The following is a 283,501-nucleotide window of genomic DNA, read 5'->3' as shown; positions in this document are numbered from 1 at the left end:
CAGGGATGCCACCTGTGCCCAGCTTGGCTGTCCCTTCCCTGGACACAGAGGAAAACCTGGAGGGTGTGGGGCCACGTTCCTAAAGGATGAATGAGGACATGAAGGAATGTTATGGAAGGGGATAAAATTCAGCCTAAGCACACTAAAATGAATCCTGTAGGAGGCAAAACTGATCTGAGACTGGCTGTTCTGTGTGCTGGTGACAGAAAAACCAGTGTGGGGTGTGACTTTCCATGTAGCCCAAAAACTATGCAGAAAGTGATTCTGTCCCAGCAGAAAATCTGCTGGGGCTTGTAGCATGGAGAAATCTCCTTTGGGTAAGCACAGCTTGATCGAAATCTCTGCCTCAGGCACGCCAGCTACTCTCTAAAGATGGAGTGTAATGGCTTTTGTACTTGTAGATTTCTGCTTCCCAGCTTGGATTGGGATCACATGTTGCAGTACCCAAAATTAGAGCTAGAATGGGGAGCCTTGAATATTCATTTCTTGCTGAAATCAGGCTCCACTGAGGCTCCTTAGCATTTTACTGATAATTCTCCTTTGCCAGCAGAACTAGGCATGGGGCCTAATCATGCTCTTATTAAACTCACTGGAAGTTTTGATGTGGATTTCAATGGCACCAGCACTTTTTCCCAAAGGGACACTGATGGTTTTTTCTTTTTTTTTCCCTCTACAGCTCAATCTTGCAACTGGTTTCTGCTGAGTTTTGCTGATTTCCTTCACAGGACCAGTAGCTCTTGTAATGGACAAATAAGCATAAATAGTTCCCAGAAATGGACCCAGATAAAGAGTCATTTCAGTTAGAAATTAGAAATTTAGTTAAAAATTTTTCTTGGAAATCCCCACATCTGGAATTCCTTTTACAGCAAAATGACTGGGATCAGGAAGTGTTAGATCCCAGCAAATTCCAGTTTGATTGCTAGCAGGTGCAAATGCAAATGAGGAAAACATCATACCTGCACTTTAGATTTTGCCTTCCCAAATCTTCCAAGAAAAACTCCTCATTGGATTTTTTTTTTTTTATCCCATAGAAGAAAATTAGAAAATTACTGACTTTCAAGTTGGCTTCCTTGCTTCCTTTCAAAATGAAAGCATCACTTGGAAACATGTGTGCCTGCAAGTCTGCTTGGAAGCAGGGCTGCCCCCTCTAACCCAGCTCATTTTTTTAATTCCTTGAAGGTGCCGAAAGACCCCCCAAGAGCTTTTGATCTTTGAAGCTGTTTTATTACTACCCAAAAAATTATAAGCACAAGAAAAAAATATTTATTCAAAGGCGGTAAAACAGTGAACTCCTGGGTGAGACAGATAAATTAAAAGCTGGAAAAGTGATCTCCAACCTGGCCTGTGAATTCTGGCAAGCTGAATGTCCTCGTCCTGCTGGTCACTGTGTACATCCAGAGAAACCCTCCCTGTCCCAAAGTGGGGTTTTTTTGCCCAACCTTCCCTAGGTTTGAAGCTGGCCAAGCAAGGAGGCTCTGAATGCCTCTGGTGAATCCAATCTGACTGATTAAAAGGATAAGATCTGTCAGAAACTGGAGCACTGGGAAGTCTTGGGAGAGGGGTATGAAGGAGATCTGTGAAGTCATGCAGGGTGTGGAGTACAGCAAGGCAACAAAAGCCTCCCTAATGCCCATCAGTGTCCAGGAGGATGTTAGGAGGGTGCAAAGCCTCAAGGAAGTATTTTTTTACAGGGCGGATCAGAAAGGGATCATGCTGCATCCTGTAGCTGTAGAAGCCAAAGATTTTTAAAGGGTTTACAGTAGATAGGCACACTTATGGGTGACAGAGCCACCTGTGGCCATCAGGTGCAAACAGGGATTTGGGAGATGGCCACCTGCTCAGCAGCAGACAGAGCTGCAGTGCAAGACCCTGGGAAAGGCCCTTTGTCCATCCCTCATTTCTTACACACGTCCTCACTTCCCCTGGGATCCCTTATCCTCCCTCCACGGGGACAAATAAGCATCTCTGTGAGTTTGTCCTCCTGCCCTAATTTGATGTCACTCTTTGAAGTATTGCCAATGACAGAACTCCTCCTGAACCCTCTCTGTGTCATTGCACAAAAAAGCCCCCTCTCTGCCAAGGGAGGCCCGTGGTATTTCATCTTGCTCTAGGCAACAGATGAGAGAGTTTCCTCTTTTATGGGTTAGCTCAGATGTAGAGCCCACAGTGTTCCCTGGCAGATTATTAAAGCATTAACCATGCTCATTTAATGGCATTGAGATGCAGATAAGATGTAATGTATCATGTATTGTATTCCCCTCCCAGAGTGGCTGAGCATGTTTTTTAATGTCAAGGGCAGGTGTTTTTGTGTGATACCTACTTAGTGGCATTTATGGTGATATTTGTTCCAGGGCTGCCGTTCATGTTGTGTTCTCTGTTTCGTTACACTCTGAGGTTAAAATGCATGTCTGGCACATGGTTTATTCAATTATTAAAACATCTTAATGAAGGTTAACAGCACAGAGCAGCACGGCAGGGCAGAGCCGATGCGCGTAAATCCTCCAGGTGGGAAAGGCGTTGGGAAAGACGTTGGGAAAGGTGGCTGAGCAGCACCTCCCTGTTGGAACCCAGGATATCACTCTGTCTGTCCTGGATGGCTCAAGACCCTGGCAGGGGACTCAAGAGACCTTGGCATGGAGTCAAAAACAGCTGTGCCTTCAATTTTAGCCAATGGAAAAAAATTACCAACTTTGTGTGAAGAGTTACAAGCCACAAGAGTTTGAGTAGAATGATAGTTAATTTGTCACAGGGTGAAAAAGTAGAAGTTTGGGGATTTAGAATGGGGGTTCAAGAGGCAAGATGGAGGAATCTGGGTGTGTTTTGTCCTTCTTTCTCCTTCTTCCTAGCCTCCATCTTGTGGGTGATGGTGGTGGCACTTTTGGATTGGTTCAGGGTAGGAATACACTGTCTGTGGAGGGACAGAATGTAAGAAAATAGTGCAGAAGGTAGTCTCACACCTGAGGAGTTGCAGCTGCACTAATCACCAAAGATTAGGAACAGGCCTGCCCTTAATAGGCCACAGCTGTGTCCAATAAGAAGACAAGTGCTACAAAAGAGTGGGTTAGCTGGGAGAGAAGGGTGATGGAGTTTGTTGGGTGTGCTGTAAAGAAGGAGGAGGAGTTAGTGCTGTGAGGAGCTGCCTGTGAGAAATCACTGAGAAGGTATGGGAGCTTCACAATATGATGACAGCAACTGTCTAACATAGGTGATAGGTATTGGAAAACTATTGTAAATTATGTACATGTAGTTTTTAGTATAAAAAGACAATGCTGCCCTGAGGCTGATCAGTGTGCCTCTGTCTGGCCTGCTGAATGGACCTCAGCAAGCCAGGGAAAGAATGTTACAGATAGCAGAAAGATAAACAACTTTGAAAACTACAGCTGAAGAATCCTGACTCCTTCTTTGGCTGCCAGGCTGGGAAAAGAGACTTCCTAACACATCTCAGAGTCACTCTGACCAGCAGAGGTTCCGAGGTCTCCCCAAGTGCAGATGGGGCAGATTAAAAGTGCATGCAAAACACTGCCAGAAACAGCTCTGAACACAATCCTGCTGGGAGCCAGAGCTGGAAAGATGGAAAAAAAGAGCTATAAATGGGTGTCCCTGCTTTCAGCTGCCAGGAGCACTGAGATAAATGGGACATTTTGGCTCTCCGTCTCTCTTGCTGATCTTGGGTGAACCCTTCTGAGCTTTGAAAGACCAGCTCTGGTGCAGTATGTCTCTGAACAGGTCTGGTTAGGTTCTCCAGGGCTTCAGAGGGATGCTGGGGCTCTGCTCTGCCAAGGGGAACCATTTTGGTGACTTTGCAGACAGAGAAATTGCCTTTGTGGAGGCCCTGAGTCTGGGCTGATGCCGGCACTGGGCTAGAGCCAACCACCAGCACAGGCATCCTGCAGTGCCCATGGAGGAACTCAGGGCTGCAGAAATGGTGTCCTAGTCTCTTATTCACCCTGGGAAAAGGCTCCCTAAAGCCCTGGGCTGCAGTCTTGCTCCAGCAGCTGCTGGGAGAGTGTTAAAATTTTTTTTTCCTTTAGCAAATATGAGTTGAAGCCTAGTAAAATTAGAGGACTTCATTATCATTTTACACAATTGCTAAGGAATAAGTTAAATTTCCAAATAAGTCTGGGGTCAGGAAAAATTCTGTAGCTGTCTCTGAGTTATCTACAGCTGATCTGCCACCTAAGCCTGATCTCAGGCTAAAGGGCTTGATGGATTAGTTCTGCTTCATCAAAGAGACAATGATACTTGTGATTCCCACCAAATATCCATGGCCATACCAAAATGCTTAAATGACACTTTACTCCCCCATCCTTGGGTGAGAGCCATTGGAGTCATATGCAGAAAGCAAAGAGATGTGCATTGAGATCAGCAATTTGTTGATGTGTTTACCAACTGCAGTGACATTTGTTGCCCAGTGGTACAAGGCTTAATTGAATTGTTGCCTTGTTAATTTTTTAATCAACTCATTATAATCTTCTAATGACTTTGGAGCAGTAGAGGTTTTCCAGACCAGGATATGCCGATAACCTGGGGCTTTGGGAGCCAGTTTGAATGATCTTCAGTAAATGAAGTCATTTTGCTGTACGCTGTAGTTCGCACAGAGATGGTTGTTTAAGATTTTACAGATGGCTTAGACACGAAAGCCAAAATCAGCAGCAAAGGTATTTCCTGTCTTCTTCCAGAGTTGTTCCTGTGCCCTTTGCTCATTCCATTATATTTAATTATTTCTTCATTTCTCTTGAGATGCAATGATTTGTCTCAGAGTTCAAGTGCTCATAATGTGCTCATACAGTTCAATAACCATTCACTGATACACTCCATGGCCCTGCAAGCATCACCTGCCAGTCCCCTGGTGGCCCTGCTGACATCACCACTCCCCTCCCCAGAGGTAATTAATCACTCACTACCTCATTCTCCCCATTTCATTCACACCCAGCAGTGGCAAAGCCCAAAAAATGGTCACAAGAAGAGAAACCACTCCAGGGCATGATGTTGGCATGGCTGGGAGGACACTGCTGTGCTTATTCCTTCCCTGCACATCTGCAGGTCAGTGGCTTTCCAATGAATATGTCACAGCTCAGACTGATGGAGAGGAAGACAGAGTTTTCCCCCAGAACTTGCTCATCTTTCACTCTGCTCAGTCAGGTTTGGGAAACCATAAAATAGACCTTTCAAGCATATAAAGATCACCAGGGTAGAACATTTACCAGGATTTAATGGGGAAGTAACATGAGTGTCGTTGATGCAAAGGAAAGCTCTCCATCACCCCAGTTTAAGTCCCAAAGGCAATCCTCTGTGACACTTCCAACATATAAACAGTGTAGTGAGAATAAATATAATATATGGGCTTTGCCAATGCAAATGAAAAGCAATTATCCCAAATCGCAGTCTTAATTTATAAGCAGTCAGTATAATTTGAAAAACTGAAATCTGATGTTGCTAAATCAAATTCCTGTAATTCCACTGGGCATTAAGCACATAATAAGATTACACTGTGCACTGAGCATGTCCTTGTTAAATCTGCTGGCTACTGCATTTTTATTGCTCTCCTGGGGGTTTATTGAGTTTACACTTCCAGTAAAAGGTAATGTTTTCACAGTGTCTTTGGTGTGTTGGCCACACAAGTCTGTCTGCAGCAGGCAGAATTCTTAAGCCATATAATTTGCTTACATCCCTTAGTGGCTCAATTGGAAAAATAAAAAGGCTATTAAAAGACACCATGCAGTCGTATATAACCAAATTAAAAATAATAATAATGAATCTGCTGTACTGTAATCAGTAAGGAAAGGAAGCCATGCATAATGGTGAAGGTCTAGCTGTGAGACAGCTGAATTGATGAGCTCTCCTGCTTAGGCTTGGTTCTGAATGCCTGAATAGTGGTGCTAATATGATATCTGCAATTTATATACAAAAGTGACCTTGAGACTAGCTGCTCTCCAAACAAGCAGGAAGAATGGGATTTCCTTGCAACAGGCTGTTTGTAGTCTTGGGAAACAGAGGAGAAGGCAGGGGATAAAGGGAGGACACCAGGTAATGTGGATATCGGCCACTGAAAATCCCTGGCAGAGCACAGCATTTCCTAAGGAAGACACAGAGATGAAATGTGCCATTTTAGAAGGAGGCAAAAAGCTAAGAAGAAACAAATTCCCTCCCGACAAACCAATGCAAGACAAAATGAATGCAACAGAGACACCAAAGAGGTTTGCACATCTGTGAACACTTAGCAAGGACATCCTTGCAGCACCATCTCAGTGTCCCCCTGCAGATGTGCTCTCCTGGTGTTCGATTCCCTCCTGCTGTCTTAGAAGAGTTGGTTTAAACTTTTAGGTGTAAAAGTCTTCTTGAACATGCTTATCATTAATCAGGATAATGCTGGATAAGCTTGATAGATGCATTAATTTACATTTTAAATCTTTGCTGTTGTGTCTGGGACAATTCCAGTGTCAAACTGTGGGCTCAGATCTCTCCTAATAAGAAACACTGTTTTATTCACTGGGACCTTATAGGGTTGTGTAATCAACCTGTAATATTTAAATCTCATTGCTTTTGAAGGGTCATCCTTTGTTCTCCTGGTTAGCTGACCTCCCAGAACACTTCCCAGTTCAAGGTTCCAAGAACACCTTGCTTTTACAGATTAATTTTGTCAGAAAAGAACAGACCAAGTCCACATTCCTCTCTGGGACTGAAGACAATTCTGCTAAGCAGGATTTGTGATGGCAGCAGGAGAACAGTACACCCTGTGACCACTTGCAGAGCCCCAAACTTCTGCTTAGGACCAGGTCTGTACTGGAAGACAGACTTTCATAGAATCACAAAATCATGGAATGGTTTGGGTGGAAAGGGATTTTCAGGACTGTCTCTTTCCAACCCCCCTACTCTGGGCACAGAGACCTTTCACTAAGATCAGGTTTCTCCAAGCCTCATCCAACCTGGTCTGGAACACTTCCATGCCAGATATTTCCCTGACATGATCTTGCACTTTCCAGCAGCTGACTCTTGGAAAGAAAAAAAAAAACCCGAACAAAACAACAACAACAACAAAAAAAAAACCCCAAACAAACAAACACACAAACCCAAAAACCAAAAAAAAAACTACGAAAAAACCCCAAAAACCCAAAAACCCCAACAAACAAAACAAAGCAAAACAAAAACCAAAAAAACCCACCTCAAAACTGGTTATTTGTATAGGATTCCTGACATGTATACAAAGCTTCCTGGACTGACTTTTTCCTTCATCACTCCTTGTTTTCTGCAGATACAGCATTACAGAACCAAGCACATGAGAGGCCAGAGTCTCACCTCTGGGGTGTCCTGCAGCTTGTGTGGAAAACGTGGTGGAGGGTCACTCACTCATCGTGCAGTGAGTGCTGCAGCTCTCTGCAGGGACTCATTTTGCTCTGGGTTTAATGATTTGGAACCTTGAGGGGTTTCATATAGAGCACGTCTAAACCCTCATGTCCTCTAGCCAGTCACCAGCTGTTCCTGAAATCTGAATGTCAAGGCCAAAGTTTGTGCCAAACCTGCCTGGGTGATTCTGGAGGTTTCTGTTTGAAATGGTTTCTCAGGGGTAGATACACCAAGACTTTGACTGAATTCTTCCGTTATTTCAGATTTATTGCTGGCAGTGGGCAAGTTCCTTTGGGAAAGCCTTAACATGAGATGACAGTAATTCACCAGAAGTTTGGCATGGTTTTACCCTAGGGAACTCTAAACCAGCAAGCCTTCCCATGACATAAACATCACAGAGGTCACAGAGCAATTAGGATTAGGGTTACAAATGTGTTTATCAGTGTCAGGACAATTATGTCTTCTAGCTTTGTTAGATGGGCATCTTGAGACACCTACTTTGGAAAACTTACTGGGAAAAGCAAAGCTTGAATCATAAACCTCACCAGTGCTGTGTGTGCCATGCAGGCTGCCCCTTAAATGTTGAAAACTGAAATGTTAAAACGTTGAAAATATACTGGCACTTCTAGGAAGGACTGGAACTGGATTTTCACTCTTTTTTTTTTCCCACCACAAAGACCAGGAGGAAGTGAGAAGAAACTCAACACACACAAAAGGAGGTTCACCTTCCCATGTAAGGCCAGTGCCTGTGGAACAACCACAGTGCCTTGATCAGCTTGGGTACAGGTGCCAAAAAATTGATGGGGGCGCCAGCAAACACTAAAGAAGTTCATGCAAGAGAGATGCACAGAAACCACGTCTGTCTTGGGAAACCCTTGTGCTAAAAAGTGCTGGAAGTTGGGGAAATATCAGTAACTGCTTCCCTGAGGCCAGACTCTTCCACAGCCATCTCCTCTTGAGTCAGGCTGATCTGTGCTCTGATGGCCATGCTGGTTTGTTGTGCTACAGCCTTCCACATTTGGACTTTGGGATAAAGGCCATAAAACATAAAACAGCCCTTGTTGTGCCTTCCCTTCCTCCCCTTCCCCCTGACATGCTGCATCCTCTGTGTGGGATTAGAACCATGCAAAGCTCTGACCTTGTCCATGGCACATGTCACATCAGGAAAGTAGGAGCAAGGTGTGTGCTCAGAGACCACTGCCAGAAAATTATCCTGGAGGGAAGGCAGTTTTAATTTTTGACCTCAGTTCATCACATGAGCAATAACTCACTTTATTCCTGCTCAGGGGTGGTGCTTTTCCTCTGAAAGGATGAGATGGAGCTTTTCATGAGGACCACACTTGTGTCTCTTTTCCACAGAGGAAAGATGAGGATTTTGTATGTTTTTCATGCTGTAATCAATTTATTGCTTTATGGGACTCAGAGCTCCCCAGGAAAGTGTCATGGATTGTGTCATGGTGCACACTACTTGCATGGAGACCTTTGATTCAGCTGGCAGACATTAAAAGAAGACAAAATAAGTTTAGCCAAAATGCTCAGTAATGACTGCATGTGTGCAGCTGCAAGAAGAGCAGTGGTAATTGAGCCAAGAGTGGGAATTATTGGCAGCAGGGTCTGCATTCATGTGTGATTTTTTTTTCCTGATTTATAATTTCTTTACCAGCTGTGCAAGGTCCCTGCCATGTCCCCACCTAACTGCTGCCCACCCTGCTGCCTTCCCAGGGCTCTTCAGATCCACAGCTGAGCATGACCTGCTCCTGACATTGGATTCCACTGCCTGAGAGTCAGGGAGGTGCTCTTGAGTTTCTTCCAGCCATAAACATTTGGGGTGATGTAGTGGAGTAAGAACTTCCCCTGTATACCTTACCCCAGGTCTGGAGGAGCTGGAAGCAGACTGGGAGCTCAGGAACTGGGGCTGGAGCCAAAAAAACCAGAACCATCACGGGAAAGCTGTTTCAAGCTTCAATCCAGCTTGTACAACACAGCCAGGAAATTCCCATCCCAAGGCTTGTCAGAATTGTCCTGACAAGACAGATTTTGTCCTCAATGTATGTTTTCTTCCTCCTCTCATCATCAGTGGAGCTGAGAGCTTATTGACAGCACTAGTGTCCATCACATGCTGGTTTAACACTTCCTTCACCTTCTCCTGCTGGATGCAGTTTGTGCTCAGGGCAGCTGGCATGGAAAAGGTTAAAGCTGTTGAGGACACCATTCTTTGGAGCTTAAGTCATTTTTACAAAACCCTCAAGAGCCAACTGGTGGGCAGAGGGAGAGGAAACATTCATATAAATATGTCTCTGGGTTAATGGATGCTACAGTCTCCTCTCCACTTGCTGAGGTAACTTGACATCATTCCAGGAGCAGACTGAGCTGGAGAAGCAGATCCTTGAGTATTCCTAGTCTTAAAGTGTGTTTTTCCTGTGTTTCTATAAGCAAATTAACGACTGAGGTAATGTTCAGCTCCAGCCAGGACTTGCTTGGTCCCATATTTTGGGTGCCCAGTGGGTACAGCAGTCAGAAATATTAACACAGGATGGAGACAGACCACGAGTCCCAACAGTGCTGGTAGCTGCTCCCACTGGCTTGCAGAGCCTTCATTTGTAGGATAAAGGGGAGAAAAAGAAGGATGCTTTCTCTGGCTTATTAAAACACAGGGTTTCTGCTGGGCAAAGAAGATGTCAGAAATCCTGGCTTTAGAGCAGTGGGGAGGTCAATGGAGCACAGCAAACTGGAAGTTTGAGACAAAGTACCTGCTTGTAATGAGCTGTTTTTCCAAAGAGTCCTTCTGCAGACTGGCTGGAGTCTGCACACAAACCTCCCCCATCCCAGCACAGGCACAAGGCTCTGCTGGGGCTGCTTTAGCTCAGAGTGCTGAAGTTACACAGAATTATGTCCTTGGAGAGATGAAACCCTGGTCTTGTTGGCCCAGAAGCCAAAGCTCTTTTTTCACATTTCATAGAATTATAGAACAATTGAGGTTGGAAATCATAGAGTCCAACCATTTTAAAATCATGGACCCCAACCATTAACCCAGATCCACCACTAAACCATGTCCCCAACTGCCACATCTACATGTCTTTTGAGGACATCCAGGGATGGGGATTCCACCACTTTCCTGGGTAACCTGTTCCAATGCCTGATCACCATTTCCATTAAGAATTTTTTCCCAATATCCAATCTAAACCTCCCTGTTGTATTTGTGGGGTTCCCAGATGAAGGAAGGAAATGATGAATCTGACTCCATGTTCTTAGAAGGCTAATTTATTATTTTATGATACTATTATAGAATATATTAAAGAATACTAAACTAAACTATACTAAAGAATACAGAAAGGATACAGACAGAAGGCTAGAAAGATACTAAAGAAAAACTCCTGACACTTTCCAGAGCCTTGACACAGCTTGATCCTGATTGGCCATTAAGTCAAAACAATTCACATGAAACCAATGAAACAACACATGTTGGATAAACAATCTCCAACCACATTCCAAAGCAGCAAAACATAGGAGAAGCAAATGAGATGATATTGTTTTCCTTTTTCTCTGAGGCTTCTCAGCTTCCCAGGAGAAGAATCCGGGGCAAGGGGATTTTTTGAGAAAATATGACGGTGACACCTCCCTGACACAACCTGAAGCTGTTTCCTCTTGTCCTTTCCACTTGGGAGAAGAGACTGACCCCCAGCTGGCTGCCTCCTCCTTTCAGAGAGTTGCAGAGCTCTGCCCCATCCTCCCAGGGGCAGGGACAAGGGAAGGTGGCCAGGCTGGTGTAATTTGCTGTTCCTGCTGAGGAGGCAGGGCTCACACTTCAGTGGTTTGGGGAGCCTGGGAACACCAATGCCTCAGCCATGTGCTGTCACTGGAAAGGATGGCTTTTCCCTCAAAGGCAGGACCTCAGCAGGGACTTAGTGGGCTCCCAGGAAGCCCTGGGGTAATTCCAAGTGCAGCTGGACTTGGGCTGTGCTTTGCTGGGAGATGGCACAGCAGAAGCCGCATTGTGTTTTCAGCCTTTTTCACTTCGGTCTCTGCTCCTGCAAGCAGCAGAGCTGCCTCTCACACCAAGCTCTGGTGCTCAGGAAGGTGTGATTTCTGTGGAAGTTGTGAATTTTTCTTGTAAGACTTCCCTTTCTTCTCTCCCTTGTGGTGGCAAATAGATTTTTGCAAATATAGCACAGGTTTATTTTAAAGGTTGGAACAGCAAAGTGCAAGAGAGCGTTGTACAAAAAAAAAAGAGAAACAGATCCCAGCTGTACTATTCATTTGCCTTATAGGACATGAGGCTTTTTACACTATTTTTAAAAATTCTTGTGGGCATGCTTATGCCTTACAAGTTATAAAATCTGGAGCCTGCTGTTGCTAGACTAGGTCTGAGTTAGAGGCAGAGAGGGGATGCTGCTTTTAGTCATCCCAGGAGTCCTGTGTAGCCCCACCTTACTACCAGGAGCACATGGGGGTACAATCCCCCACAGATGGATGTGTCTCCTGAAAAACTCATGCATAGCTCTTCTGGATTTCTTCCTTTCCTTGCCCTCTTCAGTGTTGGTTTCTTTTCCTCCCCTTGGGGAAGTTCTCCCCCAGCAGGAGCACAGCCTGTCAAGCCATTGCCTTTAAACCCTCATGAATGGTTTTCAGGCCAATAAATCCTATTTGAATTCAAGGTTTTGTCCTCCTGTGTTGCACTGCCAGTAGGTGTGAGTGATGCCTCAGTTTTAGTTTTTATATTTTTCAGATTCTCTACTGCTTTAGTGCGTACTTCTGAGCTTGGGGGACGGTGAGCTCTCTGCACAGAGTAGGGAGACAAAATGATTCCTTTTCTAGCTGGGGACCAAGGACAAATTATGCAAATTTCAGGCCCAAGAGCAGAAACAATGTGGACTGAAGGGAGAAAAACAAGCAGGATGGGACTTCATAGGCTAAATCTGGAATTGGACAATTAACTCCAATATGCAAATGGAGCAGAACTTATAAAAGTGAGAGACTCCATGACCAGTTGTGCATTTTGTGACCATTTTGGTTCATCTTGGGTGTAGCCCTGGCTGGGCTCTTGTGCTGCCCAAGGTGGATCCATTGAGGCCTTTTAACAAATCCCTACTTTATTCTTTAACTCTGTCTAACCTCTGTTCTAGGTCAGCTTTCACAAGGCTTCAGTTTCTGGTGACCCAGATGGGACAGAAGCATCTGGAAAACCCCCTGGACCAGAGCCAGAGGCACATGCAGCTCCTCTGGATAGGAGGAGGATAAGGTCTGGTGTACCAATTCCCAGGGCTCTAAATCCCTGCAGGGGGAAGGCTGTGCCCTCACCATCAGGTGTTTATGGGCTCTGTCTCTCTTGCTTGGGCCCAGCTGCACCCCAGTGCTTCTCTTTGGTAATGAGGGAAGTTTTTCCCTTTCTTTGCAGAGCTCTTGAATTTGCACAGGAGCCCTCCCAGGCCCAACACTTGCAGCTTTGGTTCCTGGCCTGGAGGTGGGACTTGGCAGAGAATCCTGAAGCTGCCCCACTTCTTTCCAGCCCTAAAACTCAGAGTGACATGTGCAAAGATCTGCATACACACAGGCAGGGTACATAGAATCATTAAAGTTACAGAAGATTTATAAGATCATCAATTCAAACAATTAGCACAGCCCATGTGCAACCTCCTTCAGAGGGAAGGATGCAATTTAGGAGCCATGATTTACCTTGACTATTAATAACCCTCTCTGTTATAGAGGAATTACTTGCATTCAGACATGATTTCATTCAATCTCAGGTCTTCTGTTCTTTCCTTTCTCCATTTTGCCCTAATTTCTCCACAGCAGGCTTTTGTCAGGGTCTGTGTCGGGGAGCTCCAAGTGTCTCTGTGATGGTGTAAAGGCCCATGGGGAGCAGTGCAGCTGGGGATGGGGCACTCCCAGTCACCACACACCCCCTGCTGCCTGGTTTGGTGCCCTCCAGTCCATTTTCAGCATCACACAGAGAGAGCTGCCATCCCCTGGGGTGAGCCCTCAAGGTGACAACATGGGCCACGCCTGGCAGCCATCAGAAGCCACATAATTTCCACAGCGTTCCCAGAGCAACCTGAGGTGCTCAGCAATGAATGTCACTGACACAGCAGGTGCCAGGCTTCAGCAAGATGGTCCCTGTCTGAGCTGGGCTGCTTCCTGATGAAAATAAGGCTGGTGCCATGGGGAATGAGGCAAAACAGCACACAGGGAGATGAAACTGCTGGGAAAGGGGAAAAGTACAGCTCAAAAGAGAACCTCTTGTGGTGTGGGCATCTTTAGTAATCCCAAGGCCTTGTTTGTGCTTTGCTGTGATTAATTTGATTCATGTATCCTCCTGTTTAGCATTGGCTGTGGCTCCTGAGTCATTTGGAGGTCTCTTGGGACTGATCACAGAATCCTATGACATTTTGGGCTGGAAGGGATCTTAAAGACCATCTAGTTTCCATCCCACCTTCTACTAAACAAGGTTGTTCAGAGCCCCTTCCAGCCTGGCCTTGAATACTTCCAGGAATCCACATCCACACCCTCTCTGGACAACTTGTGCCTCACTACCCTTGTATTAAAAAAAAACCTTCTTCCTTATATCTAATCTGAATTGAGCCTCTTTTAGTTTAAAGCCATTGTCCTATTGCAGCAGGATGCTGCTGACTGAGTTGGATACTGCATTGGAGAGGTACCAAATACCTTCTCCAGTTTCTCTGCTAGGGATAGTAGTCAAATTTATCCTCTGCTCTTTTGCACTCTTTGCAAGACATACACCTCCAGTTGCCATTACTTTCAATGACTTAGGATCTCTCATTCCAGGTGGAATATAATTTAATTTTTTTAACCACTTGACAGCATAAATATTTCTGCAAAGTAGAACTGGAATTTAATGGAGGCTTAGCCATGTACCTCAAGACCCAGCCTCCTGGTGCCATAGGCGACTGACCCATAGGATCCAACACTGTCTGAATGAAGGTGCTAGAGCTGAAGAAGAACTTGTGAGGGGGACAGTGAAACACCTGTATTTTGCCTGCAGAAATCCCTGTTGGTGGCAGTTTGGAAAAGCAGGTCTCTGCTGGGAAGGAATGAACCAGAGGTGCATCAGGGAAAAGGGACAGTCAGGACCAGCCAGATGTGAAGCTCCTTGCGAACTCCCAAGTGTATGACCAGCTCCCCATATCCCTAAAGATGCATTGTTCCCCACTTGCCACACATCAAACCCCCAGAATGTCCTGGTCTGCAGAGGATTTACCCACCATGCATGTACAAAATGATCATGTTTTCTCAGCAGGATGACCCACTGCTTCCTGGCTGGGATCTAACACCAGAGCTGCTGCTGTGCTGCTCAACCAGCTGCTATTGATTTTTATTTCATGCACATTGATAGAGATGGTGCAGGTGGGAAATTGTGAAAGGAGACATAAATAATAAACTAAGAAAATCTGTAGCATGGGGTGAGGGAAAAGCAGTCTGGCATTTACTGGAAAGCAGAGTTTAGCGGGTAATTTTTCAACACAAAGACAGTTTTGCTACAGAAAATGTTGAGCCTGCTTTAGCTGTTAGTTATGCAAGGGGAATTTGGAATCAGTCCTGGGCCAGTGCAGAGAGTGGGGACAGAGTCAGCCCCACTGCTTTCCTTGTGCCTTTTCCCATGTGGCAGGAATGATCTGCTGCCACTGCCAGAACCTGGGCTAGCAGGGGCTCTGCTGATCAATTTGCAACTCCAATCAACTTGGCAAGTAGGGGTTTTTAACCACGATTTTTCTTTTGGGGAATGAACTAAATCAAACTGAATTGTCTTTCTTGCTCACTGTTCAGGTAGATTTACTGAGTGTGGGATACTTTGAAGGGAAAGGAGGCCCAAGTGAAGGTTTGCTTAACACAATATGAGTTTTTAATATAAGGTAAAAGCCTTGCCAGCTGTCCTGGACCAGAATTGTAAACTCCTTCTCTCCTGTTCAGCACCTTTTATTCAGGAGGTACTGCACAATGCTGTGTAAGAATAAAGAAATGAGCCAGAGGATAGGCAGGAAAATGGGACGTGTAATTTCTGAGGTGGGTGAATCCAGCATGTCCCTCTGTGCACAGTCTGGGATTTGTCTGTGGTGCTCACCAGAGCTGCAGGTCCTGTCCTGGGACACACCAGAAGAGCAACAAGCAGCAGATGAGACCTTTGGTTTCCTCAAGAGGATCCATTTGGGATCAAGAGAGCGCTGACAGCTGCATCCCACTGGGAACAAATAACCCACCGTTTCCAGTTATGCACTGATTCACTTTGGTGGGGAACAGAAAAGGCAGAGGTATTTCCAGAGCTAAGCAAGCTGTGGAGAGTGAGGAAAGGATCTGAAAACCACTTGGAGAAGAGTGCTAGAAAACTCAGAGTGAACAAGAGGAGAACTGGGACAGGAAAACCCAGATCCTCCTCTCCTTTCAGGTGCCTTTGGAGGAGATTGTTCCACACACCAGCTCAGTTTCACTCACCTCCCTGTGCACACCCGAGGGTTTCTCTCCACTGGCACAGAGGATGCAGCTCTGGGAGAGGCTGCCCACTCTTCCTGCCCTCACAACTCTGGCCAGGAATCTTCCTTCCCTCCTGAATTGTTTTTCCAGCAAGAAGCATTTATCAGTCAATTTGCCCGTGGTGCAGATGTCTGTCTGGAACTGTAATGACATTTACTAAAGGGGACTAGAAATTATCACTGGGGGACTGCAAATAATGAAGCCAATGCCTTTTATTGACACACGTGGAAGCTGTTTAATTTGGGATGTTGGCTGTCAGAAAATAGAGCTCTTTTGTGGCAGCAAGGCAATATTGTGCTTAATTTCAAGGTTCGTGCTTGTGTTTAGAAGGGAGCTATTTTCAGCTTTTAGGTTTGGTGTTTCTTCACAGCAATAACCTATCAGTCCAACACACATCTATGTGTCTGATCTGCCTTTGCCTGAAAACTTTGATGATTTCTGCCAAGGATTTCTTGCTATGAAAGGACACAAGAATTTTCATTTTATTCCCTTCCAAATGCAGCTGCAAGCCAAGTCCTCAAGCCTGGGCCCTTGGGTGCCTTTCAGCCCCCAGCTTCTGATTTAGACATTCTGCTTCCCATTTATGATAGGAAATGTGGTTTTCTTTGAATTTTTTATGTGTTTAAAAGAGGCAAACCTTTTGCTACCTTGTTGTAGAGTCAGCCAAGTGGACCAAAATCTCTCAAAGTGGTACCTAAAGCTGAGCATTGTATGCTTAAAGACCAGAAAAAAAAATCTCTTTTTAGGAGAGGATCCAGGTGCAGATCTCCTAAACTAATCTGGTTTTGTTCATCTCACACAAGAGATGGAATGCCCAGCACCTCCAAAACTGAGTGATGAACTTGGATGGTGCAACAGCAAAGGTTTGCACAGGTCAGCTTTGCTCCTGACTGGATCTCCCACCAGGGCTGAGATCTTGGGGCCACTTTGCATCCACATCTTCCCATTGGGAACTCTGAAAAAAAAAAACGGCTATTTTTGCATGTGTAATATAGAGAGTAGGGAGGACAGGGCATGCTGATTATTTTGGAAGGGGAATTATAATTTTGGAATTATTTTGCTGTCTGGGCTGCTCACAGCCATGGCAGAGTCACCTTTGGGATTAAAGCCCTCACAAATGGCTCCAATAGCAATCTCCTCTCCCAAAGACATGTATGCATTAGGGCTTATCTCACTGCTTCATTAAGGAATAGGAGCAGGGGCAACCTCAGAGGTCACCAAATCCTGTCTCCTGCCACTGCAGGTAGACATGCTGTTAATCCCTTTATTATTGTACAGGGGCAGAGGCGAACATCAGCAGGGACCTGAGCTGGTGCAGCCTGGAAATGGCACTGGGAAAAGCCCATGGTCCCTTTCCAGGACATCTGCCAGGCTCACATCCATCCCAAGACACATCTTCTGGGATGGTGAAGCCCCAGAGGAGGCAGCCTGGCTTGTTAATTTTAAGTGTGCTGGAGATGCTGTAGTTTGCAAAGCTATCATCATGAAAGGGCTCAGCAGCATGTAATCACTGCTCAGCCTTACAAAGAGACCTCTGTTTTGCTCAGCCTTCTCCAAAGGCCAGTTATAATCTACATTATTTATGTGGAAAAGTATTATTAGCTGAGTTTCCTTCTTTTTTTTTTTCTTTTTCATGGAAGGATTCTAAGGGAGCTCTTTGTAAGGAGTCCCAGAGGCTCTGGGGCTTTCTCTCTGTTTCCTGGTAGGACTATATTTTTTATTTATTTACCTTGTTGTTTTTTTTTTTTTAAACTGAATATTTCAAATACCAGGAAGGGATATAATGTTAAAGGCAAGCCAGTCAATGTGTAATTGTGGCACCAGTCTAGCCAGTGTGAAAAATGGTATTTTCTGTGTTATTACGAGAGCCTGGGAAATTTAAGAGTTTACCTTTTAACAGCCTCCAAAAGAACATGGGCATACATTAATGATTGGAATAGGCAATTAAATGCAAGAATGGCTGACACCCTTAATGGTACAGGGTGGGGTTTGTAATGAATTAGACCTAGAAATAGATATTGGCAAAAAGCACCTCTGGAATTATTAAAAAAGAAAGAAAGAAAGAAAGAAAGAAAGAAAGAAAGAAAGAAAGAAAGAAAGAAAGAAAGAAAGAAAGAAAGAAAGAAAGAAAGAAAGAAAGAAAGAAAGAAAGAAAGAAAGAAAGAAAGAAAGAAAGAAAGAAAGAAAGAAAGAAAGAAAGAAAGAAAGAAAGAAAGAAAGAAAGAAAGAAAGAAAGAAAGAAAGAAAGAAAGAAAGAAAGAAAGAAAGAAAGAAAGAAAGAAAGAAAGAAAGAAAGAAGAGAAAGCAGCTCTAAGAAAGAAAGAAAGAAGAGCTTGCAGCTCTATCAGGCACTGCAGAAATCTCAATCAGTGTGACAGCTCTGCCCCTGCCTTGAGTTTGTGGAGCAGAGAGGTTTCAGTGAGAGTCCCCTGCTCACACCAGCCTGGGCAGGAGCTCTCCTGCCTGGTGGCCATTTGTCCTGGCAGCTGTTGCAGAAAAAAAGATGGAAAATGGGCCAAAGTGTCAGTTTTGGGGGTAATCTGGAGCAGATCCAGGGCTGATCTGGATTCATCAATCCAGGGCTCGGATTCATCAACCCCTCAAAGTGTGTGTGTTTGCACTGACACCAAATTACCTGCAAATGCTGTTTTTCATGGAAGTGGGACCTCAAGGAACCACAGAAGCTACAACAGAAATAAAATACCCACTTAGAGTCTGCTCTGAGAGCACTGCACTCCGTGCATAAGGGCACTAACTCATTAGTGCCTTGTTTCATTGGAATAAATGCTGGTGAAGAATTGGGCACTGGATTTACCAGGGGTCTAAAGCAGGATGTGGTGCTTTGCACCTCATGGTGCAGCCCACACCCTCCTGAAATGGGCCCTGAACCAAATCCAGGCTGGCTCTAGTCAGGGCTGAGCCTGGAATATCCTTGTGGGTCCCGTCCAACTCAGGATATTCCAGGATTCTATGAACCAGTGTGTCTCAGGGCCATTCTTTTATCCCACCCTGGCATACAGCACCGTTTCCTTCTGCTGTGATTTTTATCCTTCATTCCCTGCAAATATTTACAGCACTGATTCCAAATTAGCCTTTCTGCCTTTTGTAATGCATGAGAACGAACGGCTCGCTGAATATTCAGAATATTAAGAAAAAAAAGAATGAAAGGAAAAAGCCGTGTCCAGCATTTGCTGTAAATATGTATAAATGCTTACTGGATCTTACCCAGTAGCACCTGTTTCTTCTGATGAGGCCTGAGATACGGCAGAAAAATGCAAACAGGAGCCTTGTAAATGAAAAGGCAAATTTAGCCGGCGTAAGGCGGGGAATACAAATGAGCCCCTGCCTCCGGGCAGCGCACAATGCCCTTGCTCAGGCCGCCGGGAAGGGACACTGGGTGACAAAGAGATGGCTCTGATCAAACTGCAGCCACCTCACCTCTCCGGGGAGCTGCAGATTGAAGAGCTCCCGGAGCACCTGAATTCAGCTCACGCTCCCTCCAGCCCCACCGCCCTGGTTACAGCGCCTGGGTGATGCCTGATTAATAAAAAATAATAAAAACACCAGATTGGCACTCTGCTCCCTCCTGCAGCCTCGAGCTGGTCAATTATCCTGCTTTAATTACCCCCCCAAACATGCTTCTTGAGAGGTGTGGGCTTTGCTGTGTTTGTGCCTGACGAAGTAATGAAGTGATGCAGAGATAAATTAACTTGAGGTGGGGATGGGCCATGACAAGTGAAGGGCTGTGCAGGTGTGTCACAGACATATTTTATGAAAAATCCTTTTGTTAGGAGCTTTTCTCCCGAGAAGCTGGGAATCTTCAGCTTCCCCATGTTTTGCTGCTTTGGAATGTGATCTGGAGAACTGTTTACCCAGCATGTGAAATTGTTTTTGCTTGATGACCAATGACAGCCACCTGTGTCGAGGCTGTGAGCAGTCACAAGATTTTATTATCATTCATTTCTATTCCTTGCTAGCCTTCTGATGAAATCCTTTCTTCTATTCTTTTAGTATAGTTGTAATACATAATTGTAATGTGATATGATATATGATATATGATATGATATAATATGATATGATATGATATGATATGATATGATATGATATGATATAATATAATATAATATAATATAATATAATATAATATAATATAATATAATATAATATAATATAATATAATATAATATAATTAATATATATCAGCCTTCTGAAACATGGAGTCAAGATTCTCATCTCTTCCCTCGTCCTGGGACACCTGCAAACACAACCACACAGGTGGGGATTCAGAGGAGTTTAGAGCATTGCTTCACTTCAGGAACACAGCTTTTTTTCCCCCTTTCCCTGTGGAATGTCTTTGTCTCTCCTTCAGTTTTGCAGCAATTTTGATGTTTTAGCATAAGTTTGTCTTTTATTATGTGACTGAATATGAAAATGCTGGAAGTGTCTTTGTTCAGCAAGCTAATTTTCCTGCTGATGATTAAAAGGAGACAATCATTTAAGACAGCAGAATAAAAAAAATCGCACTTGGGATTTTCACTAGACCAAGAAATAGAGTGGAGGGATTTTAATAAGGGGCTGCCTAATTTGGATTTCTTTCTTTCTAACCAGAATGTGGAAACTGCTTTCCATTATGTAAAATCAATAATACCATTTTTTAAATCCAATTTTCATATTTAATAGTTTCCTCCATGTTGATGCTGGATCTTTCTGCCATTCCAGCACTGACCCCAAAACCCACTGCAGGGGTATTTTCTGCAGTGACTTTCTGTGTAACACCAGATATTGCCTTCCAGCAATGACAACTCTTGCTTTCCACTGGGGAGAGCAAAACGTTCAAGAGCAGAGATGTTGGCATGGCAGAGGTGGGGTATGAGTGGAGTCTGAGTCTTGTGTGGACTTTGAGTTTCTGCAAAAGGACTGGTCCAGGGAGGGGATTCCTCCCCATGGGCCATCAGCAGATCCCTTTGTGCACATTCCCAGCCCAGGAGCCACCACTGGAGCTGACACAGTTTGAGGGACTCCTGCTCACACCCTGAGGCCCCTCCAGGTTGTTACTGGTCACTTTTTAATTCTAGCCAATATTCAGGCTAGGAATTTTAATGTACATATAAAATAACTCCCAAAACCTGATTTTGGGGAGCCAAAAGATCAAAGGCTTAGTGTAATATATTACTTTTTTTTTTTAATTTCTGGCCACCTTCTCTACACTCTTGAGTGCAGCTCAGTCCTGTTCCTATGGTAGTGAGTTTATAAGTTTTGGGTGTTTTTCCTCCAGAGGGTAAAGGGTGAAAAAGATTTCTACACTATGCTTCAAGTGGCTGAGACTCCTGCTCATGCTCATGAACAACTGCAAGAGCTGACATAAAACAGCTATGGAGCATCCTGGATGGTCCTGTGGGTCAGACCTAAGAAATATTGGGGCAGGACCTTACAGAGCCTTTCTTCAGGAGCACTCACAGTTCCACAGTCCCTGCTTGGCCTGGTGGTATCCTCAGCTCCTGATGACAGCCTGGAGCCCTCCAGCTCTGACCAGCCCTGCAGCTCCTTCCATGCACAGCTGGAAACTGTGGCTGAGACTCCTGCTCATGCTCATGAACGATGCAATGCAAGAGCTGACATAAATCCTGGATGGTCCTATGAGTCAGACCAAGGAAATTTTGGGGCAGGACCTTACAGAGCCTTTCTTCAGGAGCACTCACAGTTCCACAGTCCCTGCTTGGCCTGGTGGTGTCCTGAGCCTGGAGCCTCCAGCTCTGATCACTCCTGCAGCTCCTTCCATGCACAGCTGGAAACCCTCTTAGAAAACTTGTTAAATTAAGTGAAAGCCAGGCTCCCCTGGAGCAAAGAGAGCTCCCTTAGAAACAACATTTGATTTGCAGCCCCTCCCTGCCACGAGCGCTGCTCAAAGCAGCCCTGTGTTATAGAGGTAAGGATGTGGCTGAGCAGCTATTGAAAATATGTAAAGCTGCAGAAAATAAATGGGCTGGACCTGCAATAGCTCTCAGTGCTGCCTCTGGCCTCTTGAAGCAGCCATTTCATCACCATCCTGCTCGTGTCTCCTCACCTTCACAGAATGCAGGGAGAGGCTGGGCTGGAAAAGGAGCCCTGGGCGGGCAGGATGTGAGAGGCAGACGGTCTGGTCTGCAAGTCAGGGGTGTGAAATGGGAGGAAGAATTGTTTCTGGAGCAAACCTCACCTTGAATGCACGGGCAGAGTGTTCAAACTGGCTATATAATAAAACAGATTGTCCCATGCCCACTGCAGCTCTGTCCCATCCTGTGTTAATTGTGTTAACCAACTCCAACTTTTTTTGTTGTTGTTGTTTTTTTGTGGAAGTTGGTATTGAAGGTATTTGAGATGATACTTTGTGTTTAGATTTAGGTGTTTATTATTTTTTATTTATGTTATAATTTTATAGGTAGTGAGTTTTGTAGTTTTTCATTAAGAAGGTATAAAATAGTCAATCATTTTTTGTTATAAGGTTTTTTAAGGTTACATTATTTAATTAAGAAAAGATACTTAATTATTTTTAACTTAATAATTAGTTATTTGAATTTAACACATAATAATTATTTAACATTAGTAATGTGGATTTTTTTGTTTAATTAGAAAATATTATTTAAACTTATGAAGAAGAAGGTAAAGAAGAAGGATTAGGTTTGTTTTAAAACTTTTATTTTGGTTTATATATATTACTATATTTTAAAATTTTAAATTTTAAGTTAATTTTTTTTTAGTTTTAAGCTTTTTATTTTGTGCTGTTATATATTTTAAATTAATTATATATTTGTAATCTTAGTGTTATTAATTAATTTTAGAAGTTTTCTTTAGGTTTTAGGTCAAATGTAGTGTTCTCTTGGGTCCTGGTGACTTGTCTCTACCTGGCTTCACAACACCACCTCCTTACACCTCTTGCTTTCCCCTTTAGGAGTTAGGAAATTCAGGTTTTTCCTTCCAGCTTCCCTCCTCCCCTCCCTTTTGCACTCTGCAGCATTTCCATAATTTCATCTCTGGGATCTCAGCTCAGCCTGGCCCACAGGCAGAGGAGTTTCCCCCCATGCCAGCTGCAGACACACACGGTGACCCTCAAACAATGATGTGTGGAGGAAAGAACCCTCCAGCCTCTGTCCTCCCTTGTTGGAACCCAGGACATTGCTCTGGCTGCCCTGGGGGACTCGAGACCCTGGCAAGGGGCTCAGAGACCTTGGCATGGAGTCAAAACCACCTGTGCCTTGGATTTTAGCCCATGGAAACAATTACCAACTTTGTGTGAAGATTTACAAGCCACAAGGGTTTGAGCAGAATGATAGTTAATTTGTCACAGGGTGAAAAAGTAGAAGTTTGGGGTTTTAGAATGGGGGTTCAAGAGGCAAGATGGAGGAATCTGGGCCTGTCCTGTCCTTCTCCTTCTCTTCTTGTCCTCCATCTTCTGCTGTGATGGTGGCACTTCTGGATTGGTTTAGAATAGAGACAGACTGTCTCATATGAGTGATAGGTATTGGAAAATTATTGTAAATAAAGTACACGTAGTTTTTAGTATAAAAAGCCAACACCCCCCCAAGGGCAGTCACTGTGCCACAGCCCTGACCTGCTGGACAGATCTCAGCAGGTCAGAGAAAGAATGTAACAGATAAGAGAAAATAAACAACCTTGAAAAGCAGAACTGATGAATCTCAACTTCTTCTTCGGTTGTGAGGCTGGAGAAAAAAGACTTTTTAATACCTCAGGGGTCATCTCAACCACAGAAACTCAAGATTCTCTGCTCAGGGGCTCTGGAGGGGGCAGAGGCCGAGCAGGCACCAGGCTGCTGGCCAACCTGACCATGAAAACCAAGGCAAATACCATGATAGATCACGATTCTGGCTTTGGGAAGGCACCTGTTTATGCAGAAAAATGCTGTCTCCTGCTGGATAGTGGAAAATAATCTTGTCTGACAGAAGGTGTCACCCAGGTCCACCCCACTGGCCTGTGGTAGTTTTGTTCCTCCTGAGCAAGGGAGTTTGGGGCAGGCCACAGAGCAGAAGAGTCATTGCCTGGAGAACTGGAGAAGCCCCCATGGCAGGAACTGGTTAGGGGAACTGTGGAATAGCCATTTTCCTCCACTCTTCCACAGACACCCCAGCAATGTCCTAAACTCCTGGAGGGTGAGTAGAGACAGTGGTATGGGGTGGGAAGATTGGCCTTGGTGGCTCTGTCTGGGTCAGGACAGAGGGTCCAGCTCTGGTAGCTCTTCAATGGCCTTTCCTTGCAGGAGGAACACTCTTCCCCAAGGCCACACAGCTGCTTCATGACCTCAGAGGGATTTCTGGCACCTCCTGAAATGGCAGCACAAAGCCCATCACCCTTCCCTGCTGCTGCTGTGCTGTCATGCACATAACAGCCTCTGCTCAGTCCCCCAGCACAGCCCAGGAGTTCCTCTCCTCCCAGTGACACCACCAGCCCTGTCTGCACACATCTGCATCAATTCAAACACTCGCATCGTGTCAGTCATGCCTAAACCCTCTGAGACCTCCCCCTGCCTTTCTCAAACATCACAAATGTGCATTTTGTTAAACCACCTCCAGCTTCCTTGCAGAAAATCCCTGCACAGGCAACAAAGCAAACCTGTGTGGCAAAAGTCTTTCCAGCTCCATGGTGATTTTCTGCAGGACAGGGAAAACTCCACCACCAGCTGAAGAAGTAAAAGTTATGGATCACAGTGGGTGCAGAAAGGATCTCTTACCTGGGGGGGATCAGGTCCCACTTGCAGGTATAGCAGCTGTGCTGTGCTGGGTGAAAAGCACACTGAGCTGTAAAAAAGTAAAACTTTGATTTACCTTCAGCAGTAGCCAGCAGCACGAGCCTGGGGAAAAGCAACAGGACAAAACTTGCTTATAGTGATAATTCTCTGATCGACTCCTCCACTGTGCTGCACTGCAGAGAGTTCACAGGTCAGAGTGGGTGTCTTTGTAAAAGACCCAGAGGGGCTTTTTCCATATAAATGTAGCTCAAAATTGCTTAAGCAAATAAATAAAATAAACAAAAGTTTAAAAAAATTGCTGTCGCTGTGCCCCAGAGTGGGGAGCACCACATTTAAACCCACAAAGTGTGATGGAGCAACCCTTGGGGGTTTTTGTTTGTTTGTTTGTTTGTTTGTTTGTTTTACTTTGTGGCCATTTGTTGCTGCTGTTTTTATCTGCCACTGATAATTTCACAGGCTGACCCTCAGTTTTTGCAATATGTGTGGTATTGAGGGGTACCTCCTCATTCACATCCTTTGGGTCATTTATCATCTTTGGTTTCTCCCTTTTTTCTTTTTCTGGGGTGTCTCAATCTCCTGGTGCTGAGCAGCTCTGTAGGCTGGAGCTGGGGTTCAGTTCCCAGTTCTTTGCCATATCTGCTTCATCTTGCTGAGATGGTGAAGAAACACAATATTCAAGGTGGAGGCCAATACCTCTATTCAGCAAGGATTTCTGGCTAATTCTCCATTCCTGATGGAACATTTCACAGTTCCCTTGTCTAAGCTTACCAACCTCTATGCTGAAGTTTTACAGAACCATAAAATCAGAGAAAGATTTGGGTTAAAAGGGACCTTTAAGACCATCTCATTCCACCCCCTGCTATGGGCAGGGACATCTTCCACTATCCCAGGTTGCCCCAAGCCCCATCCAACCTGGCCTTGGCCACTTCCAGCCATGGGGCAGCCACAGCCTCTGTGGGAAAAGTGTCACTGTGAAGTCCCTGGAGCACTGTTATCCGCCTGAAAAGTCAGCTGAGTGCATTGTCCAAAGGCTTTGCAGAAAATTGGTTGAAGATGTAGACAAATGGACAATACTGTAGCTAATGGGAGGTTATATTGGCTCCTGTAGAACTAACTGAAAATGTTGCCAGCTGGATACAAGAAAGGAAAAGTAATACTGAATAATTTATTTTTAAATAAAACACACATATGTTGCAAAGTGACTGGATTAAAGCTTCTGGGGCTTGGGGAATTTCGTGGAATGCGTGTGAAATTCAAAATGTGTACTGTGCTGAGTTGAAGATTAGGCTGTTTCCAACTTTGATATTTCCTAGCTTTCCCTCACCTGCCTTGCAATGGCCCTGGGCAGTTTGAGCTGTGTTATCAGATGTGTGCTGGACATGCCTGATGAATGCCAAGATCTCACAGCCTGAGCAGACAGCTACTGCTCTGATCTGAGTCACTGCAGACTTTGAACAGGCTGTGTTTAAGCTGAAAGTGGGTGGTCTGAGTTGTCTGCAGACAGTCTAACTTGAGAGGGATCTTATTCCTGGAGCATATCTAACGCCATATATCAAAAGTTACTTTGATTCTTATCAATATTCTGGAGGCAAAACTTCAAAATATGCCATTAAAACAAAGAGGCATGACTGATCTTTTTAAGAACTCTTGTGAATTTATTGTTCTACTAAAGTCAAATAACCTAGGAACAGAAAATATATTTTCTGAGTAGATATGTAGGTTAAAGCAACTTCCTCTGTTAAAAAAAAAAGAAAAAAAACCTTTGGAAAACTATTTTTTCAGACCTTCCTGGCATTGCTCTGCTTGCACTAAAGAGTCTCCTTAAAGCTGTTCTCACAGCACAGCTGAAAATGACCTCCAGCAAGAGACAATTTCTTCAACAAACAGCCAGCAAACTCGCTCTTAGAGAAAGTATCCTCATTCCTCACATGGCACACAAGCTAAATAATGGGCTTGTGCTGTCCCTGTGTCTTGATGATGTACATTCTGAGCCCAAGGGGATTTTCCAGAGGAGAGGAGAGCATGGATGGTCAGAGGGTAGATATGCAGCTATGTAAATACACAAGGATTGCTGTTATTTCATGCTCATTTATATTTTATGCTCATTTATATGAGCTGAAGATAATTTCCTGCCCCACCTACATCAGAGATACAGGCTGTGTTTGTACTGCTCTGTAACTTGAAAATATCTGTCATTAAGAGTAGTTTCATTATACAAGAAAGGGCAAAGAAAGGGAAAACTATGCTGGGAGTTCTGCACTCTCCTTAACTTTTACTTCTTTTGCTTGGGTCAAATGAATATACTATTTAAACTTGGAAATGTCTTGATGAAAATTCAAGAGTCATTAGGTTAAAGACACCATTATCTAAACCTTTTGCTTGTTTGATCTTTTTTCGGAAGGAGCAGTGTAATTGATGATTACACTGAGACAATCCCTACAACTTCTTCCAGAACTTTCCACCAGTGTCTCAAAAACCCAGAGAACAGACCAGACATCCACATTCCCCTTCTGAATCAGTCTTAAAATATTGGTGGGCCAAAGTCTCCACAACTGCTTTGGAAAGCACCAACAGCTTCCTGGTTTCAGCTGTATCATTTGGTATTTCTATGTACATGGCAGAGGGCAAAATGTGATTTAATTCACTTTTCAACCCTGTGTATGGTTTTAAGACACAATGCTTAAATGATTTTAAGAAGTCTTGTGTTGGAGACAGGCTTCTTATATAAAAAAAAACCCTCATTGTGTAATTACTCATAACAAAGAATAATGCAATTTTGCAAACAGCAAGAGCTTTGTTTTTTTTTCCAATTTCACATTAATTTTATTGGCCCCCAAATCCAGGGCTGTGTTTTTGTGTTTGGGCTTTAACCAGGAGTGGAGTATTTCCTGTAAAAGTGCTGTGAACTCCCTGGCACTGTAAGTGTTTCCTCCTCCATAGTTTTGCTGGTAGATTTATATAAGCTGAAAACACTTTCCTAGTGACACTTTTTTTTTCTTTTTTCTTTTTTTCTTTTCTGGTGATCATGTTTCCTAGAGGGTGCAGGCTTGTCTCTTTGGTTTACACTGTTTTCTGCCAGTGGGGAAGGCATATACATCTGTGTCAGTCAACTTATACAAAGAACAGCTGTTTTAGCCCCTGTAGAGATATTTTCCCCTCCAAGAGGATTGTTTGGTCTTGTCTTTACTGCTAAATTTTTAATTTTTTTTTCCGCAACCCCAGGGGAACAAGTGCTCATCCAATATCCTGAGGTAAAAACACAAACAAGGCAGTAAAACTGAAGCACCCTGTGAGATAAATTTGCAGAGGTCAACTTCAAGTGAGATCACAGCATTGACCCTGGTGAGTTTATCCACAGTAAAACCCAAGCCCTCTGTCTTGGCTGGGTTGTTTACCTGAAGAGAGCTGCTGGCCATTAGTTACCTTCCAGTGAAAATAGAAGTGTTTTTCACTAGTGAAGACAAGCCTTTGGAGAGCTGACAGAAAGTTTGGTTGTATTGTCAGAGTTTAAAATAAAGTGCAGATCCTGTTGCCTTGAACTCCTGAGAGCAGCTCCAGCAGGAAGGCACTTGGGACAGCCAGAGCAAGCCCTCCCTGGCCAAATTTGCTGATTTCTACTCACCTTCACCACACTGCCTTGGGCAAATTCTCAGGTGGAGCTGGACCTGAATCTCACAGAATCACAGAACATCCTGAGTTGGAAGGGACCCAAAAAGGTCATTGAGTCCAGCTCCTGGCTCTGCACCTGACAGCAGCAAGAATCTCACCATGTGCCTGAGAGTGCTATCCAAATTCTTCTTGAACTCAGGCAGGCTGGAGGCTGTGACCACCAGAGCTTGAGGGTTTTAAGTCCACTGACCCACTTTTGAATTTTCCTGCATCCAGAAACACATATCTGACAATCACAGCATCACAGAATGGTTGAGGTTGAAGGTGCCTTGAAGTCCATCCAGTCCCAAACCCCAAACACAGGCAGGGACACCTTCCACCAGACCAGCTTGCCCCATCCAGCCTGGCCTGGAGCCCTTCCAGGGAAAATCCTTCCAAAATGACTCAGTCTGGAGGTGCTGTCTTGGTAGCAGAGTGAAGGGTTACAGAGGAGCTGGAATCTGACATTTGGAGACCCAAAGGTGATGGTGCTTTGGGAAGGAGCTGCAAGGCTTGGCTAGGCTTCCCCTGAGTCAAACTTACACAGCCTCCTCCACAAACAAAGGGGAGAAGAGACACATCCATTCCTTTTCCTGGCCTTGGAGTTGGTGAAAGTGGCACTGCCAATGGTTTGCATTATTCTAAGAGGTGTCATTTTAAATCATGTGTGCATGGTGTTCCACTGCTGTGCCCTGAATCCAGTGGGGTGGGGTGGATGGATGGGATGGGATGGGATGGGATGGGACAGGGCTGGGGCACCGTCACTGAGATGCTGAGGGGGCTCTTGGCACATCTGCACGTGCTGGATGTGGTGCATGGAGAGAGGATGGAAAGCAAGTGCCAAAGGACAGCACTTTAAACTAAAAAGCAGAGCAGAGACAGTCCAGAAACCACCCTGCAAAGGTCCTTAGAGACTGGGAGTATTTCCTCTCACTGGCCAAAGAGGGCTTCCTGCTGGTCTGTGCAAACAACTCCACTGCATTCCTGGATTTCTCAGGCACCTGGGGACAGGTGGGGTTCAGAAAGGAGACCTGTCCTCTACAAATGGGATTAAACAAGCCCCAGCTGCATTTTCACGTATCCTCAGTGGGGCTGCAGCTCTCTGCACCACACCCAGGAATTGGAAACTGGGCTGAACCCCAAGATATCTGTCTCTGACAAAATGAAGACAAGCTCTTAGCCACAGAAGAGCTCTCTCTTCCTGGCTCATCACCCTGCCAGTATAAAAATCAAGAAGTGCTTAGCTGTTGTGGTTTGTAAGGATAATATTTCAAGCCTGAGGAAATGCTTCTTCCTGAAAAAAACCCCAACATTTTCAAGAATGAACTTTAGAAATGATAAGCTTTTTCAAATTATATCATTTGTTTCCTATAAACCTGGCCTGGAAAGGTTAAGTGTTCCCCAAGAGAGCAGAGTATTTGAGATGGTCCTGACCTCTCTCCATGTGTAATGTGCATTGTCAGAAGGGCTTTCACCAGGTGTTGTTTGTTTAAACAGATTTCTGGTGATGGCATGGCTACATATGACCTTTAGGGACTGGGCTGATAAGGAAGGAGTAATTAAAACAAACCCCTGAAAGCAGATATAGAGACCCATCAGGAAGCCAGGGATGCAGATGAAAGTGCATTGGCCCCACAGCTCTGAAAATAAAAAAACCAAAAAACAACAGGGAAGAGTCCTGTGGGTTTTGAGATGTCTGGAAGAGGATAATATTTCTGGGCAAAGAGATTTTGGGTCAGTCTTGGGGTTACAGCAGCATGTTTTCCATAAAAGTACAACTGTATCAATGGACCTTCCTGCACTTACAGGTGTTGGTGTCTCAACAGGAGCAAACCCAAAGACCTCAAATATGATGAGATCAGAAGGGGTTGTAGTGATTTATTGATGATTTTGAGGTGGGGAGATTCAACAGGTGGGAAGCTGGCAGAGGGCAGGCAACATGCACATTTCCACTTGGGAAATCTGTGTCAGGGAGCTGCTCTTGGATATCTTAAACTCCAACATCCCAATTGCCAGAACATCCTTTTGCTCTGCAAGAGGTCTCAAGTCCCTGCTCCTTCTGTACTAGGGCTGCTGCGGGAGCCAAACAGTTCAGCTTCATCTGTTCCTTATCCCATTTCATTTATTTGTTTCACATGGTTTGCTATTTCAGAATAGTGAATCATCCTCGAGGTCTCTCCAAGTGCTTGATTCAGAACTTTCCCCTCCCAGGCACCATTCTTCACCTACTCAACTTGGCAACAAGCTATGGGTACTAACCCCCCCTGCCTTACCCCTGATGTGAATTTAGTATGTTTTGAGCCCGTGAAAAGATTTTGCATTAAAGCCTAGGGCATCAACTGATGAAAAATGACTCCGAAACCACTTTAGGTCATAATTCTTTCCCCCTCTGTGTCCTGGCTGGGTGGGAGATTAGGGCGAGGTGATCTGCCAGCCATCCAGGTGCTAATGGGAACAGATGGAGACATTCCTCCTCTTTCAGGGGTGCTTGGTTGGGTTTCCCTCCTTTTTCTGCAGGTGATGAGTTTCTCTTTGTCTGTTAACTGAGAAACAAATCAGTGGGAGCGTTATCTCACAGGCATCTACCCCACTTTTGAATGCGGTTAAAACTGGCGAGCTGGTTCAAAAGTTTGAGGGTGGAGAGGAACCAACCGGCTGTATCCTCATATAAACCTTGTTTCCTGAGGTAGAAATGGCTCCTGCTCCTTCGGCACAAACTTCACCTTCTCCTGCTGTGTAGCAGGCAGCTAATTGCTTGTGGTTAATAACGAACTCATCTGTTCACAGCTTGCCCTGACTAAGTCAAAGGGAATCCTCCTTCATTATCCAACTCTTTTTGCCACCACCCACCACCCAAACCTGCTTTGCCTTCCAGGGTCTTGGAGGTTTGAGATCTGCTTTGATCCCAAGCTCAGCTCTGTGAAGAGCAGCTCCCTCCACCTGGGATGTGTCCAGCCATTGTTATCCCCGCGCCTTTGAAGCTGCCTATCTGCAGCGCACTTCCCTGCACCGCTGTTTTTACTTCTCCAAGTCCTTTTAACAGCCCCTTCACAGCTGCCTCTGCCTCCACCACAAGCATTTGGCACTGCAAAACCAAACAGGGAAATGGAATCACCCATAGAGTTAATTAAATATTCCCCCTCCACCCCGTGGCTCTGGAGCTCAGGGATGCTTTCCTGTGCCCAGTGTCTTTCCCACCAGGAGAACTGATGGATTCTGCCACATCTCCAGGGCTGAGAGCAGCACAGTGGGACAAAACCAGTACAGCCATCATGCTGCTTGGAAATCAGCCCAGGGGAAAATCCCTGCTTCAAACAACTCTGAGCTTTGGAGGGAAGTTTTAGCCCAGGACCCAGAACTGAATAGTGAGTGGGTTTTTTTTTTTACTGAATGTATTTATCCTCTGCTCATTGCCAGGATCCCCAGGCCTCTGGCAGTGGTAAAAAAAAAGCCAGATGTTGAGATATTCAAAAGCTAAGCAGGATCCCATCCTGATCAGCTTTTGCTCCATCCAGCCTGCCCTTGAACCCCTCCAAGGATGGGGCATTCACAGCTTCTCTGGACAACCTCTGGCAGGCTGTGACAACCTTGCCACCCTCACAGTCAAGAATTTCTTCCTAATATCAAACTAGATCTACTCTTTCAGTAGAAGAACAATCACTGTAGAAGATTACAGTGCATTTTGAGGGTTAGGTGAAATCTCAAAGTACTTGCTGGTTAACAGGGAATAAGTAAATGAATTTTTCATTCAATTTGGCCTTTGCTCAGGACAAGTGGTTGAGTCTCCTCTCCCTGATCTCACTTATCTTTGAAGCTGTGGGGAGTTCATTAGAGTTGTCTGTCTCTAAGCCACTAAAGATTAAGGTGTGCATACATTAGCCCAAGGAAAGCACATCAGGCCAAGGAGACAAAATAACCAAGGCTCAGCACTGCAGCTGAGCACAATCGTGTGCTGCCACACACCACTGCATATGGCCCTGGATCTCTCTCAAGTCTGATTCTGCCCAGGAATAATTCAGGAATGAATATGGGATCTATTTGTAGGTCAGCCTGTTGAGCTCCGAGCGTGACTCCCAGCAGAGGTTACTTGGAACAGGGCCCACAAAGTCCCACTGAGATTCCCATTGAGATACATATAGACCATTGTGTATTGCACATTAATGCAGGGTAATTATGTCCTTCTGGAAACCTTTCAAGTCAGCATTCATCATTCAGAAATCGTCTTAAACCAGTTTGTGCTGCTCTTGTGCTGGAAAGTGAATTGTGCGAAGCTGGCAGCCATAACCACCAATGCAGCAGGGCGTATAAAAGCCCTTTCATTGTGGACTTGGTGGTTTTACTGTAGCTTCCCTGTCTCATCAAGGAGCACCATAATTCGCTGCAAAAATCTGCGACTCCTGCAGCATCCAGAGCCTCTGGCTTGCTGAGCATGAGTGCTGAGCACCTCCAGCCTGAGCTGCGGTGGGATCATTGCTCCACGTCCCCAAGCGTGCCATCAGGAGAGAGACTGGGTGGAAACTCCCCTGGAAGCTGGTCCAGATTGCCCTTCCCAGGTGGCAGAGCTGTGCTGGCTGGATGGCAGTAGGGCAGGAGGAAGAACTCATCCTCAGCAGCCATTCTCAAGTTGAGCTAATAAAGAGGCAAGCAGGCATTTGCAAATATCATGCTGGGCAAATTCTCCAGGGCCTCTGTGGCAGCTGCAACATGAAAGAGATGATAATGAATATCTTGTCTGTTCCGTGGCCTTTCGGGCTCTTCCTGAGTTTGCAGCAGGAGTGTGGTATGCAAAGAGCAAGCCTCCAGCCTCGTGCACCAAATTAGGTGGTAAAAATAATTGCGAAGCAATTTGCGGCTCGGTTTCATTATGTTGTTTTTTCCTTTCCTTTAGGAGCTGCAGACACATAGGAATAGCCTCAATACTCCTTTGCTGAAGATCTTCCAGCTCAATTATGTTTTCTGCATCATTTCAGTGTCCAGCACGTAAATGAAGAATGATCCATCCAGGCTGCTGGTGGAGGGAAGGAGTGAAACTGAGTTAAAAACCCCTTTGAAGAATGCATACAAAACATTGTTGCCACTAAAGTCAATGCTAAAACTTCCATGGATCTCATTACAGACAGATTTTCACCAGGCTCCAATTTAAGTGGAGCTGCTCACATCCTTACAACAAGCATCTTAATAAGCTTTTGCAAACTTGAAGCCTTAACTCATGGTCCCAGCTGCTGGATGTGGGGAAGATATATTAGTCCCACTTTTTTGCCATGTGGAAGACTGCTCTCTACATGACATTAATTGCTCTCTGACTCACTTAATAAGAGCCTGCTTTCAGCAGCCCAATATAACCATGTAATCAGAAGAATTTCTGTTTATTGTTAAAATGTTTTCATGCCTAGAAAATGAAGACTTCTGGAATGTGTCTGATGGCAGCACGACACGGGCGTCGGGAGCGAGCGTCTGGAGCGCTGAGCTGGGATTTGCTCCTCAGCCTCCCCATGCCCTGCTCAGCCATCAGCCACAGCCCAGCTAGAATTTAATTTCAGATTAAGGAGCCTGGGGCAGAAAGGGCATTTCATGAGAAGAGAGGGAATAGTGTGCCAGTTAATGCTGCCTGTGTGCTTTGAGGTGTGAGCACACACAAGCAATCCAGATCCACCGCAATCCAAAGGGATGAGCAGCTGGAAGGTGTCCTCAGCACAGGCACCATTCCTGGCGTGAGGATGGGCTGTCACACGTGTCACAGCTTTGCCACAGCAGGGATGGCACGGAGACATCATTGGTAATGCCCTTCTTCTCAGGATAATCCCATGCCAGCTGTCCACACCACCCCCCAGAGGATGCCGTGCAAGGAAGGAGGGCACAGTCTGTCCTTTGGGGTGGCAGCTTGCACTGTAGGATGTTGTCACCTTCAGCCATGTCCCTGGCAATCAGCATCCCCTCTGGTTGTCCCCATCCCAGGAGGTTGTCCCATGTGTTTTCCATGGAGGGAGAGGGCTCCAGGGTAGGTGGATGCCATTCCAAAGAGGGACTTTCTCCCAGGTGCTTTCATTTCTTGCAGGAGCTGTGCTGGAGAAAATCTGTGTCAACAAAAGACATCCTCCCTCCAAATCAAAATCTCATACTAGTGCTCATGATTTTTAATTGGGCAGCACCCTCTCAGCTAAATTAACTGGTGCTCATCTGGTTCTTCCTGCTGCACACTCCCCCACCCAGATCCCAGACTAGCATCCACCTGGATCTAATTAGAGCTGGAAGAAAATGAAGGTTTTGAGAAGCTGTGCCTAGAGAGGGTATTTTTCAGGGTTCTTTTGCCTATGGATGTACATTGAAGGCAGCCACAATGCAGGAAGAGCAGCCTGCATGTCAGGGGACAGATCCCCAGCATGTCCCCTCTCTCAGCATCACAGAGAGGGTTCCTACAGTGCTCAGCTGCTGTGCCAGCAGGGATACATGTGCCCCAGGCATCCCCTGCCCTGACTGGCCTTGGCTTTACCTATTTATTTCTTAGTAAGTGCATCTGAGCCAGGAAAATTACTGTTTTGGCTGCTTCTCCCTTCACCCGTGAGTGATTTTTTCATCTCCAGGCAGCCACCTGTGTGTTGAGCACAAGGGACTCAGTAAGGACTGAAAAGCACAGATTTTTTTGATTTTTTTTTTTCCATTGCATCCTGCACGTTTCCAAGGGGAGCCCTTTCCCCTCTGCCAAGGTTCAATGCAGCTCTTATGCACTGGATCCACACACACACAAAAAAAAGCAGTAAATACAGCACAGAAGCATGCTTTGTGTGCTCTCCTGCCTGAGAAAAGTGGTGTAGAGCAACTACAGGGTTTCAAAGCTTCCTTCGATAGGAGGTTTCACTCCCTGTGGGATTTGGGGCACCATGGAGCCGAGCTAACTCAGCAAATGTGTTTACTTTTGTGAGCTGGAGAGCCACAAGGCAGGAATTCACAGCAACCCCAACTTCTTAGCACAGAACCAATAACATTATGAGCACCTCAGGGCAGCTCTGAACAAGGGCTTCTTTTATAGGCAGGGAAGTGTAATACAAAGTGATTCTCGGCCACAGGAAAAGGGAAAATCGCCCAGGTAAACGTGCAGTGGGAACTGCAAACTGGATTCTTTCTGAAAAGTTTAATAATTCTGTGTTATTCCATGAAAGCTTTCCGGTATTATGAGCAATAACCCCCTCCTCCATCCCTACATGTTAAAGTAATTAGATTGCAAAATGCAATGGCTGCATAATGTATCTATGGCTTTTGTTATTTAGCAAGGATTTTTTGGTTTGTTTCTCTACCCACATGATGAGTTTTATTGAAGTCCAAAAGAAATCAGAGGCTAAAATAAATGGTGACAAGCTGGGTGCTCCCTCTGGGTCTGCAGCCTCACTGACACACACATTTCTTCAACAATTTCTAGGAAATGTAAAGCCAAATTAGAAAAGTCTCAGTATGCCAAGATGCTGCAAAAGATGTTTGGCTGCTCCTCAGGAACTGGTTCTCTGGATCAGCTCTTTAAGTGTGAGGATTTTCCCTTCCAGGCAGCCTAGCACACTGGTGTTGCTAAATGAAATTACACACGGATCACCAGGGCAAGGAAAAGTAAAATAAAACGTACCATTCCTCAAATAAAGGGCTGCAGTGTATCACCTTGTCAGGCTGGAAGGAAACTCCAGCTTATGAGGGAAATAGCAGTGTTGGCTCTTTTCTGAAGATCAGGCAGCACTAGTGCTGCCTGGAATTTAATTAAAGATCCATGTATTTGCTTTATATTCTCGCTTGCTGTTTGACCAGAGAGGAGTTGGGATGTAAAGTCAGGTGCTTCCTAGAGAGCTGAGGGTACAAACCAAGGTGACACATCCTGAAGGGACAGTGCTGGCCTGTCAGGAGAGGGAGCTCTGACCACACTACCCAGCTGGGAGCCCTCCCTGCTGGCTCCCAGAGTTCTGCCCGCACCTTCAGCTCCCTCTGCTCTGCACTGGCTGCAGCTTCAGCCTCCAACCTCATCTCCCTGTGCTCTGTGGTCTCTGTGCTCTGTGTTCCAGCCAGGGAAATGGGATCCTCCCCAGGGCACTTCTGGTGTCCCCAGGAGACAGCTGGAGGCTGGGTTTGGTGCTTGGCAGGGGCTCCTTTCCTTGCCACAGCACAGAACATCATCCCCACGGTCCCCTCTGTGTTTATGGGGTTCTGGGGAAGCTTTCCATAAGCAGAGGTTCTTCTTGGGGGATTTTAACACTTGCAGCTGTAACACCAAGCAAGATGTGTCGTGCAGAATGCTTTCAGCTAAATAAATGAAACCCAGTTATTTAAATTTATGCAAAAAGGCTGCAATAAATGGAAGAGTTTTTTTTTTTTAAATGCACGTCACACAACGATTCTACAGAAAATGCAGATACTGAGGAGTAGTTACCAGCTGATCAATATGTATCAATCCAGAGGACAGCAGAAAATGATGAATAGGGATTTCCATCATCATATTAATTCCTGTAGTACCTGATGACTTCCCAGTCCCCTAATTAATTTAGCCTCATGACCTCTGGAGGTACTGGGCGCTCTGAAGGGGAGATAAGCCCAGACCAACACACAACTTCAGTTCTAGACCTCAGCTCTTGGCTTGGATCGTGGAATCACAGAATGGTTTGGGTTGGAAGTGAGGGTGCCAAGAGAGGATGGATCCAGCCCTGTCCCAGACCATCTCAGTCCCACTGGAGACCATCAGGTCCAGATGTCCATCATTTCTTCTACAAGCTGACATGAGGTGGATTCATCTCATAAAGCCCCTGAGCTTTGAAATGCAGCCCAGCAGGTTATGTGGTGAGCCAACAGAGGTGGTTGTGAAAAGGCACAAAAATGTGCTGCCTGCCCCAGCTCTACAATACACTTTCAGCTGTAAAGTGTTTAGTTTCCTTGATCCCCTTCTAGACCACAAACTGGCTAGTGTTTCCCTGTGCTGGGATTTACCTTTCCAAGTGATTTGGTCATTGTTTCCACTCCAGAAGCTTCTCAGATGGGGAGGGCTTTCCCTCTCTGAAGCATTTTTGCTCTCTGTGGATAAAGTGCAGCCTCAGCCCCTTGTAAATCAGAGCTCTCACCTTGAACACAACAGTCCCAACCACGATTTAATAAAAACCAAAGGAGGTCACAGTGGGAGCCAAAGCAGCTGGGACCAGGAGGCTTCCTTGCATCTCTAAATGTTGTCCTAATGCTGAGGAGTGTTGCAAAAAACAAATGTTCTTTTCTGGAAATCAACACCAGCCTTTCTCTGCTTCTAGCTGCTGCCAAGAATGTCCCCCTCAGCACAGGATGAGCCAGCCCCAGCCCTTTTTTGCTGCTGGAAGTGCTGGGCTTGGTGTAACAGCCTGTGACCAGTGCTGGGGCTTACCTGGCCATTCAGTAGCACTTCACAGGGTTGCAACTTCTCCCTGGAAGATTTTAAAAATCCAGGGTAAAATATAATGAAAATACAAAGAGGCTTGCTTGGCACATAGCATCGATTTCTGTCCCCACAGCTGGCTTCATGTGGAAGTCTGAAATATGACTTGTAATATTATGAGATCCAGAGTGATCTTCAAATTGATGATGTCCCTTTAAAATGACTTTCAAAAAATCCTTTTAAAGTAGATGACAGATTTTTAATACCACCCGCAGAGTTCAGCATGTATCAGTGTCACTGTTCTTACACAGCTGTAGCAAACCCTCTCCATCTGGACTTTAAAAGATTTGACTTTAAAAAGGAAAAACAGCAAACCCCCAATCATTAACCAGGACCTATTTGCCAGAGATCGATGAAATTAAAGAGCACTCATGTTAAATTACTTCCATCCAGCATGTATGACACATTGAATTTGTTACACTTGGGAAATCGTGATATTCCTTCTGCTATTACGAGGCAGAAATACAAAAATTCCTAATAAAAGAACACACACACTCACACATGAAAAATCAGCTTCTTATGGCATTTCTCTTTGAAGTTGCTGTGGCTCAGTGCCAGTGAGAAGTCCCAGACTCATCTGCAGCTGCCTTGCTGGACCCTTTGTGCTCACAGAGACACTGGACTTGCTGCCAAAATTTGAATCTGTGCCCTCCTTTCTCTCAGACTACTATGACCAGCATAGTGCTTTGCAGGCCCAAAAGGGATCTTCCTTTTATTTATTTTTAAAATTCTGTTTCTTGATTTTCAGAAGATGCAAACTGTTGCTGTCTCAAGTGCAACAGGTGACCTCATGGAGATGTCTGTCGCAGACATCTTTTATGAAAAAGCCTTTCCTTAGGATTTTTCCTCCTGAGAACCTGAGAGGCCTCAGGAACAAAATGTAACCAATGGTTATCTGCTGCTGTGGAATGCAACGGGTGGATCTGGGATTAGTCTCATGTGGTTGTTTCTAATTAATGGCCAATCACAGTCCAGCTGGCTCAGACTCTCTGTCCAAGACACACAAGCCTTTGTTATCATTCCTTCCTATTCTATTCTTAGCTAGCCTTCTGATGAAATCCTTTCTTCTACTCTTTTAGTATAGTTTTAATATAATATATATCATAAAATAATAAATCAAGCCTTCTGAAACATGGAGTCAGATCCTCGTCTCTTCCCTCATCCTCAGACCCCTGTGAACACGGTCACAGAGATCTGCACTTCAGCACCCAGGGACGTTGTCTGCGAGGGGAATTCACCTTCAGGCAGCATCAAATTCACCTTCTACAGCAGCATCTTATCCTCAGAGTCTGCCCTCTTTAGCTGATTTTTTGTCCTGGTTTTGATGGCCATCTGTCTCTTATCTTGTGCAGGTTATCCAAGGATACAGAGCTGGAGGACTCATCCAAAGTGCTGGTGGCACCCAGGATGTGTGGGCTATCTGAGAGGAGTGAGCTGTGAGCATCAGAAATGAACCATCTCAATCCAACGTGGAGAATGTTGAAAAGCAGGGCAAGCCCCTGTGAAGCTTTGCCTCCTCCTCATCCGCCCACATCCCAGCATGGGCAGACCCTGCTTCCATTGGGAAATGTAGAAATAATCAGGAATCCAGCTGGTGTGAGGGAGGGGAGAGGGTGAGGCTGCAAGAACATGGAGAAGAAAACGAGGAGGAGTTGATTTTTCTTGACATCTTCCACAGGCTGACCTTTGTCATTGTCTTCTATGGAGAAATGATCTTTCTTATCAGCTCCTTGCAAATTCCTTGTGAGATGTACACAAAGAGGATGCCCAAGACTCTGATGGATGGAGAGATGGACATGGATGGATGTAAGGACACAAGGAGAAACACAACTTCTCCTCTCCTGCTTCTCCACTTTTCCTACACAAATATGCCTCTCCCATCACTTATCACTTCCTTCAGTCTTGACAACTGATGGAAAAGTGTTTAGGACTCAAGGTCTTTATTTAGTTTTCTAATCAAATAATTTAAATGTATGAGTTGACACAATAGGCAAAGAGCCATAAGTCCCACTGCTTGCTATTATATGTGATTCTTCTTTGAGCAAATATATAATCACAGCCCTAAGTTATAATAATTATGTAATATTTCTTGATAGAAGCAATTGGAATCCATTGTGTAGGGAAGTAATTACAGCCTACTTTGGTTCCTTTGTTTCTGAGTGGGTGGCATTTATGGGCAAAAAAATTATGCATGCTCAAAAATCTTTATAAAATGTTGGGTTCTCAGAAAATCTTGGATCTCCTCAGATGCATGGGATTTTTTAAGAGATAATAAAATCTTTTTATTTTCTGCAGAGCAAAAATGTATATTAAGTTAACCAAGAAACATTTAGTTCTAAGGATGAAAGAACATCAAGGTAAATGTTTTCCTTACAATAAAAAAGAGGAGAGTTTATAAATTTACACATTCAAATAAGCTTGATGGGTGTGTGCACATGTTCCCTCTCTCCACACAGAAGGTATGAGCTGCTTTTAAGATGACACCTTAAATATGGATTTTTATCCTGTAGCAGTTTCATGTTGGAGGGTTCTTATTTGTAATTAAATTTCTGAGAAAACCTTCACAGTAGTGACAGAGCAAAAATTGGCTTAAAGGAATAAATTAACAGTAATAGCACAAAAGAAGAAATGTCAGGCAGACTGCTACAACACTCTCTAATTTGCTTTTTTGATCACATCAGCGGAGGTCTGGAAATAACCAGATGCATTAACATTTATCTAGGAATGATAAAAGTTGCCATCCTGCCAGATATTCAGTTGGTTTATTAATTACCAGCAGAAACCTGAGATGAGATGTGTGTTGGTTTAACTTCTTAACTGCTCACTGGAGGATGTTTTTAAAGGGATTTCCTGCAGAGAAATAAGAGATGTTTGGGAAATATTTTTGAAGCTTGAAAACAAAAATGTTAAGTTTCAGTTCCTGCCATGATCTTGGTAAGTCTTTCATCAAGTGTATGGGGAACTGGTAAAGGATGCAGGAAGTGGGCTGAAGAGGAGAAAAGATCATAGGAACACAAATATTTATCCTGGAGGTATGAGGTGGCCTTTTCTACATAGCAAGTGAAGGGGCTCTTCCAATAACATCTCAATCAGTCCTGCACCCATTGCTGTCATGCTGGGTGCCAAAGTTGCTCTTGAAGAAGCTGAAATTGGTGTTTTCCGTGTCAGAGTCCTCTGCAGTCCTGCCAGTGCCTTTTCTCACTAAATCTCATTGCTGACTGGAGATTAGATGAGACATCCCCCAGTCAGGGCATGTCTGGTGCACGAAGCATTTCTCCACTCAGATCTGCCTATATCATCTGCCTGCTTCCCATGGAAAGCTTTGCAAGTGGCTTCCTCAGATGAAAAGAAAAATGTGTTATTTTCCTCACTCTGCACAAAAGCCCAGATATTTTTGTTCCTTTTGACTGCTTCCTGATCAATAGGCCAATTTTAGCTAGTGACCCTTTTCAGAATGTTCTCTTGGCCACTAGAGATTCTCTAACTTGCTCAAAAATTGCCCTGGTGAGAGCAGAAATAGGCAGCATGATCCCAGCACTGTGCAGTGCATATGCATGGGCTATAAATATAATTCCCTGTTTCTTCTGGGTACAGATCTACATGCAGACCCCCACTGGAAGCCTTTTCTCTGTGGCTGAGTAGCACTTAGGATGAATTTTTTTTTAAGTGCATTTTCAAGATACACTTTTTCATGTGTCAATTTTTATTCTGGATGCCTGCTGCCTAAAAAAGTGATGGCAAGATAGCAAAGCCCACCCTCTTCCACATATTTTGACTAATTGCCTCAAAACATCCTGTGTTAGATCCAGGCTGTGTTCTACACCCACGTCACCACCATTTTTTCATACATTTTATTTTTTTTCCCACTGGTTTTCTGAAGCAAGGCTGCCAAAGCTGCACAAATCCTCAGAGATAAATCAGAGGTCAGAGCTGGCTGCTCCTGAGTGGAGGAAGCCACAACTGTTCCCTGTCCTACAGGGCAGCTCCTATAGCTGTGAAAAACTCCATTTTTGAAGAGGATAAAGGAACTTCAGACTGAATTTGGTGGGAAACAAAATTGGTGGGTTTGGACAGGGTTTGAGGAGGTGGGTTGCTGCTGCCCTGCTCATCCCTGGCCATGGGCAGCTCCTATAGCTGTGAAAAACTTCATTTTTCAAGAGGACAAAGGATAAATTCATACTGAATTAGGTGGGAAGTATAATTGGTGGGTTTGGACAGGGTTTGAGGAGGTGGATTGCTGCTGCCCTGCTCATCCCTGGCCATGGAGCCTGCTTTTCCTCCAGACCTGAAGAGAGACTTCCAGGAACACACACCTCAGGGATGTGCCAGCTCCAGAGCTGCTGCTTGCCTTATTGATGCTTGGCATTGAGATTCAAATTCTTTTTTGAAAGATTGCAATTTACACATCAGTGTTATTGTAGTGGCAGAGATTTCTTAATGACTTCCTGTCAAGTACAAAATGCAAGCTAATTTCTGATCCTAGAGAAGCGCTGTGACAAAGACATTTTCAATGCCAGTGTTTGGTACAACCAAGCCACTGCTCTGCTCCAGGTCAGTATGTACAGCTCATCTTGATGTCTTTCACCCCCTAAAATAGCCAAGCTCAATTGGGAAAAGTCAAGCCAAATTACAAAATAATTTGTTTTCACATGAATCTTAGAGTGATTAATTTATCCTATTGGTTTCAGAACATGAAAATGTGACGCACCACAGGTAAAAGCTTTTTTTGGGATATGCCTGATAACTCCATAGTATTACTTCCTCCAGCACCAAGTAGTAATAAATATCACCTCTTATTAATAAAATATAACAATAGAAAAAGACATCCCAGAGGCCAAACATCTCTTCTAATTCATGAAAGAGTTAACAGGCAATCCTACACCTCGCAGGGAGACCTTTGCTACACATTTTTAATGGCCTGGGCTCTTGGTAGGTGAAAGGAAAGTTCCAAGCAATAATTCAGGTTTAAAATACTGTCTCGGAGCCAAGTAATCAAACTAGTTTTAAGTGAAGCAATTAGCAAGCATTAGAAAGGCAGCTATTTCCTGCCTAGGGTGGTAAACTCTGTGTCTCTTATTATGATTTCTCTGGGGATGTGAGTAATGGGCTACAGAGCTTTTTTGGGGTAGTGGAGGGTTTTTTGCATATGTGGAAATACTGGCAATGTCCTAAATCCTTGCCAATTTACTGGATACGGATGATGATGAGGGTGGAACAAAATCCTTACCCTTTTCTGGTGGTTTGAGCAATATGTGTGCCAAAATCTGTAAGGTGGTTTTCTCATTAGGTCTTTAAAAACAGGTTTTTCTTCCCGGTTCTGCCTCACCAGATCCCCATTTCTGGGACCAGGCTGGTGCTGGAATGAGCGGATGAAGCAAAACCTGCTCATTCTGCTGCTTTTGCTAGATTTTGTTGGGGGGGTTGATGAAACACAGGTGGGGACCACATCTCCCTGAAGGAGGGTTTTCTCCTTGAAACCACTTGGTTTTTTGCCAGGGGGAGCTCTCAGAGCTGCATTTCCAAGGCAAGGTGGCTCCTGATGGGTGCAGCTGCATCAACAGTCTGTTTTAACCTAAATGGGCGCTTTTGGAGCCAACCTGTCACTTGTCCTAATTTCCTACACTTTACTTTGTGAGCACAATTTACCTAAACTTAACCCTGGAGTGCCAGAGCAGATCTGTCCCTCAGTGCCCCTCTCCTCCACCACAGCTTTATAAACCAGCATCCACACCTGAGGCTCCTTGGATTATTGAGAAATGCCTCTGTTGCCTCTGCTGGGCTTTGAAAAAGGCTGTAGGGGCTCAAAGTGAATGGACATGCAGCCAAATGAAGGTGAGAAGCAAGGCTGACACCCTGCCAAAATTCAGGACATGTCCCTGAAGTCTCAGCAGCACACAGGGCAAACCCCTGCCCAAAAGGGGAACCTCTATATAAGGCCCAGAAACAGAAATTTCATTAGTTTTTCACTGCATTTTATCCTTTTTGTTTTGAACATTGGGGAAAAACCCCACCATTATCTAAATGAAAATGGTCAATCTTAGAGAATATTAAAACTAATTTGCTTTCTATCATTTTTATTCCTTCCCTGGCAAATTCAGAAATAGGTTGGAAAGCACAAAACCCAAATTCTTCAACAGCATTTCACATTTTGGCCAGCACATGCCCTTATCTGGTACTGAGCCTGATGAAACTAGTTTTATTTTAAAAAACCTGGATCATAAATGTGATCAGGTGGAATTTTATGTAAGCACCAGCTGAAACCTCTGCTGGTACAGTTATTGCTGTGCATAAGCAAAAAAGGAAAGCACACAAAAAACCCATGGAATCTTACCTCAGGTTAAAGAAACAATGGGAAGTTTGGCAGAAAATGAGGAATTACATACTTTAATTAAAAGACTTGAATTTGTTTAACCACAGGAAGCAGAGGGAGAAGGTCCCCCTCCCAATCCCTTGGACTTTCAATCCATTTGTTCTTTTTCTCTGAACGTGTAGGACAGCTTGGGTTTTTCTGACAGGGTGTCAAGATATTGAAGGTAACCACAGTGGTGCTTAAACTATCAGATTTTATAGCTGTGCTGGGGAAAAAAAAAGCAAAGAGGAAGAAGCTGCATCCCCAACATGATGGATCTCAACCCAGACAGGTACTGGCAAAAGAACCAGTTAAAGAAACAATGGGAAGTTTGGCAGAAAATGGGGAATACACACTTTAATTAAAAGGCTTGAATTTGTGTGACCACAGGAAGCAGAGGGAGAAGGTCCCCCTCCCAATCCCTTGGATTTTCAATCCATTTGTTCTTTTCCTCTGAATATGTAGGACAGCTTGGGTTTTTCTGACAGGGTGTCAAGATATTGAAGGTAACCACAGTGGTGCTTAAACTATCAGATTTTATAGCTGTGCTGGGAAAAAAAAAAGCAAAGAGGAAGAAGCTGCATCCCCAACATGATGGATCTCAACCCAGACAGGTACTGGCAAAAGAACCTCCTGTTCTGGAAAAAAGGGAATGCCTGTTTTCCAGCTGACAACTCAGCTTATGTGTCTACCAGCTCATTGAAAAGCCTCTTGCCTGCTCTTTATTTCTTATTATTGTGGCATCTGTGAAAAATTTGGTGCTTTTCACAGCTTTGAGTCTCACACCCAGGTTTTTCCAGTGGAGGCATGAATGCCTTCACAGCAATCTAAGCCCCTTCCTGGAAGGCTTGAATTCACAGAGAAACAAGCCACAAGTTGGAAACTATTCAGCCAGAGCTGAGAGATGGGATATTTTCCATCAGAAGATGCAGTGTTTGTTTTTTAAGAGCTTTGCCAGCCCAGCCTGCTTCAGATGGGAATTTTGCTGTGTGTCTCTGGTCAGACCCCACAGAGATGGGCACTAATTACAAGTTGCTGCTGGTGGCTTTGGTCCCCAGCCTGTGACCCCATTGTGCCAGACCCCAGGGTGAAGCTCTCACGATTGCAGACACAGTCAAAGGCCACCTGTGCTGTGACCAAGTAAAGTGCTGTGGAAAAAAGCACTCTGGAAAATCCTGCCTTGTGCTTTCTCAAATTAGCAGATGCTTTTAATGCTGTTGACCTTCCTATCTCTGCAGCTCTGCTCCCCATCTCCAAAAATGGGGATAATGGTATCATTTGGTGCCACAGGGCTCTGCTGAAGGTGCACCCATTAGTGCTGTGGGGTTTTCAGTCTCAAAGAGAGAGCACTTCACAGGAATGCTGAGCCCAGGGTCAGAAAGCTGTGCAGAGGGAATGAGGACAGAGCCTGTGTGATGAACAGGGAGAGAAAAACCCAGCAGCCACCCAGTGTGGGGATCTGGATCATTATGGATGGAGCAAAGCAGGGGCTGAGGGAGGGCAGACAAACAGGTCTGTGGTCACATCTTTCAAGACTGTGCTCTAATAATGTATGCAGAGGAGACTAAACCAAAGTGGATGGCACTGTGTGTGTGTGTGTGTGTGTGTGCATATATAGGCACAGGATCTAATTTTAAATTAACAGCTAGGGTGAAGCAGTCATTTTGAATGGTGAGATTCACAGGCATGAGTGTGTGAGGTTGAGGGCGGCTGTGAAATGCATATTTATCAATATAAAATAAAATAAAACAAAAATATAAAATACTAGAATAAAATAATAAAATAAAAATAAAAGAAAGCAAAATAAAATAAATAATAAAATAAAAAAAATTAAAAATAAGATAACAATATAAAATAAAAATAAATAAAATAAAAAATAGAAAATAAAAAATAATAATATAAAATCAATAATAAAATAAAAATTAAGATAAAAGAAAAAAGAAAAAGAAAAAATAATAATATAAAATCAATAACAAAATAAAAATTAAGATAAAATGAAATAAAATAAATAATAATATAAAACAAACAATAAAATAAAAATTAAGATAAAATAAAATAAAATAAAATAAAATAAATAAAATAAAATAAATAAATAATAAAACCAGAGACATTTCCAGTCCTGCTGTGGATTGATGTCTGCTGACATCAAAATCAACAGAACAGTAAACCTGTGGTAGCAAAGAAATCTCAGGGCATCCTCCCAGGAATTTCAGGATGACAATAACCAGGGCTGCTAAAGGTGACCTCAAAGGCTCAGGACTTCACCAGAAACCAGGATCCTTCCAGGGTGTCCACCCACCCAGATGTGGGTCAGGAGACCCTCCTGCACTGCTGTGAGCCCCTGTCTGGGGTCTCCACTGCTTCCACTGCCTCATCTGCCCCTGCCTGATCCATCTCCTCCTGGCTGCCTTTAGCTGAGACCTGCTCCATGTTAAGGTGATATTTGCTGTTCTGCAGCCCCATTTCTTCAGGGCTGGGGTTGGAAAGGCAGAGAAATGGCTGTGCTGCACATCTGGTGGGGTGGTAACCCCTGGTCAGCTGGGGCTGCCTGAGGGTAATAAACCTCTGATCCAGGGGGATGGTCCCTGCAGGAGTTGGGATGTTTAATGTGGCCACTCCTGAAACATATAATTGCTTCTGCATCAGTATTTGGAAGCAGAACAGCAAGATTTGCATCTTACAGCTTACACTTGCTAGCAACATGCTCCAAACTCTCCTCACTACCTCTCCCCCACCCCAAATGTAAATGTCTTTTTTTAGGTATTTTATTTCCAATCTGAGTGTCTAAACTTCGTTCACTGAGCTGCTCAATCTGAAGATTGATTCCTCTAGATCCTCTATTCCCTCCATTTTCTTTCATGCAGGTCTGATCACTGCTTGAAATATTCCCATTCCATGCAGCTGATGGAGATTTTTCACAGTGGAGCACAGAGCATCTCCACCTGAGCACAGCAGTGCTGCATTATTAGCTTGGGAAGCTATGACCTTGAAGGCTTTATATTTAATTTATTTCTGCATTCCAGCCATAGAGATGTTTGCTCTGATTAGACCCAGTAAATTACCCTCCACAGATGAATTATCAGGGGATTTTCTTCTATCTTTTTTTTCCTGCCCATTCTCAAACAACTCAGAATGAGCCTGGATACTCAGGTCTGTGTGTCTGGAAATCTTAAATGACTTCTTTTCCACAGCACAGGTCTCCAAGCAGTTTACAGTGAGTTCTGAACAATTTCCCATCATGTATGTGCCATTTATGCTGTCACCCACGGGCTAATCTGATTGTCAAAACTTTTCAACAATTAAATAAATCACAAATTATCTGTAGTTTTGACCAGTGATTAGCAAATAGGTAGTGGATCCACGGGGATATCCATATCTGCACCCCTAACAAGGCTTCATCCCTGGAAGTGTTCCAAGCCAGCTTGGATGGGGCTCTAGGTAACCTGAACTGGTGGAAGGTGTCCCTGCCCATGGCAGGGGGTTGGAATGAGAAGATCTTTAAAGCCCCTTCCTACCCAAACCATTCCATGATTCTGTGACTCCATGATAAGTCATTCTCTTGGCAGTCTGGGAAAGGAGGTGATATCGCTTAACATTTAGGAAAGGAGACAGAAGCAATAAAAAAAAAATTAAACAACAACAGAAGGTCTTGTCATTTTCTAGAGTTAAGAACCTTGATTCATATAATCTGCTATGGCAGTGACCATGCCCTCTCTAGATGTATAATGTGCTTGCAGAAATACTTATTTTGATAATAGAAAAGTGAGAATTTCTTCTTAGTGAACTTCAGGCACACCAAGCAGAGAGGAGGAGAGCTGAACCAAATCTTTAACATTTTCTGGTTGCACATGAGGAAAAGACATATTTTTTCTGCAACGTTTTTTCCACCAGAGATATAGCAAATACTTGCAAGCAGCTGAGTAATAGGAGCTTAATTCTTTATCACTTTTGCCCCAGCAAGAAGCCTCTGTGTGACTCTGAGCCAAATGCAAATGTAAAGCAAAGCACATTAGCTCCAGTCACCCTGCAGGGACATTTTGTTTTGCATTTGCAGGAGCTCTAAAATCTGCACATGGGCAGTTCCTGTGGCTTATTTTGTTAATAGGAACTTTTTCTGAGCTACCCTAATTCAGTCACCTGCAGCTACACGAATATTTCCCTAGGGAAGAGAGGGTTATGTCAGCATTTAGAAAAGGGCTTTTCCCAGAACGACTCAAGGAGTGAAAATAAAGATAGATGCACACTTCTGGAGGTGTTTTTCTCCTTGGGGGACATCTTTTCTCTGAGCAGGAGCTGTGGAGGTTTAAGCCAGTGTGCTCATGGTTCCCAGCAGAGCACTCAGAAAGCCTGTCAGGACAAGAGTTCACCCTGTAAGAGCCAGGGCTGTGCTACCTCCCCTCTCACCTGCTGGGTTTCCTGCAGGCTCCTCAGCTTCACCTCACTTGTGGAGCAGTGATGAATTTTGCCTGCTCTCTCCTCTCTCTGTCCTGGCATGCTTCCAGCCCTGGGCTTGGGGACTCCATCAGGAATTTATTGCATTTGCAGAACAAGCTATCATTCCAAAAAGCATTATTTGCTAATTCCTCTGCGGCTCCATGAGAAAGTTTTCCCCCACAAACTCATCTTCTAGCTTAGATGAGGATGGAAATGATGGAAGGTGGTGGCTCCAGGTACCCTGACATTTATTTCCTAGCAGTGATTTGGATAATGTTTCCCAGCTCTGGGGGGAAGGAAGGCTGGATTTTTGTTTGTTTCTTTGTTTGTTTGTTCTTATACCAAAGGCTGGGAATTGTGATTTAATCCTTGAACTGTGTAAATTGAATCCTAAATGCAAAATGACTGGAAAAGTCATGGGGGTTACTTCAGCCAGGAAATAAGCCCATCAAATGGGTTTTTTGGATCAAAACTGCTCAAAGTGTATTTTGCAATTTTCATACCCAAAGAAGAAGTGTTGCAGTAAATGAGGACACTGATTTAAAGTCTAGCATAAAATACTGACATAAAATTCTGTTGCACATTAGCTCTGTTTCTTTGGGGTCTGTACAGCTACAGGCAAGCCAGAGCTTTGGCAGGTCAGGGGAACATGTTTAAGCCTGGGCTCCAGTGACCTCACTAACCAAACAGATGAAGCTAAAAATAAATGTAAGATGTTGTAGACATACAGGAGCCCCTGTTCCCTGAACTGTTTGCAAAAGGAAGAGACTGATTCTCCTGCTTTCAGTTTGTTGTTGGAGATAAGAGCTCACATCAGACAGTTTGGGTGGGGGGGTCCTTTGGGCTCATTTTCCCAGACAGCAAATACTGCATAGAGATCCTCCAGAAATCCCTCCTGCTCTCTGCATTCCTATTCCCTAAATACTTCAGGCCCTTACATTTTTATGGCTAGATAATGAGGCCAGACCAAATCTGTCATCTGATCTCTCTGCTAATGTAGCAGACACAGCTTTCCAATCCCAGCTTAAGCCGATTTTACTTAACTGTGACCTCTGTAGCTGATGGGAGCTGAAACAAAACTCCTTCAGTTCAGGTCCTGGGGTTTGGACAACGTGTGATTAAAGCTCTCTACAAGTCCATTTGAAAATCCATAAATGACTACCTAGCCAACATGCTGAGTTTAGAGTAACCATAAATTATCTTAAGCAAATCATTTGCCTCGATCAAAGAAGTGGAATTTCATATTCACAAACAATTTGAGAATCAAAGGGAACTGGCAGAGAAAGGTTACAATAGACAGCAGACCATTTTCAGCTTTCCCATGTAACGTGGACTCAAAATGATTTCAGCAAAGATTGGATGTGCTGGGCTATGGGACATGAAGATGGACCTCCATGGGTCTTCAGTAATCTGATTTTTCAGAGTCTACAAAAGCAGAATTGAGTGATGGCAACAGGTCATGAAGGTGAGAAATCTTTGTGTTGACATGGCTGTGATTGCCAGAGTAGACTCCATGTGTCTTCACCCCAAGATGAGAGTGGAAAGCACATTTCTGTAGGTTTGTGAAGCACTGGGAGAATTTACACTGATTGGGGCAGGCAGACCCAGGCACCAGAGGTGTAACTGGGACAACCAAAGAGGCTGAATTTCCCCTAAGAAAGTCTCACATCAAACAGCCCCACTGTGACAGCTGATGCTGGCAGGGTCTCCACAGATGTGGCAATCTCTGCACCGTGCCCTGTGGAGGGAATAGGATGTTCCCATTGTTCCTTCCCCTCCTAATTAGCCATGGTCTGTTAATAACAAAGCTGTCAGGTGCAAAGGGAACTCCCATGGGCTGGACAGGGAGATTTGCCATCCCCACCACAGCATCGCTCCCCATATTGAGGCAATTTCCTCCTTTTTGTATTTGGAAGGGAGTACAGGGGAACAGGGCTCTTTAGATGATATTTTAAAATATTTTTCCTGCTGGCAGAAGGAGAAAAGGCTTCAAGAAAGAGACCTGACCTTTTGTGTGCTGTGGCGCTGATTCCCAGAGAGGCCCATTGAATTCCTCCCTAATGAGAAAGGACTTTGTTTCTGCACCACAGAGGAGTTCACTGAGAATAGCCCCATTTTCCTGCCCATCAGCTGGAAAGCTTTCTCTCTTGGGGCTGGGCTGATGGCTCATCCTGACCCCTCTGCATGGGGAGGCCACCACATACCCCCACAGAGGAACCTCCTGCCCAGGAGCAATATGGTCCTCAGCACTTCTTCCCCAGGTGATCTCAAGGTGCTCCACAGGTGATCTTCAGTTTGGGGAGGTCCAGGAGCTCTGGCTGAACCCCAAAGGCCCTGGGTAAATCTGATCTGCCTGTGATCTTAAAAGAGCCTCACAGTCCCTCTCCAATGGAGGGAGAATCTGGGATGTGCAGACAGGTCCTTTCCTCCAGGAAAGGCAGAGATGTCCCCTCCAACACTTGTTTCTGCCCTGTGCCCAGCCTCTCCTTTATGCAGTCAATTTCCTTTGCTCTCCACTGTAACAAACCTCATCTCATCCCTCCATCCCTCCATCCTTGCCCTGGGGCATGCTGCAGTGGAAGGGATAAACACAGTATCCCTTCCTTGCTCCAGGCTGGAATGCAGCTTTCCTTATTTTCCCTCTCTGGTCTCCCAGGATCATCTCTAATGGACTTTACAGGTTAACCCCAGTGTCAGCTCAGCTCTGTGCAAATTTGTAATAAAGGTATGTAAAGAAAACCCCAGAACACATCCTTCTCTTTTTTTTTTTTCTTTTCTTTTCTTTTCTTTTTTTTTTAATTTTGTTGAGAATAAAGAAGGAATGTGGTAGGAATGTGTCAGCTGTAACAGCTAAAGCACAGGAAGGGGAAGCAGTTGGACCTGGGGTGAGAGTTGAAAAGAGTTTCCATCAGGGGCACCCTTGGGATGCAGGAGGTGAAAAGGGAGAGAAAAGGACTGAAAATACTTGACAGAAGGGAGATGAAGGAAGGGGTTCAGTCTTCCATTCCTCCCTGCTGGTGGGGCTCAGCAAGGATGTGCCTGTTTGAGATTTGCACTTTGCTGCCTTGGCCTCGAATCCCATTTCTGCTTTTGGCCACATCACTGGGCCTCATCTGCAAGGTATTCTCTGTGTAGATTACACAGAAATTGCTGCATCCAGATCCCTGAAGAGCTTGAGCTCCAGTGACTTTGTGCAGAGCCAAGATGCACCACACACCCTTTTCCTGGTGAATAACAAGGGTTGAAGCTCGTTTGCTGTGTCACAGCACCTCTGAAGGGGCTGACACGTTTCACCAAGCAGGTACAAATAATTGCTTTACACTGCACAAAGGCAGTCAAGGGCCAGGGACTGGCTGTTAAAGTGTTTGCAGTGACACCGTGCCAGGCTCTGTGACGGGAATTCACCTTCTTGTAATTAACTCTGAGGCTCTGTCACTGGATCTAGTTCTCCTCAGATAAAGCTGGTGTTAAATAGGCTCAAAAACTTGCCGTGTCAGTCCACTTTGTACTTGAGAGGAGATGTACCTCGGGGTAGGGGAAAGGGAGGGGAGGGAAATATGCTGATGGCTGAGAGACACTGAGATATGCTGGTAATGGGGCCAGCCAAGAGGCAGAGGGAGAATAAATAAACATAATTTGGAAGTGACAGTCTGTCTGGCATTGTACTGCGGTCTGCTAAGATTTCTGTTTTTAAAGGATGCAGTAATTTAGTGAAAGCAATATGGTGAAAGGGCTCTGGTATTATCGATTAGCTTTGATCCATAAATTTCTGCTGAGGTCCTTGAAAACACATGAGATAAGGACAGGACAGATGGAGGAGAGATCCAGATTGATGTGCAGGTCTTGATGGTGCTCACTCCAGAAAATGTGACCTTAAGGACAGCAAGAGTGGGAATGAAGGGGCTTTCACCAGTCTGTGGCAGGTCTGATTGGGTGTGAAATCATAGTAACCATAGAAAGCACTGAATAGTTTGGGTTGGAAGGGACCTTACAGATCACCCCGTTCCATCCCCTGCCAGTTCCACGGGCAGGGACACCTTCCACGACACCAGGCTGCTCCAAGCCCCATCCAACTCTTCCAAGGATGGGGCAGCCACAGCTTTTTTCTGGGCAACCAGGGAACCTGATCTTGCTCAAGCCCTTCAGGTCCTCCTGTACTTTATGGAAACTGTGTGGGCTGCAGTGACAGCTGTTTGAAGGTGTCTCAGGATATGTGTGGATCCCTCTGGAGTTGTCTTGCTGAGCTGGCAGATGGAAGGGAAGCAGAAAAAACCCAGTCCAGTGGCTGGCAGAGCTGATGGATCACTCATGAACCATCATGGATGCTGAGCTGCTCCCAGTATCCCAATGCATCCTTTCTGTCACACATTTGCTCTTGGTTTTGGGTGAGTGCGTTGCAACCCCTCGGGGCATGGGAATTTTGTGAGACAAACCTTTATTGCTTGTGAGGCTCTCTCTACTTGAGGTTTCTTTGCAAGCTTAAGTTGGGCAGTGTTATCAGAAATGCTTTTCCCCACTGGCAAATTCGAGCATCTGAGCCCAGTTTGGAGGAAATTTGATAGGTCAGGTTTCCACAGAGCCTGGAACTGGCAAATGCATTGCAAGGTGCCAGCAAGTCTTTGCTGATTTTTCTTGGTGACCCTCCAGACAATCACATTCTCAGATTCTGGTGATTCAACATTTTATCGCATCAGGGACCAGCTGTGGTCAGATCTGGCAAAGCCAAAGCCAGTGGCACCTTGCCAGCTGTCAGTTCTGTGCTCAAGGCTGCAGTTCCTTCACAGAAGCTGTGTGAGGAACAGACCATCCCTGTCTCATGGCTCAGAGGTACAAGGGAAACATTTCAAGTGCTTGGTCTTGCAATGATCTCCAGAATGCTCCAAGGACAACCAGGGAAATTGTGGGCTTTTCTTTGGACCATTACTTCTTCCTCATGGGTTCTTACACTTGCTAAGCTCTCTCCCACAGCATCAGGTCCTTTTGCAGATGATGCCAGAGCTCTCTTGACTCATCCTCCCACGGAAGTCTGCACCCACCTGGCTCCAGCTCAGTGACATGTTTCACATCCAAACATTGACTGTTTTTACGGGATTAGGCCTCACATGATGGTCTTCAGTGGCTTGGATCCAAACCCTAGAAATGTCCATGAAGAAATTCCTGTTTGTTTCAGCTTTGGACCTGGTGCCAAGTTCTCAGCACTGTGCTGAGCACAAGCCAGGATCCTGCTGAAGGCAATATCTGATGCAGTACTATGTCACCCCTTTGGATTCCCTGTCTTCAGTTTTTAAACCCCAGAAAACGTGTTTTACTCAGCTCCCTAATGGTTATTCAAGAACACGAGATTGGAAGATGATTCCTTGAATCATCAAGGCTAATCCCTTGTTTCTCTGGCAACCATGCCGCTCAAATCTTTGCATAAGTCTCAGTTTTGACTGTAATTAATCTGTTTGACCCTTTAAACCATGGCTAGCCTCTCATGCATGTTGCATCCTTTTTCTGCCCAACATGCAAGTGTGTTGGGGAGTCTTTTCTAGCAGAACTTGGCTGCTGTCATTATCAGCTCACACCTTCTACTCCCAGCCCATCTGTGCCTGGCACTATTTTCATGCATAATACATCGATCATCTGCAGCCTGGTAGGGGGGAAAATCATCACTTCAAGTCACTTGTCTGAATTCAAGCCACATCTGAGCTGTATCCTTTGCTGAATTCCATATCCATGGTTTGATAAAAGGGAGGGAAACCAGTGAGAAGACTTCAGGCTCCTCCTGTCTGCAAGGACTCCAAATGAAATATTGTGTTTATAGGCCTTTGAGAGCCTTATGGGCCACAGTTAAAGCTGGTGGAAAACCATGCAGGTCTGATGGACTCTTGCAGCAAGGCCAGCTGATACCAGGCAAAAGATAAAGGCTCTGTTGTGTTTGCTTATCTTCGTTTTCTGCAGTGCAAAGCCTCTCCTCTTTGGCAGGTTGGATGGGCCCTTGTGAATATTTGACTGAATTTCAACCCTTCTGCTCTTCATTTACACCAGCATGGCTGGGAAGAGCCCTGATGTTTCATTCTGGAACACAGATCTTCAAAGAGCAATGTACACGTAACAAACTTGATTTTGAAGTCTCTCAGGAAGGCTTTGAAAACAAAGGCTCAAATTCCAGAGTAAGTAGAAAGACCTTGGTTCCTAGTGGTGAAAGCTTCCTACCAGAATTATTCCCAGAGGCAGTACAGACTTTACGTTTTGCCTCATCTAAATGCATTAGGAGGAGTATTAAATTTCACATGTGCTGCATATTGATGTAATTCTCCTGACATGTCTGTTTGCACCATTATGAAATAAGGGATTTCCTTTCCCTTTCTTTCCACATTTGCCTTGCTCCCTAGGGATCTCGAGGATATGATCCATTGGCATACAAGGATTATGCCTTTTACACAGAGGACTTAAAAAAAGCTTTGTCATTGGGCTAACAGAGGTCTCAGGACAGCATCCTGCATTAGCAGTGCTTGACTTAACTGACAACCTATGGCTGGGAGAGATCCATTAATCTTCCATGTCACCATCCCTCCAGGCCCTGCTCAAACTTTGTGGGGATGAAAACCTTGGTGCAGGAGAACCCTGAGGGTCTTTTCATGTAAAAACAACACCTCTGTACCCTACAAGCACTCCCCAACCCAATCTGGCATTTCCTTTTGTGGTATTTTTTTAAATGTCATGTTCAGGGGGAAGGGTGTGTTTAAGCAAACAGCCCCCGAATATCCCCCCAGTTTTCTGCAGGTACAAGGTAAGGTTGGAGGGTGCTCTGCCACCCTGCAGCTCTGCCACCCTGCAGCCCTGCAAGGGTGACCAGCAGTGCCCTTGGGCTCCACACCTCTGCTGCCTCAATGCTTGGCTTTGCTTGTGACTTTATTCTGCATCACAGCTCCACGCTGTGACAGGGACAATGTAAATGCCAGCCTTGAGCAGAGCTGAGAGCCTTTTCCTTGCCCATAAATGCTGAATGCACTTAATCTTGTGGGCAGTAAGGAGAGGGCAGAGTTCAAGGGAAGAAGAGGCAAAGGTGGGATTTTTAAGCCTTTTTTTTTTTCTTAACAGGCAAATTTAGATTGCTGAAAGAGAGCCATAAAACGAACTTAACAACCCGAGGGAAATAGAGGAGACAACCAATTCCTTGAAAAGTCAACACTGACCTTACTACAGAGACTTGAGGGCATATTGTCTTCTTTCTCTGGGAACACCTGTGCCTATGCCCTCAGATCCTTTATACAGGGCTGATTGCTCCATTTCTCAGCTCATCAGCTGGATGGGACACAGGAATGTGTACTGCAAGAGATGAATATGTATATGGTTAGAAAAGGCACTGGAGAACACACCTTGCTTTCACCTTCAGGTAAAGTTGTTGGCAAAAGAACCTGTGATTCTTCAGACCGAAAGTTATGAAGTTACATATATAACTTTATATATATTATATATATACACACATACACATCAGTGATTTTATATATATATGTAATGAGCACTTACACACAGAGAAGCACCCATGTGATCTACATCGGCAAAATGTGCACACAAAATGCTTGCATGCACAGCTCTAAACCACATTCATAGACTTTGTCTGTGATTCAAGCACTTTATCCAGGTGGACCGGAAAGCCTCCTGTCTGTCTGTCCCAGGCAGGGGAGCAGGGACTGAAGGAGAAGTCTGTGAGTGGGGTTTTTCTGCTCGGTTTGTGCTGTGCCTCTTTCTTGCTTGGGTTGATGGTGACATCTGGAGGCTCTGTCGTGTGTGTGCACAGTGACTTTACAGAATCCTAGAAACACGGAATGATTTGGATTGGGAAGGATCTAAAAGACCATCACGTTCCAAACCCCTGCCATGGATAGGGACACCCACTAGGCCAGGTTGCTCCAAGCCCCATCCATCCAGCTTGGCCTGGAAAAGGTCTGGGATGGGGCACTCACAGCTCCTCTGGCAACTGAGCCAGGACCTCAACACCCTGTCAGGGAAGAATTTCTTTCTAATATCTACCCTAACCCTGCTCTCTGTCAATTTGAAGCCCATTTCCCCTTGTCCTGTCCCTCCCTGTCCTTGTAAAACGTCCCTCTTCAACCACAATGCACTTTTTGTCTCAGCTGATGGACACCTGTGCATAAAAGGGGTTTACCTATCATGTAGGCTGATCCCAAAAATCAGCCACTATCCCTAATCCCAGAGGGAACAGTGCTCTGCCTGTCCTTCTTTACTCCACCTCTCCTCATCCTGCTGTCACCACCTAAGACAGATGGCCTTGGTGGGGGAGTGAACACATTTCTCATTTCTGTAACTCACTGCTCTGCTTTTTGGCATGTGTGAAGTAAGTGTGGGCTTTGGGGGGGCTGAGCATGAGTTTGCCACCAAAGCTCTTCCACTCCAGTATGGCTGAGCACTGTTCACTACAGCAAATGCCAGTATGCAAATTTCATGCACCAAAAATTGGGCTTCTCCCTCGACACCCCTAGAGGATGTTTTCCACCTTCACTGGTTGGTTTACCAAGGCAGGCTCAGCCCCTACAGAGACCTGTGAGATGATGACTGGGAAGTGTTGTTACCAAACCCCAGCCCAAAAAATGACCCATGTTTGAGCAAAAAGTGTGGGCAGCTTGTGTTCAGGCTTTTGCTCAGAGACCTGCTGCAAGCAAGGAATAGACTTTTACAACCACTGCTGGAAATTCCTCTTTTTTGCTTCCCCCTGGCAATTTTTGGCTATTTGGCATCACCCAACTGTGCTAGCACTGTTGTCATTACATTCAGCCTTTAAGCACTTTGGAGGCCTTGTTGCTGGGCCATGTTCTCCTGGAGCTGCTCATGCATTTCTGGGACTCTGCTGCAACCATCCTTTGTCCCATCACCACCTTGAAGGCTGTAAGGAAGAAAGAAATCAGGAAAAAAAGGAAGAAAGGAAAAAAATATATTAAAAAAAATTATGTGTTGGACTTTTATACTGTCAATTGGGAAACTGGCTGAAGTTCTGCAGAGATTGACATTGACCTCTAATTGATTTATATCTAATTTGGGGCAATGTACAGGTCCCAACCCCAGCATTGATTTGTGACAGACTTGCACAACAGAGACACTGAGTAGCTCCTGCATGCTTTGTGAAGAGGCAGACTGCTTGGATGAGGAGAATTGTTTCCAGCAACTGGAAGGTGCCCATGCTGGGCCTCTTGCATCTTTCTAATTCTCAGGCAGTGCATATTTTATTTTGAGATTAATGACTGGACTTTTGAAGCTGAGAATAGACAGATGAAACCTGCTTAGGTCTCATCCTTGGTTTCCAGTAAATCTCCAAAACCATTTTAAATTTAAGACCTTGTCCTTGATTTTAAAGCATTCAATGAGTCATTTAAATGAAGGGAACAGTGATTGCTGAGGGACTTTCAGCACAAATTCTGACTTATGCTCTTTTCTGGTCTTGATGCATGATTTTCTCCATGCCAAAAGATGAACAGTCATCTTTTACTTTGAGAAGCTGGATTCACCTCAAACCACATTTGTTCTTTGAGAACATCAGCATCTTTCTGGCTAATCCCTCTCAAGGAAGCCATCAGTTTAAATTGTAAATTGTACCTCCCTTTATTTTTCAATGACTCATGCTTGTTATTATTATTGTTCTGCTTATCAGGGTATCTCTCTTTCTGGGGATGTATTATTTCATGCTTCAGCATCTCACCACAAAGTACATATGTAGTTTCCAACCACAAATGTAAGAGTAATTGAAAGAGAAATTTGGAAAGTGTTTATTCAAGAGACACATCTCCTAAATCATGTCTGGTAATCAAATGGATTCAATAATAGCCCTAATTTTAACTCAGCATAATGAGCCTTTCCAAACCCATGGTTGAGAATTACCCTAATTGAGTCCAGAACCACTCGTGATAGTTAATACTGAATTTTCTAAGCAGATTTGAGTTCCTGTTCTGGGCTGGAGGTGCAGGGATGCAGGAGCATGGACAAGGCTCTCTGGAGGCAGCATTTTTACTTCCCCCGAACTTTTTAGCCCCAGAAGGGCCAAATGTTGACTCTACCTGTGATGGAGCAAAGTCAGTATTGCCCAGGCTGGTCCTCAGACATCCCATCACATCCATGTGAAAGATCCCAAAGGATCTCCTTTCCTCACAGTGTGAGATCTGGTGTCAAATCTATGTTCAACACCACTTTGAATCCTACTGGAATGATATGAGAGACTTGGCTGGCACCAAAACCTGGGTTTTTTGTTTCTTTGGGTGTGATCATGAGGGATGGATTACAAGCAAGCCTTTGTAGAGGGATTAGTTATGTTTGTTAAACCAGTTCTGAGCTGGATCCAGCCTTTTGGTCACGAGGCAGGCAAGAAAGCACAAGTCCAAGTGTGACAGAGTGGAAAACAGCATGTGTGTGGCCCATGCTTAGCAATTGCTGTAAAAAAAAAAAAATCCCACTGGCTGTGTGATGTTACATTAGCCAAGGTGTTCCACTGTTTTCAGTAGTGCCTCTGCTTCCAGAAAAAAAAAAAAAATCTCTCCAAATGAACTGGCTATTAATTGAGGGAGACCTCAAACGATCCCTAACAGCCCATATACTAATTAAAGACAGATCAAAGTGTAGTTTCTCCTGTTCTCTCTGGAGGCAATTGAATTTCTGAGGGGAAAAATAATTCCTCATGGCTTTTCCTTGGTTTCAAGTGCAGAAGTGCACAGTGTTTCCCAGCTGGCAGCAAAGATGTGGGTGATGTATGAGGAGCAGCAGAGACTGAATGCAGGAACATGCTGCTGCCATTTAATCTCAGATAATATATTTCACAATCCTACTCCTGGAGTTTTTCAGCAACTGGTTTAATGTATTGGAAAGTATTTGGCTTGCCTTGGAAATGTTTCCCATTTGAAAACAAGCTGCAGTGGGAGAGCTGGCAGTGGCACAGGAGGCTGCTCTGTGAAAATTGGATTTCCCTGTGTGGCACAGTGGGAATGGGTCACAGGGAGAGCTTTGAGCAACTCCCAGAAAAGGCTGCAGGCTGTACAGATCTGCCAGTGGAGAACCCTTCTGCTTGGTCTCCAGAGGATTTCTGTCACTCTGTCCCTTGGCAGAACAGGGATTTTGGAACGGATTTATTCCTGGTTTCTGTCCCTTGGGCAAGGAGAACGTGCAGAAGAACAGCAAAGCCTGGTTTACATTCATGAATTAAAAATCTTGGGATTATTTTAAATCTCCAGATGTGGAGTAGAATCTCTGCTCTAATTCTGCTCTCAATTCAAGTCTATTTTTTTTTTTAACCTCAACAAGTACAGAACCACTGTCTGGGTCTAGTTGATCAGTAAACAATTCCAGGACACCTGGTCCTGGCTGAGAGAGCCAGAGGTCTGACGCACGAGTTTGGGATACACTGAATTTTCTCTGGGGCCCCGTTACCTGCACAGGAATCAACAATTCCCCTTTCCAGGGGTGATGTGAGGACAATTTCTCCTCCTGTTGTGCAATGCTCTGAGGATGATAATGCTGGAAAAGGCTGCTTGCTCTAGCCCTGGAGAGATTTGTCACTGTGCCTAAGCCCTTTTGGAGACAGATTTATCACTCAGCTCAAGAACGAGGAACAACATCACATCCAAAAAAGTTCTTCTCCCACCCTGGCTTGCAGCTTTCCCAGGCTTTCCCCTTGCCTTTCCCAGCAGAGAGGACCACACACCCTTTGGTGCTGGTTCTCCCTTCCACATATCTGCAGCTCCTATCTCCACCCCTGGTGCTGCATGAGGCACTGCCTGCCCTCCAGGCTGCTGCAGAGGGAGCCAGACCCTCCAGGCCCCAGATCCTGCACCCAAACTTGCTTTTTTTGCACATTTTTTTCCCAGACCAATCCCTTTCCCTGGGGGACAGGGGGTGGGAATGTGTGCCTTGACCCTGGAACAGATTTTGTGCATGGGAAGGTGCTGCATGGGGCATGTGATGGGAGTGCTCCTCACCATCAGCACCGTGTGTGCTGCCAGTGAGGATCCTTCTCGTGATGGAAGATGTCACAACCTTCTTGTGATGGTTTGCTGGCAGAAAGCCACCACACCCCCAGCTGGCCTCCACAGAGCTGTCTCAGCGTGGGCATGAGGCAGGGACCTTGGCTGCACCAGGCTGAGGTGCTCATCCCCATCTCTTTCTGGAGAATGAGGCCTTTTTTAGCCTTTTTCAAACTCGTGTGATCTGGATAAAAAATAAAGGGCAGTGTCCTCTGGTTCCCACTGACAAAACAGAGCTGCAACAGTGGGAGGTGGAGAAAAGGTCCCCAAACCTGGCAGGGATGTGAAGGGAAAGGGTCTGCAGCACACACAGCCACTGGAGGGCACAAGGAGCAAAGCTAAGACCCTTCTCCAAAAGGCCTCTGCAGGAGTAAGGATTTATGAATGGGCAGCCTTCTTTCTCAGAACAGCTGAGCTTCTCCTGAGAGCTTTTATTTTTATATTTCTATATTTTAATTTTTATATATTTTTTTAATGGATGTGTTTTCTGCTCTCCCAGGCTGGCTTCTCCAGTTGAAGGGACACCTCAGTTCTTGCTGCCTGAAGGTGGACAGCCCCACCATGGCCATTCCTGGCTAATGTTTCCTGGATCCTCTGGCCTTGGGTGGCTTTTTCAGTCCCTCTGGGCCACATTCTCACCCTGGAGCATGGCAGGAGGAAGAAGTTAAAATGCCTGCACCCTGTGGCAATGACTACACAGGACAGAGGGACTCCTGGAAGTGGGAAGTGCTTGGGTTTCCAAGGCTCATTGTTAAACACCCACCCACCAGGACAAAGGAACAAGAATTTGCCCTATTTTGCTCCAAGAGGCTCTGCCTGGCTCTGTGCTTGCTGTTTACTGTCAGAGGCCATGGGATGTCTCTCTTACCCTTCCTGAAATGTCTAAAAAAAGCATCTTTGGTTACTCTGTGTTACAATGGGACATCTGCAGACTGTTCCAGAGCTGAGTTGTGTTATTTGTCACAACAGGGAGTGGTGGGAAGAAGCTGAAGAAACCCTCCATTCCAGACACCAGGAACTGGCATGGAAGGAACAATGAGAGGCTGTGCAAAATGACTATTGCACCCCAAGGCAGGACCATCACACCCCCTAAACCAGCCCTGACAGTCCCTACATTAGACTGGGAGTGGGGTTAATGATCCTTCTGGGAAGGGCTGGGGAAAAAAAAAGAAAAGAAAGAGAATAGAATGATGCCTGGAAAATAATAATGTAGGTTAATGCTCAGTGAGAGGGGAAGACAGAGAGGTGAAGAGATCCCTGCCTGGGAGCATCCAGCTGCTTTCTCTGCCTGCCTCTGGTGCCTGCTGCCCTTCTTTGATTTCAGTCAGGTTTTGCTCCTGCTGCCTCAAAAACATTCACTGACAGTACGACATATGAGGTGAGAAGTCAGCCTTGAGAGTAACACTGGAAAATAATTTCTGGAGGGAAAGAAAGTACATGTTTGGCCAGGTCTACATGCCAGGTCTTGAACCAGCAGAATTGCTTTGGCAAGAAGCATGACTCTGTTTGACTGAGATAGTTATGACTCCAGCTTCAAGGCTGACTGCATCTTTATGACCTGAAATTGCTTTATAGCTGTAATTTATTCTCCCTTTCATACAGGAATAACTCTGGCATGGGCTGGTCATGCTGTAAGTAACACCCAGAGGGTGAGCAAAAAACAATTATTCAGTCTGACGAAACAGGAGCTTGAGGGGCTCACAGCAACCTGCCAAGTGACAGCTTCAGCACTGTCAGAGTAAAGGATTGGTGCACTAAAGCCATGGACTGCCTTGGGGGGCCCTGTGGGTGCTGATGTGAGCTCAGCATTTGGGCAAGTTCCTGGATTTTGATGTACAGAGCCCACCTCCTGTGCCAGGCTGGCAGAGGGCTCGGCCCCTGTGCTGGGGCATGGCAGAGCTGCTGATCCTGCCCCCGTGTCACTGCTGGGGGACACATCAGGCATGGTCAGAGATGGTGTTGGGCTGGACTGACTTTTGGTGTGACCACAAACACACATGGGAGGTTTCACCTCTATGGCTGTGTCTACCCCAGCTGCTTTGCCAGCTCTTCAGGGTTGGGTTTCCATGCATTTTTGGCACACAGAAGGCCTGTGACAGCATAGATCGACCCTTTGAAGGTCAGAGTCTTCACCCAGAAGTGGTCTGCAGGCCAGACAGCATGTCTGAAAAACCATGCCCAGATGTGACATCCTTTTTTTTTTCACCTGGTTGAAGGTTTAGACACCACTCACCCTTGGAACGCAACAGCACCAGAGAATCATTGCTAAATGGCTTCACAGTTCCTATGGAATCAAAACATAGCAGCAAGGACTCCTCCCTTCAAACTGGTCTCTCTTCTTATGAAAAACTTGCAGAATAAAATTATTATAAAAATTGCAGAATAAAATTGCAGAATAAAATTATTATAAAAATTGAATTAAAGACATGGATGCGTTTTTTATGAACACCGTCAGAAAGGTTCTTCAGAGCCACAGGGATAAAAGCTGAAATTGCCTTTATTCAACTTAGAATGAAAGAGGAAGAGGTAGAATCAGACATTTCTAACATGCTAACCTTTTCATAACCCTGTCCATTAGATGCTTCAGGTGTCTCTGAACTGAGCTCAGGTCTTGTCATTTAAACATGTCTTTCAGACCATAACACCTTATCCAAAATGATGGCTCAAGTCAGGCACCTATGAAGTTATATACCCTTATTCCTTCTTCCAAAAGTGCTATGCAATGCCAGAAAAGCTTCTGCATGTCAGTTCCTGGAAGAGACATGATTTCTTGCAAGCTGCAAAATCCAAACAGAACCAGCAAGTTCTTCCATGCCCCTCCTCTGCGTTTTTGTGAAAGCACCTTAAAAACACCTTGCAAAGCAAGTGCACTTCTCAGGCTGTTAGCACAACCTAGCTGCAAACTGAGGAGCAAATTTCTTACCATTAATATCCAGGCTTTGTGTAACTGTAAGTCTTGATTCTAAAATGTCATATCTCAGTAAAAGGCAGGAGAAATTTTATTTCTATGGTAATTTCTTTAGAATAATTAACTAGCAATTCTCCAATGAAGAATTCAATTCTCAACATGTTATGGCAATAGTTTTGCTATTAGAAAACACTTTTTTTCATTTTTTGTGTGTTCAGAATCTGCTGTTAATGACTCCATTTTCATTGCATCCCCTCCAGCATGTGGTGGTAGTGGTTCTTCTTCTGGAATAAATTGAACAGGCCAGCATCTTCTTTGCTGGCTTCCTACATTGTCCTTACTCACCTTTCCAATTTGCTGGAGATCCTTGACAATTATTTTTTCAGTATCTTCTAGTACTGTTGTCAATAAATTAAACAGCAGAGCAATCCAGGCAAGGCCAAAAAGAATCCAAATGGCCACAAGCACTCGATAGTAGGAAAAGTATTTCCTGTCAGACTGTTTGCCTGAAGATATGGAGGAAGAAAGAAGGAGAAAATTAAAAAGTTAAAATCACCTTGCCAGTGTAAAGTGGAACAGCCTAATGAATTCATCAGTATGTTTTATATTGAGTACTTTAAAGTGACTTTTTTGTTGTAATGGAGACTCTCAGCTCCAGAGCATTAGGTTAAGGCTGGGCAATTCTCTTATTGTTGCAATGAACTGATATATGCAATAAATATGATACAAATATGCTGGCCTGCCAAATGACACACTGGAATTGAAGTGAATCATTCTGTGATTCTATGATCCTGTGATTGAGGTGAATTACCATCAGAGCAGGTATTTTTTCCCCCTTACTACATAGCAATCCCAGTTCAACTGCTGCACGTACAGGCAAATGAAATAATGTGGGAAGTAGTGCTAAATTGTATTGTATTATCTTGGAATTGCACCCAAACTCCCAAAGCACAAAAAGCAGAGCACAGTGGGCCACTATAACCACACAACCATTATTATCTGGGTAATTGTAATTCCCTGTATTTCTATAGAGTGTGATTACAACCTAATAAATATTTCCCTTAAATTACAGGTACCTGCAAGCACACAAAGAGAGCAGCTGCAATTCCCACCTCACTTTTGAATGGCTTCAGGAGCTTCCCCCATATAAAAAACTACATGACTGATGAGAATTTACTGACACATGCCAAGAACAGAACTTTCTATGTTGGAAACCAGTGGACCAAAGCTTATTTCACGCAGTCTGATCCTCTTAGCACCAGCCAGGACCTCACACCTGCTGTTCCGCATGGGTCATTTTGTTTGACTCCAACATACAGAGAGCATTTGCTTGGTTCCACACAGTATTATCATCATGGTACAGGTGATGTGGCCCTGGCACCTGCATGGTGTGCTCCAAGTCACTGCCAGAGGAGATTTGACATAGTTGATAACACAGCAATGTTCATGGACAGGGAGACCACCACAAACCTCATGGTGAACCTGCCCAGAAGGAGCCTGGGTGCTGGCAACTCTTTTCAAGTCCTGCACGGATTAATGGGCAAGATTTTTGTTCTTTGTTATCCAAGAGCTGTGGCAATGGGGCAGCAGTGGGCAGGTTTGTCCTCATGCACAGGTATCCAACAGCTGTTTCTTTTTCTGCTGCTGGCATTGAGTTGGCAAAGGCATTCTCAGCCTTGGTACAAAGCATGTCCTTGTTGTGCTCTTATCTGGAGTTCATGATCTGGGTTAGCAAAGCCACAAGGAAAAAGGAACATCTTTGTGTTGTTAACCCAAAACTGGACTTGAGCAGGGAATATTCAGTTAACAACACCAGGGAGTTTCACCTTAGAGGTATCACCAGCATGTACATGTATTCCCAAAAGTCAAACCCAGGCTGAGCCACCTTCCCAGCATCTCTGCCTTCCCCAAGCACGCTCAGCTACAAACCAGTTTTGAATTACTAAAATGCAAATCAACTCAAACCTGTTCTGTTCCACTTGGCCAGTGCAAAACCATTTATCATTTGTAAGCAATTCTCAGTGCATAATTCTCAGAGCAGTCATTGATCCTGCTCGTTTCATTGTGAAGATGCAAAGCATTAAACTTATCAACATTTTATCACTGTTGTTAAAGCAAATTAAGATAAATACTGGCAGAGAAAAATATTTTAGATTAAGTCATCCTAATGAAGATGAAATCATAGAGCCATGAGGCCTATCTAATTGTTATTTTTAAATAACAATTAGAAAGTTTAAATACAATTAATTGGTTTTATAAAGCAATATGGCTGCAGAGGAGTGCTATGGAAGTCATGGTTTTCAGGCTGTGACTTGCTGTCATTAAAGTAAAACACACCTGTGATTTGGACAAGGAAAGACAATGCAACATTTTGATGCTCAGTTTTTCTCCTGCATGGCACCAGCCCCTCCCCACCATTCTATTTCACGGAATAGATTTAGAGAAATTACAGTCAGCAGTGACACATCAGTGCCTGGAAAAGTCTGTGGGCTCCCTGTGCCAAAGTCATCAGCCTTATGCAAGAAATCCTTGCAACAGAGAGGCTCCAAGGCCTGTCTAGCACTTCTGCAAGGCTTGAGAGCCTGGGGTTTGTTGTCTGGTGGATGTCTGTCCCTCAGAAAAATGTGTGAAGCTTCCAGACCCTCTGTGGGGACTGGTGCAAGTATTAGCTGCAGTTTTCTTTGCATATCCCTACTGAGGAGAAGGTCAGGCTGGCAAGATGATGGCAGGACAGGTTGTTGTAGAGAAATCTTGGATTCTCCATGGAGTTCAGTTTCCTGCTTCTTCTGTGGACACTGATTTTGCTCCTGGTAATTATTTTGCAGTTCTTTTGGAAACTTATTTCACGGAGAGTGTATTTTGTCCAGCAGATTCACAGAAATGCTTTGAGAAGCATTCCAGCATGCTTGAGTGCAGCATAAACGGTGTTTCTTCAGGGGAAATCCTAAGCTCTGGCTTGTGAGGAGAGAAAACCTCCAGAGATATTCAGAAGACTAAAGAAGACCACCTTTGTACTTTTATATTTAAGCGAGTATTATATTGTGAGTAGATTTCCCCAGTTTCCCATGACTGGGATTTCCACCTCAGTCTGTTGTGTGAACTCATATATTCTGAAACATGATCACTTATTTCTTCACTTTACACTGTGAAACCTAAATCAGAGATGGCTAAAGCAGTGATATACACCTTGTTTTGTACAGCTGTCATAAACTGTTCCCTCTTGGTAATAAAAATTCCCTCACTCTTCCCTAACCAAAATATTTGTCTTCTTTGCACCCCAAAGCACCTCATTTCCTTATATTTTGATGATGTGGTGCTTTTATCAGCACACACAACCCCAGAGAAGTGAGTATTTTCCCTCAGAACTGTACAAGGCAAAGACAAGGCAAAGATTAGGCAAAGACTTTTGACAGATTTGTCTCTACAGTACATTCAGTCAGCCCATGGGGATTATAGTCATTATCCTGGTGTTTGGATGTGTTTCCTCTCTGGAATCATCCTTACCTACAACATAATCTCCAAAGCCAATGGTGCTGAGGGTGATAAATGCAAAGTAAATTCCTTCACTGTAGGACCAGCCCTCTGTTATCTGGAAGAACACTGATGGCAAGCACAGAAAAACCAGGATCCCCGTTGCCAGGAAGAACAAAAGGGTCAGAAATTTGATCTTCTTCTGAAAAATAAACCAGTTCAATTATAATCATTATTTGAAACACAAATAAGCTATATATAATGGTGGTAAAAGTGGGTGGCTATCTGGGATCAGGAGGATCTGAAGGATTTCTACTGAGTGCTTTTCCTCTGGAAATACTTTAGTCTTGTTTAGAAGTAGTGGGAAGCCAGGTGTTGCATGTCCACAGTGGCCCTGGAAGATGTAGTCTTTTACTTGATTGTATCAATAACTGTGACTATAGGAGGAATTCCTATCTAATGACATTTACCAGAGTCAAACCATTTCTACTTATCACTATACAACTTCATTTTTAATTTTTAGGTATTTAGGGTTGGCACCTAAATTCAGATTTGCCTGGGAAAAGAGTCTTTTTTAATAAAAAATAATTGCACCATTTCTGACAGGACTGTCTTCAAGAGTCTTGATTATTGACTTTATTTCTCATTGCATCAATGCCACAACTTGGCTCCTAACCAGTGGATATCTCACTACAAAAAAAACCCCAAAAACTAATGAGCTCCTGATAAAGAAGAGCCTGGACAGTGACTTTTAAACCATTCTACTTCCCAGCAGTCATGAAGGAGCTTTGACTAGAGAAGACAACTTGTTATATGTAGAGATTTATCAGCCAGACACACATAGTTTCTATGTATAGAATTTTCCAAATCCAGATTGCCTGGAAATGAATGGCAACTGCTGGATAACTTCTCATGTCTTCATGTATTGTGTACATGCTTGAGTCTGTATCTGATTGAGCCTTATCTTCTGTTTAAGTTTGGCATATATGACAGGGAATTCAGCAATCTGAACAGGGTTATCTGTAGCAATCAAACCTTGTCCTGAAAGAGAATTACTTATAGTAGGAGACACAGAAAAGCTATTCTTACTTCCTCAGCAGTGCTGAGAGAAGAGGAGGAGCTGAAAATAAATTGGGGCATAAACCAGACAAAATTCATCCTGTCTGTAGCTTGTTACAGGTGTCTCCTCATCTTTCAGCAACCAGGCTCAAATGGGCATCTCCAGCCTGATGCTTCCTTTCTGTCACAGTTAAGGGTGGAGAGAGACTAAAGGACTGGGTAATCAGTTAGGAGGGGTAGCACACTATTCATTGAGTTAAACTCCATTGAAACCTCTACACCTCACCTAATTTTTACAGCTTTGCACAGCTCACCTGCTTTTTGCAGCCTCAAGGTGATGTTTAATCACCCTTACTGGTTTTAAAGGGATGCACGCACTTGCCTAGGGTGTTGGCTCCTGAGATAAGTGTCTCAAGAAATGAGGTGGGATGCCCCATCTCTCCACTGATTGCTGAAGGGGGCTGGATTTCTGCCATCTAGATGGGAAGACAAAATGCATGCCTTTGTCTGAATATCTCTGACATGTCTGCTTAGCTCTGCAAGTGAAGAATGCATCTTTTCCTGCCCTAGAACAACATCTAACCCAGCACAAAAGCAAATACAATCGAGGATAAGGCAGCATAAAACTTGAGAAAAACACTAGAAATGGGCATATAATTGTGCCTGAGTAAGCAAAAGCAATTACCTTTCTCATTCCTTTCTCATACAGGAACTTTCCCAGCTTTTTACAGAGCAGTGAGAGCATCTTACCAACACGGTGCAGAAAAACAATGTTCAGAGGGATTCCAAAAAGAGCAAAAAACACACAAAAGATCTGTCCCCCAGCAGTTTTAGGATGTAATGTGCCATAGCCTATAAAAAAAAAAAGATGGATCAGAGGAGATATTCCAAAGAACTGCAGCAATTCACAGTCCTATTCACCCTTACTCCAATCCAGCCTGCCTTTGGCCCTAAAAGATGTGGCTAGTGTTTCTCAGCCCAAATGCACTCTTTTTTCCTGTGAAAAAGGCAGTAAGCAGATGAAGTGGTTCACCCTGCATGTCTGGGGGAATGCAGAAGCACTGTGTGTTCCCAACACAGCTTTAATGGGAACAAAAACACAATCAAGATTTAATTATGGGAAACATGCTCTGTCCCGTGACAAATACATGGAAAGTCAGAAAATAGAACTCTGAGGATCTGGACGACATCAGAGCTGGAGTCCCAGGCTGTCAGGATCACATCTCCAGCTTCTTGTTGATGTGCCTGTGTGTTAGTGACCTCCCTGGCTCCATCCCAGTGAGTTACTGTGTCCAGATACTGACTCCAGTCCCAAGGCACTGTGCATTAGAATAGATGGTGCTAATTAGCCCAGACCTTGCTGGTGGCTGATTTATTCATGCCAGAGAGACATTTGTCTTAAGTTCCTACTAAGAGAGGATTTATATAAGTAGTGGAACAACCCCAAACATGTCTTTTAGTCTCAAGACTCTTGGACCCCATGAGGTACATGGCTGAGTGCAAGAATACTGAACTTTGTGTATGTCCTTATGCTATCAGTGACCCTGGGAAACTGCATTTCCCATGCACAGTTCATGTCAAGGCATCCATTACTTGGAAAATGCAATGCTTTTTTTGGGGGAAAAGACAGAAGAACTGAGTGATTTTTGGGCTACTGGATTCCCAAATGCATGAGCTGTCTTGTGCTCCCTGTTGCAGAAATATTCCAGTTTCAGTGATGGGTCAGAACCCTCCCCTTCTACAGCAGGAGATCTCCCTGTGGGCTCTGGCATCAATTACACAGCTCCCACGGTGCTGGGACACTGCTGGGGCCCTTGGGACATGTCACACTCACAGATCAGATGTGCTCAGGGTCTGGTGGCAGTGAGGCCTCAGCACCACTCTGTAAAAACACAGATTTGACTTCCACTGCATGACTGTGAATCAAGTCCCAACAGTATGGACTTTATCCTTAAGTTTGGTGGGCCTGCACTTTTTGGGATGTACATTTGAAAGAAAGGACAAAGCAGGTAGGGCAGGCCCTGTAGAGGTCAGAACAGCTTGAAGCAGCAGTGTAAAATTCTCAGTATTTGCCCCTTTACCCCTTCCCATTTTTTTCCTCCTGGCATGTTAATAACTGAATATGTGAATTAACAGCTCAAAACAGGTTATGGAGACAGTGCTCAGGCCTCAGCAGGATTCACTTCTTTCCTTACATTTTTTATGTTTTACAGCACTCTCAGATTTAAAGCCTGGAATAAACACCAGGAAAGTGAAGTTTATATCCTACCCACAAATAACAGCACAGTGAACATTATAACAGATGATTTGAAAAGAAGAAATAAGTGGGAAATAATAGGAAATACTGATATTTGACAAGCCAAAATAAAGCATGAAGAACTGTGCACTGGGAAGGTCTTAGGACTAAGTCCATGCCTGCTTGCCACCCATGACAGCAAAAGGCTGGAGTTTTTATCCTGGAAAGCATTATCCATTTATGTCCTAATAACCAGACATAATAAGCATCACTCACACACAAGCACACAAAAATGGAAAGCATTAGACCTACCTATTGTGGAGACAACTGTGCCTGCAAAGAAGAAGGAGTTGCTGAAATCCCAGTTGCTCTCTTCAAACTGTGATTCATTTCCAACAGGGTATACTCCATTTTGAATGGCTTCAATCAGGTTCTGGGAGAGAAAGCAAAGTTTGGTATCATCATGACTGCTTTTCTCAAGAGCTTGCTGCAAAAATATTACAGGTTTAGCCAACTGCTGCTCCTCTCCTGTGAGTACCACTCACTTCCCTTCAGAGACTGTCTGACACTATTCACACCTTCACCTCCAAGGTTGGGAAGCCATTATACAGAGGGTTTGGGTGTTCAGCTTCTGCCCTGTTTGTGCTGACTGCTCTAGTGGGTCTTTGGAGAGAAGTTGTTTCTTTCAGTGTGACCAAGGACCTTGTTTCTTTCAGACCAAGTAGTTTGGAAAATCACAATCCGGTGAGTGACTGGGATGTGGCAGAACACTGGTTAGGAGATGGGGGTGGCTGATTGCTGGATTTGGACTTGCAGTTGAGATGGCAGTGGTGGATCCAAGATCTGATCACCCACATGTATGTACAGTGGCTCTGATCCCTCCCAGTGCTGCATCAGTGAGTTGTGCCAGGGTACACGAGATACACTGAGAATTTCATTTCAAGTCTGTATTCTGGTTAGTTTCACAGAGCTGAATTCAGAGAAAGTCCATTGATTTTCAAAGCCTGACATACACATTCTTCTCCAAACTGTATGCATGAATACTCATAGATAAATTTACACATTTGCACACATGTTTGCAAAGCTGCTTTGAGAGGAGGTTAGAGGAACATCTGTCAGAGATGGTTTGGGTTGAGTTGAGACTGCCCTGGCACACAAGGCTTGACTAAATATTTCTTCCACACCTCTCCAGTGCTACATTTATCACTTTATGCATTTTTCGGACTCTTCCTTCATTTTAATTCTAAATGCTGTTATTTTTTTATCTCTCTTTTTTTTTTTTTTAAGTTAAAAGGAAATTTTAAAATCAAACAGTATCCAGCTGTCCCTGTCTTTACAAACAGAGAACAGTGGACTGGACATCTGGAAGGCAGGCTGGTTTGTACAGAAACATCTGAGATAAAATTCAGGACAGAGCCCTGCCAGAAGCAGGACACGCGCTGGAATAAATTGCACCAGCAAAATCTTCCTCCCTGCTTCTCCCTTCACTAGTTTTTTGCTGGTGTCTCAGAAAATTGAGGCTAAAAAAAATAATTTCCATAGCCTTTGCACAAAGATTTCTTTGTCTTAAAAGCGCGGGGTTTTTTTCTTCCCTTCTTGAAAAGCTCTCAATTTTCTTTTTATCTTCTTCCCTACCCATAAAAAACAAGGTGAAGAGGATGCATGCATGGGTGAAACAGGGGCTGAATTTCTGGTTCTGCTATTACAAACACCAGTTCTTCCCCACATTTCTTTTTCTGTGAAGTGGCCCACTAAGAGCTCCACTAGTTTTCCATGTGGAAATGCTTCCAGCAAGGCTTAACTCCTCATTTTCTCCTGCATTACAGCAGATAGAGCTCTAAAATACCAAAGTTGAAGAGACAGCCTTATTCATCTTCATCTTCTGTGCCATGACCAGAAATATTTTCCCCATGCCAGGCTACCTGTTTCTCTTCTGCAGCATCCTCAAAAACGAAACTCTGATCATGCCATCCTCCTCAAAAACCAAACTCTGATCATGCCACCCTCCTTGTAGCTATTTGGAGTTTTTTTGGGTTTTTTTCCCCTATCCAGACCTTTCCTTATTGTTTCTGTATTGCACTATCTGTGATACTATTCCAAGTGTCAGCCACACCTATTCATTTCAGACAGCCTCATTTTTCTTGCCATGCCACCCATTGTGTAAGAGCACAGCCCCACTAAAAGCAGAATCAACAGGAGGCAAGACCCCAAAAAACCCAGGATATTGTAGGATGGGGATCTTTAATATCTATCACACACAAGGTTTTGTCCAGCTACACGAGCTGTATTTACCATCAGACTGAGCTGCCTGCTCACACCAGACAGGGGTTTGCTGGAAGCATCCAAGTGACCCCAATCAGAAGGAAAGAAGTGCAAGTTACCTGTGAAAAAAGGATGAGTAGGAAACAACATCTGATGGGGAAAACAAGAGGGAGAAAGGACTTCCACTCACCTTCATGAACTGCTCCATCTCTGCCACCGTGAGCTGCGTGAAGTTCTGCAGAAAAGCCTCCTTCATCTGGGCAGCTGCCATTTTCTCCTGCTTCTCAGCAGTCCTCTCCAGGGCCTGGAACACGGCAGCACCCACCAGCAGGTAGACAAAGTAGCCAGCCACCAGCAGAGCTGTCTGCAGCCTGCCACTGCACATGGCCTTCAGGGTGACTCTGCAGGGGATGGGGAGCCAGAGGTGGGGACTGTAAATCCCTCACGCTCCTGGGAAGCCTCCCCCGGGCAGGAAGAGCCCTCCCAGCTCTGGTTTCCTCTGGGATCCCGCACTGGCAGGGACACTGTGCTGCCAGATGCATTCATTGGGAAGCTGGAAGCGGGGGGTGGGGGGGGAACCACAATAAACCCAACCCCCCCCAAGAAAAAACTTTCCATTCTCTGAGCTGCATGCTGTTTAGGGATTTCCTCTTGTCTGTGAAACTCTCCCTTGCTGGGTTCTCAGGAAAAGTGGGTCAGGATTGGAGCAGCTGGCAGGTGGCCATCTCCTGCTCAGAAGGCTCTGGGGACAGGTGAGGACAGTCTGGAAGCGGTTCACAGGGGAGTTTGCTTGGAAATCATTGTTTGCCCTGCTGAGTCCAAGAACAGGACTCCAGGGCAAGCCTCTGATCCCAGGAGCTCCTTCTTGCCCCATGTTTAGGGGCAGCCTCGGGGAAATGCAGCTGGACTGATCTTTTGTGCTTCACTTGTCTGCTTGCAGCACAGAGCAGGGTCATGCAGCCCTGCAGAGCCTCAACAGCTCAGAGCAAAACCTTGGACACACAGGCAAATGGCTGTGGTTGCATATGTGCCAAATCCAAACAGGTTTCTTCTGCCAGCAATTCCTCTGCGGTGTATTCAAGGGAATACATTACACTGGTACTGGGTACACAGTTAGATGGATGAAAAAGTAGCTATGCCATCAGATCCGTGGAGTCATAAAATCATAGAATTGTTTAGGTTGGAAAAGACCTCTAAGGTCATCAGACATGGTGCTTAGGGTCACAGGTTAGTGGTGGGCAGTGCTGGGTTAATGGTTGGACTTGATGACCTTAAGGGTCTTTTCCAACCAAAGTGACTTTGATTCTCTGTTTCCTACAGCAATGTAGCCTCTGCTGATTTCAGATGGATGGTTCTCATGCATCGAGAAGTCATTTATATAACTGTCAGAGCTTGTTCCCATTAGCTTCAAGAAGAATTTGGGTGCCACTGAGAAGAATTTGTGAGAGAGGGAAGCCCTTGAATGAAGAAGTTGATTTTGGAACAGACAGCAGACAGGTCTGAGCTTGGCTGCACCATGGACATTGTTAACACTTTTTAATTTTCTTGATTTTCCATTTCCCAGCATTTTCATTTGTTTCATGCACAATTTATTTTTTATTTCAGCAGATGCCCTACTTTAATAATGAGAACACACTGAAGCAAATCACCGTTTGAAAAAGCATTTAAAATGTACCACCTGTTCTGCTCTTCAAGTCTTTGTGGTTTTATTGAGTTTGAAAATATCAAGAAAAGGCAGAGACTCTGGGATTAGCTTTGCAGAACTGGTGTAAACAAGAAGCAGCACGTGGCTTCACTCTGTCAACTGCAGGTTGTCCTTTCACATATAAATCTGTTTGACCTTAGAGGAAAACAGGAAGACTATGAATGAAGGTAAGCAGCTTCCGAAACCCTTACATGTTTGAAGATCTTCCTTAGGGTTACTGGAAAAGGGTTTGTTGAAACAGGATGTGCCGTGTTTCCTTTAACTTCTTTTGAAGCTACACGTCAAAGGTGTGCTTCTTCCTCAGATTTAAATTATTGCTCTAAAATAAGGACAATTCTTTTGTGTCTCAGTCTCCCAGCCCCGTGAGATAAGATAAAGCCCTTTACATGTACAAATGCAACACGTGTTCATCATTCTCAACAGACATGAGGATAATACAACTGGATTATTTCCTCAGCTCATCTGAGGGGAAAATGGATGACAAAAACATGAAACTCATGGAAGATAATGAGAATTTCAATATTGATGACAACTCCAGTGGTTTGATTGTGTGGGTAAGATGCCAAGAAACCTCATTTTTCTTATCTGTCTCCTCCAGCCTGTATATATACATTAAATTGGGTTTCCCTCTAAGAGGGCCTATTTGTGCCTGCATCTCCAGAAACCTTTGATTGCAAGGAAGTTTGGTGACCTTGTTTTTTCTCTAGCTCTGGAACAGAGAACAGACATCAACTTTTCTCAGTCTGTTTCTTCATACAAAGAATCTTTAATAACCTGCCTGTGTATCTTTAATAACCACTACAGATTGTTTGAATGTGAGAGGAGTGTCCCATCACACAGCATCTTGTTTATACTGGGGTTGACACCCCCACAGGGAACAAGGGAGGGAAAACACAGTTCACTGCTAGGATATTTGCAGATAAGTTGCTTTGAGGAAGAAAGGAAGGGGGAATTCACTCAGTGGAATGCTTTACTTGAAGCCATTCCTTGTAAAGGTAAGAGTATTTTCCATGAGCATTGACTGTTCTCCTCTCCTTGTTTTGCCTAGATTAAAAACTGTAAAACATGCTCTTGGTGGAGGCTGCTAGAGCTGTACTGCTTGTTATAGCTCCTGAGTGTCAGGGGCTTGAGACAAAGCACCATTATTGACTCAGTTTCCCCCCAGGGGTCTGGGTACTGCGTTAGCTTGACACCATTCACCCCAGTCATGAAAACCAAGCACTTCCCAAGTGCTGGCAGCTGCTGTAGGTACAGCACCCTCATGCAAAGGTTGATGCTGGCATCTCACAACTCTGCTTCATAACCACACTGATAACCTGTCTAGATAGCTGGGAAGGTAGATGGGAACACTGTACCTGGTGAGCTAGCCACCATTACCTTTGTCCTTTGGGAGATCATGAATACATCCCACCTGGGTGCAAGTTATCATAGAAGTCATAGAATGGTTTGGATTGGAAAGGACCTTAAAAATCATCTACTTCCAACCCCCCAGCTGTGGGCAAGGAAGCCACCCACTATGTCAGGAAGGGCCATGCTCAGGGCCTCATCCAACCTGGCCTTGGACACTGCCAGGCAAGTTAATAGAACTCTTTTTGTAAATCAAAACAAATTTCTGCTGGCAGCACCTCTTTTCTCGAGTCCCCAACCCCTTATGGTGCCATAAGTTCTGACAGACCTATTCAATGGCATTTGTTTCTCAAGAAGGAGCTGAAGAAATGGAAGTGAGGCCTCATCTCTGTAGCTTTCAGTTGTGGGAAACCAACAGATCCAGCTACCAAGAACTTCTCCACAACCCATAAATTGACAGGACTTCTGCTGGTCCAGTTCCCTCGGGACTGCCCCACTGCCACCCAACCTATGGCTTGTAGTTCCAGCAACAAGATCCACTGGCCTGCCTGAGGCTGTGGTGGGTTGGGGTGCAGTTCCCTGGCAAGGGGTGGTGGCAGAACGTGGCTATCATGGCACTCCAAACCTTGTGCTCAGGTGCTGTGAGGGCTGGCAGCTCCCTCAGGGCCCTGGAGCTGGGAGCTGAGTGTGCTAACACCGTGGTCTCTCTGTCCCACTGCCCCCAGCCAGGGAGCAGGGCAGACCTGGAGGTTCTCAGCAGGTTCAGCCAGCCCTGATGAGTGTTCATAGAGCAAGTTCATGGTGATGAGACAGGACAAGTTCAAGTCACAGAATCACAGAATAATGAGGTTGGCCGAGACCTCTAAGATCACTGAGTCCAACCTATGCCCTAGCACCTCAACCAGACTATAGCACCAAGTGCCATGTCCAGTCTTTTTTTAAACACATCCAGAGATGGTGATTCCACCACCTCCCTGGGAAGAGCATTCCAGTACTTTATTATTCTTTTGGTGAAAAATTTCTTCCTAATATCCAATCATTACCTTCCCTGTCAGACAAAATCTCTCTTTTCTGTCAGAAAAAAGTCAGAAAATCATCCTGCAGCTCAGCCAGGCAGGGCTGTGGGGACTGGGCCAGGCAGGGTCTCCTGGTGGGCTTGGCTTTTTGGGACCCATGGCTGGGCTGGGCAAGCTGGAATGGGCAACCTGCAATGCCACTGGAACACAGATTGACAGCCCTGGTTTGGGCTGGAGGTGTTCCTAGGCCATGTAGGACAGAAAGGAAGCTTGGGTGAACTGGCCATAGCCTTGGCAGACATGGAGGCAGTATGTCTGGCAAGGCAGTTAATTAATTGGGGGCAGTGTGTCTGGTAAGGCAGTTAATTAATACTTTTTGTTCCTGAGCTAGGAGAGATCCATGACGCAGTTAAGGGACCAGGGAAGGAGGAGCCATGCTGACTTTTTCCACCTGCATCATTTACCCAGTCCACTGCAGGGAAACCCAGGCAGTGAGATCCAGTGGTAACAGAGGGCAGGGAACATTTCCTGCCTATAACATGATGTGCTGGGACAGGGTTTTCTTATGCTGAGTCCTCTGTCCTCAGTGTGTCCTTTCCTCCTCCACACCCCAGTCATGCCTACAGTTTAGCCATTTTCTTTTTCTACATATGGCATCTTGCTGCAGCATTATGCATTCTGTGTCCTTAAGCAGATTATAGCCTAAAATAAATTCCAGTTTAATGGAAAATATTATCAGTTTCCATGGGAATGACTTACCATGTGATTGTGGTTGTACTTCCTCTTGTGCTTAGGGCTAAAACCATTAAATGATCAGTATTTTTTACACTTTCTTACAGTTCCCCTAGAAATATCTATTCCTCATAATGGGTCAGAACATTCAGTCTTCAAACGTGGGTCATTTTGATTTTTATGCTGTGATCTTATGCCAGATTATCAAATACTTAGGCTAAAGCTGGATTCCACAGAGATCCTCCTACTTCCTAGTTTGTTATTTCAGGTCTGCAAAGCCAAATTCCTGTGGATAGCTATCAGCTGTCAAGGAAATAGGCTCATATTAATGAGTGAAGAAAATGCTGAAGCTGGTCACTTGCCTTTGGTAGCTGGCTAAGACCTCTGGTGTTCAGGGTGTGTCAGGCAACCCCTATGGAGAACTATCCAAGTGCTGTGTGAGTCCTGGCTCACAGCCTTGGACACAGTGATCAGCTGGGCCCAGGAAGAAGGGAGAGGTGTGGTAAAGATATTTTAAGAAAATTGGTTTTATTTTTCATTATCCCACTCTGATTTGATTGGTAGCAAATGAAATATGCTTCCCCCAGATGAGCCTGAGCAATCTCTCTGTTCTTGTCTCAGCCCACAAGTCCTTGGTCCTTATTTTTTCTCTCTGTTCAGCTGAGGTCAACCAATGACAGGCAGTGAGTACTGGTGCCCGCATTCCCCACCAAAATGAGGCACAGACACACTCGACAGAGGAAGCATCTGCTCAAGATGCCATTTATTGGCATCTTTGCACAGGGTGAAACTTCCAGAGGGACTGGATTCCCTCACAAAGAGAGAACATTCAGTGTCCATGTGGTAACAGGAGTCTCTAGTTCCAGGCTCCTTGCCACAGCCTCTTCATCTTTGGATCTGACTTCCAGACTGAGCTTTTGCTGTTAGAGAATGGTGCACCAAAAATTACAAACATTGACAAAGCAATGTCTTCTCCATGTGCTGTGTGCTCAGGAACGTGGCACCTCCTCCTGAAGGAGTCAAGGATGGGTGGATACTCCTCCAAAGCAACAGTGAGGGTACAGAGGCCCTTTAGTGGTACCACACACTTGGGCCCACCACAGCCAGATCTTCCACGCCACTGTGAACTGTGTCAGCACGGGAGCTGCTCAAGCTGCCGCTGTAACCCTCTAGAAAGTTCTCACAGAAGCCACACCCCTAGTCCTTCCACAGCTTAACCTGCAGTTCCGTGTGCACTTTGTGTGTATCCAGCCTTTGATTGCTTCAGGCTACACTGAGGCTGAGTGGGGGTGGGGAGGAAAGGCAGGGCTGGCTTGGCTGGGTTGTGACATGCTGTGACACGTGTGATGTCACGGGGGACGTGTCACAATGGGGACAGCTCTAAAAGGCCCCAGCAGGTAACGCTGGCCCTGCATTGCTTTGGCAAGCGGTGAGTGCACACGTGGCGGGGAGGCTGGGCTGGGAACAAGGGCTGGGGCAGAAATGCTGCACCTGGGGCTGGGTTCTCCTTCTGCATGCAGGGACAGCCCCCCATGGGAGAGCCTTGGGCAGGCCACAGGGTGGCTGCTGCTGCTGCTGTTGCTGTTGCTGTTGCTGGGGGAGAAGTACAGGCCTTGCTGCCTGCCAGCTGTGTGGGGCCCTGTCCTTCCAGCCCTCAGATCCCTGTTATTTCCATCCCTGCTGCCCTCATTGTCATTTCCCTCCCTACAGGCCCCATTTAAGCCTGCTCTTCATCCTCCTGCAGACCATGGATGCCATAACATTCTTTTTCATGCTCCTGGAAAGCCTCATCCAGTACGTGCAGCCTGTGGGTGATGTTTTGGATGAGGAGAAACATCTGCGCATGGAGCTGCGTGGAAAGCACTTGGAGAGGAAGAGAATTCGGCTGGAGCAGCAGGTGGAGCTGATCAACCTGAAGCAGAGTGGAGGGGCCTGGGGAGACCTGCTCTGCTTTGCTTTGCAGCCCGGGCAGGTCTGGGCTTTTGCTGGGCTCCTTGTCCTTCTCTTGGGACTGTATTTTTTCTGGAGGAAAAGGAGTGATGAGGCAGAGAACAGCAGCGAGGGAGATGAAGACCATTTTTCTGACAATGATCTGAAATGGCTTCTAGACGAGCGCATCCAGTGGCCTGTACAGGACCTGCAGAGAGGCTGTCAGTGGACAACTAACCTAATGGACAATTACGCGGTTTATTTTGGACACGTCTTGTCAAACAGTTTCTACCCAGTCTTGCAACGAGCCATCGGGGTGGGCAGTGCCTTTGAGGGCTGGAGTCCCCGTGAGGAGGATGTGGTGTACCGCGTGCTCATCCCCATGACTCCTCCCCGAGGCCACAGCTTCCACCTGGAGCTGGACAGTGCAGGGCAGAGGCCCGTGAGGAACTTCCGTGTCCGCGTGCAGCTGGAGTGCACCTGCAGGAGGGAGCAGCAGGCTGAGGACATGCTGTGCTTCCTGCACCAGCCTGAGGAGGAGCTGAGGAGGAATCAGGGTCCCAGCCTCCTGCACACCCTGTGCACCGGCTCCTACCTGGACGTGCAGAAAACTGCCCGCTGGTTCTACCAGCTGGTGAGAGCAATCTGGCCAGCTTTGCCTCAGTCACACAACTGGCACTTAGTGCTGCTGCCCTCCACGCGCTCCTGCCAATTTAAGGTGACCAACAGAGAAGCAAGCTTCAGGATTGAGATGCTCTTCGGGGTGCAGAGAGGTGACTCTGACATCTTTGTCAGCAGCCAGCAAGGATATGCTGGAACCCCAAGCACTCTGTGGCTGGAGTCCTATGATGTGGCAGAGATGAAGTTCTTCAAGCACATTGCCAGGCAGGCTCCCCCTGACAGCTTGCACCTGAGATGTCTGCAGCTCTTCACCCATCTTCAGCTGGGTATAGGCTTGTCCACCTATACAATGAAGACCATTGTCATGCACCTCCTGAACACCATTCCCGTGTCACGATGGCGCAGGAGGTATTTTTTGCGGCGCCTGGGAGATATCAATGTCAACCTGTGCCGCTGCCTGGAGGAGAAATGCCTTAAGCATTTTATCATTGGCAACAAGAGATTGCCTCAGGAGATCCACTTGCCTCTGGACATTGCATCAGCTGAGCCATCCAATCTCTTTCATCATCTGGCATGGTATCCAGTTGCCCACTCCCAGGCAATGAGTGAGTACCGGGATCTCCGGCGTCGGCTCACAAGTGTGCTGCTCAATGGCTGCTGAAAGAGGTACTCATTAACAGAGCATTTGTGGGCCTGGTAGGCAGTAGCAGAAAACGAGCTCATAGTGCCAAGAAGAAGAGAAGAGAATGTGGGATACAGAGAGAGAAAAGGTAAAATGCCATGCAGCAGCCCTCTGCTATCAGCAGCCACAGCTGTGTCATCTCAACAGTCTCCCACGGCATCCACAGTCATGACTACCATGTGGAGGCCCAGAGAAGCTGACTTGCATTGCAGGGTAAACTGTGGTGATGCACTCCCCCTGTCACTCGCTGCACTAAAGTCTGAGAAACACTCATTAGGCCTTGGCCTTGAAAACTCCATTTGTACGAAGCCCCTTTTGAATGTATCAGCAACATTATTTGTTCCCAGGAACTAACAGGTGCCTAATTAGCACAATTTTTTTTTTTAAGGAACAGCCTCGGAAACTAATTTTTCTTTCCTGATTTATTTTTCTTTCCTGAATTTTTCTGACTAAGAACCCAAGTGGAATAATATTTTTGTTGACAAACTTTCAAATAAAGTTACAGAGAAAAGACCTGAATGATGGAAAATTACTATGACTAAAGCACTCTGTTACGACTGTAAAGCAGTCTAAAGTGAGGCCTTTTGAGCTCTTGATTCCCAGAATATAAGGGACCAATGTGTGTGTCTCTAACACTGATAATTGGATGGTAGTGGAGCCAACCAGGGACTGTTGGTAATAGTCAAGGACTGCTGGTATTGACATGCTGTGAGGAATACCAATATTTGGCTAGAAAAGGGGGACCAGGAGGAAATAGGGCAGCACTTTTCTGTGAGAAAGAGCCACAGTACAGCATAAGCACAAGAATAAGGCCAAGAAGAGGGCATGGACTATAGAGTAGGATTAAGACCCCCAAAAACCATCAAAGCCATCTGACCCATGTCCAGGAAGGCCTGAAAGAAAGGACTGTACATGCTAATTAATTGACATAGAAAGTGGGAAACCTGTCTTTAGGGCAGAGAAACCTGTCAACAAAAAGGTAACCCCCAAGCCTGGGAAGTGCCCTCAGGACCCTGGATATCTCATAGACCAGACTGGCACAGCTGGATTGATGCTGAACCAGGATTATCCCCTGGATTGGCACTGCAGCCAGGACTGACATTCCACTAACTGGATCAACACTGTAACCAGGACTGGTGTTCTCTTTTCTTCTTTGTCTTTTTTTTTCTCTCTTTATTTAATTTATCTCTCCCTCTTTAATTCCTCTCTTCCCTTTAACCCTACCCTTTTATTCAAAACCCACTGCCATGTGCTTATATAATAGGAGGGGGACTAACATATTGATTTCCAAGCCCAGTGTCTAGTTAGTTAATAAATTTTTCTGATTGTTTGTGGACCCCCTGACTTTTGTTATTCCTTTCAATCACAAGCATTTAAAAATCTTTAGAGTTTCCTTCCCCTTAAGGATGGGTCATCACACTACAGTGGCTACAAAGATGAATTTCATCCCCCTTTCTTCTCATACTGTCACAGCCAGGGTGACCATTTTAGATGGACCCAGAAATTCTTGCTGGCAGCTTCAGCTGGTCAGGAACCATGCAAGAGGCATTGCTAATATTCCTCCTTGTGTTCACTGGGGTCTGCATGGAGAAGCTGCCCATCCTTAGACACTCCCTGGGGAAAAGCTGCCACAGATCTGAGAATGCAGGACATGGAGAAGGCACTGCTCAATTGGCAGGGGAGATTGCTGCCACACCTTTCCTCTAGAGTAAAAGGATACTCATGTCATCAAACCTGATGTAGCTGAAGAGATCCTGGCCAGGGCCTTGTGAGAGAGTGCCATTACCACTTGGACACTGACTGCCATCCCTTTTCTGAGAGAATCTATTCCCTCTGTGAGCTTCACCCAGTCTCTAATGGATCACTGAGCCAGGATGATGACACTGGTGTATGATGCTATAAGGAATGAAAAGAAATCTCTTGATCAGTCACACAAAGTCACACTCATGGTGCACCTCAACTTCTTAGCTGCAAATGGAGACATCATAGTGAAGAGCTGAACAAGCCAAAAAAATTCCTGAAGTCCACACTGAAAATAGCTTTTTGACATAGGTACTGTGGGAGCCAACTAGGAAAAGTGCCCTCCTGGACCTGTTGTTTGTCCATAGAAATGCTCTTGTAGGTGAAGTGGTGATTGCTGCTGTCTTGTCCACAGTAATCAAGAAATGCTTGAGTAAAAAATCTTAGGCATTATGGAAAAAACTCTCTGTGGAGCTACTCCCAAGGGTTGTGGGAGAGCAAGCTCAAGGAACTAATTAATAAGAGCCGCTGAGCATGTAGTTTCAAGGGTACTGATATCCACAAATGCTAGTCCTTTTTATTAGAAACGCTTCTATGAGAGCACAAGTCTGATGAAGAAGGGCTGAGGGAGGTGGGGTGCGGAGGCTGCTGGGCCAATAAGGAAAGAATCCACTGCACTCCCCTGGAGGGACAACCCCTCAAGCCATAACCACCTGTTAGGGCGAGGAAAAAAGGCTTCTCACAGCATGCCTCGTTGTGACATGCAGATTTAATGTATCCCACTGGCCCTTCTCCCTTGCTCCACCCCTGTGCCCTGGTGCCATTGGCCCTAGTGTTCTGTCCCACCCCTCAAGATCCTTATATAATTCCCTGCTTTCCAAGCTTTCCCTGCCTGCGTGGTGCTTTGACTGTTTCAGGGAAGAAGCTCAATAAAGGCTCTCTTTGGAATTCCACACAAAGATCCTATCTCTTCTTCTGCGTGAAAGAGCTGAAATTACCCAGTGTGAGCACAGACAGCGAGGTGTCTTTTTTAAGAGGCTTCTTTGGGAAGGTCACGGCACTCTGAACACCGCCCACTGCAATACTGGGGGTGTTTAGCAGAGAGAAAAAGTGCCTCAGAGGGGACCTCGTGGTTCTCTACAGCTCCCTGAAGGGAGGTTGTAGCCAGCTGGGGATTGATTTATTCTCCCAGGTGTGGCAGAGCGTCTCATTCTGCTCAAGAGCTGATCTGTGGTTTGTTAACTGCTCAGGTAATTCAAACAGGACCAGCAGTCTTGCAGTGAGTTCTTTTGGCTCCATGGGGCTAACAGTGGGCTGGCATCTCCCACCTGCCAATAAACATCTAACTGTTGAAGTGGGATCTGGAAAGAGAAGCTGGGTTTCTGACTGACAGGCTTCATAATATTAAAAGCCATACCAAACTTTCACAAAGCAGAAATTTTCTATACATTTTTCTGGAAATGTGTGGTGTTTCTCTTGTGGACAAGGACACTTGTTTTGCAATTACTGCCATGGAGGTTAAGTGAAAGAAATCTGCATTATTATCATCGCTGTGGTGTGTAACATTTGACTCCTGCTCAATGCTGTTTCTTTGACATGCTTTAATATAGACACCTTCATGTTGTACATTGTTTATTAGGCTGTAATCTAATTACTTTTGGTTTTATACTGAGTAATAAGTAACTCTGATGGAGATTGTTTATCTATTATCTCCTGTCTGTTTAATAAATAATTCATTTTATAAATGAATTTGATCTTTAGAACTTGCAGGCCAGAAAGATTTCTTAAATATGAGCTGTTGACAAAATCTTAGGCTAAAGACAGGCTTTTCTGAAGATTCCACTTGTCCAGTGACACAAAAAAAACAAGCAATAAGACCAAGGAAAATGACCTCAAGCTGTATCGCATGTAGATATTTAGATTGGATCTTAGAAAAAATGCTTTAATGAAAACTAATATCAAGCATGGAAACAGGCTGCCTAGGGAAATAGCGGTGTCACCCTCCTTGGAGGGATTGAAAAGGCATGGAATATTTGGGGACTCGATTTATTAATGGAGTAGGCAGTGTTAAGTTTGCAGTTGCACTGTGTGATCTTCAGGGACTTTTCAATCTCGCTGACTCTGAGATTTCAGTGTAGCTCAACCAGTGAGGAGTCAAAGCTTCGAGTCAATGATCCTCAAGGGTGCCTTCCAACAGGGATATCTTTGAGATTGTCAGTAAAGGACAGATGAAAATAAATCCAAAAGAAAGAACAATGGGAGTTCTTTGAAGAAGCTTCAATCAAGGGCAGCCCTAGGTTGTGCATCAGGGCCACTCTGAGTGCCTGAGCAAGGGTGGGGCAAAAGGGTGGGGCTGGCTGGGTTGTGACATGCTGTGACACGTGTGACGTCACGGGGGACGTGTCACAATGGGGGCAGCTCTAAAAGGCCCCAGCAGGTAACGCTGGCCCTGCATTGCTTTGGCAAGCGGTGAGTACACACGTGGCGGGGAGGCTGGGCTGGGAACAAGGGCTGGGGCAGAAACGCTGCACCTGGGGCTGGGTTCTCCTTCTGCATGCAGGGACAGCCCCTCATGGGAGAGCCTTGGGCAGGCCACAGGGTGGCTGCTGCTGCCTGCCAGCTGTGTGGGGCCCTGTCCTTCCAGCCCTCAGATCCCTGAGGATTCCCATCCCTGCTTCACCTACTGCTAGCTGCCTCCCCCACAGCACCATTTTAGACGTTCTCTCTATCCTCCTGCAGACTATGAATCCCATAGTATTCCTCTTCTTGCTCTTGCAAAGCTTCACCCAGTACCCACAGCCCGTGGGTGATGTTTGGGATGAGGAAACATCTCTGCACATGAAGGTACATGCAGAGCAGCAGGAACTGGAAAGGTTTTGGCTGGAGTGGGAAATGGAGCAGTTGGCCCTGGAGCAAAGTGGAGTGGGGAAGTACTTGCAGCTCTTAGCTGTTTCTCTGCTTCTGGTCCTTCTCTTGGTCCTATGGTTTATGGGGTGCAAATGGAGCATGAGAAGAGAGGAGCCTGAAGAAGAAAGTGTAAATGCAAGTGAAGATGATGGTGGAAATGAAGTAGATGATCGTGTTCAGGAGAACATAGGAAGGATGTTATTGGAGCGCATCCAGTGGCCTGTACAGGACCTACAGGCAGGCTGCGAGTGGACAATAGACCTGATGGACAATTATACGGTTTATTTTGGACACGTCTTGTCAAACAGTTTCTACCCAGTCCTGCAACGAGCCATCGGGGTGGGCAGTGCCTTTGAGGGCTGGAGTCCCCGTGAGGAGGACGTGGTGTACCGCGTGCTCATCCCCATGACTCCTCCCCGAGGCCACAGCTTCCACCTGGAGCTGGACAGTGCAGGGCAGAGGCCCGTGAGGAACTTCCGTGTCCGCGTGCAGCTGGAGTGCACCTGCAGGAGGGAGCAGCAGGCTGAGGACATGCTGTGCTTCCTGCACCAGCCTGAGGAGGAGCTGAGGAGGAATCAGGGTCCCAGCCTCCTGCACACCCTGTGCACCGGCTCCTACCTGGACATGCAGAAAACTGCCCGCTGGTTCTACCAGCTGGTGAGAGCAATCTGGCCAGCTTTGCCTCAGTCACACAACTGGCACTTAGTGCTGCTGCCCTCCACGCGCTCCTGCCAATTTAAGGTGACCAACAGAGAAGCAAGCTTCAGGATTGAGGTGGTCTTTGGGGTGCAGAGAGGTGACTCTGACATCTTTGTCAGCAGCCAGCTGGGATATGCTGGAACCCCAAGCACTCTGTGGCTGGAGTCCTATGATGTGGCAGAAATGAAGTTCTTCAAGCACATTGCCAGGCAGGCGCCTCCTGACAGCTTGCACCTGAGATGTCTGCAGCTCTTCTCCCGTCTTCAGCTGGGCATAGGCTTTTCCACCTACACCATGAAGACCATTGTCATGCACCTCCTGAACACCATTCCCGTGTCACAGTGGTGCAGGAGACATTTCCTGAGGCGACTGATGGATATCAGCGAGAGACTGCTCTTATCCCTGGAAGTGAAATGTCTCAACCACTTCATTGTGGGTAACCAGAGGCTTCCTGAGGAGATCAGTTTGCCCCCAGATGTTCAAACAGCTGAGCCACCCAACCTTTTCCATCGCTCGGCGATGGATCCAGTTTCCTGTTCCCAGGGAATAGGCGAGTACTTGGATCTGCAACGTCGACTTGTAGCAATCCTTAAACCTGACGATTGAAAGAGATTCTCCTGCACAGAGCTGTGCTTGTGCTGCTCGCAGCTGGCAGCAGAGAGCCACCTCCTAGTAAAAATTTGGTGCTTTAAGGAGAAGAGCATTCCTGCAAAGGCTCAGGTGAAGGTCCCACAGCCTCTCCTGCTGCATCAGCAGGTGGAGGGCCATGGGAGGGTTCTACCTCCTTGTATCACCTAATTTTCCAAAAGAAGTCAAGCAGATCCACATAAACCCTGCAAGAATTTCCTCCATCCTAAGAATGCACATGAAGAGAGCACGTGCCATACATGAAGGGCCAGTCACCAAATCCCACCTGCAAGATGCAGTTGTTCCTTGCCTTTGAGAAGGGCCGAAAATTGGACTAAGAAAGAAAAGGGAATGTGGGAATGAAAAAGAAAAAAAGAAACAGGGCAAAAAGGACCAAGAGGAAAAATTAGCACTGTTTGCCTGGGATGAGGGATGAGTCAATGGATGGAGTTTCCCCGTGGCCCTGGAAGGAAAACCTTTAGGGAATCATTGGACCAGCTGTGTTGGAGATCACCTGAAATTTTGTATATATAAGAATCTAGATTTTTATTTCATAGATATATATGTCATGTGAACAAAATATATACTCATAGGTATATAAATTATCATATATGAGAGTAAAACAATATTCTCATTGAAATAATAACAAAAAAACCCCATGTAAATATTATATTATAGTAAGAAAGAATTTTAAAGACTTGGATATGTGATTGTGTTAAAGTAATACGTGTAGAGCACATATTCCTGCCACTATCTGTTCTAAAACATATTAATACTGTTAGTGCATTTTTGTCTGGAAGGTTTCTCATAAAATAAATATAGTTATTACATATAAAACATACATATTATATATATGCTAGATACGTTCTATTTTAAAAAAGCTATATAATATATATTATATACCATATGAATATGATATATTATATATATGACACAATATTTACGTACAAGTAAAGCCTTATCTTGTGTCGCTATCTCCTGTATCCCATATTAATGCTCTGTAGTTAGCGCATTTAAGAGCAGTGAGCTGGAAAATTCTTTCCTCTTGTTTCAATAAAATGCAATTTTACAGAATGTGGAGTGTACAAGACTTTATTGATCTCAGCAAGGCCTAGAGTAAGGGTAAATGTGATACATTGTGAATCTGGGATCTTGAACAGATGCCTTGAACTCAACCAAACTCAGAGTGCTGAATTGGCTCTAAGCAGAAATTAAGCCAAGCCAAGCCAGCCCCTCAGATCACAGAATCCCAGAATGGCTTGGCTTGGAAGGGTCCTTAGAAATTGTCTTGTTCCAGCCCTGCTGCCAAGGGCAGGGACACCTTCCGCCAGGCCAGGTTGCCACAAGGCGCATCCAAGCTGGCCTGGAACACGGCCAGGGATGGGGCAGCCACAGCTCCCGTGGGCAGCGTGGGCCAGGCCTCAGCAGCCTCTGAGGCCAGAATTCCTTGCCCATCTCCAGCCTAAGGCCGTCCTGTGTCGCTGGGAAGCCACTGGCCCTGGCGCTGTCCCTGCGGGCCCTTGCCAAGAGCCCCTGTGCAGGTCTCTGCTGGCTCCCGGGCAGGGACTGAAAGGCCGCAGGAAGGCGCCCCTGGAGAAGGCCTTGGAGAGCGCTGGGGCCAGGAGTGCCGCCATGAGGGCAGCAAGCGGGGCCTGGGCTGTCTGTGCGTGTGGGAGGGCACAGGGCGGGCACCGAGGCCCTGCCAGCTGGAGCTGGGAGCTCTGCAGGGCGGCCGGCAGAGAGGCCTGGGCTCCCGCAGCTCTGCAGCCCTCACGGCTGAGGCAGCTGCCCGGGCACAGCCGGCTGGGGACACGCGGCCGGCCCGGGGCCAGCCGCAGGGGGAGCCGGCTCTGGGGCCGGCCCAGGCCGCAGCAGGGAGCAGCCCATGGGGCTGTGCCCGGCCAGGGAGCGGCTCTGCCCGGGGACAGGGCTCCGGGAGCAGGGCAGCAGGGCCGGCAGTGCCGGGCACAGACACAGGTGCACACATGGCTGCAGCCACAGTCAGGATCACGCAGGAGCCTTCTCACTCTCTGCAGCTCCCACACAGCAGGGTGGGGCTGGTGCAGGCCAGCCTCTGCTCCCAGGAACCAAGGGAGAGGACAAGAGTGGCTGCCCGAGGAATTGGTGCAATTGTCCTTGCTTGAGCCACTTCAGCAATGTGTGGCAGCGGCACTCGGGGACATGGTTGCGAGTTGAACTTGTCTGTGTTAGGTTTGTGCCCTGCGACTTGATAGCAGGACCAATGTGGAGTGGGACACAGCCCAGCTGCTGGCAGCTGTGAGCTGACTTATTCCGTACAGATGAGCCTTCCACCATGGCGAGCACCAGTGCTGGCAGCCGAGCCACTGGCACCATGCCACCTTACACTGCTGCAGAAGACTTGAAGGCTCAGGCTGTGTCACAGGAGGGGGGTGGGTGGCTCTCCCAGCTCTTGAGCTCAAGGTGAGAGGAGAGAAAAGCTGTTACCCATCAGTGCCTTGAGCTGAAACATCGTAACAGGGGAAAGAGATGTGCAAAGGCACAATTTTGAGTTCCATGTAGGCAGCACTGAGAATGGACCACTCAAATCCAGGTGTACAATATGGCAAATGCCACACGTTTTCCTGGGGGGGAAAAAGCTTTAAATGAAACACAACAAAGTCCCCAAAATCAAAGAGTAATGTTGGAATATTTTGTGATTGATGGCTTAGAGAAGCAGCTGTGCAGTGCTGATTGTGCCTTCTCTGCATACTCATCATCTATGCTTGTCTCAGGGGTCTCTGAAGCCAGGTAATCATTTCTTCCTGCTCCAGCCTGTGCTGAGACCAAGCAGGCCTGGGGTGCCCAGGCCCGTTAGCAGGAGAGCTGGTGAAAGTCACTGCCAGGCACACGGCCTTCCCCTCCAAGGCTCCAGAGACACAAGGGCAGAAAGCTGTAGCCTAAGCTGCATTGCACTTGCACCTTTGTTGGCCTTGTCTGTCCTCTGGCATCCCTCAGGCTGGGTGGTGTAAATCTGAGCTGCTTCCACAGGGAATTCAGGGTTTGCCCACACTGGGGCCTTGCTGAAGGCAAAGGCCACGCAAGGGCTCTCTCCCTTGTGCCGCCCGTGCCATGGAAGGCCCCAGAGCAAGAGGGCATTTCTTGGCTGCTGAGACCCCTCTTGACACTCTGGCCTTGCAGGTTAGCAAAATCCACACGGACATACGGAGACATTCCCGCACTGACTTTCACTCCTAACCTTTCAATTCTCTACAAGGAAAATTCTGCTTTTTCCTTCTGCTCTGAAGGCCATGGATTCCCTTGGCTGATGGTTTTGGCACAAAGGTTCTCCTCACATGGAAACCCTTCCGGGCAACCTGAAATTCTTCTGCCCACTGAGAACCCATTCTGTCCCACAGGAAGTGCAGTGCAAAAGCCCCACGTTTCTCTCCCCTGCCAGGAGCTGGTTTCACAGCTCAAATGCCGGTCACGATGCAGATGGCCCCAGAAGGGAGGTTGTAGCTTAGTGGGAGTCATTCTATCAGCCCAGGGAACACACAGTATGAGCAGAGGAAAATGACCTCAAGTTGCGCCAGGGGAGGTTTCGATTGCATCTCTAGGAAATATTCCCTCAAGCAAAAGGTGTCAAGCTTGGGAACAGGCTGCCTAGGGAAATGGCTCGGAGTGACCACCCTCAGAGAGGTAGAACAGTCTTGTTGATGTGGCATTTGGGGACCTGGCTGATTGGAGCAGTAGGCAGTGTTAAGTTTGCAGCTGCACTGTGTGATCTTCAGGGACGTTTTCAACCGCGCTGACACCTAGATTTCAGTGTAGCTCAACCAGTGAGGAGTCAAAGCTTAGAGTCAATGATCCTCAAGGGTGCCTTCCAACAGGGATGTCTATGAGATTGCCAGTAAAGGGCCGATGAAAAGAATGACAAAAAGAGAGAACAATGGGAAATCCTTTGGAAAAGCTTCCCCCAACAAGGGCAGCCCTAAGCAGTACACCAGGGCCACTCTGAGTGCCTGAGCCAGGAGTTGGCTCAGGGCAAAAGGGTGGGGCTGGCTGGGTTGTGACATGCTGTGACACGTGTGACGTCACGGGGGACGTGTCACAATGGGGGCAGCTCTAAAAGGCCCCAGCAGGTAACGCTGGCCCTGCATTGCTTTGGCAAGCGGTGAGTGCACACGTGGCGGGGAGGCTGGACTGGGAACAAGGGCTGGGGCAGAAATGCTGCACCTGGGGCTGGGTTCTCCTTCTGCATGCAGGGACAGCCCCCCATGGGAGAGCCTTGGGCAGGCCACAGGGTGGCTGCTGCTGCTGCTGCTGCTGCTGCTGCTGCTGCTGCTGCTGCTGCTGGGGCACTGAGACAGGCCTTGCTGCCTGCATGCTGTCTGTGGCCCTGTGCTTCCTACGCCCAGATCCCTGAGGATCATGTTCTCTATCTAGCAAGCAGCAGTTCCCTCCCTCCCCGCCCCACTCACAGACTTCTCTCCCTCCTCCTGCAGACCATGGCTCCCATGGCGTTCTTTTTCATGCTCTTGAAAAGCCTCATCCAGTACCCACAGCCCGTGGCTGAGGGATTGGATGAGGAAACACGTCTGCACATGGAAGTGCGTGCCAAACACCTGGAACGGGAGAGGCTTCAGCTGGAGCAGGAGGTGGAGCGGCATAGCCAGCAGCAGGTGCAGTTCTTGCTGCTCTTAGCTGTTGCTGTGCTCCTGGTCTACATCTTGGTCCTGTGGTTTATTGGGTGGAAAAGCAGCCTGAGGAGAGAGGAGGATGAAGAAGAAAACCGTGGTGCAAATGAAGAGGAAGCGGGCAATGTTGCTGCAAATGAAGAAGACGATGTTGGAAACGAAGCTGTCAATGAGGCTGAAATTGCAGCAAACAACGATGTTGCAATTGCAGTCCAAGTAGAAGATGATTCTGACGATCGCGTTGGACGACTTATAATGCAGCGCATCCGGTGGCCTGTACAGGACCTGCAGAGAGGCTGTCAGTGGACAACTAACCTGATGGACAATTACACGGTTTATTTTGGACACGTCTTGTCAAACAGTTTCTACCCAGTCCTGCAACGAGCCATCGGGGTGGGCAGTGCCTTTGAGGGCTGGAGTCCCCGTGAGGAGGACGTGGTGTACCGCGTGCTCATCCCCATGACTCCTCCCCGAGGCCACAGCTTCCACCTGGAGCTGGACAGTGCAGGGCAGAGGCCCGTGAGGAACTTCCGTGTCCGCGTGCAGCTGGAGTGCACCTGCAGGAGGGAGCAGCAGGCTGAGGACATGCTGTGCTTCCTGCACCAGCCTGAGGAGGAGCTGAGGAGGAATCAGGGTCCCAGCCTCCTGCACACCCTGTGCACCGGCTCCTACCTGGACGTGCAGAAAACTGCCCGCTGGTTCTACCAGCTGGTGAGAGCAATCTGGCCAGCTTTGCCTCAGTCACACAACTGGCACTTAGTGCTGCTGCCCTCCACGCGCTCCTGCCAATTCAAGGTGACCAACGGCAGGGAAAGCTTCAGGATTGAGATGCTCTTCGGGGTGCGGAGAGACGACTCAGCCGTCTTCGTCAGCAGCCAGACCAGAGAGGCCCACACAGCAAGCACAATCTGGCCCGAGTCTTATGCTGTGGCAGAGGCTGAATTCTTCAAGCACATTGCCAGGCAGGCGCCTCCTGACAGCTTGCACCTGAAATGCCTGCAGTTCTTCACCCGACTTCCGCTGGGCTTCAGCTTTTCCACCTACACCATGAAGACCATTGTCATGCACCTGCTCAATGTCAGACCCGTCTCATCGTGGTGCAGGAGAGACCTCCTAGAACGACTGCAGGATATCATCAAGAGCCTGCGCTTCTGTGTGCGAGCCAAACGCCTCAACCACTTCATTGTGGGGAACCCGACGCTCCCTCAGCACATCCATGTACCTGCAGATGTTCAAACGTGTGGGACGTACAATCTTCTCCTTCGCCTGGCGCAGCAGCCGGATGCCCACGCCCAGGCCATCCATGAGTACCGGGTTCTGAAAAGGTGGTACAAAAGAATCCTTCTTGCTGAAGATTGACCCTATGAAGGGGAGGAGTCATGGCTGTGAGCACAGAGCTGTGCTTGTGCTGTTCACAGCTGGCAGCAGAGAACCACCTTGCAGTCCAGATTTGCCTGAGAAGAGGTTGCGTGCAAAGGCTCTGCTGAAGGTCCCACTGGCTCTCCTGCCGCCTCAGCAGGTGGAGGGCCCTGGGTGGTTTTATACCAGGTCTTTCTGTAATTTCATTTTCCAAAAAAAGCACCCAGACCGCATTCAGCCCTGCTTACCACTACTCTCCCATGCCTGAAAAAGCACATGAAGAGAACCCGTGCAGGGCTAAAGCCGCCAAAGCCGACCTGCAACATGCAGTCTTTCCTGGCCTTTGAAAAGGGGCAAAATCTAGAGCGTGGAAGTAGTGTGAATGTGGGACAGAGAAAGAGAAAAAAAATGGGGCAAAAAGGACCAAGAGAAAAAGCGGGCGCTGCTGGCCGAGGATCAGTCAACGGATGGAGTCTCTCTATGTTCCTGGAAGGGACATCTTGACGTCAGCGTTGGAACAACGGCGTTGGAGCTGGCCTGAAGTTTTGTATACGAAGGAATCCAGATTTTTATTTCATAGATATATAGTGTATTCCTATTATAGACTATAATATTTATAAATTAGATATACTACTAAACTACCATCAACCAAAACAATATACTAAGAGAAATAATATAAAATATATGAAATGTGTAGTTATGATGTCAGGATAAAAAGTAATTTTAAAGAGTTGAATCTGTAATTATGTGTAAATACTAACAGTAGAGGCCGTATTTAGTGTCACTATCTGTTGTGACACATATTGTTGCTTTTAGTATGTTTATGTCTGGAAGGTGTTCCATAAAAGAGAGATATTTATAACACAGATAAGATACATATGATATATACATGCTGTTAAAATTAGATTTGAATAGAACTGTATCAGATGTATTATACACCCCATGCCCGTATATATTACCCCATGCCTCTAATATATTACAATATATTACGTTACTCATGCAATTTTTAGATACATATATAGCCATATCTACTGTCGCTATCTGTTGTGAACCATATATATGCCCTATAGTTAGCACATTTAAGAGCGGTGAGCTGGAAAATTCTTTGCTCTTGTTTCAATAAAATGCAACTTTACGGATCTGCTGTGTGCAAGACTTTATTGATCTCAGCAAGGCCTAGAGTACTGGTAAATGTCACCCACTGTGAATCTGGGATCTTGAACAGACGCCTTGAAGTCAACCAAACTGAGAGTGCTGAATTGGCTCTAAGCAGAAATTAAGCCAAGCCAAGCCAGCCCCTCAGATCACAGAATCCCAGAATGGCTTGGCTTGGAAGGGTCCTTAGAAATTGTCTTGTTCCAGCCCTGCTGCCAAGGGCAGGGACACCTTCCGCCAGGCCAGGTTGCCACAAGGCGCATCCAAGCTGGCCTGGAACACGGCCAGGGATGGGGCAGCCACAGCTCCCGTGGGCAGCGTGGGCCAGGCCTCAGCAGCCTCTGAGGCCAGAATTCCTTGCCCATCTCCAGCCTAAGGCCGTCCTGTGTCGCTGGGAAGCCACTGGCCCTGGCGCTGTCCCTGAGGGCCCTTGCCAAGAGCCCCTGTGCAGGTCTCTGCTGGCTCCCGGGCAGGGACTGAAAGGCCGCAGGAAGGCGCCCCTGGAGAAGGCCTTGGAGAGCGCTGGGGCCAGGAGTGCCGCCATGAGGGCAGCAAGCGGGGCCTGGGCTGTCTGTGCGTGTGGGAGGGCACAGGGCGGGCACCGAGGCCCTGCCAGCTGGAGCTGGGAGCTCTGCAGGGCGGCCGGCAGAGAGGCCTGGGCTCCCGCAGCTCTGCAGCCCTCACGGCTGAGGCAGCTGCCCGGGCACAGCCGGCTGGGGACACGCGGCCGGCCCGGGGCCAGCCGCAGGGGGAGCCGGCTCTGGGGCCGGCCCAGGCCGCAGCAGGGAGCAGCCCATGGGGCTGTGCCCGGCCAGGGAGCGGCTCTGCCCGGGGACAGGGCTCCGGGAGCAGGGCAGCAGGGCCGGCAGTGCCGGGCACAGACACAGGTGCACACATGGCTGCAGCCACAGTCAGGATCACGCAGGAGCCTTCTCACTCTCTGCAGCTCCCACACAGCAGGGTGGGGCTGGTGCAGGCCAGCCTCTGCTCCCAGGAACCAAGGGAGAGGACAAGAGTGGCTGCCCGAGGAATTGGTGCAATTGTCCTTGCTTGAGCCACTTCAGCAATGTGTGGCAGCGGCACTCGGGGACATGGTTGCGAGTTGAACTTGTCTGTGTTAGGTTTGTGCCCTGCGACTTGATAGCAGGACCAATGTGGAGTGGGACACAGCCCAGCTGCTGGCAGCTGTGAGCTGACTTATTCCGTACAGATGAGCCTTCCACCATGGCGAGCACCAGTGCTGGCAGCCGAGCCACTGGCACCATGCCACCTTACACTGCTGCAGAAGACTTGAAGGCTCAGGCTGTGTCACAGGAGGGGGGTGGGTGGCTCTCCCAGCTCTTGAGCTCAAGGTGAGAGGAGAGAAAAGCTGTTACCCATCAGTGCCTTGAACTGAAACATCGTAACAGGGGAAAGAGATGTGCAAAGGCACAATTTTGAGTTCCATGTAGGCAGCACTGAGAATGGACCACTCAAATCCAGGTGTACAATATGGCAAATGCCACACGTTTTCCTGGGGGGGAAAAAGCTTTAAATGAAACACAACAAAGTCCCCAAAATCAAAGAGTAATGTTGGAATATTTTGTGATTGATGGCTTAGAGAAGCAGCTGTGCAGTGCTGATTGTGCCTTCTCTGCATACTCATCATCTATGCTTGTCTCAGGGGTCTCTGAAGCCAGGTAATCATTTCTTCCTGCTCCAGCCTGTGCTGAGACCAAGCAGGCCTGGGGTGCCCAGGCCCGTTAGCAGGAGAGCTGGTGAAAGTCACTGCCAGGCACACGGCCTTCCCCTCCAAGGCTCCAGAGACACAAGGGCAGAAAGCTGTAGCCTAAGCTGCATTGCACTTGCACCTTTGTTGGCCTTGTCTGTCCTCTGGCATCCCTCAGGCTGGGCAGTGTAAATCTGAGCTGCTTCCACAGGGAATTCAGGGTTTGCCCACACTGGGGCCTTGCTGAAGGCAAAGGCCACGCAAGGGCTCTCTCCCTTGTGCCGCCCGTGCCATGGAAGGCCCCAGAGCAAGAGGGCATTTCTTGGCTGCTGAGACCCCTCTTGACACTCTGGCCTTGCAGGTTAGCAAAATCCACACGGACATACGGAGACATTCCCGCACTGACTTTCACTCCTAACCTTTCAATTCTCTACAAGGAAAATTCTGCTTTTTCCTTCTGCTCTGAAGGCCATGGATTCCCTTGGCTGATGTTTTTGGCACAAAGGTTCTCCTCACATGGAAACCCTTCCGGGCAACCTGAAATTCTTCTGCCCACTGAGAACCCATTCTGTCCCACAGGAAGTGCAGTGCAAAAGCCCCACGTTTCTCTCCCCTGCCAGGAGCTGGTTTCACAGCTCAAATGCCGGTCACGATGCAGATGGCCCCAGAAGGGAGGTTGTAGCTTAGTGGGAGTCATTCTATCAGCCCAGGGAACACACAGTATGAGCAGAGGAAAATGACCTCAAGTTGCGCTAGGGGAGGTTTCGATTGCATCTCTAGGAAATATTCCCTCAAGCAAAAGGTGTCAAGCTTGGGAACAGGCTGCCTAGGGAAATGGCTCGGAGTGACCACCCTCAGAGAGGTAGAACAGTCTTGTTGATGTGGCATTTGGGGACCTGGCTGATTGGAGCAGTAGGCAGTGTTAAGTTTGCAGCTGCACTGTGTGATCTTCAGGGACGTTTTCAACCGCGCTGACACCTAGATTTCAGTGTAGCTCAACCAGTGAGGAGTCAAAGCTTAGAGTCAATGATCCTCAAGGGTGCCTTCCAACAGGGATGTCTATGAGATTGCCAGTAAAGGGCCGATGAAAAGAATGACAAAAAGAGAGAACAATGGGAAATCCTTTGGAAAAGCTTCCCCCAGCAAGGGCAGCCCTAAGCAGTGCACCAGGGCCACTCTGAGTGCCTGAGCCAGGAGTTGGCTCAGGGCAAAAGGGTGGGGCTGGCTGGGTTGTGACATGCTGTGACACGTGTGACGTCACGGGGGACGTGTCACAATGGGGGCAGCTCTAAAAGGCCCCAGCAGGTAACGCTGGCCCTGCATTGCTTTGGCAAGCGGTGAGTGCACACGTGGCGGGGAGGCTGGACTGGGAACAAGGGCTGGGGCAGAAATGCTGCACCTGGGGCTGGGTTCTCCTTCTGCATGCAGGGACAGCCCCCCATGGGAGAGCCTTGGGCAGGCCACAGGGTGGCTGCTGCTGCTGCTGCTGCTGCTGCTGCTGCTGCTGCTGCTGCTGCTGCTGCTGGGGCACTGAGACAGGCCTTGCTGCCTGCATGCTGTCTGTGGCCCTGTGCTTCCTACGCCCAGATCCCTGAGGATCATGTTCTCTATCTAGCAAGCAGCAGTTCCCTCCCTCCCCGCCCCACTCACAGACTTCTCTCCCTCCTCCTGCAGACCATGGCTCCCATGGCGTTCTTTTTCATGCTCTTGAAAAGCCTCATCCAGTACCCACAGCCCGTGGCTGAGGGATTGGATGAGGAAACACGTCTGCGCATGGAAGTGCGTGCCAAACACCTGGAACGGGAGAGGCTTCAGCTGGAGCAGGAGGTGGAGCGGCATAGCCAGCAGCAGGTGCAGTTCTTGCTGCTCTTAGCTGTTGCTGTGCTCCTGGTCTACATCTTGGTCCTGTGGTTTATTGGGTGGAAAAGCAGCCTGAGGAGAGAGGAGGATGAAGAAGAAAACCGTGGTGCAAATGAAGAGGAAGCGGGCAATGTTGCTGCAAATGAAGAAGACGATGTTGGAAACGAAGCTGTCAATGAGGCTGAAATTGCAGCAAACAACGATGTTGCAATTGCAGTCCAAGTAGAAGATGATTCTGACGATCGCGTTGGACGACTTATAATGCAGCGCATCCGGTGGCCTGTACAGGACCTGCAGAGAGGCTGTCAGTGGACAACTAACCTGATGGACAATTACACGGTTTATTTTGGACACGTCTTGTCAAACAGTTTCTACCCAGTCCTGCAACGAGCCATCGGGGTGGGCAGTGCCTTTGAGGGCTGGAGTCCCCGTGAGGAGGACGTGGTGTACCGCGTGCTCATCCCCATGACTCCTCCCCGAGGCCACAGCTTCCACCTGGAGCTGGACAGTGCAGGGCAGAGGCCCGTGAGGAACTTCCGTGTCCGCGTGCAGCTGGAGTGCACCTGCAGGAGGGAGCAGCAGGCTGAGGACATGCTGTGCTTCCTGCACCAGCCTGAGGAGGAGCTGAGGAGGAATCAGGGTCCCAGCCTCCTGCACACCCTGTGCACCGGCTCCTACCTGGACGTGCAGAAAACTGCCCGCTGGTTCTACCAGCTGGTGAGAGCAATCTGGCCAGCTTTGCCTCAGTCACACAACTGGCACTTAGTGCTGCTGCCCTCCACGCGCTCCTGCCAATTCAAGGTGACCAACGGCAGGGAAAGCTTCAGGATTGAGATGCTCTTCGGGGTGCGGAGAGACGACTCAGCCGTCTTCGTCAGCAGCCAGACCAGAGAGGCCCACACAGCAAGCACAATCTGGCCCGAGTCTTATGCTGTGGCAGAGGCTGAATTCTTCAAGCACATTGCCAGGCAGGCGCCTCCTGACAGCTTGCACCTGAAATGCCTGCAGTTCTTCACCCGACTTCCGCTGGGCTTCAGCTTTTCCACCTACACCATGAAGACCATTGTCATGCACCTGCTCAATGTCAGACCCGTCTCATCGTGGTGCAGGAGAGACCTCCTAGAACGACTGCAGGATATCATCAAGAGCCTGCGCTTCTGTGTGCGAGCCAAACGCCTCAACCACTTCATTGTGGGGAACCCGACGCTCCCTCAGCACATCCATGTACCTGCAGATGTTCAAACGTGTGGGACGTACAATCTTCTCCTTCGCCTGGCGCAGCAGCCGGATGCCCACGCCCAGGCCATCCATGAGTACCGGGTTCTGAAAAGGTGGTACAAAAGAATCCTTCTTGCTGAAGATTGACCCTATGAAGGGGAGGAGTCATGGCTGTGAGCACAGAGCTGTGCTTGTGCTGTTCACAGCTGGCAGCAGAGAACCACCTTGCAGTCCAGATTTGCCTGAGAAGAGGTTGCGTGCAAAGGCTCTGCTGAAGGTCCCACTGGCTCTCCTGCCGCCTCAGCAGGTGGAGGGCCCTGGGTGGTTTTATACCAGGTCTTTCTGTAATTTCATTTTCCAAAAAAAGCACCCAGACCGCATTCAGCCCTGCTTACCACTACTCTCCCATGCCTGAAAAAGCACATGAAGAGAACCCGTGCAGGGCTAAAGCCGCCAAAGCCGACCTGCAACATGCAGTCTTTCCTGGCCTTTGAAAAGGGGCAAAATCTAGAGCGTGGAAGTAGTGTGAATGTGGGACAGAGAAAGAGAAAAAAAATGGGGCAAAAAGGACCAAGAGAAAAAGCGGGCGCTGCTGGCCGAGGATCAGTCAACGGATGGAGTCTCTCTATGTTCCTGGAAGGGACATCTTGACGTCAGCGTTGGAACAACGGCGTTGGAGCTGGCCTGAAGTTTTGTATACGAAGGAATCCAGATTTTTATTTCATAGATATATAGTGTATTCCTATTATAGACTATAATATTTATAAATTAGATATACTACTAAACTACCATCAACCAAAACAATATACTAAGAGAAATAATATAAAATATATGAAATGTGTAGTTATGATGTCAGGATAAAAAGTAATTTTAAAGAGTTGAATCTGTAATTATGTGTAAATACTAACAGTAGAGGCCGTATTTAGTGTCACTATCTGTTGTGACACATATTGTTGCTTTTAGTATGTTTATGTCTGGAAGGTGTTCCATAAAAGAGAGATATTTATAACACAGATAAGATACATATGATATATACATGCTGTTAAAATTAGATTTGAATAGAACTGTATCAGATGTATTATACACCCCATGCCCGTATATATTACCCCATGCCTCTAATATATTACAATATATTACGTTACTCATGCAATTTTTAGATACATATATAGCCATATCTACTGTCGCTATCTGTTGTGAACCATATATATGCCCTATAGTTAGCACATTTAAGAGCGGTGAGCTGGAAAATTCTTTGCTCTTGTTTCAATAAAATGCAACTTTACGGATCTGCTGTGTGCAAGACTTTATTGATCTCAGCAAGGCCTAGAGTACTGGTAAATGTCACCCACTGTGAATCTGGGATCTTGAACAGACGCCTTGAAGTCAACCAAACTGAGAGTGCTGAATTGGCTCTAAGCAGAAATTAAGCCAAGCCAAGCCAGCCCCTCAGATCACAGAATCCCAGAATGGCTTGGCTTGGAAGGGTCCTTAGAAATTGTCTTGTTCCAGCCCTGCTGCCAAGGGCAGGGACACCTTCCGCCAGGCCAGGTTGCCACAAGGCGCATCCAAGCTGGCCTGGAACACGGCCAGGGATGGGGCAGCCACAGCTCCCGTGGGCAGCGTGGGCCAGGCCTCAGCAGCCTCTGAGGCCAGAATTCCTTGCCCATCTCCAGCCTAAGGCCGTCCTGTGTCGCTGGGAAGCCACTGGCCCTGGCGCTGTCCCTGAGGGCCCTTGCCAAGAGCCCCTGTGCAGGTCTCTGCTGGCTCCCGGGCAGGGACTGAAAGGCCGCAGGAAGGCGCCCCTGGAGAAGGCCTTGGAGAGCGCTGGGGCCAGGAGTGCCGCCATGAGGGCAGCAAGCGGGGCCTGGGCTGTCTGTGCGTGTGGGAGGGCACAGGGCGGGCACCGAGGCCCTGCCAGCTGGAGCTGGGAGCTCTGCAGGGCGGCCGGCAGAGAGGCCTGGGCTCCCGCAGCTCTGCAGCCCTCACGGCTGAGGCAGCTGCCCGGGCACAGCCGGCTGGGGACACGCGGCCGGCCCGGGGCCAGCCGCAGGGGGAGCCGGCTCTGGGGCCGGCCCAGGCCGCAGCAGGGAGCAGCCCATGGGGCTGTGCCCGGCCAGGGAGCGGCTCTGCCCGGGGACAGGGCTCCGGGAGCAGGGCAGCAGGGCCGGCAGTGCCGGGCACAGACACAGGTGCACACATGGCTGCAGCCACAGTCAGGATCACGCAGGAGCCTTCTCACTCTCTGCAGCTCCCACACAGCAGGGTGGGGCTGGTGCAGGCCAGCCTCTGCTCCCAGGAACCAAGGGAGAGGACAAGAGTGGCTGCCCGAGGAATTGGTGCAATTGTCCTTGCTTGAGCCACTTCAGCAATGTGTGGCAGCGGCACTCGGGGACATGGTTGCGAGTTGAACTTGTCTGTGTTAGGTTTGTGCCCTGCGACTTGATAGCAGGACCAATGTGGAGTGGGACACAGCCCAGCTGCTGGCAGCTGTGAGCTGACTTATTCCGTACAGATGAGCCTTCCACCATGGCGAGCACCAGTGCTGGCAGCCGAGCCACTGGCACCATGCCACCTTACACTGCTGCAGAAGACTTGAAGGCTCAGGCTGTGTCACAGGAGGGGGGTGGGTGGCTCTCCCAGCTCTTGAGCTCAAGGTGAGAGGAGAGAAAAGCTGTTACCCATCAGTGCCTTGAACTGAAACATCGTAACAGGGGAAAGAGATGTGCAAAGGCACAATTTTGAGTTCCATGTAGGCAGCACTGAGAATGGACCACTCAAATCCAGGTGTACAATATGGCAAATGCCACACGTTTTCCTGGGGGGGAAAAAGCTTTAAATGAAACACAACAAAGTCCCCAAAATCAAAGAGTAATGTTGGAATATTTTGTGATTGATGGCTTAGAGAAGCAGCTGTGCAGTGCTGATTGTGCCTTCTCTGCATACTCATCATCTATGCTTGTCTCAGGGGTCTCTGAAGCCAGGTAATCATTTCTTCCTGCTCCAGCCTGTGCTGAGACCAAGCAGGCCTGGGGTGCCCAGGCCCGTTAGCAGGAGAGCTGGTGAAAGTCACTGCCAGGCACACGGCCTTCCCCTCCAAGGCTCCAGAGACACAAGGGCAGAAAGCTGTAGCCTAAGCTGCATTGCACTTGCACCTTTGTTGGCCTTGTCTGTCCTCTGGCATCCCTCAGGCTGGGTGGTGTAAATCTGAGCTGCTTCCACAGGGAATTCAGGGTTTGCCCACACTGGGGCCTTGCTGAAGGCAAAGGCCACGCAAGGGCTCTCTCCCTTGTGCCGCCCGTGCCATGGAAGGCCCCAGAGCAAGAGGGCATTTCTTGGCTGCTGAGACCCCTCTTGACACTCTGGCCTTGCAGGTTAGCAAAATCCACACGGACATACGGAGACATTCCCGCACTGACTTTCACTCCTAACCTTTCAATTCTCTACAAGGAAAATTCTGCTTTTTCCTTCTGCTCTGAAGGCCATGGATTCCCTTGGCTGATGGTTTTGGCACAAAGGTTCTCCTCACATGGAAACCCTTCCGGGCAACCTGAAATTCTTCTGCCCACTGAGAACCCATTCTGTCCCACGGGAAGTGCAGTGCAAAAGCCCCACGTTTCTCTCCCCTGCCAGGAGCTGGTTTCACAGCTCAAATGCCAGACACGATGCAGATGGCCCCAGAAGGGAGGTTGTAGCTTAGTGGGAGTCATTCTATCAGCCCAGGGAACACACAGTATGAGCAGAGGAAAATGACCTCAAGTTGCGCCAGGGGAGGTTTCGATTGCATCTCTAGGAAATATTCCCTCAAGCAAAAGGTGTCAAGCTTGGGAACAGGCTGCCTAGGGAAATGGCTCGGAGTGACCACCCTCAGAGAGGTAGAACAGTCTTGTTGATGTGGCATTTGGGGACCTGGCTGATTGGAGCAGTAGGCAGTGTTAAGTTTGCAGCTGCACTGTGTGATCTTCAGGGACGTTTTCAACCGCGCTGACACCTAGATTTCAGTATAGCTCAACCAGTGAGGAGTCAAAGCTTAGAGTCAATGATCCTCAAGGGTGCCTTCCAACAGGGATGTCTATGAGATTGCCAGTAAAGGGCCGATGAAAAGAATGACAAAAAGAGAGAACAATGGGAAATCCTTTGGAAAAGCTTCCCCCAGCAAGGGCAGCCCTAAGCAGTACACCAGGGCCACTCTGAGTGCCTGAGCCAGGAGTTGGCTCAGGGCAAAAGGGTGGGGCTGGCTGGGTTGTGACATGCTGTGACACGTGTGACGTCACGGGGGACGTGTCACAATGGGGGCAGCTCTAAAAGGCCCCAGCAGGTAACGCTGGCCCTGCATTGCTTTGGCAAGCGGTGAGTACACACGTGGCGGGGAGGCTGGACTGGGAACAAGGGCTGGGGCAGAAATGCTGCACCTGGGGCTGGGTTCTCCTTCTGCATGCAGGGACAGCCCCCCATGGGAGAGCCTTGGGCAGGCCACAGGGTGGCTGCTGCTGCTGCTGCTGCTGGGGCACTGAGACAGGCCTTGCTGCCTGCATGCTGTCTGTGGCCCTGTGCTTCCTACGCCCAGATCCCTGAGGATCCTGGCCTCTATCCAGCAAGCAGCAGTTCCCTCCCTCCCCGCCCCACTCACAGACTTCTCTCCCTCCTCCTGCAGACCATGGATCCCATGGCATTCTTTTTCACGGTCTTGAAAAGCCTCATCCAGTACCCACAGCCCGTGGCTGAGGGATTGGATGAGGAAACACGTCTGCGCATGGAAGTGCGTGCCAAACACCTGGAACGGGAGAGGCTTCAGCTGGAGCAGGAGGTGGAGCGGCATAGCCAGCAGCAGGTGCAGTTCTTGCTGCTCTTAGCTGTTGCTGTGCTCCTGGTCTACATCTTGGTCCTGTGGTTTATTGGGTGGAAAAGCAGCCTGAGGAGAGAGGAGGATGAAGAGGAGGATGAAGAAGAAAACCGTGGTGCAAATGAAGAGGAAGCGGGCAATGTTGCTGCAAATGAAGAAGACGATGTTGGAAACGAAGCTGTCAATGAGGCTGAAATTGCAGCAAACAACGATGTTGCAATTGCAGTCCAAGTAGAAGATGATTCTGACGATCGCGTTGGACGACTTATAATGCAGCGCATCCGGTGGCCTGTACAGGACCTGCAGAGAGGCTGTCAGTGGACAACTAACCTGATGGACAATTACACGGTTTATTTTGGACACGTCTTGTCAAACAGTTTCTACCCAGTCCTGCAACGAGCCATCGGGGTGGGCAGTGCCTTTGAGGGCTGGAGTCCCCGTGAGGAGGACGTGGTGTACCGCGTGCTCATCCCCATGACTCCTCCCCGAGGCCACAGCTTCCACCTGGAGCTGGACAGTGCAGGGCAGAGGCCCGTGAGGAACTTCCGTGTCCGCGTGCAGCTGGAGTGCACCTGCAGGAGGGAGCAGCAGGCTGAGGACATGCTGTGCTTCCTGCACCAGCCTGAGGAGGAGCTGAGGAGGAATCAGGGTCCCAGCCTCCTGCACACCCTGTGCACCGGCTCCTACCTGGACGTGCAGAAAACTGCCCGCTGGTTCTACCAGCTGGTGAGAGCAATCTGGCCAGCTTTGCCTCAGTCACACAACTGGCACTTAGTGCTGCTGCCCTCCACGCGCTCCTGCCAATTCAAGGTGACCAACGGCAGGGAAAGCTTCAGGATTGAGATGCTCTTCGGGGTGCGGAGAGACGACTCAGCCGTCTTCGTCAGCAGCCAGACCAGAGAGGCCCACACAGCAAGCACAATCTGGCCCGAGTCTTATGCTGTGGCAGAGGCTGAATTCTTCAAGCACATTGCCAGGCAGGCGCCTCCTGACAGCTTGCACCTGAAATGCCTGCAGTTCTTCACCCGACTTCCGCTGGGCTTCAGCTTTTCCACCTACACCATGAAGACCATTGTCATGCACCTGCTCAATGTCAGACCCGTCTCATCGTGGTGCAGGAGAGACCTCCTAGAACGACTGCAGGATATCATCAAGAGCCTGCGCTTCTGTGTGCGAGCCAAACGCCTCAACCACTTCATTGTGGGGAACCCGACGCTCCCTCAGCACATCCATGTACCTGCAGATGTTCAAACGTGTGGGACGTACAATCTTCTCCTTCGCCTGGCGCAGCAGCCGGATGCCCACGCCCAGGCCATCCATGAGTACCGGGTTCTGAGAAGGTGGTACGAAAGAATCCTTCTTGCTGAAGATTGACCCTATGAAGGGGAGGAGTCATGGCTGTGAGCACAGAGCTGTGCTTGTGCTGTTCACAGCTGGCAGCAGAGAACCACCTTGCAGTCCAGATTTGCCTGAGAAGAGGTTGCGTGCAAAGGCTCTGCTGAAGGTCCCACTGGCTCTCCTGCCACCTCAGCAGGTGGAGGGCCCTGGGTGGTTTTATACCAGGTCTTTCTGTAATTTCATTTTCCAAAAAAAGCACCCAGACCGCATTCAGCCCTGCTTACCACTACTCTCCCATGCCTGAAAAAGCACATGAAGAGAACACGTGCAGGGCTAAAGCCTCCAAAGCCGACCTGCAACATGCAGTCTTTCCTGGCCTTTGAAAAGGGGCAAAATCTAGAGCGTGGAAGTAGTGTGAATGTGGGACAGAGAAAGAGAAAAAAAATGGGGCAAAAAGGACCAAGAGAAAAAGCGGGCGCTGCTGGCCGAGGATCAGTCAACGGATGGAGTCTCTCTATGTTCCTGGAAGGGACATCTTGACGTCAGCGTTGGAACAACGGCGTTGGAGCTGGCCGGAAATTTTGTATACGAAGGAATCCAGATTTTTATTTCATAGATATATAGTGTATTCCTATTATAGACTATAATATTTATAAATTAGATATACTACTAAACTACCATCAACCAAAACAATATACTAAGAGAAATAATATAAAATATATGAAATGTGTAGTTATGATGTCAGGATAAAAAGTAATTTTAAAGAGTTGAATCTGTAATTATGTGTAAATACTAACAGTAGAGGCCATATTTAGTGTCACTATCTGTTATGACACATATTGTTGGTTTTAGTATGTTTATGTCTGGAAGGTGTTCCATAAAAGAGAGGTATTTCTAACATAGATAAGATACATATGATATATACATGCTGTTAAAATTAGATTTGAATAGAACTGTGTAATATGTATTATATACCCTATGCCTGTATATATTACCCCATGCCTATAATATATTAGAATATATTACGTTACTCATGCAATTTTTAGATACATATATAGCCATATCTACTGTTGCTATCTGTTAAGAACCATATATATGCCCTATAGTTAGCGCACTTAAGAGCGGTGAGCTGGAAAATTCTTTGCTCTTGTTTCAATAAAATGCAATTTTACAGGATCTGCTGTGTGCAAGACTTTATTGATCTCAGCAAGGCCTAGAGTAGTGGTAAATGTCACCCACTGTGAATCTGGGATCTTGAACAGACGCCTTGAAGTCAACCAAACTGAGAGTGCTGAATTGGCTCTAAGCAGAAATTAAGCCAAGCCAAGCCAACCCCTCAGATCACAGAATCCCAGAATGGCTTGGCTTGGAAGGGTCCTTAGAAATTGTCTTGTTCCAGCCCTGCTGCCAAGGGCAGGGACACCTTCCGCCAGGCCAGGTTGCCACAAGGCGCATCCAAGCTGGCCTGGAACACGGCCAGGGATGGGGCAGCCACAGCTCCCGTGGACAGCGTGGGCCAGGCCTCAGCAGCCTCTGAGGCCAGAATTCCTTGCCCATCTCCAGCCTAAGGCCGTCCTGTGTCGCTGGGAAGCCACTGGCCCTGGCGCTGTCCCTGAGGGCCCTTGCCAAGAGCCCCTGTGCAGGTCTCTGCTGGCTCCCGGGCAGGGACTGAAAGGCCGCAGGAAGGCGCCCCTGGAGAAGGCCTTGGAGAGCGCTGGGGCCAGGAGTGCCGCCATGAGGGCAGCAAGTGGGGCCTGGGCTGTCTGTGCGTGTGGGAGGGCACAGGGCGGGCACCGAGGCCCTGCCAGCTGGAGCTGGGAGCTCTGCAGGGCGGCCGGCAGAGAGGCCTGGGCTCCCGCAGCTCTGCAGCCCTCACGGCTGAGGCAGCTGCCCGGGCACAGCCGGCTGGGGACACGCGGCCGGCCCGGGGCCAGCCGCAGGGGGAGCCGGCTCTGGGGCCGGCCCAGGCCGCAGCAGGGAGCAGCCCATGGGGCTGTGCCCGGCCAGGGAGCGGCTCTGCCCGGAGACAGGGCTCTGGGAGCAGGGCAGCAGGGCCGGCAGTGCCGGGTGTCGTGAACGGCGGAAGAAATGCCTCATACAATATGCGTGAATGGCAAATCCCAAAGTTTATTGAAAGCTCACACATATTTATATTGGTGTTAATGAAGCTTATACATATTGCAAAAGCTGAGCTCATTATTGGTTAAAGCACACTTAGATGAACCACACCTACTTCTATGCTCTAATGATTATTTTGTTTCTATGTTTGCATTCTTCTAGCTTCTCTACCTAGGATATCTACATTTTCTGGCAAGCGACTTTCTTCCCCGTCTTCCCATTTCAGCGAAGGTCACTATGACCTTTGTCAGTGATTGGACACCGGTTACATAATTCCCAGCTTTTTTTCCCCTATCCTTATCCATCGGTATCACATCGAAATGGCCTTTCTCAGCTAACCAATTATCCAAAAAGCTCTCTACAGCCGGGCACAGATATAGGGGCACACATGGCTGCAGCTACAGCCTGACTTCCCTCAGGCAGACCCAACAGGCAGATCCAACATGGTCAGGCAGGATCTCCTCCCACCCTCTTTGTGCCCATGGGCCAGACTCTGCCTTGATGTATCCTGGGGCCTACCCTTAACCAGGTGTAGGGCCTTGTACTTAGATTTTTTAAAACCACATGAGATTTCCATGGTTTCACTCCTTGCGCATGTCCACATCTCTGTGGTTGGTGTTCTATCCTTCAGGTGTGGCTACTGCTCCACTCTGCTTGGTGATATCAGCAAATCTTCTGAGGATGCCCTCGCTTCCTTTGTCTACAGCATTAATGAAGATATTAAGAATCACTGCTCCCAGAATAGACCCTTGGGGGACACCACTGGTCACCCATGTCCCTCCTGACTATGAGCTGTTGACCTCTGGAAGCACCGTGCATGCAATTTCTTATCCATCCAGCAGTCCAGGCATCAAGTCCATCTCTAATATAGATAAGATGTTGTGGGGATCATGGCAAAGGCTTTACAGAAGTCCAGATAAATGACTCCTGTAGCCCTTCCCTTGTCCCTTCATGTTCTGGCTCTGTCACAGAAGGCCACTGGGTAGGTCAGGCAGGATTTACGCTTGGCTGTCCTTAATCACCTCCCTGTTTTCCATGTGCCTTTAGCATAGCTTCAAGGAGGATGTGATCTGTGATCTTGCCAGGAACAGAGGTGAGGCTGACATGTTGGTCATTTCCAGAGTGTTCCTTTCTACCCTTTTTTAAGATGGCTGTAGTGGGTTCACCTTGGCTGAATACCAGGTGTTCACCGAGCCACTCAATCACTTCCCTTCCTAGGGGGACAGGGGAGAGAAAATAAGATGGAGAACAAGTACTCAGTTTTGTCTAAGGTGAAAAAACAGAGTTTGTGCACAGAGAAGTAAAGGAGAAAAAAACATTTAATGTCTACTTCTCACAGACGAGCAGTGTTCAGCCACTTCCTGGGAAGCAAGCAATTTCTATGTTCTCTGGTCTTCTCATTCCCTCTGAAATACTGGGCCTGTTCTACCACACACCTTAACAGAGCAGAGTGATACTTCCTAAGGAGAGCTCTGTTCAGCTTAGCAACCCAGCCGTGAGTGGCCTCTAGCTGGAGCCAGAGGTTTATGTATTCCACTCTGGTCCTGGAGAAGTGTAACAAGTGAATGGCTGCAGACGTGCTTGCGCTCTCCAGAACGTCAATCTTCCCTTGTTTCTAGTTGGTTCCTTGTCTTGTTAAAGCACTCTGAGCAGGGGAAGAGGGAAGCAGCCGTCAATCTTCCCTTGTTTCTAGTTGGTTCCTTGTCTTGTTAAAGCACTCTGAGCAGGGGAAGAGGGAAGCAGCCGTTTCCAATCCTTTGGCTAGCCCAAATCACACCCACAGATGAATAAAGGACAGAATTGCCCACAAAGTACTTGCTGACTTTCTCTACTCCCCTCTAGCAGCGATTTCTTTCGTATGGTGATATTTTCTTTTGTGGGGGTGATGCAAAATGCAAGGAAACAAGCAGAGCCAGCAATCAGACTGCAAGTTAGGTCACTGCAAAGAAAAGGGGTTAATCTCCCACTCAGAGCTAGCAAGGGTTAGATAAAAACATGCCTGTGTGGAGCGTGGAATGCTGCAACAGGTCCCAAAGGGCTGAGCACAGGGAAGGGAACTGGGACAGGGTCTGGAGATCAGGTGTGATGAGGAGCAGCTGAGGGAGCTGGAGGGGCTGAGATTGGAGAAGAGGAGGGTCAGGGGGGACTTTCTTGCTCTCTACAAATCCCTGATAGAAGGGTGGAGTAGCCAGGTCGGGGCCAGGCTCTGCTTCCAGGGAACAAGGGACAGGACAAGAGGAAATGGCCTCAAGTTGTGCCAGGGGAAGCTTAGATTGGGTATTAGGAAAAAAATTCTCCTCTGAAAGGGTTATTAAGGGTTGTTAAGGCTGCCCATGGAATTAATGGTATTGTCATGTCTGGAGGCTCTTAAGGAATGTGTGAATGTGGCACTTGGGGACATGGTTTCAAGGTGGACTTGTCAGTGTCAGGTTTGTGGTTGGACGCTCTACAGTCTTAGAGAACTTTTTCAACTTAAACAATTCCATACTACTGTGATGGGGAGCCGGTTTTAATCCAGAGTATTTTGTAATGTCATTTCGTAAAGTCATTAATAGCAACTTCACTCTAGTGCTCAACATTATGCAGCTGCTTTTCCTGTGCTCTCCTCATCTTCATCTTCAGCCTTGGAGCAGGAGAATTGGCTTTGGTGGGATCAGTGGTTGTGGGAAAGCCTCATGCCAGGAGGTCATAGGTTGTTTTACTTCTGCCAAGGTTGGAGCTGCCTCCAGAAAAGGCTGTGATGTCTCTGGTCCCTATTCACATTCTTTGACCACTCTGAGGTGAGTTCCAGGCTGCAAGAGATGTTGGTCAAGCTGAAGGCAGATCACAGGAAGCACTAATCTGAAACCCAGCTGAACCAAGCAATAGAGAAAATCTCTTAGCCAAATCAATCCCAAACCGCGTTTGCCAAGCAGATGAAAATGACATGAACACAAAAAATGTAGGAAATGGTGGGAAAGTCGCTCATTTCCAAACAACATGCTTCAGGAATCACTGTTTCATGTAACAATGAATGGAAGAAGCTGGTGTGCCACTGTTATGACCCTGTGTTGTTTCAATGTCGTTGGTCATACAATGGAGTTATTACAGTATTATTATGGTGCAAATTATACGTATTTAAAACTATTGCAATATTTTTCAGGGCTTTATTACTTTCAGACAAGGTTTTGCCCAGCTGCCAATGGGAGCAGATGACGACAGAAAGAACCCACGCATGAAGAAGATTTGATTTGCTGAAGTCCCTTTAGCTTCCCCTTCTGCCATCTGCTGCAGCCTCTGACTTGATGGCAGGAAGAATGTGGGGCAGGACACAGCCCAGCTGCTGGCAGCTGTGAGCTGACTCATTCCATACAGATGAGCCTTCCACATTGGCTGGCACTGGTGCTGGCAGCTGAGCCACTGGCACCATGCCACCTTACACTGCTGCAGAACCCTCCCAGGGTCAACCTAGAGCAGGGGAGGGGGGTGGGTGGCTCTCCCAGCTCCTGAGCTCAAAGTGAGAGGAGAGAAAAGCTGTTACACATCAGTGCCTTGAACTGAAACATCGTAACAGGGGAAAGAGATGTGCAAAGGCACAATTTTGAGTTCCATGTAGGCAGCACTGAGAATGGACCACTCAAATCCAGGTGTACAATATGGCAAATGCCACACGTTTTCCTGGGGGGGAAAAAGCTTCAAACAAAACAGAACAAAAACCCAAAACCCAAATAGTTACATTTGAATTTTCTGTGATTGATGGCTGAGAGAAGCAGCTGTGCAGTGCTGATTGTGCCTTCTCTGCATACTCATCATCTATGCTTGTCTCAGGGGTCTCTGAAGCCAGGTAATCATTTCTTCCTGCTCCAGCCTGTGCTGAGACCAAGCAGGCCTGGGGTGCCCAGGCCCGTTAGCAGGAGAGCTGGTGAAAGTCACTGCCAGGCACACGGCCTTCCCCTCCAAGGCTCCAGAGACACAAGGGCAGAAAGCTGTAGCCTAAGCTGCATTGCACTTGCACCTTTGTTGGCCTTGTCTGTCCTCTGGCATCCCTCAGGCTGGGCGGTGTAAATCTGAGCTGCTTCCACAGGGAATTCAGGGTTTGCCCACACTGGGGCCTTGCTGAAGGCAAAGGCCACGCAAGGGCTCTCTCCCTTGTGCCGCCCGTGCCATGGAAGGCCCCAGAGCAAGAGGGCATTTCTTGGCTGCTGAGACCCCTCTTGACACTCTGGCCTTGCAGGTTAGCAAAATCCACACGGACATACGGAGACATTCCCGCACTGACTTTCACTCCTAACCTTTCAATTCTCTACAAGGAAAATTCTGATTTTTCCTTCTGCTTGGAACGGCATGGATTCCATTGGCTGATGTTTTTGGCACAAAGGTTCTCCTCACATGGAAACCCTTCCGGGCCACCTGAAGCTCTTCTGCCCACCAACAAGCCCTTCTGTCCCACTGGAACACGGGAAGTGCAGTGCAAAAGCCCCACGTTTCTCTCCCCTGCCAGGAGCTGGTTTCACAGCCCAAACCTTTCCCTCAATACTGCTAATATCAAGCAGTTCCCACATGGCCAGTTGTGTTCCCACCCAAGTTTTGCAGTGGGACACTTCAGGGCATGTAGTCTTCCAAAGTGTCCTGCCTCTAAGAAGGGAGTTGGACTTTGTGAGATGGCTATGGGAGGTCAGTTGAGGAAATACTGTCAAATTATCTTAAGCTCCTTAAAAAAGGAAATCTGTAATGTTCAGTGGTATTTTCTGGTTTACAGCTAAGTGACTGAAGTGCAACAGCTAAACGGGACTCTCCCTAACAGAAATGTGAAATACTTTAGCAAAAGAAATATTTTTTGGTTTTGAGAACTATGTCTTTCAGAGAGGGCTCCTTTTGTGACATATCCCTTACTCAATTCCAACTTGCTTCAACTTTTTTCTCCCTTCTCTCCCCTGATGGCAGCACAGCTGCTGGCTTGGGATGGAAATTGCTTTGTAGCACCAGTGTTCCTGGTGAAATCCTTCTCTGAGGGTGGAATGACCTTTGCACTACTGCAGTGGTCCAGAGCATCAGCACCTGAGTTTAGCATTCTGTTCTGACTGTGGTTTTTACAAAGTAAAAATATCACTCCTGAGCACTTGAGGCTCATCCTCAGCCAGCCTGAGCCAGTGGCTCCTGAGGGTGGCTGCCCAGCTCTGCCAGCTGGCAATTTGCTCCTCTGAGCCTACATTTCTTCATGTCTCACAGGCATGAGTCTTTCTAGACACACTCCAAAAGCAGCTCTGAGCTGGACACTGACCCTGCTACAGCATTCACCAAAAAGCAAACACTGAGTGCAGGGCTGTAAGGCATTTAACTTTCAGTCAGACAGACATTAGGTTTATGAAATCTGGGCTGTGAAAGCACTAGTGGTTTTCTAACAAAATGTAATGTTTATTGCCCAAGACTCCACCCTCTAAACCAGGATCTCTGCAGACCCAGTCCCAACTTTCTCATTGCCTCCACACACAGCAGTTTGGGCTGAACAAATGCAGCACTTTTCCCCAGAGTGGTAAGACAGGAGCTCCCCTCCTCCTTTCAGCTAAATTCCCACTGCCAGACAGGTTTTCAGCCCCCTCCTTTGGCCCAAAGCATCCACGTGTATTTGTGTTTTGTGACTTTGAAGAAAATGCAAAAGGACTTATTTTATTAACAGCCAACAGACACTTCAAAGCAAAAATGTAGTAGAGAAATTAATCATTCTGCACTTTCAAAGTGAGATTTATTATGATTCCTAAAATAAGTTTAAAATGAACCAAAAGATAAATGAATGAATCACTCTTTTGAAATAAAAGTCAGAACTTCAGTGGAAGGTCTGTGTACTGCTAAAATTAAATGCAAGGACATCTAATTTTCTTCATTTAAGATAATATTAACATAATATGTTGTCCCTTAGCATCTCAATGGCTTGGGGAAAGTGTTTCCCTTTAGCAGAAAAGGTTTTGTGTGATAATGCTTTCCCAGATTATTGAAAAGGTTTTGTTCCCACCTTTTTTTTTTGTATGTGTGTGCGTGGAGGGATTTTCTAAACAGCCAAATTAATTTCCTCTGAGAAAATGCCCACTTTCTGTGTTTACCAGGGCAAAAATGCCATTGTCTGGGGAAAATGGATCTGATGGGAATTTGAATTCAGGGGCAGGGCATTAACATTTGCTGAGATAACAAGTGGGACAGAGTTTCACCTAAGAGGTTACATTCAGATTCTTGGTGGATTTTTTTCCATAGTTCTTCCAAGTGCACAATCTACCAGAAATTGGCAGGACAGTGTGGCCAGCATGACGTCCAGCTTCAAGAGTGTTTTTTTTTTTTAATAACCATCACTGCCAGTTGCTGCTTTGGGAGATGGTTCCCAGAAGCTCATGGGAAGATGGTGAGATACACCCTGCTTGCTGCTGTGATCACAGGCTGTGAGCAGACAGAACCCATTTCACAGGTAGGACTGTGACCAGAGGAGCTCCCTTAATAACCCTACCATGTTTTCTCAGCCCATTTTCCTCCTTGTGTGCCTGGCTGAGCAAGGATGCTGCTTTCCCAGCTGTGGCCATGCATTCTGCATTGGCCTTGGACCCCATCAGCTCCTTTAAAGTTATTCTCACTGTGTTATAACTCTGTTTCCACTGATGAGTACATTCTGTATTTTCCTCAAACCGTATAGAACCAAAAACCTCACTAAGCAGAACAGCTTTGCCTTTTTCTGAATTATTTGTACGCAAGAGATACTTCACCCCAAGGGCTTGAAAGCCTCAGCTTCCCCTAATTAACACTTGTCTAATGCACTAAAGTGGCTTGGAATACTTTTATTTTCTGTCTGCCTTGGCTTTCATTTCAAAAGCACAAATTCTCTGACTACAAATAAATGACAGCTTTGCGCTGCAGGGATAAAGCGCCTGGACAAAAATACTGCAGCGATATGAAAGGGAAATTCAAATGTCAACATGAAGTCCTTAGACACCTTTGAAAGAGTTTCCTGTTTTGCCAATCCTTTAGGGCCAGGCAGTGAGTTCATGCAGAGCTTGCTCAGAGCTTACTGACACCAGCAGGCCAGCTCACGGTGGGGACAGCACGTATGCCAGTGGCACCTCACTGCTGCAGCCAGCCAGCTGAATTTACGGCAGAAACCCACCCCAAAACAGGCTTCTAGCTACAAATCTCTTGCCAAAATTGGGCAAGAGCTTCAATCACCTCAGCTTCCAGAAGATGGGGCTGTCCTTCCTCTCAGAATCGTCCTGCCTGGTGGGATACTCTTCTGACTCATTTTCACTCATAGTGCTCAGCAAAAAACCTAGAATCACATTATTGTTCAGGTTGGAAAATACATCTGAGATCATTGAGTCCAACTGTTACCCCAGCACTACTAAGCCCACCACTAAACCATGTCCCAAAATGCCACACCCCAACACCTTATGAACACCTCCAGGGATGGTGAGGTGAGCTGTGTTTGATATAGGAGCTCATATATAGGGGAGCTCATGACCTGTACAGCGTGTTTCAATGCCTGACTATCCTTTCAGTGAAGAAATTTCACCTAATATCCAATCTAAACCTCCTGCTATACAACTTGAGGTCATTTCCTCTGTTACTTGTGATCTGGGAGAGGATACTCATCCCACCTGCCTCAACCCTCCTTTCAGGGAGTTGTGGAGAGTGAGAAGGTCCCCCTTGAGCTCCTTTTCTTCAGGCTGAATCCCTCCAGCTCCCTTAGCTGCTCCTCATCAGACTTGTTCTCCAGACCCTTCCCCAGCTCCATTGCCCTTCCCTGGACACTCTCCAGCCCCTTAATGTCTTTCTTGCAGTGAGAGGTTCAAAATTGAGCACAAGACTTGAGCGGTACTTTGGTACAGAGATTGTTTGCACATGACTGTCCTTCCCTAGCCCACAAATCACTGTGTGGTGTTTGCATGTGTTGCTGCTCTGGAGCTGGGCTGAGCAAAGATGGTGGTGTCAGCCCAAAGAGAGATTAAATGATTGTGGAGGAATTTCTTTATCACCATCCTATGTAAATAGAGATTAGAGACAGAACATTTTCCTTACAGCTGTGCCTCTGCAAACAGGAGGGAATACAGGGCCAGGCAGTATTACAGAGACAGCTTAAGTGTGTTGTTGCAAATCCAAGAGGACATGGACTGATGGTAGTATCCAGGTAAAGTGAGAGAGTGGCAGTGCCATTCCTCCATTGGCAGTGCCTTGGGCAACAGCAGAGCACCAAGTTCACATTGCCAGGTTTGTGTTAGTCCCAGCTGAGCCTCAGTGACCTGCTCCCTGAAGGCAGGTCACTGGTGTTTGTCCTCCAGGGAAAGGTCTCTGTAGGCAGTGGAGTTGCAAGATCCCTGAGGAGGCCCCTGTAACAGTTCTGTCCCTGGCAGGGTCCCAGGCCAGGCTGGATGGGGCTCTGAGCCTCCTGGTCTAATGGAAGGTGTCCCTGCTCATGGCAGGGGGGTTTCAACAAAATGGTCTTTTGGAAAGTCCCTTCCAACCCAAACAATTCTATGATTCTATAACATACAGATGAGAGCAAGCAGGAGCTCAAGTTGGAAGTTCAGTATTTGAAGTGTTAGTTCTGATTGCTTTCTCAGATAAATTGTTTTCCTTTGGGGTGGGTGGCTAATTCCGTGCACTGAGCACTGAATTATTATTGGAAGAGGTGAGCTGTGTTTGATATAGGAGAGTATATAATGTAGCTTTCCATGTTTCAATGGCTGCCTCCTTTTTTGCAAGCCGGCCTTGGAAAGCGTACAGAGCAAAGTAAAAATAAAGCAGTATTCATCACTAGTAATGAAAAGTACTCCTACCCCAAAAGAGAGAGGAGTAACATTTTTTACAGTTTGAAGTGTGGGCATTTACCAGAGCAGGTCCTGCTGTGTGCTTGGATGGCACCCAGCCCATGTCTCATTGCTGTTTACTCTGTAAATATTGATTTCCCAATGGGAACAACTGTTGCACAGTACAGCCAGAGTTAAACAACAGCTCTGAAAAAAAGAAGCCAGCCACCCGCATGCCTCACTTCTGCAGCATTCCTGAGACAAGGCTGTATTTTTATCATCTGCAAAACCAGCTACATCTGCTGTGCTGAGCTATAACTGGAATCCCAACTCCCTCATTATGACCTCTGTCAGAGAAGTGAGCTAGCTTCTCTGGGGTATAATTTAAATTCTACCAGTTCCACGGCTTTCCCAGGAAAAAGATAACACCCTGGTGCATGAAATCGGATGAGAGACTAGCACAGCTCAGCTGCTGTAAGAGGACATGCTGTGTCCTCTCATCTTTCCTAAAAGTCCTTCTAGGCCACAGGTGTGCATTGCTGCTATGGATGAACCTTTTTGAAAACCATCTCCCACATTTTAGCCTTCTCCTGCACACAGCAGCTTTGAAGTATGGAGCTTTTCTCCCTCCACCTGCCTCCAGTGGCCTTGGGTTTGCTGCTCTCTTGGGTGCTCAGCAAACGCTGCCCCTTTGCAGCACTGCAGCCACCCAGGCAAAGTGGGATGTCCTGCAGCACTCCCAGCTGCCTGCAGGCCTGTCAGCATGCCTGCATTCCTGCCTTGCATCTGCTGCAGCTCTTGTGTTGCAGAGCTGTTCCCAGAACACCTCGCTGGATGCCCTGGCTGTCACAGTTATCTGAGGTTTTCTCAACTGGTCTGAAAGGCTTCAAAACACCCAAGAGGAGGGCAAGGCTCCAAGTTGGACCTAAGCCCAAGTTCTCTTCATGCTGAATGAGGGATGCCTCACTCCACAGGGGAAAACTGAAGCAACTCTCCAAGGGCCCCTTCTTACCACCCATCATGGGAGGTTGTTCCCCTGCCAAGGTGTCCTAAAATCAAATATGAAGATAAAATACTACTTTGGTGGCATTTTCTTTTTAGGAAGATCATTTCTGCACCCTCTGACTTCAAAGAAGAATTTCTGAAAACAGGGAAGTAATGCCAACACCATCTTTGCTTTGCTCTGACGAGGACTCCTAGAAGGAGAAATGGTTCTCCTTTCTCATTTCTCTCAGTTTTGTTGCATCTGTTAACAGGATTCAATTAAGCTGCCAGAAATGATAAGCATTTAAAGGGACATCAGCCATCACTCCTCACTCCCAGACAAAATCTTTGTCATGTCAGCGGTCATAAATCATTGTGATTGTACTTGGGAAGTGTTAGACACTGTAACTCATCACCAGGGCCTATTCAGCTTCCCTCAGGGCACTGTTTTACCTGGTCTGCCAAGGTAAATGCCTTGTGCTGTTGGTACACAAGAAAGGAGCAATTGGGTGGTGTAGAAATTATGTCTGTTTGCACAGAAAAAGAAAAAAAAAGAGGTTAAAAAAGGTTCCTTCTAAAATGGATTTAAGATTGCAAGATGTAGGTTGGTCAAAAATCAAATGCTCCATCCCTGGAAAAAGTCAGGCTTTTTAAACACTTAGTTTGATACCAAATCAGGACAATAAAAATGGAAAATATTCCTATTTTTCACAGGACAGTATTTGTTGCCAAGTTCTGGGACACTTAAGCCTTCCATCCCTGCTCAGTTTGCAGCACACAGATCACTGTGATGCTGGTGCCAAGGGGCTTTGGCCCCTGTTTTTCACCCAGGCTTAGGCCATATCTCTCATAATGCACCCAGAACAGCATCATAAGTGGTGGTAGATAAATACAGACCAAAGGGGCATCTCTCTGCACCCAGAGTGTCAGATTTAAGAGCAGAGGTATTGGTGGATGGAGATGAACTGACAAGAAAACACAAGAATACAGGAGTCTACTCCCCATGAGTGTACAGCCTCAAAGCCTTGGGGGCCAGTCCCAGCTTTGATCTCTGCAACCATCACCAGGCAGGTCTCAAAGAGGATGATGAGGTATGAATGGGAAGAGTAAAAGGCAGCACAGGAGGAAACATGAAGGTGTTGGGATTGAAAGTGGAGCAAGATGGTTATGACTGACCAAATCCATGCTTGGCCAGGACAGCATCTACCAGGCCATGGAGAGGGAGCTGTGGAGAGGCAGAAGACAGCTGCAGAGAGATAAGATGGGTGGGTAAATTGGTGGGCTGGGAAACATCATCTCTCCATGCCACTTTTGAGAATTTGTGCTCATGATGAGGACAACACAGGCTCAGGTGTCAGCTTTGCTGCATGGATGAGTTATTAAACAGATGCTAAGAGGAGGGCAGACAGCGGCTTGGGTCAAGATGGGAAGCCTCACCAAGAGCTCTCTGCTGTGGCAAGCCTCAGGTTTCCTCAGCATCATCCTGGTGGGACTTGTCCACCACCTCTTGAATTTCCCAAGTTACCAGAGACTTTTCAAACTTCTGTCAGGAGAGGCCAAGCTATGACTGACTCACAGGTGCTTTTTTTTCCCCCTTAGTCTCCTAAGGGGCTGGTTGCAAATTGCTTCCTGCAATCAGGCTCCTTCCTTGCACACTGGCAGGCCAAAGCAGCCCCCTGAGCTGATGGAGGCTCTGGAAAATGTTGTTTCACGCTTGGCTCTTTCAGCGCCCTGCACCAGGCACAGGAGGCAGTTTGGTCCTTGTGCTTCATTTCAACACCACCAATATTGACCTTTTCTTTCCTTAATGAGAAGGGATTCAGGGAGGTAGGAGGGACAGGAAAGGAGGTTTGCTCTTTGCTCCTGCTTTGTGAGCCAAGCAGAGGAAAGAGACGCTCAGGGTTTACTTTGAGGTCTTTTCACCTTGAAAATAGAAGTGCTGGGCAGGAGGGTTTTACTGCTTTCCACACTCTGGGAAGGGGTTTTGCCACTAGGCAGAGGAGAGGCCACATTGCAAATCAGCTGCTTTTTGGGGTTTTTTTCCTCCTCAGTCTGCAGATCAAATGAGTGCTCAGCAATGGCAGGTTCAGAGTCCACTGCTCAGAGATCAGGGTAGAAAGAATTTGGTCCCTGTGAACTGAAATGTCTGCCCCTACCTACACTGCCCATGTCCAAAGGTCTCAGTTGGGTCTTTAAGAAGGGGATGTTTTTCTAAATTCCTGTTTCTGGAGTCAGAAAATTGCGATAGAGGTTTTAAATTTTGGGGTTGTTTCTGCTGCTGCATGTGGGGGGAAAAAACCACTTCATGTCCTGAAAGCACAAAATCTCAATAAAAAGAGACAACTTCTACTTAAAAATAAACAAATATGAATCTCATTATTTTGGGAACCTTAATTTACAATGTATGAAGTCTGTGATTAACAGCACTGCATATCCATGAGACTTGAGCAGCAGCAAGTGATTTCCCTGGCTTTATTCAGTACCCAAAAATGTAACAAGACCTAAAAAAAAATTTAAATAACTATTTAGCCTCCTGCTCACACAAGTTCAGTCTAAGGTGGAATTCCCAGCGAGGATTTCTAAAGGAATTCCCAGTGAGGCAGGTAGGAAAGCCAAAGCAGATATCCAGCCTTGAGCCAGTGATTTCCAGTTTGTCTCACCACTCATGTGTGCCACAGGCAGGGCAGGATCAGGCTCTCTGCAGGTTCTGGCCCCTGCCCCATGGCAGCCAGTGGCTCTGGTGCCATCCTTCCATCCTGCTCCTAATGGAAGTGATGACTCAGGATTAATTAAGGAGCACACCTTCCTCAGTGTGCGAGCAAGCTCCGTGTCATCTATGCTTTACCATGGCTGGTGATGCTCCAGGCTCAACCAAAAATCTCAGTTCTTTAATTTGTAAACAGAATACCAAAAGTAATTTGCTTGGAAATCACCAACAGATTAACAACCTCCAGCTGTAATTTTGATGACTAACTCGGCCTGATCTAACTCAGCTGTGCCAAAGTTCTCATTTGTTTAATTTGACATTTTCCTACGGGTTCTCCACAAGGAGGATGGAGAGGAGATGGGTTTTCAGATGGAGCTGAGGTTTGTTTGAGGTTTATTTTGAAGCTGTGCACTCGATGGGTTTTAAAGATTGTGCAGATCATGTTAGGATAACCTGCTGCAGACCTGTCTGAAAGGAGAGGTAGAAAGGGCTGATCTAGAAATCGGAGAGACATTTTTGCAAAGCTGGAGACCTGCTTTTGATAAGCACTGAATTCAGTTCCACACTCACAAAAAAGAAGTCTCCAAGTTAAACACTTTTAATATCTAAGTCAATTCCAGCCTGTTTTCAGCATGAAGGCATGTATAAGCTTTTGTACCAGAAAAAAAGCAGGATAAAAAATTAAATGCGGATCTGTATTTCTCATGGCCTTCAGACTCTTTGTTTCTCTTCCAGGCTGATTTACTGTGTTTCTGTGGATTTATTCAAACTAAGAGGGTCAGCGTTTCAAAAAGAACAGATAGATAAGCCAAATATGCCCAATCCAATGCCATCCATTTTCAGCATTAATTCAGAGCAGCTTGCAGGTTGGGCATGGGTGAGTAGATCCTGGATGAAGTTAAAAGCAGATAATTCTCTGTGTGAGCTCAGGGTATCTTTCACCTCTGATCACAAAAAGGTGTAATATTCAGGAAAATATGCCCTCTGCCTTTCTCATGGCTGACTTAATAGCTAAGATCAAGTTGTAAAGATACTTTTTGACCATGCAGAGTGTGTCTCTTTGCAGGAAGGGAGAGAGGAGGCTGAGGAACAGCCCAGATCCATGAACAAAGGGAACAATAGGAACTATTCTGCAGGCAGAGGCTGCTGCATTCTTGAACACATTCACATGGATAAAGGAGATCAAATAAGAGCTTCCAAAGCTGCACTGATGATAAGAGAAAAATACTACAGCACTGTTCTGCAGGCTGGACTGTGCAGGGATTATACAGCAGTTTGTCCAACACAGCTCCCCAGGGCCAAAATGCAATCAGTAACCCTTCCCTTAGAATCCTGGCTTTTCTGCAGAGCCACAAGAGCATCTGATAATTCCCTGGCAGCCCTGTCCTTGTGCAAAGGCTGGGTGAGTTGAATGTCCGGTTTGTGCGCTTTTCTCACACACAGCAGCACTGGCAGGGAGGCACAGCACAGGCAGGGATGTCCACATCCCCCCTCTGACACTCATCCACTCCTTGGGCTTGGGCAAGACATCCAATCTCCAGGAGCTGCTGGAGGCACAGAGGGCACCAGGACGTGGTGCTGGACATCTGCACCCAGGGAAGGTATGTCCCAAAGGAAAGGGATGGATATGGGACAGAGGTGGAGCAGATGGAGCTGGGCTGGTGGTGGCAGTGGCTGTTCAGAAGAAGAGCCTAAGGTGGAAAGTAGGTGGGTGTACCACAGTTGGGGAGAGGGATGGAGACTCCCCTTCTGTGATTCAAAAGAAGGGACAAATTCATCCCTTCTTGGCTGACAAGAGCTTTTGTTAGAGGCAGTGCCAGGGCATTGCTGGAGCTGGGATTTTGAAGAGGAGCCCACAAGCAAATATTATCCAGAGCGTCTTCCAGACAGCTCTGGTTGATGTGGAGTACAAACAGCAAGCAAACGAGCAGTTTTGTGTTGTAGCTCCATTAGGGCTTCGTGCCTGCGCTCTGGGGCTGGCAGGCTGCCCCTGGGCTGGGCTGGGAAGGGAGAGGTGAGTCTCCCAGATCCCCTGTTTCTCTGCCAGGGCGTTTCCAAGCAGCTGCAGATTGCACCATGTCTGACGCAGGAGATCCTGTAACTGCCCTGCTCTGTCTCATCGACTCTGAGCTCGAGTGTTTATACCAAACCCCGGAGATATGGCACTGCTCTGAGAGGCTTGAAAGATGGATGATGTTAAACACCTCTAAAAGGAGTCCTGGATGTGGAGATGATTTCTGAGCACGTCCAAAGGAGCCTCTTCACCTCTGCTTCCTGCCAGCAGAATCACTCAGGGCATCCGTGTTACAAACACATGGATGGTAGCCCAATAAAAACAATGGCAACTTTTATACACAGCCTCCAGTTCAAGCCCTTCCAGGAGAGACTGCTTCAAATAGAAAAGAAATACACATCAAAGCTGGCCCCCAGCATCTGCCAGGTTTGTTGGGGAGCCGCAGCATCTGTGTGGTGGGTACATCACAAGCAGTCACTCCCCAAGTGGGAATCCTTCTTCCAGGAGTGAACTGGGGAGAGCAGGGCCCTTTGGGGCTATCAACAATGTGCATGTTCACCTCTGCTGGACTCAGGTGGGTGATATGGCATTCCTGGAGCATCCTTCCCAGGGAATGTATCAGGTGTCATGTGGGGCTGTGCTCAGCTCTGGAAGCAATGGGTGCCAAAAGCTCACAGGGAGAATGTGGGCCAAAGAAAGCCCAGCATCATGTGAGTCCCTTTAATCCAAACTGAGCAATGTGCTAATAGGATGGTCAACAGCTCTGACTGCAAAGAGACTCACTTGGAAAGAAATGGAGAAAGTGGAGTACCCTGTGCCAGAAAAGGTCCTTTGTATCCCAGGGAGGAGCTGGTTGTCTGGAGGGTCAGGTTGTCAGCTCCTGTTTTCCATGACAGGGTCATTAAGGATAGGGCAAAGGTGAATGGATACTCAGCTGCTGTCATCCCCCACTGTCATCCTCTGCAGCCACACCAGGTCAGAGGCAAATCTGCACTTGGTTACATCCCCAGCACATAGTGCAGGACCTCCCAGGTAGCCCTTCCTGGGGCCAACTCCTTGTACCCAGGACTGGTTCTCTTGTTCCAGCCAAAAGAGGGTTGGTGCCAGCCTGTGCTGGGATAGGACGGATGTCTGGAGGCAGACAGGTCCTGGGAGCTCAAGAAAAATGCCCTGGTGAGTTGTGCCATGAGTGTCAGCTGTCCCTGGGCCAGGAGCAGCCCTGGCAGAGCCAGCACAGCAGGTAACGGGACACAACAGTCCATTGCCTGGGCTGAAATTCTAGAAAATTATCTTTCCACATGATTAGCATCTTGTGGGGCACCCATAACACCTACAGCTTCCTTGAGCCAAAAAGACCTCACTGGCAAGGGTACTTTGTCCTGGGACAGCTCCTTCTACACATGATCTTTGCTCCTGTAAAAAGCACAGTGTAAAATGTCTTCTGACAAACTGGTGTTACTGTTTCAGTGAAAGCTTTGAGTGTTCTTGACTCAGTGTAAATAAATAATGTTGAAAGAATAATACAGAGCTAATAAAGCTATTATCTGGGAATATTGCAGCCTAATCTCCAGCTCAATGAAGATAATGAGTGCTGAATCATGCCTGGAGCATCCTAAGTAAGTGGCAGTGGTTTGATAAAGGATAGGAGCAGATTTTTGGTGTTACCCTGTTGCTTGCCTATAGATTTCTGGAGTGACCTGTGTGGGTCCCTAAGCTGGCTGTGGGTCCACGATTCCTCCTGGTGGCAGAGCTGGCTCAGCCTCCCATTGCCTTCATCCTGGAGTGGCCCTGGGAACCAGCTGGCTTGGCCACAGCAGCGTGACCAAGCAAGTGGCACATGGCTCTGGAGCAGGATGGGGATGCCATCCCCAAAGACAATGCCATGTCACACAGCCTCTGCTAGGCCCACGGGGTGGCTGGGTGTCACCAAGGGGTCAGCCTTCTCCAGATAACTGATTCCCATGAGGAATGGACTCCATCCACGGCTGTGTGGGCTGCAACTGCAGCTGGGGAAGGACACTGGCCTTGGCTGTTCAGCCACAGTGAAACCTTTCCACACCTTTCCCTGGGGCTCCTGTGATGGTGAGCCCGTGGCCTGAGCAAATTCCTGCTTGTAAAATCCTTTATCCTCGCAGAAAGGCAGACACAGTGCAAAGGGTTTGCAGGGGCTGGACTCAGTGGTGCTTTGGAGCTTACATTGTCATTTGCAAGGAGCAGAATGTGGCAGGAACAGGCTACTAAATGGACAGCTTTGCAGCAAGCAGCCATCCCAAAATAAAACACCCCCGGACAAGTTGAGGATACACAAAGGAACTGACAGCCTCTCAATCTGGCTTCACATCAAGGAGTCGTAACTTGAAAGCTTTATTTAGACTACTAAGAAAAACAGCTGCAGAAGAGTACTGATGACGTGCTTTAAAGGGGGATTTCTGCAAGGAGAGAAGTGCTGGACTCCTGCTGGAAGTGGAGCACACAGCCCCTTCAAAAACCCCAGCATGAGACTGGAGAGCATTGCAGAAGGGCAGGATTTGTATTACCTGAAGAAAATAAAAATACTTCTGGAAAAAAAAAAAATCCCAAACCAAAAAAACCTCACAACAATTTAAAAATAATAAAAACCTACCTGGAGGAGAGCTTAGGGGAGTCATGAGCAAGGGATAAATCAGGGAGTGGATGCAGTGCTTGGCAAGCTTTTGGTTTGCATCTCCCTCACACCAAGTCGAGCTGCCTGGTGCTGGGTGGTGGAAATGCTGGCAAGAGCAGCCCGAGCAGCACATGGACCTGTGCAATGTTGGAGAAAAATATTTGCAACTGTCAAACAGAGCGAGCTTGTTACGTACCCAGCAGGGCTCTATCGCCGAATCCCTTTCTGCAGAGCCATAAAGAGCGGGGAGGGGGAGGTAACTCCAAGGCGAGATTCTTGTGAGCTCATAAATCTCCATGAGCTGGGTCCCAGGACTGATGAAATCACTGGGAAGCCCAGTGGCCTGGTTTCTGCAGCACTGCCCTCCCTGCCTCCACCAGCGACGGCATCACTGGGAGAAAAATGGAGCCAAGCTTTTGGGAGAGGGGTGGCGTTTTCCGAGCAACGGGGAAGCTGTTACAGCCCAGGGCTTTCTTAGGATGAAATGATTTAAGCACCTCTCTGGCATCCTGCTGATCTTTTGGAGGCGGGGAGCCTGATAGCTGAGACTCCTCGGGATGATAATTGTGGTGTATTTGTAGAATCAAAGGTTTCCCCTTGGAGCGGGGCCAGCAAGCTTTGGGAAGAAGAATGGATCCAATACAAAGGGGTTTTTTAAAAGCCCATTAAGTCGCCTAGGGGCTGAGCTCAGATTCCCACCGCCTCGGCAGCCAGGGCTCAGGGAGCAAGGTTTCATTCCCATTGCCTTTGCCCAAGTGGGAAAGTCCTTCTTCCCCATTCCTCCCTTTCCCAGGTCTCCAGAGGGAGGGGGATCACGCTGGGGTCTGGGTGCAGCCCCTGGTCCTGGAGGGAGCTGGGGGCTGCCATCTCCCTGTCCTGCACCCCAAAAACCCAGCTGGCCATGGAGAGGCTGAGCCAGGGTCTTGAGGCTTCTGGAATACCCATGGCTAGGAACTGTGAAGAGACCTGTGAGACTTGGTTTGTGTTTGAGCCCTATGCTCATAATTTGCACTGTCCCTTATACATAAACCAGCATCTGGGAGATATTGAGACACTCACAAGATCTGATCTCACTCCCAACTTCCCATTGGTCAAAACAGGGAGAGCCATGGACAGAGCTGGAGGGGCTGGGGGATCTTCTCCAAGGCAAGTCCATGTCCCAAATGCAATCTCTGGAGGGACTGAGGTGTTGCAGATACTGTGGAAAAGGCTGAACCGTGCGTGCCCATCCCTCTCAGTGGCACTGCCTTGGGGGATGCTTGGGGCAGTCCTCAACATCCTGCCCCCCAGGCTGGCTCTGTCCTGTACCTGAGACACCACCCCAGACGTTGCACAATCACATAAGGGGATGAAAAGCCAAGCCTGATAGTCCCATCAGCATTTCTCTCCTTGAGGGTTTCTGGAGGCAACAGACATCCCTAGGAGTCAGCTCTTACTCATGCCGCCCCCATGGAAAATATAAGGATGGGGTTGGTAATCCAGCTATGACTAAGGAGGTTGCAGCTGGGGAGGTCCCTCTTGCTGTTGCTGTGACTGTGATTTCCCTCTCTGCCAGTTTAGCAACACCCTTTTGTCACCAGTAATCTGAGGGTTCCATCCACCACAGTGATACAGGGAGGCTGCTGTTACTGCCACACCTCCTAACGCCCCCAGGTGCTCATCCCTGCACTCCCAGGCCTCCTCCTGTGCCAGGGAGGTGCTGCTCTCCCAAGGCTGCAACCTGAGTCTGAGACCTCTGAGCATCACCAGCCATGGGCAGCTTTTAGATACTGAGGACTTCCTGCCAGGATATCAGCCAGAGTCTTGTGCATGGACCTAAAATTCCTGCAAGGCAGATGGAGGAGGAGAGGTTTGTGTGCTTGGGCAGAGAAAAGGCTGAGCAGAGGAAAGAGGAGACCTTTCCTGCAGAGTCCAACCCCATGCCAAGCCAGGAAAACTTTCCAGTAGGGCTATTGCTGTGGGTACAGCCTGGATCAGCCAGAGGTGGCTGCAATACCTCCCCATCACAAACATTCCCAGCACAGTGGCTCTGACAGCTGATGGAGCCACAGCTGCATGGAGACCCTGGGGTGGAGCAACATCTGGGCATCGTGGAAAAGGGAACACGAGCCTGCGGGAGTCCAGCAGAGAAACTGCAACTGGAGAGTAACCAGAAGCCCTCCAGGGAAAACCTGTAAGAAAATCTAGCCAGTCAAAGAGAGATGATCTCATGGTGCTGATGTCACCCCAGGAGTGCCCAGGGATGGAGCAGGGAGGCTGGAGCAGTCCTGTGCTGCTCCATCCATGCAGGATGTGACCTCTTGGCAGGGATGCAACAGGACCCTGCTGCTCTGCTGGCTGCAACATCGCTGCTCAAGTCCTGTAAACAGATCTGTCCTGAATTCTGCTGATTATAAAAAAAAAATGCAGCAGCAGGACGTGTAAAAGCCACACTGATGCTCTGAAAGATACCAGGAGCATGTATGTCCAGTTACACAGCTGTCAGGGATGGGAGAAATATTCCTGCCTGTGCTGCTCGCTGAGTCTTCACATTCCAGCCCTTGTGCTGGGAGGAACAAAACCTCTTAGCTCTGCAGTTACTGGAGACAGGAGGCACAAACTTTAAGTCATCTGGAGTCAGGCACTGTAAAAATTTAATGATGCAGGACAAATCAGGGGGACCAAAATAGTGAGCAAAATGGAGAGGGTTTTGTGATTTATTGTGCTCAGCCAGGACTTGGGGTATCTGTGAGCCATTCCACAGACTCTCAGAGTGACCTTGGCTGAGTCACTTTGGACAAATTCTGCCAAGAACTGGTTTAGGCATCATACAGAATATTGAATCATGTCAAAAATCATGAGGATTAAGATATTCCAAATGCAGGTAGGCCCTTGATGAGGGCTCCTAATTCCTTTGGATAAGTTTCTTTCCTTAATGGATGGCAGAATTGGGACCCACCCAGTGACCTGGGGGTTTTATGCTGCAATAAGAAGCTGGAGGCTCATCATGAGTGTAAGGTGACTTGGCACTTCCTCACTCTGTTGCTGCTACAGATCTGGAGCAAAGGATGCTCCACTGATAAAACAACAGCCTCACTTGTCTCCCTGGCTGTTGTAGCCATGTGGATTTGTAGCCCAAGCAATGGAGCCAGATCTGGCCAGGCTATTTCCACCTCCCTGTTTTCCCTTCCTGCAAAGCCTTAATCTGAGGTTTTAAATGGGATTTAAGTGATGCTCTGGCTTTTTGCTGGCCCCTCTGCAAAGGCAATAAATTCAACCCCTGCTAGATGTGAACAAATAAAAGCAGCTCTCCCTGTAGGCTGTGTGTGCACACATCCCTGTTAAAGCCTTCTCTGACAGCCCCAGCAACAGCTGGTGGAAATCTGCAGCAGTCTCTGGCCTTGAGAGAGAGGCACTGATTTACACCCCTCTCCCACCCCTTCACTCCTCTTCCTCCTGCCTCACCTCTTCCCTGGATGCTACCCTTCATCTCACCTCCTTTCCTGCTCTCAGCAGATAAATAACCAAGGATGGGAGGAAGAAAACAGGGCACTGAACTTTCATCCATTGAGAATTTGCTCTGGTGTTTTTTGTTATTGTTGTTTGTTTGGTACCTTTTGCAGCAATTCAGTGCAAGTCATCTCTAGGAATAGGGAGGAGGAAAAAGACCTGGGCAAAGTCCCTAATCAGGAATGGCTTGTTTTCTAGCTGTGTTGGGAAGTCTAGGGGGAAGAGACAGAGCCCTCCAGCCACCCTGAACAACACATGTTCCCCCAAACCCAGCATGTGAGGCTGGCACAAGGCTGTGGGTGAAGCCTGGCACTGACAGGACAATCCAGGGAGGGAGATTGACCCCTGGCTTTGTGAGCAATCAGGAGCTGAGTGTCAGGAGCCTGCCAAAGACACACCAGGTAGCAGCAAGATGATCCAAACCAGGGCATGGCCACACATGCAGCATCTCACAGGAGACAGGCAGGAGGATGGATGGCAAAGGAAGCATGAGGGGCTTCTGGCAGCTGCAGGGACCAGTGGAGAGGGGAGGAAGGCGATGACAGAGCACAGAGAGGGGTGGACTGGAGGGCCCTGACCAAGGCACTGAGATGATTTAAAGCTTCCTACACCCCAGCACACTTACAAGTGCTTTATATCTCTCTGCCACTCATCTGAGTCATCTGTTTCCCACAGGGCATGGTGTTCTTTCAGGTAAAGCAGCCAGGAGAGGTTGTGCTCTCCCAGCATCTCCCAGCAGAGTGGCTTTAGACAGGGCAGGGCTGGAGCAAGACCTTGTTGTAACTGTTTACAGTAAGTCTCACAATCTGCTCTCCAATTATTTCTTACATTTTTTATTTTTTTGAAAGACCAGCTGGATGGGGCACTGAGCAAGTGGTCTAGTGGAAAGTGTCCTTGCCCATGACGAGGGGTGGAACTAGATTATCTTTAAGATCCCTTCGAATCCAAACCATTCTATGATTCTGTAATATGATTCCATGATTTTACCCTTCTCTGAACACACTGGAAAAGAATTTGGTTGCTTGGGCTCCTGATAGCCCCACCTCCACCAAGGTACAACTCCCTGGTACGCCATAAAGTACTTATGTACATGTGATTAAATGCCACTGAAGCGGATGGGAATTTGCTTACAAGCAAATTACAAATTCCTTACAAGCTTAAGGACTTTGCAAAATCAGGGCCTAAATCCACTGAGTCTTTGCTAATGCTCCCAGCCAGCTGAGTCCTGCCTTGGGAACGTGTTTTATTTTCCCTTCTGGGGCTATGAAATGTTACTCTGAAGCTTTGCCTCCCCCTGCCAGCTGCAGGGAGCTGATGTGAACCCTGGGGTGAGAATGGGCTTGGTGCTGTTGGAGATAACATTGATTTAGGGTGTGGTTTGTTTTCACACAGCATCCCAGCCCAGATACGGAACCTCTAAATGTCCTCTAAGTACTCTAAAAACCTCATATCAAAGAACAAAAAGCATAATGCTGTCTCCTACCTTTGAACCAAAACAGCCCTGATTGCTGTGATGGAAATGTTCCCACAAGCTCCCATGGTCTGGGATGGTGGTAGGGGCTCAGGTGGCGATTTTGTTCTTTTGGTGCAAGTCTTAGGTTTAACCAGAACAACAATTAAATAAAAGCTGTGCCCTGTTTTTCTGCTGAGCATATCATCTGTGCAACATGAAAGACTATAACCTCGAGAGGGCTTTTTTCCCTCCAAAATCAATTTTACTTAATTTTTGTAAGGGGATGGGTTCCATATTCCATTACTGTCAACTGAATAAAGAGTGTCCTTTTAGGTTTCACTGGAACACATAAAAACTCTTCCCCAGGGATAAGACAGTATTGATCTGACATGGATTGGTCTCAGAGAACATTTATTAGGGTCTGGTGAGCATCTAAAGACGAAGGCTACCAAGTATATTCTTACAGATTTAGAACAAGAAACCCATTTTCTTTCCCTCAGCCCTGAGAAAGTCCTGGTTTAGTTTTTCATCCAATAAGCAAACCCTGCCAACCCCTCCTGTTACAAGGCATTTACAGGGATTATTTTCCAAGCAGGCTTGGTACCCGTGGTCTCCCTTTCTCGGGGCCGGATGCACATCAGTCTTCCACTATGACTATTGCATGTGTCCTACTTATCCAGAAAGGCTCTGGGCAGCTGCTTATTGGGTTTTCCTGTCTGAATACAGGAGCTTAATTTAATAGGCGGCTGTTGGAAAAACAAGCAGGAAAGCAACACAATGGGGTTTGATAAGCAGCGTCCAAACAAGCTCTGAGGAGGCAGTCACCAGAAAATGGCTGAGCAGTTTTGATGAGGAAGATGCAATTCCAGATGCCAACCATTAAGCTGATACTTACCCAGGCTGGGAGCTTGCAGATGAAATCATTACTATATGGTTAACAAAAGTCCTTGAGGAGGAGAAGAGTGGGAAGGGGGGTCCTGGGAAGGCATTTTATGGAGGAAAAAAAAGATGAATGGAAGAGCAAAAGAAAAGCTGTGCTGGGATGGAGGCAGGGACCATTTTGCCCAGCATCCTCTCATAGCCAATGGTGCATGATAAGCCAGGGGTATGAGAAGTGTTCAGGGATATTTTCCCATAAACTCTCCAAGCTCACAGCAGGCTGCACACAGCTCCAGGACTTCCTGAGCCTGAGGCTTGTATAGAAATACTGGATTGAATAGTCCTGGCCTAACCCTTTACCTCAGTGAAAAATGCTCCCTATCTTTGATCACCAGTTCTTTGGTGAGAACAGAGGCCACAGCTGCTCACAGCATTCAAGAGGAGAGCAAACCAGGAATTTGTACAGCACTTTTTCCTCTTTCCTCATTAACTCCTATCCATCTATTTGCTTTCTTGACTGCTACTCAGCAATGAGTTGATGCTTTCATCAAATTCCTTGTTATAATCCGGGATCTTTCTCCTGAGGGGCTGCAGTCAGTTCAGAGCCCGTTGCTGTTTGCATGATGTTAGGAGTGCTCCCTGTGAGGCTCATCACTTACATTTGTCTCCAGAGAATTTCATCTGTCATTTTGTCACTGAGCATCCCGAGGTCTCGCTGCGCTTTGGTGCCATTGGCCATTCCAAGCAGCTCAGTGTTACCAGAAGCCATCACCATGTCCCTACCCACCCTCACTCCTACATCACTGATGAAGATGCTGAGCACAGATCCCTGCTCAGATCTCTGTGAAATTCCCCATCTCATAACTCCAGTGCACACTGACCACCCCAGTCTGGCCTTTGTGGTTTCTGCCTAAAAACCACTGAGGCTTTTTTCATGGCTCCTTACTCCCCTCAATATCTTTTGATGAAGGATTTTGTCAGAGCCTTTAGGAAATCAATATCTCTTATATCCATTAGATCTACCACATATTTGGCTCCATCAAGGACTGTGGTAGATTTTGTGAATTATAATTTCTCTTGCCAAAACCTGTGCCTGGGTACAGATGTTTATCCTCTTGTCCCACCAGTTTCACAACACCACCATTGGGTTTGCTGCTCCAGAAAACCTGCCCTTGACACCTTTTATCCCAAAACTGCCTCTGTGATTGTTGCCTCCCATTTGCTTCAACACCCAACAGGCAAGAATTCAAGCAAGGCAGGCTGGAGACCAGCATGGCTGAGCAGAGACCTGCTCCTCAAACTGAGGAGTGAGAAGCAAATGAACAGTCAGTGGAAGCAGGGACAGATGACCTAGGAAGAGTACAGGGATACGATTTTGATGTTTAGGGATGGGGTGAGGAAAGCTAAGGCACAGATGGAAAAGGCCAGTGAGAACCTGTTCTAGTGGAAGCTGTCCCTGCCCATGACAGGAGGGCTGGAACAAGATGATCTCGAAGATCCCTTCCAACCCAAGCCCTTCTGTGACTCTGTTAATTTTACTCCACATTTTGGTATCAACTCTATGGATGCTCTTTCTTTACTTTCCCAACACTGGCTTCTCCTTTGTCCCTGCATCAATTTTTGTGCAGACTCCATATGAAACACAATCACATTAAATCCCTTCCTGCCTTTCAGACCTTCCTATATAGTTGTTGCCAAGAAAGAAAAAAAAAATTCAAGATGCAAATAGCTTGACCTCTTCTCAAAAAAAAAAAAAAAAAGTTTACTTAAGGTACAGTGTTCCACACTATTAATTTGATCTGAGATTTGATTTGCACCAAGAACACAAACCGCTCCTTCTGCCATCTCATGCAGCGAGGTTATTCCCATGCATGTGGGAATCCAACCGTGTGTCCAATCGCTGCTCTGATTCACGTGAAATGGGAACCCCTGGAAAATTGATTTCTTAAATCCAAGCGGAGCCTGCCGCATCTTGGGAGGCCTCCGCCAGGCAGCTGCGACACAGAACCCGCGTGTCCGTGTCGCCCATGTCGCCAGCCGGCTGAAACTTTACCCTCGCCGCTCGGCGGGATAAACCCTCCCGCCTGCCCTGCGCCTCCTCTGCAGCACGGGCAGTGAAGCGGGGCCCGCAGCGGAGCGTCCCGGTGCGGTGCCCTCGGTGCGGTGCCCCCGGTAAAACCTCCCGGCAGAAGCTCCGGCAGCTGCGGCACCCCCAGCAGGGCAGCCCGGGCGGCGGAGCCCCCGCCCCGCGCGTCACTCGCTCGCAGTGCCGGCGGCGGGCGGGCGGTGACGCCAGCGCGCCGGGCGGGGCGGGCGCGGCCCATTGTGGGCAGGGGCCGGGCGGGCTCCGCGCCGCGCAGCGCAGCGCCGCGCCGGCAGGTACGGCGGGCAGCGAGCCCTCCGCCCCGGCAGGAACGGCGGGCGGGCCGGGGACAGCGAGCCCTCCGCCCCGGCAGCAACGGCGGGCAGCGAGCCCTCCGCCCCGGCAGGAACGGCGGGCGGAGCGCGGGCAGCGAGCCCTCCGCCCCGGCAGGAACGGCGGCCGCGCTGCGGTGAGTCCTCCGAGCCCCTCGGCGCTCCTCCCCTCTCGGTTCGACGGAGTGTGTTGCCCTTCTCCCGTAGCCGTGCTGGGGAGGGGTTCGGGAGAGCCGGCAGCGGGGCGGGGGACGGCGCTTTTCTGCCTTTTCCCCGCCGTGCGGAGGGAGGCGAGCCCGCGTCCCACCCCGCCCCGGGCGCTGCGTGGAGCTGTTGCCCTGAGGGGAGCGCCCGGGCCCCTCGGCGTCCCGCCCCGCTGCCGGCGCCCCGGAGCACGGCGTGTCCCGTGTCCCCCGGCCCCGGCGTGTCCCGTGTCCCGGGCGGTGCCGGGCAGGGGGCGCCCACGCGGGGGCGTGGGATGCGGGATGCTGCTGCTGCGCTGCCTTCTCCATGGCAACGCCTCCGGAGGCTGCTGCAGCCCCGGCGCCGGCTGGCACGGCGGCTCCCACCCCTGCGGCGACTCCCACACCACCGATGTGACCCCCCCCGATGGGGCTCCCGCGGGCTTTGGGGGGCCTCAGGCTCCTGAGTGCCTCCCCACAGGCACAGCAGTTTGGGGCTGCCCCATGGTGTGTATGTGCCAAGCCTCTGGTGCTGGTGTCACACGTTTTGCTGCAGGCTTGCTCTTGTCCAGCCGACGCTTTGATGTGGGAGCTGGGGTGGGAGTAGGATTTTGACATGTGCCGATGTTGGGCTGTGGCTTTGCTACAAGCAGGTGTGTGGCTCAGGCACCAGGTGGGGAGCTCGGGTCTGTCACTGGCTGCACCCAGAAATTCTGGGAGGGAGGATTCCGGTCAGGGGTCCACCTGGAAGAGGGAAATGCCCTTGCTGTGTGGAGCCTTGAGGGTTGGCACCCTCTGCCATTGGTGTGCTGTGGCTGTGGTCAGATCCTGGTCTTTGCTTGTCTTGAAGTCTTCAGTGTGAACAGTGGGGTTTGGTCCCTGGGGTCTCCAATGCTCATGGCTTTCACTCCATGCTGCCTCTTGCATTGGTGCTGGTGTGAAACAGTCTGCATCTTTAAGTGATCAAGGTTAATTTAAGGCAAAGACAGATGATAATGTGACGATAATGTGCCTCCTGACAAAAGCCACGTGAATTGACCGGGCTGTGCTGCCAAACTGGGGATGGGGAGCTCCCTGTGGAAATCTGAGGCAGGTGGAAGATCACGGGGTGCAGCCAAGTCCCCTGCTCCAGGTACTGATGAGAGGGCAGCCCGTGCCATGGGCTGCCCTGGTGGTTTTGACCAGGCCTGAGCACTGCAGATGCCTGGCATTGTACAGCCAGACAGCTTCTCCCAGCAGCACGGAGAGGGAGAAGCCAGCAGTTTCCTTTTTTTCCCCTCTCTAGAGGTTGATTCTGATACTGAGTACAAAATCAAGTGCTGCTGTGTATTAATGCCTCAGTGGTGAACCGTGGTGCAACCTCGTTATCCTATCCTCCCTTGCCAAAACCAATGTATTCCAAAGCTATTGGCATTCCCTGCCTGCCCCTCTTGGAGTCCCATTAGGAGCAGAGGTGTCCTGCAGCATCTGGACCTTTTTCCACGAGCTCTGGAGTTTGTTTTGGCGTGCATTTCCCCCCAAACCCTGCGGGTCAGACATCCACCTTGCTGTTCCTCGATTAATGAGTGACTCACCCTGCTCTCCTGATGGCCATATGCCGGGACCTGCCTCTGCTCTGACAGGAGCAGGAAGCAAAAGCCAAAGTCCGTGATCTCTGAACGCCCAACGCTGTGTGACACCAGGACAGGAGGAAGCAGTGACACTTCCTGGCTCTGGCCAGCGCTCAGCTGGTGTGTGGCTCTGCCCCTGGTGCCCTGACACGGCCCTGGGATTTTTGGGTCCAGCCAGCCAGGCGTGCACCCTGCTCGGTGCGCTGGCCTCTGCCCCGGGGAGGCAAACAGGATGGGTGAGGTGTAAAATCAGCGCTGAATCCGCTCCCCTGGGCTTGAAACGGAGTCAAACCGGTCTTGACCTGAGCTGGCTCCTTATCTGACCCTTTGTTTGTGGCAGGGGTGCAGGAGGGAGCAGGGAAGGACAGCCACGGCGGGCTGGCTCCTCCGGTGAGGACAGGCAGGACCTGGGGACAGCTGGTCTGACTGGATCGTGTTTATCTCCCTTTGCTTCTCTGCTTTGTTTTGGTTCCTTCCTCCACTTTTTCCCGCGCTATCATGTCACAGCTGAGGAGCCCAAGGCAGTGGGGACATGGAGCTGTTGGGCAGCTGGGCTTCCCAAAAATTCTGTCTGTCAGCCAGCCAGCAGCGTGGCTCCTCTCACTCCATCTTCCTGCTTTGAAGTTTCCATCCCTGGAAACTGGGGATCCCTGGGGTGCTGGGGATGCCTACTAGGTCCATCCCTAAAAGCTGATGATGCACTTGGAGCAGCCCAGGTTGCACATTGGTGCATTTATCACCTGAACGGGCTGCGTGGGGACCCTGACAGATGCCCCACCCAGAGTGAGTGGTCTGCCCATCCTCCTCCTGCACAGACACCCACCGAGCTGCTCCCACACGGCCACTTTTATCTCTGAAGTATTAATAAATGAAGCCAGCCTATTTCTGTGAGCCTTTTTAAGAGGCTGGCAGGGCTGCCTTGAAGGCTTGCTCGGCACTGCAAGTATTCAGAGCTTTTTTCCGCCTGTGCTCTAGCAGTCGATAAGCCAGGGCATCCAGCTGTCAGCTTTGGAGATTGCCAAAGCCTGCTCAGCGACATTTCTGCAGCCTTCGCTCACAAATGAGGATTTTGTTGGACGCTTTGGTTTCTGACTTGATGCTGGTAATTAAATATCTTAACTCGGCTTCAGAAAGCTGCCACTGCTGTGGAGTGACTGGTGAGGCCATGTGAAGCAGGATGTGCTTGTTCTGCTGGAATTGAGTGTGACCTAACTATGATTCTTCAACCTGCAATTTATTTTCTTATAAAAATATACTTTTTTATATAAGCAAAACCCTTTTAAAGGGGAAGAAAAAACTTGTGTTTTACTGCTGTGCTGTTAAGCTTGCATGGACCTGCTGGGACAGCTGTTTATTTGCAAGTCGTGGCAGCCAAATGCTGTAAAATTCAAGTCATGTCCACATTGATTTTTTCCCCCCTCTCTCTTTTTTCCCCCTCTCTTAATCATATATGTACTTTTCACTCATGCAACACAACAGATGTCAGTGCTATGCTGGAAAAAAAAGGAGCTGATCTGAGCAAAGGGCCATAAATTGGGGCAGAAATACTGAATGTCTGATCCTGACTTGTGTGTTGGTTAATTTAGATGCTAAGTCACATAGATTTACTCGCTCTGTGTATTTAGCATACTAGGGGATGAGAGAAACAGCTAGTTAAGGGTTGGAAAGTCATTAAATATTCCAGCTGAAGCTCTTCTGAGTATTGCATTAGTTCCCTCATCCTTCATGACATATTCTTTGAGCAACTTAAACTAGGGGAAGGGGGTTGGAACCAGATGGTCTTTAGGGTCCACTCCAACCCAAACCATTCTGTGATTCTATGATTTCTAACTTTCTATTTAACGCAAAAATTAGAGGCTCCACAGCCCCTTGCCAGATACATGTTGTAATTTGCTGTTTGCCTTTGATTCTTCTTTTCTTTCTTCCTTAATTGGGAGAAAAGCTGTGCTGAAGATACCAAGTGCAAATGGTCTCCTGCCCTCTCAGGAGACCATTTGTGCTTGGTATCTTCTGTCCTTGTGGCATGTCATAACATTCTGGCAGTCACTGAGGAACCAGGAGTTCTGGGGTAGCACAGAAAATCTCAGCTCAGTGAGTCATAAAGCTTTCAGATCTTTGCGGCCACTGAGAAGAAAACCAAAGGAGATGGAAATGAGAGAAACAGCCCTGGCACACTGTAAGGACGTGGTTAGTTGACTGAAGAGTTTCAGGATCTGAGCTGACAGCACTTTGTTTCGTGATTGGTGTGGCCTGAACACCAGCCACCTGAATTGTAGCAAATTAACCAAATTAATGCCTGAAGTTGTCTGAACATCTGGCCTGTGTTTTCCTCATGGTGGGGTTGGGTGGGGTCATTCCCAAGGGCATCTGTCCCATGCTGTTCCCAGGTCTGGAGCAACCTCTGTGCCCTCACATGAGTCTCTGATTACCCCATCCTGTTCATGCTCCCTCCTGTGTTCACCCCCAGCCTTTTGGGGGCAGTTTATTGTAAATGTGTGACATGGTGAATGTTTGTGCTGCCTGGAACACCTGGGAGACGAGGCTGCTCGTGGTCCCTTCCTGAGTCAGCCAAACTGGATGGGATGGCCCAGCCTAGAGAGACTCACTGGTGACTCAGTGTGACCATGACTCAGAAGGTTTCTCCCTGTTCTTCTCCTCATGGCTGAGTTGCCTTGAGAGGCAAAACATTGCCGTGGCCCATTGGAAGGGTGGTGTTGACAGGTGTGTTCTTACCCACCAGCCTGTGGAAACCCAGGGCACTGGGAATATTTCCCTGTCTGCTCTGGGGTGCCCTGACCCCCAGGGAAACACTGACTTGGAGCCTCATTCATGGATAAAGTTTCCCAAACTGCAGAATAGAGTTGAATTCACTAAAGTAGATTGTAGAGAGTAGTGTAGGTGTATCACTTAGGTAGGAAATTTAGGGTTTGGCATTATTAGTATGTTGTGGATGGAAGCAAGATGGAGGGCACAGGGTGTCATCCTGGGCTTCTTCTTCATGCTTCTTCTTCCTTCTTCTTCATGGGTTTGGGTGGCACTTTGTAATTGGGTGGAAAAGTCTGCATTGCAGGCTCTTGGGGATCAGTTATTGGGTTAAAAGGGGAAAAAATCAAGGATAAAGGGGAATAATCAAGGTTCCTAATTGGATAGTTTAGCTTTAAAATACCTTTTAACAAGAGATTGTTGGCCATTTTTGCGGTGCTTTTCCAGCATGCTGAGCCTGGTGTGGACGGCGTGCAAAACTCTAGATAAGATAATAATAATCAAGAACCTGAAGACTGAAAAAATCCAGTGGGTCTCTTTTGCCTGACACTCCAGGAGGGTCTTCCCCAACAGGGGAGCCCCTGGGAGGGCCCAGCCCGAGTCCCAGAAGTCGGGGAATCAGCAACACCAGCTAGCTGCTCACCATGCCAGTGCTGATAGGTGCTAATGTTGCTTTTCAAAGCAACGTTGCTCTTCAAAGCTCTTCTAAGGTTGCTCTTCAAAGCTCTTCTCTTTCTCCAGTACCTGCCACTTGCTTGGATTGTTATTTTCTGTTTGGAGCTCACTTGCAGGCTGGGAGGAGGCGCAGCAGCGCCTGGTGGCGCGGTTGGTGAGAGCTGATGGCTGGAGACATCCTCTCCTCTCTTTCCCAAGCCAGAGCTCCGGGCAGGGCCTGGCTGCTGGATGATTGAAGGATTATTTGCCGTGCCAGACAAGTGGCTTCATGTTTCCCTTCTGCATTCCTGGGGCTGAGCACTGCATAGCGATGATGTGCTTTCAGCTACGTGCTGCTTACCTGAATCATGGCTCCCTCCTGAAGTCTGGGCTCTCCCTGTCCAGGCTGCCCTGTCCCTGTGCCACCGAGTGCTTTATGAGAGGATAATGAAATAAGGTGTGGAGGGTGTGGTGGAGGAGCTGCAGGAGTGTCCAGCTCTGTCTGTGACTGTGCCTGTGTTTACCACACCTCCTGAAGGAATGGTTTTCGGAAGCTGAACCCAGTGACCCAATTACCGACCTCTGGGTTTGGATTGCTGCCAGGAATTCTGCACTGAGGCTCCTCGTCGCTTTTGTGCAGGCCCTGCGTGGAAAGCAGCCATGCCAAAGCTCAAAACAACTTGGCAGCAGCCAGAGATGGTGAGATAAAGAGAGGGGAAGGACCCAGTTAATCCACCTGACCTGTGCCCATCCCTGGGAGAGCACAGTGGGATCTCTCCTGGTGTTCCTTGCTCCCTGCTGCTCCTCTTTCTCGTGGGGCTTTCATCCCGTTCCCCTGGCGATGGGCAGGGCTGCTGGCAGATCCTGCCTTGGGGCAGCATGGCAGGAGGAAGCAATTCAGAATTGTGCCATTCAGAGGCAGGCTCTGGGGGGTGGTGTGTGAAACACCAGCAGCTGGGCTCTGTACCAAGATGCAAAACTGAGCTACAGAGCTTGGCAGCTTTTGGGGAAGGCTCTGCAGGGTGTGGGCTCCTCTGATGCTTTGCAGGAGTGAGGATCAGCTTGTCTCCCCTTCTAGTGAGCAGAGCATCCTCAGAGGTTGTAGGGTCGAGCATCTGAGGGCAGACTGTCACCAAGCAGGGAAGTCCTCACACTGTTTTTGGGCAGGAACACAACTGTCCATACACTGAGGCTGCAGGGCAGGGCAGCTGGGGCTGTGCTCTGCACCTGGGAGCCAGCTTTGCACCACTTGGGCTGGGAGGAGATTTTAAAACTTTTAATTAAGAAATTAAATTTAATTTTTAAAAATTATTTTAAATACATTTATTTTATTTAAAAATAAATTTAGTTTATTTCATTAAAATTTAAAAAAAAAACCTGGAGTATGTAAATGGGGGATGTAGAGGGCATCATTCAGGGGTGGGACCTGCAGCCACTCAGGTCTGAGGTGTGAGAAGGAGAGTGCATTGTGTTACAGGGGGGTGTGGAAAGATGTTTTATGCTGCTGAGGTGATTTTCTAGCAGCTTGGTGCCTGTTACAGGCAAATTCTGTTGGCAGGCTTTCCTCCCAGCACCAGTAGGGAGGAGGAGGAGGATGGAGGAACAGTCCAGAGACCATTTGCCCCACCCCAAACGAGCAAGATTAATTGTTTGCTGTGGCATGGCCATGGAGGCAGCACAGGAAGATGTTTTCTGTCTGTGATGTGTTATGTGACATGGAGTTCAGTCCTTGGTGGGTCTGCCCTGCTGCTGCTCCTGAGTATTTTTCTTTTTTCCAGACCTTTCTGAGGTGGCTTTCTGGAGCTGCACATCCATCTGACTTCTGACTTTTACCTAGCCATGAGGTGATTTAGGTGATTTTATTTTTTTGGGTTGTCATTTTTTTGCTGGTTTTTTTTTTTTTTTTGGTTGGTTGGTGTTTTTTTTTTTTTTTTTTGTTTTTTTGAGTGCTTGTTCTTTGCTTGGCCTCAGCATCGACTTCATGAATGGTGCTTAGAGGAGCTGTGAACTCATGTCCCATCCTGGAGAGTCTGTGTCAGCTGTGGTCCGGTGCAGCTGTTTCCTTCAAGGATGCTTGTGTGGATGGAAGCCGCTGTAAATCTGTTTGTGCAGAGCCTTCCCTGCCGTGACTGCAGTCATCCTTCATGTTCTGTTGTTTCATGCTGCTGCTCCTGGAAACCACAGCACCTTCTTGCCAGGGCTGAGGGTGGGGGAGATGTGTCAGGGAAGGTGGGTGCCCTTGTCGTGCCTGGCTTCCACAGGGATCGCATGCCAAGGGCGCTCCATGGGCTGAGGTTTCCTTCCCTGTGCCCCCGAGGCACGAGGAGTGTCCTGGCTTGTGTGCTCTGTGCAGGGAAGAGAGGCTGCTCTGTGCCTTGATACCAGGGTAAGCCTTTGGGTGCCTGGTGTTTTTCAGCTGCCCTGTCTGGCTTGGCACCATTCCCCCTGCATATCCCATGCATTGCTTTCAGCCTCTGTGCTTCTGCAGGGGGACACTCGTGAGCCCAGCTTGGTGTTGGATCTCATCCTGCAACACAGGAAGAAAGCAGCCCCACGGTGCTGCCTCCTTGGGTTTTCTTCTTCCACTAAGTCCTGTGAGCAAGCACAGGCCTCCTGCCATGCCCATCCCTGTCTCTAACTCCATGTAGGAGACAGCAGGGTTAAGGCTGTTGGAGCTCTGGTTGTTCCGAGGTGCTGGGCGAGTGTCAGGCAGGAGAAAAGCTGAACTTGCAAATCTGTTCCTGGGCTCTCTGGTAAGTCATGCCAAGGACTGTTTGAACAGTGCTAATCCCAGGTGCCTCTGGAGCAACCTTGTTTACAGTGCCAGCGCTTCAAATGGGTGTTCTGACAGAAACTTTACGCAAGTCATTTGCTTACCAAAGCTCTCTCCGGTCTGGGAGATTGGTTTTCAGACCTCATCTCCTCAGTCCCAGCATTTTGGAGACACCCTGCAAAGAGACTGGAACCTTTTTGGGGACCACCTGGATCCATTTATGAGCTCCATCTATTTTTCCATGGAGAGTGCTGCTGGTGAATTGCATGTGAAGTAGCTGGTGGCTCTGGAGGCATGAGAAATCCCTGTCCATCACATGGAGCAGAAAGATGTTGAGGAAAATTTTTGGAGCATGCTAAATATTGTAATCCCTGCAGTCAGTTCTGCTTTTGGGGCTGGGGCTGGAATTGAGCCTTTGTGCTCATTTTTTTCCCCATTTACTTATGTATTAAATGCTGCTCTTCCACTTAGCAGGTTCAGCAAAATTTGTCGGTTCTTAATTGATGCAGTGGTGGTCATAGCTGTGTTCAAACTGCAGTGATGTGTGACAGGCTGTGATTTGGGTTACCTAGTCATGAAATTGTGCCATTCCTTTAGCTGGCACACTAGGACTTACCTTACATCCATGCTTTTGAAGCCATTCTATAGCGTGACAGCTTTCATCGTGAGAAAAAGACAGTAAAGAGGGACTTTAGCCTCAAAATTCTCTGAATTGATTTCCAAAGGGTTGCTTGTAGTTGCATCACAGGAGGCTTTGTTGGTTTTGCTCTGGGGATGAGGCTGAGCTAGGTGACAGACGTGTGAGACAGTGGTGAGGATGTGTCTCGCAGCTGTAGCTCAGTTGCCTCATGTTCAAGTTTTTATTTTACCTTTGCCTTGTGGTTTGGACTGTGTTTTTCATTTTGAAAAGTCAAACAGACTGTGTCTTTGGGGTCTGGCATCCCCAGTATGCTGTGAGGTGTGGGATAATTAAGGAAGGACCCATCCCTTGGGGAAGGCAAGACCCGAGCTCCAGCTGTGGTAATGGGCTGTGACAGTGTGCTCTGAAATGTATGCCCTTACTCTGGGAAACTGACTGCAGGCAACACAGAGTAGGGGGAAAAAAGACCTGTGAAAAATGGGTGCTCATTTTTCCAGGGAGGAAAAAAGCCAAGGAAAACATATCCAACAGTCGCCTTGTCAGATATGTCACGGGAATGTCCTTATCCAGCCTCTGGGTCGGATTCAGTGCTGCTAATTACAGCTTGTCTCGCTGCTGAAAGGAAAAGTTTGAATCTGTTCACCCTGAGTTTCCCACAGCAGCATTTTGGGACAGCACCAACCCCATATCTGTGTGCCTGGAAGCTCTTATCCAATGTCAGAGACTGGGCTGCTGTTTGCACCAAGCCTTGGATTTGTGTTCACCCATTGTGGCTGAAGGTCTTGGAAAAACCCCTCTCTGTCTCTCTGCACTATTCTGAACTTGCCCTGCAGAGTTGCTCTGGAGCTCAGGGGATGTTTCTGTAAATGTCCCAAGCACAGGACCCCCATCCTTTGTGGTGCTGGCCTTGTTTTTGGCTCTGTGCTGCCACTGTAGCTCAGCTCTCCCGTGGGTGCAAGGCTTCCCACCTAGCAGACCTGGCTGCCTTTCAGGAAAATAAACAGCCCTTCTCTGCTGGAGCTGGGAGTCCTGGGCTGCTGCACGAGGGGAGAAGGATGTAACCAAAGGACCCTTTCATCACCTGCCTCTCTCTACCTGTGCTGCTGGGGCTGGGCTGTGTCTGATTTATAACACGCTGTGTTCAGGGAACAGCTTTATGTTCTTGGTTCTAAATTGTAGATTCTCTGAATTTTCCAGGAGGGGAAACCATCCCCAGCCTTTCCATTTTGCACGTGGCTGTGTTTGTGTTGGGAGTGCAGCGTTACAGAAGCCTGTGGGATGTGAGCCCACGGGCAGAGCAGCAGGGCAGGCTCTCACCTGAGCTTGTGGGATGCTCAGTGCTTTCCCAGCAGCAGCTCCAGGTCATGCAGTGCCCAATACAGATGGATGTTCTGTATTCAGCTTGCCAGTGCTGCCCTAACCCCAAGCTTATTAAAAGCCCACAGGACTGTGTCTTCCCCTTCCTCCTCCTGCTTCCTTCCCCCTCCCTTGGCTTTTCAACACCAGGTTTTGAATAAATCATCTAGGATGTGATCACACAGGAAATTCGCGAATTTAATTTTTTTTTTTTTTACAGCCAAGTTCGGAAGTGAATTCAGCTCTCCAGGGTTTCAGTCCTGTGCTTTTTAATCACGAGGTTCCCCATCCTTTCTACTCTGTCACTTGTGACATGACGTCTCCTTGGCCGTGTAAGCTTTTCCCCTGCCCACAGAAACAATAGCTGCTGGAAATGCTCTTCAAGAATAGCTGGGGATTGCCTGTGAAAAATGCAGATTAAATCTATGTTAGGTCTTTTTGTTGTTTGTTTACTGCTTGGTTATCCTTTTCCTTCAAAGAAAAGCAAAGGGCTTGTTCTTGTAGAATTCAACCACTCGTGATGTGTTCCTAGCTGGAAGTAACACGCTCAAAATCCTGCATTCCTTTGTGCATCTTTGCTTTATTTTCTTTTTCTTTGTGGGTGGGAGCTTAGGGAGTATAATGGGCAGATTAGCAACTGTATTTGTGGAGTAACCCATCTTTGTGCAGGTCTGGCTAGAAACCAATTAAGCTTGTCTTGATCTCTAAATGAGATTTTTGTCCAACGCCTCTCCCAACCTCCTTCTGCATCCATTAATAGCAGGGTGGGATGGAAACAGCTGAACGAGTGGAGATGGAGTGTTGGATAAACACAGAGGCGTTGGCTGCAGGGAGGTTCCCGGGATGCGTGCGAGCTGCTGCCTCTTTGTGTGGTTGTTTTGTAGCTCTGGTTCTTGAAACCTGGGATTAGCAGGGTTTGACTGCAAGTGTGCAATCCCCTGTGGTAGCAGGAGTGGGGTTGGTGGGAAAAGCTGCTGGATAAAAAGGGAGCATCCCGTGGACTTCATTGCTGTGCTGGCCCCCATTGCTGTGACATCCCTGGGGTGTATTTGGGAGCTCCTTGTGACTTCCAGCTGCAGGTCCCCCAAAGTGCCTTGGCTTGGGTGTATCTGTCTGGTCTTAAGTTGCTTTTTAGCCTGGAAAAACCCTTTGGCTTTCCAGGGGGACACATGGCCTTGCCAGGCTGGGGGTGTTTGGTGCTGCTGTGATGAAAACCAGTCCGGGAACGGCGCTTCAGTGCGGTGTTTTTGAAGAGAGCTGATTAAGGAAAGATGCCTTTAATAAGCTGTGCCTTCAGGGAGCCCTTCTATCTCTGTCCCAGACTGTTTCTGCATCAAGATAAAGTTGCAGAGCAGCTGGATCTGTGCTCTGCTTCGAGAGGTGTAGGAGGGGGAAGGGCACTGGGATATCTTCCAGGTGTGAATGTTCATTATGGTCACTTTTATTTGTAAAGTACCTACAGATAAGCCATGCACAGGTGATGCCTCCCTTCCCTGCAAGCCTGGCCTCGCTGTCAGGGGACAAATGATGGCAAGAGTGATCTCAGAGAAAAGGGGAAAGAAAAACACTGGGTGAACTTGCAGGGTGTAGGTGCTGCAGATGTGCTGTAACATGCTGCAGACCACCTTGGAACTCTCCTAGGGACAGGAAAGCACAAAAAGCACAAACCAGCTTTCCCCTGCATGCCTAGAATTTTGCTCTCCATCTCCCCACTCCCTAAATTCCAAAAGCTCTTGAGTTATTCATGGAAGTGCTGCTTTTATTCTTTTCCCAGTGTAAAAGTGCCCAATAAGAGATATGGGTCTAAAGACATGGAATGCTGTCTGCCACATGAAGGAGGTTTTGTTGTGGACCTTGACATCATGGCATAGCCAAACCCAGTCACTTTCTGTGCTGGGGAAATTTGGGAATCCTGAATCCACAAAGATCTGGGTGTGGATGAAGCAAGTGCCTTCCAGGGTTCCATGACAACTGCAAAAGCCTCAGGAAAATCTAAAACTGGGATGGCTGGAAGATGGTTTCAGTGCTTGGGTGGGAGTTATGGAGAGAGGAACAGGAACAACCTCCAGGACTGGTGCTGTTTTGCTTTTTTGGGATGCTCTTGACTAAAAAGCTGCTGAGTTTTGATGCCAGTGAGACAGAAAAATACCTGGTGGCAGAGTGTCCCCCCGACTGCATCCTGCTGTCGTGGGGCTGAGGCAGTTTGGTGCAGTGATCTGATGAGGCATGGCAGCCCTGCCCTGTGGAGATACCATCTCCTGGGAGGAAAATGTAAAAATAACCACGGCTTTGGCTGCGTCTTTGAGTTGCGTGAGAGTGCAGCACAGGAGGTGGGGGATGAAATTATATCCATGGAAATGAGGCAGGAGAAATGAATCTTTTCCTGGGAGGCAGGTCTGAAGGAAAGGGCCTGCAGATCATGAGGGAAATGTCCTCACCCTCCTGTGCTGTGCTGGGCTGCAGGGGACACACTGGAGCTGGGCTCTGGGGTGGTTTCAGAGGGTACCCCGGGGTTCCCTGTCATCCTCTTCCTCACTGTGGGCTGAAGGAGGTGCAGCCCCATGTGGGTTCCTGCACTCATCCCATGCCATGGCTCCAGGGTCTAGACAGACGACACAAACCCTTGGGAGAGACTCTGTCCTGCCCAAGGCTTTGGAAACCTGTTGGACCCATTCTTCCACCTTTTTGCTTTCCAGAGCTTTTGTGGAGCAGGTCTGTTCCTCCATGGGGGACCTCTGAAGTGTGGAGCTGGGAATAAATCCATGGGAGCTGCTGTGGATGGCAGACAGGCGCTCCTGGCGTAAGCAGGCTCAGCTAATTTAATCTGTGGTGGACATGATCTCCTTTGTCTTCCAGTTGAGCTAAATATACCTTTGGGTTGTGGTTATGGAGGCTAACTCCCTTTTTGATTATGGAAGTCATACTAACACGGGATGCAGGTGGCTGCCTCCGGATGGAGCCGGGGGAAGAGCAGGATTGGGCATCCCATGGCTGAAACTCTGTCCTACTTATCTGTATCTGGACCAGGGCCAAAGTGTGGGATGCTTGATGGGCATCTCTGTGGAGGGTTCCAGCTCCAGAGTTTTGTGTGATGCAGGTTTTGGAAGCACAAGGAATTCCAGCATAGCCATAAGCTTTCCGCTGTCTGACAGGTTTTGAAGTTTGGTGGCTGAGCTGCACCTACCTGGGCATGGCTGGTGGCTTCAGGACAGAGAAAAGGTCCCTCTCCATCTTTGCATAATTCCCAGAAGCAGCAGTTCTGTATTTCTGGATGCAAAGGAAAATAAAAAGCTGTTGGTCAGCTTGAGCAGCAGTTGGGAGAAGTTTTAGTCTTGGAAGGCAAAAAGGAAATCAAAGGCCAGTGGTGAAATTTAATGTGTCAGTCCAAAGGTGCCACCTGGGAATGTGTGTTCCTAGGATTAGGCACACAACACACAAAAGCTGTGTGGTGGGGGATGCCTGTTTGCACCCCATTCTGCCTTTGAGGTGCTCTGCCAGAGCTGCTGGGTGGGTCTTTGGTTGCTTTATCTCCTGGGGTTTGTCCTGTGTGACAGCATCTCCGACTCTTCTGTGTGTGGCCTCAAAAGCGTCCTTGAAAGACCAGAAAGTCACAACAACAGGTAGAATGTGCTGCTGCTGCACGAGGCCATGCTGGCCTCAAAGCCAGGAGTCACTTGATTTTTTCAGCCCTCACTGTTGGTGGCTTCAGAGAAGCCAGGAAGGCAGTTCATCAGCAGGAGAGCTTGAGTGAAATGTGGCTTCAGGGTCTCTGCTCTTGGCAATTTCTGAGTTAAATACCCACTGTCAGCCATGCAAGGGCCTTGTGCAGGCATTTGCTGGAGGCTGGCAAACCTCTATTCCCCTGTTTGCTGCCCTGGTGTGTAACCAGCTTATCTCTGAGCAGCTGGATTTAACCCTCTTATCCACCTCTGTGCCAGCCCTTCACACTCTGCTGCTCCTCCCTCCCAGGATGCCAGGAAAAGCCTGGATGACTTCCATGGGAAATGGATGTTTGCCCTCCCTGGGATGATTACTTCTGTTATTTAAAAAGCAACAAAACAAAAAAATGCACCAGCAAACTCCTGGATTGGGATAATTAATCTGATTGAAGTGTTTAAGTGAATGAATTTCCTTTTAATTAAAAAAATATATATAGTCTCATCATGATTCCTAAAATAATGAGCCACTGACCTGCTTTATCCCTGATTTAGCTTACAGATGGAGAGGGAAGGTAAATTATCATGGAAGCATAGAATGTCCTGAGCTGGGAGGGACCCTTAAGGATCACTGAGTCCAACTCTGGCCCTGCACAGGACATCCCAAGAATCACATCATGTGCCTGAGAGTGTTGTCCAAATGTTCCTTGAACTCTGTCAGGCTTGGTGCTGTAATCACTGCCCTGGGCAGCCTGTTCAGAGCCCAACCACCCTCTGGGGAAAGAACCTTTCCTTAACATTCAGCCTGAACCTCCCCTGACACAACTTCATCCTCTTCCCTCAGGTTCTATCACAGAGAAGAGATTGGTGCCTGCCCCAGATTTTAGATAAATTAGGGGAAATCAGCTTCACATTGAAAGATCAGCTCCTTGTCTTCTGTGACAGTGCCTGAGTCTGTTAGCTCAGGCAAGCAGAGAATTGCTGTCCAGGGGCAAGGCAGTTTGTCCTTCCCTTCCTGGTGTCTCTGGAGCAGGGCAGCACTCCATGGTGGGACAGGCAGTTTGTCCTTCCCTTCCTGGTGTCTCTGGAGCAGGGCAGCACTCCATGGTGGGACAGGCAGTTTGTCCTTCCCTTCCTGGTGTCTCTGGAGCAGGGCAGCACTCCATGGTGGGACAGGCAGTTTGTCCTTCCTGTCCTGGTGTCTCTGGAGCAGGGCAGCACTCCATGGTGGGACAGGCAGTTTGTCCTTCCTGTCCTGGTGTCTCCGGAGCAGAGAGCGCTCCATGGTGGGCAAGGCAGTTTGTCCTTCCTGTCCTGGTGTCTCCGGAGCAGGGCAGCACTCCATGGTGGGGCAGTTTTCAGGTCAGAAAGGTGAGATCTCACCTCCCTGCCCTTTCCATAAGCCAGGAGGATGCTGGGGAGGCAGGAGCTGTGCCCTGGGGCTGGGAGGAGCCAAGGGACTGCATCACACCTGAAATTGCAGAATAAAATGTTAATGGCTCTCCCAAAGCCAGTGCACATGGGAATGGCACCCCCTCAGCAGTGGGTTCAGTGAGTAGATGTGATGAGACACGTTTATTTATCCAAATACTGATCAGTGCCGAGGGACATGGGTGGGTTTGGGGGAAGGGGTGAGGCAGGTTGGAGGTGCCTGAGATCAGCAGGGATCACAAACACAGCTGTGTGTGCCCCTGTGCCCTGCTAACTTCAGCTCATCCTGCCTCAGACTGCTGCCAGAGATGCTGTGCTGTTATTAATCTGCTGAGATAATTGCAGTTTTAATGTTTCCAGCGGGGGAGTTCACAGGAGGCAGAGGCATTCCTGGAAGGTGGGTGCCATCCTGGAGGCATCCAGCAGCCTCCAGTGACTCAGCTGGAGCTGAGTGGTGCTGATTTTCAAAGCTGGGAGGTAATATGAAGAGGACAGGGAGCACAGGCAGTGATTTGGAGCTGTGGAATAACATTTTCACAGAATTCACAGGATGACAAGGTTGGAAGAGACCTTCAAGATCATGGAGTCCAACCCAGCCCCAACAGCTCAACTCAATCCTGGCACCCAGTGCCACATCCAGGCTTTGTTAAACACACCCAGGGATGGGGACTCCACCACCTCCCCGGGCACACAATTCCAGAACTTTATCACTCTTTCTGTAAAAAACTTTTTCCTAATATCCAACCTGTATTTCCCTTGGTGCAGCTTGAGGCTGTGTGCTCTGGTTCTGTCAGCTGCTGCTTTTTTGAGCTGTGATTAGCAAAAGAGGCAGTCTGGGAGCAGGGCTGCTGCTGAACCCTTGCTGGAAGGGCAGTGCCTGACCCTGCTTTGGCTGATGAGTGTGGAGGGAAGTGCTCCAGCAGCAGCCCTGCACATGCATGAAAGCTGGGGAAATGTTTTGTGCTGGGAAATGGGAATGCTCCTCTTGCCTTTTCATCAAGAATCCATAAAATGGCATCCAGCAGCTCTTCAGCCCATGCCTGGAAGCCAAAGCCAGGTGCATGCAATCCTGAACAAGGCACGGGGACCTCTGGATATTTATTTCTATTTGAGCTGCATTTAGCTACTGGAACAAACATTTGCAGAAAGTGGCCTTAGCCTTGGCTCAGCATCCTGAATGCAGACCACAGGTAGCCCTGAAGGGAGTTTGAGCTTGGTGAAAGCACATTAAGCCATCAGTAGCAAACAAAGCAGATAAGATGAGCAAGCTGCAGTGTTTGGGAGCCCCATCCTCTAGGAGAAATCACTTTCAGAGCAAACACTCCTAATGTAGCTTCACAGGGTTGGAGGAGGACAATTGGGAGAGACCCTAATGGATCTGTGCCACATCTCACCAAGGGAGGAGACAGTGTGATGGTGTTCACAGAGGTTTTCAGATGAGGGAAGAGATGAGAATGTTGACTCCATGTTTCAGAAGGCTTGATTTATTATTTTATAATATATATTACATTAAAACTATACTAAAGGAATAGAAGAAAAAGTTTCATCAGAAGGCTGGCTAAGAATAGAATCAGCAAGAATGATAACAAAGGTTTGTGGCACAGGCACTGTGTCCAAGCCAGCTGGACTGTGATTGGCCATTAATTAGAAACAACCACATGAGACCAATCCCAGATGCACCTGTTGCATTCCACAGCAGCAGATAACCATTGTTTGCATTTTGTTCCTGAGGCCTCTCAGCTTCTCAGGAGGAAAAAATCCTAAGGAAAGGATTTTTCATGAAAAGATGTCTGCGACAAGACAGCTTCACAGGGATGGAGGAGGATAATGCAGGAGAGATCCTCACGGATCTGTGCCACATCTCAGCAGGGTGACAGTCCTGTCCCACGGTGAGCAGACCCCAGAGCAGTGGCTGGGGCAGTGTTTGGGAAGCTGTTGGGAGCAGCAGCCTCTGTGTCCTGTCCCACCTGGTGGCCACAGCCCTGTGTAAGCCAGCCAGCAGGTGTGGGTGGAGTTTCTGCAGCTGTGAAAATGATGTCAAGCAGGTTTTTTTTCTTGCAAAAATAATCTTTTGGCTCTGCCTGCTGTGGGGCAGAGAGGCGGGGACCAGGTGAGATGTGACACAGATCTGCACTGGCCCCTGTGTTGCACTCTGCCAGTCCCCCAAAAAATGTAAGAATGTCTGAAATGTAAGAAATGTCTGCTCTGAAAAAGTGATTTCTGCTGGAATGTGTGACTGAAAGGACTGCAGTGCAGCCTCTCACTGCCGAGGAGAGTCCTCGTTTTGTCTCGTCCCGTTGATCTGAATGAAGTGATTTATAAGGGCATTTTCCATGAATCAATAAATCCATGCTTGCTGCTGTGCCTGGGAGGTTTAATTTGCTCTAGATACTGCACAGAGTATCTCTGTCCTGAATTGCACTGCCAAATTCTGCTCTTTGGGAGAGGATGAGGGTACAGCTGGATCCTCTGGGAGCATGCTGCCAGCATCTGAGGGTGCCTGATCCCTGTTAATTACTGTGCACCTCCTGTTGTGGGCTGAAGAGTTCAGTTCAGAGTTTCCCTCTGTGTGGAATTTGAGGGCTTAGTCCATTGTGCCAAGCATTTCCTGATGTTTCAGATCTTGGGGAAATTGAAGCCAAAAAAACAGGGAGGGCTGGGGATCATTGGCCTTTGAAGAGACCTCAGTGCAGAAATCTGGGTTACAGGTAGGTTTGCCTGCCACATCTCTGAGTGATGTTTCCTCTCAAGAGGAATTGAAAAATTCCCTTTGCTCTGCACCACCTCCCCTTTCCAAAAGCTGCTTTTATGAGCCCCTTGGAAGCAATGCACATGTGTTTACAAAGCCTGCCACTGGATCTGCCTGGAAAAAGAGGGTTCAGAAACACAGCTCTGCTACACAGAGAGAAGTCAAAGGTACCTCCAACTCCCCCGAGTCCTGAGCTTGTTTCCTTGCTTTGTCTGAGCACTGTGGTCATGGATGGATGAGGGGACCTTGCTTTGTGCTGTGCACTGGGGTTTGGGGTTGTTCCTGACCTCTTCCTGTGCACAATGGGCGTTTTGAAAGCTTCTGAACTGGTGGGGGCACAGACTGGCTCAGCTGTCCCTGTGAGCACCTGGATCCCACCCCACCTCTCATCCTGCTCCACCTGCCTGGCTGAGCCCCCAAGGACCCCTCCACTTCTCCTCCAGAGCAGCTCTGAAACCATTTTACATCTTTTGGAGGTCAGAGCTCAAGCTGGAGAATCCAGAAACGTTCCCAGAGCCAAAACACACCGTGGCAAGCGGGTGTGTGCCTGGTCTCTGCTTCTCATTTCCTCCAGCACTGTGAGAGCACTGGAGCTGCACATGGGGTTTCAGCAGGGTGTCCCCTCTTTTGTTCCTATACATTAGAAAAGTCTGTGCATGTGTTTGTATTTAAAACCAATATGTATACATGTCGACATGGCCATTTGTGAGCTGTGCCCCTCAGGACTGGTCTGGTTGGGCAAAGGAGGAATGTGTTTCACAGCTGCCTGCCTGTTGCACTGGCAGCTGTGTGATGGTCCTGCTGGTCCAGCCATTCTTGCACTTGGAAATAACAGGTGTTGGCAGGGAGTGATCCCAAACCTGCTCAGACCCATCTAGGAAGGCTCCTTTTGAATTGAGCAGGCTTTGGGATAAGTCTGGCAGCACCAGTGGAGAGGCTGTGTTGCTGTTGTTTGTGTCACAGCCTGGGCAGTCCATTCCACGTGTGCCCATCTTGCATTTTCCATGCCCTCTTTCCCACATGCTTGCTGGTGTGTTGGAAAGAAGCAGATGCAGCTTCTGGAAGCTGTAGGGGCTTCATGTTGGGCTTGAAACATGAACATGACCTTGTGTTTGCTGGGACAGCAAACGCAAGGTCAAACAATGGCTGTGCCAAGTGGAGCAGCCATAGAAAGTTGTCATTTTAAATAATTGCCACAATGGCTTCTCCTCCCTTTCTTCCACCCCTTCCCCATCACCGTGTCCTTCCCCACCCACGACCTGGGGGCTGCCTGGATCTCTTCAGGATTTATGTTAAAAGGGAAGTGTTTTGTACATAATTAAACCATCCTGGATGGAAATGGGATTTGGTGCTTACCGCTGTGACTCTTTCTCATGCATGAGGGTGAACTGATTGATTGCTGAGGTTTGAGATTAAATATTCCCCTGAGCTCCACTGGCATTTAGTGTGCTGGGGAGGGGTGGAGGGGAGTTCTGGTTTTCCTCCAAGGCAAGGAGAGCACGGGAATGTTTGCTGAGCACATCCCCTCGTCCTGGTCTGCAGCATTGGCTGTAACAGGCTCCTGGCACAGCTGTCTTGGGCACCAATAAAACAGGTGCCTCTCTCCATATCCATACTGGTGGATGGGCTGCTGCTGGGCTTTCCAAGCTCCTCTCAGTGCTGCATTGAGCATCCCATTGCATCCTGCCCGTTCCTGGTGACTCAGCTGCCTCCCCACCTGCCTACACCTAGTAGTGGGGTAGACCCGCTGTCCCCACCTTTCTCCTTCAGAGTGCACCTTATTTATTTATTTTCCTGAACTTCTTTTCATCCCAAAAGCCCTCTGTGTTTGGTTTCGATGGGAAAGGAGGAAAATCCCCCACACTCCTCTCCTGGAGTGCGTGGTGGGTTGGAGACGCCGCCTTCCCCCTTCCCTTGAAGTATAATTTTAGCTGAAGGCGTCGGGATCCCTCCAGGGTATGGCAGAGATTTCCTATCAGCTGCCTAGACCTTAAGAAACAAAACACACAAACAAACACAGCACACAAGCACTTGAGGTTTATTTGGGTGAATTCTTTCAAAAAAAGGGTGTGACTTATTTTATTTATTTATTTATTTTTTTTTTTACGAGGAGCGCACGCTGGCTTTGTTCTGCTGCAGTCGAGTATTTCAGGTCTTCCAAGATTTAATCAGAATAATTAGTTACTGTCTGTTTGTACCTTCTGTTTCTGTTGCAGGGTTACCAAAGGGTGTATTTATCTCCCAGAGGGCTGCCTAAGTGTGGCTTAATCATTAAAGCATCCGATTTCCTCCAAGTTATCTGCCATGAGGCTTATGTAAGTAAACAAATAAATAAATAAATGAAAGCAGGGAGGGTGGGGATGGTGTTGGTGGATTCAGCTTGGGGGGGTTGTACGGATTTTTCCTGATTGTCACGGGTTTAATTGTGAGCTGCCTGTGGTTCCTAGCCCGTCATGTGGGGATCAGAGGACTGAGTGTTTGGGCTGGCACTGAACACCCAGCCAGTTTAATGAGGCTGCTCCCAGCCAAGCCTTCACCCCGCTAAACTGGCAAGAGCTGTCTTGCTCCCTGTCATTTCAGGAGCAGGGGGGAAAAAATAGACCTTACAGGAATGAAAGGCTTTTGCTTTCACTCGTACAGTCATGGCTTTGACTCCTTAACCCAGTGGTATCCCTTATAAAAATCACAGCTCTGTCTGGACATAAGTTACCACTGTAAGTTTGGCAGGATTGGGAATTAGCTGTTTTTCAGCCTGTTTGCCTTGTTTGGTTTGGGGAGGGGGTCTGTTAATGCATACATTTCCCATCTCTAGCACAGCAGATGAGAAGGGCTCAGGAAGTCACTGCAGGGGAGGGTGGGATGGCTGGGAAGCCTCACAGGGAGAGCTGTGAGGTGCTGAACCAGCCCTGGTTTGTGCCTGGAACCTGAGTGAATTGTGGGATGTTTTCCCTTGTGTTTGTCACCAAGAGCTGATGAGTGGCCCTGTTCTGATGGCAGTATGGGGCTGGACAATTTGCTTTCTTCTGTTTGCTTTCTTCTGTTTGCTTTCTCTTTCTTCCTGAGCTGGGTTGGATTCTGAGGTGCTGGCTTGTCAGCTGCCTTTGCTGCCTCATTTATCGTGTCCCCTGTGCAAACCTTGGGAGTGAGGGTTTGGGGTGCATGCTGCTTCCCTGATAGATTTAGATACTTTTAAATCCAGAAGCAGCCTTTGCCATCAGTATCTCTGCTTTCCTGTGTGAGAGGGAGCATAATTTTTTTGAGGTTGGTAGCTTTGTGTTAGCCTTTCTTAGAGATGCAGGTGTGCAGCTTTGTTCCTCCTGGGAGAAGCTCATGAAAGGGAAGGGGCCTGGAGGGGACAAGGTGGGACCAAAGGGATCTGCAGGGCTTTGGTGGCTTCAGGGAAAATTGCTTGTGTGAAGGTTGAGGTTGAAGTCCATCTTCCCTCTGCGTTTGTTGGGAAGAGTAGAGACGAGTGATGGGGCAGGTGTTGGACTCTGCTGTGGCAGAGCTGAAGCTGGACATGATCCCACATCCTGTCCCAGCTCCAGAGTAACAATTTGGAGAGACAAATCCCCTGGCAAATCCCCTGTCCCCTCTGGGAGCGATGTGGAGGCTGTCACAGCCAGCAGCGCGTTGCTGGTGCCCTTTGCTCTGTCTGCTCCGGTGTGTGTGGAGTGGGAGAAGTCCTACTTGCTGGAAATGCTCCTAAGAAAGCCTGTCAGCCTGATTTGTTCCTTGATGTTTGCCCAGCTGGAAAGCTGGTGGCAGTTCAGACAACACCTCCTGAAGCACTGGGAATGTGTGATGTGCAGCACAGCCAGTGCTCCTGCCTGGCACGGTCCCTCCAGGCACAGGGAGGGCTGCTGGAGGGGTGGCAGCTCTCTAATCCCCATCCTACCCCTGTGTTCCTGCCTGTTTCTCTGGGCCTTTCACAGATCTGCTGGGTTTGGGCACAGGGAGAGGTGGGGAGGAGGAGCAGAGCTGGTGGAAGCATGGAGAGGAAGGGAGGTGACAGAGTGGTGGAGAGGATGCTGGGAGGAAGAGGAGATGATGTGGCTCGTTTGCCTGGTGCTTTGGAAGTTGCTTAGCTAAATTAAGTGCTCACTAGGGAGCCTCATTTGGCTTTTAAATAGCTTTGGATCATGTGAATGCTCTGTGTTGCTCTCTTCTTCCTGCAGCGTGAGCCACCTCCTGTCCCCATCTCTGAAGAATATCCCCATAAGTCTACCTTAGGCTGTGGGAGGGGAAGCTTGGTGCTCACCTGCTTTCAGAAAGCTTTTCAAAGTTCTCTCCAAGCTCCTCATCATTCCAGACCATCCATCCTTTGTTTTTTTCCAGTCTGAACACTCTGAGCTTTGGTAATTGGGACTGACCACAGGTTCCCTCTCCCACAGAGGCCGCAGCATGCCAGGAGCTCTGTGCTCATCACACAGCACCAGCTGGTCTGGGATGAGCTCACTGGTCTTCCACCATCCTTCCTTGAGCATCCCACTTAAGGCAGAAGTTGATGCCCCTTTGGCTTTCCTGTTCTTTTGCAGGACTGTGTATTTATTCTTTCCTTTCAGCTAGCTGAAAAACTGCTCCAAGAGCCTGGAGAATGATTTTGAGTACCTTATTTCCCTGGTTGTACCTTGGTGCAGAGCTGGATGTTATTTGTGCACTCGATCATCCTGCTGCCTGGTAAAGGAAATTCATAGTGCTTAGTTTTATTTAATTTCTGTAGAAAATGAAAGTATCTCAAGATATTTATTTTTCTTTGTCTCTAGAGTAACACACTCAGTGATGGGAGTGTGCCAAAGGCAGGAACAAATCCTGAGGATGGGGACGCAAACAATGTTTGGTCTCCAAAAAACTCTGTCTCAGTCAAGGATGGGGAATATTCCCCACACCAGAGCCACCTTGGGGGGGTTCAGCTGTGTCCCCCCATGCAAAGGGATCGTGGCCACCAGGTGCCACTGAGGTGTCCCCAGACATGGGGCTCCCTCCCTGCTCTGCTGCTCCACCATGTGCCCACCAGCCACTTCCAGACGTGGTGGGGGAAGGTTTGGGAGGAGCACACCCCGTTTTCCTCATAAAACTCCAAACAAGAGGCTTGGCCTGGTTTAGATTTTAAAAATAACTTGCACATTTGGAAGCTAAAGTTTCAGAAGGGCTCTGAATGGGATGATGGCTTTGATCGTGACAGTCCGAGATCAAGGCAGGGCTTCTTGGGTTTGCTGCATCAGCTGGAAAAGATATTGTAGTGTCTAGACTTTATCATCCTCCAGAAAGGCTCTTTTTTTTTTTTCCCATACTCTACAAAAGGTCTAATCCAAAGCCCATGTACAGTTGGTAGGAGGGGCTTTGATTGTGTCCAGGAGCATGTTGGAAGAGGTGGGGATGAGCTTTGGGCTTTGAAGGGCTCAGACCCTGCTTTGCTGTGATGGAAGTTTGGGATGTCAGCAGTGGGATGAGGATGGGGACCAGCTGTGTGCCAGTGCCCCCTCCCCAGAGGGGTCAGTTCCTGCAGCTGAGCCCTGCTGACACCTCAGTGCTCATCCTTTGGCTGCTGTGCCTGTGGTCAGCTGCTCAGACCAGCATCTCCCACAGCTGTCTGAGTTTTCTCTGTGTAATAACCATAAACATCCACCTTTGATGGTGTGTGGACAGAACTTCAGCATTTTTAGCTTGAGTGTAGAAAATGTATGATTTTCTCTCTTTACCATTCCAAAAGTAGGTTCTCAACTTTTTTTTTTATTATTATTTTACTGAATTCTTTTATTATTTATATTTTTTTGTAATTCCAAAAGAGAAGAATAGGGAAGGATATTCCTGATTTGCTTGGAATAACCTCAAAAGCCTGCCAAGAAGGTGAGGACATCTGGCCACATGTATTCATAGAACCATTAAAGTTGGAAAAGTCCTCCAAGATCATTGAATCCAGTCTTTGATCAAACACCACCTTGTCAACCAAACCACAGCACCGAGTGCCACATGCTGTTGTTTCTTGAACACCTCCAGGGATGGTGACTCCACCACTGCCCTGGGCACTCTGTCCCAATGCTTAACAACCCTTTCAGTGAAGAAATTCTTCCTGATGTCCAGCCTGAAGCTCTCCTGACATAGCTTGAGGCCATTTCCCCTCGTCCTGTCCCTGTTCCCTGGGAGCAGAGCCTGAGCCCCACCTGGCTGCACCCTCCTGCCAGGGAGTTACAGAGTGAGAAGGTCCCCACTGAGTCTCCTTTTCTCCAGGCTGAGCCCCCCCAGCTGGTCCTCATCAAACTTGTTCTCCAGACCCCTCTCCAGCTCCTTTCCCTTCTCTGGACACCTCATGTCCTTCTTGTTGTGAGTGGCCCAGAACTGGACACAACACTTGAGCTGTGCCCTCACCACTGCTCAGTGCACAGGGACTGACTCCTCCTGAAAGCCCACACAGCTCCTCTATCACATTGGAATATGCCCTGTGGAGGGAGCAGAGGCAGCTTTTCTTTGAAGCTCTGTGTGCAGGGCTCTCGGGTGTGTTTTGGCAGGTGTGTCATTGGCAAAGTCACCACCAGCCATTTATTTCCTTGGTGTCTCTGCTGCAGCACACACACCATGATGCCATGCTCAATGCCCCAGGCTTTGGAGGGGTTGCAGCCTAGTTATGAAAGCTTCATCTGGAAGCTTTGAGAAACATTTGGAAATGTTTTGGAAAACATTTGGATCGAGGATGCCTTAGCTCAGTGCTTGGTTGTTTTACTTTGCTTTGTCCTTGAGCGAGAAAAGTGCTCTAGGGTTTCTGTTTTTTTCTTTCCATCAGTTTTTCTTCTAGACAAACTTATTTCCAGGGATAAATCAGAGCAAATGCCAGTGTGAAAATAGTTTGTGGTGTAAAACGGTACTAAAATTGTGCTGGAAGGGATCTTGAGAGGTTACCTTGTCCCCAAGGGTAGTTGAATACGCTCATTGGTTTGGAAAGTGAATGTCTTTGCTGGGAGTTGTTTTGTCATAAATTGTCTCAGGAGCAGAGGCAAAAATCTACCAAATAATGCTGTCAGTATGTGTGCACGAGCTTTCCTCAGTTTATTCAAATCATTTGCTGAATAAGTGTTGAAAATTAATGCTGGGTTTGTTCCCAGAGCTATTCAAAGTAATATTCCAGAGTAACCTTTTCCACCTTGGCATTTGCCAATATACTGAAACCCATATGGATGAATTGCAGCTACCCACAGTCTGTATTTGACATGGAGCCATCTCTGTTTTGCCCCATTTCTGAGACAAGAAGTCCCACTGGGACGAAAAGCAGGTTTTTCTTTGTTTCTTGTGAATTAGTTGTGACTTTTCAGTTTTCCAGGTGGTCACCAGCCCTGTGGAAATCCACAGCAGCCTCTCCCCTTGACATCTGCAGGCTTAGATAAAGTTGTAAGATCCTGGGCAAGGATCACCAGAAATCTTCATCTGCTTTGAGACTGAGCCAAGTGACGACTTTCAGTTAATTTCTCCTGCATCTTGTGTCTTGAACGATGAATCAAAAAAAACCAAAAACCAAACATACCCAAGAGCCCTACTTTAATGCCCCTACTTTTGAAGGTGCTGCAGAGCTCCATGGGGTTTTTCAGCTTGCTTTTAGCTCCCCACTTCAGTGATGGAAGGTTCTGAAAGAGGTTCACCTGCAGCCAGCTGGATGCAGGCTTGTTCTCCAGCCAGCAGTGTGTTGGTGTTGCAATCCACACAGCCCAGATGGTGACTGGTTTTCCTTCACCTGGTCTTTTCCCCAACCAGTTTCCAGTAGGTGATAGGAGAATTCACCCATTTTTGGCTGTGGGGAAGGCTTGGCAAGCCCCCCTTGGCCCATCTGCACATTCAAAGTGAGGATGACTGGCATCAGCGTTATTGTTTGGCCAAGTGTATGCAGGGATATCACAGCTTAGATTTGTTACAGATGGGTTTCTGGATATAGTCTGAGGCATTCTGCCAGCCAGTTTTATATCTGTGTAAAAGTGATTGGCATCTCTATAAATAAAGCTGCTGTGGGATTATAAATCTAAATATACTTATTCATTAAATTATTTTTACATTTCCACTGGGTTGTCATCCTGGCTTATCACAAGCAAGCCATGCTCTCTGCCTGAGTGTTATCCACAGCTCCAGCAATGTGGCTTCTGAGGCTTGGAAATATTTTTTCACTTGTGGGTGAGCTATCCACGAGTCTCTGTGCCATGGATCTCTTCACTGGGACGTCCTCACAGTCATCACTGGGAATGAACCTGTCCTGGACACTGCTGTAGAAGGGGCAGTGGCTGTAAATACAGGAATGTGAGTTTTTCATGCTTCACAAGCGAGCATGACTTTGCTGGGCTATTTAGTACCTGTGACCAGGTAAATACCGTTTGCATGGCTCCTTTGGTGCTGGGAAGGGCTCCTCCATAAGATCCTCCATCTGTGTCCTCAGGCAAGGAGTCTCACAAAGTTTCCTCCTCCTGTGCCCCAGGCCAGGCTGCATGGAAACAGGGCTCTGTCCACCTGGTTTAACCATCCCTGTTGGTTGTTTTGGCTACAGGAGCAAGGAAAAAAGTCCCCCAGACCGGTTCCAGGTGCAGCTGTGAGCTGGGGAGGTGCTGGAAGGAGAGCCAGACACCAGCACAGGCAGGCAGCAATGCAGGCACTGGTAAATCTGGCTTGGTCTTTGAGCAGGCTGGTGAGAACACTGAGAGCTGCACCCTCTGGTTTCTGTGGGTTTTTTTTTCCTTCTCTTTTCAAAGCATTTGATTATTAATTCAGTAAATGATGAAGCACAGAGAAACATGTGCCTGAGTGGCAGAATATCAGCTGCCTCACTCTGCTCAGTAATAACATGCATTGTTGAAAGTTAACCCGTGATTTTATTGTAATTTCCTAATGAAGGGAAGCTTTAAAGTCAGTCTGTCCATCTGCTCCTCCTTCCATCACTGACAATTCATTAAGTCCATTGCCTGGTTTTGTCCTTTCTTTCAGTTTGGTTCTTCATCTCAAATTTGTGGGGCTGCTACAATTTTGGTCGAAACAGCCATCAAGTTAGAAGGGTGTTAGGGAGGCTTTTTATTAGGGGATGCAGTGAAACCTCAGCCTGTACTAGACACCAGGGAGCACACATAAACGTTATGAACATCCAAGCCATAAAGAGTGCTTTAGTTGGATTTGCCATGTTATGAGACAGCAGAGAGCCCACACTGCAGGTCCCTGTGCAGACATGTAGGTGTTACCAGGGGGGATGTTCACCTCAGTGAATTCTCTGATGTCTGATAAATGTGAGTTCATCCTACAGCCTCACTCTAAAAGTGGCTTGTGTTGCTGAGAGTCACAGAAGGAAATATTTCCATTCATGTTGGTATTTCTAGTGCTGCTCACCCCACCAAATGTAGTTTTAGTAGCATAACAGGGTCAGCACTGTCTTGTAGGGTCTTCAGAAACTGGTAGCAGCATTTGGATGTATGACAGTGCTCACAGGGGTCTTAGGATGAGGGAAGAGATGAGGATCTGACTCCATGTTTCAGAAGGCTTGATTTATTATTTTATTATATATATTATATTAAAACTATACTAAAAGAACAGAAGAAAGGATTTCATTAGAAGGCTGGCTAAGAATAGAATAGCAAAGAATGATAACAAAAGCTTGTGGCTCAGACTCTCTGTCCGAGCTAGCTGGACTGTGATTAGCCATTAATTAAAAACAACTAACATAGGCTAATCAAAGATCTACCTGTTGCATTCCACAGCAGCAGATAACCATTGGTTACATTTTGTTCCTGGGGCTTCTCAGCTTCTCAGGAGGAAAAATCCTAAAAAAAAAAAGATTTTTCATAAAAGATGTCTGTGACATGGATGTCTTGACTTTTTGCTGGAGCTGGTTGCCAGTCCAGGTGCAGTTTGGCAGGGGAGATCATCCTGCTGGGATTCAGCATCCTGAAGGTGGGAGCTGGCCCATGCTGTTGGAAACCTCAGCGTGCTGTATCTCAGGAAAGCACAGTCTGGCAGGTGAGCAGCAGATGGACAGGAGAGGCCTGAGTGGGGGGTCCTGTGTCCCTGCCTCTGGGTTGTTTCTGGTGCCCAGAGCTGAGCTGCAGCTGCATGGCGCAGGTGAGAGGTTGTGGGTCGTGTCCTGGAGGTACCAGGCCTGGTTTGAGCAGAACAAATTTCACAAACTCAGAAGTTAAATGAAGCATTTTGCCTGGTGCTGGTTAGGCCAGAAATTACTGTGGCCAGAGCTGTGTGCCAGCAAAAGGGGGGTGGTTTTCTCTGGGATGACATTCCCATGGTCCCTGTGTCCTGCTGCAGACCCTGGTGCAGTGATGTACCCCCTTCCTCCCTAAACCAGCAGCAGCTCCTGGTTGGCACACGGTACCCAGGCTCTGGAGGTGCTCAGAGCATCTGTGAGGAGGTCTGGGGGTTGTGGTGTGACCAGCTGGGCTTGGTGCTGTGACCGTGGTCACAGGGGTCTCAGGATGAGGGAAGAGATGAGGATCTGACTCCATGTTTCAGAAGGCTTGATGTATTATTTTATGATGTATATTACATTAAAACTACACTAAAAATAGAAGAAAAGATTTCATCAGAAGGCTGGCTAAGAATAGAATAAGAAAGAATGATAACAAAGGCTTGTGGCTTGGGCTCTCTCTCTGAGCCAGCTGAGTGTGATTGGCCATTAATTACAAACATCCAGCATGGGCCAATCCCAGATGCACCTGTTGCATTCCACAGCAGCAGATAACCATTGGTTACATTTTGTCCCTGAGGCCTTTCAGCTTCTCAGGAGGAAAAATCCTAAGAAAAGGATTTTTCATCAAAGATGTCTGTGACGTGGTGCTGCTGGTATGTGGGTCCTCTGTGGGTGTGGGATCATTTCATCACCTTGTCTCAGGGGGAAGGGATAGACCCTGGAAGGAAAGATCAGCCACCAGCACTTCCCTGCAGGGCTGTGATGGGGTGCAAACAGGATTTGACATCCAGTGTGTTCTTGGTGAGCTGCCAAATGTTTGCATATCAGCCTGGCTTTTACTGGTAGGTGACAATGCTTCTTTCCAGGCCTGGTTTCCACCAACACCAGAATTCTTTGCAGTGTTGGGGGTTTTTTTCTTCCCCTCTTTGTTTCCTCTTTTCTTTCTCCATTCAGTGCCTTAGTAAGAACACAGCTGAAGTCCTGGGAGCCCAAAGGAAACCTGTCTATTACACATGACCCGATTAGAAGCCATGGTAATAAGCATTTGAATCTAAAGCTAGATTAGGCAGGGAGCAGTCTGAGGCTGGATTTGCATAGCACACATTCCTTTTCTCCTTTTCCATAGGACGTGGTGGTAAATCTCCTGAAAGTGAATTTAGAAAGGCTGGCATGTGTCAAGTGCTCCTGTTGATGCATGGGTTGTTCTTGTCACTAAGCTGGGAAAAAAATGCCTGTGATTGCCTGGAAGATGCTTTTTCTCCTCTCTGCCTGCTCTCACAGCTCATGTTGCAGTCCATGGGGATGGGTAGCTCTTGCCAGCTCTACAAATCTGCATTTTAAGGGCATTTGGAAAGTTTTTGCCTGGAGAGGCAATTATTTCAGGGTGCTTTCTCTCTTCCTGTGACAACTCTGGCAGTAGTGGAGTGAATCTGGAATTTTCAGGCACCTAAATCCAATTTGCAGCTTCTTCAAGCTTCCACTTCACTGTTACAGGTCTTGTGCTGGAAAAGGCTGCAAAGATTTGTTATCCAAAAGTCATTTAATTTCCTTTCCCTGTGGCCATTCGGAAGATTGTGGATGATCTGAGGGTCAGTCTCTCTTTGCATTACGTCATTACCCTGTGTTTAGGCCATCCAGTGTTAGTTTGGGACAATGGGATGCAGAGGTCAGACAAGGGGGGAAAAGTGTTTTTCAATGTTTAGGGCAGTGTCTGGGCAGCAAACCTGCAGGCTGTCTGCTCTAGGAGAGGGTTTGAGATGGAGTCATGAGTTTCAGTGCTGGTTGGATTTTTTGGGTCCCCCTTTGTTATCCCTGGTGTTGTCTGGGCTGTGTTGGAAGACCTGACATTCTGGTGAAGGCAGAGCTGCCCCCCTGAGTGGCCTCTGTCAGCCAATTCCATTGCCATTTTTGCTGATAGAGGTGTTTGCAGAGCTGCTGAAGGAATGGGAGAGTGTTTGAGGGTGTTGGGGGTGAATTCCCTCACTGCTCAGCTGGGCAGACCTGGTGTCAGTCAAACGCATTGCCCTGGAACCATGGCAGGAAGGGAGCTTTGAGGGAATGCCACCAGTCACTGATCCCCTGAAGCCTTACCCAGGTGTGGAGAGCTCTGCAGGACCCACCATGCCCAGGACTCACCTCTTGGAAGTGAGAAGCTCTCCATGGGTTTGGATTGTGGGTGAACCCAGACTGGTGTTGATGGGCAGAAGTAAAAATGCCATCACTCCAAGATTTAAATGCTGAGCGTGACTCCAGCTGCTCTGGAATAAATACCCTTTGGTCACTTGGGGTCATCTGTCCTGGCTGTGTCCCCTCCCAGCTCCTGGTGCACCCTCAGCCTCCTCTGGTGATGTGGGGTGAGGAGCAGAGCAGACCTTGACTCTGTGCCAGCCCTGCAGAGCAGAAACTCAAACATCTCTGAGTTAGCAACACAGTTTCCAGCACAAACCCAAAGAAATCCAAGCATTCCAGCCACAGCCAGCTTGGGATGGGGCAGCGCTGGTTTGGGGAAGGTGAGAGGGGTGAAATGGAGGTGTGGGAGCATCTCTGCAGAGAGCAGTGGGTGGGTGTCAGAGTTTGGTGCTGCTTTATACAATCATCTCCCTTTCCATTAAAAAAAAAAGCCTAGAAATCGCAAATAACCACTTTGAAAAAATGACCCAAGGGGCTCCTGAGAGGCTCAGATACCCTGAGAGAACATAACTCTGCACTGTGTCCCTCTGAGCCCCCACCAAGCCTGCAGTGGCCTTGGGGAAGCTGCATCTGTGATCATGGACACATCTGAAATATGGTGAGTTCCAGATATATCAACACCCAGCCTTCCCTCCTGCTGCAGATGCAATTAAATTAAAAAAAAAATCAAACATAGTTATGGTCTCACAAGGTGTCTGAGCCTCTCAGGAGCCCCTTGGGTCACTTTTTCAAAGTGGTTATTTGCAATTGCTAAGGCTTTTTTTAATATTTTTTTAATGGAAAGGGAGATGATTGTATAAATACCTACAGGGGTATTTATTTATTATCTACTAGGGATATTTATTAATTACAGAGGTGGGAAGCTTGTGTAGCAATTTGTGCCAGGTGCAGTGTGAAAACCTGCAAAGAAGAGAAATCTACTCCCATATTTAGCCCTGGCAGGGATGTGACCACTGTAGCTGTGATGTTGCTCCTCCAAGGGGTTTCTTCACTGAATGTTTGCTCAGGAGGGGTGGAGAGGCTCATTTTTTGAGCAGTATATAGAGATGAAGGCAGGCAGGCTGCCTGAAGCACTGGAGATGCTGTAGATGCCTTGGTTTGGACTCCAGACTCTCTGGGGAAAACCAGATTTGGTTCAATCAATGCACAGAGGAAAAACTAACAATCCTGTGCATGTACTCAGTGTGTTTAAATTCAGTTTGTATTGACACTGCTGATGCTGATACTTCCCTGGATTAAGCATTAAAATAGCCTCTATTGATTTTTAAATGCATCCCCTTGGGACCTCCACTGGGCTGACATTCCCCTCTGGATGCTCCAGCAGGAGAAGAGGAGCTTTCCTTTGGTCCATCCCCAGCAGCCATGTGTGGAAGGATCCCTCCCCTCTGTCAGAAGCTGCATAATTAGGCAATTAAAACCACGTGTCCCCATTAAGAGAGGTCCTCTGAATTGCAGGTGGTGGATTTGAGCAGCTGTCCTGGTGGAAAATCGAGTCCTGCTGCCCTGTGGCTCAGGATGGTGCAGATCCATCCTGGTCAAAGCAGGGCTTTTGCCATAAGCTACATTTTGTTGTGTTGTAGCCACATAAAATAAGTCTGACCAAGCCTTCCAATTAATTTCACTTGCTGTGCTTGCCTGATTTTTTTTTTTTCATTTAAATGCCAACAGTATTTCAGTGAAATGTGATAAAAGTTGCTGTTTTTTCCCAGGCTGGGCGGGAGCTGTTGGGATCACGTTGTGCCTGGTCTGAGCTCATGCTTTGTTTTTGGTGTTCATCTCCTGGAGCACAGGGAGGTGTTAGTGTCATACTGGAAGGAAAAGTGGCCAGGGGCCTTTTCTGCCATTAGACGTATTTATCAAGGAATTCTCAACCCCAGGTTTGTACTTAAGGGGGGAAAATCACTCTGGATTAACATCAGAATTTACAAACCTTTAAAAGAAAATCAGCATTGCAGATGGGTAGGCCAGCTGAGGGATCTGACAAGTGTGTTGTGTTTGCTCTGGGCACCTTCAGTACTCTGGGTTTAATGTTATCTTGAAGTTTAATGATATTTAGCCATCAGAATCCCTGCTGGGAAGGACTCCTATTTCCAGCAGCCTTCATCCAGTTTCCATTTTGAGAGAGAAGGAAACCAGCTTGCTCCACACCACAAAATGCCTCAACACCTGTGGTTCCAGTAGCCTCACCTTAAGCACAGATAATGCTAAAAAACTCCAAACACCACCCAAAAAAAGCCCTCAGGGACTCAGCCAGCAGCTCCTTGTTGCCTTGTCCTGGTGGTGGCCCCATAGCAGATGTTGCTGTGGTGATGGACTGGAAGCATCTGCTGCTGAGAAAGTTGGAAATTCCACTTTGTGCAGCCAAATTAAGAGGCTTTAAAAGAGGAAAAAACCTGCCTGCCGTCAGCCAGTCCCACCCCAGGGATTACTGCTGAAATGGGGAGCAGTGGAATGGAAAGCTCAGCAGTGCAGGTTTGCATACAATAAATGACAGTCACAGCCCAAATATTCATTGGAGGAGCAGGGATGAAAAAAAAGGAGAAGAATTAAAATAAAGGAAGGCTGTTATTGAACTGTTGTTCTCCAGGAAAAGGCTAATTGGGCAAGCAAATATCCTCCTCCAGTGGGAAATGTGGCTCCTCTCCCTCTTGCCAGGCTGCTGAGTTTGTATTAACAGCATTTGCATCGTCAAAGGGAGTAGTCAGAACTTGTGATATCTGGTGGAAATCAGTGCAAAGCTGGGCTTTACAGCTGGTTTTAGCACCTTCTGGAGGTGTGCTGTGCTTTGAATGAGCAGTTTTGTTGAGCAGTTTTCTCCCAGCTGGGGCCAAAACCAGCTGTGGAAAGGGACTGGGGCTGGATTGGTGCTGGTGCTTGTGCTGGGTGATGGGGATGGAGCCAGGATGGAAGGGGATGCTCCCCTGGGATGCTCAGTGAGGCTGTAGGAGCCCCCTGAGCTGCCCAGGGGATCTTGCATCCCTCTCTTTTACCTGGTTTTGTCCCTGAGGGCTGCCTGGACAAGGCTGGGCATCACCCAGCCCAGGCACTCCCAGAGGTTCAAATGGTGCAGGAGAAATTCTGGGAGGCTCTTCCCTGCAAGGCTTCAGGCTTTCAGGAGAGCCTTGGGTGGGTGCTAATCACTCCCTGCAGGTAACCCCAGCTCTGAAAGGGCTGTGTCTGCCCCTCTGAGCCCCACCACAATGCAACACTGACAGCTGCTGCCCCAAAACAAGAGTGGGGTGAGGGGAGCACCGGGACCTGCAGCCCCTCACGCTGCCTTTCCTTTCTGCTGGTTTTTTTTTTTTGGTTGTTGTTCTTGTTTTTTGGGTTTTTTTTTTTTTTTTTTTTTTTGGTTTTTTCTGTGTTGCCTTTTAGAACTTGGCTGGGACACAGGGAGGTCAGGGGAATGCCCCAGCATCCTTCTTGGAGAGCCAGCTCTGCCTTCCTGGAAAATCTTTTGGGCTTGGATAAGTGTTGTGCCTGGGTTTCAGGGTGCAAATCATGGGGAACCTATAAGGGAGCATGTGTGACTTGAAAAGTGTTTCTTCCTCCCACCGGTGCCAGCCCACCCCACTTTTTTGGTTTGATTCTGTGAAAAGAGGACCACGAATCTGCCTGGTTTCTGGAAAATGGAATATATGTGTCTGTAAAATTGGGTCATTCATTCACCCTAGTGAATATCAAGAAATATATATATATGTATATAGGTTTGCAAACTGGGTCTTGTCTGTGGCTCCAGGTTGTTGTCCTTGTTCCTGAAATAAATGGTATTTGCCTGAGCTGATCTGCTGGAGCTCCTGTAAGAAGTGGTCTGTAGTGGTTTGGAGGATCGCAGCTTGTCACTGATGAAATTTACCCTTTTAGTGGAGAGCTCCTGACCTCCTGTGTTACTGTGCTGCTCACCATCTAGATAGCTGGGAAACTTCCAGCAAGGTTTGGTTTTAATCCTCAAAAACCAAACAAAGTTTTTGCTGCAGCAGCATCTTTTCCTGGTTGGATTAATGTGTGCACTGAGCCGTGCACCACAAGGGCTGTGTGGGGCTCCCTGGACCAGCTCCTGATGGATGCTGCAAGCCCTCAGCTTCTCCTTGGATCCAAGCTTGTCTCCACGGCCTGTGTGAGAAATAGCCACTCACTTTTCGTAGTTGAGGAAGGTTTATTAAACCTTATCAAAAATACAACAGAAGACTGACTAAAGAAAAAATGTTGCGGTGCCGGGAGCAAAACATTTTTCCCACCATGTGCTCAGCCCCCTCACAATGGTTTTTTCCCTTTTAACCCTTGTCAAAGTTCTGTCCATCAACCCCTTCTTCACTGTCCAGTGGTGGAGATCCTGGTTGGAGGTCAGATGTCACCACAGTGACAAGCCAGCCCTCCCAGATGTCCCAACCCCCGCTGTCCCTTGATAACCATGCGAGGCGGTACAACATAACTATAAATCTATAAAACTTTGCTCAACCTATATCCATGATATTTGTCCATTAATTGTGAGAGTCAATCATGGCATTACTCATCTATCACAACAATCCATGGCATTACTCATCTATCACAACCAAACAAAGTTTTGCTGCAGCAGCATCTTTCCTGGTTGGATTAATGTGTGCACTGAGCCGTGCACCACAAGGGCTGTGTGGGGCTCCCTGGACCAGCTCCTGATGGATGCTGCAAGCCCTCAGCTTCTCCTTGGATCCAAGCTTGTCTCCACGGCCTGTGTGAGAAATAGCCACTCACTTTTCATAGTTGAGGAAGGTTTATTAAACCTTATCAGAAATACAACAGAAGACTGACTAAAGAAAAAAGGTTACGGCGCAGGGAGCAAATGTGCTCAGCTCCCTCACAATGGAGGTTTTTTCCCTTTTAACCCTTTAACCCTTCCCAAAGTTCTGTCCATCTACCCAGTGGTGGAGATCAGATGTTCCATAGTGACAAGCCAGCCCTCCCAGCTGTCCCTTGATAACCACGTGAGGTGATACAACATAACTATAAATCTATAAAATTTTTCTTAACATGTACATGATATTTGTCCATTAATTGTGAGAGTCAATCATGGCATAACTCATCTATCACAACTGCCATGGACATCCTGCAGCTCACCATCAGCCATCCCCTGCTCCAGATTTTGCCTGGCTTGGCAAAGCGAGCAAGGATTGATTTCAGCTGGAGAGTGTTAAGACAGATCCTGTCTCACCCTGCTGTGCTCCACGCTCTTCCCCCTGAAAAGTGGATTACAGAGCCAGCAGTGTGTGTGCTTCCCTTGGCAGGGACCTCACTCATGTGCTGGAGGGGTGACAGGCAAGCCAGGCCATGGCACTCTCACAGCACCCTGGAGGTTGTTGCTCTTTTCCCTGAATAGCATCAACTCCTCCAGGTGGGAGCCCCATGCAGACACAAACAAAAAAGTCTCTCCCAGCACCTTTGATAGGTGTAAGTTTAAAGTGGAAAAAGGAGGGCTTTTCTGGAGTGTTACAAATTCATTAAGCTTTGTCTTTCCCTCACTGGCTCTGTAATAAAGTTGGTCTAATTTTTCTTGCTGGATGTGGCCATCAGGCCCCCAAAGCTCGTCTGCCCTTGAGCTGAGTGAAATGTTTTCTTGTGAGACAGCAGGCCCAGATGTGTGCTTCAGGATGTGACAAATGCCACAACAAATGGTAAAAATAGAAAGAGGAGGTGACACATTTTAGGCAAGCACTGGGTTTTTGATGATGCTGGCAGATGGGGCTTTGCTGGAGTGAGCAGAGCAGCCATCTCCTCATGGCATCAGGGGCAGGGTCCTGGTGGCCTTCAGGACCCAGGTAGCCCAGGCAAGCCATGGAGACACAAAGCACTCTTTTTGTTGGGATCATAGAGTATAATAGGATTTCTGGGATGAGGAAAGAGGATCGGGGTAATTCAGGATTTGGCAGGTGTATTTATAAATCCATGAAACCCGAGTCTTTGAGATTTGCTTGTGCTGAGAATCAGAGCTCTTGTGATGCGCTGGTGATGAGTCAGGCTCCTCCTGGCAGCTGCATCATGGAAAGGGTCCTGTTCCCATCCCTTTTGGGCTACTGTTCTGAGAGTAGATGGGTGGAAAAAAGGCAATCGATAGTTTAAAGCCTTTTAGTTGAATGTGTTGGGCTTTTTGCTCCTTCCTGATGACATGCACTGATTTCCACCAAACACAAACATTGCTCCCCTGTACAGCCTATGCCTGAAAACAGCTTTACAGTGGAGAAAAGGGGTTTTAGAAATCAGCATGAGAGTTTGTGGCCAAAAAATCATTCTGGTTGCTTTAAACAGGAGCAGCTGTGCTGGGGATACCAGCACCATGCTCAGCACAGTGGAGGTGCTGGAAATGGGCTCAGATCCTTTAAGCTTCTGTGTTGGAGGGGAGCTGATTCCTGCTCAGGGGAAGGCAATCCTATTTCTGAGCTTTTCATTCATGCAAGAGCTCAATGTCAAACCTTATATTTTTTAAATTGAATAATACTTAGACACCCCCCCCTTCAGTGAAAAGTCTTTTCATGCGCCATTGCACATTTTCATTTGCACATTTAGTGCAAATGTGAAATGGAGGAACACTTTTCTCTCTTGAGAGGGATGTGCAGCTGCCTTTTGGATGGGCAGAGCACTATGAACACACTTTGGTGGGCTCACAATCAGAACCAAACCTAAGAAGAGTTTGGGTTACTGAGTGGAGCCAAGGAAGGTGCTGACTGTCTTGGGTCTGTAAGATGAAAAATCAAAATGTGCCTGAGAAAGGCTTTGGTGCTTCTCAGGGAATGCTTCAAATGTACAGCTGATCTGAAAAATGCTGTGGGAGCATCCAGTTTTTTATTGCTGTGGAGGTCTGGATGTGACTTACACGGGAGGAAAAATCATCTGAAATTGTTTATTTAGAGAAGTGGTGCGAGGTGGCTTGCACTGTGCCCTGCTCTGGGTGTTGAATTCATGGGGAGAAACCCCGAGGGAGGATGAGCATTGCTCAGTGGTGGGGTGGGACAGCTATAGGGTGCACTGTGTGGAATGCCAAATTCCTGCTTTCTAAGAGCTGAGAAAAGGGGTCCAGCTCACCTGGCTGTAACACTTGGTGACGGTGATGGTGTCTTCCTAAAGTCCTTGCTGAAGCCAAGTGCCTCCCAACCATCACCAGCCAAGGGCGTTGCTTCGCAGTGATGGGTGAGAGTTGGACTATTTCCATTGTTTGGGAGCATCCCAGGCTGTGCTGAGGCTCTTGCAGAGTAAAGGCAGGCAGAGCTTGGCATGGCCCAAGGTGCTGAAATTGGTGGAGACACCAATTCCCAGCTTGGTGAGGACACCAAGGCAGAGGCAGTCAGTGAGCGCTGTTACACCAAAACCACCTGCAATAAAGCTCCACATTCAGAGACAGAGCTCGCTCAGGATCTTGCACCCTCACTTTGGGAGGGGAGCCAGGAAAACAACAAGCTAATATTCATGTTTGAGGATTTAGCTGCTGGCTCCGGGGTGGGTTTGGAGGAGGCGGGTGTGAAGGGGAGCGTGCGCTCCTCTGCTCCTCTGCATGTGTTTGTGCCCTTGTTGGGTATTTTTAGGCTGCAGACCGCAGTGCTGCAATACCGGTGCTGGCTCCCAACCAGCTGGTTGGGGCATCGGTCACAGACAGGCTTTGGCAGCTCGTTGCTCCAGTTTAATTTAGCTTGCTGAGGAGGCTGTTGAATATGCAAGTGGTAATTGCCGCTCTCCTTTCCTTAAAGCAAAGGCGGAAGCGAGACACCAGGCTCCAATTTTCTCCTAATGACTGATTTCATTTAAACACTGCTCAGGGCGATGCAGTCTTGATGCTTTTCTTTTTAGGGCTGGGGAGAACTATGCTTCTATCTCTGGGGTCACTGATCCAGGTGGCCTCCATCCGTCCTGGTCACACACATGAGCTAAGCTCCTTCTCTTCAGTCTGGGTTTCCAGTTTGAAGCCATCACAAACACATTTTCACCCTTGTTTCTGTGCAAACAAAGTTGTTTGGGAATGATTCAGCCCCATCAGTCCTGCCTTGAGATTTGGGCTTGGCTACAAGTTCCCTCACTGACCCTTCCCAACCTATCATCCCTGGCTCTGTTCATACAGGGGCAATTAAGCTTAATTTATTCTGGCCTGCTCAATAGAAGAGGCCAGAAGGCACCATCAGATCACAATCTGACTTAAATGTATTGATCTAATTAGCAGTCAAAGGTACAAGCAGGAGGTGGGAGCAGGACACTTAACATATGATGCAGCATAGAACTTGTCCCTTCTGTTCTCCTTAACACAAGCCTCCAGATTGCCAGGGGCTGCTGCTTTTTCTTCTTGAATAACCAATTTCTGCAGGATTTGCAGGGGAGGAGGAGGCTGTGTAGCTGGACTTTGTTCTGACGATGCAAGCTGCTCTGTCTGCAGCTCCCAAGGACCTGCCAGGGAGCTGTGTTTTGATTTTGATCCATCTTGTCAATGAATATTCATCAGCCTTCTGAAGGTTTAATGCTATTTGCCTGGTAGCTAACATATTCTCTCCCTAACCTTTTTTTAGCCTTGGTTGCTAATAATCTTCAGCCCACTCAGTCTACATTATAGGGTGGTTTGGTTTTTTAAATTGTTTATAGATGAAAATGAGGAACCTCAGTAGCTCCAGAGCTGGAAGCAGCTCAAAAGTACCTTGTCTTGGTTGCTGTATGGCTGTCTGCTTTAAACCCCAAAATAAAACCTTGCCTTTTGGTCTGTCATTCAGACTCCTCATAAAACATTGTCAGGAGTGTGCATCTCTGAAGAGCAGGTGTTGTTCTGATAAAAGCTTTCCACACGTTTTTGTAAGCCCAAGTCAGAGCTTGTATGTAGCAGCAGGTTTCAGGGACGAGGCTGACATGGTGTTGAAAAGGGGGTGGAAAATGCCCTGTGGAAGAGTTGGGTCTGTTTGCTCCACACCAGCTCCTGGAGCAGGGTCAGGATCAGATGCTGCTCTGGGACTGGTGTGGCTGTACCCATGGACTTGGAATGACCAAGTGACCAAACTTTGCACATCTGAGGACCCAGTGTAGGTTGGAACAGAGCTCCTGTGCTGGGCAGCCACCAGCAGCATCTCCCTTTGCACCCTGCTCCTTGTGACCCATTAAAACCCAAACCTGCAGTGTTTTCTCCCATATTGGAGTGAACAGAAATCCGTGTGCCTTTGGCTTTTTGTTTCCCTCTCTTCTTTAGGAGAGAAGCTCTGCAGCAGGTCCCAAACCCTGCTGACACTGAGGGGATGCCAGCAGGCAGCTAATGGATTTGCTGCGGTGCTGGCTGCCGGGGAGCCGTGATGAGAGAGCTCTCATGGCAGCTGAAATTCCTCCAGCGGCTGCATATTTCTACATCCAAGATGTAAAAATGTGAAATGAGATTTGGGGCCCTTCAGGAAGGGGGGGGACTCTCCAGGCTGGGCACAGAGCAGTTGCACAGGCTGGGATTATCCTGTGTGAAGATCCAATAGCTGTTTCCCATGTTCGTGGTTCAGCAGATGATTACACCACGTGCTAGAAATGTGCCATGGAGATCATCTCAAGGGTCAAATCCTCTGTTAAAGAGCTGTGGGTAGAGCTTGAATTTTCTGCAAGCTCCCTGCTTTCAGAGGGCAGTGTTTGCCATGCTGTGGTGGTGCAGGGTCTGACCTTGGGTCTGACCCCAGCCCTGGCTCTCCACAGGGCACAGCAGCTGTTTATTCTGCTGTATAAATCCATAGTTGGAGGGAATGGCAGGCTCCAGGGAGATCAGACACTCCTTTCCAAATGCTGACCTTTTTTCCCCCCAGTCTCTTCATAGCTTTGTTAATAAATCTGAGTCATCCATATTTCAACCTTGGCTGTTTGTCCAGTCTCTTAACATCTCAGTGTCTTGTTTCACAGAGATAAAATATGTGGGTGTGTAACTTTGTAAGACAAATGTTTAGGCTTTCAAAAATTCCCTACTTGCTGGTTGATTTTTCTCATTAGAGTGTTTCTCCACACTCCTCATTCCTCATAGGTGACTTTCCTCTTGTGTTGCTGACTTAAGAGTCCCAATTTTGGGGCAGTTTTTACCTGATCCTTGCTGTCATTAGGCAGGCAGGGCACATGGTTCCTGCCCTGAGCTTTGCTCCCAACCAGCGTTTCAGAAATCAGCAAAACCCAAGTGGCTGCCAGGGCGAGTGATGCCCGACGTCAGCACAGCTTAGGAAAATCTGAGCTACCGGCCCCGTGTGATTTTTATCAGATGAAATTGCCTCTTGTAAATATTTACTGGAGCTGCAAGTAAGGTTTATCTAATTAAAGCCAAGCAAAACTTTCCATGAAAAAGAGCTGCTGTACAGGGGGTTGCTGGTGGATGTTTAGGGACACGTTTAAGAGCTGGGGGAAGCGTGCAGAATATTTTTTCAGCTCTGCTGCTGTCTGTAGCTCGGGGCATGCTGAGCCACATGAGGTCTTCAAGGATTGAATCACCCATGGTGGGGACCTGGTGGCCCCACGCACATCCAGCTGTTTGTACAGCAGTTCCCTGAATTTTCCATACCCCTGGCATGAAGAGATGTGAGGTGTGGGTATGAGGGGGGCTGCCATGGCATGGGGAGGTTGGCACAGCTTTGCTGGGATGGGCAGCACCGGTGGGGCCCAGGACTCCTCATCCCACGGGGACAGCGGCGTGACCCCTGCGGCTGCCAGCCCTGGCACGAGGCAAAGCAAATGCATCTTTTTTAATTTGCGTGGTCCTCAAGGTTGCCAGGACTGTAAGCGTCAAATCTGAGCAGAAATATTTGGCACGAAAACCGTCTGTGCTCTTCCCCTCGGTGCCGAGCGCGTGGGTGGCTCGGTCCCTCCTCCCACCGCGGGACGGGAGCGCGGCGCTGCGGGGCTCCTGCTCCAGCCTCCTCTCTTCTCTTCCCTTCAGGATCTAGTGCCCAGCAGGGAGGGACGCACAGGATTGTGGCCATGGCCCCGAGGAAGAGGAGCGGCCGGGGGATCTCCTTCATCTTCTGCTGCTTCCGCAGCAGCGAGCACCCCGAGATCACGTACCGGCTGCGCAATGACAGCAGCTTCGCCCTGCAGACCATGGAGCCCTCGCTGCCCATGCCGCCCGTGGAGGAGCTGGATGCCATGTTCACCGAGCTGGTGGTAAGTGGGATGCTTCTTAACTTCAGGGTTAGGTTTGGGGTTTCTCCCTCTTTCCTCTCAACCTCCTCTTCATAGTCTCCCCAGTCTTGGTTTTGAGCTTTCAGGCAAACTTTGGTGTGAAGGGAGGCTGAACCCTGAGCTCTGCTCCTCCCTGAGGTCCTGCCACTTTGGGGTGGTCTCTCTCATTAGAAGCTCTTAATTTCTTATAGCAGGGGGTTGGCTCCAAGCTGGTAAAGCAGGATGTTCCCCATAGATGCAAAGTGACTTGCTGGGCACTCAGCTTCACAGAAATTATCAGGTGTGGGCTTCACTGAGATTTGGAAAGTCAGGATATTGTTTCTTTATCCCTTGGTTCCAAAACTTGAAAAAACATGGATTAAGAAAAAAATTGACAGCCAAAAAAAGCTTTAATTTCCTCTAAGCAAAACCATTTTGGTGTGGTATTTTGGATGGTGTTTTACTTTGAGTTCAGTCAGCAGTGAAATGAGCTTTTCCTACAGTGCTTGGATACATAGAGGGAGCTGGGAATTGTGACACTGGTCACACCTCAAGGTACAGCTCATCCCATTAGATGCCAGGCACCATGGACCTGTTGAGCCAGGCCTCTTGGTAGAGGAAAGCTCCAGGTTGTATTACAAGAGCTGGTTTTGCCAAGACATCCTTCTCCAAGGGTGTGGCAGACCAGGACACCAACACAGCACAGTGGGGATGAAGTATCCCTGCAGCAGAACTCTTCTGGTCAGGTTGGGTTTGTTCAGGATTAATTCTCCACTGATAACTTGGCCAAATCAGGTTATCCTGGGGAAATTCTTTCCCAGGGATCACTTTTCCCCTGTCCCACCCAAAGCCCTGTTGGGCTGAAGGAGGCATCTCTGGATGCTCATTTGCTGGAGCCCCACTGAGCCTGTGCACCTCATCTCAGCTCAGGATTTTCAAAACATCTCTTGCAAACTCCTCCAGATGCTTTGTGCAGTGGCAGTGCCACAGGGAACCTCTGTGTGTGCAGCAAGGCAGGAGCCAGTCCAGCCTGAGGCACAGCCTGGTGTGGCCCTTCTGCTCCCCAGCCCTTCTCCATGCTAGGGAGATTTTTAGTTATTTTTCCCCAGCCAAGGGTGAGAAAAAGGCCCAGAGGCAGCTGCTGCTCCAGGGCACGCTGGCAGCAGGAGCTCCCTGGGGACTGAAGCCATGCAGGGAGGGGGACAGAGGGTGCCCACCGTGCCTCCTGCACAAGCAGCTGCAGCCCCCTGGCTCCCCAAAAAACCCATCAGGCAGATCTCAACCCAAGCCAGCCCTGGTTGGGAGGGAGGGGGAAGCCAAGCTCTGCCCTGTGGGCACAAGGAGGCAGATTGCCATTCAGGGCAGTGCAGTTGCAAATCCCCCCCTTGGTCCTTACAACAGCTCCTTCTTGCTCTCTGTAACCTGTTGGTGTCGGGTGTTAAATTTCAGCATTAGTTAAATGGTTTGGAAAGTATCCCACTGTTCCTGTACAAACCCTCTGTGTAACATTTGGAAGAGAGACAGAGAAAGCACTCAGAGGTGCTGGGCTGATCTTCATGCCTGCAGGAGCCCCATGCCATGGTGCTTGGCCCTCCTGGGTGGGATGGCTTGTGCTGCTCTGTGGGACTGAGGCTCCCTCCAAAGTCCTTGGCTGTCTCAGCCCATTGGGTTGAGGGAAGTTAAAGGGGTTGGAGGGGATCTGGAGGCTTTGCCAGCTGGAGTTGGTCCTTTGCCAACTCTTCCCTTGCAGCTTTATCCTGACTTTTCTACTCCACTTGTTTGCATCAGGGATCAGAGTGGAGGGATGGAGGGTTTCAGGCCTGGGGTGGGGGGTGTCTTTGGGGACATTGCAGCAGTAGGCATGGACAGTCCTCCCACAAACTGAAACAACAGAGTGGGATCCCTGCTCCACAGATCCCAGCCTGCTGCTTACATTGAAGGGCGAAGTCCCTTTCTTTTTGGAGCCATCCTTCAAAATATTCCCTGAGCTTTGTGTGTTTTTAAGTGTGGATTGTTGATCTGAGGCAGGAAACATCCATAGTGGGAGAAATTGGTGATTGTCCCATGCCAGCAGCAGAGGATGAGGGCCTGAGCTGCAGAGGGACGTGGAGCAGCTGTGACTCCAAGGTCAGCTAAATGCTTGGGCTGCTCTCCCAGTGTCTGTTTTTTTGGCCTGTTTTGTGTTAGATGGACACTTAGGATTTTAATTGGGATAGGTAATTAGAACAGATAAATATTTAGGGGTTTATTCTGTGTCTGTGCAAGTGTTTTTCACTTAGTTGCATTAGAAGCAACAGGAAAATGGGATTTTTTTTCACCTGGGCACAAATTTCAGCAGCAAGAAATGCTTGATCTTCATCCCAGACTGCAAGGATGATGCTCCCTGTCCCAGCCAGCCACATGCAGCAGGCAGGGGCTTTTCCCTGGCTCGGGGCAGATGCAGATGTTGTTGTTGTGGTCAGTGACTGATCACTGCTTCCTCCCAGAGGAACCTTTTCCCTTTCCCTGCCTCTCCCCCAGCCTGGTGTGAATGGGTTTTGTCAGAGCATTGTTGGGATGTCGCTCAAGCGGGCACCGGCCCTGTCTGAAAGGATTTTCTTTGTCCCCTGTCCTGCCGGGGCTCCGGCCAGGCTCAGCCACCCAGGGAGGAGCAGGTGCTGGCAGAGAGGCACAAACAAAAGCAGAGTGTTTCAGCAAGATTTACTGATTTGCAGCTCCTCTGGCTGGGACAGTGCTTTATGGTTTTGTGCACCGCTGTGTCCTGCCAGCTTGGGTAGGCACTGGTTGCTTCCCCAGGCTCCTGCAGAGGTGTGGCACCTGCCAGGCAGCATCCACTGGATTTAGGGAGTTTCAGGAGCCTCCCATAGGACACATCAGGAGGATCACTGATCACTGTGCCCCAGAGAGGAGGAAATGTGGGGTTGCATGAACTGCCTGCGAACCAAGAGAACAAAGCTGTGCCATCTGCCACAGCTTCTTTCAAGAGGCTCCTGCGTATCCAGGCTAACAATACAGCATTTCTTCAAAGGCTGAAATCTTGCTTGCACACTCAGAAAAAGCACTTGCAAAGCTCCACATAATGGTGCCATATGGTAGATCTTGCCATAACAATCCTCTCTATTTTCTGCCAGCAACTAGACTTTCCAGCAGATGGGTGAATGACTGATGTCCTTTATATCTGCTTAACACTCCTTGTCACTCCAAGGCTTGTAATGCTCTGTGTGTGGTGCTGTGCACTGGGCAGGGGGCTGGGATGCCTTGGTTTGGAGAGGATGGGAGGAGCCCCAGCATGACCCAGGACCCCTCTCTGTCTCTCCTCACAGTGGGGTGGGTCACGGTGGCATCTCCATCCCTGCAGAATGAGAGTGATGCTCTGCTGGCTGCTGACAGAGCTTAGGTGCTCAGAGGAGCTGCTGAGTCTGATGTGGCTTTGCTTGCCCCTGAAGCACAAGATTCTGCCTCTCCCTGATCCCACAGGCTGCTCCCAGCCTGCATCCCTGCTGGTGGAGGGATGGGTTCAGAGGAGGTGCTGCTCCAGACATTCCTCAACGCTTGCCTTGCCCAGGCTTTGAGGAAATTCCATTTACTGCTCCCAATGGGGCTTTGCAGCCTTTTCACTTCTGAGCTAGTGATGCAGAAGAAATTAGAGCAACCTCCATCCTGCCCTGCATCCTGCCTGTGATGTGCAGCAGCCTGTTTTTAGCCTGTGAAACCAGAGCAGGTAACCTTCCCTGGGTGCCTCAGCCCAGACTCCAGCAGCTGACAAATTTTTTGGATTTGGGGAGGTGACAGCAGGAGGTGAATGGCTGTGCAGTGTCCCCAGCCCCCCAGACTCAGGATGGGTGCAGGCTTTTGCCCACTGATGTTGCCTGAGCTTTTTGTGCCTTCCCCTCACATGGAAGGCGGCTGTATCCCCTCCCTGCTGCTTTATGAAGTAGTGGAAACTTGTGAGCCTGAGGAACAATAAAAAGGTCTCTGGCAGCTTATATGATTTATCACATCATTTGTTTTTGCTGTACTTGGGGCAGCTAATGCATTTCATCCGAGCTGCTCTCTGGATGCTATCAGGAGATGGTGAGGAGATAGAATCCCCTGTACAGACATTAAATCTGTTGCCTTTGAAATGTTTCCTGGTGGTCAATAGGTCTGTGGCTCATGATGTGCAGTGCTGGGGCAGGATTCTCCATGGATAGCTGTCCCTTGGAGCTGTGCCTCCCCTTCCTCTTGGCATGCTGGGATGATGGCTGTTTTATATCCTGCTTGAGCAGGGAGCATATAAACATGAGGAGAAACGGTGGTGTGGTCAGTGTGAGCACTGCTGTGTGTCAATAACAGCTCAGCCTTGGGAACTCATTGCTAGCAATCTCCATTGTGCTCAGGAACTTCAGCAATGTGCTTTCTCCCCCGGTTTCTAATCCAATAAGGAGAAAGTATGAGGTTTTGGGCTTTGCAAAACAACACGGCTTTTAAGTAGCAGCTGAGGGATCAGCTGCAAAGCCAAGCTTTGCATTTCATGCTTGCAGGTCAGCTGTCATACTTTGCTGCTTGGTCCTTCCAGCATGAAGGACTTCAGGATTTTGAGAACCACTGGATGGTGACCAAAGCCATTTCCCCTATATCTGCAAAGAAAAGCATGTGGCTGGTATCTGGAAAAAATGACAATTGCAGTAGCCCTTGTGTCCTGGGCAAGCCACCCCTTTCTGCAGGGTCCATCCAGAGCCAGATGCTGAGTGTGGAGCTCCTGACCCCATCCCACTGCTGTCTCCCAAAACCAAGCTCCCTCGGCTTTTGAATCACTTTTAAGAAGGCAAACCAAATGATAGGTAACATCTGCTTTTAAATTCACTCTGTGGGGATCCGTGTGCCATATGGACACTTCACCAGGCTGCCCAGTTTTTGTTTTTTTTGATGTGAACAGTCTGGACCTGCCAGGCTGTCATCCCAGCCCAGCGCTCACGGCGCTTGTTTTCATCACCTTGTGTTGTTAACGCCCTCCCAGCTAATCTCTAAATGCACCTTTTGATAGGCAAGCATCTGATAGGGAAGTCACACACCTACTCGGTCAGAAAATAAGGGTTTTCTGCCTACCTGTGTTCCTTGGACCTGAATGAACCAATCCACCAAGGAACTTTGTATTTCAGCAGAAACAGCCCTGTAATTGCAGTATCTATTACTGCTACAAACCAGCGTGGGGTCTTGCCCAAAAACGTGCTGTTCCCAACCCCAGATTCTACAAAGGAGCCATGTTACAGCACAATGTAGGGCAGGGAGCACATAAGGAGCCCCTTTGTTTCCAGGAGAAGTCTAAGTGGAGTGGAAAAATAATACAGTCTACCTGCTAAATGCTTTCCACTTTGCACTTCGTAAAAGAGGAGGCCACATCCCTGGGAGATGCCTGGCAGCTCATTTGGTAACATATCAGTGACCTTAATTGGGGCATTTAGGTTTTTGGCTTGCACTTGCTCTGAGTATTCCTGGCACAGGTCACCATGGAGGGCACCAGCCTCTCTGGACAGGGAATCTGCTCCGGGAGCAGTCTTCTTCCCCACTGCTCAGTGGTTGGGTGGTGTTGCTGGAGTTATGAGCAGGATTGGACAGCAGATGAGTTGTGCTCGATCACCTTGCTCAGCTGGAAGCATTCCTGCTGGGAATAGCCTGTGCCTGCCTTGTATCCCTGAGCAGATACCAGTGGAAGCTGTCCGTGCTGCTGTAGCATCTGCTGTTGGCAGAGGCTGGGTGTTCCTCAGCGTGGGAACATCACCAAGGTCAGCTTTTGGCAGCTGAGGCTTTTGCAGCCCTGCAGGGAGGATCCTGCCTGAGTGCCCAGTGATCTCAATTCCCATGAACTCCAGTGTTCCAATCAATACCAGTATTTACAGGGATCAGCTTCCCTTTCCCAACCACGCCCAACATCTGTAAACCAGTCTGTGCCTGCTTGCATGTGACATCTGCTGGGTGTCAGACCCTGAAATCATAGAAATCACAGAAATCACAGAATGGTTTGGGTGGGAAGGGACCTTAAAGATCATCTCATTCCAGCTCCCTGCCATGGACAGGGACACCTTCCACCAGACCAGGTTGCTCCAAGTCTCATCCAGCCTTGGTCAGAAGTGTCCTCCTCTCAGGGTGACTCTGCTTTGCACCTGAGTAAGTTCTTAAAAATGCTGTTGGGATTCCAGGTGTGACTAAAGCCAGGCCTGTGGGGCATGAGGACTTGTCCCATCCATTTCCATCCTCTATTGCTCCATCAGCATCAGGCTACAGCTGGCTTCTGCTTCCCGTGGCTGCATTCTCTAGTTCCCACAACCAGAGTGGTATCTCTCGGGATACTTTCAGGATTAAGTTGGTGTGGGGCTTTGTAGCCTCTGATTCCATCCAGCCCCTTTTGAAACCCTTCCCAGAGCATTATCTGGGGAAACCTTGGCATGGTTTAGCCCCAGACCAACCATCCACAGTGTTCCTACCTGAGCATCCCTGTCAGGCAGGGCACATCTGGAGCCACTCTTGACTTGATTTCCAGCTTGAGCAGCTCCCTGAGATGCCAGCAGCAGCAGCAGTGTCCAATCTGACTGAAAAGGGAGCTGCTGCTTGCGTTCTGTAAGAGGTGAGAGATCCACATGTGAAACCTTACTTATTTGCCAGCTCTGTGCTTTATTATGGTAGGAGGTGCTCCCATCAAAGGACAGCCATCCCCAGCTCTGGTTGATTGGATTGAATCCATTTGAGCTGTCACAGTAGTGGATTATAGGCTGAGACATATTTTTGTTGCTTTTTCAGGGTGTATGTACAATTGTGTGGAAGAAGCATGCTGGTGATGCACCTGCAGGGCTTCTGGATCTGAGAGTGCTCTGCAGGGTGAAACTGTGTAGATCAATAACTCAGGCTGGAAAAGTACCCTGGGTTAATTAAAATGGGAGAAAGGTTTTCCAGATGAGGTCGGTGAAAAGGTCACAGGAGGCTGAGCTCAATAAATAACATTAAAAAAAAAGTGTATATGAGGTTATATAGATATATATATGATAACAAAAAAAGAGAAACTAAGTGGATACCTCTCTTAAAATACACTAATATTGAAATATAAGCAGCTTTGAAACCTTTAGCCTATTAAAATAATCATTGAATTAAAATATTAAAGCATGACATGCTGTCTGCCTCAGTTAGGTATCTGATGGGAACATGAATCAACTGCAGCTGGAGTTTATTGAAGGGCTAAATCAGCTATTGATGGCCATAATCTGTCTGCAGGAGGAGGAAGGAATATATATTTCATTTGTGTCTGTCCAGTGTGTTCAGGTCAATAACTGAGCAGGGTGGATTGGGGTCTTTCTGAGACTAGGAAGAAAAATTCGTTGTGGGAGGAGGTTAACCAGGCATGAGCACTTCCAAGTGCTTCTGTTATTCCTTGTTGCTGCTACTCATTCACTTGGCTGTAAGCAATTTCCTTTATTCAGGGAATTCATAAAGGCAAAATGAATAATAATCTTTTATCTGTAATGCTTATTCATTAAAAATATGAATAGTTGATTTTTTTTTTGTTCATGTTCTGTAATTGCAGCTGCAAGTTGTCACGGAGAAATTAAAAATACACAGTGATAATATTAGCAGGGTTGGCTTGTCTGAGGAGTTGTTTTTAAGCTCTCAGGGTACTGTAGCTGAAAAGAAGTGTGCTGAGGAGGAGGCATTTTTATTAGTGATAATAAAAACAAAAGACTTTAAAAAAAAACCCTGAGATAAATCTGCATACACTGAGAATTGCAGTTGCCTAAATAAAGCTGCAGCTGGAGGAGCTCCTCCTGCAGCACGGGGTGGGTGTGGAGGCAGGGGCTGTTTGTAACAGCCACTGGTTAATAAGGATTAATATTCCTTTTTTTCCAAGAAAACAGCTTAAAAGGAAAATAAGGAGCTGAGTGGGGTGTGTTCTGGGGCAGGGGTTTGCTGAAGGCAGCAGGGCCAGCACTGGAAGCAGCAGCTGCTGCTCCGGCCACACGGGCAGCGGAAAAACAAGGGATGAGGAATGGGGGGAAAAATGCTGATTGCCATTTCCCCTGAGACCACAGCCTTCTGGGATAAATCACATTGATGAACTTGGAGAAGAATGCCTGGAAGAGAGTGAAAAAGCAATATGACCCCTGAGAAAGGAAGGCGGTGCAGGCTTCAACAGGACATTATTTATGGACTTCTTAATTCCCATGCTGGACCCCTAAATGCCAAACATTGCCAAAAAGTTCACACTTTGTTTTTTTCCTTCTATTTTTTTCCAAAATTTTTGAACATTCTTGGATCTCTCTCATGCTTCATTTGATGATCCAAGAGATCTCATCTTTGCATGCTATAGCCTCACTTACAGAAGGTTCTAAAATCTGTGCATCCACCCACCAGGAGTAAATTCACTTGCTGTTTATTATGTTGGTCATTTATTGCTCCAGTAACATCTTTCTGTATGTGTGTATATAAATATATATATATACATATATATATATATAATATAAATATATATGTGCTCACCTGTATGTATAAGTAAATCCAGAGAGAAGTGGATGCCTCATCCCTGGAAGTTTTAAAGCCAGTTTTGATGGGACTTGGAGCAGCTTGGTCTAGTGTGTGGCATCCCTGCTCACAGGGAATGTGTTGAAACTAGCTGGTCTTTATGGTCCTGCCCAAAACAAGCTTTTCTGTCATTCTATAAACATATATATGTATGTTTATACAAACCCAGCACAAACAAGCAAATTTCAAATAATCATTATTTCAGGTATGGCAATGAGTGACCCCCAGTCTCCTCCATGTACTAAATTTGCACAATTTATCAACCAGAAAGGAACATTGGATTTAAAGGTTTTTAATTTTCTTTTCTTACAACCTGTAAGGATATTTTGGAGTTGCAGACTCCTCTATAGGAAGTTATTCCTTATTTAATCTCTGCTCCCAGATGCTTCATGCAGAATGTCTGATGGCACGAAGGACCTGTGGGATGAAGGGGAAGAACCCGTGCTGGTCACACTGTGGTCTTGTGGACATGGGTAGGCAGCACTTGGGCTCCCCCAGCTCCAGGAGCCCATCCTGGAGGTCATTCCTGAAGTCAGGAGATTTGCAGCATGCTGCTGTCTCCCTCCTGTTGCCCCCACTAATGCTCTGTTGTCCACTAATGCTCTCAGTCTGTGGAAGATGCTCATTAAAACATGGCATGAGTGAGGTGGCAGGGACAGGAGTTTGTCTCAAAGGACTGAGGCTGGACTTGTTGCTTTTCCTGCTGGGATGGTCGAATGTTTCTTCCGGTGGTTTTTTGGCTTTGCCTTCAGGAGGTGGTGGGAGATGGCAGTGGCTACCAACCAGAGAGGTGGTGACATCTCCCTCCTTGGAGATACTCAAAAAACCATCTGTACGTGGCCCTGCTGGACCAGGGGGTTGGTTGCCCACAGGCCACCTCACAGCATTGAGGTGCCAGCCTGGGGAGGTGCAGGCCATGGGGACATCTGTCCCTGAGTGCTGCTGCGTGTCCTCCAAGGGAGAGCTGTGGACTACTTATTACTTGTTTGGCTCACAGGGTTGTGCTCACCATGTGCTGAGCTCAGCCACACATTTCTCAGGTAGCTTTAGGAGAATGCTGTGAGACCTCACCTTCAGTGGAGCTCATGCTGTGCTCAGAGAGAAGGGGTGAGGCTTGCTTGGCTGGAATGGAGAGCTGTCAGCAGAGCACACAGCATGGAAGTGTTGTACCTCCTGGAAATAGCAAAATACACACTGAGAGTCAAGGCTTCCCTATGAGTTTTTTTAAAAAAACATATTCAAATGAAGATTTAATGTGGAAACCTGTTTCCTGATGTAAAGGTGAATAGTTTAGCTGTACAGGATAAACATTTAAGAGTAGCATATCTCTTTCCAGTAAAAACACTCTGGGCAGAGACTTCCTTTTGGCTGTTATTTTTTATGCCACTGACCTGATTCCAGAAGAGTATTAAAAATAGTGAAGTTGGCAGATCCTGACACAGGAGGAAGCCAGGTGGAAGGGGCAGAGCTGTGAAAGGTGAGGGGTGAGGGCTGTGAGGGTGATGGACACCGACCCATGGTTGTCTTCCCACTCTTCAACAGCTGCCAGCATCACAAGCTGTACTACTGGGAGTGTGTGGACTGCAAATGGCCCATAAAATGAATTTCCAGTTAGAATCACCTAATTATCAAGCTCATGATTATTAATTGAAGGCCCATATGGGTGTGAGTTTCTGAACAGCTTCTCTGCCGCGCTGTGACTCCAGTTGATTGTTAAAGGCTTTGTGGGAGCTGCATTTCTGCAGTGGGCTGTGAGCCCCCAGAAAACAGGTGTTGTTCCTGTCCTTTCTTGATCTTTTGGGGCTGTTTCTGAGCAGCCTGCACTGAGATGCACATCAGTGAGCCTAAGCAAAGGGCTGGAGGTGGCTGCAGGAATCCCCAAACACGTAAAAACCAGCAAAAACCTGACTCTTCCCAGCTGAGTCACTGTTAGGGCTCTGAATTACAGTCCTTAGTCACTGTTTGATTAGGAGGATTTTCATATTCACTGGGTGCCACACAGCATTTATTCAAACACCTCTCCTGAGCATCCTGCAAGATATCATTAGGTAGGTGTTGAGTGATGCAGGGCTGTGATGACTGAACGTGTTAGAGCTGAGGCACGATGAAATGTGCTGTGTGAGACTTAGAAGCATTTCTGCACCTTTTTTGGATGTGTTTGCACGTTGTCATGTGCCAGCACCTCCCTAATATGTTCTTCTGTTTTGTCCCTTCTTGCTCCTGCTTAGGTTTCAGCTTGGTTTAGGGTTTTTTTTTCCTTGTTAATAAATCTTCACATTTGCACAAGTTGTCTTTTTAGGGTATGGGCATTTTGAAAGCTTCAGTAAATGTTTTTCTGTGGATCTAAGTGCAGATGTGCTTATGGCTGGTGCTTTCAGGCCAGATTATCAGATTCACATGGCCAGAAAGTGGGGTCACAGTGGAAGCAGTTTCCTGTGCTCTCTCAAACCCTCACCACAGAGGTAAATATTCATCAAGAGCCCCTTGTCCTCCCCCACACTCCCAGATTTACTTTTCCAGTGAGGTGAATTTCAGCCAGGTCCCTGTGTGGGTGTCATCCTGTTGGTCACCTTTAGACTTCCAAAAAAGTGTTCAAGGCCAGGCTGTAAGGGACCATGAGCAACCTGGTTTAGAAGGTGGAGAATGTTGGAACTAGATGATATTTAAGGTCTCTCCCAGCCCAAACCATTCTGTGATTTCTATGAACTGAGGCTGAAGCAGAGCTTGGATGTTGACTGGCTCATAGCCTGAGGAAGCAACGGGGAAGTGCAGTTTTGATTTTGAGGCATGGAAGGGTGACAAGGCTTGCCCAAGGCTGGGGTGGAGGTTGGTTGTTTGATAGGGATCTCTGACCTCCCAGGCTGTAAGGACATGGGAATGTTTGAGCGTGGCAGTGGTTGGAGTAGTCCCTAGCCCAGGTTCTCCTCCCTGGCTGCAGGAGGATGGGATGTGTCTTGCACTGGGCTCAGGTTTTCTCAGTCCTCTCTTTTCCCCCAGTCTCTGTTACAGCAGAATGGGTTTTCTGTTGTAAAGGTGTCCAAGTCTGTTTCCAGAACTCCACCAGCATCAGCTCTGTGCAGCATGGTGGTTTGAAGATTTGGGGTAAAAAGGTCAAGGCAGAGGCAAAGCCTCCTCAATGAGTGTGTAATAAAAAAAGCCTCTGCAACAGTTTTCCTTTTGAGGAGTAATTTCATCAAGAAGAGAAATCAATACCTGCTGTGCATAGATAAGCCTTTCTGAGGTGTTTGGGACTGCCAGCAGCCCTCTGTCACTGGTTGTTGTGCTGGAGGGGGCCCCTGGGTTTGGGTTACAAGAAAAAGCTCCCTTCCTTGGCTACTGGGTGCAATATGAGCTTGAATTATATCAGCTGAATTTCCTGGTGGCCTGTGGGCTTGCTGGTGCAGGGACCCATCTTTTGCCAGAGGCATCTTGCTTAGCCTTCCCCAAATGAGGCTTTGACTGGGGTACAGAAGCTGTTTTAGTTGCTAAGTGTTATTGTTCAGGCAGGGAAGCTTTAGCAGTTCTCCATATATGGTGTTTTTTTGCTTGCTGGAATTAAATGTGTAATTTTTAATGGGGATCCTCTTACTTAAATCCACAGTCTGGGTGGGATGAGTTGGCTTGAAGCCATGGCAGGGCTTCCCTGTGACCTTCTGCAGCCTCTCAGTGCTGCCCCCAAACCCCTCCAGCACGAGGATTATCATCAGTGCTGGTGGTTTTAAGAGACACCCATGGCTCTAAGATCAATGTTGGCTTCAGCAGCAAGCCTCCCAGCCCTGCCTGAATGTTTTATTTAGTTCCCTCATAAAAGCTTTGACCTACATCCAGCACCAGGAAGCGATGAGGCTTTGATAATGCTCGGGCATCCCGGCGGAGGGGCACGCTGCTAACTGAGCTTCTGAGTCAGAAATGGATGTGTGCTTTAAAACATCAGATAAACCAATAAAGGCTTCAGTCAGTAAACAGCTTTATCTCTGCCAGGCAGTACGTGATGCAGTTTTGATGGGGAGGATGTACCTCTTTATGAGCTGTAGGTATTAGGGAAAGAGCTTTCTATTCTTAGCTGTAGGAAAACAAAGCAAAAGCCAATTTTTGATGATATGAGGGTGTCAGCAGTGGAAATGGGCTGGACCACTCAGGGTGAGGTGCTCTAGTGAAGTAATGATGATAAAAAGAAAGGTCCTGTTTGAATTTTTCTTTGCTCTGTGTGTGTGTCTTAGATGAGATTGCTCACCTGAAGCTGTCAGTGTGAGCTTTGTGGGCAGCCCTGATGGCTTCATGGATGTCCTTTCCAAAACACTCACAGCCTTTAAAAGCAATGAAGAAGATGTCTGAGGGGGACAAGGCAGGGAAGTTTACAGCCCAGAGTCAGGAAAGGTCAGCAAGAGCAGGATGAGGATTGGCATCATTGCCCTGACAAATCCAGAGTCATGGGGTGATGCTGTGGGGTCACTGCTGTGCCATGGTGTGACCCCACATTGATTTACACTGCTTGTCTGGGGGGCTGTGTCTGTGCCATCACCTGTTTGTGTACTCATGGTGCATGTTTTGTGTTTCTTTCCCCCTCTCCAGGATGAGCTTGACCTCACAGACAAGCACAGAGAGGCCATGTTTGCGCTGCCGGCGGAGAAGAAGTGGCAGATCTACTGCAGCAAGAAAAAGGTAAGAGATTTCATGGGTGCTGAGCCTCTTCCCTCTCATGCAGGATGGGGGGAAGCACACAGCTCTCTTGGGATGCCAGGTGATCTGTGGGGTGTCACAGAAATGGGCCTGTGTGACCGTGTTCACAGGGGTCCGAGGATGAAGGAGGAGATGAGGATCTGACTCCATGTTTCAGAAGGCTTGATTTATTATTTTATAATATATATTACATTAAAACTATACTAAAAGAATAGAAGAAAGGATTTCATCAGAAGGCTAGCTAAGAATAGAAAAAGAAGGAATGAATAACAAAGGCTTGTGGCTGGGACAGAGTCTGAGCCAGCTGGACTGTGATTGGCCATTAATTAGAAACATCCACATGAGACCAATCCCAGATGCACCTGTTGCATTCCACAGCAGCAGATAACCATTGGTTACATTTTGTTCCTGAGGCCTCTCAGCTTCTCAGGAGGAAAAATCCTAAGGAAAGGATTTTCCATAAAAGATGTCTGTGACAGACCTGTTCCTGGGGTGACCCTGGGAAAAGAGAATCTTTGGTCCCCAGCCCATTCAGGCTGGAGAGAGTGTCCCCACAACCCACATGGGTGTCCCCACAACACCATGCTCATCCCTGCCAGCACATCAGGGCCATGTGGAACTCTGTGGGCACTGAGGTTGGCCTTGCAGGGCTGAGGGGCTGCTCACCATCTCCTCAGAGCCCCTCCCAGGACCTAAAGGGGGCTTATAAAACAGATGAGGACAAACCTTATAATAGGGGCTGTTGCAGTAGGACAAGGGATAATGGTTTTAAACTGCAGGTTTATTTAGGTTTGATTAAAGAAGAAGGTTTTTACAGTGAGGGTGTTGAAACACTGGCACAGGTTGCCCAGAGAAGCTGTGGATGCCCCATCCCTGGAAGTGTTTCAGGCCAGGTTGGGTGGGGTTTGGAGCCACATGGTCTGGTAGCAGGTGTCCCTGCATTGGAATCAGCTGATCTTTAAGCTTCCTGCCAACACAAACCATTCTGGGGTTCTGTGATTCCATTGCCAAATTTGCCACAGTGCTCCTCACCTGGCTGCAGGGGGTGGCTGGGCAGTCACTGCCCTGCTCAGAGGGTGCTCACTGCTGTAAATTCTCTTTTCTCCTGCTGTAGCAATGGCACCAGATTTTCCATCCACATTTTAGGCCAAGAGCAGGCTTACCTTGCTCATGTAGGATTAAATTTTAAGCCTCTCATAAATACCCCTGAAATCCCTGTATTATTGTTAGACAGAGGCCTGCTATGCCCCAGATTTAAATGGGAGGGGAGAAGGGATGTGAACAAATTACAGGCACTGCTCTGGATCAACAGGAGAATGGGCAGGGGATGCTGCTCCTCACTCCCTGGTGGATAAGCAGAGCCTGGCCCTGGTGTGTCTGGATAATGGGAGAGTTAAATCAAGCAAAGCCATGTAATTATTATTGTGAGTGCAGATTACAGGCTATCTAATCTCCTGAGGAAGGGTTTAGATGGAGCTGATGGTGGCTCTTTCCCTTTCCAGACCCTCCTTGCTCTCATGGGTTTTTAAAGGCTGAGCTATGAAACTCCTCGTTCATGGGGGGAAGGAGCCACAGAAGTGTCTGGGGCATCATCCTCTGAGGATCCATCTGAGCCTGGATCCTGGCTGCTGCTCTCCTCTGGTCCTCATTCCTCTGGCTGTTCCAGCCATTCCTTCCCTGCTTGTGATGCCATAAATACACATATAAATATATTTATACATATACATATACATATACATATACATATACATATACATATACATATATTTATAACTATAAATATAAATGTAAATGTAAATGTATGTGCACACCTGTATGTATGAGTAAATCCAGAGAGAGAGAAGTTGTGGATGCCTCATCCCTGGAAATTTGAAATTAAATTTCAATTTTAAAATTTAAAATTAAATTTTAAAGTGAGCTGCAGGGCACATGTGCCACTGCTTGCTCTGATGGAGACAAATATTGTTAATTAAAAATGAGTGAGACCATATCAATGAAGGCTCCAGCCATGGAGGAAATCAGGACTGACATGGGCTGGAGAGCAGGTCTATGCACAGCAGGCTCTAGGCTGTCCTGCCCCGTGTGGTGATGGCTGGTGATGAGCAGCAGAAACACTGGTGGATATCCTGGCAGCTCGTGGTGAATCTCACTTGTGCTCCTGTGCATTTATGAGGCCAGATCACCTACATGGCAGCCTGGCATGGAGGAGAGGGGCTGCACTCCTCCAGCTGAGAGCAGTGTCTGCTTTTTGGGCCGGGCAGCAGGGCTGGGCATGGGACAGTGGTCCTGCCTCCCTGGAGTGGCAGTGGTTTGGGAAGTGCAGGGTGTGCCCAAAGCCTGTGTTTGACAACAAGATGTTGCTTGAGATGCTTGCAACACCCGGTTTTACCTGGTGGGTCCCAGGGGGCTGGAAAAGGTGGACATCAGTGTCAGGCAGCTGCCTGATTACCAACAACCCAGAATTCTCCTCTGAGCAGTTTCTGCTCTTCACTCTGCTGCCAGTTTTGGCTGGAGCTTCTGCTGTGCTGTTGGTGTCATCCACCACACTCAGCTCTCCAGAGCACATCCCTGATGTTGCTGTTTTATGTATTCCTATGACAGGCAAGATTTCATAAAAGGGAAACAAAAATGAGACATTTTTTGCTGGGTTGTCCTGGAAAGAGACCTGACAGCCTTGGCAGCACCTGTTGAGAGGAAATAGGGGAAATCCAGCTGTCCCCCAGGCACGTTTCTTTCCCTGGAATATTTCCCCCTGGCCTGCAGCCCTGGTTTCATCCTGGTTTCTCTGCCCTGCTAGCAGCTGGTTTTATCCCAGCCCACAGGACTGGCTTGGCAGGGTGGAGGCTCTGTCCTCCCTGATTCTCCATCTGTGGAGGGAATGGGTTTGATCCCATCCTTGGGGTGCACTGCATGAACTCCTCGTGGTCCCAGCCCTCCTGCATCACCCTGTGTCACTCAGGGGACAGACAGAGGGACAAAAAGCATCTCGGGGTGGGGCTGCCCACTTCTGTCAGCAGCAGCCTGAGGAGGAGCTGAACTCTGCTCTGAACCCAGCAGCCCTGCAGTGCTGGGGTCAGGAGAGAGATTTATAGATTATTCTCTGAAGCTGTCAGCCCCTCTATGGCTGGGATAAAGCAGGGAAATGCAAAGGCAGAGATGCATTGCCAGTGGGATGAAATCTGCTTTTAGAAGTGGTATTTCTGGACCATGACTCGTTTCATGGCTCATCCCAAAATATTTCACTCCCTGCTGGCCCTGCTCTCCAGGAGAGGATATTGCTAGGAAGTGCAGGGAGGAGGAAGCAGGAGGGTTTCCAGATTTGCTGTTTCTTTGGCTGTGGGTTTGCCTTAGTGCAAGGGTGTGACTCAGGATGGCCTTTTTCCAGAGGGAGTTAATGATTAACCCTTGGTGCTTAGTCTGCAGGACCTGTTTAATCACAGGAGATTTGGCTCCTGACAGCTCATGCAGGTCATGCCAAGCTGTTAAAGCAGCTCAAAGGGTGGCTTTTATGAGCCTCAAAATATAGGTGGGTACAGGGTGTTGGAAGCTCAAAAATAAATGACCAGGTGAGAGGGATGGGTAGTGAAAAACAGCTGATGTCAATGCTGGGTCTGGCTCTGCCTCTCTCCCTCTGGGTCCAGCTGAGCATTTCCAAAGCTGGAGTAGAGGAAAAATGACCTGCAGGGATGCCAAGGGATGCTGAGCTCTGTAAGCTTGTGTTGAGAACCCAGCGGCATCACCAGCCCTGGGTGCATTGCTCTGAGCAGTGTGAAGCAAAGCTTGTATCTAAAATTTCCTCAGAGGTCAGATAAAAACCTTTTGCACTAGAAAGAGGCAGCAGTGGTGATTTTTCAGGGGAAATGTGTAATAAATGAGTGATGTCTCTCCAGCTATCCTCTATTTCCCAGGCAGACAGCCTCTTTCCCCTCCAACTGCTCCTTCCACCCACTCCCTCCAGAGAGCTTTGCTTTCCAGCTCCTTCTTCCACTTGTCCTGCTCAGCCCTGCAGCTCTTTTTTGGGGCTTGCCTCCCATTTCCTTCATTTAAAAAACATCAACCCCCCCCCATCCCCATATTTTTTTGCTGCAGTAGCCAGAACTAAGAGCAAAAGGTGACAAAGATGGCATGCAGGGGAGGGGAGGATAAAACAGCTGGGCATTTTGCCATGCTCCAGGGTCACCTGGGATGGATGAGAAGGATTTCATGACCTCTGAACATGCAGATAGACCTGCTGTTATTGCAGCAGCAGGTTGAAATACCATCTCAGGTGTCATTTGCTCAGGCTGACAGAGAGAAACTGCCTGTTTGCATGGCTGGGGATGTTTTTCACTGGGAAATGTTTATAGTTTTTATCTTTCAAGGTAATTCCCCTTTTAGTTCCAATCACAACACACTTTTGTTTAAGCAAGGTTTTTCTCCCTCACCAGCCAAAAAATGCATCTGTTAGCAATCTTTTTTGGATTTTGAAGCAGAGCTTTTCAAACAATGAACCAGCTGACTACCAAAGGCATCTGGTCATGCTATATTTGCTTATGGGGAGCATAATTTTTAAACCCTGGGAAAAGTGTACAGGGGCACGTGTGTGTGTTTGTGGAGGAGAGGGTATAGCAAGTGTAAGCATATGGAAAAACCAGAGCAGGCTGGGCTGGGCTGGTTCAGACCCTGAGATCCCAGCCTGGGGAGAGTCTGATGAAATTCCAGCCCTTTGCAGCACAGCTCCATGGGGAAGCAGCTTTGGTGCTGTTCCAGGGATACCTGGAGGGATGGGGGAGCCTTGGGGGGCTGTGGTGGGTCCAAATCTCCACCAGCACACTCCTGGCAAAGGCTGGGCCATGTTGGTGGAGCTGGGCTGGATTTAAACATCTCATAGAGGCTGCTTGGCTTTAAAACCTGTCCCTGCCACAGCCTGGTTCCTCTCTGACCTTGGAAACAGCATCCAGGTGGATCATCCAGAGCAGTCAGTGAGCTGCCACTGCTGCCAGCTTTCCCTTGTCCTGCTGTTGTGGAGCAGCAAGGAGGGGTGGGGAACACTGTGCAAAATAGAAGTTATGTCAGGACAATGTGTAAAATTGAAGGGGGTGTTTCTGTTTTTGCAGACATGGTGCATCAATTGGTGCCAATTGAAGAGGGTTGTTTTTTTTTAATCCTTTCCTGAGGAGTTCTCCTGGGGCAGACCAGCCTTGCAGGTGGTGCCAAGAGGGAGGTGAACCCCAAAAATCATAGAATTGTTAAGGTTGGAAAGACCTCTGAGGTCACTGAATCCAGCCCTTAACCCAGTGCTGCTGTGTTCACCCTTAAACCACAGCCCCAAGTGCCACATCCCTACTTTTCTGAACACTTCAGGGATGGTGATTCCACCATTCCCTGGGCAGCCTGTTCCAGTGCCTGACCACATTTTTAATGAAGAAATTATTGCAGACATCCAATCCAATCCAAGCCTCCCCTGGCACAACCTGAGGCCATTTCCTTTTGTCCTGTCACTTTCTACCTTGGAGAGAAGCCACTGGTGTTGTGACTGAGGGGCTTGCATGGAGCTGGCTGCTGTGAGCCAGCCCTTTCCCTCCAGCCCTGTAGGGTGTAGCTTGGTGTGTTGGACATCAGCTGGGTGGGGAGCTCAGCCAGCCACCAGCAGTTATCCCAAAGCAGCTCCAGATCCAGTTATCCCAGAGCACCACCATGGTAGGGAAGCAGGCTGCTGGCTCAGGTGTGACATCACCTGCAGGCTGAGGAGCTGTGAGGTGCTGCCAGAAGCTTCTTGAGGAAGCAAAGCAGGTGTGACAAAGCTCTGAGGAGCATCACAGGGGTGTTTCTCCCCACCACCATGGGGACACGCTGGGGGGCTGCACTGCTCCCAGCAGCTGCATTCCTGCAGCAGGAGCTTGTGGGGAGGCTCCTTCCAGGTGCAAACAGGTTGAGAGCAGCCTTGAAATTGCTTTGAGCCACCACTGGCTGAGCCCCCACCTCCTGTGCCCAGTGGCCATTGGGAAGAGAAGGAATTCTGGCAGTGGGAGCTGCTGACACTCCAAGGGGGAGGCACAAGGGCTGTGGAAGTGTCAGGCTCAAAACCAAGACATGACAGGGCTGGGGAGTGTGAAATCCCCCTGGGAAGAGCAAAGGGATGGCTGGAGCTGCCAGACTGGTGACCCTCACTTGGGAAAGCTCCTGCTAATGGCTGGGCACTGCTTTCCCTGCAGTGCTGAGGAGGGGATGGAGCTCATTTGTGGGGTTCACATCACAGCAGCCCCTGTCACCCTGGAACAGAGCAGCCTCCATCAGCCCCATGCACAGGGCTCGGGACAGCAGAGGCTGTGACGTGAGAGGGTGACCTGGTGACAGCAGGGCTGCAGCTGATGGGATTTGTGGTTTTGCCAGGTCCCTGGAAAGAAGAAACAGGTGAGGGGCTCAGGTGGAACAAAGCAGGGGATGCAGCAAGGGCTGCCCTTGTCTGTGCAGCTTTGGCATGTCTCAATTTTTGCAGCTGAGCACATGTGGGCCTGGAGGACAGTGAGGGATGTTGATGTGCAATTAAAGCCATCAGTGTCTCTGACAGAGCAGCTCAGTCTGGGTTGCAGCAGGGTTCAGAGCAGCCCTCACTCCTTTGCTGCTTGAGAGCACACACAGCAGCCCCAGCCCAGGGAAAAAGGGTCTGGGAGATGTTCAGTGCTGCAGTGGAACATCCTGGAGACACTCACATTTGATGGAGGTGCTCAGCTCTGTGTCTGGGCATCCCTCCCTGCAGGCAGGCTGCAAACCCCGCATCCCCAAAACCCACCCTGCGTGCTGGGAGAGCATTTTTCACACTCACCCTTTCAAACCCTGATGCTGGAGAGGTTCCTCCCTCCCCCTGGCGCTGAGCAGAGCCTTGTGACTCACTTCCCTCCGGGCTGTGCCTTTGTCAGGAGATTTCTTTACCACCAGGAGCACACCAAAGGACACTTCCCAGTGTGCTGTAGACCATTAGCCCCAGTAATTACCACTGAGCAACGTCCTGCAGGGAGCTGAGGGGAGGGAAGCCCCTGCCCTGATCCTTGCCTGCTTTATTGTGCAGTCCCCCTTTGCCTGGGAAGCTGCTTTCTGAGGAGCCTGCCCAGCTGCTCGTCGGAATTAATGAGGTTCTGCTGCACTTAATTGAGAGCACTCTCTAAATTGGGGGTTTCAGGGAGGAAATGCAAGAGCCCGGGGGAGACCAGCAAAGGGAAATATTTATAATGCAGCACGTTAATTATAAATGAGCAGTTTAGCCAATTTTGTTGTTCAGCCTCCCCTCCACCCCCCTGGAGACCTTTATTTGCTCCAGTGCTTCTTTTCAACCCTAAATGAGCAGCAGGTCCTCATCCCTGGCTGCCTCACAGGTGTTCACAGCACAGGGCAGGTCCTGGGCTGTGGGGTGAGCCAGCCCTGCTGCTTTCCCTCCCCATTCCTCAGCAGGGATCTCACTCCCTGCCCAGATGTGCTGGGCACATCTGGACACCTCTGGCTGCTGTGCCATGCTGGGGACCTTGCCACCTTTCCTGGTTGGTGTTTCTGGTGGGACAGAGATGCTCCTTATAAGAGGGACAATGGGAAGGAGCTTCTCTGACACCTCCAGGAGGTGACAGGACCATGCTCAAGGCACCTGTGAGTGTCCCAGCTCTGCTGTCCCCTGGAGTCCATTTGCATGCTGGAATCTGAAGTGGGGCAGGAAAGCTGGGAAAATCAGAATTCCCACAAGCTTTGTGCAGAGCCCTGACAGGGCACTGAGAGGGTTGGCACGAGTGCCCAGGGCTCAGTGAGGAGCTGGAAGTCCCCATGGCCATGTCAGACAGAATTGACACCCAGCAGACAGATGGCCTGAGCCTCAGCCCAGCTGCTTGGCACCTCTGAGGGACTGTGGGGTCAGGAAAAAGTGTTAAAGCAAAGGGCAGAGGTTCCCAGGCCTCTTGCTGCTCTCACACTTGTGTTGTCCCTGCCTTGGAGCCGGGCACAGCCAAAGGAAGGGTCAGGGCTGGAGGCACAGGCTGTTCTGCCCAGGGGCAAACTGAGTCTCATCCAAATCACCTGTCCTTCACTCTCCTTGTCCTCATCTTGGCTGCAGCTGGGGAAGTTTGGATGCACAGAAGTTTTCCACATCAGCCTCTTGAGGCACAGTGAATATTTGGGGCTCGGCTGTTTGTGAGCACTGAGGTGGGGGCAGAGAGGAGCTTGTCCAGCTCCCCCCATCACAGGTGTTTGTGGTGTGGGATGAGGTTTACAAACAGCTCTGAAAGTTAGGGAAGGGGCAAAGCCATGCAGCCAGTCAGGCTGTGATCAGAAGATGGTTACTGATGGAAGATGTTTGGGATCTGTGTAGAATTTGTTGACTCCAGCCTAGAGCTGTGTGGCATTTCTGCTGTGAAATCATCTTCTTCTTTTAATATATATGTCTTTAAAAAAATAAAAGTGAGGGAAAAGGTTAATTATGAAGTATTCCCTCAAATTCTGCCTGCTTGAAATCATCTTCTTCTTTTAATATATATGTCTTTAAAAAAATAAAGTGAGGGAAAAGGTTAATTATGAAGTATTCCCTCAAATTCTGCCTGCTTGCTCCATGCAGCCCCTGGGAATGTGCAGCATTACCTGAGCTGGGCTCAGAGGTAACTGAGGGATTTTAATCCTTCAATCCTATCCTACAAGAACAGGGTAGCACCTGAAAACCCCTCTTGAGCCCTGACAGATGCAGGGCATCGTGGACCAGGATGGCAGATGAGGCTCTGCATCACTCAGTGTCACAGACCATGGGCCCAGGGGTGGCATCCTTTAAGAGGTGACATTGCCAGATGCATGTTCCCTCCCAGTGCCTTATGAAGCCCCCAGAGGAGCTGTTGTGCCTGGAGTCTCTCTTAGGCTGTTGATATGTTGATAAGTCATGGTTCTGCTCCAGGAGTGCAGCCTAGATCATGTCACATTTAAACATTCTTCATTGCTTGTAAACATTTTCCCCCTGAGCATATTCAAGGCTGTGCAGCCAAAGCTTCAAGGGCACTGTGGAGTTGAAATGAGAGATTTGGATGTAAAATTTCAGTCTTGTTTCCCTGAAGCTGATAATCACAAGACTGATGCAGTATCAGTGGGACAGTGTTTGGTCACAGGCAGGTGGTGTAATTGTATTTATGGCAGTTCAATAAATCAGGTAATGTTTGCATAGATGGAGTTAGGGGGAAGCTCAGAATATAGAAAGTCACGCTTTTATGTTAATATAAAGTTAGCAAGAGCTCAGGGGTGCTTCAGAAATCGTTGGTCATGAAGGGCAGGGAATGTTAATACTATTTTTTTACTAATCTGGCTTTGTCTCACTTTTTTTATCCCCTACCCAGGACCAGGAAGAAAATAAAGGAGCCACCAGCTGGCCAGAGTTCTACATTGATCAGCTGAATTCCATGGCTGCTGTGAGTATCCCCTGGTGACTCTGAACCCCCTGTGGGGCAGCAGCAGGGTGGGGACAGTGCCAGCATTGTGCCTGAGAGGGTGGCAGTGTCACCTCTTAGACCAACAGCTGCACAATGGAGACGCTCCTGCAGCACCTGGGGTGTTCTGTGCAGCCACAGAACCATGGGCCAGAACCATGGGTGGGCTTTGGGTGGCAGTGTCACCTGTAACAGGTACAGCTGCACAATGGAGATGCTCCTGCAGCACCTGGGGTGTTCTGTGCAGCCACAGAACCATGGGTGGGTTTGGGTGGGAAGGGACCTTAAAGGACATCCAGTTCCAACCCCCTTCCACCAGGAAGAGACCAGGTAGCTCCAAGCCCCATGCAGCCTGGCCTTGAGCACTCCCAGAGGGATGAGCAGGGGCTGTGAGCCAGCAGGGAGTGTGCTGCTTCCCTCTGGGAAGGCAGGAACACCCAGTGCTGGCCATGGGCTGCCAGCCAGGCAGGGCCCTGAGCCTGAGCAGAGCTTGTGATCAAAGCCTGCCAGATGCCTGCAGGGTGGCTTTGATCTCCCTGACGTGCTGCTGAAGAGGAGCTGGGTTAAATGGAGGGGTCAGCACAGCTCCTCATATCTGCTGGGACCCTTTCTGCCTTGGATCAGCCTCAGCCAGGGCTGGCAGGGCTCACCCTGACACCTCTGGGGGCCCAGCACTGCTGGATGCTGCAGGAGCCACTCAGGGAGCTGCTTTAGCTGTAGCTGTGCCTCATGCATGCCCAGGGAGCAGGCAGCCCTGGTGCAGGAGTCAAATCCCAGCCCCAGCCCCAGCTGGAGAGCAAAATCCAGTGTGGGAGATGCATCCTGTGCACACAGCCCCTGTGGCCATCTCTGCTGGGTTGCACTGGGAGACTTGGGAGTGTCAGGGCTGGCTGTTCACCATCCCCACGGCCTACTCTGGATGATCTCCAATAGCCTAATGCTTTTTTTGGATGTCTTTTTTTACATTGTGGTGCCCAAAACTGCCCCCAGGACTCCAGCTGAGGTCACAGCAGTGCAGCGCAGAGCAGGAATTGTGTGGGGGCTTGGAGGCAGTGCCTTCACCCCTCTGTCCCCATCCAGGCTGTCTCCTTGCAGAGCATGGAGTGGTTTTCCTCACTGCTCTTTTTCCCAAGTTCTGGGATTGCCATAAGGATTCCAGACTTCCAGGGTGGGTTTAGGATCCCCATGGCTCGGCACAGTGGGTGGTGGGCACTGCCACTGCCACTCCTTGGGCACACAGGGACATTGCCCTTCTGATCTCTGCCTTCCTCCTTGCACAGAGAAAGTCCCTGATCGCCTTGGAAAAAGAAGATGAGGAGGAGAGAAATAAAACAATTGAAAGTTTGAAGACTGCACTGCGGACAAAACCAATGAGGCAATTCCCTTTCCCTTTTCCTTCCCTTTCCCTTTCCCTTTCCCTTTCCCTTTCCCTTTCCCTTTCCCCTTCCCTTTCCCCTTCCCTTTCCCCTTCCCTTTCCCCTTCCCTTTCCCCTTTCCCCTTTCCCCTTTCCCCTTTCCCCTTCCCTTTCCCCTTTCCCCTTTCCCCTTTCCCCTTTCCCCTTTCCCCTTCCCTTTCTCCTTCCCTTTCCCCTTTCCCCTTTCTTTCCCTTCCCTTTCCCCTTTCCCCTTTCCCCTTCCCATTCCCTTTCCCCTTCCCTTTCCCCTTCCCTTTCCCCTTCCCTTCCCTTCCCTTCCCTTCCCTTCCCTTCCCTTCCCTTCCCTTCCCTTCCCTTCCCTTCCCTTCCCTTCCCTTCCCTTCCCTTCCCTTCCCTTCCCTTCCCTTCCCTTCCCTTCCCTTCCCTTCCCTTCCCTATTTGTGGCTTTGGATTTGAGTTCTCTGCCAGAGCAGGGGGTTAAATAGGAATATAAATGGGAGCTGTACAGGGTGAGGGAGTTGAGGACTCTGAGGCACTAACTGCCTTTTTTTGGTTTCACCAACTGCTTTTTTTTGTGTCATATTTTGTCATTTTTTTCCTTTTTCTTGGTCCTTTAGTGACCAAGAGCCACCAAGACCTCCCTGTTTATTCAGGCAAATCAGACAACTTTTTTATTCTTCCAAATTTTCCTTTGTACTGAACATAATGTAAAAATACTGAACAGAATGTAAAAATTCCTTGAAGATTGATTTTTTTTTTCCCTAAGAAAACAAGAATTTTTATTGGTCAGCTAGGACCTTTGTTTCAGCTTCAACTCCTCTTGCACTTTATAAGGGAATAAAGTCACATGAATCTTCAGGCTTTTATGAAATGGAAAAGAATTTTTGATGGGAGGATAAATGAAGGCTGGGATGCTTTCTGAATGTCTGCAGCTTTTCCTAATTTCATTTTCTCTGGAGTCTGCATGCACACTTTTGCAACACCTAATGTGCCTCAGGTTGACATCTTCTGATGGGAATATGTTCCATTGGGAAGTGTCTGACCTGTTTTGGTTATGGAAGAAACAAATTTACTATTGCTTGCAAATACCTTTCTCTCTCCCACCTGTGGTTAATGGTAAGAAATTCCCAAGGTCCAGGGTGAGCACCTGATTTCTGTGACACCTGGACCTTGTGGGTGTTGGCCCCTGCAGTGAGCAGGGCTGCTGGCCAGCCAGGAAACTTTATAAAACCCTTAAAAGTGGGATTTGAGTGTTTTTTGAGGGATGCAGCAGGCTCTGTAGAAAACTTTACCTGTTGGACCTACTTCTGCACCCAGGGAAGTGAACACCAACTTTTCTATTGACTTTGGCTGGAAGAAGAGCAAGCTTTGAAGCAGAGAAAGCAGTTTTCCCCAAGCCTGCAATTACTCCTTTTGTTGCTGCCCACCAGCATGGCTTGTTTTGAATTAAAATCATCCTAGTGCTGGGATGTTCTTGGCTCCTTTGCCTTTCCAGCCTTTTGCCAATGCAGAGGACACCCAGCCTGGGTGGCACTGGGCATGGGGGCCCTAAAATGCCTCAGCAGGGTGCAGTGCTGGGTCTGCCTGCTCTGGTGAACCTGCCTGGGCACTGCCCTGTGTTTGCTGTCTGCTCTCTGTTCAGTGGTGTTGTAAATCATCGTAAAAATCAGAAATCCCATAAAATTGGGGAGCTGTGCCTGAGGGAGGAGAGGGGTGTGGATGGTGATGCAGGAGAGGTGGCAGAAGGCAGAAAGGCTGACACTGAGGTGTCTGCAGCTGATGAGGTGGTGACTTCAGGGCTTGGGATCTTCTTCCAGTTCAAAAATTGTCTCAAAACTCAGGTTGGTGTTTTTGCAGTGTGACTGCAAACTTCCAACCTCCATCCTGAGACTTGTGTTGGTGACTGGGTTAGCTGGTTCTCTTTGAAATATCCTCACTCTGAGGAACCTTCTGCATGTAGCAGAGGCAACCAGGCACCAACTACATTGATTTTAACACCCCCATCCCTGTGTCTGGGCCAGAGGAGGCCTTCAGGCTTTCTGATGAAAGTATATTCCATGAACAAGTATACAGGATGTTTCTAGGTGTACATCGACAGACTGATTGGGGGTAAAAGGCCAATTATAAATTAATAAATAATTAATAGATAAATAAATAAATAAATAATTTTAAAGTGAAAACCCCCCTTTTCTGGCAGGTTTGTGACCCGCTTCATCGACCTGGATGGCTTATCATGTATCCTCAACTTTCTCAAAAGCATGGACTATGAGACAGCAGAGTCTCGAATACATACCTCGCTCATTGGATGTATAAAAGCACTAATGAACAACTCCCTGGGCAGGGCCCACGTCCTGGCCCACCTGGAGAGCATCAATGTCATTGCTCAGAGTCTGAGCACAGAGAATATTAAGACAAAAGTGGCAGTGCTGGAAATCATGGGCGCCGTGTGCCTGGTTCCCGGGGGCCACAAGAAGGTACTGGAGGCCATGCTGCACTACCAGAAATATGCCAGTGAAAGGACTCGTTTTCAGGTAGGTGAGGGTGCTGGTTTTGGCTTGGTAATTTAAGATTTTTTACTAATTTTGAGATTTTTTTTTGGTTAATGGATTAAAGAGGATGGCGGGTTTGGTTGTCAGTTAATTATTGGTGTGTTTACTTCTTGTTGTGAGGTGGGATTAGGAGAAAGGTAAAGCAGGTTTAAAACTTCAAAAGGGTATAAAGAAAATTTTATTAATAAATTAAAAGGAAATAAGGAAAGTAATTAAAAGGAAAAAAGGTAGTAGGAATTAAATTAAACTCTTCAGAGCACTTCACAGCCTTTTTTTTCTTATTGATAATGTAAAGAAACAAAACCTACAATTTCTAGTCCGTTTATTATTTCTAAAATAGGGGTTTTTTCTCAGTTTACTTAGGGAGAGAAGTTTGCAGGTTTTTTTTTGGGTTTTTTTTTTTTTGTTAATGTTATGAAGATTTGTTTAATAAGAGGGAGAAACCCAGTTCTTTTGTGGTTTCTAATTTCTTCACTGATAACAGCTCTTTGGGGAACCCTGTTATTGTGAAGTCCCTCCTGTCTTCTACAGGTTTTCTTACAGTTTGTTAATGGGTTATGTTGATTTATGGGATATTTTTAAAGATGAGTTGTTTAAAGGTAAAAATTTTCATTATTTATTTCTAAATAAGTTCCTTTATTTCTAAATTTTGTTCCTTGGGAATGAAAAGTTTTACATCACTTCCCTAGATTTCCTCCATTCCAAACCACCACAGGGTCTCCACTCAGCCCCTGAAATTCAGCATTCCTGACCCTTTCTCCTCCTGAATATCTAAGTGGCAGCTTGCAGATGTTTTGTTATGGCTGTTTGCAAGTTGAAAAATCCAGAATTATGAAAAATCCAGAATTATGAAAAATCCAGAATTACCCCAGAGCCATGTCTGATGGGATCTGCAGGAGGGAGGAAAGGTGAAACCCACCAAAGAAAAAGGCTTTTTTGTGCAGGGTCCCTGGGATCAGAGCTCTGCAAGGCTGCAGCATTGCTGGATGGGCTGGGGATGCTGCAAATGGGTGCTGGGGTGGCCAGCAGCTGATGGAGCATCCCCAGGAGCTGCTCCTGCCCGCGTTCCCTGGCTGTTTGGGCAGCACTGGGGCTGTCACAGGGCACTGAACTGACCCCTTGTGTTTGGCAGACGCTGATCAACGACCTGGACAAGAGCACGGGCCGGTACCGAGATGAAGTGAGCCTCAAGACAGCCATCATGTCCTTCATCAACGCTGTCCTGAGCCAGGGGGCAGGCGTGGTGAGCACCAGGGACTGGCACAGGGGGGCCTTGGGGTGTGCTTGGGGTGCTTATTTTATTTCAGTGAACTTTCTGAGGGTGTGCACCTTGCTGTGCTGAGCCCATGCCTGTGCCTTGCAGGAAAGCCTGGATTTCAGACTCCATCTGAGATATGAATTCCTCATGCTGGGCATCCAGCCAGTCATTGACAAACTAAGGCAACATGAAAATTCAACCCTAGACCGGTGAGTAGGGACCCCCAGCACATTTGTGATTTTTGTCTGCTGCCCTTGCTCCAGGTGTTGGCCTAGAGTCACACCTCTTCTAGAAATTCCTTGCTGTCTCCAGAGAGGGAGAAAAAAATTCCAACATGGTTTTGCTGCATTCTAATGTAGGGTTGAGCTGGGGAGGATGTGCCATCACGGGATGCTGTCAGCCCTCATCCACCTCTTCTCATCCCAAAAGGCTCCTTGCACATCCTCTAGTGATTAGGAAGTCAGGGCTGAAGGTCCACTTGGTGTTTCAAGCCCTCCCAGTGTCTGGTCTGCTGACAAACCAGCTGCCTGTAATTTATTAATTGTAACATTTATATCTGCTTTTAACAGGTTGTTCTGGTTTGGGGTTTTTTTTTTTCTCTTTCTTTCCTCAGGCACTTAGATTTCTTTGAAATGCTTAGAAATGAAGATGAACTGGAGTTTGCCAAAAGATTTGAGCTGGTGAGTACGAATGCTGCTGATGCAGACACTGGCACTCAGTGTCACAGTTAGTTTTAAAAGAGTGGTCAAAGGGACAAAGAGTGGTCTTCTGGATAAAATGTGGAGCTTGGAAATCTTTCCTGTTGCCCTGCTCTTTTGCAACATCTGTCCTAGAGCCTGCCTTAGCCCTTTTGTCCTTGGCCTGCCCAGCAGCTCTGTTTGCCCCTCGCAGGGCAGTGAGGCCAGTTTGTCTGTCAGTTTTGGGGTGAGGGTGGCTCATGGGGTGTGGAGCTGAGACTCAGGGAACAGGAGGTGCTGTTGTGGCTGCAGTGGCCTGACCTTGCCTGTCTCCTGCCCACAGGTCCACATTGACACCAAAAGTGCAACTCAGATGTTCGAGCTGACGAGGAAGAGGCTGACGCACAGCGAGGCGTACCCGCACTTTATGTCCATCCTGCACCACTGTCTCCAGATGCCTTGTGAGTCCCAGGAGAGGCCAGGAAAGCCAGGGCCTGCTGGAGGCTTGGCAGCCCAGCCCTCCTGCCCAGCAGTGTCACAACCTGCCCTGTGCTCATGTCAGTCTGTCCCCTTCCTCCCCTGCAGATAAAAGAAGCGGCAACACCGTCCAGTACTGGCTGCTGCTGGACAGGATCGTGCAGCAGATTGTCATCCAGAGTGACAAAGGGCAGGACCCTGATGCCACTCCCCTGGAAAACTTCAACATTAAAAATGTTGTACGAATGTAAGTGCTCAAGGGTCACTGTTCCTTGCTGGTCACTGTCACACAGTGATGTTCCTGCTCCTCGGTTGGACACCAGCCAGCATCCCTGGAGCTGTTGGCTTCACCCCACCTTAGCCATGAAGCCCATCCCTTTTGTTAGACAGCATTTGCCAGTAATATTTGAGATTTAGGAGTTTTTGTGTGTTCCCTGATAAATTTTACATAACCTTGCTGAGGGGACACAGCAGAGTTATTAGGTGTGCCAGTTTGGGAGCCTTTAATTCCACTTTCTCAGTTGTGCTCCTTGCTGGTGATGGTCTCCTGTTTCCACTAGTAGGATTGTCTCATGTGCTACATCTCTTCTCCTTTTAGGTTAGTCAATGAAAATGAAGTGAAACAGTGGAAAGAGCAAGCAGAGAAAATGAGAAAAGGTGAGTGGTGGAGGAATACACAGTGTGAACTCTAACCTTGGCTAAACACTTACCATACACATGTATTTAAATGTTTATTTATACATGTATCTGCAGGCTTTATTGAAGGGCTGAGATAGTGTCATGTCATGGGGCTGACATGGAAAATGGGCAAAGAAAATAATATTTTTTCATGAAGAGGCTCCAAAGGGGGTATTGAGGCACAGCACAGGCTCCCTTTTGTCAGCTGCAGCTTCTCTGCAGGGCAGAGTGGGGTTTAGCCCCACCATGGGCTGCTGTTGGCAAAAAGGAGTGTTTGTCACCCAAAGTGGTCTCCTGGGGCTGTTTCAGAGCACACAGAGCTGCAGCAGAAGCTGGAGAAGAAGGAGAGGGAGTGTGATGCCAAGGCCCAGGAGAAGGAGGAGATGATGCAGACGCTGAACAAGATGAAGGAGAAGCTGGAGAAGGAGTCCAGCGAGCACAAGCAGGTCAAGCAGCAGGTGGCAGATCTGACAGCACAGCTCCATGAAATGAGCAGGGTGAGACCTCAAACCTGCTCCTCTTGTGGGCCCAGTCCCTAACAGCCTGCATGTGCTGTGGGGTGATTCCAGGAGACTCAGCTGCATGGGGGGACTGAGAAAGAGGCTTGTTGGAAGAGCCACCAAGGTGTCTGTCCCTTGTGATGGGCTGATTTTTGCCTCTCGGCTGCACTGAGCCTCAGTCAGGAGTGTTGAAGTCTTTGAATGCTTCATTTTTTCCTAAAATTTAACCAAATCAATTAAAAATCAGCATGGGGGTATTTCTTAGCTGGTGTCCCCACCTCCATATGACCAGTCCCCATTCCTTTTTTTCTCTCCCAGAGGGCAATCTGTGCTGCCAGTCCTGGAGGACCTCCCATGCCACCAGGAGCACCCGGGGGCCCTTCACCTTCTCCAACTCCCGGCTCCCTTCTCCCCCCTCCACCACCCCCCCCACTCCCAGGGGGGTGTCCCCCACCTCCTCCCCCACCACCTCCTCCAGGGGGTCCCCCACCTCCCCCTGGCCCCCCACCCCTGGGGGGGCTGATGCCTCCCCTTGGAGCACCCCCGGGCATGGCCTTTAAGAAGAAGAGCATCCCTCAGCCAACCAACGCCCTCAAGTCCTTCAACTGGTCCAAGCTTCCAGAGGTAAGCTGGGCAAAAATTTGGGCAGTGATGTGAGGGCAGTGGGTGAGGACCCCCGCCTGCAATGCTCCCACTGTCTTGCAGAGCAAGCTGGCAGGCACCGTGTGGACCAACATAGATGACACAAAAGTGTTCAAAATCCTGGACCTCGAGGACCTGGAGAGGACATTCTCAGCCTACCAAAGACAGCAGGTAACAGCTGGCCCAGGGTGGGCACACCTGGGTGAGGTGCCACCATTATGGGATCATGTGGTTTCACTGGTGGTCCCAAAACACATCTCCCATCATAATTTCATACCAAAGCCATGTTTGCCAGATCAGCTCCATCTGCTTTGTCCTCTCATCCATGTGCCAGAGCCTTGGTGTCGAGGCAGCTGTTCATGGCTCACTGTGCCTGATTCCACACACCTGACCATGTGTGCCCTGAAGATGGATCACCAAAAAACACACACCCAAAAAAAAAAAAAAGAGAATGTTATGAAAATAACCCCCAGATGTGGCCACAGTTGGGTAATATTTTTGGATTGCTCTTAACAGCAACTTCTCCATGTGTCTGTATTGGGTGGAAAATTTCTATCCCTCTCTGGCCAAGAGGGACTAAGTTTTGCCCACATCTACCATGGGTGGGTCTCTTCTTTTATTTTTGTAGTGAGCCAAGAGCAAAATGTGAGCTTTGAACAAATATCCCAAACCAAAATAATGTCATTGCAGGCAAAAGTCTCTGCTTTTTAATCTCCTGCTCAAGCACTGTAGGCCCAATTTGGAAGGCATCAAAGCACATGAAGAAAATTAGACACTTATTTTACCCCAGGCAGGGTGAAAATGGGCAAAAGCAATGAGTGTTTCAAGAAGGCAGGAGAAAAAGCAAGAAGAGAGGCTGAAAAAGGATGTTCACCTGCTGAACACCTGGCTGTGTTCCTGGGAGGAGAGAGCAGCTCGTCTCCTTCGTGCCAGGCTCAGCCAGAGGGATGGTGCCAGCAAGGAGTGGACCAGACCCATTAAGCTCATTAGGCAGTGTGAGAGTTTAATCTGTTCCAGAGGCTAATTGAGGGAGAGATCAGGCTGGATTAGAGCAGGGCAAACATCAAGAGTGACCCACCAGCAGTACGTGCTGCCTGCCCCAGTGTTTTGGGAAGAGGTGACCACAGCAATGTCTCTTTCTCCTGGCATTTTTTGAGCTTGACTCATGCCTAGGGGAGGGCATGTCTGAGGACAAGGAATGGAAATGGAAGAGGAGCAAGAATAGAAACCTGAGTGTCAGCAGGATGGTTTGCCCTCGGGCCCCAGCCCATGAGTCACCTGGTGTGATGAGGATTATTGCCAGGCAGGAATTTAAAAATAATTTGGCTTGGCTGAGGTCCTGCTGGGTGAAGTGGCTGGTTAGGTTTGGGGCCAGGAGGAACAGGGAGATGGTGCAAGGAGAGCTGTGACATGGGATGAAGACCAGAAGGGGGCTGAATGGAGGAGCCAGGGGCTGGCCTGGCACTGGCAGAAGATGCTGTGAGAGCATCTGAAAGGCAGATGGGAAAGACAAGGCAAAATCCCACCTGTGAGATGCTGCTGGGGCTGGAGCTGCCCTTGGGGACGTGATGCACAAGTTCCTTGTGGTTCATTCTGTGTGAGTGGAGCCATGGGACACATCTCCCTGGGCCTGAGGGATGTGTTTGTCCAGCTGGGAGTCCCCAGGGTGCTCCCATTGTTAGTCCCAGGATGGAGAGGGGCTCATGGCTCTGCAGCCACAGCAGTGTGTGGGGTTAGATGGGCTCCATGAGATCAGGCTGGTTGAGTAGGAATGTTCCCTGCCCGTGGCAGGGGGGTTGCACTAGAGGATATTTCAAGTTCCTTCAGCCCCAGCCATTCTGTGGTTATGTCACACATGCAAACCACGGGGCTCTGTGTACATGGAGGGGGGCTGAGGCAGTGAACAGCCTGTCCCTGAGGCACAATGAACTCATCATGATGGTTTCACAACTCACAGCATCTTCAAGCTCTAGCAAAACCTGGTTTCTGTCACGAAGAAGCAAGGGAGGAGCAGGGTTCTCCCTGCCTGTTCCCTGTCTGGAGCCACTTGCTCAGTGATCATGCCTCTCACTTGTCCTGGGCCACAACACCCACAGGGGCATCAGGGGCTGCCTGTCTGCCCATGCCCCCAGACAAAGCAGGGCTCTGGAAATGCCTGGTCAGGGGGTGCATTGCTGTGGCCCTGCCCCAGCAGGACCTGGGGACAGCAGCAGGGGTGTGTGCAGTGCACAGAGCTCTCTGACCCCCCCAGGGTGGCTGCTGTGGGGCTGCCTTTGCTGGGATTTGTCTGGTTTTGCTGCCAGAGCGCCTGGGAATCCCAAAGTGCTGCACAGACCCGAGGCTTTAACCATGTACTTAATTTTAAGCATCTCTTTAAATGTTTTTTCCCACATCACAGGCTGGGATGTAAATGCAGGCTATTAGCTGAGCTCTGCAGCTTTGGGGAAGGGCCCTTTCCATGTGGGGAGGACAGGAGCCCTCTGGGCTTCCTGGGGCTCCCAGCCAAGGCTCTGCAGATGTCCCTGTCCCCAGAGAAGGTCTGAGCCCTGCAGCTGTACAGAATATCAGCATTTACAGACAATCCAACGGGAGTTTTTTGCTGTGGCATGAGAACTGGCAGCAGCTGTGTAAGGGTGTGCATGTAGTGATGCAAAAAGGCAAGTCCAGGACCATCAGGGCTTAAACTACACAGGGGTTTGTGCCTCTGTCAGGGATGTCCTGAGAGTCTTCCTGGGGGTAGAGACTGGGAGTGATGTTGATAAGCAGCAGTGACACAGCCAGGGCAGTTCTGGCAGGTCCTGCAGCAGTGAGTGATGTAAAAGAGTCAGGGCCAAGTGGAAAAAATATGTGTTGTTGAAGCAGGGGCTTAGCAGTGAGCTGGGAAAGAATTCATCTCCCAAAAAAGGATGAAGGAAGGAAAGGCTCCAGCTCCTCCATGCAAGGGAGAGTGACCTGCACAGGGGCCAGGGACAGCAGGGCTGGGAATTGTTTGTGGGGATGGTGGTAGCACATTTAAAGCTGCTCCTCCTTACACCATCCTGCAGCAGAGGCTGGATCACAGTTCCTGTGAGGGAGAGGGGCAGGAATGAGCCTGGTTTGAGGCCTTTTTGTAGTGAATCTTTTCTCTACCTTAATACATGAGGAGCTCTCCCTCTCCTGGAGCAGAGAAAGCCACCATGTCCTCCCTGTCCAGCATCCTGGAGCAAGTCTGAGCATCGTGGGGCAGGTCTGAGGGTTGAAATGGAAGGAAGAGCTCCTAATTAGGGACCAGTTAAATGAAGATAAAGATAGCCCTTGCAGCTTGTGGGTGTGCTTTGTGCCTGTCCCACAAAGGAGACTGCTGGGTAGAGATTGATTAGTCAAACACTGATCCTTAGCCTTAACTGAACCGGAGACTTTTAGCCACAAGATTCTTGATCAGCACAGCTCAGCCAAGAGGATGAGGAAGGAAAACTCCCGTGTGTGTGTGTGTGGTGCCAGCTTCACTGCACCTGCTTCCAGCCTGCTGGGGAGAGCACAGCCAGGTCTGGGGAGGGACATGCTGCTGGTGGGCATTGGGGCCAGGCTGCTGAGCCCTGGAGAAGCAGGGAGGAGGAGGAGGAGGAGGAGGATGAGAACTCGAGGGGAAGCATGTTGCTGTGGCCGATGGTGAAGTTTTGCTGCGGCCAGATTTGCTGCGGGATGCGCCTCTCCTTATTTCCACTTCCAAGCCCTGTTTTTCCTGGCAGTCACATTGGCATTTCAGTCCCTCAGATGTGCAGGAACCAGCAATTTTCCTCCAGGCACGGCAGGCTGAGCAGTGCTGTGCCTTTGGGCCAGTAGCAGGGCTTGGCCAGCATCCTCCCACCTCATCCCGTGTCCCCTCCTCACCCCTGTGCACAATGTGCCTCAGCCTGATCCCTTCAGGAGCCTCCTCTTCATCAGCTCTGCCCTTCTGCACATCCCATAACCCACATATTCACCTGCATCACCCCTGTTTTAGCACTGGCATCCCCAAGTGCCTCCTCTTCCATCAGCTCTGCCCTTCTGCACATCCCATAACCCACATTTTCACCTGCATCTCCCCTATTTTAGCACTGGCACCCCCATGCTGCCAAACCCCCCCATACTGCACATTTCCCTTCTCTGCTTCAGTTCCCTCTGGTTTTGCTGAGATCACTGAACTGCATGTGTTTTTACTGCCTTTTTCCATGCTTCTGCTATGGCTCTAGGACTTCTTTGTGAATGGTAGCTCCAGACAGGTAAGTGAGCACCTGCAGGAGTGTGATGTGGGGCTGGGGACAGGGACATGGGGACACGTGGCTGCTTCTGAGGGGGGGTTCAAATGGGGTTGAATCAGAGAGGTACAAAGATCAGCAGAAGGAGCAGCTTGAAAGTTGGTGCTGGGGAGGCTGGTAAGGCAGAACCCACCCTCTCTGCTGTCTGGCCTGAGGTGAAAGGCAATGTCTGAGTCCAGGAGTTGGATTTTCAACTCCACAGAGAAGCTCCTACCCCTGAGCAGTTTTTGTTTTCAAAAGATGGAAATAAACCCATGGCTTGAAGCTCTCTGCTTGGTCAGAACTGGCAAGGCACATGAGAGGGGCAGCTGGTGCTGGGTGACTTGGGGATCATTTTCCATCACCTGCCTCTCTTCCCACTTCTCATATCTGGATGTTTTCTTCGTTGAAACAAGAAAATGAGTAAAAAACTGGTAATTTCAGTGCTCACTCTCGGCCATTGGAGTGGCCATGTGCCAGGTCTCCTGCCTCATGGATGTTTAGTGTGGATCTGTAACGTTCAGGACCTTGCAGCTCCAGATTGTGTTCCTTCCAGAAGGATTGAATAGCCAGCTTCTAATTGATTACCCTCACTAAAATATGCAATATGGTAATTTAAACCTGGGGCAACGTGAACTCCTCGGGCAGCCCTACAAAGCTGCTGTTATGTAGATCTGCCCATTTGCCCACAAGCACACACAGTATTGTTACTCATCTGAAGGTAACGTGTTTAAGCCACTTAGGAGATACAGGTGCTTATTCCACACCAATTTCTGCTTTCAAATCCCTTCTTTTGGGAGGATTTCACTGAAAAAGCTGCTGGTTGCTTTTGCAAGTCTGACAGCATGTATTGGTTAGCTGGCTCAGGAGGACTGATGCATGAAGGGTGATCACAGATGTTTGGAGCAGGGGTGAGGAACAAGAGCGATGCTGAGCGTGTGCAGCAGCCCATAATGAAATCTTCCATGCCAGGGTTTAATGAAGTATCACAAGTATGTATGCTGAGAAAGCCAGCCTTTATTTATTCAGCAGCGCCCCTGTGTTTGCAGATTTTTAAATCTTCCCTGTCTGAGAAAATATTTACATTTCTAACCAGTGGCTTCAAAGCCAGCTCTCGTTTATGAAATGCCTTACTGTGTTTCAGTCACAGGCTTTACCCATAACCTGTGGTGCCACTCCTGATTTATGGGGCCCACTGTGTATCACACTGAGAGTACTAAATGTCCTTGCTGCTCCAAGGCTCTTCTCCAGGCTTTTCTTCTGCTCATTTTCTCGTAGAAGGAAGATGCCATCGATGACACGTTGAGTTCCCGGCACAAAGTCAAGGAGCTTTCAGTCATAGATGGCAGGAGAGCTCAGAACTGCAACATCCTCCTCTCCAGGTATGGTTAAAGCCTTGCTGTGGGGAGTGGGGTGTGAGAGTGCTCACAGGGGTCTGAGGATGAGGGAAGAGATGAGGATCTGACTCCATGTTTCAGAAGGCTTGATTTATTATTTTGTGATATATATTATATTAAAACTATGCTAAAAGAATAGAAGAAAGGATTTCATTAGAAGGCTAGCTAAGAATAGAAGAAGAAGGAATTATAACAAAAGTTTCTGTCTCAGACAGAGAGTCTGAGCCAGCTGACTGTGATTGGCCATTAATTAGAAACAACCACATGAGACCAATCCCAGATCCACCTGTTCCATTCCACAGCAGCAGATAACCATTGGTTACATTTTGTTCCTGAGGCCTCTCAGCTTCTCAGGAGAAAAAATCCTAAGAAAAGGATTTTTCATAAAAGATGTCTGTGACAGTGGGAGGGATGCTTAATACCCTGCCCTGGGCTGCCCTGAGTGTGCTCCTCATCCCTGGAGCAGGGGGTTGATGACAGGAGCCAGTGCAGCCCAGTGACACCTGAACCCAGCTGCAGCCTTACAGCCTCAGGGTGGAGTGACTGGAGGGGGGACAGTGCCATTAAGGGTGTACAGTGGCAATTTGGTGTCCCTGGAAAGCCCTCACGGGGTTGGGATACCCAGTGAGCTTTCACAGGAGGTCAAAAGGGGGTTGATTTCACCTCTTATGTTTCTCAGCCTGGGTTTTGTTTGCTCTTTGCTGGTGGTTGAAGAGGGCCTGTCTGGGCTGGGGAAGTGCTGGGTGTCAGCAGGAAGCAGCAGTACCTTGCAGGACCTTGCTGCCCACATCTGAATTTTGGGAAGGGGATGTTCCCCTCTTAGAGCTGCCCTGGTGGTCTGACAGCCTCCCTCACACTCCTCACCAGGCAGGCTCAGCACTGCTACCAGCAATTTAATCTGATCTCCAAATGGCTGCCAAAATTATAAAAATTACTTTGGCAAGATAAACTACACCAATAAGACTGAATTTCCTGAGAAAAGGGAAACCAGGTTGTGGTGGTCTGAAAGGATGAGCTGTCAGTGTAGCTACTTGTGAAAAACCACCCAAAGAACAGCAGAAAATGCCACTTGTTTCTGACTCACCCAGCAAAAAATAAATCCACCATCAGTAAAGTTTAAAAATACTCACTCTGCTGTCTGGAGGCACAGAAGCTTCTGTGCCACCCAGGACTGGCCAGGATGCAGCAGCATGGCTGGCAGGTTGGCTTTGCAGCTGAATTCAGTATTTTCCCAGCCTGTGGGTTCTGTCTGGTTCTTCCTAGTGGAGATGGTGCCTTGTCTGGGCAGCCCAGCTGATTTCCTTCCCTAGAAAGCTTGGAGAGGCTGATGTCTGCAAAACAAAAACCATCTGGGTGGGTAACTCAGCCCCTGGTGCTTTTCCCAGAGGTGGCTGGCAGCCTGTGGGCAGCGAGTGCCACAGCATTTGGGGGTAGAGCTGCCCTGGTTTTGGCTGGCTCTGCTCTGGGCTGCTTCTGGGGATTTTTGTGCTTCCTAGCAGTCCAAATAAAAAAAAAAAGGATGATGATGAAAGCAGTTTAAAGCAGGCAAATGAGTGTGTCTGTGGCAGGCAGCTATTAGCAAGTAAAACGATGGGATTTGGGGCTGAGCTGCTCCTGGCATACGTAGGCTGAGCGTGGAGTGGGTTTAGGTGTGATTCAGCCAGAGGTTTAAGTGTATATTTGGAAGTTAAGCACACAAATAGGTCCTTCAGTGGGAAGGGGAGAGACCCAAGCACTCAACTTCAAAGCCATCTTGCACATCCTACTGAGTGAAGGTCTCAATTTCATCTCCCCAGCAAACCTTTCTCTTCCAAGAAAGCAGTGGCTGGAAATGAATTGCCAGTAACTAATCCCACAAAAAGGGCAGGATGGAGGTTGCTGCCTGCCTGCCTTTCCCTGTGGGCCAGTTCCTAGGGGAGAAGCAGGACCAGACTTGCCCTGCAAGGTGGTCCTCAGGCCTCTATGTGGCTTTCCCCAGGCCCATCCTCATGCAGGGATGTGTGGCTTTGAAGTTGCAGTGACTTGCCCCAGATGCTGACTTGGAAGTGCTTTGGAGTTCATCCCATGGTACTCCCAGGACCACAATTGAGTTTCTCTCCCCAGAATCCCTTTAGGTGAATTGATGCCAAGTGTCTCAGAGGTGGTGTAGGGATAAAGGCCAAGCATCCTTTTAGTATTCTCATGTCCAGCTCCTGCATCTCCAGCAGCAGACTCTGTGCATCACTGGGCAAACCCTACTGCAGCTGCCCATCCCAAAGCTGGCCAGAGCAGTGTGTTCTGGTCCCAAATGTTCCAAAGGGACTGGTCTGGCAGCTGGGCTGCTCCTGTCCCACCTGGCTTGCATGGCCACCACGGGGCTGAGCAGTTTCACATGTGAAAGGACCTGCAGGCTTGGCCCCTGCTTTAGCCCAGACATTTGTGAGCTCACCAGGCATTGTCTGGCTCGCAGCGTGGAAAGATTACAGCCACTGAGATACTTTATCTCTCTCTGTAGATTTATTTTTTTGCCTGTTTCCCTTGCTTTGGGAGAAATTACTGCGCAGTGAGATCACTGGATTTTCCTCCAGCTTGTAATGCAGCACAAGAACATTTTTAACACTTGCTTTTTCCTTCTGTTCTTTGGAGAAGGCTTTGCTGATGTCAGTGCCTCACCGTGTCTCCCTCTGTGAACCCACCACGTCCTTGCTTTTGCTCCCTGTGCATGGGTGTGTATTTTTAGTCCTGCTTTCTGCCAGATGCAAACCCACCCCTCTCTCCATCGTTTTCCTGCTGTGAATGGCTCATTTGATTCCCCTCTCCCAGCAAGGCGACGTGAGGCATTTTTTTCCCCCCTCAAATCAATGTGGCTTTTCAGGGAGGGCGCGTCCCTTTCCTGGCAGAATTTGTTTTTCCCCTTCACACTTATTACATCCTCCACGGGGTCTGACAAAAGGAGGCTGGGCTGGTGAGCTGTCACCTCTCATTGCCAGGCTGCTGCCTCTAAATCCCTGTGACAGCAAGTCCTGTGACCCCGTTCCTCTCAGACGGCTCGCCTTCGACAGCTGCTGCCAACAATGATAATTATTGTGGTTATAGATAAGCTTCTAGCTTTCACTGGCCCCTTTCCCATCAAATTGTCTGAGAAGCTGTTTTCTTCTTGCTCTCTGCTGATGCAGAGAGCAGGCTCTTGTTCTTGGCACTGGATTGTGATGATTCCTGAGAAAAGTTGGTTGGTTGTTTTTTTTTTGTCCAACCTCTTTCTTTTTAAATGCATCTTTATTGTTGACTGTGCTTTCAATGAGTAAGGGCTTAAAAAAGTCACCCTCGTCTTCCCCCACCCTCCTGGAGACGATGATGGTACTTTTCTGTGCTTTTTAGGTGTTTCCTGTGGATGAGGAGTAGCTGCCTAAGCACCCCCTTCTCCCAGGAGCATTTTTGCCCCCCCAAATACCCAGATCTAGCCAATGTCTGCTTTTCATCAGGGTGGAGACTGGTGTTGGTGCTCTGAGCACTCCTGTTTCTGCTTGGGTTTACAAGGAATTCTCCTGCAGTTTCATATCCCACCTTGGATCATGTCCCATCCTGGCCACTGCCATTGTAGGGTGTGACAGGTAGGGTGACCCCAGGATGTGGCTGCTTGTCACTGCTAGCAGCAGAGGGGATATTTTCCAAGGATTCTGGATTTGTTCCTTGTATGATGACCCCAACAATTGTCTTGGCCTCTGCTCAGTGCAATCTTTGAGCTTCCTCCCCTGGCTGAGGTAGATTTTAATTCACTCCCTAATAACCAGACCCTCTCTAGGGTGCTCCCTTGAGGAGGAGGTGAGAGAGGACTGAGTGCAGGATGAGAAACATGGGCTCATAAGGAATGAAGAGTTACTTACCAGGTTTGTAAGATGCACCTGTCTCAATAAAGCTAATCCTTCACTTCCAGTCTTGAGCAAAATATTCCAAGCTAAACCAAGCCCTTGCTACCCTGGCCTTAGAGACCAGAACTCTGTCAGCTTTAGCTTCCAAAAGCCAACTCCACAGTCTCAGTCTGCTCCCTGCAGAGATGTGGGGGTGAAAAACACCCTCCTTGTTTAATTACTCAGAGTGATCAAGTCAGCTCCCCATCTTCTGTTTGATCTGCTGGTCAGGTTGACTTCCAAGGTCTCACATCCTGCTCTAGGGTGTGTTTCTGGTTTCAGCTCATTCCTTTGAGCCACATCCAGTGTTTCAGCATCCCTTGGCAGCACTGAGCACTGATACATGAGGTTCCTCAAACAGGTCTTTTCAACTCTGTGGTTTTTCCCTGCGTGCAAGTACAGGGAATTACATTTTTTAAGCTGGGTCTGTTGCAATGGCTTTAACCATGACTGCACGCCAGGGGAGAGAGAGAGAGAGAGAGAGAGAGAGGATGTAAAGAGTTGTAGGAGTTTCTGGGCTTTCCCTTTATTTAATTTAGATTATTTTATAGACCACAATGCAAAGAATAAGAAAAATACGTGTGGTTTTGCAATCAAAGTCCTTGCAGGGAGAGGTTCCTTGCAGTCAAATTAAAGTGTAATTAATGGCTGCTGCAGCCCAGGAGGAGCTGAGGGCGTCTTTCCATCTCTCTGTTGCCTCAGCTCAGTGTGGGCTGCTGGCAGAAAGATCCCTGCCAGGAAAGCCCAGCCTGGTGGTGCTTACTGTGACACAGTGGTCTGTGGTTTTGGAAATCTCCAATTTGAGGCTGCATCTTCAGTTCCTGTTAAGTGAAGTAGAGGAAGAAAAAGGTGGAGGAGAGGCTGGTTTCCAGCATCTTACACTTCCAAGAGCATTGAATCCCCATCCCTCCAAAGAGAACCAAACTGATGGGTTTCCTGGGATGCTGAACATCCACTTGTCCAAATTTTGGATTTCTTTCTCATTTTTTTCCTAGAGGAAGACTCCAGCCAAAGGCGGTCAGGAAAAGTGGGAGAGACAATGCTTGAATCCAAGAACAGCAGTGGAAATTGCCCAGATTTTCCTTAAGGGTTGTGGCAGTGGGTTCAGGGGCAGTGCTGAGCTGCACTCCTGAGCCTGGGCTGGGCTCTCTTCCCTGTGGGAATGTAACCTCACTGGCCCTGTGGCCTTTGGGGGTGCTGGAACTGCAGGAGCAGCATTGCTATGGGCAGGAGTTACACCTGAAAGTTGGATATTCAATGTACTGCTTACAATCCTTACATAAAGTACTGTTAAACAGGGGAATAGGGAATGGCAGCTGCAGTGTGGGGAGAGGGAATTGGATTGGGGGGATTTTGCCCCCTGTTTGCAGCAGGGCCAGGGCTGCTCTGTGCTGTGCAGATCCTTGGCAGAGCACAGTCCCACCACATTTCCCACACATCCTCCTTCATAACATGCTGGATAGAGCTGTTTGTGATGCTGCTCCTGGCTGGGGGTTCAGCTCTTCATGCTGCACAGGTGTGTAAGGAATCTCTCCTGAGCCTTCCCTGACTGCTGGGCTGGGAGTAACTCTCCTTTCCCTCCACCTCCCAGGCTGAAACTCTCCAATGACGAGATCAAACGAGCGATTTTGACGATGGACGAGCAGGAGGACCTCCCAAAAGACATGCTGGAACAGGTGGGCAGCGTGTCTCCTGCTTCCCTGGGCCTGCCTCAGGCTGGGACAATGCCGTGCAAAGTGCTTGGGATCAAAAGTACAGCTTTAAGTGTGCTGGGCCCCAAATTATTTACCAGCCACATGCTGAAAAACCACCCAGGTGGGCAGGAAAGCAGCTTGGTTGTGGTATCAGTGCTGGGAGCAGCATGGCCACCGTGTGGCATTCCTGTACCTGGGTCTGCCCTGGAACCTTGAGGTGGGGCTATTTTGCCTTTTTGTGGCTGCAGCTCGAAGTTTGTGCTCAGTAGTGGTTTATTTTTGAAAGGTTTGACAGTGTTATTGCAGTCCTCAAAAGGGGAATCCCATTTTCACTCCCTCTGAATCCCTTTGGAGGCATATTATTCACCTGTCCTTAAAGCTGAGCTGGTAATTGCGCTTTGAGCAGAGATGTGGGAGGATTCATTTCACAAAATTTCCATCTGCTAATAAGTAGAGTTGCAGCAAATGGGAGTCCCTGACTGACATCTCCTCTGGCAGAGCTGATGTTGAAACCTCCTTGGAGCAGACTTAATTCATTTGTTGTAAAAGCTGAGTGATGGCAGGGCAGAGGCAGGAGACACTGACGTGATGGAGTAACGTGAGGAAGGTCACGGGGACAGCAATAACACTTATTTCACAGGTGCCTTGGGGTCACTGCCTGTACATGCTGAAAAGCTGTTAGACTGGAGGAAATAAATCACTTTTTAGCTCCTGAAAAAGTGTGCATGGATCTCATGTCCACTGCTGTGCTTTTTCCTGTTCAGCTCCTGAAGTTTGTTCCTGAAAAGGGAGACATTGACCTGCTGGAAGAGCACAAGCACGAGCTGGACCGCATGGCCAAGGCTGACCGGTTCCTCTTCGAAATGAGCAGGTTGGTGCCTCAGGGGACACATTTTGGCCATTGGAAATGAGCAGGTTGGTGCCTCAGGGGACACATTTTGGCCATTGGAAATGAGCAGGTTGCTCATTTCAACCTGCCACATTTTCATAAATTGTAGAATCATTTAGTTTGAAAAAGACCTGTAAGATCATCAAGTCCAACAGTTAACACTGCTAATTTTTATTTGACTCTTGCTAGCTAAGCCTGTCTCCTGTTCTTGGCAGAATTGTGACCATTGGTCTTGCTCTTGGGAAGAGGATAAATGAAGAATTGCAACTGCCTCCATGTTCACACTCTTCCTTCAGTCTTCTTTCTTTACTCTTTTCAGGCTACTTTTTTTAGACATTATATTTGCAGTATGGTGGCACTGACAGAGAGATGGGTGTGACCCCCCTCTGGTCCACACATGCTTTCTTCCTCAACCTGTGGTCCATTCACCTCAACACAGGTCTCACCACTTCAGGGGATACAATTTGGCCACTGGCTGCATGGGTTGGTCAGGAGGTGGCAGTTCCATGGAGCCTGCTTGGGAAATAAGCCCTTCTTACTGTTTTTCACATCAAGAAATGAGTGGGCCAAGCAGACAGGAGGGCAAGCAAGGTGCTCCAAATTATAAGGATTATTTGTGATGCTCTGGTGCTAAAATCAGGGTTGTGCTCCCATACAAGCAGAAGCTGGACAGAGCAGGGAGAGGGATGGGGAGATGGATTTTTTTGGTGGTTCTGGGTTGATGGTTGGACTGGATAATCCTGAAGGTCTCTTCCAACATTGATGATTCTGAGATTCTGTGATCTAACCTGGTCAGATGGAAGGTGTCCCTACAGGGCAACTAAATGATCTTTCAGTCCCTTCCAACCCAAACCATCCTATGATTCATTGTGGCCCAGATGGGAAGTGCAGTTAGAATGATAACACAGTGCTCTTTTCCCTTTCATCCTAATGAATATTCCAGCCTGATGTATGTACATTTTGTCCTGCTGTGCAGATGAGTCCCACTTGTCACCTCAGGACTGACTCATCTCCAGGGCTCCTGAGACTGTATGAGACTGAAAGGAAATGTCATTTCTTCCTGCTCCTGGTAGCAATCATTTAAGACTTAGGAGTCTTCAGGGATGAATAACCTTATCTATTGCATGCACATCCTCTAGAGGTGCCGAGTTAAAATCTTGAAGCTTCTTATTTGAATTGCACTGAGCTCTTTGAATTTCTTAGCTGAACTTCAAGCCAGTCACTTATTGACAAGGTCAGTGAGTTTTACAATTGGAGATTGCACTGGGAGATCAAAAATAGAAATGCTCCCATCCTCCCTGAGCAGTGCACCAACAATGGGCTGTGTGCTTGCTGAGTGTCACAGACAGGCAGGATGGAGTTGTGCAGCTCAGACCTGAGCCCTCAGGGCTCACTGACACTCAGAATTAGCTTTTCTATCACAGGTCACCTTTCTTCTTCACAGGCTCTCACCCAAGTGTTGCTCCCATGCCTTCATCCTTTGGAAAGCACAATGTGCTGATGCAAATGTTTTCCTTGATTTTTAATTTTGCCTTGTGGTCTGTAACTGAGTGTGATGTCTTTGTCACCTCTGATTAGTACAACAGTGCAGCTCATGGCTCTGTGTGTGAGCGTGTCTCCCGTGGGTCCTTGGTCCTGGTGACTCAAATCAGACTGCCATGTGCGTACAAGTGAGATCTTGGTTAGCATAAACACAACTGACACGAGCAGAGCCATCACTGACTTGCCCAGGAAAGGGCCTTTCCAGCCCAGTCCATCAGTCTGATGATCAGAAGGTCCAGTTTCATTAGTTCTGGTCATAGGTGAGCCTCTCTCCAGCTGCAGCTCATCACAAAGCCATAGGGAGCCCAGACCTCATCAGCACCTTTGCTTAGGAGTGGTTGTGAAAGAACTGTTTGTTCATACCAGTGGGGTGTAAAGATCCACTTGTTGAACCTGCTGAGTTAAGGGGATAGGCTTGAGCATGTGCTTAAAAACCCACAGGGATCCACCCCAGGACAGCTGTAGCTTCAGTTGTCATTTTTTCCCATCTCAGCACACTTTCAGGGAGAAAAGGGGTCATTATTTTTTAATCACCCTGGCTCAAGCGTGCTTTGTGAGCACAGCTGTGAGCAGTGGAGCAACAGAGCTCTGCCTGGAGCAAGCAAAGCTCAGCCTGCTCCTCCCCTTTGTTTTCCAGGATAAACCATTATCAGCAAAGGCTGCAGTCCCTCTACTTCAAGAAGAAGTTTGCAGAGAGAGTTGCAGAAGTGAAACCCAAAGTGGAAGGCAAGTGACAAAGATCTGCTAAGGGACTTTGGGATCACTCCCAGGAAGAGCATCCTCTGTGCCAGGATGAGCCTGGATGGAGCGGGAAGGGAAGGGAAGGGAAGGGAAGGGAAGGGAAGGAAAGGAAAGGAAAGGAAAGGAAAGGAAAGGAAAGGGAAGGGAAGGGAAGGGAAGGGAAGGGAAGGGAAGGGAAGGGAAGGGAAGGGAAGGAAAGGGAAGGAAAGGAAAGGAAAGGAAAGGGAAGGAAAGGAAAGGAAAGGAAAGGAAAGGAAAGGAAAGGAAAGGAAAGGAAAGGAAAGGAAAGGAAAGGAAAGGAAAGGAAAGGAAAGGAAAGGAAAGGAAAGGAAAGGAAAGGAAAGGAAAGGAAAGGAAAGGAAAGGAAAGGAAAGGAAAGGAAAGGAAAGGGAAGGGAAGGGAAGGGAAGGGGAAGGGAAGGGGAAGGGAAGGGGAAGGGAAGGGAAGGGAAGGGAAGGGAAGGGAAGGGGTTGGTGGTCATTCTTTGGGGGTGCTGAAGGGGTTGCTGGTGGGCTCTTGTGGCAGAGGGTAATGTCCCACCCCTCTCTGCTTTCAGCCATCCGTGCTGGCTCCAAGGCAGTGCTGCAGAGCAGCAGCCTCCAGCAGCTCCTGGAGGTGGTGCTGGCATTTGGGAATTACATGAACAAGGGCCAGAGGGGCAACGCCTTCGGGTTTAAGATCTCCAGCCTCAACAAGATTGCAGACACCAAGTCCAGCATTGACAAGTGAGCAGCCCCTGCCCTTATCCTTGGTACCACCCTTGGCCCCAGGGGTGCTGGGGGGATGCAGGGGTCATTAGCATTACCTCTGGGACATGGGTAGGTGGGAGCAGTCCCCTCCTCCTGCTGCCCAGTTTGGCACACCCAGTGATGTGAGTGTGCTTTTTTTTGAGCAGGACAGCTTTCAAGGGAAGCCAAGCTGCAGATCAGCACAGCGATTGATGGGGCCTTTCCTTCCTGGGCTGGCTAAACTCCAGCCATAGCTGATTAGGATGATCATCTTCCAAATGCTTTTTAACCCCTTTGAAGATGCCAGGAGCCAGAGGAAGAGTTCCCAGGGGCTTTTCTCCACAGGAACTCCCTCTGCCTCTCTCTCATGCTGATGCAGCCATTGCCTGGTTTGCTTTACCCTGCTGAGCTCTGTTCACAGAGCAAGAGGAGCTGGGTCAGGTCTCAAACCTGCCTGGTCTCATCCATCAGTAAGGACACTGGAGGACAAGAGCAGTGATGCTCAAGTCACCTCCCCTGGGTTCCTCCTGTGGAGAAAGAACCCTTCCTTGCAGGGCCCAGGCTCTGCCCTGTAGCTGTGCATGGGACAGACCCATCCCATGTCCCCACACAGGCATCAAGCAGCATCCTTGCAGAAATCCTCAAATAATTCATTACTAGGGTTGAGGTTTAATCAGGGGTTTTCACTGAACAATGAATCCCCCAAGATGCTGCCAGACTGACCTCTCTGCTCCTCTCTCCTAGGAACATCACCCTGCTGCACTATCTCATCACTGTCGTGGAAAAGAAATATCCCAAAGTCCTCCGCCTGCACGAGGAGCTGCGAGACATCCCACAGGCAGCCAAAGTCAAGTAAGCAGGGCTTGAGGTGGCACTTAGGCAGCCCTGGGAGCACCTCTCCCCTCATTTCAGCCTGCTTTGCCCTGTCACCTCACCCCAGCTCACCCTCCTGGCCAGACCCTGGCTGTTGGGCTGGGTATCCCATGCCATGGCCACGCTGGCCCAGGACTCAGAAGCAAACATCACCTGGCAGCTTTAAATCCCAGCCCTTGCAGTGAAGGCTCTAAAGTTCTGAGCTTGGGGGAGGAGAGCTGCTTGGAGCAGCCGCTTCCTGTTGTTATCTCACCACAAAAGCATTTAATTAATTTCTAATGGTGCATTAAGTAATCGGGGAGGAAGCGGTTGCGGTGTGGCTGCAGATAAAGGGCAGCTGTTTATCCTCATGTGCCAGGGAGGCTCTGCCTGCAGCACAGGCAGGACCAGGCAGCTGTGGGAGGGACTCACCTGCATCCAGATCCTGCCTTCCTCTTGTTCTGCCAACATGGAGTTTTTGGGGTTTGCAACCAGATTTTTAACCCTGCCCAGTGAGCTGTTGGGAACAGGCTGCCCCAGTGCAGCAAAGCCCTTAAACACAGCCTGAGCCTTTAAGATCAGGAGGAATCTGCTGTTTCCCTGCAAAGCCCTCAAGTATTTGCTGAAGTACCTCTGAAATCAGTGAGGCTCTGTTTTGGTGTTAAACTCCAGCTGGAGCTTATGGGCTTTGATGCTTCAGGGATGCGAGCAGCAAAGATCAAAAATTTCTGCAGCCAGTTGTGTTAGCTGTGGACATGAAGAGGGGCTGAAACTGCACCCCTTTAGAGAGGATGCAGTTAGAACAGGTTACCCAGAGAAGTTGTGGATGCCCCCTCCCTGGAAGTGTTCCAGACCAGCTTGGATGGGGCATGGAGCAACCTGGGATAGTGGAAGGTGTCCCATGTGTCTTGGTTTGGAAAGACAGGAATCTGCTAAGGAAGGCAGGAGCTTCTCTTGAAATGGAGAATATAAACCTTCTCCACCTCTCCAAATTGCTATAAGTTTTAAATTAAGGGGCTCTTAGGCAAAAAATATGGGAGCAGGAAATAACAGCTCTTTAATAGAGAAGAAAAAAAATTAAAAGGATAAAATAAATAATGCAGTACACTAGAACAGCACTGACAGAGTCAGAACTTAACCTGACACCCTGTGGGTCAGGGTGTTGGTAGCAGTGCCATTGGAATTGTGGCTGCAGCCCTCCTGGAGTGTCAGGTGTGGTTCTGCTGGAGCAATGGGGTCCTGTAGAGAAGGGTGTAGTCATCCTCTGAAGATCCAGTGGAAGAAGAGGCAGCTGCTGTTAGAATAGGTTACCCAGAGAAGTTGTGGATGCCCCCTCCCTGGCAGTGTTCCAGACCAGCTTGGATGGGGCTTGGAGCAACCTGGCATAGAGGAATGTGTCCCATGGCAGCAGGTTTGGAACTGGATGGGCTTTGAGATCCCTTCTGACCCAAACCATTCCATGATTCTATGAAATATTCATGGAGTTTACAGTGGCTTGAGGGTCTTCCAAGCTTCAAAGCTCTCTTGTAGCAGTGGTGGGTTCCCAGGGAAGATGTGTACTGGACAAAACAAGGATCCTCATGTATAAAATGTAAAGTAATCATCATCCAGGGGTTGAGCACAGTGACAGGACAAATCTTGGCATGCAGGGAGGAGTGTTCTTCTTCCAGAGGGTGGTTGGGCACTGGAACAGGCTCCCCCAGGGCAGTGGTCACAGCCCCAAGCCTGACAGAGCTCCAAAAGCATTTGGACAATGCTCTCAGGCACAGGGTGGGATTCTTGGAGATCCTTGTCAGTCCCTTCCAACTCAGGATATTCCATGGTTCTGTGGGTGTGTGGTGCTCAGTTTGTAGGCATCAGCTGAGGGCATGGCTGAGCAGGACATGCTCCATGCTGGTGCAGGCTCTGGCTTTCCCATGCTCCTGACCTGCAGCTGTTGCACAGACACACGTGTGGGAAAGAAAACGCCTGCACAGAGGGTTTCTTCACCCCCCTAAACTTTTATCATTTCTCTCTAAACTGGACACCATATGTAACATTTGGGTTTGGTCCAATCCAGAGCGAAACCAAAAAGTTTCTAAAGCTCTGGAAAACCCTGAATTCCCCCCAGTCCTGCAGCTGTGAAGCAGAAATTGCTGCCTCTGTCAATCCCACCAGTAGTAATGAACTGCTGGAGCACAGAGCTCCCAAAACTGCATTTTCCCAGACTAAACCTGCCAGGAATGCTTGCCCCATGACCCAGCATCAGCATTTCCAGGGACCCCAGCCCTCGCACAGACACCCCTGGAAAGGCATCAAGCCTGTGGTCACTGAGGCTTTGTGAGAAAGCTTCCCTTAACATAGTAGTGGTAGAAACCCATAAGCATTTGAATTTGAAGCTCATCAGGGGCTTGAGCCTTGTGTAAACAAAGGCAGTGCCAGACGTGGTGATTTATTTTGATTTCTCTATACTTGGGCTGTCTCCCTTTGTGAAAGGCTCGCTCCTCCTTGGAAGGATGCTTTGCCTGGTGTTCACCCAGCCATGGTACCCTGAATAACTCTCCTCTGTGCACTGGGATAATGACATCATCTACTGCTGGATCTGGAGAAAAATCTGTGCCCAGCACAGATTTCCTGAGCCATCCTTTCACTTGGAGAGGGCTGGAGGCTGCTGAGCTTGCTAAACCTGGGCAGTCCCCTTGATTAAAAATACAGAAAAGTGCTTTGCTTTGAAGCAAGCAGCTGCAGCCACTGTGAGATAGTCCCAGCTTAGAGGCTGTCAGCCTGATTTGCTGCTTGAGACACGCTGATCTGCAAAAAGGAGGCAATGTGGGCAGGGTTGGGGTCTTTTCAGTGGGAAAACCATGGTCAAGTTGGTCAGAGAGCTGTAGATTTTGCTGGGAAAAGCTGAAAATTAACATCCTGCTATTTCCAACAGCATGACTGAGCTGGAGAAAGAAATAAACACTCTGAGAAGTGGCCTGAGAGCAGTGGAGACTGTAAGTATTATTTAAATCAAGTATAGTCCAGCCTGGCTCTGAGCAGCACTGCATCCCTCCTTGGGGAGGCAGGCCAGGGAGCTCCCAGTGAAGCTGCTTTTATCTCACATCCTGGAGATGTGTTTGCCTTTCCTTCCTGCCCTGCACGTGTGCCTGTCCTCTCAGGGCTGCTCTGGCACTGAAGTTACCATGTGTGATGAGGCACACTCATGGTTTATGTCTGATGCATCAAGGGAGGCTGAGTAAGCCTAGTGATGATGCCCAAGGAGTTCCTGTGATGTGCAGTGGAGTCTCCCCTTGGCTGTAAAAGCACTGAGAGTTGGGGAGCACTTCTGCAGCACAGCTGGAGTGCTGATGAAATGGTGGAGGTATCCCAGAGGACTCACTGTCTTGCTCAATTATCCTGTTCCCATAAGCTTTCCTGCAGGATTTGGCTTAAAAGCTCACTTGAGGCAGTGTGATCCAGGGTGTCATGCATGGCAGGGGGAGCAGCAGTGGTGGTGCCAGCAGAACCCCTGGCACTGATTCAGGCACACTCCCAGTGCCACTACCAGAGGCCAGTGGTATTTGTGTCCCTCATCAGCCAGGCCCTGACCAGATTTACCTTTTTTTTTTCCCCCCAAAGGAGTTGGACTTCCAGAAGTCCCAGGTTCAGCAGGCAGGGGACAAGTTTGTCTCCGTGGTCAGCCAGTTCATCACACTGGCCAGCTTCAGCTTCTCGGATGTCGAAGATCTCCTGATGGAAGCAAAAGAGCTGGTAAGGCCACCAAAGTCCTTGAGATATGAGCAGCTTTTCAGCCTCACCTCCTTCTCCCTGGCTCTACCCAGCTGGAATTGTCCTCCTGACCCGTGCTGGGGCATTATCATGGACCTCCCTGAGGCCATGGCTAACCCAGGCCACCCCTTTGGCCTGCTGGTGGTAACCAGATACTCTCTGCAGTGCGTTAGGAGTGGTGGCAAATGCTCTGAAAAGTGTATCATCTTCTGCTGACTTGGCTGGGTCTGGAGGAGAAGGTCTGGTCATGGTCCCCAGCATCTGTGGAAGCCCACTCTGAAGCAATTTTCCATGGTTGTTGTAAGGGATGGGCTGTGTGGAGAGCTCCAGCTCTTTGCTTTTTAAACACATGTCCAGATTCAAGTTGTGTTCCTGTTTTCTCTTAGGAAAGCAGAAACATCCCTGTTTTATAAACTTGATAACACATCAGGAGAGCATTTTCAGCCTTCCCTCCCCCACCAGAATCTTTAGTAACATGGCAGAGAATTGTAATATCTTGATTAAAATCAGCAAGATTAACCTCAATTATATTGACTTATATAGTGGCACTTCTCAGATTCCTCCCTGCATCTTGAAGTGTTAAGTCTCTTAAGTAAACAAAGAAATAAAAATGCACTAAATGTCTTTTGAAGAGCCAGAGGCACCCCTGCAAATAAAACTAAATCATACAGGCAGGCTTTAAAAATGTTCCTCTTGGTCTACCCTGCAATATCAAAGCAACTAATAAATCTGTTGGTGCTTTGATTTTGTTTTTCTTTTCTTTTAAGCGTGCTTATCTCCAGAATGTGCCTTCACAGTTTTAACAAACTTGCTCTGCACAAAGAGTCTCCTTCAGACTGGAAGTGAGAACAAAGAGTGTCAGTCCCAAGGACAACTCGGGGGCTGCTTGGGGACTGGGACATGTTGGCAGATTGTGGATGTCCTGTCCTGACCTCTGCTACGGCCTCATTCGACTCCCTCACATTAATGGTGTGCAAACAGCACAAGAGGCAGGAAAACTCCCTTATTTCCCTGCCCAGGGCTGTGCCTGAGCCTGGGCAGAAATCTCTGTTAGAAGTTTCACCAACACATTTGGTTTCAATAGCAGAGCATGTGGCAGTGATAAATAATACCCCAAAAATACTTCAAAGAAAAACTTAAAAGTGCAAGTTTCCCTTCCCCTGCCGTGTTTACTATTAGTTTTATGTCTTCAGTCCCACAATATTTTGCTTCCTTGTTTTTACTGCTGCTTAGTTAATAAAGTGGAGCTGGGGCAGGGGAGGCTCAGCAGAGCCAGAGGCAAGATGGGGAGAGGGGGCTTGATAGTGATCCAGATCTTGAAGGGCAACAGGTAACACATCAGGTGATTTATTTCAGCTTTAAATCAAGGCTTGATGAGGCAGAGCCCTGCTGTGTGCCATGGCTGCTGGGAGTGTTTCACTCTGCTCCATCAGGTTGAAAGTTTCACCAGTCCAGTGGATTTATCCAAAACTGATGCACCTCTGTCTTCTCTCTTCCAGTTTTCCAAGGCTGTGAAGCACTTTGGAGAAGACACAGACAAAATGCAGCCTGACGAATTCTTTGGCATCTTTGACCAGTTCCTTCAAGCTGTGACAGAGGCCAAGCAGGAGAATGAGAACATGAGGAAGAGGAAGGAGGAGGAGGAGCGCCGGGCGCGCATGGAGGCACAGGTGAGCACACACCAGCAAGTCTGGCAGCACCTCCAGGGCATCTGGGAGTGGCAACAGTGTCATAATATCCCCACGGTGGTCAGGGTGGCACAGGCAGCACTGAAGGCTGGGAAGGGAGCTTCTGTGGTCTCAGACCCAATGGCTTTTCACTACTTGATTAATGACCTTGGTTTGGGGAGGTCTTGCAGCTGAAATGTGCAGCAGAGCTGGTGCTGTCTGTCAGCTGCTGTGACCCACAAGCAGCAGCCATGGGGCTGTGACCCTCAGCCCATGGGTTTTATCACAGAATCTCAGAATCATAGAATGCTTTGGACTGGAAGTGACCTAGTCCTAGTTCCAACCCCCTCACTGTGAACTTGGACCCCTTCCACTAGACAAGGTTGCTCCAAGCCCTGTCCAACCTGGCCTTGGAGCAGGGATATGGTCTATCAATAACCCTGACCAGCTCTCATGTGCTAATCACTGGGGTGGGAAACAACCCTTGAGTTCCATGAGTTTGGGGATCCATGAGCAGCAGCCGTGGGGCTGTGACCCTCAGCCCATGGGTTTTATCACAGAATCTCAGAATCACAGAATGCTTTGGACTGGAAGTGACCTAGTCCTAGTTCCAACCCCCTCACTGTGAGCTTGGACCCCTTCCACTAGACAAGGTTGCTTCAAGCCCTGTCCAGCCTGGCCTTGGAGCACATCCAGGGATGTAGTCTATCAATAACCCTGACCAGCTCTCATGTGCTAAGCACTGGGGTGGGAAACAGCCCTTGAGTTCCACGAGTTTGGGCATCACCACGCATGTGCTGGGCACCCCCACAACCACCTCTGTGAGACTGAGCTGCCTTCTTTCCCCCCTCCGCCACGGCCTGCAGCTGAAGGAGCAGCGGGAGCGGGAGCGCAAGGCCAGGAAGGCCAAGGAGAGCGGGGAGGAGAGCGGCGAGTTCGATGATCTGGTGTCTGCCCTGCGCTCGGGGGAAGTCTTCGACAAGGACCTCACCAAGCTGAAGCGCAACCGCAAGCGCATCACCAACCAGCTGGCCGAGAGCGGCCGCGAGAGGCCCGTCACCAAGCTCAACTTCTGAGAAACAAACTGACAGCAAAACCCAGCAAAAGACACGTGGGTCAGTCTTTCTGAAGTGGCTGTGGTTTTTGGGTTTTTTTTTTGGTTTTTGTTGTTTCCAGGACACTGCCTTGCGATTCTAAGCGGAACAGTGGCACGCTCTCTGTCCCCCGCGCGGGCGAGTGCGTGTGTGTAGATACTGTGTAAATAGTCGGGTCGGGGGGTGTGGAGGGAGGTGTGTGGGCAGCTCAGTGCCAGCACCACCTCCTCCCCACTCCAAAAAGTAGTTCTCCCCATGCACAAGCACAATGCCACGTCCGTGGAGCAAGAGAGGACCCAACCCCAAGCCGCCGGTTGTCCCCATGGTCCCAAAGCCGACGGGGAAGCTGCCTCCTGCTGCTCTCCTGCTCAGAACCCTCCCAGGGCCACTTGCAGGGGACGCCTTGCACACAAGCCGAGCGGTTTAAAGAAGAAAAGACAAAAAAAAAAAAAAAAAAAAAGCAAAGTTGACTGAACTTTAATCCATTGTTTGTTTGTTTGTTTGTTTTCTCTCATTGTTGTGATTATTCTGAGAAACTCGCAATCTGTGCGTTCGCGCCGGTTCCCGAGCTCGGCGCCGCGGGTGCTCCCAGCGATGCTCTTCCCGTCATCCTTGGGAAATGCTCTTTTTCCTCCTGCTGCCACCTTGCTAAAGGACAAACTTTACCCAAAAGTGCTTCTCGCTGTAACGCCACACTGATGTATTTATACTTTTGCAACGTTTTCTGGCCCAAGATGGTGGGAAAGGTTCGGTTCTCGGAGGAGACGAAGAGCATAAACTTTTGCGTTGTAACTTTTGTTCTTGCTTTCTGTTCAATGGGACAAACTGTATCCTCTGTCAAGGTGGGTCAGGACCAAAGGTCTCTGAAATACAAAGGGGTTGGGGTAAAACCCAGCAGCTTTCACCTGCCTTCTTTTCCTTTTTCTTTCTCGGACACACAGAAGCAGTGATGCCAAGAAACACTCGTCTCTTAGCCAGGTCCTTTTTTTGACTGGTTTGCTGTTCATTGTCATTGCAAATTTGTAAGCAGAACTACCTGTCAAATGTCAGTCCAAAAAAAAAAAGAAAAAGACAAAAAAAACCAATAATAAAAGTAATTCAGAGCTCTCAGGGAGTAATAATTTAAGGGTTTAGAAAATTAAGAATTGGAGAATAAAAAATAACCACCATTAACATATTAACATTTCTATTCTTAAATTATGCTGATTATATAGAGGACTGTTACTTTTTACTTTTATTTATTTGTGGTATGTTTTTTAAGAAAGCAAAACAAAACCTTTTTATACCACCAATACTTTTGTGATCTTTTTTTTTTGTTTGTTTGTTCTTTTTCCTGTGGAGAGATGAGTTTGTCCCTGTTGCACTAGATATTAACACTATTTGAAACAAGGTTGGTTGTTCTTTTTTTTTTTTTGTCAGATAATCGGTATTACTGGTGGGTATGGGATGTCAGTTAACTATATGTACTGTATAGCAAAAGTGCTGTTTAAACTAATTTGTATAAAAAAAATATGGTTCTAAGCACCTGAAGGCCGTGGGGTCTGTGTGCTGAGTGAAAGCTGTGAAATCTCTCTCGAAGCAGAGTTGTCAAGAGCTGTGGTTTTACCATTTTGTTCTTTTCTTCATTGCAACATTTAACGCACTGTAGGTTTAAAAAAAAAGAAGAAAAAAAAGAGAAAAAAGAAAAAAAAAACTTTCTGAGTAGCATTTAAAACAGTAATAAATAAAGCAGGTAAGTGCAAAAATAAGGTCCAGCACCTCATAGCCAAGCAGCTGCAAAACCTGCAGATTATGTTCAAAGGTGGAGTTAAGCACTTTGCTTTAAGAAGGAGGGGGAAATAAAGACAAAAGGTAATGATAATACTATTCCTTAACTAAAGTGCCTCTATTTATATTTTTTATTTATGGCTGAAAAAAAATGGGGCTGATACAATTGAGGGAATGGACTATGGGGGGAATTGAAAATATATAAAATAAGGAAAAAAAAAAAAAGGTTAAAAAGAAAAAGTTTGGCTTCTGATGGTTTAAGGAATGGTTGGTCACACGTGTTTAATTGGGCGGGTGGTGGGGTCAGAAAGGGCAATCTCCTCCCGGGGTCCCTGGGTGCCAGCACCCACCCCGGCTCCTGCCTCTGCAACCCCAGTGCCACATCAGGACCTTTCCTGACAGATTTCCTCTTGCCCTTCCAAACCTCTTGGGTTGTTTTTATTTTTAAATTGTTTTACAACAGCCTGATTATCAGGCTGACTTTGCCATTTCTTTGTTTTCTTTCAAAAAAAAAAAAGAAAAAAGAAAAAAATATTATATCTCTATAAATAAATACAAAGGCTGTGTGCAGGTAATTCCATGTGCCATTGTCGAAAACTACTTTTAGATTGGTGCTGGTGTAAGTAGCCACTCTTTTCTCTTGGGTGTGTATTTTAAAGATGATTTTTTTTTTTTTTTAATAATGCCAAAAACAAAACAACAAAAAAATCCATAATGATTTGTAAACAAAAGTTTATGTCTTGGACCTTATTAGCTTCGTAGTGACTAAGGTAGTCTGTTAGGTGCAAGGATGTTAGTAGTTCTAGCTAGTGGGAAATGCTGTGTAATGTTATGAGACTGTACATTTTCTAAGATGGCAATATGCAATAAAGCAAAACAATTTTGGTGAGTGTACACGGCAGAGCCTGAGTTATTTTTTAGGGGAAAAAAATGGGATAATTAGGAATTGAGGCAGGTGTTGAAAAAGAGGCTCTCTGAGGGTTGTTCTTTTTTGGGTGTGTTTGCAGGCATTTTTGGGGTCAGGTGATAACCCCTTCACCCTTGCCCTGAGTGCTGGGTTTTAGGAGATTTGGGTTTTTCCACCCTGCTGGGTTTAAGGTAGCTGGGTTTTTCCACCCTCCAGGATTGCAGCATCCTCATTGTCACCCACATGTGGGTTCTGAAATGCCTCCCTGTTGGTGAACCCGTTCAGTTCTCCTCGTTTTGTTGTTGCTGATGTCTGTTCCCACCTTGGTGGGAATTTTTCCAAAAGCCCACTGGGGCTTTTCCAGGATCCTGCATTGAGGCAGCAGCCAGATTTGTATCATGGGATTGGATCCTGTCCCTTTTTCCAAGAGAAGTGCTGGCTGGGCTGCCCACTGTGCCTCTAGCTAGCCTATCTAGTGATGTTTCCTTGGCAGTAGCCCAAACCCCTCCTGGTTTATTCCTGCTCAGCTTTTCCTTTCCCACACACCTTTCCATCAAGGCTGTGTTACTTTATTTTTCCAACGCTCTTGAGTGATGTTTGCAGCACTCAGAGACACCCCCAGACCCCGCTGCCTGTGCCAATGGGAGCATCTGCATTGTGCTCTGACCCATGGGCTTCCCATTTTGGATTGGGGCTGGCAGGGAGCACAGATTCCATCACCAACCCTGGCAGTCGTGGGCTGGTGATGCCATGGGAAAGCAGCCCAGGGCTGGGTGGTGATAGGACCCAAGGAAAACAGGAATAGCTTCAACTTCTCTTCCCATCATAAATCCCCGTGTCCCCAGCGTAAGGCTGCTTGGGGTTTGTCCATAAATAGATGGGAACAAGCTGGCCAAACCCCACAAACCAATGAGGACCTGAAATTCTAGTTTGTGGCAGATTGCAGGTTTCCTGGGCCATGCCATTGTGTGACACGGGGCAGGGTGGCTGTGAGCAAGGTCAGGACACAGCTTTTTACAGAACCAAGATACTCGATGGGAAAAAATATCCTAGTAACTTTCAAGCTTCCTCGACTTCAAACCCTTCCACATGGCTGGATTAGCAGCATCTGTTGTTTAAGAATACAAATTGCAGATACAATGTTTGTTATCCTAGTGGAAAGGGGGCCAGGATGGGCACTGTGCTGGACTGGCACACCTCTGCTGTGTGAGCCCATGTCCACTGATGTCCTGGCTGTCTGGGTTTTCACCTGAAAAAAGGCTCCTGTGCCCCAAATCCTGGAGGCTGTTCCCTCCTCTCACAGCCATGAGCCAGCACACCCTTGTGTTCTGGATGGTCCAAACCTGCCCAGACCCGCTGGTGGCAGGGAAGCTGCCGGGCACGGCGCTCCTGGAGGAATTGTCCCATCGTGGGGCCACCCGGGTTGGTGGCACCAAACCTGCTGAGCCAGCCCTGGCTGTGCTCTGCTCCAGCCTGGCAGCTTTCCCTGCTGCCCAGGGCTGGGGCCACAGGAGTGGCAGGTGTCACCTCCCGCACTCAGCCTGTCACCCCTGGCATTCCCCCAGCTGGGAAAAGATGAGTCAAGGGCTTGTGGCAATGCCTGATGCAGGCACGGCAGCAGTGCAGCATTGCATGCAAAGCTCAGCTCAGCAAGTAGGGCAGGCACAGCCAGATGGGGAGACACAGCCAGCTCCCATCCTGCTGGGCAGCCACTCTGCTGGAATTCTGGACTATTTATTTAATCCCAAAAAAGGGGACCATGGGCCCAATGGACCTGTCAGGCTTTGATATCCCTGCTGGAGGAGGGAAAGGGTAAGCAAAGCAGGGATGTTGCCAGTTCTGCTCCCACCTGTGCAGTGGGACCTGTCCCCACTGCCACTGCCCCTGTGTCACACCTCAAACAGATGCTCTGGGGTAAATCTGCACTTTTTTATTTATGGCTGAAATTTTATTTATGGCTTTATCTTCATTTTCACACAGCCTGATCAAATCTGCAGTCCTTGTGCAGGGACTGCCACAGGACAGGCAGTCCAATGTCAGGTCTGATGTTCAATGTCAAGTTTCATGAGGAGCAACTGGGAGAGCTGGGGAGGCTCAGCCTGGAGAAAAGGAGGCTCAGGAGGGACCTTCTCACTCTCTACAGCTCCCTGACAGGAGGGTGGAGCTGGTGGAAATTGATCTCTTCTCCCAGGTAACAAAGAACAGGACAAGAGAAAGCCTCAAGTTATGCCAAGGCAGGTTTAGATTGGATATTAGAGAAAAGTTCTTTGTCCAGAGAGTTACCAAACATTGGAACAGGCTGCTCAGGGCAGTGGTGGAGTCACCATCCCTGGAGGTATCTAAAAGCCATGTAAATATTGCACCTGGGGACATGGTTAATGGTGAGATTGGGCAGTGCTGGGGGAATGGGGGATTCAATGATGTTAGAAATCTTTTTCAATCTAAATGATTCTGTGATTCCAAACATTTCTATGATTCTAAACTCCCATGAAAGCTGGTTATTTCATCAGCCTGTGATTTGGATGCAAACATTCTTCAAGCTTGGCTTCTGGGGGAGACAGGAGAGGCCAAGAGGACACAAGGGGGATGAATGCAGGAGGGAGGGGATGAGCCCCATCTCCACTCCATCTCCTGCAGCAAATCCTGCAGACATCTCTCCTGTGAGCTCTGTCCCTGCCATTGCTTAGGGTCCTCCAACAGATGCATGTGCAAAGGAGAGTTCTCCGTTTGGATCAGGAGTGCTCTGACCTGAAACCTCTGAGCGTTTTTTGCCATTTTTAGCCTTAAACCAGGCTTGTTGAGAGTGTGCAGGTAAGCCAGGGAGAAATCCCGTGCTGCCGGGCCCCACCGGAGCCTCAGCAAAGGCAGAGCATCTGCTCTGCCATCTGCTGGCTCTTTCCACCTTCAGCATTTTAGTGCTGTCAAGTACAAAATAAATTCTGCTTCTTGTTTTCCTCTGCGATCTCGACTGCGATCTGAAAAGTTCTCATGCTAAATTTTCTATGGAAGTTTTCCCCCAGCATGGTTGAGGAGGGCTAATTTTAATTCTCTCCATTGTAATTCGAGTCAGCTGAAGGTCACAGCCTGTGGCTTCTCCGTGACCTTTGGCAATGCCCAACCTTCAGGTGGATGCTAAGGGTGTGCATGTGCAGGCACCAAAAATGCACGTGTGTGCAAGATAAAGTAACTCAGAACAGTTCCGTGGGTCATCTGAACTTACTTCCATGGCTTTTGAAATTACCACAGAATGCCCCACTGCACTGCAGTGTCCCCAGGGCCCACCCCAGTGCCAGGGTTTGTGTTGGGAGCCTGTTCCTACCCAGCTTTCTGCTGGGGTACCAGTTGTGGGTTTCTCTGGGTCTGCACTGAAGGCATTCCAGACAGTAATTAATGTTTGGACTCGGTGTTTATTATTTCTTATCAGTAAAACAGTCTCACAACCATGAGTTCTGCAGCTTTTCATTAGAAGGCACAAAATGGCCAACAGTCTCTTGGTACAAGGTCTTTTAAGACTAAACCATCCAATTAAGAATTGACACCTGGATTATTTTCCATTTTAACCCAATAACGGATCCCAAAGAGCACCCAATGAGGACTTTTTTGCCCAATTACAAAATGCCACCCAAACCCATGAAGAAGGAGGAAGAAGCAGCATGAAGAAGAAACCCAGGGTGACACCCTGTGCCCTCCATCTTGCTTCCATCCACAACAGACTAAAAACCCCAAAACCTCAATTTCTCACCAATTGATAACACCCACACTACTCTCTATAATCTATTTCACTCTTTTGTGGATTCCAGTCTATCTTGAAGTCTGGGAAACTTTCTCCATGGATGAGGGTCAGAGTCAGTGCTGCCTTGGGGGTCAGGGCACCCCAGAACAGACAGAGAAATATTCCCAGTGCCCTGGATTTCCACATTTTTTATGTATGCACTCTGTTGTCACACTGCAAAGAACTTGAAATTAAGCTGGAGTTTCCCAGTTCTCAGAGCAATTTTGTGAAGGCAAGTCATTGAAATTGCCATTTTTCCATTCCCTTCTTTACTGGCCCATATTCCAATATTTGCTCACGTGCTCTCAGCTCAGGGCTGGCTCTGCAGGAGGGGCAGGATGAACCCACTTTGGCTTTGGGCAGCAGCAAGCAGAGCTGCTCTAACCCAGGATTATCCTGGGAACCAGCGCAGCAAGTCTGGAGGACACAGCTTTGTCTAACCCATGGCTTTGGCCTGCCAGGACACTGCTGTAAGCTGGGCTGGGACAGTGCCCCTGCCTTTACCTGGGCTGTGGGTGCTGAGGGGTGCCAGCAGCTTTTCCATCTGCTTGAATTTGTGCTGTCTACTTTGACATGGCTTTACTCTGCCAGGCTCTGGGCAGAGCATCCCCTGGGCTCAAGGAAAATAAGGAAGTCCCAGTTTTGTGCTTTGTCCAGTTCCTGATCATTGCCTAAAACCCTTTTTGCTGTGAAATCAGTGAGAGCACTCAGGCAAGGCCTGGTTTCTATGGCAAATCTTTCCAATTTAATAGCAGGGGGCAATCACCATTTGAGTTACATTTTCTGTAAAGACTCCACAATTCAGATGCTGTATTCAGAACTTGACATGACCTCAGGGATGCTATATTACCAAATGTTCTGTAAAATGCACCAGACTGAGCACAGAAGCCACAGGCACAGATCAGGCACAAGTGCTGCAGCACATTAGATTCCACTGGAAAAAACAAGTGACCTGATTACTCAGAGCATTTTTCATCCCTGATGCTGAGATTCGGTCAGAGTATGTTGCTAAATCAGGTAAGCAAATTTCATTTATGGGGTCGTGAGGGAATTGCTGGGAGGGCGGGATGAATTTCAGAGAAATTTATTTTGCTGGTTTTGTCCACAGCTACCCTGAGGGTAGATGAGCCTGGGGGGGATGTGTTAATTTGTAGGGCTCATCCAGAGGGGTTTTGAAGCACCAGCATCCTCCCAGCTGCTCTCTGATGGGAGTGGGGTGGGCTGGGCTAGCCTGGTGTTTTCCATAACCTCACATAGGAGCCAGCCTGGTGTCCATGTGCAGCCCCAACACGGGGACAATTGTCACCTGCTCTGAGTGTGAATCCCTCAGTGAATCCCTCTGGCCAAGCCCCCAGGCACTACCCAAAGTGTTTAAGCCTCTGCATCAGAGCTGCTGGCAGGAGCAGGAGGAGATATCCCTGCTGCCTCCAGCCAGACTTGCTCTGGCCCCTGGGAGAAACATGGATGTTCCTCCAGATGTGGAAGGCTGATCAGCACTATTCCCACTCCTAATATGCATCCCAGAAACTGAGGAATATCATTTCCCTAAATGATTTCCCCAAAGTCATCACGGCTGCATCTTTCTGCTTTTCTTTATGGTGGCAAGAAGAGGTGTCCCCATGTCTGGAGGGACAGCAAATGTGTGGAGCTCTGTGGTTTGCAAACACCTTTAACTCTTCAGTGCACACAACAAAAGGCCCCTGAGGAAAGGCACAATCCTCTAGTCTAAATAAAGCTTTTAAAAAACTTTGTTACCTTTATGATTACCTTTTGATGTTCCCTTAGTTTCTGAACTGACTGTGCAAGAGATAAGATTAAAAATAAAGGCAAGAATAGTGGATGTATAAAATTAAGGATCCCAAGTAGTCAGAAATTGTTCCCTGGTTGGTTTTGTGGGCTTCTGGCAGTGCTTGCCTCTGTGAAAACAGCTGAGCCTGGAGGAGCTCAGTGCCAGCAGTCAAGAAATAACACAAATAACAAGCAGTTCCTCTGAGGGTGAATTTACTTCCTCTGCTGAATCACAGCTGGATCCTACTCATCTCTTATGATCACCAATGAGCCTGTGGGCACATTGGTGTGCTCTGCCACCCAGTACAAACAGCCCAGCACACAGCCCTCCTTGTTAAATTTCCTTCTGTCACAGCCCCCTGGGGTCTTCATGGCTGAGCTCATCCATGACTCCCCAGACAGATTAGTGCAGGTCTCAGTGCTGTGCCCGGGGTTTCTGCTGCTTTCACTTTGATTTCCCCTGTGACTCATCCATTTCATGCCACTGAGAGGGATTCACAGTCTGTCTCTCCCTACATCACTTCTCCTCCTGCTTCTTACAGCAGTGAATTCCTAGGAAAAAAAATACCTAGAAAGGCTGAGCTGCTGCCCAAGCACTTTGGCTGCGGTGATTTGGATGCTTCAGCACTCAGGTAGTGTCCTGCCAACAGCATGGCACTGAAACCCATCACTCCACTGCAAACTGGGAGCACAGGAGGGCTGGCCATGCTCTAGGAGGGAGGGCTGGCCTTGTCCTCCCACATTCAGCCCCAGTGAAGCCACTGGAACTCACCCCACTGGTCATGGCAAGCCCAGGGCTTGCAGCAGCAAAGCAGCACTGTGCAGTTAGGCATGAGATCCCCCAAGACTGCATCTTATTGTGAGCAATTCCTCCTGAAGGACTTGGGATCTTTTTTACTAGCACTTTGTGGCTCTGTAATGCTTTGCAAGCAGATCTAGATGTGCACCCATTTATTATTAATAATCAGAGTCATCATGTGAAAATACAAAAGCATCCAGAGAGCAGAGGCAGCTGTGCTGCTGAGCAAAGCATTCTGCCAGCACTGGGACTGATCTCACCAGCCCTCCAGGCTGCAGCTCTGCAGCTCTGGTCTGCATTCACAAAATGCCACTTTTCTGATGTGCTTTCCAAATTATTCATTTCAGCCTGTACAACAAACTTCCCAAAGAGCAGCATGTGCTGAATATGTCTTTCAAAATAAGTTTTGGTGAGGTGCTCTTTGGGCATCAGTCACAACCCCTACCCTGAGTGCTCCCATTTGGGAAGCAGCAGTTCTGAGGGTTGATCTCATTAACAGGAAGGCTTTTCTCAGGATCATTGACGGGACAGCTCTGCTGGCTGCTGAGGTCTCTGCTGGCACCTGCTGGATACAGGAATCAACACCAGCGCTGAAAGAGAGGCAGCAATGGGGTATTTCAAACCCCTGAGCTCTCCCCGTTCTGGTGATTGATGGCAGCTATTACAGCCCATCTGGCTGTCACTTGTAAATACTGCTAATTGGACTGCTAATTGTTCCCAGCTCCTAAGTTATGCACACAGTATTTGCTTTGAACAGAGGCCTCATCCACAGATTAGGAAAGGAGTGGAAAATAACTACTTGAATGAATCTGATTATTAAATCAGCAGGAAAACTACCATTGCATGCAGTTGGAGGAGTACTTTCTAAAATGCTTGTCGTTCATCAAGACTTAATGTTTTCCTTCTAAGATATAATGCATTAGTTCAGTCAGTGGCATGTTATCATTGCCAAATAGCAAGGTACTCTTGAACTGAGGGTTTAAATATGCTGGAAAGTCAACAAGAGACTAAAGAGCCCAAAGACTCATTTTTAATTTGCCTTTGACTGCAGTTGTCTCCAGTATCCAGGGCTGAACTGGCTTTCAAATCACTTGAACTCCTTTTTCTCCTACGCTGAATATCCTGCACTGAATAATCCTCGTGATTTTTGGTTTGCTAAAATATGTCCCAATATCCTTGAGCAAATAAGATTTGTGCAATTTGCTTTGTCCAGGCTCATCTCAAGGGAGGAATAAGGAAAGAAGCTGGAGGGTTGGAGCCTCAGAGCCCATTTTGTAGTGTCTAAAACATCAGTGTCTTCCTGTCTTCAGAGAAAAGGGGATCTCTGAGTGGGGTGACACCAGCATGGGCACGTGGGAGATGTGGGGGTGATGTCCCATGGTGGCTTGGCCAGGAGCCACCTGCTGCAATGTTTTCTCACCCAAGAACAAGCAGCTGCAACCACAGAGGGCAGAGTTTTGAGAGCTGGAATAAAACAGTGGCTTAATCCACTGGTTTCTTTCTCCCACATGAACACATGGAGCCCCATGGTGAGGTGCAGGGACAGAATTTCTCACCCACTCTGGTGCTGGGTGAGAAGCAGCAACCTTCAGCAGAGCTGGGACACAGCAGCATTTCAAGGACTGTTTTGGCAGGCAGCCTGCAACCTTTGGTTTGGCTTAGTTAAGACCATTTGGGGTTGTTTTTTTAAAATACACTTTTAAAAATGTGGCTGTAGATACCTATGTACCTGACTTGTTCAACAGTGCTGTGATGTGAGGAGTGGCTGAGGGAGTGTTTAGCCAGGAGAAAAGGAGGTTTGGAAGGAACTTCTCTACAACTATCTGAAGGGAGGTTGTAGCCAGATGGAGTTGGTCTCTTCTCCCAAGTAACAATAACAGGACCAGATGAAAATGCCTCAAGTTGCAGCAGAAGAGGTTTAAATTGGATATTAGGGAAAATATCTTCACAGAAAATGCTGCCAAACACCGGTACAGGCTGCCCAGGGAAGTGGTAAAGTCACAAACCCTGGAGGCATTTAAAAGACATGTAGGTGTGGCACTTAGGGACATGGGTTAGTGGTGGATTTGGCAGTGCTGGGACTTGATGACCTAAGAGGCCTTTTTCAAGTGAAATGATTCCATGATTCTGTGATGATGAGGAGCACAGGCCAGGCACAGCTTTGAAACACAAGCTGCCTCTCTACTGAAGCTGCAGCAGGTCCATGTCAAAAAGGATCAGGTCAAGAATCTCCCCTTGCTACAGCCCACGTTAGCTTTTCACAGAAATGTGCCAATTTGTGATGCCTCCAAGTCCACAGCCAGCTGCCCTCCTTCAATTCCTCACATGCAAGACTAACATGCACCAGCCTGAGCTTGTTAAAAATATGTTGAAACCTGTGTTATAGCAGCTTCACCACCACTTTCCTAGAAAGCTGTGTTATTTCCACTCCCAGTGCAGCTTCTTCAGTCCTGACATCCCCAATCCCTCCCTTGCCATACCTGACTGCCACAGAGGAGCTTCCCTGGCCTGTGCTGCATCAAATCAGAACAAAAGGAAACCAGCATGAAAAAGAGGGAATCAGTGGCTGTTCAGTGCCTGAGTCAGCTGGGACAGGGAAGGTGGCCAGAGCCAGGCACTGAGAGGAGCAGCACCACCCTTTCCAGGGCTTTCAGCCTTATGCTCTGCATGATCAATTATCCCCCACCAATCTCCTTGTTACCACCACCTGCAGCTACCCAGGTAAGAGTTCAATCCAACCTCATCACTCACAACCACCCCTTTCCATTTACACTTAGCCAGGCATTGCTGTGCCAGGAATTCCTCTCCTGCCCTTCCAACAAGCCGCCTGTGCTCACTCACTGTCAAACAGCTCCTGTGAAGAGCTGTGGGCTTTCTGCACAGCTTCTTTCTGAAACACAGCAAGGAAACACTGCAAAATCCACTAGCTGCAGGGCAAATTAGCAGTGCTGAGTAGTCAAGGGTCAGATTTTCCCTCATGGGCTTCAGGAGCATCAGAGAAGAAAGTTACAGTAATGCTTACAGCATGGAAACCAGCTGCATTAAAATTTCACAAACAATTAGGTCTCTCTGCTATCATTCATCTGGCAATTTTTTACAGGAGTTCCCATCCCAAGGCTGGCCTGAGAATGATGCCAGACTGAGACACTTTCATTTCCTGCATAAAAGACAATTTATTTCTTCACTTACAAAATAATGATAGAGCGTTCACTTGTGTCACACAAACTGCTGAAAAATCCAGTAAAACCAAAACACTGTATTTTTAAAGCCTGTACAAGGAAAAATACTGTCTCACACTAAACTCTGGCAAAGACAAACAAAGGCCAAATCTTAATTTCAGATTCAAAATACTAATTTAAGGCTTTGGACCCTTGAAAAAAAAAGATTACACTGATAAATTCATTCACATTTATGCTGTGCAATTGCATTTCCATGGTGTTATTTTCCTTTTTTTTTTTCAACAGCAAACAGCTGTTTTTTAAATATTGTATTCCAATGGATTGCTGCCATCAATACAACAATATCTGTTCTGTGCATATACACATTTTCATATGCTGCAGAGCACACAGAGAACACGTGGTACTGCTTTGCCTCTCCTTTCAGACACTTCTCTCACACAGCTCCTCTAATTATGGTAAAACCCTTGGAGATGAGAGACACTCTGGATGAGCTCAAAAAGAAAACATACATCTTGTGCACACCACAGTTTACACCCACACCCTTTTCAGTCTGTCTGAGGAACTCATGTTTCTCATATTCATAGTATTTTAAGTTGACCGTACCTGCAAAAAAAGAGAAAAGGCTGCTGAAATTCTGACACCTGAGGTATTACCTTCCTTTCCTTCCCTCCCAGTATCATACATCTTCCCTTTCACAATTACTTTTCTTGTTATGCTTCACAGTTTAAATTAAAAAAAAAAAAAAACAACACATAAACAGATCACTTTTTCAGCCCATCCTACAGTCTGTGACTTTATGACTGTTGGCACTTCCACATATAACGGATAAAAGCAACATTTTCCTGCCATGATGCTGTTTTTCACAGTGTGGTGTTTTCAGAGTGGCTTCCAGCTGCCAGTGCTCAGCTTTCAGTTGCTTTTTTGGCACTTAACAAACAGCTCCCACAGTCATTCAGTCAGTGTGGAGTGTCAGCCCCGGAGCGTCACAGTGGCACTTTCTGCAGGTCTGGGGCAAACTCTGTCCTGTTCTCGCAGCTCCTGTCTTGGCTGGGCTCGGTGGCTGTCACCGATGCATCCATCAGGCCTGCTGAAAAGGAAGGGGCATTTCCCTTCCCTGTGGAGCTCTTGCTGCCCGCAGATGGGGTCACCAAAGCAGAGCTCACACAGTGGAGAAGAAACACGGTCCCCTCACAGATTCCTGGTAATCCAGCTGCACAGGGCTCCAAGCAGCAGGGCTTTGTTCAGGGAGGCACCCGGGGCCAGATGCCTCCATGCCGGCCCCCATCCCTTCAGAGGCTGGTGTCGATGGCGCCTGCTCTGGCCTTCAGGGTGGCCTCAGAGACGGTGTCCGGCTGCCCATCCCGACAGAAGAGCACAGCGGGAGTCTTGCAGGCCCACATGGCCACCTCTGCCCCGCTGGCCGGGCTGGACGAGGACACGGCGCTGCCCGGGGCCCCGCTGTGCCGGTTGATGTAGCGCTCCCGGACCCGCTCAGCCCGGCTCCGCGGCTCCGGCGGGCGGCCCGGCACCGACAGGTAGGCGACCATGTTGTTCCTAGTCCTGTAGCCGCCCTCCCGGCTGCGCCGCAGCAGCACCGAGATGTTGGGGTTACGGGCGGCGTAGATGAGGGGGTTGATGGCGCCGTTGGCCCAGGCCATGCCGCTGGCCACGGCGTCCATGGTGGGCGAGAAGGGCAGGCGGCCGGCGGCGGCGGCCAGCCCCAGGATGCAGTAGGGCCCCCAGCAGCAGATGATGGAGACGATCATGATGAGGACGGTGGTGGCCGTGCGCATCTCCCCGTAGGCGCGCAGCAGGTGCCCGTAGGTGGTGAGCGGCCGCACTCGGCTCTCGGCCAGACGCACGGCCCGGCAGATGTTGAAGTGGCAGAAGCACATGACGGCGAAGGGCAGCAGGTAGCAGAGCACGATGAGGGCGGCGCCGTAGGGCGGCCCGAGCCGCGAGGAGCCCCAGGGCAGCACGTAGACGCAGCGGTAGGCGCCGGGACGGGCTTCGCGGCGCCCCTCGCCCGCCAGCCCGTACCAGGGCCCGGCCAGCGCCAGGGCGGCCAGCCAGACCGCGGCCAGCAGCTGCGCGGCGCGGCGCCGGCCCATCTTGTGCCGCGGCTGGCGGACGATGGCACAGTAGCGGTCGAAGGAGAGCAGGGCCATGGTGAGCGTGGCGGCGATGCCCAGCCCGGCGTGGAGCGCGGCGCTGGCCAGACACAGGCGCTGCCCGAAGAGCCAAGCGCCGGGCGGGCGGCTGAGCAGACTGAGGAAGGCCAGCGGCAGGCAGAGCAGGGCGCCCAGCAGCTCCGACAGCGACAGCGACAGCACGAAGGCGTTGGTGACCGTGCGGAGCTGCCGGTGCCGGGCGATCACCAGCACCACCGCCCCGTTGCCCAGCGCCGAGAGGGCGAAGATGAGCAGCAGCGCGGCCGCTTGCGAGGCCAGCGCCGCCGCCGACCACCCCGCCGCTCCCGCCGCTCCCGCCCCGCCGCTCTCGTTGCCGCCGCCGCCGCCGCGGGAGAGGTTGCCCGGCACGGCCGCCGCCGGCTCCATACGCAGCCTCATGGCCCGGCCCCGCCGCGGCTGCGGAGGCCCCGCCGCTCCCGGCCCCCCCGGCCGCTGACGTCGCTCGGGCGCCGTTACCCGGGGAACCGGCCCGGCCCGGCCCAGCCGGACCCGGCGGCGGCGGAGCGGAGCCCCTAGAGACGAGCGGTGGGGCCGGGGGACCGCAGCCCACAGCGGCACCATCCCCTGGGTCCCCACAGATGTGCTCCCCTGGCAGCCCCGGTCAGCGCCTCTCCCCTGGCAGCCCCGGTCAGCGCCTCTCCCCGCACAGCCCCCAGCCCGTCATCACGGAGGACCAGCTGCCCCCAGACTCTCAGCTGGAGGCCAGGACCATCGCCCCGGCTCACCAGGCTGCGGCTTGAGGGATCATCAGGTGTAAGATTGAGGCATCAGGCCAGGAACCCCCTCCACATGGGCAGCAGGACTCTTTCACCCCACTCTCATCCATGCTGTAGCTGCCTGCCCCCTACCTGAAAATTTTCTTAGGGATGGGGGTAGAGAATAGGTAATGAAGGATGCATGCCAGTTAATGCCTGAAGAACCTCCAAACATCCTGTGCTGGGCTTTGTGACTTGCTGTCCCAGCTCTTTCCAAGGAGCCAGGCTGGGGGCCTGATCAGGAGATGCCCAGAAGATGAAAACACATGGAAGAGTTTTCATCATCATGGAAGAGTGTGCTCCTGCAAGCACGGAGGATATGTGTGTCACTTCTTGTTCTCCTGGACCAGAGGCTGTGACTTACAAGGGAGTTACAGGGAAGCTGGGAGCAGGAGCCCCAGACACCATCCTAAAAAATCTCTATTGGCAGCACAGCAGTTGCATAAATCAGGGGATTTTTGTTTCCTCCTGCTACAAAGTTATTTTCAAGCTGACAGAAGAAATTCCTCCCAGGCTTTTCTGTGCCAACCTTATCTAAGTTCACCAGTATGCATCCTTCTGCTGCACAAGCTTCCATGAGATGATCATTCTCATTTTCATGTCTTGTTTTAACAAGTGCCAGTTCCTCCCATGAGTGTCTTCATTTAACAAGCACCATTTTATCCAGAGACACAGTGGAAGTGACAGACTACCAGAGGTCTGAAGGTCTGCTCCTGCCACTGCAAATGCTTGGTTTTCCCCTGGGGGAACTCTGGCAAAGCAAGCACTGAGTGCACTCTGCTGCACAAGCTGCCCCTGGACTGGGACAAAAATCAGTAAATAATTAGCAGTCAAAGGTCCTAATGGCTCAGACTTTCAAACACAGCTGCTCCTGTTGAAAGTTAACCACAGGGTATTTGCAGCCAGTGGTCCAAGATAAGCAAGAGAGGAAGGCTTAGGGAAGCAGCACAGCATGGACACTCAGCAGGAATACAGGAAATTCTCATCAAATACCTGCATCCAGCCCCAGGATGCAGGAGAGCCCTGGTGGGGTGAAATGAGTGAGGAAGGGGTTGTCTGGACAGGCTGAGCAGGGAAGCTGGGGCATGAGACAGAGCAGCACAGCTGGCTGAGCAGGAGACAACAAGAGTTAGCAATTCAAACCCAGAATCATGACATGCTCAGCAGAATCCTGCAAATTGAGCTCTGGGAGTGAAAACAAGGAAAATGGCAGAGTTTTCAGCTGGCATTTAATAGAAATCTAATTTTGAAATTCATAATTTGCAGACACAGAGAAGGCACATAAATCTGAAGGCAGCTCTCCAAGATCAGCTCAGTTTTCTGTGAATTATGGGGAAGAAAAAGAAGAAGAAAAATACTACAGCATCTCAGAACAGCTTGTATGTGCTAATCACAGTGCACCCAATATGCTAATCACAACAGGGCAACAAGCCTGTTATCCTGAAATGTGACAAATGCTGTCACACCCCAAGGCTGTTCCTGTTGCAATGTGTGGAGAAGCAAAACAGAAATTCATGGGCAGGAGAAGCACAGCACCATCAGTGAGGCTCTGCCACCACCCGTGGCTCAGGTCACTTGAGGAAGAAGCCGTGTTTCAGTGGGTCCTCCTCTTCCACAGTGAAGGTGGCTGTGCCAGTGTAAAAGGCTTCTCCTGAGACTTCCACAATGACAGCGTTGTAGTTCCCAAACTTGGCCTCCTGCAGAGGGATCAGGATGAGCATAGAGGCAACAGAAGGTTCTCCACTCTCCCAACCCCACAGAATTCCAGTGCTACCTGACATTTATGCAGACACCCCTGCCCTGGTGCATCCCAAAGCAGCCACACAGCACAACAAGGCCCTAAAATCCTTTAAGTGCCAGGTTTGTGGGAGGGCAAGACCCACAGGCACCTCCCTCCTTCCCGACACTCTTCCCTAGGCACAGAAAGGTTTTTCTGCTTCCCCACTGAGCACGTTTCCAGCAGCCCTTGAGAGAGGGGGAAAGTCCAGCACCAGCCACTTGCCTTCACTGCCTTCCCAGTGAACAAGGAGCCCGTGGTGCTGCTCTGGAAGGTTCTGCTCTGGTCCAGCTGGATGAGTCCCTTATGGTACTGCAGGGCAATGCGAGCTGTCACCCCCGAACCTGTTGGACTTCGGTCAACCTACAGCAGAAGGGATGAACCAGTTCTAGATTTTGGGGTTTAATACAAAGTGAGATTGCTCCCCTCAGTTCTCTCTGCCACCTTTACACTGCACTCAGGGGAAACCCCCACCCAGTGCAGGGTTTTGTAGAGAATCCAAATACATCACAACTGAGAAGGAAGAAAGAAGCAGATTTGGGGTACTTCTGGACTGTGGTGGGCTTTGGCACAGTTAGGGATGGATGATCTAATAAACTGAGGCTATTTAGGAGCAGTGGAAATCTTCCCAGCATCATCTCAAAAGGACTCAGAGGGGCTGAGGTCACCTGCTCCATTCTCACCTCAAGGCAAGATTGGTTCTCCTTACACTGAGGGGGCTCCTGGCCAGTCTGGTTTTTAAAATCTCCAAAACCACAGTGTTGGCCAGCTTCTGAGGTGACCTGCTCTACTGCTCCACACTCCTCACTGCTGGCAAGTCCAACCAAAACTTCCCCTGCCATTTATGTGATACCTTATGCACTGCAGACAAGGACAGAATTTTAACACCCCATTTCTTTCCTGCTGTTAATCCCCAGCAGATGTTCCCTGGATTAGGACTTTTGGGACATGTACTATGCTGGGATCCTGTCTCAGCTCCTGAACTCCTGGAAAATTTCAATCAACAAGTTTTGGGTATGAAGCTTTTTAAAATGCCACCATCTAAGTTGTGCAGAAGTATTTCTTCTATTAGGAACAAAACTAGAATGTGTGCATCGACACTCAGCTCTCCAGGGACATGACAGCAGCACCAGCAATCATTGCCCAAACTAAGAACCAGAACAGTCTATGTTCTTTGCAGTGGATCTAAGGGACAAAGGGACAATTGTGTTGTCTCTTGTGCCTGAGAAGAGCTCATTTCTGTACCTGTTCATCTGCAAACACACAGATGTTGGTGGTGGGCTCCTCACTAAAGGCATCTTTCCCGTCTGTCAGTATGGTGCCGTAGAGGAAAGCCAGGTCTTCACTCTCAGGGTGATGAAGCTTGAACTGGAAACAGCACAGAGAGGGTCACAAATACACACAACAGCAGCAATGCGTGCAGTACAGCTTCTGTGGGACACCAGAGGAATGGGACAAAGCCACATGGCTGCGCTTCCACCTCTGCTTCACAAGTAACAGAGAGAAGCAGGAAGGCTCCTTCTCCCATCCTTGTAAGGACTCTGCAATTCAGCATGGGGCTGGAAGGATGGGACTCTCCCACTATCCTGAGTTCCAAAGGGAACATGCTGGGATACCACAGTGCTCATCCATACCTGTTTCTTCACTGCTTCGGTCACTGCACTCGCTGCACTGACAAGGTCTCTGGTCTTTGAAGAGCGCACATCAAGGCCCAGCTGCTCGGCGCTGAGGAAGGCGTAGAAAGTGCCACCATAGCCGATGTCAACCACCACCTTCCCATGGCCAGGGACATCAATGGCCAAGTCTGAGCAGAGAAAGGGAGGAAGGTGAGGAGGCAAAACTGCCGAGCCATGGGCTTGCATAGAGTGAAGGAACACAGCCACATGCGAGGGCAGTGGATGGGGATGACAACTTGAGTACTCCTGTGGCATCTTACAGCATCCCTGATGACCACTGAAGAACAGTGGGACTAGGGAGACAATTGCCAGACGCTCCTCAACCAGGCCACAAGCCCCCAACGCCGGCACGGCCACCACCAACCCTCCCCGAACACCCAGCGGTCCCCACCGGTGGCGGCAGCGAAGGCGGGCACGCTGTGGAAGCGCACGGGGTTCCCGCTGCGGCGGCCGTCCCAGGGCACGAAGGCGGTGACGGGCCCGCAGGGGCAGCGCAGGCGGACGGCGGTCTCGGGGCAGGTGGGCGCCGCTACCAGCCCGTAGTCGAGGGCGAAGCGGCCGAGGGCCATGACGGCGTGGCCGCACATGGCGCTGTAGCCGGCGCAGTGCAGGAACAGCGCCGCCAGGTGCGCGCCCTCCGCGGCCGCCCCGCCGCGCACCACCACGGCCCCGTACATGCCGGCGTGGCCGCGCGGCTCGTGCATCAGCGCCCGCCGCACGTGGTCGTGCCTGGCCGCCACCTCCCGCCGCAGCGACAGCAGCGACAGCCCCGCCGCCGCCGCCCGCTCCGCCGCCTCCAGCCGCGGGATGATGCGCAGCGGCTCGCCGCCCGTGTGCATCTCCACCGTCTGCAGCACCGCGCCCGAGGGCGAGTGCGGCGGCAGCGCCCGTCCCGCTCCGCCACCGACACCGTCACTGTCACCGCCGCCCCGTGCCGCCATCGCGCCGCCGCACCCCGAGGGACCACGCCCACAAAAGCGAGACCACGCCCACTCGGGCTTCCCCAGCCTGAGGCCGCGCCCACCTCCCCACCCATTGAAGTCCCGCCTCATGACCACGCTCATTCAGTGACCACGCCCCGACAGGGGCCACGCCCCTTGGAGTCCCCGCCCCTTCGCGTTCCTGGCCAGCATTCCCGGGCGGAGCCGACCCGCGGCGGAAGCGGAAGTGCTGCGGCGGAAGAACCGGGGCCGCGGTTGCTGGGTTACCGCGATGTTCCGCGCCGGTAGGACGGGCCGGGATGGGGCACCGGGACGGGGCTGGGGATGCGGGTGGGGCCTGGATGGGGTTGAGGGTGTTGCCAGCGCTGGAGCGGGCCGGGACTGGCGTTCGGTGCCTCTCCCGGTAACGCGGCCCGCGCTCTGCCCGCAGCTGTGGACATCCAGCCCGCCTGCCTCGGGCTGTACTGCGGCAGGACCGTGCTGTCGGTGAACGGCTCCGTGGAGACCTACGGGGACTGCGGGGTGAGTGCGAGGCTGGGCCCGGTGCGGGATGGCTCAGGCCGGGCCCTGCAGGTCGGTACCGGGGGCCGCTGGGGAGAGAACGGCCCCAGACCGAAACAGGAGCTGCACCGCGACACGAGGTGCTGGGGGCTCGATGCTGTACCGGGCCTGGAAAAGCTGACACAGAACGGGATGGTGCGGGGAGCTGTGCCGAAATGAGTCCCTGTGCACGCCGGTTTTACTGGAGTGCTGAGGGAGAGCCAGAGCCGGGAAGGGCGGGATGAAACTGGAGAGCTGTGATTGTGAGCAGCCTGCTGAGGGAGCTGAGGTGAGAGGGAGTGGTGTGAGAGCAGGAGAGGAAAATGGTGGCTTGCATAAAGGCTTTTAATCATGCTTCACTCTTGTTTATATTAAATAAAAAGAGCCACAGAGAGCACATGTAAGCTGAGAAATTACTGGGGTTATTGTTTCACGTCTTTAAAAATCTGATCTGTGTCTTTCCCCGAGCTGTTTTTCCATTAACTGCAGTGATTTGCTGTTGGTGGTGGCATTCTGAGTCCAAGCTCTGCCTTCTGCAGGTGTGTCCTAGAGGCCAAAGAACCGATGACAACAAAATCTGCAGGGAGTGTTTGGGATCTCCAGACCGCTATGACTGGCTGTACCTCGGCTTCATGGCCATGCTGCCCCTGGTCTTACACTGGTTCTTTATTGAGTGGTATTCTGGAAAAAAGAGGTTTGTGTACCCTTTCTCTAGATGAGTTGTTTAAAATTGGAAATCTTTTATCCACGAGCGATCAATCTGCGATGCTGAACTGAACTGTCCAGCAGTTTTCATAATCCTAGACTGGTTTGGATTGGGTGGGATCCTTAAAGATCATCCAGTTCCAGTTCTCTCTCATGGGCAGGGACACTTCCCAGCAGACCAGGTTGCTCAGAGCCCCATCCACCCTTGTTGTTGACTGAGCTGATATGGTTGCACAGAAGTTTAGAGCAGCTGTAGGAAGGTTTATTTACAAATTTAAGTGTCCTGCAGGGCACCCTGTCCAGTCACTGCCCTCAGGGCATGGTCTGTACCTCTTTAATGTGTCAGTGCACAGTCCAGCTGGCAGTCTGGGCTGGATTGGTTTCCCAGCAAACAGAAGAGCAGGTTGTATCATCCCCTCTCTCCTGGGTCAGTATCAGCAGGGCTGCACAGGTGCAATGAGAGGATGGGTTTGAGTTTTCTCTTTAGGAATATGTATTCTGGGTTTGGGTCTTGATAGCAGAACTGCTGTGGCCTTTACATCAGAGAAGTTCTGTAAAAAAGAGGTTTAAACCCACAGCTGCCTGTGGCCATTAGGTGTTAGACTGGAGTTTTTTGAGGAGTGATGGCTCTGGAGTCTACTGAGCTGTCCATGGCAGGGGGTTGGAACTGGATTGTCTTTAAAGTCCCTTCTAAGCCAAATCATTCTGTGATTCTATGAGCACTGAACAGATAGGGGACTGGGAATGTTTAATATATGAATATTTCCCATCTTCAATGAGGACCTGCAGCTTTGGCAATTCTGCTTATATCACAAGCAGCAATGTCACTCCTTCTGAGACGTGTGGTGCATCACCCTCTTTTCTTTTACACACTAAACCACCTAAGCTCTGTCAAAGAGCTTTCACACTGAGCAGTTTTTAACTCTGAAGAAGGCTCTGTGAGATTCCAGGGCTGTTGGGATTTGCAGGAGCTGGCAGCATGGTGTGGGAACCCAGGAAATTCTTCTGGCTGCCCTGGAGGACTCGAGACCCTGTCAGAGGGCTTGGAGACCTTGGCTCAGAGCCCAAGACCCCTGTGCCTTTGATCTTGACTCATGGAAAAAACAATTCCCAACCTTTATATGAAGAATTACAAGTCAAGAGATGTCATTATAGAGCTTGACACAGCACAAAGTACCACAGCTCCATCAGAAGGGTGCAAGAGAGGTTTATTATAGCAACATGTTGCTTTTATACTCTTTCAAGATATTTACATTCACTTAACATACACATTCACTGCCCATTGGTTATAGGAAAGAAACAAAGTTCTCAGTAGGTGATCAGGGAGCCACATCACTCTGTGAGCCAGCTAGAGTCCATATCTCTTAACTTCCTCTCCTTCATCACGTCTCCATGGTGACAACCTCGGTGTCTTCTTCAGGAGAGATATGGGGCTTTCCTTATCATCAGGAAGCCTTTGCTGGCTCACAAGAACAGCACAGAATGTCTTTCCTACAAAGAGAGTTTAAGTAGAATAATAGTTTGTCACAGGGTGAAAAATAGATTTTTGAGTTTTTTTAGAATGGGGGTTCAGGGAGCAAAGATGGAGGAATCTGGGTGTGTCCAGCCTTTCTCCTTCTTCTTGGCCTCCATCTTCTGGGTGATGTTGGCATTTTTAGATTGGTTTAGAGCTGAAGCTCACTGTCTAACATAGGTGATAGGTATTGGGAAGTTACTGTAAATAATGTACATGTAGTTTTTGGTATAAAAGGATAACACCGCCCCAAGGATGGGCAGTGTGCCTCAACCCAACCTGCCAGACAGACCTTGGCGGGTCGGAGAAAGAATTTCATAGATAAGAAATAATAACCTTGAGAACAAGAATAGGAGAATCCTGACTCCTTCTTCCACTGCTGGGCTGGGAAAAGAGACTTTGTAACGCATCTCGGGGTGGCTCTGTAGACTTTGTAACGCATCTCTGTGGCCAGCAGAGGTTCCCAGAGCCCGGCAGTGACAGTGAGACAGAGTAGAAATTTTCCAGAGTAGAAATCCATTTTGAGTTAGGTGAAATGTACATCTTTGAGTTAAGTCTGTAGTTTGAAAACATAGCTGTTTAGTCTGTCTGTCCTCGTAAAAAGCCTAGGCTCAGAGAAACTGCTTCAGTGAAGGACAGAGATAAGGGAGGGGGAGACAGAGGGAGACAGAGAGAGACAGACACTGCTGTGAGAGCAGGTGAACCTGACCTAGGAATTCTTTCTGATAAAGGAGAATTAGTGGCAAAGGTCATGGGAAATTTGTAAAAGTGAATATGTATGAACCTATTGTGAAATTGCATGCATATGGATTTGAGAGGGGGATAAAAAGGGACCTGGATTTCCCAGAGATACACATTTCTTTTAAGGAGAGTAATCTCCCCATGCGTGCAGCGCTGTAATAAACATACCAGCTTTACAACTTTCACAGAAGTTGTGGAGTTTTGTTTATCATCTCTGCTAAACAACAGTGCTGTTGTCCCGCAGCTCCAGCGCGCTGCTGCAGCACCTGACAGCGCTGCTGGAGTGCAGCGTGGCAGCCCTGGTGACGCTGCTGCTCAGCGACCCCGTGGGCTCCCTGCACATCCGCTCCTGCCCCGTCAAGAAGCTCTCGGACTGGTACACCATGCTCTACAACCCCAGCCCCGACTACATCACCACCGTGCACTGCACCCACGAGGCCGTGTACCCCCTGTGAGTGTGCCCCCTGTGTGTGTGCCCTCTGTGAGTGTGCCCCCCTGTGAGTACCCCTGTGTGTGTCCCCTGTGAGTGTGCGCCCCCTGTGTGCACCCTCTGTGAGTGTGCACTCCTGTGTGTGCCCTCTGTGAGTGTGCACCCCTGAGTGTGCCCTCTGTGAGTATGCACCCCTGAGTGTGTGCCCCCCTGTGTGTGCCCCCTGTGAGTGTGCCCCTCTGTGAGTGTGCCCTGTGAGTGTGCACCCCCTGTGAGTGTGCCCCCCTGTGTGTGTGCCCTCTGTGAGTGTGCACCCCTGAGTGTGCCCTCTGTGAGTATGCACCCCTGAGTGTGTGCCCCCCTGTGTGTGCCCCCTGTGAGTGTGCCCCCTGTGAGTGTGCCCCCTGTGTGTGTGCCCTCTGTGAGTGTGCCCCCTGTGTGTGCCCCCTGTGAGTGTGCACCCCTGTGTGTGCCCCCTGTGAGTGTGCACCCCTGTGTGTGTCCCCTGTGTGTGCCCCTCTGTGAGTGTGTGCCCCCTGTGTTTACCCTCTGTCAGTGTGTACCCCCCTGTCAGTGTGTGCCCCCCTGCATCTCCTGCCGAAAGTGTTCAGGTCAATGGCAACCAATCCCCTGAATCTTTCATGCATTGAGCTGTTTTACATGGATGTAGCAATGTTTAATGACTTTCTGAGTAATCAAAGGGAGTGACATAGCCCAGTTTCACACAATCAATTTAGTTGGAAAAGACCTCTTGGATCATTGAGTCCAACCTATGGCCCAGCACCACCACGGCACTGAGTGCCAATTCCAGTCTTAAACATCTCTAGGGATGGTGACTCCATCACCTCCCTGGACAGCCCATTCCAGTGTCTGATCACCCTTTTTGTGAAGAAATTCCTCCTCATGTCCAATCTGAACCTCCCCATGTGCAGCTTGAGACCGTGTCCTCTCAGCCTATCACTATGTAGCTTAAAACTTTTTTTCTCTTTGTTTTCCTTTCCTTGGAAAGGAAACATCTTGACTGTTTCCCTTAAGGAAAATTGGGCCCATCATTCTGTTTTTAAACCTTTTACCCATAAAGTCTTTAGAATTCACTGACTAACCCCAGATTGCTTGGTTGTGACCTGAGTCTGTGAGAAAACTGCACATTTTAAGGAATTTTTCTTTTTCTTCAGGTACACCATTGTGTTTATCTATTATGCCTTCTGTCTCGTGCTGATGATGCTGCTGAGGCCTCTCCTGGTTAAGAAGATTGCCTGTGGTTTGGGGAGATCTGACAGATTTAAAAGCATTTATGCAGCACTCTACTTCTTCCCCATCCTCACCGTGCTGCAGGCCGTGGGAGGAGGCCTCCTCTGTGAGTTCTCTCCTAAAAACACTCCTGAACACACCTATCAGTGCTCACTAAGAAAGGACTTAAAGGACAGAAGGAGGGGACACTTTTTGCTTTGGGAATAAGGATATTGTTTATAGTTATTTTGAGGAGTTTCACCTAAAAAGGTTGCTTGTTAGGAGCTCTGTCCTCAGCAGGCTCCTGACTAACACTGCTTTGCCTCAGCCAGTGCTGCTAGAGACTGTCCCTTTCCCAAAAAAGGAGAGAGGGTGTGAGAGAGGAAAGTACCTTAGAGTGAGCTGGTTCCACTTTTTGCTAAGGCAGAGTTTGTCTGATTTCAGAGATGGATTTCAGTGTAAATTTGGGGAGATTGCTGGAAGCCAAACCAAAAATAGCCATTCTTGTCACATTTGGAGAGGTGCCACAAAATCCCCACTCAGCCTGACTACTTTTCTCATTATCATTTTTCAATTTGTGGTATAAGCATTGAGTAACTCCACTGAGAAATAGCAGGAAACCTCAGAGGGAAGAGCTGTGCAGGTTGTGCTTTGCTGACCCTCACATGCTAAGAGGCAGCTAGAGCAGCTCAGTTTGCTTCACACCTGTGGAAAAACTCTCTGCTGAAGGATAAGCTGTGCCATTTTTTTGCCTGCTAACATACTGCATGTTTGCCTTTAGACTATGCCTTCCCATACATCATCCTGGTGCTCTCTTTGGTTACACTGGCTGTGTACATGTCTGCTTCTGAAGTGGAGGTGGGTAAACATGTTTCCTGTGTTAAAAGAGTAAAAAAGACTTGAGTGAGCAGAGACCACTTTGTCTCTTGCCTTTTCTCAGTGGTGTATTTTACATTTAACCCTTTTCCTTTATCCCTTCCCCTCTTGGCTGGAGGAATCTCATGTGAGAATTCCCTCTGATGGTGCACTGAGAAGCTGGGTGTGTGCTGGAAGGGCTCAAACCCAGGAGCTCTACCTGTCACACCTCTTAAATGTCATATGCTGGCTAACAGGCTGAATGCTAACAGGAAATTGTCTTTATTTTGCAAGTTTTTCAAGGATCTGCTCGTGAGGAAGAAAAGGCTCGTTGTCCTCTTCAGCCACTGGTTACTCCATGCCTATGGAATCATCTCCATTTCCAAACTGGATAAGCTTGAGCAGGACCTGCCTTTGCTTGCCCTGGTACCTGCCCCTGCCCTCTTCTACCTGATGACAGCAAAGTACACAGAGCCCTCACGGATCCTCTCCGAGGGTGGGAATGGACACTGAAAGGAGCCTGTGCCAACAACTCTGTCCCAGTGATCTGGATGAAGCAATTTCAGTGCTTGTCATGCTTTGGAAACTTCTGTTTTCAAAAAGAACTTGTTTGTGTGCCAGACTTCTGGTGAAAACACCTCTGGGTGAGACTGTATAATATTAAAAAGCTGCACTTTGTATTCTTCCTAAGTATCTGGTATAGATGGAAAGCAATGTCTTTTTATCTATTTATCACTGTGAATCTGTGTAAAAAGCTTGTGACACATCCTAGTACAATGGTTTGCTTGTGTATTGTTCATTTCCTAGCACGATATTTGAATAAAACAATAGAGCCTGGTTTTCAGTAGACTTTAATAAAAAAAAAATAGAGCTTGAATATACCAGAGAACTTCATTTTTCATCACATACTCTAGCTTCTGTCCCCCACCAGTGGAAACAGACTGTCTTCTTCCTTCCATCAAAAGATAAAACGTGCATGATTCCTCATGATGTCTGAGTCTGACTGCTGGAGAAGAAATGCACTGTAAAAGAAGAAGAAGAAGAAATGCACTGTAAAACTCTCTGTAAGGTAGAGTTTGTGTGCTTCATATATGGAGACCTTCCTGGAGATAGATCAGATTAAAGATTTTCTTTTTTTGGGAGTTGGGTTAGTATTGGTCACCAAAACTTGATGCTGTAGAGGGTCTAGAGGAAGATGCAGAGCAGTGCTGAAGGGCCAAAAACAGAACCAAAACTAAAGATCCTCTCAAATTAACCTCTTTCACTGTATGGATCACTGGCTGTAACAGTGCATATTTTGATATGTCTGTGACAATAATGCTTTTTTCATTCTATCACCTGCCAGCACTGCTAAGGACAGAGTCTGCCAGGAGCTCAGAGCCTTTCAAAGGTGTCACCTCAGCCAGGCTGCCTTGAGTGTCACTCTCCCCCATGGAAGGGTTTTGTACATCTGATATGCCCTTCTTCATAGCTTTATGTGAATTTTTTATTATTTTCGTGTGAAATGCCACTTGACAGTCTTCACTGCACCTAAAATTGTGTGCAAACAAACTCACTCTTGCATGCAGAATTGAGGTTTTATTTAGGGATTGAGGAAGTAATTGATCTTAAATCAAATACTGTCTGTATTGCTGTGTACAATGTTTAATTTGCAGACACAGTGATCTAGAGGAGAGTTTTAAAAGTATGGGATTAAAATTCATGTTAAATACCACATCTGAGGACTTCACTCCTCCATGTGTATTTCTGTGTGGACTATGTGTATTTGGTTTAAATGTTATGCTGGATTTTGTTTAAATATGTTTAAATACTGTGCTGGATCTTGTTTGTAAAAAGAAAACTAGCAAGTCCCAGGTAAAGAGTACATATTTTGCTAGGTCTGGAAAAGAGTGTGTTGATTTTGAAAGCAGAATGAGGGATTCTATTAAAAGCAAAGCTTATAGGAGGGCAGTGCACCCCATGGACCTTGCCTGGCACCTCAACCACTGACCTTTCTGCTGGACTCCAGTGCTTTAGCCTTCAGCAAAACCTGGAATGTGAAATACAAATTAATAAAGCCTTTTATTATCCCCCAGTAGCAATAAAAGAATTATAAATACATATATAATGGCAGCCACAGAAACAGCAGTACAAATTGCTCACACAAAAATTTTAAAGAATATAAACATAAATTAACCACAGTCCTGCAGTGATCACCACCCAGCCACAAGCTGCAGGAGTTGAAGTCTGTTAGTTTTATTTATCCTTTGAGGAAAAGCAGAGAGTTCTGGGAAGATCAGTGATGCTCAGACTATTTTACAGCCCACTCATTGCTATTACCACAGCTCTTCAGTTAAGAGTTAAAATGGGGTAGATTGCTGTGCCTAAAAATTAAAATATAAGGACTGAAAGATTTTCTTAAAAATGTCATCTTGAAAAGAAAAAGGTATTTTTTCTTTTTTTTTTCTTTTCTATTTTTTTTTTGTTGTTGCTTTTTGTTTTTTTCAAGTAGTTATTAACATGTTACCATGAAGCACTGTCAGGTCATTCAGGCTTTTGCCTATTGTTACCTTGAGTTCACTGCAAAAATAGCTTATTTTATTATTGCTCTGTGAAAAAAAATAATTACAACTGAATATTACTACACTTTTCTAAATATTTTCCAAAGAGTTTCACTGTTTCTAGAGAGATCAGGAAGAATAAAATGAGTTTTTGGTTATGGAAATACAAAGGTTAATGTATTCCTCTGACATTAAAAAGACAGTTTTTCTTTCAACAACATAATTCATTTGACCCTGTTGAACAAATTTTAGGAGTTTCCAAAACCAACACAAACTTGTGCCTATGGCACCAAATAAAATGGGTGAGAACAGCCAGAGCAGCACAGGTCATGCTCAAACAGGGAAACTTTTTCTCCTTTGCTCCCACAAAATTGTGTTGACTCAATAATGTTGGATGAGCTCTACCAGTACCCAGCTAAATTTCATCTTGGTTCCAGACAGATATCATCAGACAAAGCTGATAGCCAAGGGCCTGAAAGATGTACAGAATCATTTCAAAGCATCAATTCCACATTTCACAGCCTGTTCCACACCTCAGCTGCATCCCAGGCCGTTTCCTACAATCCCTGGCTGAAAGCACCAGACACAGGATATTGATTATGCCTCAGGCAGGTACCTTGCCCTTGGATACTCCTCTTTGTTTCCTTCCAAACTTCATCTCTCTTTTCTGCAAAGCAGAGAAAAGGTTTTTAGACAGTGTAATGACTGAACATTAGACTTAGGCTGTTATGAATAAAAGCAGGGTCTGTCAGTAACTGATTGGCTTAACCAGTCTCCCTTTTTTCCTTTTTTTCTGGTTTTTTTTTTTTTTCTTTTTAAAATTTTGTATACTTGTCTTTTGTTTCTCTCTTGATTTCTTCCAAGATTAGCCTGCTTAGGTTTAATTCCTCTTTTTTTACAGTAGTAGAAAAAATACTGAAAGTAATCTCAAAAGGTCATCTTAGTCCATCTCTGCTGTACAGCAGAATAATTAGACCTAAGAACCCCTGCCAGATGTTTGATTTGTCCTTAAAAACCCTGGTGGCAGAAATACTCTGTCTCTGCACAACTCAGACAACTGATTCCAGTTTGATTCCAGGGCCTCCCTCTCTGTGCTGTCAGTGCTTTCTAAGGGCCTTCTTCTTCTGTAAAATCTGTTCTGTTCCCAGTTATTTGTCTGAAAAAGTGGGCAAGGAGAAAAGCTTACTCTCCTGCTAGGAATTTTTTTATTTATTTGATGGTTTCTGCCATGCCTTCTCTTAGATTTACCTGTTTTAAATGGAAAAGTTGCACATTTATTCAACCTTTTTTCATCATCTTTACTGAATTCCTCTTCAATCTCAAAATAAACTGCATCCTCCTTTAAACTCCAGGTCTGTCCTATACCAAAGCTACAGGTGAGAACACACACCTTAAACCTTGCCAGGCCACCTTTTCACACACACTGCTCTGACTGCTGCCTTTTTCATTGCTGCAAATCTTTGTTAAGTTCAACAGTTCAGCTTTAATTCTGTTTATCTCTGCTTGAATACCTCCCTCATGATGGATTTGCACAAACAACTGTTTCTACCTAAATGCAAAACCCACAGATTTTTAAAAAATTATTATGAACTTTTTTCCCCTTCAATTAATTTTCTGGCTTGCTAAAATAATTCTTAATTCTAGTTCTGCCCTGCAGAGGGTGCTCCCACTCTTATCATGTTTGTCATTTGCAGACATGATAAGCATTTGTTCTGTCCTATCACCTGAGTCCTTCAGGAAAAAACAGATTAATTCCAGTATGAGGCCAGACCTCCTGCAAACCAACAGGAATCATTATTCCATTCACTTAAGCATGGGTAACAATTATCAAGGGTGATTTTTCCAGCAATTTTGGTTCAGCCTGAAAAAGAGGCAGTTGAAGGGACATAGATTAAAGGTGTGTAAAAATCACACACACCTTTGCTGGAGCAGTTGAAGAGATGAGTTACTGTATCTCATACTACAAGAACTGCAGGATGCCAATAAACTTTTGAGACAGCAGGTTTAAAACAGGAGAATTCTTGTCCTCATTAAATAAATTATATAAGTTATTAGGGAGGATAAATGTATATGTGAGCTAAAAGAATCAATCAGTGATAGGAGAACACTGCAGTGAAGATCCAGCATAGCATAAAATTCCATCAAAAGCTATTAAAATGCAGATATCATCCTCATCCAGAGAAGTTCCTGACACTCCATTTGTCATGGAGATTATACAGAAGAGGGGCCATGCTATATTTGACTGTTCTTGCATTACTTCTCCAAGGAGGACAATTGATCACTGCAGAAGACAGGATCCTGGTGGGACCAGCTCTGAGCCTTACCCAGCAGGGCTATTTTGGGAAATGAAGCTGATTTGAACTTCACTCACCTATTTCTGATGAGCACTTAAATATAATCACGAGTAGCTCTGGCCAAAAAAGAGTCTAATTTGATGAATGTGCATCTCTCAGCATAGTGGAGTCTCATCTTGGTTAAGGCCAAAGAAACACAAGTCACAAGTTAAATGACTTTTCAGTGGAAAAATACATCCCTTCAGTTTTGCTGCAGTAGGTGAAAACACAGAAAGGGAGGACAGGAACAATCTATGCAGGCTGGGAGATTTGGAGAACAGAGACACAAAATGATACCCAGGAAATAAAGCCAAACAAAGGAATGAAACTGGGCCCAGGATGTGAAGCAACACAGGACTCTGAACTCATTTCTGTGCAGGACTTCAATGTCAAGTGCTGCACTACCTGTTTTTGTTCCCTCTGAGACTCTGAACTTGGGTAAACCTGTCATATCCACTCCTGTGATCAAAGTCTAGAGACATCAGATAAACTCAAAGTATAGATGTTTGGATATTCTCACGGGCTTTATTTTTTTTTCCCTTTAATAAAAGACTGTAGCAGAAAAATCAGCATAAAAATGAAAAAAAAAAAAGTGAAATATGGAGAACAGAAGAAATGGCTCTCTTGGTAGAAACAGGTGTGTGAGGAAGGCAGAGAAAGGTGAGCTGAGTCTCATTGCTGTGAACTACTTTGATATTTTGCATCACTGTAATGGTCCAAACAGAGAAGAATGAGCTTGATCTGACATGGTTCCTACAAAGGAATATATTCCCCTCACACACATCACCTCCATAACACAGCATGCAGACTGAGGCATTTTGCAGATTAAAATAGTGGAGGGCAAGTGCAAGAAATACTGAAAGCCCCTAAAGAAAATGGAAGAGAAAAGGAAGTAACTTCAGTTGTTTCATCAAAATGGGATGAAATAAAGCAAAGTAGGAAAAGTTAAAAAAGGAGAAAGTGTTACCAGTGTGTCACTGAATGAAAATAAACAGTTACAAATGCTTTTTATACCTAGTTCTGTTCACGGCACAAAAGAAGGAGCAATCCTCTGATAGCAGTCTCATTTAGAATGGATCATATTAAGGGAAAGACAGAGTAGGAAAGTACCAAGGTATATTTGGCATCTCTTTTGTATGTCCTGCTTAGCTCAGCTGCCAGAAAGAGCATGAGAATGAATCCAGCACAATGGTTTACTCAGCAGTGACAGCCTAGCCCTGATTTTTAGGGATGCTTGAGGAGTTACAGACCATGGCTGTCCTTGGTGATGTGGGAGCACAACCCCTCCACCAGCAGAGTGAGAACAACCCCCAAGGCTGGCTGTAAACACCTGTCTGAGGTCAGACATGCACAGAGAATATTTCCTGCTCTCCTGGCATCTGATTTGTCCCATCTCAGCTCAGACTGGTGACCAGGAGTCAGACAATTCCCCTGGGGACAGAGCATCTGCTGCAGACCAAAGGAGCTCTGGAATCTTTGGAAGCTGCACAGTTCACACTCAGCGTTTCAGTGCCCTACTTTCTTTGGGAAGGAAGCTCCTCTTTGTTCCAAGGAACAGTGACAGCAGCCTTGGGGGATGTCTTGACCACCATCACTCACTCCAACAGATTTATTACAATAATTCAGAGAAAACTTCAACCAGTGCCTAAAATGGGGAAGGCTTGACAATGAAGGATGGGATGGTAGGCATGCAATATCAGTGGAGGCAGTGTCCTGGTTTGAAAAGCCAGGTGTCTTCTAAGGAAGGCAGGAGCCTCCCCTGAAATGGAGAATGTAAACCCCCTCCCTCTGAATTGTTATAATTTTGAAATTAAGAGGCTCTCAGGCAAAGATATAGGAGAAGGAATAGCAGTTCTTTATTAGGGAAGAAAATAAAAATAAAATAAAAATGCAGTGATAGAAAACAGCACTGCCAGAGTCAGAGCAGTCCCTGTCCCCTGTGTGTCAGGGGGGTGGCACAGCCCCATCCCATGGGGGCTCAGCCCTCCTGCAGTGCCAGCTGTGGCTCTGCTGGAGCAGGGATCCTGCACAAGGGGGGAGTTTTCCTCTGCAGCTCCAGGGCTGCTGGAGATGGGCCTGGGCTCCCTCTGGCCATGCAGGGCAGCAGAAGCTGCTCCTCTGGCAATGCACTGGGCAAAGGCTGCTGTGCTGTCCCAAACCTCAGATTGTACCCAGATAGGAATGCTTGGCTCCTCCCCTGGGCAGAGGATGATGTAATTTTTATCAGTCATGCACTGACACTCACTGGCCCATTAACAAAAGATATTTTCCAGAGGGAGGATTGGTTGTGGAAGAGATAAAGAAAACTGCCTAATGAACAGAAGATAACTGCCCCAGCTCTGTCAGATGAGAATAGAATTCACATCCCCGCCCACATCTTGAAACCCAGGACAGGCAGGTAAGTGCAGGAAAATGAAAGAGACACAGGGAATAGGAATATGGGTGATTGGGGCCACTGTGAATGCTGCAGAAGAGCAGGTGGAGTGGCCATGGAATGGGGGCAATGTGGCTCCCAGCTCGTGCTGCCCAATCCCAGCATGGCAGAGTTTTTCATGGCCCAGCCTCCTGTTTGATCTGTATATTTCTGGAGGAGAGGTTGTGGACACAGCCAGGAGAGCCCCTGTGGACAGATGAGTGTAGAGCCCCCAACAAATTTAGATTTTCCCCCCACACACAGTGAAAATCAGTAAAAACATAAAAAACACATGGAGGAAGTCAGCCAGGATGACTCTGAAATCTGCACACTCAACTTTCCAGACCAGGAACCCGACCTCATCCCTGCTGACAAACCTCCCACACCCATCTGTCTGCCCCATGCTCTTACTGCACATTTAGTCCCTCCCAAATCCACATCCTAACCTCATCACCCTCTCTTCCCTTGCATCCCAGCACACAAAACCTCTCCTCCAAGCTCATCAGACCTCTCAATGCCTCTCAAGCCCTTCAACATTAGTCCATGGTCTCAGTAGTAAAAGCTCTGACCCAGGACAAATATATCTCTCTTACCTTTCCAGGTTCCTTATTAAAATCCTTCTTTCCCTGGGAAATATTTGATTGTAAAAGCAGCAACTCAGAATCAAGCTGAATCCTAACAGACAAAACCAATGTAGGCATATTTAGGAGATTGTTAAAAAAAAGAAAAAAAGAAAAAAAAATCGTGCATTCTAATTTTCAGGTCTCTCATGTGAATATAAGATGTGTCTACATGCTTTTGAGCTCTATTCCATTCCATCTTTATTCATGAATTCCCTCTGATATATCTGATGAGAATAAAACTGGCAAAGAGGGCAAGGACATACAGAACTGGTAGGATTTCTGCTACCAGGACTTAAATTACAAGTCAAGGCAGGCTTGTGGGGAGAGGCAATATTTTCCATGGAAAAAGTACACAGGGAGAAAAGAGATGCTTTCAGGTAGGTAAAGGATAAAAGTTTGAGCACAGATTTATACTTCTCTCTTGGGTGAACATTGTGCATTTGTGTGATTTACAGGATGCACTCAGAACAAGGGGTAATTGTTTCCTTTTTTAATTTCCTATACAAAACAGGGGTTGTGCAAGAAGCACGAGCCTACCTAAAGAAGTGTATGAGGAAAGAAATCTGATACAGAGGAGGAAAGGATAAACCAAGGGGAAAAAAGAGGAATAACAAACCCCAGCACCCTTATAGCAAAAAAATACAGAACCAGAAATCCATCTTGACCAGGCTTGGGCAACATGTAGCAAAAAATGTGAAGGAAAAAATGCATTGATGAGATATTTTCTTTAAATCAACTCAACTGAGCAGCTGTAAAAATGCAGCACAAAGGAAAAAAAACCAACCAAACCAAAGAAAAAGAAAAAAGAAACAAACAAACAAAAAAAAAAAAAGACAGTGCTTCTGCTCCACTCAGGCTGTGAAATTCCTGGCCTGCAGCTCTCTGGTCATCATCAGACCATGACTCCCTGGACTCTCAAACAACTTGGTCAGCTTCCCCAGCAAAAAATATTTTTACTGAAGTTAATGCTCAGAAGAGTAAAGATAAGACATTTATCACTGCCTACAAGATCCAGGGCCAGGGCTGGATGCTGGCTGCAGCTCATTTTTACAGTAATTACATTGTTAATTAATGGCAACATTCATTTCATGAGGACACTAATGAAATAGTTCTGCCACCAAGAAAAATAGTAGAATTCTGAGCAATGGTTTCATACAAGTTTCCAGGAACTCATCTTTTCTTCTCTGAAGGGATTCTGAGCTCAGATTGTACAGGGAAGGGGGTTCAAAAGCAGGATTTGGTTCACCAGGAAGAGCATCACCTTTTCCCCCTTTACTTTTGTCCTACAACCCTTCAAAAGGCAGATCAGGAGAGAAGCAATTAATATAAGAATAAAAATAAGAATGAAATTATTAAAATATTTATAAAACATTTACATAAAATTATAGATTAGAAATACATAAAATATAACATATAATATCTAATTTCTATATAATTTATATAATATATAAATTATAAATAATAATAATAAATAGAAAATTATTATTATAGTGCTAAATTGATGATCTGAACATTGAGTTCCACAAATGTAACATGGATAAGTCCACAGAATATTTGGATTATTTTGCTTGCTCACACCTTTTGCAATTCAGGAGACATTCAGAAGAAGAAACATCTATGCCACAGATTCTCTTTTCTGAGAATCTCAAAATGTCTGTCTCTTTAAATTCCATTTTTTTCCGGTTGGATTTTTTCAGTTCTGCTATGAGAATTAAATATAGCCTATAAAAATAAAACGGACTATGCCAAAACAAATGAAATTTCCAAAACAGCAGATAAAGAATCCCTTTACTGCCACTGGTGGGGTTTTTTAAAAGTTTTCATAATATCTGCATGAGGATCTACTATTTTCTAGCCCCTCTGAGATTTCACAGTTGAATGCCTATGTTGAATGCCTTCAACAGCCTGCAAAGAAAGAATACTGAAGGAGCAGTGGTTAAGGCTGTACTTTCTGTATTTAATTGCATTTAATCACAGAAAGAGTTAAAAAATAACCAAGGCAGCTTGATAATGAAAAGAAACTTGAAATGTTAACCTGTGAAATCTACTATTTGAGGGACCCTCACTGCAGGATTAACTCAGGTTAAAATTCTGGAGGAGTACAAAATCTTTCATAATGTCTGAACAGTCTTCTTTTCTAAATTTCTTCCTATTTCACATCGTAATTTGCATCCACTAAATATCTGTTGATTTTAATTTCTCCTTTTCAGCTGGTCCTTCAGAGGCGTGGGAGGGACTGGGATCCAAATCAGCCTCTCACTGACTCTTTTAATTATTCCTTATAAAAATGTCCTGATAAATTGACCAAAAGAGTAGCAAACTCTCCCATGAATCTGGTAAAAACAGTCTATACAGACCTTGTGGTTTTGAAAGTGACTTTATAACCAAGAAATTAACAGTTAATAAGGTCAGGCATCAAAATAACCCCCTCATTTTCTCCTTAAAAGGTAGGGACTGCATTTCTCTATAAATGCTCTCACTTTGACCAGTTATGAAATTGAATTTTGACCTTTGCACTGGTGGACCCAAAGAATTTTGCGTATAATGTGCCATTGAATTCAAACTTATCAAGTGGTATAAGTCCAAAAATTTTGTACTTGGGTTTTCAAATTCAACCTTTTTCTTGGGAGATTTTTTTGGAAGAGGAGCATCATGGGTTTTCTTCCTTTTCACTTTTTTCTTCCACATTAAAAATAATGCAATTAACTGAGCAATGTACTGTGCAAAGTTTAACACTTTAAAATAAAACATCTGAAGCCTTCCAAAATTAAATGAGTACAAAACTTAGACTAGAAGAAAATAATTTTCTGCAAAAACCACAGCTATGTACCAAATGACAAAATTCTGTAAGATAAGGAAACTATGACTAATTAATGCATCACGCAAATTAGGACCTGATCAAATTTCATGTTATCTTAATCCAGTGTGGGAACTTGATTATACCAGATTTAGTAAAAAATCTAAATAATTTTTAATCTGTCTTTATGTTATCATTCAGAAAGTATATCAAATATACACAACAGAAAGTAGGACAGAACATAAAAAAATCAGTAAAACCTTATCTCACAGCTTGCTGGGAAATACAGGTACCTTTATTTTGAGCAGTTTGCCTGGAGGGAATGAATTCCAAGTATGTGTTTGTTTGTCTCACAGCCTGTAAGCAGCATCAATGCAGATGTGACATTCTGAGAGGTTCTGACACAGAAAAAAATTCCCATTCCATGTCTGTGAGTACATCTATGTAAACCACACACACACAGAAGTGCAAACTGCACATGTGCACCCAAGGGAGTCACTTTTCTGCCTGTGCCACTGTGGAAACAGATATGAGAAGGCAAAATTCAACATCTGGAATAATTTCTAAGGTAATTTCATTTTTGGCACTGTCTGCAGAGCTGGGAGTAGGTTTCAAAGCCTTTACCTTTTTATCACACTCACAGAAGCCCAGAATGGTTTGGGTTGGAAGGGACTTTGAAGATGATCTCATTCCAGGTTTCCCTGCCCATGGCAGGGGGGTTGGAACAAAATGCTTTTGAAGATCCCTTCCGAGCCAAACCATTCTGTGATTCCACCATTCTGTGTTTGCTGAAATGAATCCTTGTTCATCCACACATGGACAAAATTAATACATGTACAATAAAGCATGACATGACCAGTAACTGTGATAAGATCATCCAAGACTTTGTGCTCCGATGAAACAAATTCCAGTTTTTTGTGTCTTAACTTCTAGAAAGTTCTGCTTTTTCTGGTGCAGTCGTTTCCCACCAGTTTCATTAAAAATGGAAGGGCTGCTTGCAAGCACTGGAAGAGCAAAGAAAGCAGGAAGAGGCTTCCCCAAAGAAGGGGCATTGTGATTTATTTTTGAACAGCTCTAGCAGCATGGCAGGAGGTGACACTGACATGAAATCTGGCAGGGAAAAAACAAATATCTCCCAAGTCTCTGTTGGAGCAACTCTTGAAGAAGAAGATGGATCTCCAGCACAGTTACTGATTCAGAATTCTTCTTCTGTCTTATGTTTTTAGCTGAAAATTGTGATTTTTGATGAGGGAACAGCCTCAAGTTGTGCCAGGGTGTGGTATTTTCAGGGTCCCCCTTGGCAGGAAGGAAATGATGAATCTGACTCCATGTTATTAGAAGGCTAATTTATTATTTTATGATATGATATTATATTAAAGAATACTATACTAAAACTATACTAAAGAATAGAGAAAGGATACAAACAGAAGGCTTAATAAGATACTGAAATGAAAAACCTGTGACTCTCTCCAGAGTCCTGACACAGCTGGACTGTGATTGGTCCTTAAGTAAAAACAATTCACATGAAACCAATCAAACAACCACCTGTTGGATAAACAATCTCCAGACCACATTCCAAAGCAGCAAAACACAGGAGAAGCAAAATGAGATAATTATTGGTTTCCTTTTTCTCTGAGGCTTCTCAGCTTCCCAGGAGAGAAATCCTGGCAAAGGGATTTTTCCAGAAAATATGATGGTGACACCAGGGAAGGGTTAGATTAGATATTAGGGAAAATGTTGTCACTGATAGGGTGACCAGGCACAGGCTGCCCAGGGAAATGCTGCAGTCACCAATTCTGGAGAGGTTTAAAAAATGTGTAGACATGGCATTTAGGGCTATGTTTTAATGATGGGCTTAGCAGTGCTGGACTAATGGCTGGACCACATGATCTTAGAGGGTTTTCCCACCATTAATGATTCTATTATCTTTGTCTGCAGCAGTTCCTTAACATTAATTGTTAAACCTCCAGATTTCCCTCAGTGAGCTCATCAGGGCTGTAGAAGGCAGGCAGCAGCACGCAGGCTCTGCTGTTCCAGAAAAAAAAAATAAAAATTAAAAACCTCTTGCAGCAGAGAGTTGCTTAGGAACATCAGCACTGAGCTGCAGGGGTGAGGGCCAAGCACTGCTCACCATGTTTTAGAAATATTTCTATTCTCAATAATCTCAGTGCAATTTTCCACGCATGCCACGGTTCAGCATTCTCTCTTTCCAAAGGGTTTCTTTGCCTCTCATGCAGGAATTCAGTTCCATCAGCACAGCAAGCTGCAGCTGATGTGTCTGAGCAGCACTGGATTCATGTGCAGCAGTAACAAGGGCTAAAAAATAAGTGCAAAACACGTGGAAGCCTCTTAGGTATAAAAAGCTATTTAGATAGATAAGATAATGCATTAAGGGATTGATTTATAATCTCCAGTTCTCTACTCTTGATGCTGTCAGCTGGTACAGGATAGCTGTGATTCTAACATCCCAGAAATCACATAATTTACATTTACTCCAGTAGTTTAGTCCCACCCCTTTTTCCCGGAATCATCTGCATTTATCAGCGAGAAGAAGCCTGCTGTGTTCTCACACAACAACTGATCTTTCTCATGCTGTTCATCTAAGAAACTCACTAGACATATAGTGAACTGATAAAAATTACTCCTTTCCTCCCCAAAAAAATCTTCTGCACAACGAGCCCTGGCAGCCCAGGATAAGGAGTGGGATCAACTGGCTTGAAATTCAGTATTTTTCTCCCCGAAGAGCCACTGCTGTGTGAAAGGGAAGAGCATGGAGGGATGGTGGATGGAGCTCCTCTGTGCAGGGGTGTTGTACTACAGCATCTCTTCAGTTTCAGAGATAAGAGACACACCATCCCTTCCAAAAAAAACTGTTTAGGGAGTGCAGGATGGGAGCAAAAAGTACAAAGAACCTTCTGGCTGCAAAGCAGACACATGCTGTGGGCAGAGAGAGGTGAGATAGGGAGCTGGCTATAAAAGATGAACAACAAACATCAAACACAGCTGTGGGGGAAGAAAGAAAAAAGAGAAATAAATAAAAGGCCTGGTTGCTGTTTCTTGATGAATTTAAAGCTGATCTAATTTGGTGGTATTCATAAAAAGCCAGTCCTGCTCTCTGTGGCCACCCTGCCACATTCCCATCCCTCCTCCTCTGCCACCACTGACAGTCATGCAGCCTCATGGTTAGCTGGATAAAGAACTGCAGCTCCCTTGCTTCTCCCAAGAAAAGGAAACCCTGACTTTCATCTCCATCAGCTCCCTGAATGATTTGTTTTGTAAGCCCAATGCAAAGAGAAGGGTGGTAGCAGAAAATGCCTTGACCCTGCAAGTCAAGCCATACTTGAGGGAAAGGAAGAGAAGTAGAGCTCAAACTTTTTTTCAATTGGAGCTGAAGTTTTAGCCTCCTGTCATAGCCAAGGAGAGAAAGAGGAACTTCCAGCTTGTCATGAGCTCCAGCTCCAGCCTGGAGAAGAGGAGGCTCAGAGGGAAATTTCTCAATTTTTGCAGAATTTGCAATTTTTCCCACACAGGAGGATGGGGCTAGTGCAGGTTGGGCTCTGCTCCCAGGGAAAAAGGGACAGGACAAGAGGAAATAGCCTCAAGTTGTGCCTGGGGAGGTTTGGGTTGGGTATTAGAGAAAAATCTGTTCACTGAAGGGTTTGTCAAACACTGGCACAGCTGCCCAGGACAGAGGTGGGGTCACCATCCAATCCTTGGAGGGATTTCAGAAATGTGTGAATGTGACACCTGGGGACATGGGTTAGTGGTGGCCTTGGCAGTGCTGGCAGAGTGGTTGGACTTGATCTTGGAGGTCTTTTCCAGCCTAAATGTTTCTGTGATTCTTCTGACTAGCTTTAAACAGATCCTCCAGGATGTCTGAAAATGCCTCTTTCTCTTGGCTGTCCAAAAGGGACAGGGGACAAATGTTTGGGCAGGTGAACCCCACCCAGGAGCAAAGTCACACCTGATTAAGGGAAGTTGCAGCACAGAGCTGGGATCAGAGGAAATGCTGCAATTCCCCAGTCATTCCTCTAGCGCTTGTGCAGGGTCTCCATTAAAGATGCCTCTCATTTAGACTCTTATGTGAGAGATTTACCCTCACAGGATCACCCATCAGCAAACACCCATCTTCTTCCATTAATAACTTACTAATTCTTATTATTAATAAGCATTTTTAGCAGCAAGATTTATTTTATAGGATACTTTCAATTGTTGAAATGCATATACAATCCAATTCTCTTCTTGGGGTTTTTTTGGGGGGGGGTTATTTTTTTCAGGGCTGGTTAAGTCAAGACTACCTGTCATCCCCTGCAATATTCTCTCCTGGAAAATTCTGCATTCTGAAGCAAAGATTGCTGCTATTTATAGTCTCTTCTAGACATTCACGTGTATGCCTTCAAATCTCTTTCTGACAATTAAAAAAACCCACAAGTGACAATGAAGTAACACAACTGATGAAAAGGCACTTTCTCCCTACGAGTTTTTAAAAAAATTATTTGATACTGGATATTTTCCATGTTAAGGTAAATCATTCTGCTTGCTCACCTTGCTCAACATGTTGCCCAGAGAAGCTGTGGCTGCCCCATCCCTGGCAGTGCTCCAGGCCAGCTTGGATGGGGCTTGGAGCAACCTGGGATGGTGGAAGGTGTCCCTGCCCATGGCAGGAGAGTTGGAACAAGATCGTCTTTAAGGCATCCCAGCTTATGCATAAATCCAATTCAATCTTTCTCCTTCAGTTTTTCTGGAAGTCACAATCACCTGCTGAGACACTATGGAAAGAAATTATATTGTTGAAATTTGCTGTCTGCAGAGCCAGCTCTGCATGCATGCATATAAATTACTCTCCTTTCCTTGGCAAAGTGAAATATTTAGAGGTGTAAAATAAATGTGTAAAAGGTTTTAATTTTCCTGTGAGTTACATCCTCAATTAGCTGAAGTGGTGAAAAAGAAAACAGCTTTATGATTTCAGCACCTTGCATAAAACACTCACCTGATAGAGTAACCCAGAGCTGGCCTGAAACAGTGATTTAGAGACCCACTGAAGGAGAAAGGGAAATTTTAGGAGTTTTACACCTGCGTAGATAAACACATTATGGAAATGCTTTTAAAACACCTTCTGTTTGAAGCCATTCTGGCTTTTATGGACTTCAGAGGTCTTTCAGCAGTTACCTGTGAGCAGCCATCCCCAACTCATAATTCTGCCAGAACTTTTATTATCAAGCAGTCACCATTCAAGAGGTGTTTGGAGAGCACCCTCAAGCCCATGGTGGAGTTTTTGGGGATGCCCTGTGCAGGGCCAGGAGCTGGACTTGATGATCCTTGTTGTTCCGTTTTAACTCAAGGTATTCTATGATTCTATGAATCTATGCAAAAGTTTCAAGTAAAGATTAATTATTTTTTTTTTAAAATCACTTTTTATCCAATGCAGAGAGCCCCTGACATGGGGAATGATTGACATGTGACTCCATTGATTCAGAATGCCCAACAACTGTTTTATTAAAATTATACTATATTACATAACACTATATTATAACTATACTAAAGAGATACTATGCTATACTATACAAAAGATACTAAAGAAAAACCTGTGACTGTCTGAGACAGTCAGGACACAACTTGGACCTAATAGGTCAAGGAAACAAAACAATCCTCAGCAGAATCCAATTGACAAATTACTTCAGGTAAACAATCTTCCTAACACATTCCACATGTGCAGAAACAACAGGAGCAGCAAGTAGAGATAAGAGTTGTTTTCTCTTATTCTCTCTGTGCTTCTCCAGGAAAAAAACCCTGAGGGAGAAAATTATGTCTCTGTTCAGAGAATGTGAATACCACTGTGGGAGCCTTGGGGTGGGTGGGGGGTTGGAGATGAGAGATCTCTGCAGCCAGGTCGAGGAACCTGGGGTTTATTGCAAAGGGCCTGGGTGCAGGGCCCTGCTGGGAGCTGCCAGCCACAGCTCAGAGCAGGCCTGAGAGAAGAGAGGGGGAGAGAGGATGAGAGGGTGAGACAGTAAGAGGGGAAGAGCATAAGGGAGTAAAAAGGGTAAGAGAGTGAGGTTCCCATTACAATACAATAAATCTTCTTCTGTGTTGAATATTCTAATTCTCACTAACCAATCTAGTACAATATACAAATCCTATAGTATATGGAATATTAATCCCAATGTTTCCGGATGGGACGTGCCTGGGCTCATCTGACCCTTGCTGCTGGGCCAAAGGCTGCAGCTGTGGTGTTTCACCCCAGAGATACCTTTGGCCAGCTGGCTGCTGCAGCTGGGCACACAAATCCAGGCATAGCAGGAACTCAGTTTACCTCTGGTGGAAAAGGTTCAGGCGATGGTGAAGAGAAAAGGAGAGGATTCTGCTGTAGAGTTTTAATCCAGAGTTTTATTCCAGGATCACAGACCTCTGAATCTTGTAACAGCTCCCAACAGAATCCAGACCTCGTGGTCCCGTCTCCTTTTGAGCCTGGGGACAGGGGGAGGGGAAGGGACAGGTGAGGGCCAGCCAGGTGTGAGGAGGGGAAGGCTCAAGGGATAAAGACACTGGGACAGGTCAATGAGCCCGGGCCTGAGGGGCATCTCTGGAACTTCTGCAACCACACCAGGACCCTGCTGGAATGTTAAGATTGATGGACAGCTCTCAGCAGGAGGGCAAAGGAGAGGTTGGCACACCTGGGGGGTTGGGATAGGTGAAACAGGAAATGGTGTCACACTGCAACACTATAGCATTTACATACAGCCTATAAGAATCATTACATTACCATACTGTGTTACATTTTAAACCCTAAAAACCACTCTTTGGACCCCTTCTGCCAAGCTAGTAGGGTTTGCTCTGACCCTTGGGCCTGTCTGCAAGCAGAGGGTGTTGTTTCATCAAAAGGGGATTACCTTCAGCCAGCCACACCATTGTTTTCCAGTTGTTCAGTAACTGAGGGATCTCAAAGCTTGCTTTCAGTTCAATCTCACTTATAGTTTCTGTATTCTCAAAATCTTTTGCCAGACAATCATGTTTATAAGGCTTTCCTATTTCATCTTCCCCAACAGCCCCAACTTTGCACCCAGTCACAGGGCAAATCACCCTCCTGCAGAACCCACTGGGTGCATCCTCAGAGCAGCCCCGAGGGAGAGGAGCCGTGTTTCCCTCCCTTGCACTGACAGTGCTAAGCTCTTTATGATGTAAAAAGCTCTGCCCAAGCAGACCTTTGCTTCCATGTGGTTTTCATGGTGCTCCTGCTGGGTCAGGGCAGATTCAGGGCTTGCACATGTGTGGAATTCACATTTGCTGAACAGAGAGAGACAATTCTCTCTCTCAGGCTTTTTTCCTGGAGAAGCACAGAGGGAAAACAATTCTTATCTCATTTGCTGCTCCTGTTGTTTTGTGAGCATGTGGAATGTGTTGGAAGATTATTTAGCAGAAGGGATTTGGTAATTGGATTCTGGTGTGAGTGTTTTGTTTTCTTGACCAATCTCTGCAAGCTGTGTCCTGACAGTCGGTCTGGAGACAGTCACCAGATTTTGTTCAGTTGAGTTCTTGTTCAGTTTCAGTTTAGATAGTGTAATATAGTATTGAATAATATGGTGCAATAAAGTAATTAATTAGCCTTCTGAATCAATGGAGTCAGAGGCACCATTCCTCCCAGAGAGATAGGGTTGCCTTGCTGATCCCATACACATGCCCAAAACCAAACACTGAAATCACAACAGATTTCAGAGGAGAACTTCATATTTTACTTCACTGACCTGAGTCACATTTTACTTCACTGACCACAAGACCTTTACTCTTTTTACTTTGACAGAAATGTAGGCACACTTCAAATTTCCCCAGCCCCTATAATGTACAAATGACATCTTCTGCTCCCCCATTAAAACCCCTCCAGGGGAGCCAAGGCCTGGATCAGCTCTGCCATCTTCCCTTGTCAGATTGGTTTTTTTCTGTGACAGCCAAACCTCTGCAGGCACCAAAGTGCAGGCAAGCACCCCCCGTTCACCCCAAAATGCCTTTCTCTCTGTCTCTTAACTCACACAAGAGAACATTTCTAATAGTACAACTGTGAAAGATTAATTCCATGGTTACCAAGTAATTTATTCCCATATGTTTCAGACTAAATATTAAATTTCCCATACCAATTTCTTAATAGCAGCATTAGTACCTTCAAGACACTGCACAATTTCCCCACTGAATGCAGAGCCTTCATTTTCCAAGTGTTTTCCTAAATGAAAAACACAATGAAATTAGAATGTATGGTTTCCGAGTGTCAAATATTGCTCTATTGTTCTGCAAGAATTACTCTGGAAGAGAAGGATTTTTTTTTTAATTATTTGCTAAAGCTGTTTTCCCTTGTTCTAAAGTAGGGCAGCATCTTTCACACTCCTCCTCCTCCTCCTGGTGCACAGAAGAGGCAGATGCACAAGCAGTGTTTGAAGTCCACAGGACCTGGTGAAATTTTCAGTGACAAAATGCTTCCAACTCCAATTCTGCTGAGGTAATATTTTAAAACAGTCATTCAGAGAAGTTTACAGAGGTTATTAAACTGAATTAAGAGCTGTGGATCAAAATAATTTTCCCTTAAGCAGGGTGTAGCTAATCTTTAGAATTTTTCCAGGCAGTCATGCCTTCATTACTTCTTTTTCCAACCAAAAATACTAATCTGGATTTGTCAAAGCCTGAAGTGAGATTTACATTAGTCCAGAAGCTACTCTTTGTGTTGTAAATTTTAATTTAGCTTGAGCTGGAATAATAACTGCAGGGATTTGAATTCATCCAAAACATTATTGTACCTGTTAGAGTGGCGTGAAATTTTTTTTATATCCTGATTTTGTAACAGAGCCTAAATCCTCATAGGAGGGGGAAAAAGAAAATTTGTAATCCATGAATGAGTGAATTTGCAGTGAAGATGAGGCACTCAGCCAGCTGAGAGCTCTGGCTTTAATTTGATCCACCAACTTGTTGGAACACCAGCAGCTGCCCCGTGACCATGGGGTCTTTATCTGGTGGGAGCAGAGGGCAGGAGAAGCTCCTGCCTCAGCCTTACCTGCCCATCTGCATCCCTGATGCTCACCAGCCACTGGAATGGCATTTTCTGTGAAATATCAGCAGGGGAAATGCTGGAAAACAAGTCCACATATGCAGGAAGCAGCAGAGGGGGTGCTCTGGAAGGGCAGAATTTGCCCCAGCTTCACCAATTCTAGCAATTCCAGGCAATTCTTTCTAACAATAGCAGCCCGAAATCACAATTTATTTTTTTTTTTTGCCACCTTCAGATCAATAGAGATGTGAGTTCTTTTCCCCAGAAACATCAGAAAATTTAAGGCATATTGTGCATAAATTAAGATAGATGATAAAATCTAACTCAGGTGCTGCCTTCTGTCAGAGGGAAGCCTCTGCCCCTGGTGCTGACCCTCCAGGCCCTTGTACACAGCCCCTCTGCAGGATTCTGGAGGCACTGAAAAGCACTAAAATGTCTCTTTCACTTGCTTTTTCCAAGTATCTGTTGCCTAGAATAAACATCTCATTCAGGAAAAAAAAAAAAAAAAGAAAATTTGATATAAAGCATTTAGATATTTTCAATTTCCTTCTAACGCCTGTTTCTAAACCAAAAATAAATGCCAGCCACAAACTGACATTAGTGAAGTAAAGCTTTCTCAAATATAAGGGTTTTATTAAGGAGAAAGATTCCTCTGGAAAGTCTTGCAATTTTTTCCTACATGCTCCTCCAAAACCCAGCCAGCCTTTTATCCCAACCTCTTCACTGCTGAAGATTTTCTCCTAATCAAACCTTTAAGCCTTTTAAAAGAGGCTTAAAAATTAAGGTGAAAAAAAAAAAAAAAGATAAAAAAGATTAGCTGGCCCTTTTCCATCCCTCCTGGACTCTCTCATTGCCACAGGCACAAACTTCTGGTTTCAGAGCAGCACCAGCTCAGCAGAGCACTGCTAGCACACCATGTTCCCAAAACCCATGGAATTATTTAGGTTAGAAAAGACCTTTAAGATCATCAAGTCCAGCAGCTCCCCCAGCACTGCCAAGGCCACCACTCTCCCCTGTCCCTGGTGCCACATCCACATGGGTTTTAGATCCCTGCAGGGATTTTGACTCCATCCCTTCCCTGTTCACTGGCATCACTGCCACGGACACATCAGAGTCACTGCTTTGTCCCACCTGGAATCCCCCCTCAACCCCCCTGGCTCCTTTGGGCATGGGATGGAGAGCAGCCTGCCAGTGGCCAGGAGGGCAGAGAGTGCTGAGATCATGGACAGTCACTGGCAAAATGTTTCCAGGCCATCCTACAGCTCATGAATCAGCTCCTGTCACCCCAAGTCATCTGTCTGATCTGTGAATGCCTTTTTTTTGACCTCCTGGTTAAAAGCTCTTCGAGGGACATTATAAACGTGCAGCATTTCAAACCAAATTGCCCTGAAACTCATCCCAAAGGCAACAGGGCAGCTCAGGCCCCCATCCCATCCAAGTCCTCATTCTGACAGCTGAGGCCTGCAGAGTGAATATTTTGTGCTGTACATGTTAGAAAGCACAAGCTGTGCCAAATCCTCACTATTTATAAGAAACCATTTTTGTTAGACAGGAATAACTTTCCATTACAGTTGAACAGATTTGACAAGGATGGGAAGTTTTGAACATTGTGAAATTGGACAATTTGGAGTGATAATCAGAGGCAGTGTGGAATCCATCCCTGGAGATTGCTCAGCCATGTCTGCCCCTACATCTCCAAGAGGGGCATTTTAGAGACAGATAAAACTTGTTTGAAATGTGTCTCCTGGTACTTAGTTTATTTGGTGCCTTTTTCTCTGGGCAACTTTATTACTCATAGTGCAATTTCCTTCCTTGCACTTGAAGCGATCCTTCTCCTGCATGATGATTAATCTTGCCTTCTGAAACACATTTATTCTGTTTTTAGCCATTACTTCATCTCTTTCAGGAAGGCCTTCACACCGAGATGTTGATTGCTGAATTGTTCCAGTTTTGCATGCCTGTAATCCATCCAGGTACCCTGACAGCAGGCTGCATTTCTTACAGCAGTCATCATGATAAATGGCATTCAATAGGTCACATTTATCTTCCAAGAAAATCCAACAGCTCCCTAACCAGGTTCTTGTCTGATATGGCACTGGAGGAAAAAACTAACATTCAAGACAGTTCAAGAGCTTCTAACCTCTCAAGACCTGAAAAGAATGAATTTGTGCTCTGAGCATATTTTAAATTTCCTTCTGCCTTCAGATCTCAGGCCACCTGATCACTTCAGAGGCCGAGGGGACAAGGAGCATCTGTCTCTCACCACCTGCCACTGAACCACAGTGCAAGCTGCAGCCACTTCTTGTGCCACCAGACCTGTCAGTGAAAGAGGATTTCCCAAGGCTGCCCTACACCACCAACACTGCTGACAGCCAGGTTTGTGTGACAGGTAGAGACTGCAGCTCTCTGCTGTTTTTTTTTTTTTTGTTTGGGTTTTTTTTTTTTTTTGAGCAGGGTTTCTTATTTTGCGAAATAAGATGTAGTAGAAAGGCTCAAAGAGGAAAAACTCCAGACATCTTCATGTATGTGCTTGCCAAAAAGTCTTGGGAGTCCCACAGAGGAACCAGATGGCCCCATATGTGAGAGTAAAACCAAAAAGACAAGGAGGAAATGCATTAATAACCATGGGCAGCCCCCTCATCTAGAAACACATGGCCTTCACATGGCCCTTCCCCAGCAAACACTTGCTGTGACTCTTCCCTTTGGATTTTATGTCTTTTATATTACCCCAGAAAACAGGAAAAGACAGTCCATGGCCACTGCAGCCATGGGGGTAACATCATGGGGATAACTATATTTTCTTAGGCAGATCTTTAAACAAACAAAAAAATTTAAAAACAATAAGTTAAAATGAGACCCATTTTCCCTATTAATCCTTGGCTCCAAATATCCCCACACGAAGAAACATGCACGATACAAGGATAAAGTCATTTCACAAAACACAGTGCATAAAATACCTCTAGCAGTTAAAATAAATAATTTCTGGCCTTGGAGACCATGCTGGCATCCCAAACTTTCAAACCACAAAAGTTTAAAAAATGTTAGTAATAAACCTTATACACTTTGTCTTATCTTCCAAGCCTGCACTTTGCAGTTGAGCTGCATTTTGGGGCTTTCCCATGGATGTGTGTAAATGTAGCCATCTGTGTTTTACAGTCATCACAGGGGGGTCTCAGTACAAATATCCTCAATTCAGAACTGAAGATGGAGTAGTGATTGCATGAGGGAATTTCAGGCAGCACTGCTGATCGTTTCTGTGAGAAACAGGCAGGAAACAAAGAAAACAGAAGAAACAAAGAACCAGCAGGACAGCCTCACCTCTCTTCAATTATCTAAAAAAGTCTAATAAAAAGTGCTGCATCTTTCCTCTGGAGAAAAACAGCTTGGTAGGAGCTGGCCCCTTTCTCTCCATCATTATTTACAGCTGCTGCCACCTTGCCAGGCTGTTCCTGGAGACCTTCCCCACTCCAAATCAGCATCAATTTATGGCTCAGCAAGGCACCATCAGCAAAGCTGGGGCCATCCTTCACCTCCAGCACCCTGAGAAATTGCCTTGGAAATTGAGCTGTGCCAAGGACAGCCAGGTGTTAAACGATCTGTGTGTCAGGCACCTGCACAGGACCTGATCCCATCCTCCCATTTCTCCTCCTGATGCTTGCAAGGCATGGGGGAAATCAGTTCACCTCACCTCATGGATTGGAGCAGTGCTCTTCTGTGCTTTGAATGGGCAAAGTGTCTCCAGTTCACCCCCAAAATAAAAGGATCAATATGTCTTCATTGCCCTGCAGGCAAAATGCCATTATCTGGATGAGCAGTTATCCCTAGAAGAGCAGAAGACCTATTTCACCTGGCTTTATGGGGGAAAGAAGTCATCTGCTCATTTGATGACAGCCAATTGAATAATTAGCAATTAAACTTTGCTAGGAAGAGGAGGAGGTCCTCTTTTTGTGAATATCTTTTCAAGTCTTAAACAGGTCTCAGTGAACCTGGTAGCTGCACTTTTGTACCTGACTGAAATTCAGGCAGCTCTGGGCCAAGTAAACAAATGGATTTATTCTCACAGAATTGCTGAGGCTGGAAAAGACCTCTAAGATCATGGAGTCCAACCATTAACCCAGCACTATAATACCAAAGGACTCCATTCTCCTGGTGAGTTTAGCCCCTCAACTAGAAATTGTTCTTGAGGATGAATTATAGGTTAGTTCATTTTCAAGCAATAAAACATTTCCAGGTAGAATATTTACCTATTCTTCACTTTTTTTTTTTTTTCAGATGGATTATGGTCCCACAGTTGTGGTGGCACAGCTTTGTACAAATACATCAGTGGAATTACAGATTTTAGTGGAAAAATAGTAGTAATATTCCTCTTTCTTCAGGAACTGTATAATATCACTTTTTTTTCCTGTAACAACAGCCTCAAAATCAGAACTTCTGATATGACAAAGTCACTTATTTTTTCCAGCAGATATTTCAAGCCAGGGCTTCACTTCAAACAGCTCTGCAGAGTTGCACAGGAATTTCAGTCCTTTAACACTTAGAAGAAGAGGGTCTGGTGACTCCTACACAAAAGGTCCTCCACAGGGAGGAAAGCCTTTTCCTTGCCATCATGCTGCCTCTGCACGTCCAATAAAACCTTTTCTGCAGGTCTTACTTTCAAATTCCTGTCAAAGATGAGAGTGTTAAATAAGTTACAGACACACAAAGTGCAAAAGCAAAGGATAAGTCATGAATTGGGATGGTTTTACTGCTGCCACAGGACATTTAAGCTCAGAAATACTCTGATTTCTAGCCCCAGCCCTCTAAGGATTTATTGCTGCCCTGCACCTGAAATAAATTCAGCTACTGCAATGATCATCAAATGGGGAGAGAAAAATCCCTGCCCAGCCTGAAGGTGAGAGTAGCTGGGAAATGCAGCACCAGCCTACAGGAGCAGAGGTGATTTTGTGTAGGAGGATCTGCTCCCTCCTTCCTCACACTACAACTCTCAGTCTGAGCAAATGCATGTTCACTGTGAATGGAAATTTCCATCTCATAAATCACCTGCATCCTGACAAGTTTATTAAAAACTAAGAAGGGAATTGGAGTAGATTTTTTCCACTTCTATTTACTTATACCAAACAGAAATCCCCTGTGGGTTTGTTAGCACTCATTTCTATGAACCCATCCATCACAACCTGAATCTAATCTGGTTATCCTTTTCCCCACCTGCAAAATCATGGCAAACCAGATTCACAGAGGAAGACACAAACCATTCTGTCTTTATAGCATCTTTCTAACTCCCAGGAAACAAGAGGAGTCATGAAGCACCATCTGCATTTGGAAGAATTGACAAGGTTTTAAAATGCTGTCACAAGCCTAACGATGGCCTCCCGGGGGCCTGGGTGAGTGCCTGCCTCTCTGAGTGCCTCAGCTGAGCCTGGAACAGCCTCCTTGGGATCCAGACATTGCCAGTTAGTAATAAATGACAAGAGGAATCTTTTCCTCCCAAGGAGAATGGGCCAAATTTTGAGTTCCTGTGATCTAGACAGAGCTTCTCTGACTTCAGCAGATCTGCTTGCTCACATCCCCATCCATGTAATATTCTCTTCCTGAAAAACAAGCACAGGCACTCTCTGATGGCTACATTTACTGGTGCAGTAATTGCTGAGGGGGGAAAAAAATGTGTGTGGTTCCCTTCAATCCTCTCTTGTAAACTCACTTTTTTTGTAAATTCACCTTTCATGAAGGAGAGCCACATGGGAACTGCCACCGGCACATGTTATCAACAAGGTAACACTCTGCATTTTACATAACCCATTTCCCACCTTGAATGACTCAGAGATTCACAGGGCTTGTTTCTAACTCCTATTTGGGAGCCAGTGTTAATTTCCCTGACCAATAATAAATTTGAACGTTCAAACCATCAAATGCAATTTTTTTCTCCTGTGTCCTCATTCAGCACCTTAATTAAGTCCCAGCTTAGACAGATTTTAGCTTTCCTGTGTTTATGCCCTATGTGCATGCAAAGAGCAATTCTATTCCCCCTTCCCAGCCTCTGGTTTGCTAAAAGTAACAAAGCTGAGCTCTTCTGGACTCCAGTCCTGTAATTCCCTTGTACAACCCTAACAGCATTCCTCTGCCCCACTGAGGATTTTCAAAGAGTGTTTGACCAGAATTTTCCCATCAGTATTTGTTTCTAAGCAGCAGCTTTCTAGCCAACAAGGCAACTTTCTGTTATCAGTCCAGGACAGAACTCTGCAATGCAAAATACAATCTGATTTTTACTGCTCAGGGGTTTCAAGATTACCCCTCTCCTTCCCTATGGCATCTCCCCCTGACACTTCACCACTTTGTACCTTTAGCAAAGCTCAGTAGCTTTTTTTATTTTCATTTTATGTTACCAATTCCCATCTGCTCCTGGAGATCCTCTTAAAAATCTTGCATTAATCAAGGTTTTATGTGCTTTACTCACAATTTCTCTCATGGCACCATACCCATCACACCTTGACTCCAGGTACTTTAAGGGCTTTTCTGGCTGATTTTTCCTTTGCAAAATCTAGTTCTGAACCTCACTTCATCCTGCATAACAGAGACAGCCCCATTTCTCCCTAGAAGGCTTGACTTACTCAAGTCTCTTGTGACTGGGGAGCTGTGGGAGTACCTCTGGCTAAATGGCAGGAGGAGAAATGTTTTCTCTTAATTTCCACTGTTGGTATAGTATGTGAGTCATGGACGTGTGACTGCTGAGGGGAAAGTGGGCGGGAGAAAACACTTGAGATGAAGAGAGATTCTTGATTATATGATGATGTCAGAATTAAAATTGAAGCTGATTTCCTGAAAGTCTGGTGTTCAAAAGAGACAGTAGTACTATCAGAATTTTACACTCCTTCAGGTTTTTTAAGCTGGCACGTGAAAACTCAGAGTATGGGTTTTGAGAGTTTTTCTTTCTACAGTTCATCATATTTCTATATTTCATCTGGAAAAAGCTGTAAATGGTATAGCTTTTGAGGGGAGAGAGGTATGAAGAAGGTTTCCAGGACTTCAAGATTTCCAGTTAGAAGGAATACAAGAGGTGCTTCCCCGGGTAGGTTCTTCTAAGAAGGCTGCAGCCCACCTCTTCCTAGCTAAGCACCTCAAATTTGCTGGATGCTGACAAGTCAAGCTGATGTTCTGCTGGTAACTGTTCAGTAATTATGATTAACCTGTGCCAAAAGTGATACTTTTTCACTCAGTGCAATGATTGTGTGGATGCTGGTTTCTCCAAGCAAGCATCTGTAGAATTAGGAGAAATGAAATTAGACCTCATGTCTGACTTGGCAAATGAGGAATATTTTGTGTAAAGACATCTGCTATTGAAGTCACTCCACTGCCTGGACGGTACATTGTTTTGTTGTTTTTGGCATATCTATAAAATGTTATAAGAATTTTTAATGGTACTGTACATCACAGACCTGTTGAAGTGAGTCCAGAGGAGGCCACAAAGGTGCTGTGAGGAAAGGCTGGGAGAGCTGGGGCTGCCCAGCTTGGAAAAGACTCCATTGAGACCTGAGAGCCCCTTCCAGAACCTAAAGGGGCTCCAGGAGAGCTGGAGAGGGACTTTGGACAAGGGCATGGAGTGACAGGACAAGTCTCAGGGCCTCTCACTGGTCAGAGTGACTCTGAGAAAATGTTGGAAAGTCTCTTTTTCCAGCTTGGCAGTCAAAGGAGTCAGAACTCTTCAGTTCTCGGTCTCAAGGTTGTTTATTGTTCCTTATCTATAAAATATTTTCTCCTGTCCAGCTGAGGTCCACTCAGCAAGACAGTCCAGGCACTCTGCCTGCCCCGGGGTGGTGTTATCTTTTTATACTAAAAACTACATTTACAATATTTATGATTTTTTAATACTAAAAACTACATATACAATATTTACTTTCCAATACCCATCATCTATGTTAGACAGTGAGCTTCTACTCTAAACCAATCTAAATGTGCCACCATCACAGCAGAAGATGGAGGCCAAGAAGAAGGAGAAAGGTTGGTCATGCCCCAATTCCTCCATCTTGCCCCCTGAACCCCCATTCTGAAAACCCCAAAAATCTATTTTTCCACTCTGTGATAAATTCACTATCATTCTACTTAAAATTTTGTGGCTTGTAATTCTTCATATAAGGTTGGTAATTGTTTTTTCCAAGGGCTAAATCAAAGGCATGGGGGTCTTGGGCTCTGTGCCAAGGTCTCTGAGCCCCCTGACAGGGTCTCGAGTCCTCCAGGGCAGCCAGAGGAATTTCCTGGGTTCCCACAGACAAGAGGGAATGGCTTCCCACTGTCAGAGGGCAGGGTTAGGTGGGATATTGGGAAAGAATTCTTGGTTCTGAGGGTGCTGAGGCCCTGGCACAGGGTGCCCAGAAAAGCTGCAGCTGCTCCATCCCTGAAAGTGTCCAAGGCCAGGTTGGATGGGGCTTGGAGCAGCCTGGGATGGTGGAAGGTGTCCCTGCTGACGACAGGGTGCTGAAACTAGACAAACTTTAAGATTCCTTCCAACCCAAACCATTCTGGGATTCTATAATTCTGTCATTTTTAGACCAGTCTGGGGTACTTTATATCACTGCATCTAAATTAGAGGTCTGTGCAAAAGAAGTAAAAAGGTAACTAAATCCTCTTTACAGCTCCCTTATAAAGGGAAGTGTGTACACAGGGACCTTGGTGTGAATGACAATCAGCTTTGCTGGACTGAATTATTTTTTCAGCTAAAACAAAAGACTCATGAGGAGGCATAAATTGCAGCCTTGAGGCTGAACCTCTTTAATATTCAATGAACAAGGGAAATGAGTCTGACTTGCTGGTGGAGGGGCAGGCAGGAGGGAAAAGGAATGAAAGCATATCAGCACAGGTGTCCTTGGCCGTTTTGTTTTCTTAGACAGATTTGTGCAGCTCTTTTCATCCTCCAGTCCTGCTCCTGGTGCCTGCAGCATCTCCAGTGCTTTGGCTGGGGCAGCAGGAGTGAAAGGGAAGAGGAGAAAGGGGCAATGCAGGGATGAGCATGTCCCAGCTGTGGAGCGGTTGCCAGAATGCTGAACAGAACACTGACTGCACAGGTAACTAACCTGCCCTGCACACACCTGCTGGTGTCCCCAGATTATCAATCTGTGCCCTGCACGCACCTGCTGGTGTCCCCAGATTATCAATCTGACATACCTGTGGATTTAGAGCTCTTTTTAGGGGAGCTGCAGGAGTGGCAGCCATTTGGATCGGATGCTGACCAGAGGAGAGCTCCAGCACACAGTGACCTGGCTCTTCCCCGGTGAGCAGATGTTCCAGGTTGCAAGGCAAGATGTTTTCTATTACCATCTGTATGGCAGATTATCCTTTGCCAAGTGGGCAGTTTGCCTTATCTCTCTCTCTGAGTGACCACAATCACTCCTCCCTCGGGAGGGGACATCTGCTGATAACAGCCATGGAATGTCCCTGCATGGCTGATAAGAACTACAGCATCCCATTGGGAGATGTGAGCCCAGGGGGAGGAGCCAAACATTCCTACCTGGATATAATCTGGAGATTCTGGAACACCAGCACAGCTTCTGCACTGGATTTCCCAGAGGAACAGCAGCTGCCTCTGCCACTGGATCTTCAGAGGATGACTACACCCTTTTCTACAGGATCCCTGCTCCAGCAGAACCACCCCTGACACTGCAGGAGGGCTGAGCCACAATTCCATTGGGACTGCTGCCAACACCCTGACCCACAGGGTGTCAGGTAGGGTTCTGACTCTGTCAGGGCTGTTCTAGTGTACTGCATTATTTATTTTATCCTTTTATTTTTTTCTTCCCTAATAAAGAACTGTTATTTCCTGCTCCCATATTTTTTCCCTGAGAGCCCCTTAATTTAAAATTTATAGCAATTTGGAGGGGTGGGGAGGGTTTACATTCTCCATTTTCAGGGGAGGCTCCTGCCTTCCTTAGCAGACTCCTGTCTTTCCAAACCAAGACAGCAGACAGCAAAGACAAGGAAATGAGCAGTTCAGATGAATGAGAGAAGCAGGATAAGCCTATTTACCTGCTTAGAATCCACTCCCTTTTCCCTGTGCACCTGTGGAGAAGGGTCCCCACTCTCTCATCTTTCCCCTGTTTTGTTAGAGAGGGCTCTGCCCCTCTCTCCTGCACAGGTGCTGAGCACCATGGAAGCCTGGCAGGAATGAGCAGAGCTCACTCCTCCTCCTGCTCCAGGCACTGCAGCTTTTGACTCCTGTCAGTGGCCACATCTCACCCTGACCCAAATGTCACATTTCCTGCAGTGCTGCACGTTCCAGCCAGGCTCCCTGGTGCCAGCAGCCTCATCCACCCATTCCCAGCATCCCAGGAAACCCTCACACACTGATGGAGCAGCTTTTAATCCTCTGCCTAAGAAAAGGATGTATTAAGAGGAGTCAGGAAGAAATACATCTCACTTGGTCCTCTCAAAGCTGCACTGGGCAAACACTGGGCTTGCCACAAATTTCCCTGGCCCATATGGAGAGGGAAAGGCTGGTAGGATCACAGCTGACTGACTTGTAACCCACCAGGACAGGGATGGGAGACAGCTGCCATCTGAAAGCAAGCAGGGAGACAGCAAAAGCTATGGGGGAGCAGACGGAGTCTCTTTAAATGGATTAGCTGCTCACGGAATATTAGAACATTCTTATCTCCTCCCAGTTCCAGGGCTTTCCTGGCATTCATGTGCTTTATGATCCTACTCTCGCTAGATAAATATTAAAGAGCAGAAGGAGCATGAAAGAGATCAATAACAGAGGCAAATACATGTGTAGAGGGGTGGAAATGCTGCAGAAGCACCAAGAACCAGAGAATCAAAACCAGTGACCTTAGAGAATATTCACATTTCACATGAAATACCAATGCAGTAATTATTTCAAGGCACAGGAACAGACATTTAAATGACATAAAGCTCTGACAGAACTTTTAAGTAATCATTGAGTCTCTACTTAACAGGCAGCAGTTTAGGAGCAGGGTTACAAAGTTTCTGCAAGGTACAAGTGAAACCATGGGGAAGACATTTTAAAGTCACAGAGGATGAGAAATGACTCATGTAGATGTTCTGACAAAGTTTTGTCACCTGCCAGCATGGCACTCCTGATTTCCTATCCCCAAGTCAGAGGTAAATTACTTTCAGTTCAAATTAACCCAGTCATTTGGGCTGGCTTTCACAGCTCAGCTCAGCAGGAGGACTTGTTATCTTCCTTGAAGAACAGCATCATGTTGAGCAGATCAAAAGTTTTATTTACATTACCCAGCCAGCTCCCAGCCATGGAAAGGTCTGGTCTGTACCTGTCCCTGCCTCTAAATAAGCCTGTGACACTCACCCTGGAGAGCTCTCAGCTTCCTCTCAGAAAGGGAACATCAGCACCATAAACCATGCAGAGATGAGGAGGGAGGCAGAGTCCAGGCCAGGAATTTGGCACACACCTTCCTCCAACCACCTGAACACCCTCCCTTGGTGAGGTGGGTCCTCAAAACACCCCTCACTGCCTTCTCTCATTAAAGCAGCCTTGGAAGCAGGTGGAAAAGCAGACCGCTGAAGCAGTGGTGATTTGGTGTGCAGGTTCCTCACCCAAGGGACAGTTTGAGGATAAAGGAATGGTTTAACACCATCCCCTGCATTTTACCCAGGCAGAGTGAGCTACTTCCCAGGTTTCACCTGCCTAGA

At 47.7% G+C, this 283,501-nt stretch overlaps 10 protein-coding genes across 12 annotated transcripts; 7 read left to right on the top strand and 3 right to left on the bottom strand.

The window, feature by feature from the left end:
- Nucleotides 1-62,913: 62,913 nt before the first annotated feature.
- LOC118687393 (potassium channel subfamily K member 16-like) lies at nucleotides 62,914-72,766 on the bottom strand. Of its 2 annotated transcripts, none has more exons than XM_036384332.1 (5): nucleotides 72,561-72,766; nucleotides 70,421-70,541; nucleotides 68,558-68,724; nucleotides 66,847-67,015; nucleotides 62,914-63,848 (listed from the first exon to the last, which is right to left on the bottom strand). In XM_036384332.1, the coding sequence occupies exons 1-5, from the start codon at nucleotides 72,753-72,755 to the stop codon at nucleotides 63,505-63,507; spliced, it is 996 nt and encodes a 331-aa protein (XP_036240225.1). In that variant the 5' UTR covers nucleotides 72,756-72,766; the 3' UTR covers nucleotides 62,914-63,504. The 2 variants fall into 2 exon arrangements, with proteins under 2 accessions (XP_036240225.1, XP_036240227.1); XM_036384334.1 differs by having other exon boundaries at nucleotides 66,847-67,012.
- Nucleotides 72,767-78,684: 5,918 nt separating this feature from the next.
- LOC118687364 (inositol 1,4,5-trisphosphate receptor-interacting protein-like 1) lies at nucleotides 78,685-80,381 on the top strand. Its single transcript, XM_036384289.2, is given in 2 exon segments — nucleotides 78,685-78,886; nucleotides 78,889-80,381. Coding segments are annotated over 2 exon segments (1,695 nt in total).
- Nucleotides 80,382-84,696: 4,315 nt separating this feature from the next.
- Nucleotides 84,697-86,354, top strand: LOC118687363 (inositol 1,4,5-trisphosphate receptor-interacting protein-like 1). Its single transcript, XM_036384288.2, is given in 3 exon segments — nucleotides 84,697-84,737; nucleotides 84,739-84,799; nucleotides 84,801-86,354. Coding segments are annotated over 3 exon segments (1,656 nt in total).
- A 4,490-nt stretch (nucleotides 86,355-90,844) lies between these two features.
- Nucleotides 90,845-92,392, top strand: LOC118687362 (inositol 1,4,5-trisphosphate receptor-interacting protein-like 1). Its single transcript, XM_036384287.2, has one exon. The coding sequence runs from the start codon at nucleotides 90,845-90,847 to the stop codon at nucleotides 92,390-92,392; it is 1,548 nt and encodes a 515-aa protein (XP_036240180.2).
- A 4,540-nt stretch (nucleotides 92,393-96,932) lies between these two features.
- LOC118687361 (inositol 1,4,5-trisphosphate receptor-interacting protein-like 1) lies at nucleotides 96,933-98,480 on the top strand. Its single transcript, XM_036384286.2, has one exon. It carries the CDS (start codon nucleotides 96,933-96,935, stop codon nucleotides 98,478-98,480), a length of 1,548 nt encoding a protein of 515 aa, XP_036240179.2.
- A 4,507-nt stretch (nucleotides 98,481-102,987) lies between these two features.
- On the top strand, nucleotides 102,988-104,547 carry LOC118687360 (inositol 1,4,5-trisphosphate receptor-interacting protein-like 1). The gene has a single exon (XM_036384285.1). The coding sequence runs from the start codon at nucleotides 102,988-102,990 to the stop codon at nucleotides 104,545-104,547; it is 1,560 nt and encodes a 519-aa protein (XP_036240178.1).
- A 27,354-nt stretch (nucleotides 104,548-131,901) lies between these two features.
- Nucleotides 131,902-229,206, top strand: DAAM1 (dishevelled associated activator of morphogenesis 1). 2 transcript variants are annotated; one of them, XM_036384020.2, is made up of 27 exons: nucleotides 131,903-132,110; nucleotides 152,004-152,102; nucleotides 173,019-173,242; nucleotides 186,359-186,448; nucleotides 195,799-195,870; nucleotides 197,169-197,263; nucleotides 199,462-199,795; nucleotides 200,946-201,056; nucleotides 201,177-201,280; nucleotides 201,685-201,751; nucleotides 202,092-202,209; nucleotides 202,334-202,472; nucleotides 202,824-202,882; nucleotides 203,213-203,400; nucleotides 203,722-204,027; nucleotides 204,109-204,216; nucleotides 208,257-208,286; nucleotides 209,580-209,683; nucleotides 215,177-215,261; nucleotides 216,044-216,150; nucleotides 218,348-218,436; nucleotides 219,008-219,176; nucleotides 219,924-220,031; nucleotides 222,949-223,009; nucleotides 223,635-223,766; nucleotides 225,284-225,454; nucleotides 226,318-229,206. In XM_036384020.2, exons 3-27 carry the CDS (start codon nucleotides 173,060-173,062, stop codon nucleotides 226,525-226,527), a joined length of 3,240 nt encoding a protein of 1,079 aa, XP_036239913.1. In that variant the 5' UTR covers nucleotides 131,903-132,110; nucleotides 152,004-152,102; nucleotides 173,019-173,059; the 3' UTR covers nucleotides 226,528-229,206. The 2 variants fall into 2 exon arrangements, with proteins under 2 accessions (XP_036239914.1, XP_036239913.1); XM_036384021.2 differs by lacking the exon at nucleotides 208,257-208,286 and having other exon boundaries at nucleotides 131,902-132,110.
- Nucleotides 229,207-238,726: 9,520 nt separating this feature from the next.
- GPR135 (G protein-coupled receptor 135) lies at nucleotides 238,727-241,327 on the bottom strand. Its single transcript, XM_036384206.2, has one exon. The coding sequence runs from the start codon at nucleotides 241,325-241,327 to the stop codon at nucleotides 240,047-240,049; it is 1,281 nt and encodes a 426-aa protein (XP_036240099.2). The 3' UTR covers nucleotides 238,727-240,046.
- Nucleotides 241,328-242,916: 1,589 nt separating this feature from the next.
- Nucleotides 242,917-246,098, bottom strand: L3HYPDH (trans-L-3-hydroxyproline dehydratase). Its single transcript, XM_036384364.1, has 5 exons — nucleotides 245,549-246,098; nucleotides 245,116-245,285; nucleotides 244,727-244,849; nucleotides 243,707-243,844; nucleotides 242,917-243,401 (listed from the first exon to the last, which is right to left on the bottom strand). The coding sequence occupies exons 1-5, from the start codon at nucleotides 246,096-246,098 to the stop codon at nucleotides 243,276-243,278; spliced, it is 1,107 nt and encodes a 368-aa protein (XP_036240257.1). The 3' UTR covers nucleotides 242,917-243,275.
- Nucleotides 246,099-246,307: 209 nt separating this feature from the next.
- On the top strand, nucleotides 246,308-252,989 carry JKAMP (JNK1/MAPK8 associated membrane protein). The gene is made up of 7 exons (XM_036384833.2): nucleotides 246,308-246,382; nucleotides 246,529-246,620; nucleotides 247,178-247,332; nucleotides 249,842-250,048; nucleotides 251,203-251,384; nucleotides 252,039-252,115; nucleotides 252,407-252,989. Exons 1-7 carry the CDS (start codon nucleotides 246,370-246,372, stop codon nucleotides 252,623-252,625), a joined length of 945 nt encoding a protein of 314 aa, XP_036240726.1. The 5' UTR covers nucleotides 246,308-246,369; the 3' UTR covers nucleotides 252,626-252,989.
- Nucleotides 252,990-283,501: the final 30,512 nt, after the last annotated feature.

This window comes from Molothrus ater, chromosome 6, assembly GCF_012460135.2.
Source record: "Molothrus ater isolate BHLD 08-10-18 breed brown headed cowbird chromosome 6, BPBGC_Mater_1.1, whole genome shotgun sequence".
NCBI lineage: Eukaryota > Metazoa > Chordata > Aves > Passeriformes > Icteridae > Molothrus > Molothrus ater.
This window is presented reverse-complemented; position numbering and strand designations above follow the sequence as displayed.

Bases quoted from the DNA above. Each gene is read 5' to 3' on its own strand.
- LOC118687393 (XM_036384332.1), bottom strand. From the start codon at position 72,755: ATGTGCAGTGGCAGGCTGCAGACAGCTCTGCTGGTGGCTGGCTACTTT. The intron at 70,542-72,560 runs GTGAGTGGAAGT...TTTCTCTCCCAG, and splicing joins AGATGGAGCAGTTCATGAAG to AACCTGATTGAAGCCATTCA. The intron at 68,725-70,420 runs GTAGGTCTAATG...TTTTTTTTATAG, and splicing joins CACAGTTGTCTCCACAATAG to GCTATGGCACATTACATCCT.
- LOC118687362 (XM_036384287.2), top strand. From the start codon at position 90,845: ATGGCTCCCATGGCGTTCTTTTTCATGCTCTTGAAAAGCCTCATCCAG.
- LOC118687361 (XM_036384286.2), top strand. From the start codon at position 96,933: ATGGCTCCCATGGCGTTCTTTTTCATGCTCTTGAAAAGCCTCATCCAG.
- LOC118687360 (XM_036384285.1), top strand. From the start codon at position 102,988: ATGGATCCCATGGCATTCTTTTTCACGGTCTTGAAAAGCCTCATCCAG.
- DAAM1 (XM_036384020.2), top strand. From the start codon at position 173,060: ATGGCCCCGAGGAAGAGGAGCGGCCGGGGGATCTCCTTCATCTTCTGC. The intron at 195,871-197,168 runs GTGAGTATCCCC...CTCCTTGCACAG, and splicing joins AGCTGAATTCCATGGCTGCT to AGAAAGTCCCTGATCGCCTT. The intron at 220,032-222,948 runs GTAAGCAGGGCT...TATTTCCAACAG, and splicing joins CCACAGGCAGCCAAAGTCAA to CATGACTGAGCTGGAGAAAG.
- GPR135 (XM_036384206.2), bottom strand. From the start codon at position 241,327: ATGAGGCTGCGTATGGAGCCGGCGGCGGCCGTGCCGGGCAACCTCTCC.
- L3HYPDH (XM_036384364.1), bottom strand. From the start codon at position 246,098: ATGGCGGCACGGGGCGGCGGTGACAGTGACGGTGTCGGTGGCGGAGCG. The intron at 244,850-245,115 runs GTATGGATGAGC...TGCTGTTTCCAG, and splicing joins CCGAAGCAGTGAAGAAACAG to TTCAAGCTTCATCACCCTGA. The intron at 243,845-244,726 runs GTACAGAAATGA...CTTCTGCTGTAG, and splicing joins GTGTGTTTGCAGATGAACAG to GTTGACCGAAGTCCAACAGG.
- JKAMP (XM_036384833.2), top strand. The intron at 251,385-252,038 runs GTGAGTTCTCTC...GTTTGCCTTTAG, and splicing joins CGTGGGAGGAGGCCTCCTCT to ACTATGCCTTCCCATACATC. The intron at 252,116-252,406 runs GTGGGTAAACAT...TTATTTTGCAAG, and splicing joins TGTCTGCTTCTGAAGTGGAG to TTTTTCAAGGATCTGCTCGT.